General features: G+C 39.6%; 1 protein-coding gene across 2 annotated transcripts; it reads right to left on the bottom strand.

Moving 5' to 3' along the window:
* Positions 1–62582: 62582 nt before the first annotated feature.
* FAM135B (family with sequence similarity 135 member B) lies at positions 62583–255454 on the bottom strand. 2 transcript variants are annotated; one of them, XM_061447680.1, is made up of 20 exons: positions 255007–255454; positions 194534–194629; positions 167672–167751; positions 135236–135375; positions 127499–127569; positions 126696–126869; positions 114941–115067; positions 90536–90689; positions 87816–87865; positions 83946–84101; positions 81772–81845; positions 77442–77596; positions 74339–76406; positions 72464–72630; positions 70866–70957; positions 68665–68762; positions 68213–68364; positions 66866–66976; positions 64291–64404; positions 62583–62944 (listed from the first exon to the last, which is right to left on the bottom strand). In XM_061447680.1, the coding sequence occupies exons 2-20, from the start codon at positions 194608–194610 to the stop codon at positions 62739–62741; spliced, it is 4266 nt and encodes a 1421-aa protein (XP_061303664.1). In that variant the 5' UTR covers positions 194611–194629; positions 255007–255454; the 3' UTR covers positions 62583–62738. The 2 variants fall into 2 exon arrangements, 1 of the variants encoding a protein (XP_061303664.1); XR_009742414.1 differs by lacking the exon at positions 62583–62944 and having other exon boundaries at positions 68223–68364.
* Between the last annotated feature and the right edge of the window lie 32904 nt (positions 255455–288358).

Here is a 288358-nt window from a genome sequence, read left to right as displayed (position 1 = left end):
GTACTATACTTTGGGGTTTGTTTATAAATAAGTGGGTTTTAGTCCAGGAGAGTAATTGTTTCATCATTCATTTTCAGTCACAAAAGCCAAAGGTGCCCTTTATATGAATAACTTGACTCCAGTCTGCTAGCATTTAAACGGTCAAGCTAGGCTTTAAAATTAGAAACATTTAGATGAATGACCAGGAATTTTCTCTTTGACTCGCATTAATTCTTTTTTTTCTTTGGTCTGACTTCCACAAAGGAAATTAAACAGGTTAATAAATAGCCAGGAACTGTGTTTTGTTTCTTAATGGAAGTTCTGTTTCAGAAAAAAGAAAAGAAAAAAGAAAGAAAAAGAAAAGAAGAAAGAAAATCCCAACACTTAATCTGTAAAAGTGTGCAAAATCCACAGGTTTTACCTGCTCAGAGATTTCTATTACACATTAACAAAAAAAATCCACTGCTGTGTAAGGCTGATTTTATATAATATATTCTATATAATATGATTCTATATTCTATACCTATAATCTATGATTCTATATAGATTCTATATAGTTTCATATATAGATTATATATATAATAATAGATTATAGATATAGAATCATAGAATCATAGATTGTAGATATAGAATACAGAATCATAGATTATATGAGTCTAAACATAATATTACATATTATGTATATATTATATCAAATCAGCCTTACACATCAGTGTGAGGGGGTTATATAGATACCCATATGACAAAATAAGTATTTTGCCTACATGTTCTATATGATATTAATTTTCTGTAAATCAGATCATGACCTCACTAGGACCTAAGATCACTGGAGTTACATCAATGACTTTTATTATTGTACAGATATAGTACTAACCAAGCTCTCTGATTTGGGAAGCCTACGGAAAAAGCATATGTTCAGTGGAAATCAGGATTTATTCAATGTTTCAACATGTTTGGGGTTGTTTTTTTAGAGGAAGAGGGAGTCCTTTTTTTTTTAATGGATTTGTGTCCTTTTCTTCTAGTTCTGTAGCCTCCATATTGAGCATTAAAAAAACCAAACAAACAACCCAATAGTCAGACACATTACCACACCAAACAGAAACTAAACCTAAGAGATGTTGTATTACGCATTGATATGCATGGTTTAAACCTAATAGATGTTGTATTACACATTGATATGCATCCTTTCAGATGCAAGTACTTGTTGATATAAGTGCTAACACTGATCTAGGTAAGGTAGTTTAAATCTGGATTATGGAAACATATCACAGAACATGAATTGAGACTGGGCAGTGAGACTGCGTAATGTGTACTTGAAACCTATGAAAAGAATGGTTCTGGCCATTCCAGAAAAGATACAAGAACCAGAAATGAGCTGTGGAGTGGAAGCAGGGAGAAAATAATTATCTTTATCTCCCTTCTAACCATATCTCAGTGAAATCGCTAAGAAAAATTGCATATACAAGTTGAGAGTTATTAGTTGCTTAGCTCAATACATGACTCTTATTTCGTATGCATTAGCTTACTCCTCATCCTACCTAGAGTACACAGTACCTACTTTAAGTTCATATAAAGTACTATCTTGATTTTTTTGTCTCTATGACAAATGCCATGTATCACTGAAAAAACAATTATAAAACATACTGATCTCTTAGGAAGAAAAGAGCAGTTCAGGAAATCCCAGATATAGAGGTTTAAGACACCATCTTTAAGTCTGAGTGATTTGAACACCACTTCAGTTTTCTGAGAAAGTATACCAGAAATGCTGTTTCCCTAAGAAATAAGGTCAGGGAACAAAAAGTTTCAGCATTACTGCTCCTCTTAATAAGGAGTAGTAGTTAGCACCTTTCAGGTGAGAGAAAAACTAAAAAAGTTAAATCTCAAGTCTTGGCATTCAAATTTGGCATCTTGATAGCAAAGAAAGGTTTTTCTTCCTCACTTGGTGCAATATTGTCTACTCTCACAGAAAGCATACCAGATCCCTGGTTTATGGGTGTTCTTAGTTTTAAGCCATGTGTTCTAGATGTATTGTTTATTGCTTATGGTATGCTGAAGTGGAAGCATTTTATGCTTGAAGAAGTCTCTCCTGGATGTAGTTAGAAGACTCCCAGTGGCTTCAGTGATCTCTGAAAGAAGTTTAATTGTGTTGGAAGAACTACAGCTTATGTTTTTTTCTTGTTTCTATTGCCTTGTGCCATTTACGTGACAAAGGCAAACTGCTTTAATACAAAACTAGCTAGACTTCTACACAGAGACACACAACACCCTACCCAATTTTGCATTCAGCACTTCATGCATTCATATTTGTATTACTGTAATTCAATTCTTTCTTTTTCTCTCTTTCCTTTTAGGAACTTAGTAGGGTTAACTGTGATTGCAGCACTTTCATACTGGTTTTCAATTTGCAATTGAAAAAAAACCCACAGAAATTGGATATTGAGTTGTATGTAGAAGCATTAATACCTGCTGAATAATTCCTCTAAGTAGAACATTGCTTTTTGCAGTACAGGTGCCAGACAAACATGGACAAAAATATTAATATACATATGTCAGTAAACAGGAAGGACTGAAGTGTACAGAATTTAAAAGAAACTTGAAAAAGTTATGCCTGCAAACACACTGCAGAAGGCTCATCCCTGTCTTGATTTGATTGACTTTATATCCATGTAGGCAAGTGATCTTGAACAAGCTGTCTTGGAGCCCTAAAAGAACACCTTATGTATAGACAAGGAAATTCACCTTCCAACCCATTTGCAGTCCAATACCATGTTCATCTAGGAAGAACACAGAACACAACATGACTTCTAGACACTGGGTGTAAGTGGTCTATTTCATTTGTTCTCAGATGGTTTGGTAGAGTGAATACTACACAACAGATTTTATTAAAAAGGGAGTGCCTGAAAGGAGGACAGAATGCTGCTTGGGTCTCAGAAACTGCTGGAAAGAGAGACAGGGGAAAGGTCTGTGGAGTATAGTAGTTCAGTTACTGTCTGGACAGTAGTTAAACATTCCATAATGGATATCACAGGAAAAAAAAATGCTGAGGTTTTATTGCTTGTTTGTTTGTGGGGATTTGTTTCTTTGCTGTACATTCTCCAGTTCTGCTTTGTGGTCTCTCAATCACAAGCCCACCTGACCAAGACAGCATTAAGTGCTTAATTCTTTGTGAGGGAAGAAGGGAGGAAGTAATTATTAAATTGTTCTCCCAATTGCTGTAACCAACCTTGCTTCACACTGTGCTGTCACAAAAAGGTAGGAGCCTCTCATCATCACTCAGTGACAAAGAGTACTCCTAGGCCACTGAGAAGCCCGTCCATCTTGGGCACAAGGATGACTGATAAGATCATCCTTGATGCAGAACCACCTTTGGTGCAGAAGAACCACTGAGAGACAGGTTAGAATTAACATGTGGAGAAAATGATCTGCCTGAAAATGTTATGATTTGCTTAGAATTCCTCCTGAATAACACTCAAGACAATACAAAAAGGCTAGGGTGCATATACATGTACTAGCCTTGTCTGTCATTGCAATCCTTACTTTGGTAACCAAAAAAAGTCTGTATTTGTTTCATATTCTTAAAGATCTGGTTTGCTTCCAGAAATGCTAATAATGAATCTGCAAAGAAAGACACTGATATATAAATGTAGATATATATCTGTGCTTGTGTACACATAGACATGTCATGTTTAATATAGATAGAAGAAGAATAAACACTTTTCCTGCCAGGTTATTTGCATTTAGTGAAATTGCTTAACCAAGAACCCATGGAAGTTCTAACTTGAGTACAGTAAGTGGCTGATTGCATTAATAAAACCCACTTCTATTAATTACCTTGGAATAGATCCATGAAGCAATGTCAGATTGCAGGAAAATGTGAGCTGGAAGGGTCCTGAAGGATATGATTTTCCCTTTATTATGGTTTTTTGGGGATGTATTCACAGATATATAGATTTCAACTAAAATTCAATAAAAATCTGATCAAGAGAAAGTAATCTGGGTTTAGGTTGCTGCTTTTAGGTGTCTACAAGCAAACTGTGTATCTAATAGACATTTAAGATACACATTTGCTTAAGCATAAAAGAGTTTGTTCTACTTATGTTACTGCTAGGTGTAGTAGGACCCAGCTTCCCTCCTGTTGCTATTTCAAAAGGGAATAACTCTCCTCCAGGTCTTATGCTATATCTGCTAATCCCATGCAGATGTCTGAGATACCCGTCACAAGCGCAAATTACCATTTGACAACACACAACGGAATTGTATACAATTTTTCCTACAGAAACAGAGCTTTGATTTTTGATTCAGTTTCCCAAATGTATCCACCTTGTATGTTAACACCATTTCCCAAATGGTGTTAACACCGTTGGAGATGCCCTCACATTGCTATTCAGGAAGGTCCCATGTTTCTTGTCAATTTCTTTGTCATACCTTCAGAAGACTATGATCTTCTGAAACAGCAACTGGAGGACAGGCTGTTTCCTTGAGGGCATCTCAAGTAGCAGTAGGAGTCCACCTTTAGCATGCTTTGTATTTGCCTCTGGCAGCACTGTACCAGTGTGATCTCATACACATCATCTGAAAGCACAGCAGAATTACAGCAAGGATGGCACGAAAAGGTATTTAAATGTTGAATTGGTATATACAGAATGATAGGTGATTTTTGAGGATATGCTAAGAAAATTTGGCTCTAGAGGAACAACAGAAAGCTTTCAGAGAGATTTCATCTGTTTTAGCTGATTGCTGTCTTTCTGTGATGTGAATTAGTTAGACTGCCTTCCTTACTGTGCGCAGCAGAATATTATTCAGGTTTCAGTCCGCAGATCCCCTAAAGTCTTCCCAGCTGAACTGAAAATCTCACTGTTGTCAGGCTTGTCTTTGAGTTTTCTTCATGAGTTGAAGCGATATTTATCTTTGAAGTTATATCCCATCACCTCTTATTGATAGATTTTTCTGAGGACCACTGAGAATAAGATTAGTAAAGTCTATCTCTAAGAAAGAATAGGCTTTACTAACACCTTAAACAAAAATTTGCCCAGATTTTATGCTGGAATTCTGTCTCAGTGTGCTTTTCTTTGTACAAAAGAATGTGGGGAGAGTGTACAACTCTCTCTCAAACATTATCTGTGTATCCACTAATGGAAGCAACACATGCCATTTCAAGCAATGTAATAACCTGTTTCCCAGCCGGATATAAATAAGGTAGAAGAACGGATTAACTGTGGTTCACACAGCATACCAATTACTAGTAACTTCCCACTCAAAATCAAAAAAGTTTGGACTAGTCCAACTATTCCTTGGAAAGACAGAGAGAGGAAAGACAGAGAGACAGGAACCACAGCATTCTAGAAATATAGAGCTTTCTGCAACAGAGAAAGCAACAATGCAGAAAGAGCGCTCTCTTGTAGAAATATCTAACATAGGTGAAAGGAGGAGGTGACTCAAGAAGCAGAGTCAACTGAAAATACCTAACAGGTTCTGCTAAATGATTCAGAGGTGGATTTAGGGATAACTATATACTGCAGTACTGTAATCAGTTTTGTGGCTTGGTTTTGTTGGGGTTGTTGTGGTTTTTTAATCACCATTTACAATATGTACAATTGTGCAAATAATAACTCCGCAGTTTAATATTCCAGACTGTGGTTCAGCCAGAATTACCACTAAAGCACCTTTGAAATTCAAGCCATTCTCCCGAGAGGCTAGAAATATTTAACAAACTGAATCTGCTCAAGTTAATATGTGATTGCATGCATATTTCTTTCCTTTAATCTATGTATCTCCCAGCATTTCAGATCACTTGCTGACATGCTTTTCTTCCTTCTTCTTTTTACCCCCAAGAACATGTGTTTGCCAGTTTGAATACACAAATGTTCTCCTGTCGTTGCTCCAAAAACACCCCTTCAGTTGTTAATAAATTTAAATGCTTGTGCTCCTGATGGTTTCTGTTTGCTCGTGATTCAGTCACAGAAATCCATCTGTAGCAAGGAGTCTGAAAAGGGCATGCAGCTGTTTGCCAAGCAGACAAACTGATACATCATCATTTTGAGCTTTTGGCTTCCTCCTTTAATTCAGTAGTCATGTGGATACCATGGCTTTATAGGCCAGTACTTTAAGAACTTGAAGTCCATTTCACCATTGATTTCCCTTTCTCCCATCCCCCCCCCCCCCTTCCCCCCACTTTCTGTTGTCTCTAGACATATTTGTGGACTTTGGAACAACCTAATGATGTAGCAATCACTTTCAATTTGCACAAGGTTCTTTTACTGTAGGACTCTGTAGTGGTTCCTCTTTACACCCTGGCTGAAATGTTTTAGAAGCTTTACAAGTGAATAAACAAAATCTAGCCTTGGCTGTTAAACTGGAATCAATCCCATACATAATCACTCTGAGCACATAATAATAGCAAATAATTGCACTGTCTTGTTGGTAGGGTTTAAGTGACAGCAGAGTGAATACTGGATTGGTTACTCTGGACGGGGGATGTAACTAAAAGCTGAATTCTGCTCTAGGGTGTAAATGTTTAAAAAAATGCCAAACCCCTGGCTTTTTTCAGTAATTCCTATGGGTTTATTTATCTTATCAGTGAATACAATTTACAAACTGATTTTGTTGCAGATGCATGGCAAACATTTTATATACGAGAAAATGGTCTAAATTCTAGCTGACAATGAAAAGAGAAGTTACAAAGCTGTATTTGGAAGTGTCAAAATGCTCCTCAATAAAAAGTCTTTTGAACCTAGGGCTTGGGAGAAAGATAGCCCTGTACAAATCAGTCTTCACACTGTTCATGACTACTAAGCAGAAGAATAGGCTCTATATGAAATTGTAGGCACATCAACATTGCTTGCTGTTTGCAACCACAACTGTATTCCTCTATCTGGTGATAAAAGGGCTATCAGTAAGGACCGGTTATGTCCTCGGTCTCCCTTGTTTTGCAGTGTCCCTTTCACTTTGTAAGTAATATCTGCCATACATATGATTCTGTGAGATTCTTAAGATATGACTGAATTCCATTATATAGGAGGTCTGAATTTCGCAGTCCAAGGACCTCCTGATTTCTTGAGCAGGATGACCTTGTATCATCCTAGCATACTATCATTCAACTCAAGAGGATGCAGATTTGGGCAAAAGCCTAAAGACATTCACCACTTCCATGGTTAAACTTATAACCTGTAGAAACTCACTCCAATGCCTGTTATTTCTAGAAACATTGGCAATGATATGATTAAAAACAATAAGGAGCAACATGTGCTGGCTTTGTTGAATTTTGCTCTGTATTTTTTTCAGATTTGTCCAAAGTTGAAATCAGAATGAAATAATTCCTAACCAAATCAACAATTTTTTTTTTCTTGAAAGAGTCTGTTGGCTGATCCATCTCTAACTGTAACCATATTCTCTAACAGCAAGCACAAGAGATGGCAATTTGCTTTCTCAGTTTCCTTTCATGCAATTTTTCAGTACCAACAGGGAAGTAAATATTGCCTGTTAGTGTACAGTGTTATCAGTCCCTCCATCTCCACTCAAGCACAATCAGAATAAATAATTACTGATGCAGTATGGAAACAGAGCTGCGCTGTGCCTCACACCAAGTAATGGTGTATCTCCAAACAGTAAGAACTCTCTCTAGAAGGCATCAGCAAATTGTAGTCTCACTGTGACAACTGAGCACACAATTTTCTGTAATCTTTTCTGATTGTCAGTCTTTACAGTAGATGAGCATCAGCACCAAGTTGTTCCCAGTCCTTTAGGGTAATGTTCTGTTTCTAGATGTTTCAGCTCTCCATTCCTCCTCACTAAGAGTTGCATGCCTGAATACTACAGAAATAACAGTGGCTAGTAGCGAGGCATCTGTTCTTCATGTCTAGTGATGGAAAATGAAGGTAGGGCTTTGAGGGTATTATATCTTTGCTCATGTGGAAGGAGTGTATGACTGTTATTAGTTAGAAGGTGCAAGGATGGTGTCTTTCTTCTGTTTGAAGTGGCTGCCTGACTTTTCAAGGAAATACAAGATTTCAAAGAAATGCAGAAATACAAATTCAATCTGTTGTGGATTAATGCTTTAGAAATGTCGAGCCTTAGACTCCTTCTACAGTTGGTGGAAAGAACTGGACAATTCCACTGTATGACTCAGAGCATCCAGTTGAGGAAAAGCCACATGTACATTCAGGGCTCTGGGGCTCTGACAACTTTAAGGTTAAGACAACTTTGTCAGCTCCCTGAAGATGAGAAGACTGAATATCCCAATCTTCATCTTCCTTCCAAATTCAAAACCTCCTCACCTCAGCCAAGTAACCACAGAAAGTTACTCTCTGAAATAAGGATTTTCCTGACCTCTTCCAAAGCATGGATATTCAGGTATTCTGATCATGGTCATCCAACAATTTTGTATGTGACTGATAAGGTATAAGCACAATTCCAAAAGCTGGACTTCCTTGAAAGACTAGTAAGTACCCAAAGGATGATGACTTATTCAAGATTGGATCTGCCTTAGTCAAGCAAACAATTAAAACACATTTAATGTCACTAAAATGCTGTTGCAGTGAAAGGAACTGTACAGACTCCAGTTAAAATGTTTTAACTTATGGGTCCAGTTTAGAGCTCAGCATGTCAACTAGCAACAGATTTTCTAGAATAAAACCTGCATCAGTTCATGCCACTGAAATACCAGTTAGGCTTGGAGGGATCCTTGTGTAAATGGCCTCTTACAAAGCACTACAGGGCCACTAAGGAGTGCTCTAGCCACTGGACTGGTTCCCTCATGAATGCAGATTTACCCATTTGGGAAAGAAGGGGATGTCAAATGATTCTAGGATCAAATTCAGTTGATAAGCAGGATTTCAACTTTAAAAATCCAGCTCAGTCTTCATGGAAGTGAGAGAAAAATGGGAGAAAAATGCCTAGAGATCATACATACATCTGAGGAGTGGGACATGCTGGCTAGGGATGCCCATGCCATGATTCAAATTGTCTTGGGAAGTGATTGTTCCCATTTGGAACAGGAGAAGGTACAAATCTAAGGGAGAAGCCCCACAGTCATTGAGCTACAGGTGTCTGACCTTTCCAGGGAGTGTACAGGACATGGAACACTGCATTGCCCCGGCTCTGCACACTGCATACAGTAACAAAACCTTGAGCCTAATGCTGCTCATTTCATTCATATAACTTTATACCATTAGTTTATTTTTCTGTGTTCCTCTCAAGTATCTACACCAGTTCATCAATGTCTATACTTCAGCAATAGCCATAAATAACCAAACTGCACAATGAATAGCTTATGGAGTTAATTTAATTCCATGTGAATTATTCACATACACCAGGAAAGGAGAAAATGGGCTAGCAGGTTTTAAGCCTATCATATTAAGGGTAGCAGCAGATGTTTAACTTCAGACATGCAATTTCCTGAATTAAGGTTCACTCTGTTTGGTATCAGGGTGTCATTAAAAGTGGTATTTGAAAGCTCCACCACCAGATCAATTTTGATTACTTACTGTAGTAGAAGAAGTGTGAGAATTTCTGAGGTGGCCACACATTCTGTGTATCTGACTTTGCGTGCCATGTATGCATCTGTCCTCATGACATCAAGTTTGAATCAGCAGCCACACAAATTACATTTTCACCACCGGAGTAAGGAACAGTGAAGCATCCTGCTTCTTGCTGATTCCAAGCACTACAGGTAATGGATATTTACTTGGTTTTTAAAGAGAGCATGGATTTTAATTTCCTCTGGAGCAGTGCCATGCACCTATTAAACATAGAGTCTACATGCTTATGCTACAGAAAATAAAAAATGAACCGTGGGATTCTTCTGGGAGGTTTTACTGGTTTTGCCATATCCACAAAATAAATAAATACATGAAAGACAGAAAGGGCAGTGATGAGACAGCCACTTGTATTACAGAATTAGCTCTTTTACTCCCAGTGAATAGCCTCTTTACAAGAGCAGTTTATTTCAATCTCCTCACCTTCCTAAAATGAATCTGTAGTGAAATGCAATTATAGTGAATATTTCCCTATTCCCAGTGCCTCTAAATGTACCTATATTAATTTGATGCAGTTATACCAGTTAATATATTGCTTTTTTCTCCTATTTTTTCTTGCATATATGTTTTCGAGCGTGTGAGTATGTGTGTTTGTGTGTGAAACTCCCCAGACAGGGCCAGATTTGTCTACTCGGATGATTGACACTGACAGCAATTGAGAAAGCAGTTGCAAAGATGTCTAGTCCCATTTCTGGGGCTGCTATGTCTGCTCTCCACGAAACTAGACTGGGAATTCTGACATTTCCATCCTGGCCATCACAGGGTTACCCAGGAGATCAAAACACATCATTTAAACCAGCCTCACGATTCTGAGGATGCTGTTGTCCCAAGGTGTCCCTGCAGAGGGTCTGTTACTGCAGCAGCTGCTGAAGGAAGAGGTTTTAAACAGTGGATGCAGATTGAGTTAAATTTAAGAACTCTCTAAGGATTTACCAAAAGCAGCTTGATTGAAACTGCATGGAGGGAGAATTATGCATAAATGCTTAAATTCTGACTCTCACTGGGAGGACCACAGAGTAAGATGTGACATTAGGAAAGGAAGGCTTTCAGTTCCAAGTGCTAAATGAGTCTGAAGGTAATGAAAATTTCCCCAACTTTCTGAACATCTCATTTCAAATCAATATATGGTTTAAGTGGTGTTTTTTAGGTGTACTACTAAAACATTCAGGCTCGTATGGCCTTGAAGTAAAGTATATATATGACTCCAATCTCATGTAAGCAATAACATTAAAATTAGTGGCAGAAGGCCTCTAAATTAACTGAAGGAGTAAGGATTTATATATGACTGTAGTCCTCATAGGCAGCTCGGTGTAAAATATGAATATTTCTAAATGCCCCTATGGAAAGCAAAGGTTTGATTAGAGTTGATACCTTCTTGGTCACCAGGACACACAAGTAAAGTGTGTAGGAGAAGCAATATTTTAGATTATATTGTATGAGGCAACATTATTTCTGCATGAACAAGGCTGTCGAGTGAAAAGTTTGAAAAAAAAAATAGGGGAAAGATGAGACCTCTCCTATCATTTACCTCATCAACATTTACACAACATTCTAGAAAGAGATTTTCTAAGCCCTCTGAGAGGTCTAGAAGTGTTAAAAAGCAAGGTTACACCAGAAACTGTACTGAGAAGGATTTATATAGATTAGGAAATGCTGCCAGGTCTCCTTCACTTGAGCAGCCCATATCCTTGTAGTGTTCAAAGCTTTTTTCCTCCCCAATAATGTAAGAGTATCTCACTCCTACTCTCTGCTCTTTCAAAGGATATGGGAAGTTTCTTCTCTGGAGGTAGGATGGCTCATTCTTAGTCATCCTCACCTCACTGTGCTCTGCAGATCAAGAGCAAAACTGCTCTTGTCTGTGGTCAGGCAAATGTAACAGAGAAGCAGAGATCACAAGGATAATTACTTTCCTACAGGTTTCAACAAAACAGCAAGCTGAGTAGAGAAGGCAGCTCAATTATTCATAACTTTGCTTCTAAACACTTTCATGTGCTAGCTCTATAATCAACCATGGCAGCCTGCATTTCACCATCAACATTAAGAGACTGAGATATATAAAAATAAACTCTATAGATAAAGGGTTGATCACTGCAAAACTCAAGTCCAGAGAAACCAGGCTTCCTTAACTCTGTATTTCACAAATTACTGAAGTTCAGTTTGCTTGACTGGTTTTGGTTGTTTTTTTTTTTCTAAAGAGTCATTTCTATGGCATGTTTCTTCACTCTGCTGCGAGAAAAGCTGAGAACTGATGGCCATTTATTTATGATCATTTTGCTGTTTGTTGTTAAATATAGTGCATTTAAAATCAGCTGTCACGGAGCCCACTTTACCTCCACGAACCTGCCAAAAATATTCCAGTTTGATCTGCCTTTGCATATTTTGGATGTTTGCTCTAACCCACCGATTTTCCTTCACAGATCTGCGCATTGGCAGCATTCTGCAAAGCCTCTGGAGGAAAAGAGGGGCATTTGAGACTGGCTTTTTGTTGGTTGTTTGGGGGAGGGGATTTCAGGGGCAAAGAAATGAGTTGCTCGATTCTTCTTAAGCATGCTCTCTGTAATATCTGCCCTTTTCATATAAGGCAGCCACACATAAAAGAACTGATAGAAAGTGCAGAATTAATCCCACTGGAGTGCAGCCAAGAGCCGGCTGCAGAGTAGATTCTGTACCTGGGAAATGCCAGATGTCTATACATTCAGAAGTGCAGAAATTACCATGGAAATTACCTGTTTGTCCAGCTAAACAGCTCAGAGGCAGAAGGGACAATCGCAGGGGGTTATTATTAGATTCATGGAGTGATCCCAGCTCCAGCCAGAGGAACCCAAAGCATCTGTGCAGATCAGCTCTGTACAGACTGGTCCCTTTGTTCCTGACTCCAAAGGACTTGCACACTACTCAAATCTGTTGCGGTTTAACTCTCCCTTTTTTGACCCACTTCTTTGTGAAAACTCAGCAGGTGTGATGGAAGGAGAAACCGAAACTAACAGCACCATCTACTGGGTATATGGCACTATTGCCTAGTAGAGCTGATGTAAGCAATGACTAATGGAGAAAACAACCAAGATCAACAGGCCTTCAGTGGTATAGGATGTTCAAAGTCTTTTTCCCACAGGCTGTGATTTGTTTTTGAGGGAATGGGAAATACAAAAAATAATCTGATTTATCTCTGTTATTTCTCTGAGAACAGCCTGGGCTGTTCAGCATGGCTGCATTTTGGACAATTATTCTTGTTTGGGCTAGTAATAGGGAACACAGAATCATAGACTAGTTAGGGTTGGAAAGGACCATAACATCATCCAGTTCCAACCCCCCCGACATGGGTAGGGACACCTCACACTAAACCGTGCCACCCAAGGCTCTTCCAACCTGGCCTTGAACACTGCCAGGTATGGAGCATTCACAACTTCCCTGGACAACCCATTGCAGGGCCTCACCACCCTTGCAGTAAAGAGCTTCTTCCTTATATCCAATCTAAATTTCCCCAGTTTGAACCTGTTACCCCTTGTCCTATCACTACAGTCCCTAATGAAGAGTCCCTCCCCAGCATCCCTATAGGCCCCCTTCAGATACTGGAAGGTTGCTATGAGGTCTCCACGCAGCCTTCTCTTCTCCAGGCTGAACAGCCCCAACTTTCTCAGCCTATCTTCATATGGGAGGTGCTCCAGTCCCTTTGATCAAAATTACTTATGAAAATAGGGAATGAACAGCTGGGTCAGCTTCATTCAAAGATTTGCTTTCACATCCAGGTTGCTGAAAAACTTGAAGAAATGAACAAACTAAACCCAAGCAAAACCAATCAGAAGTTGTCTCTCTCATATGGTGTTGATCTATATTCATTAGTAAATGAGGAATTTGACAAAAAAATAAAAGCTATTTACAGTGTAAAAACTCTTGAAACAACAAACTCCATGCTTCTCTTACCTGGATTTGCAACATAAGCTTGGGAATCTTCTTGAAGAAGAAGCACAGACATCTATTTTCAAAAGAGGCTTTTTGTCTGCATATTTTAGCTTTAGATGCTAAGTATCTCTTAGCTGGAAGGCCATGGGTAGGCATAAATTGAAGCAGTGGAGGAGAGTTAATGGCTTTTAAATACTGATTACCAGTCAGCTGACTGTCTCAAAAATGCAGTTTTGGGAACCTCTTTACTAGAAGCTTTGCAGGTATCAGAATATTTTTCTCAGTGCAGATTCATACATGTAAAATTTGTCTCACCACTAGGATGCTTTTTTTTTTGCAGGAGCCTATTTGTGTGGTAAAAGCCTGTCATCATCAAAATAAGACACTGAGTGTTTTATTCCCTGTTGATGCCATCTGAGAGGCAGACCTAGAAATGCAGTCTGACTTCTGCCATCTCAAATCATTTCACTGAAAGGCGTGATCCTTTCCATCACACCCACCAAACTCACTATACCAACAAATTGCTACAATTGCACCACTACCACAATGAGACGAAACCAAATTTATTTTATAAGCCATTTCTAAATGTTAATGGTATTATGATACTTAAGATATAGTCATGTAGCTGCAGAAAACAGTGAAAGAATGGAGTGTGCATAACATGAAATTGCACAATCCAAATTAAACTCACATCTACCTTTGGCTAGAGGCAAAACACCACAGCAGAAAAATGAGATCTGAGGAAGCTATGATGCTCCACCAGCAGACAAGGGCTTCCTTTGGAAGAGATGAGACATCTTCTGAAATTATATAGACAAGCAGCACTTTTCTGACAAAGAAAGTGAGAATGCAGATCAGTTTGTTCTTGCTCAGGCTTCTGGAAAAATATGTGTTATATGGGCTTATTTAGTTCTCCTTGCCTCTAAAATGAAATTGGCTGTTAAGTCCTTACATTAGTACCAAAACATCTCTCACCGCTGCTTCCTTTTTAGCAGGCTCTCCATAAGAATACACAACCCTTGCTTCTGCCTCAGAGAGTTTATGATTTAAAGAACAGTCAGGGTGCCTTGCTCTTGCCTAATTCAAACCCATAGCTGTCCCAGTTACAACAACGTATACAGTGATTTAGAGAGGTTTCTTTGCCATTGCACACCTGCTTGGGGGATGCAGCCCTCCACAGTATGAATGGTTGCAGCATTGTAAACCGATTTGTTTCAGGAGTATCTGATGATCATTCTGAAGAATCTCCCACCTGCACAGGGCTGGTCTGGGCCAAGTCTAGAGGACACTGGACACTGGCTATAGGACTCTTGTAATGAGACACTGGGCTCAGTCAATCATATCCTAAGACAACATTGACTTCCAAAGACGTGATAGAGGAGGTGATCACTGATGTAGCATCATACTTGTTTTTTTTCTTGTTTGTTTATGTTTTGCTGTTTCCATGGAAGTTACTGACATTTGCTGTAATCAATTTAACTTCCCTTTTCCCTGGATTTCAAGGCAGGAAATTATACTGACACCCCTTGGAGAGTGTGATGTGATTTTCACTCTACAGTCCTCAGTCTTTCTCCCACATTCAGCTTTCTTCACAGGGCAGATTGATGCTGAAGTGATGTTTTAGTGATTTAAATAGTATCAGATGGGTTTTGCTGGAGAAAAAAGTATCACAAGTAGCAATTTACCCTCTACAGGAACAAATCTGTTCAGTGTAAACAAGAGCTTATTTCAGGATTTTATATAAACTGATGCCTGGTTAAAAGGATTTCCCAGGTGGCCATAATGAATGCAGCTCCTTCTATTAGCACTCCTGGTGTGGTAGGAGAGTTTTTTTGTAACATGGGAAGATCATGTATTTTGCTGGATCACCTCTTTTCCACCCATGCCTGACATTGCTAACAAGTGTTAAAAGGAATTCACTTATTTGAATATCAGTTGGAGCAGGCAGAATCTGTCACTGCACACAGGTGTGGAGCTGTCCTTAACAAACACCAAAAAATCAGTGGCAAGATAAAAATCAGGCTTCTACTTTGGAAAAGCTTTAAAAAACCTTTTGAGAAATGCTCTCATTCACAAAGGTCTAAGTGAAGAGCTTCTCCTGGAAAGACTATAAGGGCAGTGTGAGGAGTCATGTACATTGCGGTCATATATGCTGGTTTCTATCTCCTGAAGAATGATCCTATGTTTCTCCCAGTCTTCCTGCAAGACCTGTTGATTTTGTCTTTATCGAGGAGCTGCTTGCTATCAGTCCATTCATGAGTTCAACAGTGAATGCTTGGCTTGGAATTACAAAGCCAGAGTGATATTTCAGGTCTTTGGTGACGGACTTGATCCCACCTAAAACTATTTCTATTCATTGGAAAGAACCAAATAATTATAATGACCAAAAAACTGTGATCCTGGAAAGCCCAGATGACCTACTGAGCAGAGCACTCATCAAGAAATCATTCAATAGGAACATTATCATGCTGTAGAATTGCCTAAGTTATATCCTTAACTCCTGAATTTTGAGGGGGAGGAATTGGTTTCTGAAAGAGTTCTGTAGTTATGGTGGATGAGTCTTAATGCTCAGCTACAGCTGGTTATGCCTTGTGACCTTGAAGTCTCAGTGACACCCTGGAGCTTATACACAGGTAACATCTCTGTTAGAGCAATAGAAGGAGGAGTGATTTTTAGTGTGTGAGAAAACTGTCCTTGTGTAGGTCTGCCAGCAGCCCAGCCCATCTCAGAGGCCAGAAATGAAAAATGAGGAAAATTCCCCTTTTCCTTTCCTTTTCCCAGCTCCAGCATCAATTCAGAGATGATCCTGGAACAAGGTAATGGGGAGAAGGACAAGCAGGAAGACTGAAGCCAAGACAGGGTCTTGTACCTGCTTCCAAAAAACTCTAAACAATGTTGGGTAAAAAGAGCACGCAGCTTAACTGGGGCCCCAGGGATTCAAGCCTGACATCAAAATCATCTGTGAACATCACAGTAAAGGGAATGCTCCACTGAGCACCTTACAGCCCCTTTTGGTGATTACATGACTCTGTAAGTCAGGTTATAGTTGTGCCATTGCCTTAATCCATCTATCAGATACACTGGATTTCAAGACATCTGCCATCCATGTGATTGTCTTCTGTGCCTATGACATGGGCACCATCCTTTAAAATGATGCTTTTAATGGAGCTATTCTGCAATTTTTTAACACTAACCTAATTGGATTAATGGGCTACTTCCTCTTCTGGCCTTTGAGGTCTCTTTGCCTTTCATTGTGCTATTGGTATTACTTTTTGAATGTATGATTTGGATGCATTGCTTGAAGGGCTGCTGACACCTACCCTCAAAGATCCTGCCACACTCTCCCTTATTAAATCTGCCATCAGTTTTACTCTGCTGGTTTCAGGTGTTCATTTTCTTTCATCTTTGTCCAAGTATTATGTTCCCCTTGACATAGAGTTAGCCCATAGGATGCACACTAACCCATAGGATGCACATCTAGATATGTCAGTCCTGATCTAGATGGTGGCTGAGAGATGCCCCCAAGTCAAGGGAAATCTGTACGCATTCAGTAATGTCTCCCAGCTCCATTTCCAAAACCCTATATGTTGTATTCATTGTTCTGGGGCACAGGTGAAAAATAACCACCGATGACCATTGGTTCCCCCTTAATAGTTTTGATGGGGAACCATAAACAGCCATCCAGAGGGAGCTTGACACGCTTGTGAGGTGAGCTGATGCCAACCTCATGAAGTTTAACCATGCCAAGTGCAAGGTCCTACACCTGGGTCGGAGCAATCCCAGGCACAGCTACAGGTTGGGCAAAGAAGAGATTCAGAGCAGCCCTGTGGAGAAGGACTTGGGGGTGCTGGTTGATGAGAAAATGAACATGAGCTGGCTTCAGTGTGTGCTTGCAGCCGAGGAAGCCAACCGTATCCTGGGTTGCATCAAAAGGAGCGTGAGCAGCAGGTCGATGGAGGTGATCCTGCCCCTCTACTCTGCTCTTGTGAGACCTCACCTGGAGTATTGTGTGCAGTTCTGGTGTCCTCAACATAAAAAGGACATGGAACTGTTGGAACAAGTCCAGAGGAGGCCACGAGGATGATCAGGGGACTGGAGAACCTCCTGTATGAAGACAGGCTGAGGAAGTTGGGGCTGTTCAGCCTGGAGAAGAGAAGAGAGAGAGACCTCATAGCAGCCTTCCAGTACCTGAAGGGAGCTTATACGGATGCTGGGGAGGGACTCTTCATTAGGGACTGTAGTGATAGGACAAGGGGTAACAGGTTAAAACTTAAACAGGGGAAGTTTAGATTGGATATAAGGAGGAAATTCTTTACTGTAAGAATGGTGAGGCACTGGAGTGGGTTGCCCAGGGAGGTTGTGAATGCTCCATCCCTGGCAGCGTTCAAGGGCAAGTTGGACAAAGCCTTGGGTGGCATGGTTTAATGTGAGGTGTCCCTGCCCATGGCAGGGGGATTAGAACTAGATGATCTTAAGGTCCTTTCCAACCCTAACCATTCTATGATTCTGTGATCCTATGATTCTATGATTCTATTATCTGAGAGCCATTTCAGGATACCTGAGTCACAGGTACACTGTTTCTTGACTCTCTCTCTTTGTCTCAAGCTAATCAATACAGCATTCATAAACCTATAAGGAGTTCACTGTTTTTTCCCAGTACGTATCGAAGGCAAACTATGTGGAAACCTGTTCCCTTTCCAAACACCATTGCAGTCTTAATAAGATGTTGAAGCAGGAGATCAGAAAAGGAGAGTGAAGAGTGATGCTGGACTGGATTTACAAGTATGTTAGAGAAGTGGGGACGTCATAATGAAATTTGAAATTTTACTTAGGAAAATCTGGGATGTATGGATTGTCCAAAAGATCAAATGCTGAAAGTGGATTTTGGATTGATCCCAGTTGACTGGCGGAATTCAGGACATTTCTGGCAAGAGCAGTGATGGAATCACGTTCCTTTCCTAGATGAATCACAGTAATCCAGGACTGAGGTCATTGAAAGGCAATCTGGGGCACTCCCGGTGGGTGAATAAAACCTGTACATCTGTTCCCTGCAACAATAATCCCCTAATCTCGCATTAGGTATTTTATGCTATTAAAAAAATCCCCAAAACAAAGCCCCCACAAAACTCTCAAAGTCTAAGCAGTCATTTCATTTAGAAATAGAAAAAAATCTATTCAGTCATTTCTGTTCTTAAATACCCCCTAGCCAGCTGAGCAAAACCCGATACACTTTACATGCAAAGGTCTTTCAAGGTAATTCTGGATGTTGCTACTCTGAAGGCAAAACTTAAACCACAATGTGGTTTTATGACACCTTCCTCCTCTCTCCCCATCCTGTCCTTTTCCCCTGCTTATCCTCTCTCCATCATGCTACAAAATCAGGCTCTGATGCATCTTGTCAGAAGAGTCACTGAATGTGAGCACAGTGCTGGGCTTTCTTTTCCTGTTAACAAATAACATAAGGTAACATGAAAATATGACTAAAAGCAGGTTAGCTTGGCTTTGAGTCTTCTTTCTTTCATGCAGATCAGGGTTCAGCTAGGACATATCCAAAACTGGATCTGAAGGGGGTATCCAAAACTGGTCTAGAATACTGGTACTGTACTGTTGTTCCCTCTGAGGAAGTGTTGGAATGACAGCGCACTGTGGTGGCAGAGTTTTATGTGTCTATGCCTTTCACATAACACATCAGTTCTTTGCATGAACAAACTGGTCTAGCAAATAGCCATAATATCCCCAGAATCATCCATGTAGTATGCCTACTCCAAAGGAGTGTTTGATACCAGATGTTCACATAGAGTGGAAGTCCAGGCCTCAGTTCAAGACTGATCTCATCCCAGTCCCTTTACGCCTGACCCTACTTTGTCAGACTTGTCCCAGAACTGCCACCATCTTGGCTGAGCATCCCTGGGTTGTTCCCAGCGCTGGAACTCGAATTAGTAAACTAGGCATCCCTGACCAGATTCCTCCACAGGGAATTTCATGTTAGTTTTAAGTCAAAGATACCCTGTATACACAAAGGATGTTTTCCATGCATGCTCTCATTAGTGCTTCCTATTAGCTGACTTAGTTCTTCCCTCACTGTAGAGCAATTTTAGGCCTCTGATGCCTAGTACATGCATTCCTCTACATGGCAAGAAACATAAAAGTTAAGCATTTACATGGCTCAGTGAACCTCACTCCTAGAACATTAAGCTTACTGACTCTGAAAAGGTGGCTTTGATGTCTTCTTTTAACATAAAAACCAGAGCACATTAAAATCTTACTTATTGCTCCAGCAGATTTTAGTGTTGTGGGTGGAAATAAAAGCTTTGATACTATCTTAAGCGTGGTGAGAAACCTCCACTATTGCTGCACTGTATCCTCTGGGCACACTTTCTTTAGGGTTATTCCCTTCTCTTTTCCACAGGGCCTATGACTGCCCCATCACCATAGCATCTGGATGCTTTCTAGTACAGGATTAACAGCTGTCACATGGCTGCTTTCTATCTTGTTCTCATGGCTGAGGAAAACCAGGCTGTCACCCTTGCGCAAGTACCACATCTGACTTAAATCCTCATTTCCCAGAAGCAAGATCTTCAATGTACTTTGTATTTATATTAATGTACAGAAAATTATACTCTACAGAAGAAATCTTTCTTCCCGTCCCTCCCTCCTTCATGTCTTCCTCCTTCCCTCCTTCCTTCTCTTCCTCTTTACCTCCCTTTTTCCATCATCCCCTCCCTCCCTTCACTCTCTCCATCCCAGATGTAAAGGTATGAACTGCATTGTCTTTCACCTGCAAAGCCTGTGTAAGATACCAGCTCAGTGTCTGTAGAAAAAAACAGCCACAGTTATTGTGTGTTTAGTGATATCTGTGGCGCAATAGTTACACACAAACTCAAACAGAGTTCTGCTAAGTTCTGCTAAAAGATGCTGCAGGACTAGGATGGGAATCTGGACATATAACTGTTTTTTTAACCCTCTTTCTTTTCTTTTTCCCCAAAGCCTTTCTGTGAAGACTGTGAGAAAACAAACCAGTCTATTCACAGATGTAGCTGCTTTATTAAATCAATCTTCAATCAACCACTAAAGTTAAACATAATTCAACTTCCTAAGATAGAATTGACAGCTCAAGAAAACATTCAGGATTGACAACTGACCAAGGGCATCATTGCATCCCACCTTCTGCAGTGAGTATTTTCTGGTTGAAAGTCACCACCCTGGCCTGACCCAGTTTGAAGAAAAATAAGCCCAAAATTTAGCCTACTATTGAAAGCAGGTATTGTGGCTGTGATGAAGGTGACAACTCCTTAGGAAGGAAAGTAAAGCAGTTTGCTTCATCCTGCCACATGAGCAGCAGCGGCACACTCCTAAAGCAACAACCGACATTAGATGTGTGGAAGGGAAAAGCAGGATTTGTTGCCTGTCACAGGGATGTCACAGCAATACAAAAGTGTCAGAAGACTTTGGATGCAACAACAGCAGGAAAAGAAGTGGGAAAAATCTGTCAAGGAATTAGAAATGGAAGGATAAGGGGCATTTTTCTTTTCATATATATGTATATATATGCATATATACAGCTTTGTATCTGTGTCTGTGTGTTTACAAGGAATAGATAAAAGAAAAACAAAGAAAAGAAACCCATTCTTTCTTCTGCTTAAAGCTTTTCTTAAACCTGCCTCTTGAAAACCCACTACCCCTCCTCCAGCCTGGTATGTTGTAAGGAAAGTGTTTCTCCCTCACAGTGAGATCTCAGAATTAGTGCTTACCAACACAGCGCTCATCATCAATCATGCATTGTCCATTCCTTATTGAGCTACTGCCTTTGCCACGCCAATATTTTCACATTTTATTAAAGCCTCTTGATTTTTTATTATTCATTCCCTCACACAGTCACTTCCTCACAGTTTGCTCCTGTTGTGGTCTGCAGCATTCAACAGAAATAGCACAAAACCTCCAGCATGTCAGAATCAAAGAACCTTTTTTGATGGGGGAAAGAAAAAAGCCCTTCATAGAATACCTTTTATTTTTATAAGAAATTCACTGTCACAGTGTTCTTCACTCAGATGTTACTGTAGTTTGGATGGAGAAGGACCAAGTATACTTCAAGATATACCCCATCTTTAATCCTGAAAGATTATGCCTTAATCATCAGGCAATGAAGTATCCTGAAGGGAAGGGGTGGGGAGAGAGGAGGAGAACACAGGAAACTCAATTCTTTCATTGAAACTCTAGCATTTTATATTATTTACATAGTAATTGAATTTCCATTCCCTCTTTCACAAGGTGAGTCATAGCCACATCATAAAGGTCTTTCTCTCCATGAGAAGACATATTAGGGCTCTGGCATTACTGGTGTCCTCTATCTGCTAACATGGAATTTAGCCTTGCAGTTTTTTAGCGTGGTTTGGACACTGAATTGCCAAAATACGTGAATCCTGAGGAAAGATGGAAGTGTCCGGGAAACCTGGAGCTAAATTCCCAAATCTTTGGAAGAATTGTATTTTCAGCTGCCTTCTCAGCACTTGCCTTTTGCTACGCTCAGTTCAGGATAATGTCCTTTGCTCCCCATTTCTGTGTTACTACCTCGTCATCTTCACTGGGCAGGGAGTCTAAGTGTCCCATTCGGGGCTATAAATAAGTTTAGGAGCTGGGGAACCTGAATCTCTTAGGTGCCCAATGTTCATTTCCTCTTGCTGAATCCTGGAGGAGTGATTTCACCTTTGTTCTGCCCTTGCCAGGAATGCACACCAATTTAATACTAAATCTTCAAAGGATAACAGAAGCATTTAGAGCAATAGAATATATTAGCTCATCCATAATTTCTGACACAACTTTACTGGTTTGTGGCAGTGACAGAAAAAGAGAAGTCATCTGCTAGGAGTGTCTGTCTAAAAGAGGAGAGTGAGCATTAGACTCAGCCCAAAGCTTCTCAGGAATATTGGTCAAACCTGTGTTACCACCACCACCACCACCACCATCCTAAAGAGGTACCAGCATCCAGCCTGACTTCTCTAGGCTCCCAAGGGAAAGCAATGCTCTCTGCTGCTCCCAGCAGCCTGCTGCTGAACTGATATGTGCTTGGAGCAGGTCAGGTTGGCCCTGCACTCCTCGGTGCTGAGAATCTGCCACCACACGGGCTAGGAGAGGACTGTCACACCCTTTTCATCACTAAACTGACACCAGCACTACAGAGTGGGCATGGAGAGACAGAATGTGCACACAGTTTTGGCTCATGAAGTCAGAGGGAGAGCACGGTCAACCAGAGGGAGAGCAGCAGAACACATAATTACATAAACAAATTGATGCTGTTTGACCCAAACTGGCAAGGATCCTGCAACAACCAACACGTAATTTCTGCCACTCGTTGACCATGGAAGGCAGATAATATCAGCTCACTAAAGACGGGAAACTGCTGCTTCCTTCGGATCATAATTTAATTAACTGTGATTTTCCCAACCAGCACTTTTTTTTCCTCATTATACAAAAATAGAGCCAGACCCAGGGCTGATCCCATAGGCTTCCAGGCTTTAAAGACAACAACAGTTTAATGACACAACTTATGCTGTATTCATCCTCCTGCCCCAGGCACAAACACTCGATGAGCTCGTGGGCACGGGCTGGTAATGGAGTCAGCCCACCTAAGACTCAAGATGCAATTTGGACCTTTTCTGTCAACAGTGTCCAAACTGGAGCCAGATTAGCCAGGGGGCTTTTCTGTTGTGGTTTTAACAGTCCTGGACCCTTTTCGGACGTGTAACTGTATAAGAACCTAGCAAAATTAAAGATGTAGATAATTTTGCCAATGGTCTTCACTCTGCCCCCCTTTCTTCTCCTCAGAGAGACCCTCTGCTATTTACTTTCTGCGTCTGAGGCTTAGAGGGAGGCTCTTGGGAGAGCATGCCGTGATTTTAAGTTAATAGTGCCATCTAGTGATGTAAGGAAACATGTGCCAGGCAGAGCTGCAATGCTGAGGGTCTTCCCTAGGGATAAACCATCTTGTATCATATTTAATAATGTCTCTGTAGCATCAGGGTGACTTGTCCCAGGGGCAGGCAGAGTCTGTACACACTCCTGAAAGGACTGGAGGTTGGAGCAAAGAATCCAGAGCCTGGGAATCCAGAGCTCATTGAGATCTGTATGTGAGGGTTTAGGATGCTCTGCTTAGCAGTGATAGGAGGGGGAAAAAGTAGCAAATCTGGTCCTGTGATGCCCTTGAGTATTCCTGGTACATAGATACACCTATATTCCACATATATATGGATGTTTGTGAACACATGCATTTGTATCTCCCCAGCAGCATATATGTGTATCTGTTGAATCCTCAAAACATAACAACCTGATTCTCAGAGGCTGCATTTCATTAATCTATTTCCAAATAAGGGAAAAAGGCACATGGACACACACACAAAGAGTAACTAATCCCAAATGACAGATATATATATATATATGCATGATCATGTGAATTATTTCATTATAGCAATATAACCAAACGTAAAATTTCAGGGACTCTATAATAACCCCTAGAAATTGAATTTTCAAGAGCAGGTACAATGAGAGTTTATTCTCACTCCTATTGCGAAGTTTTTCCCTATACTCTCTCCATGTGCTCTTCAGAGTTTGCCTTTGTGCTGTCCCTTAAGATAAGAATGACTACCTGAGGACTTGTTTTTACGCCCGGAGCATGCAATGACAACACTTTCTGTGATTTATTTTAATGAGAAGGCAGTGCACTATTATGAAGCCAGACTCCAAGCAAATCATTCATTCCAGCTGCTCAAGGAGTATGCCGAGTGACACATTTCTGTGGCTTTCTATACCTGAGGGAATGAAATGGGGTACAAAGGTGTTCTCATTTTCCTGAATAAAAGTGGGCCTTGAAGAAGGTCTGCAGCGATTTGTACCAGCAAGCTTGTGCCAAAGGTCTCAAAGGAGACCTGGCTGCTATTTTTTTGGGTTGTATTTATTCTGTACTTCATGTTTTGCAGTTTCCCTTAATGTCTTGTAATATTTGGGTTTTAAAAATCTGCCTGGTTCTGTTACCTTGCTCAAATCTTGGTTTTAACTACTGGTGAGGTTGGTTATTTCCCTTTGACACTTCAGAGTTTACCCAGGGGTGCAGGCTGGGACATGCTGATGACAAGAGCGACACGAAAATTCCCCTAGAATGTGGATGGCATTTCTTCAACACACAGTCAGGGCTGAAATGCTGATTTTCAGGCAGACAGAAGGGAATATGTGGGACAAAGCTCTGCAGACCTGTGAAGTATAGTGTGCTCCTGGAATTACGCATGAATTTTTCCTATTCATCGCTGGCTTTTGCAGGAGGTGAGTACACAGCAATGCTCAACATCTCTTGCATTTCTTTTGTCCTGTGACACATCACATTTCAAGATTTTGGTCTTTCCCTGTAAAATTTAAGTTTCATGTAGACTGCTTGAAAGTATTTTCTGCCCCAGGGTTTGAAGTCTGTGTTCTGTGGACTGAACATTAATTGCATTGTTTCCTGTGAGTTACTGTAGGAGTACAAGTCGGTTTCCTTTCCTATTATTTTTTGCAGCATTGTTTTCTTTAAACCTTAAAATAGCTACAGCAGCTAGCTCGGAATCAAGTTGAAAACCTAGGATGTGATCAAAGAAAGCCTGGAGATACCTATCCAGGGACTTGCCTTCTGTCTCTCCTCTCACTATTTGTTGCCCAAGATTACAGAAAGCAAATGCACTTGTGGAAGACTATGTTTGAAAGGCTCATCTAAGGAATAGCACAAGGCTACAGTGAGGAGCTGCAGGGTCTAACTGTTCTTTGCATGATTCAGGCAGGGAAATTATGTATATATGTGACACACAAAGGCTTACTGCAGTCCTTCAGCCTCTAAAGATCCTGTGAAAAAAACCTTTGTGCACCCCGATGTGTATAATTTATTACACAGTAGGTTGGGTTTTAATGGCTATGTGTATCTAAAAAAAAGATGCCTCTCAATTATGCTGATCAATGGGTCTGTTGGATGTAAAGATCAGTTTGAAAGCTGTTTTTTTCAGAAGCAGGAGAGAATTTCACACCATTCTGAGTGTCATTCGCCTGCAGGTAAAGTACGTCACTGTACTAATTAGAGCAGATTATGAACTGACTGACCTCCTATGACATGGAGAGGTAGGGTGGGATTTAGTTTGCCTTTGCAAAACAGTGAAGGTAGAACCCACACTAGTGGTCAGGTATCTGGGGTTTATATATCTGGATTTTCCACAGGTTGCCTGACTTTGTCTTTACATGGTCCTTATTTGGGCCAGGTGACAACGTACTTGGAGAGGGTCATATCTGCATGGGGTGTTGCAGTTCTCTATGTTGTGATCAAGCCATGCAGCAACACACTTATTGCTTTCTCTTTCCTTTCTTAATATGGATCAGCATTGCAACTGTCCCCAGTGAGCACAGATCTAAAGATGAATGTCTGGCAGTATTTCCTGCAGGTTTTTATAGTTGATTTTTCATCTGAAGTCTAAATTGAGAGCCAGACCATACCACCTGCCCCATACAACCTCTATTCCCACATTCTCATCTATTTTGTCAAGATAATGGCAAATCCGTTATGTGAGGATTGGAAGGGATGAGTTCTCTAGGTTATCTAGGTTATGAGGTCGTAGGATTTGGGGTTATCTAGGGGAGTTTTGGTGGGATGCCGCCTTCTGTTTGCTCTTCAGAAAGAAAGGCAGACTAATAGGTTAGTATGCAGGCAAATACCTGTAAGTATGTTAGCCCTGTGTCTGTGACACGTATCGTTCTTATGTTCCCTGACTGCATGCTCAGTAACTGTTGTTCCCTGCCTTTCTCAAAGTTTTCATGTTAGGTTTCAAAAGAGGAATATGCTGTCATGGAACTGAGCAAAGTAACACTTGTGTCTGGAGCAATGGGTGTGAAACACGTCTGCAGAGATAAGTCTTTTCCCAAAAATATAGAGCACTCGCTTCCCCTATGCCCATTCTTTGGCTTGCTGCTTCCTTCGTCAATCAAAAGATAAGAGACTGAATGTGGTCTCTGCACACTCCTGTCCATACAGCCATTTCCCATAGGTTATAAGTGATGGGGGACTAAAACTGTACAGTCAGAGCAAGTGAGCGGTGGAGCAGCTCAAAGGTCAAAACTCAGACCCAGACATTCCCACTCCTGTCTTAACCTGGAGTTTGCTGTCACTCCTCTGCATCCTGCAGGTCTGTCTGAGTGTAAGGCAGGCAATGCCATGTCACAGGTTACCTTATTCTCTTTTAGGACAGTCACAGTAATTATCATTCACAGGTCTGGCAAGGATTCTTACTCATCCTCACAGCTGACTAGGAGTCACTGTAGCTTGCAAGTCATGCTATCATGCCTGGATAAGAAAGAAAAATGCCTTTTTTCACAGCAGGTCTGTTGGGTTCAGAAGGGTGGCATTTTACCTGCTGCCTCCACCAGATTGGCTTAAAGAGTTAGTAATTTAAGATAGTGATATAAAGAGTGATTCACCTGACCTGTTTTCAATATCTCTTAGGATGAGATGATTCACCCGCTGGAGGGGCATCTCCGTCTCTCACAGGCTGCTGAAGAATCTCTTAGACACCTAACTGGTGTCTGCTGAATGGGTGTGTGTGCCCACATGCTGGTACCTCTGTACAATCAAGTCACACTGTGCTCCCTGTACAGTCAAAAGGGTCAGTTTAAGGACCCCCTAAACTTCACCAATTTTATTAATATATTTTGTTAACTCTAATAACAATGCAGTTTCTTCATGCAGATGGAGATGCCCGCACTGTAATATGCTGCATTGCATGTGATGAACCCTGCACCAGTTAGTACTAAACCCTGGATCTTTCAATGTTAGGTGAGAAGAATCCCACTCTTTGTGGTCATCCAGCAGCCATTTCTAAAAGCTCAAATGTTTAAAGCAGAAGGTTGTAGACAGGAGGAAGGTCTTTAGTTCACAGGTCTACTAGTCTGTGAAGCTGCCTCATATGCTTTATGGAGAAGGTAAGGTATATATATACAGAGATGTCAGAGTACTGTGGCTCATACCCTTTCCCACTGACTTCAGTGGGAGTATGAATTACAAAACAAATAAAAAGAGGAAGTGGAGCTGTAAATAAGTAAAAACCTGAGTAAACACAGAATCTGTTTCTATGACTGGAACAATTATGATGCTTTCAATAATGCAGAATCCTTGGATAGTCAAATCCATTTTTGAAAAGAAGCCCTCTTTGGAGCCATTTTAGAGGATGTTGTTAGTCTAATTAGCAATGGGTTCATCACATTCCCAGCTTATTCACAGGAGGATATGTTCTAAAAGACTGCTGCTTTGTTTAAGCTCATTAAGATTGTATGGTCCATTACAGTTGCAAAACTTATACTTTTGCTTATTCTTTGGGGGGAAAAAAAAGATCTACTTGGAACAATCTCTGACACACTCAGACTGCATAAATAAGTTTTTTATATATTTGTGCTGTCAATACCTGATCTCATTTGTTCTACTTGTACCTACCTTCAGCCCAGAACTAACAGCTACTGTGAATATTACAATTTCTTTACACTGATAACTCATGAAAGAGAACATTTTCCAGTATAAGTAAGTCTTGCTTTTGATCAAACTCTTATCCTCAATTTCAGCTATGATGCCACAATGAATTGCAGCTGAGCAGGGGTACAACTCTCCCTAATTCAAGCTGTTTCCCAGCACCTTAGAAGGAGTTATACAGAACTTAATGGGAGGCAGTGGCATGAACTGATATAGATTAAGAATGCAACAAAGACCTTAGTCTTTAGTCTCAGTGATTTTTTACCCTGTTTGAAACTAGTAATATTTTTAGGCACAAATATCTTCAAGATATCCATGTAAAACTGAATCAGCTCTTTATGTTTGTTGTTTTCCTATCTTCACATTTTTTTCCAATCTTTCCTTCGAGAATGATATAGGTACAGTGTACACACATACATGCATTTACAGTGACACCATAGAATTCAAACCTACGTATCTCTCCTAGAATGCTGTGCCAGGATGGTAAAGGACACTTTTTATTCCCTGAGTCCTAAGATACTACAAAAAGAAAGATGGAAAGGAAAATGTGAGAAAAAGATCACCAAGAGCAAATTACTTCCCTAAAGAAATCTGTTGATACAGGGAAACTGTAAACAAAGCATGTGTAATAGTGCAAAACAAAAATACAACACAAACATGGCATACTGCCGGTATTAAATCCCAAGTGGAATTTACTTCCCATTTACTTGAGTGGCAGTGGTGTTTCAGAGCTGTCTTCTGCCACTCAAGAAGAAGAAATTTTATAGCAAATGGGAGTATGGTTAAATAAGTTGAGGCATCACGGGTTAACCATACTAGAGCGCTCTACATGAATGGACTTGCAAGCTACTTTTAGAAGGAAGAGCTCATAAGGTCACCATGATGGACAGCTATGACAGTACAGTGAGAGTAAAGACCTGTATTTACAAAAAGGTGTGAACAGCACTGGGATGATGCTAATACCCTTCAACACATCCCTTGCTGAGATAAAATGCTGTAGGAAGACTGGAAGTTTCTCAGAATTAGTAAACCAATGACAGAGAAGGGAAGAATTACAATTATTTAGCCGTGTGAAAATGAGAGGGGGAGAGAGTAACGAACACATAAAGTTAAAGAAGAAAGGTATTTCAGGGAGCATTTCTTATTTAAGACTAAGGAAAGAGCATATTGTGAAGAAAGAGAAGGACACCATTAATTCAATTACAGATACAGACTCAGGTTGCAGACAGAATTGGGTCAGTTGCTACCAGAAGACCCGGCATTCATTATAATTTATTTAGAAAGGAAAATCAAGCTGCTGAAAACTCAGCAAAGAAATTAGGACCCAGTAAAAAATAGGAAAGGAAAGATAATCAAACACCCAGCCAGGGCTTCATGTGTCTCTTCTTACCTCCCATGTCTTCAGACCCAGACCCCGGGAAGACACCTTCTCTGATTAGTACCAACTTGTACCCTGGAAAATACCCTTAGGTAAAAACTGGTTTGACAGTCGTAGAGAGAACAGAAAGCAGGCACGATCTCTGTCAGTTCAAAGGAAAAGAACTCAAGGTATCCGTGATAAGCAATTACTTTATCAGCATTAAAACAGCTGTCTCTGCCTGTTTTGGCAGAGTCATGCGAGGATACACTCCTCTCCATGACAAGCATAATGATGGTTTTAAAGACAAGAGCATTGGTTCAGTGGAAACTGGATAAAACTTGTCATGAGTCACGTAGTATATGGAGTAACAGGTCCTTACTACTGTTTTCTGGTCTGTTCCTGGTGTGAATAAATGGGATGAACAATGAATGAGTCATGAAAGGGAAAGGTTGGACAGATAAGGAAAAACTTTTTGACTTTTGCTTTTGTTTGTCTAAAACATGATTTTTTTTTAATAGTTTACATTATCCACATATTTGCTACTCATTCATGCTACCACACTGAAATCAGTTTGAATAGGAATTTCTCTGTATATAACCTTTTTACCGGGTGCTAATGGCAGCAAAGACAACAAATACCAGGCTCTTTTTCAATCTTCTTGATTTTTTTTAGGGGAAAAAAAGGGAAACGGGCAAGAGAAATAGGGAACCCATGGAGAGGGATTTGGGGATGGTTTTAGACATGGACTCTTCAGTTCTGCATTGATCAAAAGGCTTACTTCCAGGAGCAGAAGACAGGCAGCAACTCTGCTGACCTGAATTCTTTGTATTGCATGACTAGTGATACAATCATCAGAAATTATTAGAATTTAACATGTTCCAATCATCTATACTCAGTTGAGCATTATATTTATTTCTCCTTTTGTGTAAATGCTAATTAAGATGAATTAATTATATTTCTTAAATTCTCCATCCTATGTGTTTTCTAAAGTCTTTGCTTGCTTTCAGACTTCCGTGTGCTGTGGGATCCTATATGGCTAGACAGTAATTGCTGTCATCTGAAAAAACAACTTAAAATGTTCCAGGAAAAAAGAGTGAACCCAAACTATGTGGGAGCCTGGTTGTTTGTGACTATGGTCATGGCCCCTTCTAAAAATGATGAGAGGCTCCATGCAGCCTGATAGGTTTTGCATGAAGCAGCAATTTTCTCTTAATCTTTCACATTCTTGCATGTGCTTTGTGTTCCACGTTGCTCACATGAGTGTCTATGTGCATGTGCATATGAGCATGTTTGTAAGAATGGTTTGGCTAAATTTGGGCTTCAACAGAGTGGTGGGAGTACTTCCACTTACAGCTCCTCAAAGCCCTTCAGGAGGGTTTATTTTCCCTTCATTGCTTTGTACAGTGTGTAACTTCATGCCGGTATTGTCATCTCTGTTCCTGGTATTGTTAGAGAGGGTAAAGTTTTTACAATAAAATAATCATATAAAATAGTAAAATGATTATATTTGAGAAATTTATAAATCAATAGTGAGGCTTTGCATATTAGAAGACGTCGTAACTTTGCCGTTTTGTATCATAGTTACTCTATAACTAAATGTTACAATGGTAGTCCTGGTAGCAAGAGCTAACATAACTGTATATGGTGAGGGGAGTATGGGTGTATGTACTGTAAAACTCTACCCAAGCAGAACCTAAGTTTAAGATAGCCAAAAAGGGCATACCATAAGCATCCTGGTGAAGATAAGAGAATGCTAACGTCCACAAGATGATTGGGACCTAGAAAAGGTGAAGAGGACAACCTGAGGAAGACTTCTTACTTCACCTGAGGAAGACTCCTTACTTCATCAGGGCGACCACCAGAGGGGGCTGCGCAAGCGCAGAAGAGGCTGATGTCGTAATAGACTGATGTAGCAATCCTTGATGCATATGTATTAGTAAATGATGTCATCTCTGTTGAATATGTATTAGTTACGAAATTTTTAGTGTATAAATTGCGAACGCGATGTGACGGGAGTCGGAACCAGATTTGGGTGCATACCCTGGTTCCCAGCGCCTCAATAAAGCACCTCATATAACCATCCCGGTGGTTATGTGTTTGTCCCGACGCTAACAGTATGGTCTAAATCCTAAACTCTCTATACCTGGAGAAATCATAGCTTAACTTAACCTAACTTAGTTTAACCTGAAGCAATATGAGAAAGAACTAAAGCTTTTTCATCTATATTTACCTGATGTGTTGATCCTTGTGTAGTAGATGCTGTATGGCTCATGCCGTTATCCAAATCAGATTTCTCAGAGAGCTGGAGCCTTCCTTTGTCTCATTAAATATATTTGTGTTGCTATGGGAACACATGAACCATGTTGGCAAAAAAACCTCCAAAACATTTGTTCCTTTAAAGTTTCTCAGGATTGACCATTCCCTTAGGGAGGATCTGCTGTAACAACAGTTCTCATTTATTTATGTCACTGAAATCCCTACAGGAATCACAGGATGCGCTCCTCCTGAGCAGTGTTCCCCCCTCCTACTGTTCATCCTTCTCCTGTTTTAGACCCACAGCTGGTTCTGAGAACTGGATCTTCTCACTAGACTTTCAGGACATTGAAGTCATTGACTACAACCACTCTACCCTAAGGCATATTTCTTATTGTAAACTTAACAAGTCCAGGGCAATGTTTCTTTTCAAATAAAATTGAGGCAGAAGCTTCCAAATGATTTGTTTTCCCAGAGTTATCACACACAGTGTGGATGGAGTCAAAACACAGAAGAACTTGCAATCACCACTCCTGCATTATCATCTCTGAAGACCCCCCAGGCTTGTTCCAGCAAAAGAAAAATTACCATACCTCCAGTCACCCACGAAGTACACAAAACATGCATTATCAGACAGCACTTATCAAATCTGAACAGAAGTTGGCATCAAATTCTGGAGAAACGGTAAGTAACTTCTTTCAGTGTAACACAGAAATAGGACAGGCTGCACAATGAAAGCCTGGGCATCAGAAAGCTGCTGAGATATTAATGTAGAGGCAATGGCAATGAAAGGATTATGATGAAGTCTTCAAAACATTAGAAATTAACCTTAATACTTATGTTTGCACATTAGTAATGGATTAGAAGCTGAACTATTTCCTTCTTTATTATGACAACTGCATCAGCTTGTATTCATCATGTTTTATCAGTTGAGAGCAGACACTGAAATAACTTAAGATGTTTAAGAATATGCAGTAAACCACTGACATAGCCAGGAGTGCAATTTGTTCACAATATTATGCTACAAAAGACCCAAGCCTGGGACAGCAGCTGTGTAGAAACATAAAGTGTACTTTTTATGAAGAGTTTGCACTGATACTGTTATCTGACTAAAGGCTAAGAAATTAAATTTCAGGACCTGGAAAGGATCAGGGGTACAATGATATGTAAAGCAACATGAGTAATTTAGTGAAAACCTATTCAGTGAAAGCAAGAGTTTCATTTGGTGAACCAGCTTCCAATTCAGAATATCAAAGGAGAAGGACTAGATTATTGTCCTGGTGTGGAACCTACCATGACGAGTCAACCAAAGACCGTCCCTCTCCAGAAAAACAGTGTAGACTAATGGGGTTATTGCCTATAGGGGGTATCACCTTGGAAAAATGCTCTTTTATCTGAGGTTTACCTAGGTTCCTGAGTCTTATCCTTGTTTTCTGAATATACCATATTTTGTTGGTGTACATGTACTCCAAAAATAGAAGCAAAACATCCCTTTTCTTCATAATACATACATAAAACATGACTTCAAGCAAGATTTTCAAAAAAGAAAACAAACAAAAAAAAACTTTGACATTTCACAGCATTGATACCTACCTGAAAATATAATATTTTACATTTTAGTGAAATATGCAGTGAAAATGCATTTTTATGCAGTACACAGTTCTTAGCTGAATTGCAGATTTTTTTTTGTCCTTTGAAAAGAAGATGCCAGGACATACTTGAATAGACCAAGGGTTAGGTCATAGGCTTAGTGCATGCTGTTTGTCAGTGCATGATTCTATTTTCTTGTATAACCAAGAGAAAACTTTATTGCCTTTTTCTACATACTTTCCACATTCAAAATGGAGCAGATAATGACCTGATGATGTAATCTAGTGATACGTACTGCAGAAAAGATAAACAATTTTTGGAGCAGAGCCTGGAGAGCTGCTCTGCAGAAAGAGATCTGGGGGATTGGGTTGGTGGCAAGTTGAGTACAAGTCAATGGTGTGCCTTGGCAGCCAAAAGGGACAACTAGTTCCTGATGTGCATCAAGCACAACGCAGTTAAGTCAGCCAGTCGAGGTTGACTGTCCCACCCTACACAGCACTGGTGTGGCTGCACCTCAAGTACTATGCGCAGCTTTGGGCACCTCAGTATCAGGACATCAAAACATTCAAGTGTGTCCAGAAGAGGGCGACCAAGAGGTACAAGGGTTGGTGTGAGGGAGAAATTAGGAATGTATTGATAGGGATTATCAACAACAGAAACTAATAGGGGCATTGGGGAATGCTACTGAATTGATATTTGCAGTATCATACACCTGCAAAGAGACTGGACTACAGTCTCCTGATAGCAATAAAAATGAACGTGGGAAGCTGTTAAAACGTTACTGCTTCACTTCATTTTCTTCTGCTTGGTGTCTCAGTGGTGACTTTGTTCGATATGCAGTAATTTGAAATATGTTGCTTACTGATTGATGAAAGAAATCTCGATCCACAATCCTTACAAATTATAAATTGAAAAGAAGCAGATAATAGTATTCTTTAAAAATAAATAATTTGCCAAAATGTGAAAATGCAGGGTGTCCTTATTTATGGCTTACATCTCAACCTATTTTGTTTCTAAATGTAGACTGCTCTGACGCAGGTAGAATAGCATTAATATAATTTCTTCCTTTTCAATCTGTATTTTAAAATTCTGATAGATATTACTAACAAAGGTGGTATTATTTAACCAATGCAAACTTATTTTTTGATTAGTAATTTTTAATATCTTTCTAAAATGAATAATATGAGCCTACTGCCATCAGCAGGACTGCAAATTTACAAGTGGACTGATCATGGGATGCATCTAATCTAGTGGCTTTTCCTTTCCCATTTGTTGCAAGCTGTTCATTACTGTATCTAAACCTCCATTGTCGAGATGGATCAGTAAAAGCTTCCTCATTTAAAAGATCAATTATTGTTAATGGTGTTTATGCACAACTTTAATTGTTTTAGAACTATCTATCCTTTTGCAGTTAGCTTTTGTTCATTGAGCTAGACCTTGAAATGCACTGGCATGGTGCTTTTAGGTTGCTCTCTGTGCTCAGCAGCTGTGCAGAGAATAAGTGGGTGGGGTTTCTTAGCAAGATGGGATGTGTGGAATGATGACCACATCATTCATATTGGACAGGATGAGAACAACAGACTTTTTCTTCTGATAGAAATGTTCATGTGATGGGAAGTGAAAACTTGTATCTGTTGAATGGACTTTCAGGATGTCTTGTAAAAACGGACAAAACACTTTTCATTCCACTTTTCTTCTTCCTTTTCTATCCCCCATATCCTAAATCATTTAGCAAACAAATAGTAACAATACCAATAATGAAATTAAAAAAAGGCAGCTGCCTACAAAGATCATCCAAACTTCTCCCACATACCACTGCCTACTCCTCCCCTAGCCCCCCTAAACAATGTTGATCTCTTTATATAAGCAAAGCCTTGCATCACAGGAAATAACCTGGCTTCTAAAAATCAGCTGAGCTACTTACAGCAAAGTGGATTTGACTTTATCACTGAATCACATAAAAGTCGGATTAAGGATTGTTTCCTTTTCAATTTCTCAGGCTTGTGCTTCAAAGCATGTAGAAGCCTACCATAAAGCTGGGCTTCAGTGCTAAAAGCTAATACCTTTCTTTCTTGCAGTGCTAGGGGATGTTTTTTGCTCAGCTCTGAGATGCTGCCCTGTATTTACCCAGCTCCACAGGTGTTGCTGAACAAGTTCTTCTTCCCCTTATCCCTCACAGTGTTGAGAGGAATCTTCTCCTCTGCTTGCTTCATTAGGCACCAGGCAGCCTCAGTCGGGATGGTTTCTTTCAAGAGAAAAAGAGAGACCATCCTAGTGAAAGAAGTAAGGAAACTGTAATTCTTCAGTTCTGTTCCTGAGCAGGGGTTTCAGGGATGAAAGTGCAATCATGGGAAAGAAGCCATTAGGGCCATTCAGAGCATACAGACATCAAAATCTCCCCACACCCTTTGGAGCTCTCCAAGCCAGAGCATGCTGTTAGCTATCTCAGCTTCATGTATTATGCAGACTGTGGAGACTGCTCTTTGATCAGAGGGAAACTGAGAAGAAAAAGCACAGGAAACAACCCAAGAGGGTTGCTTTGCAAGTGAATAGCTGCTTGCTCTTCTGCAGTTACCATTGCTTTCAAGACCTTCCCTTTTGTCTTACCAAGTTTCAAAGGATAGAGAAGAGTAGCTTTATGTTTGATCCCCAGGTAAGGCCTCTCCAAAAGAAAAACAAAGCTAGGAATAAGCAAGAGGCTGAGGGTCTACCTCTGTGAGAGGGTTTGAGTTAAATTCTCTGTTTATATATAATGTCTGAGCAGAGGGGAACAAAGCAAGCTCTCTTCCAAGAATGGAGCAATTTGTTGTTGCCCTACGTTGTTGCCTTGCTTGGTCAAACAACAGAGTGTACATGGGAAGGGAATAAGATGCTTTTGAAAGATAAATCCTTCCCTGTCCTCCTGATATTCCAGCTTTTGATTTTATTCAGTGTGGCTACTGCAAAGGGAAGACACCATCTGCAAAGGAAGATTCCTGTCCTTTCTTGCTCAGCACTGGTCTGATAAACCACTTGTAGTTTAAGGACTGTTGAAGTTGGGTCTGTTTAAGAGCCATCTCCCCTGAGGTAGGTCCATTTCAGGCAGGGTAACTTCTGTTTGCCCCAGGTATTTGGTAATTCTAAAGAAATACATTTAGGATTACCTAAATAATTGGGTCACAATTGGGCAAATATATATGTGGTTGTTGAGCCATTTGACTATGTCTATATTCTACTTAGGCAGTGACAGAAACTTGCTGTATTATATTGTTGATCTGTTAAAATAGTGTTTGGCACAGTTTTGGTCAGGACCAACCAGCAGTCTCTAGACAAATCCCAGGCACTTAACCAGTCAATGCTGGCTATGGACCATTTCCAAGAAGAGTATTAGATGCAGCCATCCTGTTTTGGAAGGTAAGAGTTTAATAGTATAGGTATTGACCACTCCATGCCAGTACTATCAGAGCTGGAGGAAAGTCCCAGTGCACTTAGTTTAAAAGTGTACATGGAGCCTTCACTCTTTTCTGCTGAACAAGCATTGGCTACCAATCTCAAATAATCCAAGAACAGGGATGAAAACTGCATGCTCCTATCCCAGCTGATTATCCTCACTATGAGTTTGTGCTCTTTCAAGACTGTTTTTCTCCTGCACTTTTCATTCCCATGTCTGAAGTAGCCCAGCTTCCTCCACAGGAAGAATGGTAGCATCTCTGCCCAGGGCGTGCCAAATCTTTGCGATAGATTTGAGATTCTCCTTTGGGATATGGGAGATCTTCAGTGAAAGAGAGCCTAAGACTCAGGTCTTGCCTCTCTAAGCTCCCCTTTCTAAATATTTTTGTACAGGGTCTGTTTGGGATGGAGTTTATTTTGTTCATAGCAGCTCATATGGTGCTGTATTTTACATTTGTGACCAAAACAATACAGATACCACACTCATGTTTTGTTTTATTTATTGCTGAACAGTGTTTTCATGACATCAAATCCTTCTGTGTTTCACCCTCTTTCTTCACTGTGAATATATTGGGGGTACACAAAAGTTTGGGAGGGACACAACCAGGCAGATAACCCAAACTAACCAAACAGGTACTTTATGCTCAGCAGTAAAACAGGACATTCAGGGAGGTTAGCTATCTCTTGCTCAGGGACCTCTTGGGCATCAGTCTACCCATGGGAGGTAGTGAATGCATTTTCATCATTTGTTTCTTTTTTGATTTTTCCTTTCTACTTTTCCTTCACTTATGAAACAACTTTTATCTTGACCTACAATTTTCTTGCTTTTACTCTTCCCTTCCTCTTTCCTTGTCCCACCACAGGCTGGAGGGAGAACGTGAGTGATCACTTGTACAGCGTTTACCTGCCCACCAGGGATAATCCTCAACAATTTTACAGCACACAGGTGAAAGCAGTACCTGAAACCCTATCACAGGCTCAGTACTGTGAGCACCACACCTGGATCTGGGCATCTAATTCCTAACAGTTGCCATAGAGAATGATTTTTTTCTTTAAATCCATCCATTCCTGTCTGGATTCAATCACTTTTCTATTTCCCTTCCTTTTTAAAAGAGTAACCCTGAAGAATTGTGGCAGAAGTGAATCTGAAAGCAAGAACTCTACATATTCAACTTTTATCAACTTATACTTTCTTGAATTTCTTAAAAAAATCACGTTACTCAGATATTCAGCTATTATAAGGCTTAAAATGAGTAGAATAAATACTATCCAACTCACCTGGTAAGCTCTCAGTACAGCAAATGAAATATACCAACTTACTTCAATAATAATAATATTTAAGTTTAGAAAAAAAAAAAACAAACAAAAAAAGCATCTCCATAATGGTATTTTTGAGGCACATCTACAGGAAAAGAAACACAATGTGTCCTCCCCACTTATTTATATTTTGTTAAGGACTTGGCAGCTTCCTTGCTTGCTGAAAATAGTCCCACAGCAGATGTCTAATGGCACTTACCGAGGTCCTGGGGACCAAGTTGATAATAACTAAAAAGTGCAATTACAATAATTTTCTCAGAGTGCCACTGGGTAAAATCCTCCCAGTTACTGTGCACAGGCTTTTAAGCAATTTTCAATCTGTGCCTCATTACACAGTTAGCAACATGTTCTTTTTCACCCCCAGCATTTGGAAGGATAAGCAGGAGCGGAAGGGCTTTTACCTCAGCACTATTTTCAGGGTTATTTTCCCATTTCATTGTGCTGATGAGGCTTTTCTCTCAACAGCTACAAATTGCATCCTGTTTTGGACCCAGTGAAGTGAAATCAAACTCAAGAAGGTAATTTAATTGCATGTCGAGCCCATGAAAGCTGGCAGTTTTCTCCTGCATAAATTGTTCCATTTCCAAAAGTTCCCAGTTACCTTTTGGTCATACATCAAAATTGTAGTGATTCAAGGGCAGAAGCTGCCAGTTATTCCTTGTAATTTTGTTAAGTTTCAGTGTTTAACACAGTGTGGTCCAAGGATGGATGAAAATAGGACATAATGCGTTTCAGCAGCAGGTGAAATTTTCCTGTTGATGAAATATTCACTGTAGAGACTCTGCAGGGACTCAGTGGGTCCTACTGAGCATAACATTTGTCAATGAGTTCAAAACTCAGCTCTTTAAGAATGAATTTAATGGTATTGCATGCATGACTGTGCAGTAAAATATATACCCTCATTGATGGTCGATTCAAAAGGAAAGTTAGAGTTTCAGATTCTGAGATAAAGATTGAAAATTGAAAATTTAGGGTGTTCAAGCTAAGTGACAGATCAATAACAACAGTACCACATGGATATGTACATGTTTTTAGCAAGCATAGTAATTTTCTTCTTTGTATACTGTACTGCACTAGTATGGATTGAAATTACTGTAAATAGACATTTTTCTTAGTGGCAAAAGGTTAGAAATATTTCAAGTCAGCATCTCATATTCACAGTTTTTCTGCCCTGTGAAAGATACTCTGAAAGACAACAGCATAAATGAGAAATTCTTTCCTTTTGAGACATTTAAATATTTAAATAATGTAGGTTTATGGATCTTTTTGAAGGCAAATGGAACTTTGATTTTCAAATAATTACCTGAAGACAGAACTTGAGCTAAATTATTCATCTCTTTTGCAAATTTAAGACATTAACATATTTCCAGGAAAAAAATCCTAGTTTCCTCTTGAAGCAAATCTCACTTCTCAGCTTACATGTGAATTATATGTCTGCCAACTGTGAGTGTTTCTGTTCTTCTTCATTTGTAGCTCACCATGATCATTTTTGTAAATAGCCAGTACTAGCTTCCACTCTCACTCTCTCTATTCTTGACCTTCCTTTTAACTCCTGAGAAGGATTTGTTGACTGGAGGAAGGTTCACTGCTCTGAGATATGATGAGAATCGAATTATGATTTGGAGACACGGGTCTATTTAGAAGTATGATACTTGATTGAAAGGCATTTCTTAGCTTGCAGAGCTCAGCTCAATATTATTGCAGAAAATAGTGCCCTGGATCCTCAGTTACAAAATCACTGACCAACACCTTGAGGCAAGCTGAGCTTCCATTCCCCTTCACTCTTGCCAGAAGGCTGTTTCAGACCATAGTGCTTGGTAATTGGAAGCCTTTTATATTCAGCCAAATTAAATGCCTAGTTTATCAGAATTTCTCTTTTGTGTTCTATCATTTTTCCTTCAGCAAAAAGAGCTTTTCTCCCTAAGTGTTGCCTCCTTAATGTTTACAGGTATGTTCCTCCCCCTTTTACCATGATTACTTTTTAGATTAAAGACAAGTTCTTTAGGTCTTGAAAAGTTTTCCTTCTCCTCTGTTTTTATATTAGTTTATTTATACATTCCTTCAGCTCCTTATTTCAATTAATCATTTTTGAACATTGACTGAACAGAAGTGTCCAGTGCTGAACATTCTATTTCAGATGAGATTTCAGTAGTACCTATTATGACAGAGAAGATCTATGACCTTTTCTCTGTCTTTTAAATTAATTGTGTTATTTTGTTTTGTTGACTTCTATTGAATTTTACTTTGGCTTTGCAAGCTCCCATATTTTTATTCTTAATCCTTCAAACATTGCATGCTAATCAGATGCAACAAATGGATCTAAATCTAGTCAGTCACTTCTTTGCCTCCAGACTCACTTCTGTCCTGTGAAGACATGCATCAAGGATGTGCAGTACAGCACACTCTGAGGAGCTCATATATGCTTCTCTGGAGCATGCCAGAAAATGCTTTTCTTTTCCCACAGGAGGAGAATATAATGCCACTACAAAACCTTCTCTTCTTTCTCCAGCGTGAGTATTCCAAGAAGGAGTAATTTATGCATCCATCCTCATAGACTTTTTTATATGGTAATCTCCACATAATAAAACCTATCTTCCTCGATTATCTGCTATCATCCTTTATCTGCTCACTTCTCCTCCTTGCCTTCACCTCTTCCTCTTCCTCCCTTTCATCTTTCCTTCCCTCCTTGATCCCTTTTTCTCCTGCCAGAATCATCACAGTTGTTCTTTTAAACATGTATGAACCAACTGCCTGTAATATATGAATCCTCACAATGAGAGGAACTGAAGAATCAGACAGTTGTTTGGGGCCTGATTGACTTTCAAGTCACATCTTATGTGTCCTCAGACACTGACTGACTTATGAACTCTCCACTGTATTCAAAGCTAAGTCTGCAGTAAGCCTGACAGCCTGAGGACCAGGGCCAGCTGGGAGTGTTGAACAGACTAGATGCTTTAATTATTACATGGTCTTTGTAACAGCAGGGATGGGACAAAATAATTCTGCTTCCTGGCTAGAGGAACAGGAGCAGACAAGTAGAGTCATATTCTGCTCGACTGAAGCAAGAATACTATATAATTTAGATTCAGCAGTGAACAATTTACGATCCTCCCGTAAATAACATTTTATTTGAGAGGAGGCCCAGCCAGCTCTGACAGCAGACATAGCTATTGCTAAGCATAAAAAAGCCACAGAAGAGAAGAGAGAGCATGGGCAATGTGCTATTCATCACACCACAGTACTGTAGAAAGTAACAGCCAGGAAAACTGAGCTAACTGCCAGTTATACAAACACCATGGTGCCCATGCTATGAGCTTATTGAGTCTTCTGCATCTGAGAGATTTAACAGACACAGGCATCTTGTCAGAAGTCATCATTTATAGTCTGATGGCAACCAAATAACAAAGCAATAGTGGGTTTGTTGTCACTTAGCTGTGGTTTGGCTTCAGGACAAATCCTCCTCAATCTGGTGGGAAGGGACAATAGGTCAGGCTAAGAAACACAAATGTATAGCTGACAGTACTGATCTGCCTGTGGTGACCACAAGATATGTGAGATGAGGCTTTGGTTTCCATCAGCCTTTCCAACACAAAGTAAATATTTTTGTTTGAAAACACATAGCTACTACAGTGAATAGAGGGAGTTGCCTGAAGGGACAGGTACCTTGGGACTTTTTCACCTATTTGCATTTGGTGTACTTGTTTCTAACCCCATAAAGTTCATGTTACACACTGATCAGTGAGGACATCATCTGCCTGTGCCACTGGTGAAGATGAACAAGTTCTTTAGTGAATTCTGTAGCCTTTTTATTTACTGCAGAGTGAAAAACAGTCACCTGTGAGCCCACACTAAGTGCAGCAACACAGGACATCAATCTGAGAGTAATTTTGGAGCTTGTCTTTTGCCTATACTTGTTGCCTCTTCTACTTTTCCTCATAATGTGTACATCTTTGTAACATCACAAGATTTTAATCCTCTTAATATACATAGTGTAGCCTAATGTTGGTCTAGTGCTCAGATGAGCACAATGGCAGCTCAGTTATTAACTCGGTTATTAATGGTATCTTTTACTGACAGTTAAAACAACTGAAAATTAAGCTTCATAACAACAAACTAGGTGATCTTAAAGTCCTTTTGAAACCAAACCATTCTATGAGTCTAGGATTATAAACTTAAGTCTATACTAATGCTGAGTTACTCTGCTGTTAGAAGGAAATGGGCAGATTATCATATCTAATAAAGACCAAGCTTGCACTTCACTATGTTGTTGTTTTCACCTTGGTGAATCCTATCCTCCCATCAGATTTAGGTGAAATTAGATTCCAGCTGAAATGCCTAGCAGGACTCATTTCCTCAACAAAATAGTCTATGAAATAGCTGAGGGAATATTGAAACACTTTTACTCTGAGAGAACAAGAGGAGCATTGACGCTTCACCACACTACTCCTTTAAGATTGATTGCAAAACTCTCCTGTGTACATTGACAGTAAGAGGATGTGTCTAATTGATTTCACTTCTCCATTTTGTCTTGCTCCAAGTAGAGGTCAATATTTGCACTGATTGGGGAACCATAGAAGAATTTCTGTTAAAAGCTTTTAAACTACAAAGCCTATAAGTACTCTTGTCTAATAAGAATATTGCTTGAGAAATTGCTGCAGTGAAGAGTGATCAGGCTGTTAAAACATTGTGACTGGTATGGGTATTTTCAGGGTCTCTCCATTGTTGAGGTTTTCTTGTTCCTACTTTTAGCACTTCTGCCTAACAGCGTATTTCTTTCTTTTGTGAAGAGTCATCCTTGAAGATATTACACTGATTGGACCTAAAAGAATATCCTATCAAATGTAAGTTAAGGGAAGCAGAGCTTTCTCGATGCAGATCTGAAGCTGTATCACTAACTTTTATAAGGGCCATGGACCACCATGCGGACTTTGTACTCCTGGATCAGCTTCTTCCAATAAACCTGGGGTAAAGTGTAGGAATAAAACTAATAAACACTTTGATAGTAAAAACTGTTCTGCTTGACATACTCAGTTTCCCTCTGGAGTATTAATATTAATACTTTCCTCTCCTATGGTCTGTGGACTGGACAGGAGAGGCATTCAGCACATGATGCTGGTGAGTCCAGTCCTAAAGAGGGAGACAGAGTTGGAGGTATATTTTGGTGTACAGGTCTATATAATGGGGCCTTTATTACGTGGTGGAAACTTTCTTCCCAGACAAACTGAAGGGGATTGCAGTATGGCCCAAGGGCAGGTAGAAGAATTGTGAACTTGGGAGTATTTATCATGGCTTGAACTTCCCTTTTCCTTTTATTTATTTAGGAAAAAGACCTATATGAAAGCCTTTCATAGAGAGGCTGTGGCATTCACTATTTTAGGCTCTTTAAAAGGAAGATCAGATGAAAGAAATGCTTTCATTTGTTCCTCATAGAAGTAATTCCACGCTTGCCGTTAGAGCCCAGAGTAATGCAGAAAGTAGTGTCTGTTACCTGAATTCTCCTTCCCTTCCTTTGAGTAAGAGGGAATAGAAGAGGAAGAAAGGTGGTATAGTATGATCCTGTGTCCTGGGTTCAGCAGTAGCAGTCATGTTTTTTCCTTTGTGTTAACTGGTGCAGTGCTGTGTTTTGACTTCTAGTTTTGAGAACAGCGTTGGTGAAGCCGATGTTTTCGGTTGTTGCTAAGTGATGTTTACCCTGACCAAGGACTTTGTGAGGCTCATGCTCTGCCAGGGAGGAGGGGAAGCTGTGAGGAAGCAGAGACGGGGCGCCTGACCCGGGCTAGCCGGGGAGGTATTCCATACCACAGCACGTCATGCCCGGGGTGGGGGGTAACTGGGAGTTGCCCGGAAGGACAGGGGCTTCCGGGTGGAACTCGTTTTCTTGGCCGGTGGTATCGTATTCTCTTCCCTTGTTATTTTCCCTTATCATTGTTTTAGCTGATAGTAGCGGTGGTGATTTGTTGCTGGACTGCTCTTGTCTCAACCCGTAGGAGTTGCACTCTCTCGATCCTCCTCCCCGTTCCTCCGGGAGCGGGGAAGGGGAGAGCCCCGGTGCAGGGAGGGGGGGGAGACGAACACAGACCTTGATTGTTGTCAGCTTGGCACCACTCACTGGGAGTGAGTGAACAAGTTACCTGACTGGGTTTAAACCACGACAGTTCTTTTTGGCGCCCAACGTGGGGCTCGAGGGGTTGAGATAAGAACAGATCTGACTGGATTGATAGTCACTCGTCACAATGCTGATTTATTGGCTCTCAAGGTTTTTCCTCTTGATCCCACATTTCCAAAAATGTCTCCACCAACTAATAAGTGAAAGGGATTATTCTTCGTTATCACAGGAGCTGGAGTAAAATCAGCTCTTCACTTTACAACATCAGCCTTGTACTTCCAGCACAGAACTGTGTTATTCCCCAGGAGGATGCAGGAGACCACGCAGCGTTTCCCAGCAAGGCAGAGGAGGAAGAGCTGGACTCAGGAAAAGAGAAGCCGGCGGTGGGAGAGCCGGCAAGCACAGCAGCTACACCAGCCCCAGTGACAAGTACAGCAGCATCAACTGAGAGTTCTGAGGGTTTTGAATGGCCTTTGGGTATCCTTGGGACCTGCCTGCTGATTGTGATGGGGATCAGCATGTTGGCACACACACAGGCTGTGTTCTACCCACAACCATTTTGTCTGATCTCAAAAGTTAAGCAGAGTCAGGTTTGGGTCTTGTCTGGGGTTAGTTGGTACCAACTACAGTGGGTTATGGGGTAACTAGGTTTCTTCAGTTTCTTTAGCCCGTTATGGGGACATGAAGTGGGAAAGGTTTTCACTGTCCCTGTGTGGGTTTGCAATGCTGCAGGGAGGGGGGGGAGATGAATGGACCAGATGGACGCAGCAGCTTTATAGGGACAGTGAATTATTTTAAGCCTGGTGGGCCCATGGCACTTCAGGACATCAGAGCAGAGATGCAACATAGAGATGGACTCATGATCGAGGGGTGGACTTAACAATGGACACTATTGCCCAGGTTATTCACAAGTGTGAACACTGCACCCAAAACATCTCTATCAGCTCTATAGTCAGATCTGTCGTTATCTCAACCCTTCGTGCCCCACGTTGGGCGCCAAAAAAGAACTGTCATGGTTTAAACCCAGTCAGGTAATTCGTTCGCTCACTTCCCCCCCTTTCTTGCCCTCCCCCTGCTTTCGGAGGGACGGAGAGGAGAATCGAAAAGAATGCAACTTCCACGGGTTGAGATAAGAACAGTTTAGTAACTAAGGTATAACACAAATCACTACTGCTACCACCAATGATAATAATGGTAAAGGAAATAACAAGGGAACAGAATACAACACCTCACCACCCGCTGACCGATAACTCGCCCCCCAAGCCCGACCAAGCTCCAACCGATACCTCCTCCAACCCTGCAGTCTCCCAGCCCTTCCGGCTAACTCCCAGTTACATCCTGGCCATGACGTGCTGTGGTATGGAATAGCTCTTTGGTCAGTTTGGGTCAGGTGTCCTGTCTCTGCTTCCTCCTGGCTTCCCCTCCTCCCTGGCAGAGCATGAGGCTCACAAAGTCCTTGGCCAAACCAAAACATCTCTATCAGTTCTGTTCCCAGGCCGAAAGTCAAAACACAGCACTGCACCAGCTACCAAGGAGGAGAAACATGACTGCTACTGCTGAACCCAGGACATCCTGCCATTTGCTGAGGAAGCCAGAAAGGCTGAAGTACTTCCACTTCAGATATGACACATTTTCACCTCCAAGTTAATTTCTGGATCAAACTGTAACATTGCAATCTAACCTGAGCTAAGGAAATTAGGCAAGTGAACTTCTTCCATGTTAAGCAGAAAAGTCAGTAATATCAGGGCTTCTCTAGAACTCTACCCTAGAAAGACCTCAGTGTTTCTAACAGCCATTAATTTCCATCTATTTTAACAAAAAGAAGAGACATAGCAGTTGTGATACCCTTAGCCAAGGTGATGGCTGATGGCAGCAGATGAATAGTGGAGAGGTGGCTCAATTGCTGCAGCTGTTTTTCCAGAGAGGACCACACTGGAAGACTTTTAAACAAATATCATGCTAAAAAATATCTAACATTAAACTAAAATAGAAACTTGCTGCTTAACTATAACAACTCCAACATCTGGCTGCCTACAAAAGAGGTTTAGGAGGATTTCAGTATTTAAGTATGATTTGTCTTTTTGCCCTTGTGTTCATTCTATCAAAAAATATGGTAACGGAAAAAAAACATGAATTTATATAACATTAACAACAGAGTTGCTCTAATGCCGTGTTGATCTTTTTTTTCTGTGTATAAATCATCTTCTAGAAAAGGAAATACAGAACATCAGAAACCTAAGGTGGTTTATAGAATGTATCAGCATATGCTTTCAGCTGAGCTTTGACATGTTACCAGTAGAATGGATTAAGCTTCTCAATACAAGCTCTCCAGCATCATTCCTTAAAAAGGTTAAAGATGTTCAGCCCTGACAGAGAAATCCAGTAACAGAGTAGCCAAATGACAGATCTGTTCCACTTCCAATTCAGTATTTGCATGATCTCCAAGGGAAAAATACATCCAAGCTTTGTCTGACAAACTTCATGTCAAACAAAGTATTCCCTTCTGCTGAAGGACATGTCCATATAAAATGTTCACTGGACATTTCAATGAAATGCTGTAAGAAGCACCAAGATGGTATTTGACTAATGCCCTATGGCAATCTTTCTGTTAAATTCCAGCACGCTCTGTCCCCTCATGATTTTTGACAGTAGAAGAGCCTCATCTGAGTTCATGGTTTCGTTAATAAGTAGCAGTGAGTCCTGGACAGACAATAAAGAAATCAGATTTGTAAGAACTCAGTGGACAACTTCTAAGAAAGTCATGAGGTAAAACACGAAGCAAACCTATAGGCATTAAGCCATGTGTTGGGTCTGAATCTCCAATTTACGTCATCTGCAACTAAAAAAACATAAGGAAATAGTGATTCATATACCCTCAGGATACATGACGGTAGCCATGTATCAGATGGAAGTTATTTACCAGGGGCAAAATTGCACATCAGAAGAACACACAGCTTTGTCTTTATGACCATCCTGTTGTGTGCCTGGTTCTGTGTCTGGGCATGGTGCGCCCCCTGCCTGGAGTTGCTTCTAACATCATAACCTTGGCCTGTCACAGTCCTGCCGGGTACACAATGACAGTTGTGGAAACGCAAAACTCATTATAATCATATGAACCAATACTGACATTGTGTGGCTGCCTGGCAAGGAGAGGAGACCTCTTCTTCAGGCTTCTACTGTGACTGTCCACTAACTGTAGGAGTAACAGCCCCTTAGTGTTTTTCAGCTTTGGAAGCTGACTTAATAGGAACAAAATCTGAGTCTTCTCTCCTGTTTTCCTTCTGCAAATTCCCAATGGCAAGAGTCATCCTTCATGTTATGTACAAAATGATTGTGCGAGTTATTTGGGGCTGGTCGTGACACCCCACTGATTCATTTTATGTAGCCAGTGGCACTTCAACTATGGAGGAAATGACGTGGCCATGCAGGTGCTAGGTTGGACCCAGAGGTTGCTGCTGAGAACAGAGGCAAAGATTTGCAGCCTCTTTAGCCCTGCCAAAGACATTGCTTGTCAAAGACATTCCCAAGGAGACAAGGCAGCATGCCAGTTTCACAATTCCAGCTCCATGTAGCACAAAATGCACTTGGGAAATTTTGTATCAAACCCAGACTGAGCCAGACAAGGTAAGTCTGCAGTTACTATTACTGGTGATTTAGAATAGCTTTCATTTTGATTAGATGTGTCTCCCTGCCATGTAGAGATTGCTTTTATGATTTATCAAAGCTTCTTAAGAATGTTCTTTCTGAGCGGCCAGCTGCTTCCTTAGCACAGTAGTGTGCAACACTAAAGAGATATTGTTGTATATGTTCCACATTTAAGATTAGACAGGGTAATCCATAAATAACTCTGCAGCTAAAAACCTTATGGCAGGTTTGGATTATACAAGGATGCATCTTGGCATGCAAGAGGCTGTGTAATCTAAAGTGAGATGGTTCTATGACTTTGATGTCCAAGTCTACCAAAAGAAGTTGAAATTTTGCTGAAATCACCAGATCTAACAAACTGATGGAGCACTGTCAGTGTTTCCTGAGCTAATTTATCACTACTACACAATGCAAGGCACAATTCTTATATTTCAATAGAGTAACACAATCACTCTCTGTACTCCCTGCAGTGAACATTGTTTTGGAACCCTACCTCATGCTGCTTATAGGATGAACTCATTCTAGATGCAGGAGCAACAACTGCCGTTCATGATTAATTAATGGCTGAGTTTGAATACAAAATGAAGCAGACACAACAATGAGAACGAGAAAAGACAAGCAGTGATGAAAGACAACATTTACAATTTGGGTGTTGATTCCTATTTGCGCTTTCATGGCTCAAGAAAAAAAAGCACAGCCCAGGTTTCATCCATCTCTCCAATTGTGTGCAATTTTGCATGACTATGAAGCTATTAGTTGCCTATTTGAGGGAAGGCCCACAGCAGAATCAATTGTAAATAAAGTGGATGAATGTTAATGTTATCATTGTGTGCGACTGCATGTGAGAGGGTGTATGAATATATGATTCACTCTTTCGACTCAAATTAGGGAGGAATTGTCTCTGGGGCATGATAATGAAAACTTGATCAGGCCAGTGTGAGCTCTCAGGAGACATCCAAGTTGAAGAATATGTTGCTAATACCACCACTCTGTACATATCAGTGCCTGGTCAATGATACTTGGAAAGATGAAGTAAGCCCACGCTTTCTTCACTAATTAGGCTTCTGTTCCAGCATGGTAATGAACTCAAAGTCCAGAAGACCAGTTTTGACTTATTTGTTTGCTAATTACATTCTTAATTGTGTCAACAGGTTTTGGGTATGCACTAATTCGGTCTATTTATTTTTAAATTTGCCTCCTGACTTTTACAGTCAGTTGTCCACCATGCTATGTACAATCTTTGGTAACAGGCAGTTACAGTGTTTGTGTTGGGAGCACAAGTTAGAACAAAAGGAAAGAAAAATTGGGATACAAAGATTATGGGAAGTAGCTGAGGTTTCAGCTATAGGTATGAGTTACGTCTAGGAAAACAGGGTCAAACTCCAGCCTTAGGAGTGCAGAATGTACTGTGCTTCCAGGTGTTTAAGAGTCACCAGACTCAAAGTGACCAGATTCACTTTGGGATATATAGAGCAACATTTTACCTGCCTGCCTGCTTGCTTTTAGCTCTCCAAACATACAGGAAAAAAACACTGTCCCAGGTCTTGAAAAGAGATGAAAAGCTCATGTGCCCTGTTCTCTGCTTCACATCAATTGTGCCTGCCATGCAGTTATTTGTGATTCACCCTATGTCTAAAGGGCATATGTGCCCCTTGCTGTTATACTCCCCTAAGAAGGTATTCAAAAGACCAAAAAACAGGGCCTTTATGCCTTTATAGGCATCCGTGTATTGCCTTTTAGAACACAGAGATCTTTTTTCCCAAGTGTTGCTCTCATCTTACTTCATTGGTCTAGGAAACCTGTGTGTCTATGAAATGTGGACTAAAATCTAATCAGGGTGTGGATTGTACAATAGATTGTTTGGAAAATACCTGCTTCATTGTGGACAGTCATAGCAACAACTCATGGTGTTTCTTTATTGAGAGTCCACAGAACAGCACTAGAATCTCACAAGGACATAGTTTACCAGCTGGTACCACAATTTGACCTGCAAGAATAATGTGTATTTAGAATTTTTTTAAATACTAGACTGAAAATACTAATTTGGACCAGCCAGGTAAAACTGGCATTGTTGTGGTTTTCCAGCATAGTTGTGCCAATGAGTTTCTCCTGACATTGACCAGAGTATCTGTTTATCTGCTTGTCCTGATTGCTTTGACGTGCATTCTGCCAAACCCCAGAAAATATGCCAACTCCTGTAACATTTAGGGGACAAATGATTTGTTGGGATCAAGGTAAGGCCAATTCATTTTCTGCCTGTGAGAGTGGAATGTAATTATAATCAAAAATAAAAGCGAAACACATCAATTATCCCTTCCCTGCTGCTGGTCCTTTTGCCATTTGATATGATTAAGAAATGAGTCACAAAAAAACCTGTCTATACAGACATACGCACAATACCACAGTCTTCTGTTGGCTACTAATCAGTTTGCAACATGAAGCAAAAAATCCCCTAAATTTTGCACTCTTTCCCTGTTTGTGGTGGATCACATCAGCTTCTCCATGTATTTGCTGGGTTTTGGAGCCTCTGTGGAAGAGACCTTTGAACACTTCTTTTTCGACAAGAATTGTCTGAAATAGAATAAAGGTGCACTAGTTAAAACTAGGAAATTTCTTCTGGGGCTTTGCTCCACTTCACCTCCGTCCTTTTCGTTTCCCATATTTACCAATTTGCTATCTTCATGGTTTTGCTGCTTCAAGATCTCATTCATTTAACTGGTCAAAAAAGCGCTCCATGTTAAAGGGCTTTAGGACATAATTAGTTTATTTAATAATTACTTATTCAGTAAGTGAGAGCTGTTTTTCATTCTTCAAACAGAAGGACTATGTCTGAATCCTAGAACCATTGAATGGTTTGGGTTAGAAGGGACCTTAAAACTCACCTAGTTCCAACCCCTGATCACCTTCCACTAGACCAGGTTGCTCCAAGCCCCCTCTAATCTGGCCTTGAACACTGCCAGGGATGGGACATCAGACACAGTCCTTCACATAGTTCATCTATTTACTTGCTTCATACTTAAGAATAATTTATTCTACGTCTCTTTATGACTATCATCATTTTTGCCTCATGCTGCTTGGACAAAAGGAGTTGGAGAACTTCTAGTCTAAGCATTAAAAAACACACAAAGTACAGACAAAAGGAAGCAAAGATTTTATTGACATTTCTTTACACAGAACACAAGCTACACAAAATGCCACAATAAAGCATATGTAGAAAAATAGTAGAATCATATTGGCACTGATGACTATTCATTATTGTTATTAATATTATTATTATCTTCATCTTATTATACAGGTTTCATCATAACCATAATAAATAAGCATTAAAATTTCACAGTGGCATTATAAGCTTTACATTCATGATCTTGTTTATACAAGGGACCATGTCAGATTTCTTCAGCTTGTTTGTATGATCATGATTCAAAGTAGTAGTTTTAAAAATTAAAAGCCCTTTCCCTTAACCTATAAGGATCTGTCCACATTAAACCATTGACTTGATCCCTTGGAGAGGTCTGCATTTGTCTAAAAAGACGTTACTTTTAAAACACAATTGACCAACTGGAAAATTGGCCTTAAAAATAACCCAGGACATTTGCTATCTTCTGGTGGTCCAACTGTGAGACGCCATGAATGCTACTGGCTGCTATTCAGCAAGATCCGTAGGCTATATAACCTGTTCTACCAGGTTAATCCATTTGGGGATTTGGCCCATTATATAAAGACTGCATTTGAACAACATTTGTCAGGATCAGACCTTTAGTTAAGACCTTGTGAATACCATTGAGTCAGAGCCTACATTTCAAAAAAACTGATTTGCACCTCCATTTTCCCTAAAATGTCATGGAATTGACTCAACTTCTTTTGTTTCTATTTTGTGAGATCATTTTATGCTTTTTTATATATCTAGCTTAAATCTTGACAAACATAGTTAAAGAAATTAAAGTGTATGGCACTTCACAAATGTTCATTATGGAAAGGGAAGTAAATTAGAGAGAGGCAGACAGAGCATGTGTTACAAATCATGGTGTCTTAAAAATAAATAAATAAATATTACAGACTTTCCAAGCTCTCAGCCTCTAATTATTGCCTCTTCTGTCTGATTTGGAATGTAATTTGTGAGAAACGTAACTGCCTCAATCAAGTGTAAAAATACAACCTCTAGTGCCACATGAGAGGATCAGTTGTATTCATATTCAGACCACAGAAGTGGTTATAATTAAAAATGCCACTGACTACTCATCTGCAAAGTTCAGCCTCAGCATGAAGTTACTGTCTTTAAATCCAAATTTGCAGAAGGTTGCACTTACTGTCACATGCACCAGTTATATCATGCATATTGCTTGCCCTGAACAATAAGTACTTGAAGAACGATACATCTCTGATGCATTGATTTGCAGCCTCTGTGTGTAAATGTGGGCATGTACACCAATGCTAGTATTTTACACTTACTATGCATGAGTACAAATGGTTAGTAACTCCAGGGGTCAGCCTCTTGATTTTTTACATGTTTTTATGAAAAGAGAAAAAACGAAAAATAAAACCAACTCCTTAAAGTTGAAATTAATCACTTGAAACTAAGCCAAATAGTATTTGTCAGTTGCTTATGTGAAAAATATGTCTTATTTCTTTTTACATATTTTCTAGCTTTTCCCTTCTTAACAGAAAACTGTTGAAGTGCGCTTAAGAAAACGACGTTCAGAGCTCATTACTTACAGGAAATAGTAAGTTTTAATTCCAAGGGGTATTTTCTTATTGTTTCATAAAGTAAGTAAACCATGATTAACTCTTTAAAGCATATGATAAGGACCTTCACAGAAGTATGCCCCTGTCTACTGAATTCTGTTCTACGTCAGTTGAAAACAGTGAAGGTCTAATTTTAGTTGTTACCACTGAGATGAGAATTAATCCGGCACTGTGAGGTGTTATATTTGAATAGATAATGGACAACTGAGAAGTTACTTCTGATGACATTGCCAACTTTAACTATTAAAAAGTTAGAACCTGATTTTGAGAGTTACAATTTTAATACACTTTAAAGAGGAATTTTTCAAGGTTTCCTAGAGTCTCAACCCAAGATAATTGTTCATGCATCAAAACCAGAGTAATTGTGTTTGTGTGTTGCATACAGGAAAAGATAAGACGTCTGTTAAGACCTCCCTCACAGGTGCATTTTGTGTGGAATATAAACCAGAATTTTCATGGAACAGAAGGATAAGGAAGAGGGTAGGATTCACCTACTTTCTTGATTAAATTAGACCATTACCATAACCTTCCCCTAAACAAGCAGGAAGGTCCTGCAGCAGGCAAGTCTTCCCAGTTAAGGCTTGTACTGTTCATTAAAGATAATATTGTCCACAGAGAAAGTTCAATTTTCTAATACCTCAGATGCTGTCACTAAGCATAAGTGGAAAGAAGAAGACTTAAAGTCAGATAATTTATGTTGTTTAAAGAACTTTAGTATATATTAAGGGATTTATGGAGATGATTGAGGCTTTAGTCTAAGACTGTGGTTAAAAAAAAACCAACTCGATAATAAAAGGGATTAAATTTTCAAGTCCAGGAAATCCAGTGCTGCATTAAACTCTTCAGCATTTAAGAAATGTCACTATTAGAAACAAATCTAAATAACAAAATACAGGCAAAAAAATTCTATTTATTACTGAACTTTTTGTTTTGGAATATAATGATCTGTGTTTTGATTTTGAACTGATACTTTTTTCCAAACATACAATAATATTCTGGAATTATTATTTTGGTGAAGCGGATAGGGTTTGTGGAAATGTTCTTTTTGCTTTCTCCATCCTTACTGCCATCTTGGTGGGAGTATATTCTTGTCACATCATAAACAGAAGAAGGGCTTACCCTGCATCTTTTTTTTTCCCATCTTTAGTTTATCAGAGCTATACCTGGACTCTTACTCACCTGGAGACTCTAAATGACATGGGACAAAACACTCCTTACTTCATAAGAAGATTTAATGATGAAAAAGGAAATAACTAATTTCCCAAGGTGGATGCATAGTCAAACATATATAAGACTAAAATTAGTAAGAAATGTGGCAAAGCTGATAAACCATTGATCTATCAGATTAAAAGAGAATGATTGATTGAAGAAGATGGATGTCGAGGAAAATTAAAAAATGATGATAAGCTTCCTGTCTCAGGAGATAGGGCAGCTTGGTTTGATGCATTGTATTGACCATGGAAACCATGGAGGTGGTGGATAATACACATCAAATTCAAGACCACTTAGATAAGGTCAGCTAATGGTGTGCCAAAATGTTGACAAATCACTGTACAAAGCAGTCTGTCTGCTCCAATGAGGAGGATGAAGCCAGCAAACAGGCTCCTTCGCAGGAGATCTAGAGGATAACCAAAGTAAACTCCCCCCAAAACTAGAAATCTATTAGACTCAACAAACACCACTAGCTTCTAAGCGTGGTATGGCATATGCACGCTGCATATGGGAACATACATTCAATACATATGGGAACGTAACATACATTACATAAAGGAAAAGACATCTTTGTACATATGTATGTAGGGTATACCACACATATATACCACACATATGGTATATATGGCAATCAAGAACTATGTCTTGTATTATAATTTTTACTGAAAGTGATAACACACCTTAGATCAAAAAGGTTCCCACAGTCTCTTCTGCAGCTTTTCTCGTGCATGTAGCTGCATATATGATAGTGCATCAGAAATGCCCTGACATTTTTCCACAGTTGGGAATGATGCAGGTAGTCTTATCCATACAAAATAGCAAAGCAAAAGTGAGCATTTCTCCTGTATTGGTACAGGTAGATTTTTACTTCTGCTTTCTTATTCTTTCAGGAAGGAATGAAAAACTTCTATAATTAGTTGCTAGAAACTGCCATGAAAATTGAAATATTGGCTCTTTCAGCACCAGAAGCTGTTATTAACATAAACCCATTTATGGGAAGTATAAAGTGAGGCTGTTGCAGTACTTATATCACCTACTCCTAAAAAAGAGTTGTTTGAGACTGAATCCATTGTGGAGGATTTTTTTTGTTCCTTTGGATAGGCTATGTTTGCAGCTGATAACTTTCAAAGACAGAAAGGCATGCTGTGTTGTAGTAGTTCTGTTCACTGTTTCATATTTTCGGAAGTAAAAGCTACTTTCATATGTGCAGGTCAGTGCAGGTAGCCGACGGACTTATGGCACATCCATGCATGTGTGCAAATCATCTTCAGATAGATGTAGTTTGTTTGCTACACAGATAATATGACCTTGGAGGAGTTTGGGTGAAAGTAGAAAGATGAATTTTCAAAAGCAGAGAAATCAGGTTTCAAGGTTATAACAGAAGTTAATTTAATCTGACCTTTTGCATAAGAAGAGTTTATACGTATTTTTTCTTTATGCTTTTATCCTATGTGGGGAAGGCCTGGCTCATCTGCATTTAAAGCAAGCCTACACTGATTAAGCTGTTTTCATAAGCATTTCTATTCAGTGCATGGATTTCTCTTAAGGAAGTGCATATGTATTATATAGTCTCATTAAAATAGTGAAGAAACAGCAACAGCAGCTCTTTCACATCAGTGACTGTCAGGAAGCAGGGTGCTGTGGACCTGATGATCACAAGGTAAGTGTTCTTCCCTGTCTGTTGTACAAGGCTGGAGTAGATTTACTCCAGTCTTCCTCGCTATCTGTGCATAAAGCTTACCACTGACTGAGATCACCTCAAAAAGATCTGCAAAACCAGGAGGGAAACTATTAGCATGGCAGTGAGCATGCCAAAGGTACAACGGGGGCCAGATCTATTGTGTGTTGAAAAATAGGCCCACAAAGGATGGTGATATGCTATGGGTCACAACTCCTTGCCCTTGTTAGTGCCGTTACCTTAACCAAGACAAAACAAGAGCAAGAAGTAGATGAGCTCATAGTGGGATGTAATCTGGAAGATTTGCAAATTCTGGAAATGTGTGAACAGATCCAGCTCTTCAGATTAGAAGAGGATGAATTAGGAAGAGAAAGTAATGAGAGCAAACAGCCAGTGAGTCCCTCCAGCACAGGAAAAAGGCACTGGTCTGCAGCAGAGGTATCATCCAAGGAATTTTGCCAGTACCTGTAGCCTCCTAAATCCAGTTCAAGGTTAAGAATCTGGAATGGCCTCAGAAAAGGGCTTCCAAGATGGTGAGGGGCCCAAATAAATGGCTTCTGAGGAGAGGCTGAGAGTTAATTTGCAAAGAAGAGACCAAGTGACAGACCAAGAGCTGTCTGCAGGTATTGAAAAGTGAGTTACAACAGAAACAACAACTCCCCTGTGGAATAAAAAGGTGGTATAACAAAATTTAACAGCAAGAAGTTGCAGCTTGGAAAGTTCAAGTTGGAGGTTTTTTCTTTAGAAAATGTTACAGCAGTTGAAAAAGTAATTCAGAATAGTTGTAGTATCTATGTCCGTCACTAGATAATTTCAATAGTCAGCAAGACAAAGTCACAGCTGACCTTAACATTATGCTCCTGATAATTCTGCTTTGAACAGGAATTAGACTGGGACACTTCCAATTGTCCCTTCTGTCACCTCTAACATTTTTTTGGTAGATGGATAGTTGTCATAAAAGGATGAGAAAACTGCTTGGAATGAATGCATGGACATGGTGTTCCGCTCCTGGATAAAAGCAATAGTAGTGCTGAATATATTTGTGAATGCGCATCTGCATTGACTTCACAGTCTCAAATGCTATCAACTGAATATTCACTGTGGCAAGAAGCTCCATGTGTGGCTATATGCATCACTCCTTAAGGTATTGAGAGCTTTTAGAGTTTATTACGGAATGAGCTGGACCAGACCCATTAAACATTTGAAGTACAAAAAATTGATAATAATTTATGCACAAATAATAATAAAAATAATCATTATTTTTCTTTAAAAGGTCATATCCCTCACTTCCATCATTTTAAAGAGATGCTAATCACCTGCACAAAATCTATTTCTTTAATTTCCAGTTCTGTTCTGAGCAACAAGGAAGGATGGAAGGACAAAAGGATAGAAGGACAGGAAGGACAGAAAGACAGATGGAAGGATAGAAGGAAGGAGGGAAGGAAGTTACAACTGGCAGCATATGTTGATGATGCAGAGAAAGCATGCTGAAACAATGTGCACAGCAGACTGAAGTAAACCGTGACTTGAGTATAACATCTACCCAGAATCAGCAAAACATCTCCTGTCCATAACAAAGCCCTAATTAGCTGGGGAATCTGTGTTTGAGCTTTGCACTGAGGATTCATAAAGGATAAGCTTCAACTCTGGAAAAAGTTCTGTTGGGTCACTTAATCAAAACTTCATGCCTCACACATAAAATGCAGCTTGAGGGACTGGATTTCTGCAAATCAGTCGTGGTTTAGAGCCAATAGGCAGCTAAGCACCACACAGGTGCTCACTCACACCCCCTATCAGTGTGATGGGGGAGAGAACAGGAAAGGTGTAAGCGTGAAAACTTGTGTGCTGGGATAAAGACAGTTTAATAAATAAAAAATAAACAGAAGGGAAAAAGCAATAAAGAAGGGAAAAGAAACAAACAAAAAACCCTCCAAAACACAAGGGATGCAAAAAACCTCAATGGCTAATCGCCAGCTGACTGATGCCCAGCCATTGCCTGAGCAATGGCAGCCCTGGCCAACCTCCACCCCACACACATAACTTTATTGCTGAGCATGATACTATGAGGCACTGGAATATCCCTTGGGTCAGTTGGGGTCAGCTTTTCTGACTCTGTCCCCTGCCAAATCCTTGTGCACCCTCAGCCTACTAGCTGGTAGAGTGGAGTGAGGAGCAGAAAATGTCTTGTTGCTGTGTAATCACTGCTCAGCACTAAAAGAGCACACCCCTGTGTTATCAACACTGTTCTCATCATGAAACAAAAATGTAGCCCCATATAAGCTATTATGATGAAATTTAGATGCATCCCAGTCAAAATCAGTATGAAAAATTAAAACCACTGACAGTACATCAGAAGATGGTGGAAAGTAACTGCCTTGTTTGAGTAGTCAGAAAGTTTTGTAGCTTTGCATGATGTCAAGGACAGGATAGGGAATAAGAATAGGAGGGATAGGAATTCATGAAAGACACAGGCAAAAGGAAAGCAGGAGGCATAGTCAAATCATGGGAAGCAGACCAGGCAAATTTGGGAATGTCTGGGCAAAGGAGAACTGTAGCTTAGGGCAATTTAAGCTACTCAAAGTACAGCGTATTAGGGGAACCATGAACAAACAGAGCAACAGGCACAATCTTACTGTGGTCACATTCCATCCTAAAGGCAAAACCAAACCAGAGAGAAGCGAGCTGGTTTTTTTACTTCACTGATTATCTGTGCATACAGTTGTGCTATATTTAATGAATCTCCTGAGGCTGTAGTACTATAGCTTGCCATAAAGCAGCTGCATTGAAGAGCTGAACTCTGTCTCCAACACACCTGAATTTATACTGACTTATATGTGAAAACAGTTCAATAATTAAATACACACTAGAAATATGGGGAAGGGGATAAATAAATATTAAAGTGTGAGCTAGAAATGGTCAATAACTTAACAACATTCAAGATCAAAATTGCTGAGCATATGTATTGAAATAAAGCAAAATAGTCTGTAAGAGTTCTCCATGGACATGACCTTTAGCATCTAAATGACCAGCTGGAGTGAAATACGTTAGGCTGTTCTGATGTTAATTTTTAAATGGAAATTTAAGTCCACAAAGAAACTAATTATTCAGCGAGCCTGACACAAACTGGCATGCTGAGACTGCTGAGGAAGTGCTCCATGACTATTCATTGTATATTAAATTTCATGGTATACTTGCATAAACCTTCACAAGGGTCTAACCTTCTTATTAGAAGTTCTCACCTTTTCCCTACACCACCACTTAGCTATTTCAAATTCAGAGGTAGAAGAGGTTTTTTTTTAACATGCAGAAAGCACCAGAAGAATGTACAAAGTCTAATGAAAGCTTTGGCTTGAATTCCTAGTTTCTACATCATGCGATAACTTTCTCAAGCACAGCTCTTCTCTGGCAAGGGAAGAGTAAAGAGGATCAGTGGATATTTATGAGTGCTTTGAAGTGAAACAGTATGCAGTATTCTGGTTAATAACTTCCAAAGCTCTGTGCTGAGGTTTCAAGCCTTTAGAACACATTCCTTTAAAGCTGAACTTTTTCAATTTCCTCTATTGTCAGTGGACAGACCTTATTTTGAAAACAAATCAACAGTTTAATTGAAGGCAAAATGGGCATAGGTTGGAGCCTGGGAAAAGACACAAATTTTAAAGGAGCCTGATTAGTCTCTTCAGTGTTTGCTTTTGATCAAGGTCAAAACTAAGTATGAATAAAAGAAGAGCTAATAATTAAGGATGTCATTCAGTCCATGGATACTGGGCCTCTCCTACTTGTCTAAATCTTAAACACCTAAAAAGTGAGACTTAAGTTCTCTGGTCAGGGAAGAGAGGTAAGTAACCACCAAAGCAGAAAATGGGATCACTCCTGCAGACTTTCAGTAGTAACTACCTTTTTTCATTAACTACACAGAGAAATGGGACACTTCTATTTTAGTAGAAGAGATTCATTTTGTAACTATATTTTAAGGACAAATTAGATGATGACTTTAGACCTATCCTCAAAGTAGAAACTTCTCCAAAGGTTTCTCTAGGTTTCATTTAGGTCAGCATGCAAATATTATCTGGAGATTTAAAACCAACCCCTTGAAAATCCCTCTTTTGTCCAAGTTCTTGGAAAACTGCCTTATTTTCTGTGAATGTGCTCCTATAGATATATCATGCCAAGAGGGGCTTGTGCAGTTTGAAGGCAAATCCTTGTAGCAACACTGCTAGAGTACTTAAATATATTTTAAAAGGCCGTATGTGAAGGGTCAGTATATTAAAATCCCAAAGGTTGAGACAGAAACAAAGATGCTAACTCTGCAGTTATTTTGCTATTTGTTGTGAAAGTAATTCTTAACAAATATTTTTCTATATATAAATAAAAATTTCTGAAAATAAGTCCATGTTGATTGCTACAATTTGATGAAATGCAATCACTTAGATGTTATTTACATTGTAATGATTTCTTTGCAACATAATCTATACTATTAGAGTAGAATTACAGTATTGAGAGTCGTTATCAAGGCAACATCCCATTAAAAAGAATAAGAGAAGAAAAAGAGGGGGAAGCTATTCTGAGAACCTTAGAATGAACGCTCAGCTAGGCTGTTACTGCCAATATTTTCCACAATGTTCTGCCAGCATAAGGAAGATAAAATGTGTGTCTCTTCATTTCACAGGAGTGACACCTCCTAGGTATTTCTGAGGCTCCATAGAAGCTCTGCCATACCCCACAAGGAGCAAGTTGTGTGGACCTAATCCAGCTCCATGTACAATCCAACTCCAGTTCTGAACTCAGACTCTGAGCTATGGAAGAGTATTATAAGTAAAGGAACATAGAAACCTTTAGATACATTTATCCATTGGTCAGAGTGCTGGTGTCACTATAGAATGTGAAAGTGAACATACCAAAAGGCCTCCCAACTTCTGCAGCAAAATAAAAGAGACCTTTTCGCATTCTCCTTCTCTCACAATCATGTAAACAGAAGGCTTGGAATGCTGTCTAACAGACAAGGCAAGGCAAGAAACCACCAATCATCTGAACAGCTACACTGGTATGTTGTCAGACTCAGTACCCTCAAGATTTAAAAAGTTGGAGTGAGACCTTGAAGTAAGACACTTTGTATAGACCATATATGCAAATACATGCACATACTTTAGGCATCTATATAGGTGTAAACTAACTTTTCTCTTAAATTTTGTCAAATTTTCTGTTTAGCAGACTCCTGAATACTTTCTGAAAGAGGAGCAGCCTCTCATACAGCACACTGAAGCTAGCTGATGGAGATTGATTTCTTTCTTGTTTTTCACATACTCCTTAGAAAATGATGTCTGTGACTCAAAACCATTGCACTGCATAACATCTTAACTGACATGTCCCATTATATTTAAAATTCTGTAAACAATTTACCAAGGAAGAAGTAAGTTGTGATATATAAGTGATATATAAACACTAGTATGTTGAGGCTGAAAAGCGATAAAGGCTTCCCAAGTGAGAAGCGGGATCCAGAAGTTCTTGAAGTTCTTGACAGGTTTATTTGTTAACTGGGTAAATCTAGCATTTTGCTTTAAACTGTCAGTTTATAAAAGGGGAAAAAGGATAAAATGCTATCTATTATTTAATTCAAGTACTGAGGTAATATTTAATGTTTTAAAAATTTGTCAATATTTAAATATACCAGGTAACTTACTCTATATAATTTCTGCCTCTCAAAGGGACAGATGATTTTTAGGTACAATATAACTTCATGTAAGGATGATCTTAATCTTACCCTTTTGGATACTCTTTCTTTTTCCTTCCTATATTAAAAGCATGTCTATATTACCAAACCAGCCTTGCTCTTTAGCAAGCTTTACCAGTCTGCAAGCAACTCTTTTCTTGAACTAATTTATGTAAGTTTTCCACTTTTCTTCTTTTGAAAAAAGCAAAAAAAAAAAAAGGGTTTACTTTTTGCATGTACAAATATTTCCCTGTGGTTGTGAGTTTTTTCATTTTTCAAATCTCTTACTTCAGAAATCTCCTCTAGCTCCATCTTAATTTACTGATAAGAGCCCTGACACTCGCCCTTGTCATTTTTTAATATTTCTTGTCACAAGATATAGAGGGATGTTTGTTTGTGGTTTTAAACAAATTATCAAAAAATTGCTTTCCTTCCAAACATAAATAATTGTGAAGAATAATTCATTTTTTCTTTTTTTTTGGAAAAACTGCTATGACATTGAAATGTCCAGCTATCAAAATGTTATGAAAAGGTATAGAAAGCTATTGAAATAGTTCACTTTTATAAGATTTTAATTAAAAAATTAATGAAAAATTGGAAAGAAATTAAAAATGTGAAAAATGGAATCTTTTCCAAGTCGTTAATAAAATTTAGATAACTTTGTATGAATAAAGTTTTAAATGTTTCAACCAGCTATAACCATATAATAATCAGGACTGTATACAGCACTGCAAATGTGCATTAATAAAACATTAATACAGAATTGCAGAGGAGCCTAAGAAGAGATCCTTATACCTTTTAACCTTTCCACAATCCTTAGCACTTTATTTCCACAGCCTATATTCTTCTGATTGTTTATTTTAAAGGTATTACTGGCTAGATTTTGAATTTCATATCAGAGTTACGAATCTTAAAAACATTAAAATTCCTTGGGGTAAATGTACTTAGATACAAGTGGAAAAGTAAAATTTGTACCTCTAAGATTATAACGAGCACAATAATGATCCTCTATAAATGTAAATGGAAGAAATGTTAACAGACACCACTGATCCTTTACATGTAATTCAGTGAACTCCTCTTGTTTTGGCAGCTTCTAACTTGAACAAAATTCTTCCCAACTTAAAGTTGGGTGGGGGTTAAAGTCAGATACCAAGATTTCTTCATTCTGTGTTAAATATCTCACTTCTTTGCATCATTTGAATGCACACATCTTGAAAATTATTATCAGAAATGGAATCATCCAAATACTTTCTTTCAACAAAGGGAAACATTGAAACTTTCGTAAATGTTTTTCAGACTTCTCAGTTCATCACAAAGGAGGTTTTAACCTGAGTTCACATATGCTCGCTTCGTCTTCTGCTAATTACCCCAAAAATGCTACAAGTGTATAGCTTTGTTAACATGTAAATAAACATTAAATCAAGGAAAGACAATTTCCTGGGTTAATCTTTAGAAGAAATGGGAAACATATTGGTCCAATCAGGTTTAGAGAATTAGCATTCTTATTCTGACCCTCAGCAGTAGCTCATGTCATTATGTGGACAAAGGACATACAAACTGAAGAGGAGTATTTACTTCTTCCAAAAGCACCAATATTTGGAAGCTTGAATGCCTTAAAGCCATAGCACTTTATTCTCTGAAACAGAAATGGAAATGGAGAGTTTGAAAGTCCCACCTGATCTCATTTCTAACACTGCAATGTTGGCTAAGGGATTCTCCTCCACTCAGTGAAAAGTTTTGCCTCCGTTACCCAATACTTCAGGCACTATTTGAAGTAGTTGAGTCCTGCCACAAGGAAAAACTTCTCCAGGAAAAGTTCAGAGTCCAGCACGGCAATGTGGGCAGCCCGGCCTATCAACGTGTTGGCGGTATTTGGCAGAGCATGGAACACGTTGTGTCTGATCAAAGTGCAGTCCTTTGCACCAATCAAAGGCTGGAGAAGGTTGTTAATCATTTCTGCATAAACAGGACCTGAAAAAGATTTTAGATGTCACACTTACATGCAAAAGCTGCCATATCCCCTCCTTCCTCCCAGTATTGTTTAATTACAGTCACAATGAGAAGGAAAATGGAAGCAAGGCCAAAGTGCAAGAGGTAACAGTCCACTTCAGAGATCTGCCAAGTGTCAGGCATTAATCTAATGGAGGCACTGGCCATCTGAAGAGTCTGCTGAAGTTGCTAGCATGAACAGTGGGACACTCCTCAGAGTTTAGGTTCCTTTCCTCTATGGTAGAAGGGAATACTATTGTTTCCTTCAGGAAAGAGTGTCGGAGTCATGCTGCCTGTGAATTCAGATGCAAAAGGGTCTGGCAAGACCTAATGTCTTGCCAGAAGGAAGGAACCTAAACTCTGGTTTCTCTGGGAGTCTAATGTAGGGTGGACATCACACACATAGTTAAGGAGTTTAGAAGGCAGAAAAAATGGCTCAGGAAACTTGTACTCATAAATGGTCTACACTGAATGTAGATCTAGCTAAGTCAAATATTTCCATGAGAAACAGCCACTGGAAGAGGGAGTTAGAGAATTATCTTTTAATACATATTTGAGGTAGGATAGAAAAAGCTGCAATTTAGGCAAGATATGTGAAGGCAACGATGTTTATTATTAGGCCTGGATGTGTCTTGCTGCTTCCAAATATTACAGCCGTTTCTAGGTAGTTGCACGTGTAAAATAGGTATGAGATTACACTGAGTGTGATTTCTGGAAGTGGTGTCAAACTGAAGACATGAAATCATAAATGAGGGAGACTGCTAATACCAAAGGCAATACCTGAGACAATACACTGGCCTGAGTTCACAAGAGGGTGAGGCCTCTGATAGCAGAAGTCCTGATGCATTTTACAGATATTACAATGCAAGATGATTTAAAATCTGTCCCTTAGTTTGCCTCACCATCATCCAAACACTATTGAAAACAAAGGGAACCCCCCCCAACTTTGGATGTGCTGAGAGAGATTTCATTATGTTGAACAAAGCTGAGACAATACTAGTAAATCAGTAGACTACAGAAAAACATCATCAAGAGATAGTTCTATTATCATCACTTTCAAAAAAATAAATAAGAGGGAAGTGGAAGAAGCAGTAAGAAACTGTTGATTACAACCTGAATGAAATTTGTTTTCATCAAAGAGCTTCTTAAAAAGCTTCTTTTATTGATATCAGTAATTTCCTGTGGGAAGAGAACACTTTCTTCCTTATCAAATAAACATTTCAGTTTTCATCATACTGATGAACAACCCTTCTCATGCAATAACCTCAGATACACAGAAATGTAATTCCTCAAGAGTTTTGTAAATAGAAAAAGGATCTTAAACATACCTGCATGTCTGTCCTTAAGTGCATTTTTGCACATTTCTATTCTTGCTGAATGAAAGGGTACGTATCTGTCTTGGGGTGAGGCCACTAGCACGACATTTTTAAAATACTGAAGACCTGTGTCAAATGCATTAAACACATTTATCACAAAGATGCACAGCAATGAAAATACATACAGTGTCAGCAAGACTACTTCATGTTCAAACACCTTTGAAACTCTACAGTGCAAAATAGATGAAAATCAAAACATGCAATACAAGCTTAAAAAGATTCATAATAGCTTAATCCGATTTCTGCTGCTTCTGCAAACTGTTCGTGACTTTTGAACACGCATACAGGATAATTGTCTGTAATCAAAAAAAGTAAGAACTGTCTCTATTCTACACAAGTGTTTGATTAAGACCTTAATCCATAAATACTTATGCTTTTAAACATTGGAAACACATCTACAGCCCACTATGGTCAATGAAGGGTTTTGGATAAATAAATGTCCACAAGAATGGGAATGAAATCCAAAACCAACACAATAAAATAGTACAATTTTCAAACAAAATAGAGAGAGGGAGAAGTAACACCTTCACTATAATGTCATGCTATTACATCGTTGTTGAGAGAGCCTTGGGATCCAGCCCCTGCATTCAACAACGCCTTGATAAACATACACTACTGGCACATGGATTGGAAACCAGGAATCCTCCCTCTTCTCTGGGAGCAACTGGGCCACTGATGGACCATGGAAACAGGCTCCCTGTTTGCCCTGTCTGCGGTCTCTTGACCCTTCACCACCCACATTCAACAGAAAAGTAGAAAAATTGACACAGATGATCTAGTCTAATGGACCAGAGGGTATCCTGAACACAAAAAGCTGCAGGTTTGATCTTCACCTTTTCCTCCCTCTTATGGGGAACGGGTTCAGAACCAAGCCCTTTGATTTCTAGATTTTCTTAGGAGAGCTGACCATCACCACCACAAAGTAGTCCCAAAGACTCCTGATGGCTGCCTTTACTAAGTCTGGCTGAAGCTGTTTATCATTTTCTTGTGCAATCATACCAACTGAGTTTGTGTCTCCAGACTGAGGTAAAAGTCAGTAAATGAGACAATGAGTGTTACCATAGCTAAAATCTAACATGAAGAGGTTCAATAGGGATTAATGTTGATTTTTTTCTTTCAAGACAACCACAAGGAGCAATTAAAGAGGTTGAAAAGTACCAGGGACTTCTAGTTTAAGAAGAAAGTCAGAAATTAGTGGAGACTTAGAGTTATCTGGGAAAGCTGGCACAATGCTGCTACTGATTTTTCTCCCTCTGTGGGGAGAAAACCTCAACTGAGCTACTCAATTAATTTTGGGAGCAGGGTGCTACGTTAGGGACACCTCTATTTGGACTCAGCATGCAAGCTCATATGTTCCCATCCGGAACTACCTACTTCATATTTTTTGCCTAAACATCTACCTGGAGGATTCAGAATTTACAGACAACCTTTTTCACATTAAAATTTCTGCTTCTGAAGGAACACCTTCTTTCATAGCCTGTTAGATCTCCAGTCTACCAAGCTAACAAACAACAAATTCCTTTCACTCGCAACACATGCTTGGGGATTCTTTGCTTGGAAATTGTGTAGACCTAATTTTGTTTGAACTTGATAGTAGTAAAGCAGATGTCAACTGTGCTCCACAGAAATCAGAGACAGGAAAAGAAAGGAAAAATTCAATTAAAGAAATTTAGATAATATCAAGATACAGCATCTACCCATCGTTTGTCATGTAGTGTGTTCATAAAAGTATGAAACAGCTCTGTGTTTGTCCAACTAAGAATTACCAAGCCATATTCATCTTAAGACAGTCTTTGTTTCCTATTAGCAATGTACCAAAGTATGAGAAAAAAATTAAGTATCAAGTACTGACCTCGTGACTACCTACTTAGCACCAGTTTGCTGACACCCCATATTAAAAATAACTCATAAAAGAAAACATTTATTTGAACAAAAGCATCGTGTTTGCTTTCTTTTCTTTAGAAAAGCATGTTTTATTTCATTTATTCATGGCAGACCAAGGAAACGGTAAAAAGATCTCTATGAAGACAGCATTTTTCCAGTGTGAGGCCATTCATCTCTCTCTGTAGTACAAAGATGTCACAATAGACATGAATAAAATTTGCTTTTCATCTCACAGAGTCATATTTCCTAGAGACAAGCAATGTTCAACTTACAAAAATAATAAAAAAGGAAAAAAATGGTTCTCATCTGGAAGCATAAATTATGCAATGGTGGCCTGTCAAGAATAATATTTCTCACTTGCAGAATATAAAGTCAGGTGCATGTTTACTACATCATAGGGGTCTTATTTGGTGCCAACAGTCTGGTAAATATATCCACAGATAACTAGCATGGAAAAAAAAGCACAGACAAAATAGATAATAGATGCTAGATTTTAAAGCAGCCCTTTTCAAAAGCAAGAGCGCATACAGAAAGATCATTAACAAAATGCAGATTTATTTTACGCTCTGGAGGACATGGCAATCCAGCAAAATCCTTTGGAATAGCCCTTGGTGTTCACAGAGCTGCATCAAGCCCTACTCACCCGTTTTTTGGCTGAGCTGATAGAGGAAACACTTGCGCAGATCCGCATTGTCCCTGAAGGTCAGTTGCAAAAGCGACCCTGACTTTTTCAATTTCTGCATGAGCCAAAGACCTGGAACGAAAATCAGTCCATATTTTTATCCTGTTTGATAATTATCCACCAAGGGGATTAAAGACATGTGCCTACAGTGGGGGTAGCATGGTAATTCTATTTAAGTCTGGCTTCCTCTTGCATTTCTAATCAACAGGGAGAAAAGTCTAAGGGCCTCTCTGGATACATGTAATGGTTTTAAACTAAAAGAAGATAGATTTAAACTAGATATAAGGAAGAAATTTTTTGCTATAAGGGTGGTGAAACACTGGAAGAGGTTGCCCAGAGAGGTGGTAGATGCTTGTCCTGATTTCAGCTGGGATGGAGTTAATTTTCTTCCTAGCAGCTGATGCAGTGCTGTATTTTGGCTTTAGTCTGAGAGCAATGCTGATAACACAACAATGTTTTAGTAATGCTTACCCCAGTCAAGGACTTTTTCAGGCTCATGCTCTGCCAGTGAGGAGGGGCATGGGGAGGCAGGAGGAAGCAGAGACCGGACACCTGACCCAAACCAGCCAAAAGGGTATTCTTTATAACAGTACATCATGCCCATAATAGAAACTGGGGGGAGCTGGCTGGAAGCCACTGACTGCTACTTGGGAACTGGCTGGGCATCAGGTCAGCAGGGGGTGAGCAATTGTATTCTATCATTTGTGTTTCTTGAGTTTTATTCCTCTCTCTCCTTTTCTTCTTCTTCTTGTTGTTATTATTATTACATTTTTATTATTGTAATTATATTTAGTTTCATTAGTAAACTAGTAAACTGTTCTTATCTATCTCAGCCTGCAGTTTTACCGTTTTCCAATTCTCCTCCCCATCCCACCTTAAGGGAGGTTGAGCCAGCAGCTGTGTGGTACTTCAGCTGCTGACTGGGGTTAAACTACAGCAGTGCCCCATCTTCTAGCTGAAGATGGCCCTATTGATTGCAGGTTGGATTACATGACTTTTATAGGTACTTGCCACCCCAAACTATCCTACGATTCTGTGATTATCCACATTGTGGTAACATAGACACTCAGGAAGGCTGAAGGGAAATTCCATTCCCATAGCACTGTAAGTGTCTTCTTCAGCCTTGGAGATGATGAAAACTCTTCTCATTGCATTTTTTCTGTGTGGGTTTGAAGTCTTCAGTAAATATTTTCCACAACTTCAGTGTACAAGTCATGTTGGTACTGTTTATTGCTACCTCCATGTGTTGCTCTCTCATGCACACCGCCATGTCCTGCAGCCCACCATAGCTTTCGCATCAACTCTTACCTGTACTAACCAAAGTACTGTTGTTGTAAAGGGTTCCCAGATGTGGCCCAGAGAGGGACAGGAAGGTGTGTAACTTGTTGAGGTAATAGCGAAACCTGGGGCGAGTCAGTACAGATCGAATGATGACATTACCAAGGGAATGTCCAATAAAACTGTTGGGAAAGACAGACTTACATTAACACAAACCCCACCCATATTTTATTTATATAAAACATAAGGGTGGCATAAATTGCTCTTGAGGGGACTCTTATCAGCCCTTGCAGTAATATCCTTTTAGTATCACTTCACCTTTTTTTCAGCCTAGTAGATACTCTTCCATATATAACTGTATAAAAATTCATCTCACTGATTTACTGGCTTTTGACACAGAGCACTTTTGGAAAAGCTAATTTCACTGAATGCTGCTCATGTAACTCAAACATTTACAGACTATTGACTGTCAGAACACTTACCTTATTCGGGATATGGAGAGGTTGTACAACTGGATATGCTGAATAATTTCATCCAATAATCGGTCCGTCATGGTATCGAAATCAGCAAAAGTATCAGTCTGGTGAAAAACAGAATTAAAGAGTGGATTAAAATACATTACACTTATTACAGACTGATGTTGTTCTCAAAGTAAAATGGAAGCAGAATCATAATAACCAGCCCAAACTTACTTTATATGTGCTCAAGGTCTCCAGGTCCTATAAAATTTTAAGTTCCTGTTTGAGAAAAATTGCTGAGTGATTCAAAAGTCACAAATATAATCTTAAAGCAGCCTGTCTCGACACTGGGGAGAATGCTCAGCCACTGCATATACCAAAATCTGGACATGGTAGTAAAGCTTTTGGCATTTAGAGTTTAATGGATTATTATGCTAATATCGTTTACAGCAATATATACTGACACATGGGTTATGCTGATGCTAAGGATGCAATCATGATTATTTGGCCATCTTAATGAAATGCTGGTGTTGGTTCTTCAACAGTTATCAGTAAGAGAATGAGTGTTTGAGAGAAACAATTTCTTGCTTGAAACAGTACTTCAATTCTAATGCAATAAAACAAATAATTCATTGTCCAGTCTATAAGACTGCAGACAGATCTTATTCAGAACTGTGTCATGTGGCAATTCAACAGGACTCTAAATCAAATTCGTAACTAATGAGATGCCATAAAAACAATCATCAAATGTTGGAACAGCTATTCAGAGCAAAGATATCAGTAATTAATGCTTTTGTGGCACAACTCATCTTGTTAATTGCAGCTTTCGCAAAGGAAAACACAAGCATATTCACTTTGCAATACAGCCTTAAAATAAATGTTCTCATAAACCACAAACAGTCCACTAACCTTCTGTGCATTTGTTTTGCCTGCACTGATAATTAATCATTTCCTCTTAGGCTCATTAACCCAAACCTTTCAAGTTGTTTAAAAGTGGAAGAATATCAGCCTGAACATTAATCATAAACAGAGCACATCAAGTGACATATTTCACCTGCTTATATTTCCATCATTTAATATCGTCTCAGCCTGATTGAGCTTGTCAAATGTATCACAAGTGGGTGCCTAAAAAAAAAAATGATTTGCATTCTCCTTTGTAAAGCAAACTTCAGCTAAAGGACTGATTTCATGGGTAATTTTGTGTGTGGTTCTCAAAGCAGGGAAAAAAGTGTGACAGGAGGCTTTCCGGTACCCAAATAGTCATCAAACCACACAAGTTCTACTTCCAGTGCCATGGGAACTTCCTCACCTTCCCAGTCTAAAAGTTTCCATAATGGGCCCTGAAAAATGTTAAATAGAGATCTTGTAAGATGTTGCATTCTCTGAAAACATGAAAAGAAGTTTTGATGCAAGTCTGAAGTGGCCTCCTCATTATTTTCATCTTGTTTCACTGTGCAGGTTTGCTGCTGACATATCTGCCCTGGGAAGCAGCAAGTTTACAGGCTATCACCAACTAGCCACTTCATAATATAAAAGCTGTTGAAAAAAAGAAGGTTGGGAAGGTTTGAATCAAGTTTCTCAGCTGCTCATAAATCAGAATAATATTTCTGACTGGGCACTGGAAAACCTTATCTTGTGCATATAGGCCTCTGTGTCATAAATATGGGTTCATTGCAGAGCAAAGCACAGATTCATTTTTGTTTCTCTGCCTAGGCTAGCAATGAATTTTTCTGGAAGACATTTCTTTATCCTTAAAGGAAATAAATCTTGCAAATGTTTCAACCTGAGAAACAATGGCTGATACAGCAAAACACGCTGAGAACACCTGCTGGATAATCTACATCCTCTAGAGAATTTAGCATCACTTACCATCCTGCTTTCTGTTGGTGCTGTGTTGCCTGGCATCCAACAGGCAGAGACACCAGGTTGCAAAGTTTGCAAACTGAGAGGATAAATCAATTTTCTTCTTCTAAGGTCTAGTCCTATAAGTGCTAACATCATTGCCTTTGACTTTAATTCTAGGAATATTGTCTGATGGATTTGAACACCCTATCACGTTAGACAGAACCAGGACCAGGCTTTTGCACTAAGTACTAAATAGAATTCCCTGAATTCTCCAGTGCTTTTGTTTCATTCAGCTGGTGAAAAGACTTTGCTGAAGGTCCTGTTTCAGCAGTGTCAATGGCTTGTAGCAGATATAAAGATGGAAATTAGCTCTGTAATACCTGATTTCTTTCTGACATTAGGAAGTCCAGTTTTCCACCAGGGAGTCCCAGTTCTATAAAAGTCTTTACCAGCCGCAGATCTGCACTGTTACCTAAAAATAAATTGTGCTTTATAAGATGTAATTCAACAGAAAAATAACTAATATAGAGTCAATTTAACACATTCATCTTCCTATAAACCCTGACACCAGGGAGCTCTTGCCAAGTACTGCTAAAACACCTCACTACACCATAAGATCATGCATTGTAACAGCTGGAAAGCAAGAATACCAACAGCCTGCGCAGGTGGGGCTGGACCTCACCTCCCTGCTACTGGGGACTGCATAAATCATAGAATCATATAAAGGTTTGGGTTGGAAAGGACCTTAAGATCATCTAATTTCAACCCCTCTGCCATGTACAGGGTTGCCTCATGCTAGAACATGTCTCCTAAGGTTCTGTGTAACCTGGCCTTGAACACTGACAAGGATGGAGCATTTACCACTTCTTTGGGCAACCTGTTCCAGTGCCTCACCGCCCTCACAGTAAAGAACTTCTTCCTTATGTCTAACCTGAACTTCCCCTGTTTAAGTTTAAACTCATTGCCCCTTGTCCTATCCCTACAGTCCATGATGAATGTTGAGTAAATAGTGGGGAAGAAAGGGAGAACATCAGGCCCAGAATAAAAATACTCTGTCCTCTATTTGCTGAACAGCAGAGGTAAGACAAAGTGCTGAGGTCTGCCTTTCCACTTTCACAGCTGGTGAGGCTCCCAGGGGACACTTCAGCCCTACCAGGGGCCTTGGCACACGTGCTTGGGTATGGAGCTGTACCATCAGAGGCAGAGGAGCCTGTCTTTCAATATTCGCAATTGAAGGCAATGCTAAAATACTGTAAGGCTCCTAATATTTTGGGGGATGCCCCATTTCATACTAGGAAATTCTGAAGACTTCTGAAATGTTTTACTGGAAAAGGGGTACCTTCACCTTGTGAGGAGGACGTTACTGTCACAGAGATATCGAATAGCAGATTGTCCTTGCTCAAGCCAGCCAATGTTTGTTTCCCACCTTTGCAAGAATGTCTGGCATTTTTTACCCCTCCTTCTCTGTAGTTTCAAGGTTAATATCTACACCTTTCCCATTGATACCAGTAATTTGTCAAGAGAAGATTCATATAACATCTCTGTTTTCTGCTTAGAAAGCATAGATATAAAAAAATTCCAGGTCATGCTTCCTCTGCAGTGAATAATGTTTTTATTCTCTCACTATGGAAAGCTGGCCACTATTTACCCTGTAACAGTGTTTAAATAGTGTTTTTATCCTGGTGACATACTGCAAAACAAGCAGCTGTGGAAAGAAAAGTTACTGAAATGCACTCCTCTTGCTTACAGAAGAACCAATGTACTTTTGTGAGGATTTCTGTTTAAACAGCAACAAAGAAAGTTTCAGCACTCATTCCTTAGAATAAGTATTTTATATTCCCCTAGATCCTTTATTACAATAGACTGAATGACACAATAAGGACTAAATACTTAGCTAGGATACATAATTTCCTTGGACTCTCCATTCTTTCAAGCTTGCTGAACACTTGCCCTTTACAACAGCTCCTCCTGGCCTTACCATCCAATCCATGGACACAGACAACCAGATGAATTCCATCTTCCAAATTTTCTTCCTCTTCCTCTGGTGGGAAATATGGGATATCAGAAGCTAGTACAGATACGTCACTGTACAGAAATCCTTCAATCTTCATCTCTTTTTTAAATTTTTCTTTGGCCTGATAGAAACTGGAGAATACATTAATTAATCACAGCAGAACTGGGTGTTTAACAACAAACCTTTCAATTAGAAACAAGGAGGCTGCTATTAGCAAGAAGTTATGTTTTCAGCCTTCAAGTAGAGACCTGGATACTATTTCTTGTCTGTTCTGATTGAGAGAAATCAGCATGCAGTGAAAAAAATCTGTTTCTGAGTGACTGGGCTACATGCATATTGGGAATAGCTAAAGCGGGTTAACACCCCACACCTTCCAGAGGAATGAAGGATTTGCAACAAATAATTTACTGGTGGCCCATAACACTGAGACTAAGACACAGAATTAGCATCTTAACAATATCATCAGTCTTATAGATGTTGAAATGCAAAATGCATGATTTTGCTAACATCAGATGCATTTATAAGCACGTGGAAGGTGTTCTTCCCATTCCTCAGGCTGTGCAGTTAAGGGATGCACTTCATATGGTAGATATTTTGGTTTGGTTTTGGGTTCTTTTGAAACCATTTAGTAGCTAAGAGGAAAAGCAATGCAAGTGTTGAGAGAATGAACCTAGCCCCTTTCCCACTAAAAGTTGGAAATTCGACATATGAATTCACCCTAAAAGCATTCTGTTGGCTGAAGATGCCAACCTCCTCAGTGGCTTTTTGACTTAGCAGAACTTATCCAGAGCTTTTAGGAATCAATAATCACAACATAAGTGTAGAATTATGAAGAAAACTGGATGGACCAGGTTAGGAGATATAAATCTTTAAAGTCTGGGGACAGCTTAAGGTCACTTGATATAATGGGAAGCAATTACTTACAGCAACCTAACCAACTTTAAAGGTATGAAAGAATGAAAAAATGGGCCTTGGACCCGGAGGCCCTGGATTCATGTGCATGAACACATGCTTAAATATTTTGCTTCACAAAGAAAGACCAAATTTTATGCTTAGATTAAGCAGGACATACAGCAGGGTCTATAAAACAAGCTTCAAGATGCTTTCAAACAAATTGAAATAAACCCCTGGGTCACAAATGAATGCACATGCAGAGAGCCAACACTTTGGGCAGCTTGAGAAATTCCCATGCTACTGTTTTGCCTCAGCACAGCAAAGACACCAAAATATAACAGAAGTATACATGTGCTAGTATGTCAGTCTGTGGAATGGGTCACTGTGAGCCACAATGTGGCAAATTTGGCATAGACAATGAAGCAAGAAAAAAACACCCCAAAAAGGTTCTTCTCCAGCTACCCAGGATGCAAGTAATCCCATTTTCTAGAACCTGCAGCTAAGACCCTACTTGCTGCTGCTCCTGTTTCATAGTTTAGCTAATAACTGCAATTATTTAAGCAAAATAGAAGAGCTACAGCACTGCCATAGTGAACTAACTACCTGGGACCAATACTCCAGGCTGGGTAACCTTGACTTCATGAAGGAGGGCCAGATCTTAAGGATTATTTAGACACCTAAATCCCACTCTTTTTCATAAGGATTAAGGACCTAATATCTTTTACAATCTTGGTCTCTCTGTGTTTTCATCTTTCCTGTCTATTTAGATTATTTATTCTGTATGAAACTTTTGTCTATTTGGATTATTTATACTGTGTTCCTCAGGCAGCAACTGTCTTTGAATGCAAGCTTACAGTATACTTTACTGCATTAGAGCCCTGAAGTTTGTCAGGTTCTCTTGATGTTACAGTAACACTAATGAAGAAATTAATTAGACATTCTTACTTCATCATCCTTTCATTCGTCTCTTCATCCATCTCATCTGAATTTGAAGAGACAACTCCAAAGGAGCCCAGGGGCTGGCGTGTGATGGGGAACACAGACTGCTTTGCAGAGAAGCCGACCATAGCAGGGGTCTCTTTGAGCACAGAAGAAAAGGGAAGACACGTGGCTGTGCAAGAGACGGACAAGTTAACCACATCAACAGTCTTCCTACTTTCCAGGGCTACTCCTTCCGTTGTCGCTGGATGAAACCCAGTGCCATTAGCAACAAGTTTATGCTCTTGGCTGTTGGGCTCCTGAGGATACTCATCCTGGTAGGATCCTGCAGCAGCGTTTGCTGAGGCAGGTGAGTCGTTGAGCTCAATTTCTTGTAACCCTTGCATTTCTGCATACACTGCTGAGCTCTCATCAGCTAGAGAGCTACCACACTCTCCTTGCGTTGAGCCAAATTCAGTTGAGGTCTCGGAAGGAGCTGGAACTCGATAGCAAAAATCTGGTACCAGCTTTATGCTTCGGGAAAGACCCTCCTCTCCTGGAGTTCTGCTATTGGAGTAAAAGTCTTGTTGTATTTCTAAACTGTCCAGCTTAAGTTTGTCCTTTGGATCCTCAGTGCATCCATCAAACTTATCTGTATTTTTGTCCAAGTAATTGCAAGCCCTGGCTGTTTTTAGGCTGCACTCACCATTGCTCTCCAGTGACTGGCACTCAGAGATATTATCTTGGAGCTGCTTTGGACAAATGGGTGGTCCTACATTTTCCAAACTACAAAGAGTCTCTGGAAAACCTTCCTTCTCCTCCTCCCCTTGTAACTCAGTGTTACTGCTACTGTGTTTGATAGAGGGGTTTCGGGAGCCTCTTGGTTGCTCACTTCCAGTGAGGATTTTACACTCAGAAAAGTCCACGATTAATTTTCCATCTCCACCCTCTATTTTTATGCAACTTTTTGAGTTTCCTCCTGACTCTTCTGAGGTTGCTTCACTGTGTTTGGATATATCTACCTCTTCCGCAGGCTCTTCTGGGCTACTGATCTGAGGAGCTGAGACAGATTTTGTCAGTTTGGTAAGCTCCACTTCTCTCTCCTCTTCCTCAAAGGGCAAAGAGCTGATGGATGTGAGTGATGCTTGGATCCCACTGGGCAAGCTGGTATTGCTTTCCGTGTGGCCACCCTCCAGGGAGTTTCTGTGAATGACGTGTCTCCGTACCAAGTGGTGCAGGATCTCTCTATCACTGGGCAGCTCTAGTGCCCGGCTACGAGCATCAGACCATGCCACTGAACTCGGTTCACTTTCAATACCTGAATCTGATATTATAGAGGAGGATCTTTTTATGACCCCTGACATAAGGGTGAATTCTTCACACTCCTCACCTCGTTGTTCCTTCGTGAACAATTTCACTTCAAAGCTGTGTGTGGGCAAAGCTTTTAAAACAGGGAGCAAAGCCTTGGGGTCTGGATCTCCTGTTTTTTCAAGACTGGTTAGTTCATTCAGTGCAAGCTCAGATGAAGTGAAATCATTCTCAGGATGCCTAGGTTCATCTGGTTTATGTATTTCAGGCATCTCTTCCAAGCCATCAGTTCCACATGCTCCGCACTCAGGCTGAGCACTGACGATTAACACAGGCTCACTTTTGTGGGAATCCTTATTGCTAGGGTTTGTATCTCCACAGGTAACATCCACTGCAAGTCTGTTGTGTTTTAATAAAGCTTCCTCAGGTGATTTAAAGTCATCTGCTGTGCATTCTGTATTGCCTGGCTCTGAATCAGAAGTAGTTTCCTGACTTGAAGCAAAAATATTTTCAGGTTTCCTTTGGCCTTCTTTGTTCACTGTACATACCTGAGATGTGGAGTGCTGGTTTAAACTCTTAGTTGTATGTGCAGCACCTTCAGTACCACTGTATATGCACGAGGGATTCCCATTTATCCTATCTGTGTGTATAAGCAGAGGACCATTCCCAAAGTCTCCTTTCATTACCGCAGTGGCATCATTTGATGCAAAATCCTCATTGTCATCTGTTACATCTATTCGAGTGTTTGCAGGAACCTCAAAATCTGGGAAAACTTCCAGATTCTGATCTGAAAGAAAGAAACAAAAAGTAAAGTAATACCTGCAAGAGCACAACAAATTACCCTAAGGTGATGTGGGACTTTGAAAAGTTATTGTAAGGCCTAAAAAAGTATGTATAGTTATATTATATAAATTATACATACATTACACACATATTACAAGTGCAAAAAGAGTTCACTTAACCAGAATTATCCTCACTAAACTATTATAGTTAAGCAAAAGAAAACAACATGAATAAAATATACTTTCCTTAGTATAACTGCGTCTAACCTGTTAGTTTTTACAGTGTATGCAAGTGAAACAAAGCTGATGTTTCTTTGTATTCCTGCTGTCATATGACATTGGTCATATTACAGCTCTTGCTTATGAGTGACATTAATATTTGGTTTAATAGTTTAAATATCTGTAATGGGCATTGCCAAAATTTAGGCAGTCGAGGAACTCTAGAAGAGTGGAAATTTTGGACCACAGTTCCGATTTACTAGAATATGGTACCTATAATATTATACATATTGCTTCCTTGCTCATCTTAATAGTGGAGTAAAAAGAAAAGGAAATGAAGGGCTATGAGGCTTTACTACAAATCTGAAGAACTAAATAATTTGTTAATTAAGAATCTGATTTGGCTGCTCAAGGGGAAGTATTTTTGAAAGCAATGCTGCCTTTCAGAGGCAGCATGGGCTTTCTGCCGAGATCTGGGGCGTTTATTCTGAGTTTTCTTGCCACTAGATGTCACACTGGGGATGAAATTCACACTGGTGGTTTTCCTTTAAGTTTGTACTGTAACAAAAATCTGAAAGATTTTTCTTTCTACATTTTGCCTCCAGCTCTTGTAACTAAGCAGCTTATTTTGAAGGTGAAATACATGAAGCTACAAGAAATACTCTGGCTCTAGGCGAAACAGAAGAATTCAGCCATATTACATAGCAGATCATAGTCTCATCCAAGCCAGATTCAGCCCAAGGGGTGTAAAATAGCTTACCTTGACCTGGGGGAGTGAACCTCCCTCAGCTCAACCTGTCTCTCTGTGGTGTTTCACTCACCTTTGCAAGGCATATCCATGTACCTATCTTCAAAGATAACTGGGAGCGTGTTCCAGTCCCCATCTATGTCAAGGCATTCTGCTGGAAGCGGGGGCATGCTGGTGAAGTACTCTGAATTACGAATTTCTGTAGAAATCTGACTGTGACTTTGAATCCTGGGAACAAAGTAGGGAAGAAATTGAGTGTTTGAGTAGTTACTGTTCTATTTCCCCATCACTCCTGAAAGCCTGGCAGCAAAGCTGGGTGTGTGGTTAGAGAACAGAGGCAGCGTGTTTAACAGGAGAGGCGGCAGTGTGGCATGATGAGGGGTACCTGGTGCTCCTAGGAGATTTCCCATGAGTTGATTTCAGTTCAGATCTCTGAGTTAGAAATACCTACAACTTGCACACTGCAAAACCCTTGTTCCAGCTGCTGCTGCCACAGGCTCCTTTTAACTACCATAACTTATTGCTGTCCTCCTGGGGGTCACTGCAGATGAGACCGGATCCCTCAGCTGGCTTTCCAGTGTATCTCTTCCAGCTGTGGCAAGAGTTTTAAAAGCCAGAATCAAAGATTTGGTTGAGCAGTACAGGAAGGAACAAGGCCAAGAAGGATGCATGGCAGGACCTCAGTTTTATGTATATTAGTTCTCAGAGGACTCACTGTGATATCTCATATATGTGTGCATTCAGAAGAGCTAAGATACATCAGAAGGTTATGTGGAGACCTCATAGCAGCCTTCCAACATCTGAAGTGGGCCTACAAGGATACCAGAGATGGACTCTTTAGCAGGGACTGTAGCGACAGGACAAAGGGTAATAGCTTTCAACTTAAACAGGGGAAGTTTAGACTGGATATAAGGAAGAAGTTCTTTACTGTAAGGGTGGTGCGGCACTGGAACAGGCTGCCTGAAGAAGTGGTGAATGCTCCATCTCTGGCAGTGTTCAAGGCCAGGTTGGACAGAGCCTTGGGGGACATGTTCTAGGGTGAGATGTCCCTGCCCATGGCAGGGGGTTGGAACTGGATCATCTTAAGGTCCTTTCCAAGCCAAACCTTTCTATGATTCTATGATTCTAGGTCAGCCACTGCCTGTGGGCAGAATTAGAATAACTGTCTTCATCTTTCAGGCCATGTGAAATGCTACCTGGTTTTCATCAGTGAATGTGACATTCAACTGGCACATGAATGTGGCTTCAGCTATAATAAATACAGTAATTTTACTTATGAGCTTTTCTATGTAAGCATCATCCTCAAATAATGGAGAAAACATAAAATACAAAGTTTGTTTATTTGTGTTGATTCTTTAATGAATTAATCTGTTTACACTAAGAAACAGAGGAAGGCAGCAAGCTTCTCTTAGATGATCAGCTGAAAGCAGTTCTGCACAGATCCCATAGGACAGCACAGTGGCAATATTTCCAATTAACATTAGCAAAAAGCAGGTAATCATCATATGGCAGTGAACTGGAAAAATCACGCTTTACATTATGAAGCAAAACTCAAACAGCAGGTTTGTAATTCATGCCAGAGTGGAATATTCCTGTGTCCAGACACAAATAGCTTATTCAGACCAGCACATCAACTTCAGAACGTAATTGTTGCTGTTTATCATTTGCTTATACCTGTAGGCTAGTTATTTTTTCCTCAAAGATAAACAAGTCATTGGTTGTTAACACATGACTCAGAGAGGAGTCACAGACAGCTAACTGCTCATTCTTGCCTGCAGCAACACCTAGGTGTTTAGAATTAACTCTCGGCAGCATAATAAGTTCTCTCTGACACATTCATTAACAACATCAGCATTTTATTAAAGACCACATCTAAAAATAATAAACTAAACTTGTTTCAAAACCAAACTGACACAAAAGATGAATATTTGATATTAAAAGGTGTGACAATCTATTTTTTTCCCCTGTAAAATATTGGAAGGGTAAGTCATCTGCTAGAAGCTCCCACCCTGTGTGATACCCATCCTATTAAAAATGGTGTCCTCATCTGTCTAAGCAGTCAAATGCTGCCAGGCATGGAGGTGCATGGCCTGATAAAAAGCTCACAACAACAGCACAGGAAGCAAAAACAAGGGTCTTGACTGGTAAGAATGAAAAAACAACCAGGGGAATAAAACCTGTTACTGTTTGAGGTGGTTGTACAGCACCAGAATGCTGAGACCTGATCTCACTTTACTGTATGAAACCAATTAATGCTCCCTATTGCAACCCCCAACATTGATAACACTCCAGCAGCCAAGACTGTTTTTCCAATACATAGAATCATAGAATAGTTTGGGTTGGAAAGGACCTTAAGATCATCCAGTTGCAACCCCCTCCCATGGGCAGGGATGCCTCACACTAGACCATGTCACCCAAAACCCTATCCAGCCTGGCCTTGAGCACTGCCAGGGATGGGGCATTCACAACTTCCGTGGGCAACCCATTTCATCATCTAGCAAAGTCAAAACGAGAACATGACTATGCCATGAGGCCTGTATAGGCTGAATTTACTACATAGATCTACTTTAAAAGTCTGTAAACTCCTTTATTCTTTTTTTACTCAGTCTCCTTGATAATCACTGAGGAAAAAATATGTTTATCTGCAGGAATGGTTAGCTCTCTGGCTGCCTGCAGAAATAAAAACACTTCATGCAATTAGGCTTCCTCCTGTGCAGGGTTATGTTTGCTTGAATGGAGCGATGAGTATCTGTGCCCTCACCCCAGGATCTTGACATGGGTTTTCCCTTGTACATCGCTCACTTAAAACCTGACATGGGAGGACTAAGTGAGCACAGCTGGGCCCTTGCAGCCATGGTGCTGTTCTAATTTGGCAGAACAAGGTAGGCACATACAACCCATACACTAATGAAGTCATGGCCCTTTCCATCAACATTGAATCAGATCTTAAGTCCCTAGTGACAGCTCTGAGAAAGTAGTTTCCTTCTTTGCACTACATCAGAAGCAGATGTCTCACTTAAGCCTCATCACTGCAACAGGACCTGATGTCATGGCCTTAAAACCCCTTCTGAAAGATGTGTTTCCATACTGGCAATGCTGTGGTCTCCCCATGGTGACAGGCTGTTTCAATGCACAAACAGTGTGGACGTCCTTCATTACTCAGAAATTCCAATCTGAGCATTTTTGAACTCTGCCTTCCGGGGTCAGGTGCTGAATATTATCCATGTTCTCCACTTGCCCTGGTGTAGCTTTAAAACTGACTCCTCATACTGTCCAGCTTGGTTACAAGCAAGAAGTGCCAAGCAGAAGGAAATACTTACCTTGCCATTGTTTTAGAGCATGTTTTTCTGGACGGAGCCTAGTGCAACGTTTGTTTTCCAGGACTGCTTTTCATTGTTGATTCTCAGTCAATTATCAGCCCTGAACTCCCATCACTCTCAAGGTTCCTCCAGCTAATGTGATGGTATTCCCCATTCCTGTCCTCCACTGTTGCATCTAGTGACCATCCACAGTTTTGCACTGGCTGCTTATTGCTTCTGTCTGCATTTAAAAGTCTTTTCTGCTATAGAAAGTAAGGCTGGGGTAAATATCAAAAGAAATCCATGTCTACCTACCTCCTAAAATGTTTATTAGGATGGTGAAATGCAAATTCTTAAGTGTTAAGGTTTTATTGCTTGCCAGCAGTTATTTCCCATTAAAAGTATCAGTAATGGATCTAGTATAAGGAGTTTAAGAAGTTAAGTGAAGAAAGATATAAAAAAATACATCTGCCTGCCCTGAGGCTGGTGGTATTCATGAAGATGCACTTTGAAGAGAAATGCATCCAGCTGTGGCTGAGAAAAGATGTGGGGAGAGGGGGACTCTTCATCAGGGACTGTAGCAATAGGGCAAGGGGTGATGGGTTTAAACTGAAACAGGGGAAGTTCAGGTTAGATACAAGGAAGAACTTCTTTACTGTGAGAGTGGTGAGGCACTGGAATGGGTTGCCCAAGGAAATTGTGAATGCTTCATCCCTGGTGGTGTTCAAGGCCAGGTTGGACAGAGCCTTGAGCAACATGGCCTAGTGTGAGATGCCCCTGCCCACGGCAGGGGAGTTGGAACTGAATCATCTTAAGCTCCTTTCCAACCCTTAGTATTCTATGATTCTATGATCTCCTGCATCATTTTTCTAGAATATAGGAATCTTGAAAATAATAATTTCTGGGGTCTGATCGCAGTCACTTACTTACTTTTTACACTGATTTCAATGGCTTTACAATATGGATGTAGAACAGAACCTGTGACTTCTCTCAAACCAAACTCCTCCATGTCCAGCAGAAAAAGACCTCAGTCTTGATCATAAAATGTTTTAAACTACATTTTCAGATGTTGCAGTGACAGGTGAAGGTTAGTGGGTTACTTACAGGCCTTCCTGAAATGTGAGCACAGCAAGCTTCTCATGCTCAGTGTAGAAGAAGGCTTCTGAGAATCTCCTCACCTGAGGAAGAAACACACAAGTTAAACTTAAGATCTGCTGGAAGGTGAGGAGTACACTCAGGCTAATAACAAAGCAGTGACTGTCAGGACATGATTCCTTAGTATCCTCTATCTGTGTTATGTCACTCTGGTGACAGAAAAAAAACAAAGAGCTCAGTTCTGCTTCCCTTTCCCAGTCTAGCCCAAAGCTGCTAGTGTTGTTGCATATTTTGCTGGGAGGGAACAAGTATCCCTTCACAGTAAATCGAGATTTGCTTACATTCATCTTCTACTTTTCTAAAAGCTGTTAAACTTACCATATTCCCTTGTACTCTTAAAGTAGAGAAGGAAGATTTCTCTTCCCCACTGTGCATAGCATATAGCAGTAGCAGAATGAATTATTAAATTAGAATAATTTGTAATTGGTCACCTCTTCTATGAATACATCCACAGTGGTACCCAAGAAGTAAAGCAAGGCTTATATATCAGCCAGAGGAGTATAAGCCTTACCATGGTAGAAACACACCTGCCAATGTCATGATACTTACGTTGAGAGCTCTTTGAATCTCTTCATGGACATTAGGTCTGTTTAGTGTTGGATAATCAATTATAAAAAAGCCACAGCTTTGAAGTGGCTGGCAGAGCACAGAGTATGAAATAAGCTATAAAAAATCAGTGCTGCTATCTGCCCTGGAATAAGCTTTGAGTTTAAATGAATCAAGCATAATATGCCATCAAATGTACTAAGATATTAAACTGCAGCCCGTACGTTATTAATAATATTTGCAAAAGTGACCTCAGTTACAGCGTCAGAAAATGTCAGTGAAAAACATATGTCAGAGCATCTCAGCACCCCCCTAAATCCCAGCTGTGCTTTAATGAACAGCCTTTCTCATAAAAGGACCAACATCCCTTCAAAAATACTGGTTATTATAGTATGACTTTTCATCTGGGGCTCTCAAACTGTTTTCCAGACATGGGAAAGTGTAATTATGTGGAGTTTGTATGGGGGGGAAGTGAAGCACACAAAAATATGTAATTTGCTAAAGGTTATGCAGGGAGTTGGCATCAACCACAGGCAGGATTCACCTTGCTGGGGCTGGGAGCATACAGAGTTGGGTCCTTTGACTGACAGCTGCTCATGTCCCCTCAGGGTTGAGGATGACCTGGTCAAACTAAACAGTGGAGTCTTAGGATCAGCCCCTCAGTCACCTCCTCGTGAATTTTATGCCTTCTTTTTGCAAGCTAAACCATGTTCCTGGGGAGAACAACTGGAGAGTTGTTCTGGTCACTCTGGAGAGCAAATGGACCTCAACTGACTTTGACAGGAACCAGATCATAAACTGAGATATCAATATCTACACCGTGGACTCCTAAATTTAAATAAGGTGAGTCCTACTCTTTTCTGTCTGTCTCAACTCTAATGTTTAGATCACATTATGAGTTCAGCTCATAATGATGTCCTGAACTGATGTCTGGTCAATAACCAAGAATGTCCTAATAGAAGACACTGTACTTGCTGAACTAATTAGATAAACTGATCTGACAAAGTCAGCTTGAAAGATGAGTAGTTTTGTGCCTTTATTATCAAGCACAAGAAGCAGTTTCTACATGGACAATATTAATATTTTGTTGTGTGCATATTACTAAGAGAAAGGCAAGAACTAGTTACATATATATTATACATACGCATAGCGAAGAGAACAAATTTATATACCTCATGGTAGTTTTGTGAAAGAAGTTGAGGTAAAATCATCTTTTTGGTTATTTGTCTTTGTGATGCTTGTGTTTTTTAAAACAAACGTTTATAATATATGTGTATACAGCAAGTACAGGCAATACCTACCTCTTCCCACACACCTCTTGTTCCATGTCTGATTCTGATGTTCCAAGTGCAATCATTTTATACAGGCTCATGAGTACCATAAAATCAATAGCCTTCATTTCAGAAATTGAAATCTGTAATTTCAAATCCTGGGCTTCACCTCTTGCCCTGCTCACCCCATTTCAAGAAAATACCCATTATTGGCAGAAATGTATTGGAAATTTATATCCAGATAAATCAGTCACATTTATTAGGAGGTTACCATTATTGAACTTGCTTTAAACTTCTTAACATTACCCTTAGCATGTGATGTTCCTGAGTCAGATAAGCTGTGACTTCTGGATGGAGCGTTGCCACCTCCAGGAACTGGGTCCACAGGGCCAGGAGGTGGGAGCAAAGCCAGGCGAGGTCCTTGCTTATCTGTTCTGCTATCTTCTCTGGATTGCTCAGCAGCTGGAGGAGAGAAAGGACATTTTGAGATCAAGACAGTGTCATGAAGGAAAACCAGTTTGCATGTTTTCCTTTGAGGAAAACAACAAAAAAATGCCTCTTGATTTAAAATTATTATTAAAGTGACCGTTTTCAGTTATTTTACCCCAAATAAAGCTGGTGAGACTTTTGCTTTTACTCTTTAAAAGCCATATATTTTAGTGCAAAGGGTCTCATCTACACAACTGGAGTGCAAGAAGTAGGAACAGCCTCAATGTTTGTGGAGATTTTACTGCAGTTGTAGTAATTAGGGAAAAGAAACTCAAATAAAGTGGGTTCCAAATTATCCACCAGATGGTGCTGGATGCTCTGAAATAAACCATAGCACATCCGCTTTCTGCTAGCAAAAGCTTTCTCACCCATGTCAGACTAGGATACCAGATTGGTGATTTGGGGGCAATGAACAAACCCCAAACCAAAACACTGTGTCCTCAACACATGATGAAAACAGACATCCCAGAGTCTGCTGCTGCTTCACTCGCACACCAGGACATGCTGGAGCTCTCTGTAACATCAAGATCTAGGCTGCAATTCTCTGCTACAGCTCTGCAGCTCAGGAAGTACCTATCAGAAGCAAAGTCCCTTCATATCCATCTCCCTGGTTTCACAATTTCTTTAACATGAGACAGACATTTTACCCTCATGTTTTGGCACAAAAAAAAAAAATACAGAACTGAGCTTCGTCTGTTCCTGGGGTTTCACCTGCTTCTATGAACCTGGTAATACTACCAGAAATACTCCCTAAATAGCATCAGAGGAATCACTTATCTCTTCTTGGCAACATCTTTCTTTGGTTAGGACTGCAGTCTAGCTGCAAGCCTGCTTATTTTTCAGATTTTATTATGCAGGTCGGTTGGTGACCCTGCAAACTAAGCCATGGCTAAAAGCAAATTATCTGTGTGAGAGAGAGAGAAACAGAGAAAATGTGTGTGTGGATAATGCAGATATTGTCACTGAGTTTACCTTGTTTGGGTGCTATTCTGCTTTAATGACTTCTCCAAAAATGGCACAATCTCCAGTACCTGTTCAAGTACTGGAAAAATCAGGGGGATATTACTGGGAGACAAAAGATCCTGCCCAAACATTTGTCTTTTCAGAGTCAAGGCACTACTTTATTTATTGCACCAATTTTATATTATGTATGCCATCTTTTTATTTTATTTTTTTTTTATTTAGTCAGTAAGCCATCTCTTATGTCATAAACTGGAAAAAAAGGCTTCAAAGAAGATGCATCATTCATGTAAGCAATATTAGGAACAGGTGTATATGGCTATTTTCCTAGTTTTGAAAAAGGGAAGGAGAGGAAGGAAGGGAGGAAGGGAGGAAGGAAGGGAGGAAGGGAGGAAGGGAGGAAGGAAGGAAGGAAGGAAGGAAGGAAGGAGGGAGGGAGGGAGGGAGGGAGGGAAGGAAGGAAGGAAGGAAGGAAGGAAGGAAGGAAGGAAGGAAGGAAGGAAGGAAGGAAGGAAGGAAGGAAGGAAGGAAGGAAGGAAGGAAGGAAGGAAGGAAGGAAGGAAGGAAGGAAGGAAGGAAGGAAGGAAGGAAGGAAGGAAGGAAGGAAGGAAGGAAGGAAGGAAGGAAGGAAGGAAGGAAGGAAGGAAGGAAGGAAGGAAGGAAGGAAGGAAGGAAGGAAGGAAGGAAGGAATCATAGACTCGTTAGGGTCGGAAAGGACCTTAAGATAATCTAGTTCCAACCCCCCTGCTATGGGCAGGGACACCTCCCATTAAACCAGTGATGCCTTCTTCTAAGTGTGTGACTGTGCTGCCACACACATGACAAGAGCTTAACAACGCTATTGATTTAAGTCAAATGCCAGGGACTCGGTTCCTCAAAGGAAAAGCCAGCAGTTAAAAAGATCACCAAATGTGATTCTGGCTACTCCATTCACATACCTGCTGCTGGGCTGTTACCTGTGACTGCACTTTTAAAGCCTCACTCAGGGCAGTCTGGCTTTAACAATGCTGTCGTGTAAACCGGATCAACAGGGTTTCTTTTGAGTAGTTATTTTTCTTCTTTATTCACAAATCAATCACAATTAAAAAAATAGTTCCCTTCCACTTTCTCCTGGATTGACTATCTTCTGTGTTCGTGAGTTGAATACAAAGCTATGGCAGGTTAAACTCAGGTTTTTTCCTTCTGTTTGTACTTGATTTTTAAAATGGACCTGCTTCTGGTAGCACAGTAAAGACTAACCCCACAGGCTTATGTCTCTGTGGTTTTTAATAACATTTTCTTTATAAATTACTATTTTTCATATGTTCTGCTGAAAAGAAATGGTTTCAGCTCACATACTCCTAGAGGCAAAATACTGGGAGAGCATTGCCAATACTAATCTCTACACCATATGGAGGTACATACGACTTCAGTGCTTTTACTGCAGCAACGGTCAAAGCTGCAAGTATGTCCCACCAACATTGTAGAAGGTCTCAACACATGTCTCCTTGAAATCGCTGTCTTTATAATCAAATTATGCATAGATGAATAGAAATCTGTCATTCCAGGATGCTAAGGGAAAACATTTTCACAGCGTAGAGAAAAACAAGAGGCTTTAGAACATCCCAGAGAATCGGCTCTTCTAGCTGTTGTGTTCACCTATCTGTTGCTATGCTGTTCCCATCAGCTTGAAAACAACAAAGTAGTCTGGCTTTACTAATATCGCCATGCAGATAAAGTCAATAAGTTTTTGGGAAGAGCAAGAATGGAACAGAAGTTAGAAAACAGTGAAATTAATGCTGGCATTTTCTGATCTATGCCAAGCCCATTTGGACCTCCCCAGACTCACTGAAAATAAGTCCAAAGGAGACTCTAGATTGTATTGTCTGACCTATAGCATTTGAGCTTCAAAATCTAGTAAACCTGAGCCAAATAACCTATGTTTCTCTAAATTAAATTTATATAAAATCAGCTTTCTTCCAAAAGTATCTAAGTCAAGATGACTTAAAATTAAGAAATTTACCATTTCAAACATTTTTCACCCATGACTAACAAACATCAGCCCACTGTTCATAACTGGAGTGTGAACGTACGTCCAGTCTGGTTCGGCTTCAGCTTCCCTCTGTTAATTGATTGTTATTTTGTCATTCTTCCCTATGCTGCTCCTCCTGCTAACAGACCAAGTAAATCAAATCTATTAAATCTCTGATTATAAAGCATTTTCCCCAGTGATCAGCTAGCACTTGCATTTCTTTCTGGCACCCTTGATGACTTGTCAGTGTCTCACCTGAAGTAAGCATAGCGGAAACAAGTTAAAGAAAGTAGTTCTAATACTTCTGTGCCGAAATTACTTTTTTTTCCTCCCATGAGCCCTTTGACACATTCAGGAATTTTTATTTTAAGAGATATGTCTGTATAACTTGGCAAAGTATCTTTTCTCTTGTCAGCAGAAAAGCTGCAATTGCAGCCTACCCCCAAATATTTTTTTTCTGCATATCTGAATCTCAGGGCTAGGCTCACTGAAGGATGTTAAAGCAATCCAGCTGGTGACTTGTTAAAAGTGACAGAAACATCTTGTGAGTAATACAAATTATGTGAAATTGTTGGTAGAAGAGAAATATTCAACAAACTTGAACAAATGGAACCAAATTCCTTTTCTCCTTGCTCTGGTACATGACTGGGCTGTCTCAGTGCGCTTAAAAAATGACACTGAAAAATGTATGGGCAGATTCTGCTGAAGAAAATACCTGCAACTCCGTACAAAGCTGAGATAACGTCTCTTCCACAGATAACTCCTCTAGGGAAAAAACATAAAGAAAAAAATCAGGGTTAAGAACAGTAGATGTGAAATGCTAATGCTCTGCCCTTTATTTCATGTGAAAAATAGGTAATTCTATATTCTCCCCCCACAGAAAAATTTGGATGGGGACACTCCATAACCCACCTCATCCTGGTACAGATTCGGGCACAACTTTTGTTCATGTATCCTGGACTACTAAACCTGCAGAAGCTCTGGAATGCTGTTATCAGGACAAAGCCAACAGAATTCAGCTTTTCATTGTCTATCCTCTCTTTTACTAGAAGTTTGTTAGCTTTTGGTATTTATGGAAAAGTCCAGTACTGAATGCAAAGTCTCACCATTGCAGACGATGTGCAAGAAAGTTTTCCCTATTCTTCTACACAAGACTGTGCAAGTGATAGCAGATGTCTGACTAGTAAAAGATTGGGCATCTGTGTACTGCCTTGCAGAGTGCAAAACACCTCTCCACCCCTACAGCAAACAGCAGTGCTTTGATGTAGTCCCGAGAGAATCCTTCACAGGGACACTTCACTTTAAATGCACCGCAGACTCTGAGGCAAAGGAGGACACAAATCAACTCTCCAACTTCGGCAGCTTGATTTTGCAATGTGGAACTTTCTAACGATATATCTGCAAAGAAGCAAAGCAGAGCAAACAAACTGGCCAGTCCCCAAATGGCTCTTCTTAAATAGTAATAAGGAATGAGAAAGGACAGAGTGAGATGGATAAAGCCTTGAAAAGACCCATCCTTAGCTGGTAAACCTGGGAAACAGTTATTCCACTTATAATGTCTAAGCTAGGCTATTATTTTTTTTAAGATGCTACTCAAGGAGCTAAAAAAAAAAAAAAAAAGGATTAAGAAACTCTGCAGAGATTTATAATCCTGGATTTATTTTAACTATCTTTAGAAATCTATGATGAGATTAATATGGCCAATATAGACGTTTACAACCAAATGAGTCATTTACAGTTTCCCCCTGGTCAGTGGACAAAAATGAGCAAGTACAAAGTGCAGTTCATGCCATCCCAAGGTAGAAAGCAGTACTTGTCCAAAAAGATATTTAAGTGCCCTAAATGGATCTGTTTCTCTCTAGTGACTGTAAGGAGAAAGATATAAAAATCTGCTTCATATTCATCATACTGGGTGAATCTTACACCCCATGATTTTGATAAGTTTTACAACAGGCCTCAAAGAATTTAGCCTTAAATCCATATCTCCAGTAAATTTTCAGACTGTGAGTAAAATGATGCAAAAAGTACCCCGCTCAAGAGATATTTAGGGAATTCGCATGTCTTACAACAAGTACCTTTGCAAATTAAGTGCCTGCTTCAGTACCAGTAGTCATTTGAAAATCAAGCTAATTGCATTTAGAAAGCCAATATGTGTTCTGGGGTAGTTCTTGAGTTGTGGTGTAGCAACCATACATATTCTGCCATCTCTCAACCTCAAAGTGTGTCCAGGTGAGACACAAATCATCTATTATATCTGTCTGATAACCAAGATGCCTGAAGCATGAGTTCTGCTGCATGTTGGATTCTGTCTTGTGACTCATAAATTGCAAATAAAAAACTGTATTTTTTTCCTCTCATAGCTGGATTGAAGAACACAGTATCTTCCCACCCTATAAATTTTAGGCTATCTTGAAGGGAAATATATGTTGGGGAACAAGATGTGAAGTGGAAAATAGGAGCTATCAAGCCTATAAGTCTGTAAAGCATAATGTATTATCGCTGTTAGTTCTTGTATACAAGCACTATACAATGAAACTGAAGAGTGTTTTTTGCTCTGTTTCTATGTCTGCTGGCCAATGCAGTGAGCTCTCCTAACAGAATTACCTCTGCAACATAACAAACTGATAACTTCAAAACCTGTACACAGAAATACAAAGACAGAAACCGGCAGATGTGAAACCATGAGCCACATTCCTTGAATTGAAAGAAACAGGTGGGAGAGCAGGAATTAGTCAGGGATGCATCTCATTTACACAAGCACTCATGCTGTAACTGCAAACATGACTAAACACAAATTACAGGGCTTCATCCTGCAAATCCAGCCAGCCAGCACTTGCACGTTGGACTTAACAAGCTTGACCAGCCAAAAAAAAAAAAAGCTTCTGCAAAACCCAGAAAAATCTATTAAATAATAGAATTGGGAAAAAAAGCAGAATCATTTTAAAGAACAAGTTGCAATTACGCAATTGGCAAGGAAGAAATATACTGCAAATTGTAAATGAGGGAGTATGTTTCAGAAACACTCATATCACCTTTCAGATTTCTCTTCTCAGTTTTTGAAAAATGTTTGCTCAAGAGAAATAAATACGCAAAAGTCTTCCCCAGATTTCATGGCAATTCAGAACTGGAAGCAACTGAGGCCAGAAATCACTGAAAGGCAAGTATTTTGAGAAATGTATCAAAACAGTTCACCTCTCATCAAATGTATCAACAATTCACCCTCTAGAAATCAGACTACATCCTATACAACGATTTGCATAAGCTGAGAAGACAGTCATCTTTAACAGTGTGCCAAAATAAATATGAATCAGAAAACGGGGATAAAAGTCCTCTAAAATCTCTGAACAGCCCCAGAATTTTGCTATATTAAATTAAATTGGGTATTGAAAATGCAGCACTAAAATATTCAGTGAATTTAAGTGTCTGTTCACTTACCCAACTTCAGCTGTGGTAAATCAGGAATCTCTTTCATTATGAGGGTGTAATACATATGAAGTCCTCTTTGAGCATTCAAGAGCAGAAGACAGAGGTCTTTATGCCATTTGTATGCATGCTGCATACAGTTTTCAGATGGGACATAAAAGCTGCCCTGTGTAACAAAAGTATCAAGAAAATAAAATACAGGGGTTAAAATTCATCGTCTCCATTTATCCTAGGGGCTTCCACAAAATTTTAGTTGTGGGCAAGCCTTTCATTTCTAATCAAGCAGTTGGCACCGAAGAGAGATTTTAACCATCCCCCTACCTCCCAGCCACCTAACCATCTAGGTGCGTAATCGTAGTAGTATCTCATTCAACAGACACATTTGTCCAAGCCATACCAAAACTATTAGCTCACAGCAATACTGTCACATTTAAAAAGATCCTCATCCCAAACAGTATAACACAGAAGTCCATCTCTGTCCTTCACACATGTCCCACTGTGGAGCCAATGGCTCCCAACAATGTAGAGAGTGCTGGGCAAAACAGACCCCCTCTGCTATAGCACATGGGGTGGAAAGAACTACAAAGATGGTTAGATTAGCTTTTATTTTTCCTCATATCCTCTTATCCCCTTTTGCACAGGTTGTAGCGTGATGGTATTGTCGTATGCTTTGTTATGCGTATTAGTGAAAAAAATGTGGATGCATGCCCTGTCAACAAATATGAGCCACTTTGTATTCCAGAATCAGTCTCTGGATTATTGTATCTCTTGTGGGAGGAGATGTAATTGGACAGATCACAGCATGTTTAATACAAAAATTCCCCAAACAACACATTTACATTTAGAACATAAGCCGAGATTGCATTAGAGCACCATACATCAAATGTTTCAATTCTGTCATAAACCACTTCTCATATAAATTACTTGTATTTGAAATTTGCACTGCTCAGATTTAAAATAGAACTATTTATTAAGTCATCTTTTCTGCCCAGGGTTTCATGGAGAGTCTCAAGTTCTTTGAATGTGGACATCTAAAATCAAGGAACTGAACTGGGGCCACTTCTTTCAATTAATTGTGAAGGAAAAATAATACAACTGACTACCTGTTCTACACTGTAGACCCATTGAATCAGGACCAAGTACAATCATAAAAGACAAGTCAAATTTCTCTTCCTGTCCCATATCTTTGGGAGGAATATCTGCAAAAGAAAGGCGCTTCGAGTATACCACTGTATGAGAGAAACAGCACTGCAAAGCCACCATTCAAGGCTGCACCAAACAGGTGCAGTCCAAGCCATGCCACTCACTGAGTAAGAAGTTGTATCATTAAGCTGAAGCATTCTGATGAAACTCTATGAAATGGCAACTGACTTTGAAACCTTGTTTGAAGGGAACATCCATACTAATCTGAAAAATCATCTTGTCAAGGTGTAAAGTGAGAGTTACAGAAAAAAAGATGCCAAGCTCCAAATCTCTGGTCCTTCAGTAATTTAAAGGCACTACTGCGGTTACAGGGCTGTTTCTTCTGAAACTTGTCACACACATGCAGGATGCAGAGTAGGACATAACTGCAATTATTAAACCCACTTCAGGGACAGTTTAAGCTAATGTGAACTAAGGTTTGTGCATCCTCATCTGCAAGGACCCCAGCAGGCCAGGCATCTGTCAGATGATTTTATTATAAACTACTGCAGCTAAATCAACTCATCCATCACTGTTCAGTAAGCTTAGAAATGTCAACAAATATCTTTCTTTGAGATGGCCTGAATATTGAAACCTTCCACATTGACTATTTCAATTGAATCTTCTATGCAGTTATTTAGGGGGTCATCTATTTCCTAGCCTATAGCCTGAAACAAGGATTCAGACTACAATGCTAACAAATCTAGTTCAGCAACACAGTATATGATATTCTAAGGAAAAACACTGCCATAAAGCTAGCAGTCCCAGCCACTACAGCAGTGGCTGTGACCTGTTAAACAGCTACAAATTGCTCAGCTCTCTGAGTTTCCTGTATGAGGAGCACAGATGCTGTTTAACTTCTGGTTAAGACAAAACTCTTATTAAAAGAAAAGTTCATATTGAAGCTGACAGCTTGCATAAAACATGATGGCTTCCCTGACCTTGTAATACCCATTGTAAAAGTACACATTACCTTCTTTTGAAAGGATTCTCATGACCTTTTTGAGTTAATTCTTTTGGTCTACTGTTATTTTAATCTCATTAGTTTGTAGATTGACAGATTTTTCTATGAGAGCTGTAAAATATATCTGCACTGATCTCCTTCTGCAAGATCGCTTGTAACAGTAGACTGTATCTCTGGCTTTTGCCCTTTTCTACTTCTGAAGATTTTGGAAGCAAATGAATGTCTGACAAATACTCACTTCAAGACTTACCATCTGAAGGAACTCTAATAGCAAAGATGGATGACAGCACAGAAGCTAACGGTAGTGACATGAGAGAAAAGTATGACTTCCATTGTGCCAACATCAGAGGCAAAATAGTTCAAGAAAGCCAGGACACAATAGAAAAAGAGGCAGCCAGGAAAACAATGCAAAGAACTGCAAACAGTGCTGATAACTGGAGTCTCTGCAATGATTTACATTAAGAATATTTTTTCCTGTAATAATTGAAAGCATAGCAGCTGTATAGATCCCAAATGAAAAGAAATAAAGCTGTCCCATCAGCCACAAAATGAGATTGTTTTCCAGGACCCATCCGATGAGCTGAGCAATGAGATTCCTTTTTATGTTGAGCAAGTTACTGGTAGAAATATAGTCGTATTACCAAAACCTACAACTGGTGACCTCAAGAGAAGGAAAAGCTTTACCAACTTCGGAAACTGAACTAGTCCCATGAGTGCAAGATTTGAAAAGCTGGAGATAGGGAGGATGATAAGATTGTACCTTGTCTGATCTTCTATAGATAATGTTCTTTTGCTGTGGTCCACAAACCAGCAGTAAGTCATTAAACTGAATGTATTATACTGAAAGTAGAATCATAGAATCATTTAGGTTGCAAGAGACTTTTAAGTTCATCTTATTTCTAGTGAGTCTGATTTACCTCTTTCCCCCTTCAAACTTAGTTTAAATATCTTTCCATGAGCCCTGCTCATGCTCTCCTACACAAAGATCCTTTTTTTGCCTTTGAGGCAGGTGTAACCCATCTGTCACCACAGGTCTGGTGTCGTGTAGACCTACCCATGATCAGAAGCCCCAAATTCTGCCAGTGAGACAAGGCTCAGAGCCAGGAATTAATCTGCTGCAGCACAAGAGCAAAGCTCACCCTGCAGCCTGGCACCAGGTGGGAGAGTGTTCCCACTGGGGTTCTGCTTGGGTACTGCATCAGTCATGGTGGGTGCAAAGCTTAGAGAGGACTTGGCCTCCTGCTGAGTAGATAGCTTTGCTCTCTGGTTGAGTTACAACACTCTTCTGTGCAAAGTGGGACTGCTTGCCTTAGTGACAGGTCTCAGACAGTGTCGGCAAGATGCAGGTTCCTGGCAGGTCTCTTGGTTCTCCCTGAGATTTCCTTACTCCAGGAAACCTCCTGTGCACCACACTTTTTTCTGCAGATCATTTTGGCACCAGAGCTGCTCACCTCAGAAACTGAGTAAATGGAGAATACTTCATCGTTCCTTGTTTTTGATGTTGAAACAGAGAAACTAATTTTCCTAAGTGTCATGTGAGCGCCTACGTGTACACACTATGTCTGTAGGAAACATCACTTAAGATATGTTTGTAGGCCGTCATGAAGAATTACGTACATATAGCCTTAATATCTCTGTTTCACAGTTTATTGAGGAGGGATGATATAAGGAAAAACCTAGTCAAATGCTAGATAAAAACAACTACCTAGAGTTTTGGAAATGTAAAGGCTTCAGTTCAAACAGATCATGTTCTCAAAATCTAGATAACAACATCAGGCTGTCACTGTCCCTTGTCCATCTGACATTTAAGATGTTCTACTGCTACATTTACCCATCCAAGTAAAATAGCCTACAAATCAACAGCCTCAAACAAAATAAACATTCTTGACAATATCCCTGCGGAATAAATTTAAATAAATCAGTCTTTTAAATGAATAGGTTTCCTGTGTAATGCTCTTTTCAGTCAACAGATTTCTCCTATGATTAGAGTGTATTGCTTTATAAATGTACTTTTCCTTTATAACAAGAGAAAAGAAAATTACTTGAGAAAAGCAAACATGCATTAAAGAAGGTTCATGCCAATTCATTACACAAATTCAGAGAACAATTTGTGAAGATCTTTTCCAGTGTACTAAATCCATCTAATATCAAATGCCACCAACTGGATTTTACGCTTTGTAATATACAGTAAGTTGCTTGTATTTGTTTTGCATTAAAGTAATATCACAAGCTATGTTAACTATGTGCAATGCTCAACAATAGCACTAACAGTTGGTAAATTAGATCCTTTACATTAACTCAAAACAGCATTTCACAATTCAGATTGAAATTCAAATTGCTTGTCAAGAATTTTAAGATGCTAAAAAGCTATTCCAGACTAAATAGACAAGTTTTGCAGTCTCCAGCAGTATTTCATTAGCAGATAGAACTAGCCTACCTTTCCTACTTCTGGCAAAGATCTAGACATCTGCTTCAAACAGAGGAATAAATCTCAGCATCCCAAGATGAATGCAGTTTCTGAGAGCACAGTGTCTGCTCATTTGTCTGCATGCTTGTATTGGTCACCTAATATATAAATTTTTTTATAGCTTCAAACTCACTGACAAGGAGATTCTTCATCCCTACTTTGTAGACTGTTTTCTAAGATAAGAGAATCCCTGTAATTTGGTGGTTGGAAATGAAATTAGCTTGAGTTACCGCGTTACTGTTAACACTTTATTATCATATTTCAAAAAATGAAAGAGGATTAAAAGATAACAATTTTTTATAGTTAGGGATATGACTAAAGGATACAAGCAGAATACTCTTTCACATGTGTAGGAACACAAACGACAAAGAGAGGTATTTCTATTTCATAATTAAAGGAACAAAAAGCAAACCTGGAAGTGACCCAGGAGTGATGTCACACAGCTCATATTATGCCAGTTATCCTATGCTTGTTGTTTCACAAACATTTATACTAGCAAAGTGTTAGCTTAAAAACCCAATCAACCAACCAACCATCCAATGCTTCTCTTCTTCCTCTAATTTTGTTTTTCATTTTTTGCTGAGAAACCAATAGTAGACCCATAGATATCCCCTTTTTATGTGAAGGGCCACACATGGCTATAAATGTTGAGGGAGATATGATATATCCTTTTTAATAAAATTGATGTTGTGAAGGTAAAAAGTACAATATACAGCTTGAGCAGGGGGTGCCACTGATTGGAGAAGAGGAAATTCTTACCACATTTCTTTTTCTGAAACTGGAACATGCCAGAAATTCTCTTTGTCTTAAAGAGCTTACAATATAACTATGCCCCAAAATAGTTCCTATGGCAGAAATGACATGAAATCCAAAGGGATAAAAGAACCCTGAGGATTCAAATTTAAGTATTTTCAATGAGAATGCCTAATAAGAAAAAAAAAACAAAACAAATCAAACAACAATATATATATACCTATATGTATGCCTACATGAATCTATATATGTATATTTACATTTCCATCCAGCTATGGAAAAAAACCAAACCAATTCCCCTTCATTAATTCACTCAGCAATAGAAAATAAATTCTAGATCCCTGTGCCAGACAGTTCAAAGATACGGAATTCCACAGTGGCCAACTTGTGGATGTCATTCTGTGGTGACATACTGTTTCTTCTTAGCCTTGTTTCCTCAGTAAACAATGCATATTCAATCATGCTGCCTGTGTGTGTGTCACTCTGCAAGTGCTCCCAGAGACTTTTCTAAATGGTGGCTGAATTTAGCCTTCTTTGAAAGACAAGGAAAAGTCCCCAAGACATTTAATGTGTAAAGGTGTGGTAAAAATGGGCACTCAAGAAAGAAAAGGGATTTAAAATATTTATCTAACAGAAAGATTGTGCTCTACATGTAATAGGCAAACCTTGATTCTGTCTGGCAGAAGACCAGTACATCTCTCTGTTTATCTGACAGCAGCAGATGTATGAACACAGAACTTTCTTGAGGGATTGTTGACAACCACATAAGCCAGCTCATATATTCACATTCTTCCAGTATAATGGGAAGACAACATGCTTATGGGAGAAACAATTAGGAAAAATTGAGAAAATGAAGTACCTTCCATCAAACAAAGTGAATCCTAGAACCAAAATTGCAAGATAAACAGATATATTGGATTAGGATGCACTTGAATATGTGTACTCTATCAATTGAAGTAATAGCCTTGCTTGTATTGATTTAGTAGTCTTGTACATGATATGATGGTTTGTTATCCAAAGCTCAAAAACAAAAGAAAAATAAAATCATTATATTTTTCTTTGATTTTTATGACATTAGAATCATGGAATCGCAGAATGAGGTTGGAAAAAACCATCATGCCCAACCTGGAACTGCAAGTCCACAACTAAACCATATCCCTAAATGCCACGTCTTTTAAATCCTTCCAGGGATGATGACACGGCAGCCTGTGTCAGTGCTGTGTGGCTGTGGCAGCCTGTTCCAGCCCTACACAACCCTTTCAAGGAAGAATTTTCCCTAATATCCAGTTTAAACCTCCTCTGGCATAACCTGAGGGCATTTCCTTTTGTTGTATCACTTGTTACTTGGGAGAAGAGACAGACACCCACTGTCAGGTACTTCCATGGTTTCTAGCATCTAGAACCCTTACGTCTTTGATGCCATGTGTACCTCTGTCCCCTACCTCCCCTGAGATTGCGGACCGAAGGACCTTGCTAGTCCCTCAGATGTTGGTGTGCTGCCCTTGGGCTTATCTCTAGAAAGCCTGATTTTATCCCTTTCCTCTTCAAATCTAGTTCAAAGCTCTTTCAATGAATCTGCTAACTCCTCCTCAAAGATCCTTTTTGCCTTTGAGACAGGCATATTCTGTCTGTCGCCAGCAGACCTGGTATCGTGTAGACCAACCTCTGATCAAAACCCCCAAAACTCTGCTGGAGACACCAGGCTCAGAGGCAGGTAGTGGACTGCTGTCTCCTCTTGTTATTTCCCTCATCATTCCCTGCAACTGGAGGGGAGGAGAGCACTACTAGTTCTTCTACTAGCTACACTAAATAAAAGTGTCAATAAAGGACAACATTTGCAAAGAGATTGACAATATAAGGAAATATTTATGCTTTGCCTTTCACTAAATCTGTTATGTAAGAAAATGTAGGTTGGCATTTCATAAATATAGGATACAATTTGCCATTTATATTGGCTCTTACATTTAGTTGTTTTGTCAGAACCACAGGGATGATAATGCAGTAGAAGAAATATTTGAGTTTGGAGTCAGATTTAGTGATAATTTTCACTTTTACAAAATTAACAGGAAGAAAGGTTTTGAGACCCTTGAAAAACAGAAACCATCAGGCTTGAAAAAGAGCCATCCTCTCAATAAGTAGAAGATAACTATCCTGGTAGCTCTTATGGTTGTGTCTCATGGTTTCAATAATGTAAGCTACTGTTGAAAAGGCAAACTGTAGGTTTTTTAGTTTCAAATGGCTGAGAAAGGAAGAGTGGCCAAGGAAGTATTTGACAGGAAAATTTCCACCTAAAAATACCATTCTAGTGAAATGATAATGCATCACAGGTCACATGAATTTCCATAAAAATTCTTCTAGCAGAAAAATCGGGGACATTTCACAGTTTTATTATTTCTATTCAACACAAATGAAGTTAAGTTCTGAAATGTTCAGCTTGTCTGAAGTCTATTTTTCATATCACATCGAAAGCTGAGCCTAGTGTATGGAGGTCAAGTCATATCCTATGCATCATCACAAGTGTCTACAATCATAATGGCTCCTCATGTAAATGCACATGGGTATTCTATAGAAATATTCAAAAATTCTGATGATGATAAATAAGAAGGAGGAAACTACCATTTCCTCCACTTAATCTATAGGGTAATACATCACCATAGAGAAAATTAAAGCCATAAAAACATTTCTTTAGCAGTAAATTAATCACTGGGGAAGATGTCTTATGGAAGTTAGAGCAGGTGTCTGACAGGAGGCCTACTTTTTCCAAGATGAGCACTGAAACCATCTGGCACAAGAAAAGTCATATGTTTTTGTTTCCCTCTGTTGGATGTATATATGAAAACGATACATATTAGTCCATATCTTCATCTCGTTATTATTAAGGATCTGTGTAGGGAATAGTCACAAATCACACTTATCCTTCGGTTAAGAGGTGATACACCAATACTGAATAAATATTTTATATGGGAAAAAAAACAGTATTTGATTTTCAAACTGCTTGGAAATAATTGTTTATGCAAAAAAGAGGTCAGCTTAGACACATAGATAAACAGATGCATATATAGATGGCTTTTATGAGTAATTTATTTTTAATATTTATAAATACAGATACACACAGATGGTGTAAATTCTGACCTCCTAAGTGATATAACACAGTGAAGACATCAAAAAGGGCCTTAGTACATTGTCCTTTCTGATTAGAGTCCATGCTGCTTACTCACAGATAAGGAAAGCAAATCCCCTCCTGTTGCTGTGATCAAACAAGGACCCCTCAGCTGAAGAGCTGACTTGTATTACACATCACTGCAGGCAGCAGGCATAAAAACAGTCAGGTCTTAAAAGGACACTTATTAACATTTTTTTTTCTCTCCCACCTCTTTGTATACAGTTACACACATAGAAGGAGATCTTATTCATTCTGCTATTAGAATTGGTATTCAGGGCAATAGAAAATACCAAAAATGTTTGATTCAACCTTTATATACATAGCAACAGGGAGGGATATGTTCAGGTCCTGCTCTAGTTGGGGTGTAGATGGCTTTATGCTATGTAATCATGCAGGTTAGCAGCTGCTGGGGCAATTTTTCTCTTTCCACTAATGCTGTATACTGTTTGACACAAAATACATGAACGAATGACTGAATAAGTAAATAAATAAATATATGCTTCCCAGGATCTTAAAGCATCCTAATAGTTTTGGTTTATAAGAGTTTGCAATTAAATACATAGGTGGCAATGATCAAAGCTCTCACACGTGTCCCAGTTTGCTCACATAGGAATGGTGAGATTAGTACCTAGGAAAATTTTAGCATGCAAACATGTCCAGCTCAGCTTGTCACCCTGGCACATTATAACACAGAGAGAGAAAGAAACAGGCATTTTTGAAGCACAGTTCATACTCTCTGCTTCTAATGTTGATGTTACAGTATGTTATTCCATTGAAATTCTTCTTGCTTTCCACAGACTTTACATGAAAGAAAATTAAACTAGAAGACTGGATGCAGACAATTCAGAGATGGGCAGAGAAGTTTCACCCCAGCCCTTACTAAAAAAACCAGAAAGTAATTCATACAGTTTTGAACTGTCCTTTCCTAATAAATTGTGATATTTTTGGGCTTAGAGGTAACAGCTTCTAATTTAATCTAATTTAATTTACTTCTGTAAATCTCCAGCTTTTAGAGGAAGAATCAGGATTTTAATTGGGGCGGTTACATCTGTGTTAGCCTGGAATTATTGAAATACCAATGGCAATAAAAACAACACACAAGGATTAGCAGGCTCTTCTTTTATACAGTGATTGTCATATAGAAAAGCTAAAGAGCATTGTAAATAAGTCAGTACCATTTTCTGTGGTTTATATCTGGGAAAGCTAATGCTCAGAAAGGTCATCTGAGCCACTCTTTTCAGGTGCAGGCAGAGGGAGAGAATTGTGGAATTGGAATAGATATCTTGTTCTCTCAGACCGTATGAATGCTTCAGAGATAATGATTCAGATAATTCACCCAGAGGTAACTGCTGGATCCAAGATGATTACAAGCAGTCCCAGAGCGAGTATTTATCTGTGTCTAGAGTGAGCTTGGAAATCCTCTAACTTAGAGAAAAAGGGGGAACTAGAGGGACCTGAGATGGAAGAAGTGGTGTGAAGGGAAGTGAAGATCCCATCTTGTGTTGTCCTCATAGTGCTCCCTGCAGGCCATGGCTGATACAAGAGACAATTGAAGATACTTTATAGCATGTGGCCTGATTGGGACCTGACAAATGAATTAGTTAAAACCAGTTCTCTTGCAGATGCCATTTCTGTCATAGTGTTTGGTGCAATATGCTATAAACACAGTGAACTTCTATCGTACTGCATGCATCAAACTACTCGGTTCAGCGTTATTTTCTGGGTCTGTTGCACAGACCTAGTGCAAATGGTCACTTTAAAATACTCTTTATTTAATGAAAGCAGTAGCAAGGATCACAGCTTCATATTTAGAAATGCCAGGCTCTATTAAATACTGCCAGTCACAGAGAGAAAGTGACTTCAGGCTTGGGTCTCCATTTATGTATGACTAGTGCTACAGGAATAATTGATTTCACAGTTCAGTGTACAAACAGGGGAAAAAAGAAAGTGTTAGGACAGCTTAGAAAGAAATTATTTCCTTGTTCAGAGTGAATTGGAAACCCTTTTAAAAAAAAAAATAAAAGACATTGGCAATAATGATTACAAGTTATCTCTTATTGTGGTTTCACATTTCTAAGACTAGTGAGTTAAGCACAATAACAGACCTTGCACACCCTCTTAATAGGTTAAAGACACAAATTAAAACATACCTTAAACTCATCTTTCTACATTTGGAAGCTAGAGAAATTGCCATGTGCTGAATCATGTAACATAGTACAGGATGCCACAGCAGATTTTTAAGCTGAGGAGCAGTAAACAGTAGGATTCACAGAGGATGTTTTTATAGAAAATATATTCCAACCTACTGTAATACATGGGTGACATGGTTTAGTGTGAGGTATCCCTGTCCACAGCAGGGGGGTTGGAACTTGATGATCCTTTCCAACCCTAACTATTCTATGATTCTACTCCTATTTCACAGTTTCTTGGTGGTGGACTGAACTCAGGCACTGAACTCAGGACTGTCTCTGGCCGCAGTATTTGGGCTTTCCTGCTTGTTAGGAATATGCATTACCAATGGGCATATAAGAGGAGAACTAGGCTGACATTGCATTCTCTGCACGTCATTCAGTTTTGAGAAATAACCCAAGTCACACTTCACTTGTCTCAGTTCTACTTCATTTGGGCTTCTGAAATTTGGTTCCTTTCTTGCCCTTCCAAAATGTTCACAGAAATTGTGTTAAAATTCATTATCACAGTGGTAAGACATTTGCCGAGTCCTATTTTCAAGATGGAGCGTTATCACTGGAATCAGAGGAAAAGGGTCCTGACTGATAACCTACTACATAAGCACAGGCTCAACTCAGCAGTCTCATTAAAGAAACCTACCTATAGCAACCAAGCTTGCTTTGTTCACACAGCAGATCATGACAATGAAGACATAGCTTTGTCTTAGTGTAATTTCCCAACAAGCTGTGCTTGAGTTGTGTGAAGACCCTGAGACAGCAGCACACGAAGCTGCTATTTTAAGTCTAAAAAGCCCAACCACTTTGCAACCTGTTACTGTCTTAAAATAAAATTATACTCAGCTATATGTCCATATATGGAGGAAGAATGACTACAAACATGAGAGAACCAACTTGTCATAAGATAAAGAATGGGCTTCTAGTGTTACTACAGCTTGAAAATATTGTTTATTTTGAAGACTATATTCCAAATCTGAAGGTTGAGTAAAATTTATCAATATGAATTGCTGGAACTTTTGACAGTGGTTGTACACAAATCAAGCTCAATTTATACACAACAGCAACCTGAGAAATGTACTTGAATTGAGAGGTGAGCTCATTGGAGCAGCCTATTGACTGTTATAAGCATTACCTGTGCGCTGAGCAGAGGCAAAGAGCCTTCTGCTAGCAAGTGGGGAATTTGGTGACAAAGTGAACATTGATCCTGATCTATGGGGAAGAAGAAGGAGAAATTTACTGAAGGCATAAGACTGGAGTCTTAATTTAGAAGATTTGTAATAAGAAATGGGAGGAGATGGGTTGCTGGTTACTCCAAGAAGTAGTATTCTGTTTCTGTATCTCTTCTTTCAGGACTGGTGTAAGACTTGCAAGTAAAAATAGAATTTGCTTCTCAGATACCATTGAGATGGACATGTTTGATATTTGTGCAAAGGAAAAGATTCAAAAGTAAGGATAGGAATCTTCCTGTGTGATGAAAGGAATGTATAAAGAACCAGGCAGGAAAAAAGAGCAGAAAAGATACTAGAGATTATCAAAAGGCAAGTCCCACTTAGATGAGGTGATGAATTTCCTCATTTCTAGTTCACATTTTGGAGAAAAGACCTTTAAGAGTTTGATACTGCCACAAGAAAAATCTAAGGACCATTGCTCAAACATCATGCAATATGAAATAAGAGATTTTGCCTTTTCGTGGGGAACCTAGAATAAAAGGAAGCTGGACAAAACCCAACCAAACAAAAAAGACAAAAGAGGATCTCTTTGCATTGCAGTATTTGTCTATATTTCCTATCAATCTAACAGCCTCAGCCTTTGCTTTAGTCAAAACACATTGGTATTAGCTGTAGGGAACACATCTCTACTGACTTGCAACATGACATAGAGACATCAAGAAACCAAGATGGCTTGCGAATTATTTTAATAGAATGGGTATAGGACATGAGCCTCTTGGGATTTCTGGTATGTTGCTATTCCTGCCCATAAAGGACGTTTAGGAACTGCACCTTTTACTTTTCAGACTACTTCTGCATGAGGCCAAGATCACTTTGAATCCTGTCATTCTACTCCCACTGGCTTGGCTTCTGAAATGACTTTTTTTTTATAGCTTCCCAGTGGGTCATTTTAGTTCTTGATCACACAGAGTCTCGTAGGAAAGAAGAGATAGGCACCAACATGCCCACCCAAATATATTTATTTGAGAGCTTGGCCCAGCATTCAGTGTGGCGATCTCTATCACCAGAGCAGTTGCTGCGTGATGGTTTATTAGTTTTGTCTTTAAAAATGAAGATAAAAGTTAGAACAATCATAACATTATTTCCAATGTCTTCCTCAGCTTGTTAAATTTAAACATTAGCAACATTTCCAAACAATGGCTAAAGAGGAAATATTTAGCTGTCTTTTGGCAGTGACAAATTGCTTCAACCTTTACAGGTTCATTTTTTAAGCAGTTTGACATTTCGTTACTAAGGCAGGTTTTTAATTTTATTGTTTCTTTCAGTCTGTTACACAGCCACAGTGTTACCAAGTAGGTTCCTATGAGTCATAAGCAGGTGGGAAGAAATCATATCTCTATTGATAGCACTATTATTTTTAATTATTATTTCCAAATGTTCTTGCATATCCCCCTCTTTTCACTTGGTTCATGATTGACTTCTCACTTTTCCCAAAAAATGTGAGCAAAATACACTGATTTGCCAAACTCGATCAAAGCTGAAGTCCAGCAAGTTTTGTTTTGCAACCAATCGTAGTTAAGTATCAAATACTCACTGAGGAGACACAGATAAACAAAGAAAAGAAAAGCTAGACCTAAGCCCTGACAACTTCAGCAATTGCATGATTTAAGGAAAGATTGACTAAATATTGGCTTATACCACAGCCCTCACAGTTCCCATCCTTCCTGAACAAGGATTATAGGAATCATCAATGGTGTCGGTTTGTGCAGTTCTGGCAAATCCAACAAACTTCACAGTAGCACCTTCCGGCAATGTGTTACATCAGCTACCTTATGGTGTATAGAAATGGAGAAAAAACAACCCTTTTACTGGTTCTACATATGCTATTTTTCAGGTTGCATGAATTTTGTCTGTTACTGTATTGTGAAAAATAATCAAGTGAAGATCTCTTGCGAGATTCTACTTGAAGGCTTGTAAAATCAAATAAGGCAAATAAATATCCATTCTCTTAGAAATGTTTCAAAACCTGGTGGGATTTTTTCTGTAGCATTATTTTTTTCAACCAATCACACCCCAAAATAATCATTTCTAACCCTGGTTACAGGCACATTCCTTCTTGCCATCAGTCTGCAGAAGAAATGTTCTGCTTTGGCCTAGGTGTGATAATGTTGGTCTTTTCTTTGATGTGGGGGGGATGTGATTTCTATACCTTCTTCTGGCAAGAAACAGCTCAATGTTTAATGCTGCCATTATGCTGCCTTCCTGAAGTCTTCACTTATGACATTCTCAGGCAATGGATCATTTATAGCTCTTTGACATGCATGCAAACATACATCAAGTTGCAAAGCCAATTATAAACCAATGTACAGCCTTTTTCATCACTTCAGAAATCCACAATTTCTTTTTTTAACACTGGAACAGAAGTAATGGCTAATCAGAAACTTTCCTGGATATGTTACTTTAAGACACCTATATTAATTTGCTGTAATTTACTGCAGCAGAATGAGGAACTTTTCAATAGCTGGAGCTGTATAAATTTGCATAAGTATTACTTTTTCAAGGTTCATTTTCCTAGCCCAGTTGATACCTCTTGTACTATGCATAATGCATAATACATATACCAGCCCTTAAGTAATTTACACCCAAAGACAATCAAATTCCATGAGCCATGAGGAGTTTACCATTTATTCTGCAGGCCATCATTTTACGGTTTTAAATAAAATACTTCTAATGAGTTCAGCAGAGGAGAAGGAGGGTTTGACTGACAGCTCCGGTGTTTGCTTAGAAAAGAAACACAATACATAGAGCAGAAACAGTGCTTTACCACCTCCTGGAACATAACTTCACCTTGCCCTATAAACCACTCTGCCCTGCTCAGGCTTATGCCATTGTTTCTCATCAGCCAACTCTATAAACCAGTGCCAGGTAGGTATAATTCCAACAGAGACATTTCAGATTGTTTCAAGACCTAATAAAAAACTGTGAGATGACAATGACATTTGGGGTGGGTCATCAAAGAGCAGACTTCAACTGACTTTATGGCTTTATGGAGAGAGTTAGAGAACATCTTGGAAGACCTTATTGCAGCCTTTCAATACTTAAAAGGGGCTTATAAGAAAGATGGGGACAGACTCTTTAATAGGGCCTGTAGCGATAGGAGAAAGAGTAATGGCTTTAAACTGAAAGAGGGAAGATTTAGACTAGATATAAAGAATAAATTCTTCACTGGGAGGGTGCTGAAACACTGGAACAGAGGCTGTAGTTGCCCTATAACCAGCAACATTCAAGGTTGTGTTGGATGGGGCTTTGAGCAACCCAATCTAGTTGAAGATGTCCATGTTCATTGCAGGTGGGTTTGACTAGATGACTTTTAAAGGTCCCTTCCAACACAAATCATTCTATGAATCTACAAACATGACAAACAGGAAAATGATGAGAAAAGGCTGTTGGCCTTAATTGACTTATCAGAAGCCAGAGGCTACAGATGAATGATGCTGCAGGTACTTCATACCTCATGACACACTCAGCTGTCCTGGGATAATACAGTGACTGAGTGCACAGACAGGGTCAATACACTGGACAATATTCAAACACCATCCTATAAAGCTGGGAACAGCAGAGGTAAATACTGGTGTAAAACCAGACTGACTGGAAGCTTAATTTCTCAAAGTTCACAATAGTCAAAGAAGTAATGTAAGTAAGGTCATATTCATCTGATTGTATCTAGCTTAGGCTAAATAAATCTTTCAACCCAGATTCTCACCCAAATACTCATGTGTAACTGCCTGAATACTCACACACTGTCTGGATTTTGGAAAGATCTTCCTTGAAGAATTACCTAATTGTGCCCGCAATTACTTTTCTTTTTCCAATCATCAAAACACTCCAGTGCAGACTTTGAACATGTGATTAAATCAAATAAACTCCAGGAGAAATTATTCTTCTACAGAAGATCTAAAATTATTCTTATCTTGCCATGAAGCTTCAAAAAATGCGTTATGTATGTCAGCTAAACTTTAATGTTATTCTCCTCTGTCTGGCAATACTTTTGAGAATCATAACACACTTACCCATCTCTATTCTCTTAGCCCAATCTTTTCTGTTTGTCAGACTACTGAAACTTGTCTGATCCTCAGAGAAGCCATGAGATCATTGGAGCAGTCACTTACACACAAGGTGATGTCAGAGGGAATATGCTTCCATGGAAAGAAGTGCTCCTCCTAAGCACTGCCCCAAAAAAAACATACTAGCTGAGAAACTGATTCTTGGGTTATTATGACCAGTGTGATGATTTTGAACAGAAATACAGGCTTTTACTGTCACTTGAACATGTGTTTCCACAAAACAAGACAAACTGGTTGGAAAAATAGGGAATCTCTTTTCTCACTCCTCAGTCCCTGAGCTGTTGTCTGGGACACCTGCCAATAGCAAAGGGGTAGCTTCCAGATGTTGGATCTTAACTGTGCTGTTGTTGGCATCTGTGCTCCTATTGGAAAGGCTGTCAGCTTGGAAGCCATGAGAATTGATTAGGTCTCCTTTCAAGAACTCTCTCATCATCAGTCATTGGGAATTATTGCCTAGTGGTCCTTAGGGCATTTGAAAATAATTGAAAATAATTTTTCAACAAAGTACCACTGGAAAAAAATACTGAGAAGAATGAAAAACTGAATCATAAAGCACTCTGTCAAAAGGCAGAGAGCAGCCAAATCAACTTCCTAAAGAGCAGAGTATAAAGGCTGTTCCTGCTGCCCTGCACTCCATTTCACGGATGAAAGAAAGAAACATCTGTCCCATGCTCCCTCCTATAAGCTTCCTCAAAAATCAATGCTAAAATCTGTAGAAAGGGAAAACTTTAAATGATGTTGGTCAAATGAATGACTGTACAACAGTGGATTTCAGTCCCGAATTGAGAAATGTTGATGGGGTTTCAAATAATTTTGTCAGTATATAACTGTAATAGTAGCTGTGAAAGAGAAATAAGTTCTCCATGCGAATTCTTCCTTTTACCACTCCTTTCACAACTACTTTAAGTTAGCTATGAAAAAATTTCTTTTCAGTTAAACAAGTCCAGACTTGATTGACTTTTTCACAGTAGAATGCAGAGAAACAGGAAGATTGCAAAGAGTATGCAGCAGTCTGATTCTTTGTAATAGAGAAGCATTGCAGAAAAATAGCAAAAAAAAAAGTAGTAGGAAAAGTGAAACTTCCTATGCAAATTCTATTGATTTTCAAAAGGAGACAATTATCAATTGAATATTAGCAATTCCTGAGGACTTCCTCCTGAAGGACTCCATCAACATCCTGCATGGAGTGTCACAAGAATTTCCAGATTATTCCATGACATTTTCATTGAACACCCATAGTGAAAAGATTGTAAAGCTTTTTCAACATCATGTTTTAGACATAATCCCAAATTAATCTCTGTTTTGAACTCTATCATAATGCAGAACATTGCCTTGCTGTTCTCAGCATATGACAGATCAAAAAATAAGAGCCTCAGGAAAGAAAAATGACAGTGATTAAAGAAACTAGTTATTGTCCCATTATTAGTTACTATGTTTTCTACTACAGCTAGGAAATCATTTAGTTCTTTCCTAAGATCAGCCATTTATCTTCAGGAAACTGAAGATTAAAGACTTCATCAGTAATTATCACAAATGGTGCCCTGAACACTGATTAAAGATACTTGTCATTACACCTTATAAAGAACAATATATCAGCTCTCTTACTATTTCACTGTAATTATGTGTTGGACATCTGCTGGAGTCCAATCACAACTAATCATTGTTTGCTAAAGCAAGACACTGAAAGAGTCCTGTTCCTAAATAATACATACCAGTTATATACATACTGTACTTCTAAATTGGTAAAATCAAAATCTTCATTATGCCTTAAGTTTGTAAAACTCAGACATTGCTAGTGAAACATCTCTCTTGGCACACAGTTAAGAAGAAAAAAGAATAAAAAAAACACTTGACAACTTCATAGTCCTGTAGACACATCAGGTCCCTTTTTTCCTAGTAGAAGATAGAGAACTTTGGTTAGTTTCAAAGGAAAAAAGAAACGAACATACACATTGCCCTTCCTTTAAAAGGAAATAGTGGTGTTTTAGTCTTTTACAAATTTTTAGTTCTTTTGTAGAATTAACAATGGATTTAAGTCAGAAAGATGGCTGCTGTGTCTATAAATAAAAGAAGAAAAGGATACTATTAAACTCTGCATTAAGATTCCTGTCTGAAGAGAAATTAAGTTTACAGCTACGTATTCATCTTCTCCCAGCTAAACTGGGATTTCAGGCTAAAAATCCCACAATGGATCCTACATGAGCTATTCTCTGATACAAAATCTTCCATTTTCAAGAGCTGAAAAAGTGAACTATTGTGGCCAAAGAGCCATAACTATAGAGCAGAAAAGAAGACTAAACCACAAATAACTCCTATGTGACACAAAAATGTAGGTTTGAATAACATTTTATTGTTAGGCTGAAACAGCCTTGTTTTTTAATATGTTGCTGAAAAGATGAAAATATTAATAAACTGTGGTAAAGAACTCTCAGCGCCAATGCAATTTTATTTGAATGACACTCCTAGCTGTTGTATGAAGCCGGACTCACACTTCATGTCTTTTGGGGTAGCTACATCAATGCTTCATGGAATAAGAACACTTCTTACCAAACACCAGTGTCTTAATAATGGGAAGTCATATGATTAATCAATCTCATTACTTAAAAGTCAATTTATCTGCAGTGCAACTGCTATCCAAATGAAAATTAGATTACTGTGTGTATAGTTTATTAATAAACCCCAGTATGTCATTGACTCAACTTGATTATGACACAGCAGGCATGTGATGCACAATATTACAAAGACAATAAACCAGCCTGACAATAGTGGATATAGAAGAGGTTTAGGTACAGGGTAAGGCATAAATCTCTTGAAGTATAAGCAACTGTTCAATTTTTAGTTCTGCAAGGAACATTTTCTTTTTACTTTATTGCAGATGTAGGATCTGTAGATATTTTTAATGTCCAGCTCTTACTGCTGCAGAGATAATCTGAATGCATGAGTCAGTGTGATGTTCAGATCCAGACCTTGTAACCTCCAGAACAACCCCTTGAACTTTCTCACAGGGAAAAACAACTTAGCAGACCCTAAGGGGAATTCAGATGCCCCTGAGGGAAGCCAGTCACACACAGCTCATGAGTCTGCAGTAGATACAACCCTATTTTGGACATATCTAGTGTGTTACATATTTTCTGTGAGTATAGGTTGTGGGCTGAAGAGAGCTTGAGAAAGTACTAGCACATTTTCTTATTTTGTAGATTGTTCTTTAATGGGTTTTCAACCCCAAAAGCATCTTCCTTCATATTTATCTGACAACGAAAAATTCTTATTTCAGTAAGAATAACTGCTTTCTCAATTGTACTTGAAAGCAAAAGCATAGTCTAGATAGAAACTAGTAGAAAAGGAGGGGAGGAGGAATGGAGAAGGGGAAGATCCCTGTTTGCTGAGTACATGACAGGGAAGAGAGTGGAGGACTTAACAAAAAATCACCAAGATTTAAATAGGATTAATTATTGTAACTAGTCTATTAAGCCAAGGAATATGGAAACTGTCAGAGGTGTTCAGAAGTCATTTGGAAAATGCACATGTACAGTCCAAAGCCCCTGGCATTTAATTAGTCTCTGCGTTAAGAAGTGTGAAAGTGTAGAACAAGGAGCCTTCAGGATCTATCATTAAGCAGTGGCACCTCAGCAGCCCAAACACACAGCAGATTAACTCCTAAGCTAGTGGCAAGGGGAGCTAATGACTGATACAGCCTTTCTTTAGAAATGAAGGCAGTCACCTGCGTTTTCAGTAAGAAAACAGCAAGTGAACTACACAAACTAGATGAGAACTAACACAATCTATGGGTCAAAAAAGAAAATTCACTCTCTGATGGACCATGTTTATGAAGAAGAAAAAGGTAAAATAAGATGCATGGCCTAGAGATAATATGTCAAGAATCCTCTACTTCGTATTCAACAGATGGCTTGAAAACATGATTTACTACTAGTAACATCAGATTTCAGTGCAATTCTGGCTTTGCTGGGGGCTTGGTTCTACTGTAAATCCAGCCACCACTGTACTGAAGCTATATGTTCAAATCTTGTCTGAACCATGTGTGGCAGGTTGACCTTGTCTGGCTGCCAGTTTCCCACTGAGCCACTCTATCACTTCCCTTTCTCTACAGGACAAAGGGAGAAAAATGCAACAAAACCCTCACGAGTCAAGATAAGGACAGGGAGATCACTTACTAATTACTGTAATGGCCAAAACAGACTCTACATGGGGGAATTAATTTAATTTATTGCTAATTAAACTGAGTAGAATGAGAAATAAGAAAAATCTAAAACCTCTTCCTTTAGGGCACAACCACCTGATCTGGCATAGGGTCCTACATGGACTGCAGTGGGACAACCTGTGTCATAGAATCATAGAATAGTTAGGGTTGGAAAGGACCTTAAGATCATCTACTTCCAGCCCCCTTGCGATGGGCAGGGACAGGCTGCAGGGGACCCTGGTGTCTGTGGAGTTTTTTCTCTTATATTTTCTCACTTTTCTGTCTCTCAGCTACTGCACATTGCTTTTTACCCTTTCTTAAATATATTATCAAAGAGGTGTTTCCAGCGTTGCTGGTGGGCTCAGCCTTGGCCAGTAATAGGTCCATTATGGAGCCAGCTGGAACTGGCTCTGTCTAACACGGAGGCACAGAAAACCCCACTGTTCCAATCTCCGTCAGCTACAAAAACTATGCCACATATGCCATGACACGAGTCCATCTATTGAGCATGATGACACTAGAAAGGGCAAAGTTTACTTTTATGAGCCAGTCTGCTTCTTGGCTTTGTAGAATTTATGCCACTTCCATGAAATTGATGAAATTGGATCAACTGCATTTAGTAAAAGCCTCAGAAAAAGTAAACCACTAATTCACTGGGGTTGTAACATGCATCTCCTAGATTTGAAGAAGAAGATGCAATAAGAATGATTTAGAATTCTTATGAGTCAGAGGCTTCTACTCAAATGGAAATATTCTGGAAAAATAATCTAGCAGCAATAATGGGGAAAAAAAAAGGTCTTTTTGGTTTACTCTCAATAGGGAAACCTCAAATAAAGAAAATCTCAATTGTTTGCAGCATTATGGAGAACTGAATAATCAGATTCAGTTCCCTAGAAAAGACATCAGACAGAACACACTTGCCCAGGAGATGTATCTGAAGAGCTTAAGCCTGGGGATTTCTCAGATCAAGGAAAATACAGAAATATACATGGAAAGTAGAAAGACCCAAACTCAGCTTTGCAGAGATGAAAAAAAACACAGTAGGATAGACTAACATTAACCATTTCACACCATTTTACAATATAAAAAAGAACTAACCAAAGTCTCTTTAAAAACAGTTTTCCTACATCCTCCTGCCCAGTGAAGCTTTGTCTGCCTTGGATGACAAGATACATTAATTGTTCTTGCCTAGATTTAGCCAGTTGCATCAAATTAAAGTAGCTTATAAATAAACAAATAAACAGAAAGTGTGGCATATCTTCAGGTGAGGGATTTGACAGTTATTTATTTGGAAACAGCGTAGGCAAGGTCCAATGCAATATATATACAAAGTGAGTAGAGTCCTCTGCAGTTTTCATCTAATGAAATGGGTAGGACCCATTCTCATGCCCACTGACGCTGATTGCAAAATTCCCCAAACCTGGACATGTCCATAGTCCAATTGAAGTTATATTTTACAAACACATTCAAACGACTTGGAACAGAATATATACATTTGTAAAGGGGAGTGGAGTTGACCCAGGGGAAAGCATTGCAGCACTGTAAAAAATATTATTATTCTTCCTTCAATTCCTTATGGTTTGATAAAAACTCCACATAAACCGCTATTCACTTGGACTCACTTGGAGCTGGGTTCACTCCAAGAGCAGTTCCTTTTCTAGTTGTGCATTATTATTTTTTCTGTTAAACCAAGAACAATAATCTTTGCTCATTACCATACATCAGGGACAGCATATGCAAAAAAGCCATCACAGTCTATTAAATTAAAAGTCTCAGATCAAAACCAGATGTCATGACTTATAGAGACCCCTGAAGCTAAGCAAATGTACATCTCACCATGTGGAGGTGGAGTGTGTAGCATTCTATTTATAATTGTTTGGGGTGTGATGTTCTGATGACCTGCATGGTAGCAGAGTGCTAAAGCCAGCTTATGATAGAGTGCTTTCATCTGGGTGTTTAGTAGGTCACTTGCTGGGATCATAGAACCATAGAATGGTTTAGGTTCGAAAGGACCTTAAGATCACCCAGTTCCAAACCCCTGCCATGGGCAGGGATGCCTCACACTAAACCATGTCACCCAAGGCTCTGTCCAATTTCACCTTAAATGCTTTTAAAGATGAAGCATTCACCACTTCTTTGGGTAACTTGTTCCAGTGTCTCACCATCCTCACAGTAAAGAGCTTCTTCCTAATATCCAACCTAAATCTCCCCTATTTAATTTTAAAGCCATTGCCCCTTGTCCTATTGCTACAGTCCCTGATAAAGAATCCCTCTCTGGCATCCTTGTAGGCTGCTATGAGGTCTCCACGCAGCTTCTCTCATACTTATTGTATTGGGTCTGGCTGAGTTGGAGTTGATATTCCACACACCAGCCCTCACAGTGCTGTGCTTTGTATTCATAGCTAGGAAGGTGTTGATAACACACCAGTGTTTTGGCTACTGCTGCGCAATGCCTGCACAGTATCAAGGCTGGCTTTCCAATATTCCCCCCTCACCAGTGATCTGGGTGTGGGCAAGATAATGGGAGGGAACATAGTCAGAACAGCTGACCCAAACTGACCAAAGGGATATTTCATGCCATGTAACATCTGCTGTGCAATAGAAGTTAAGAAAAAGGTATTCATTCCTACGACGCTTGTCTTCCAGAGTAGCCACTAAGTGTATTGAATCTCTGCTTCCTGGGAAGTGGCTGGATATCACCTTCTGGTGGGAAGTAGAGATCAAATCTTTTTTTTCCCCTTTCTTCTGCATGCAGCCTTTGGTTTTGCTTTATTAAACTGCCATTGTCTTGACCTACAAGTTTTTGTTATCTTACTTTCTTTGCCCCTGTTGTGCTGGGGAAGCGAATGATGGAGCAGCCTGGTAGGCACCTGGCATTCAGACAAGGTCAAGCCACAACAATTATGCTGTCATTAAAAAAAAGGCAAAAAAAAAACCAAACCTTATGATCAAGCTTCTATTGAATAATTATCAGAAGAGATAGGTAGAAAATAGAGTTTTCTCTATTTTTCAGCTAATGAAAATATTTGAGAAGGAAATAGCGTTTCCTAATCACATTAGACCAAGATTTTTCCATGGAGGGTAAAAGGAAAAATGGGAGTGGAGAATTAGCTGTTCTATTTATCTTCTTACAATAGAGATTTGTGCAGAGGATAATGAAAATTAGGAACCACTCTACAAAGATGCCTCTCTCTTGTGTGATGTACGGATATTACTTTACAAACACTCGAATCCGTTATTTCAATTTATGTGATGTGACTGTCTAACAGAGACGCAGAGGTTGAGGTCAGTTTGTTTGCCAAAAAGCATACAACGACCCAATGGTTCAGATAGCAGCTTCAGGCCAAACATTCTCTCAGCCTGAGTTAATTCCCTGGTAGTTCTCCTACAGTAGCCTCTCTAGGCTAGGATATTTTTAACATTCATACAGAACAGAGCAGCTTTGACAGGAAAGGTTGAGGGAAGCTGAGGGCAACATGTTAATCAGAACCCTCAAATCGGGATTTCCTAACAAGTTAATGATTCCAGAATTCTGGGTTGAGTTTCCTAGACCTGAGGAAACATTTCTGACAAAAGAAACACTTCAAAGCTAGGACTTAACCCCCCCCTCCCCCCCCCGCTAACCAAACAAAACACTCTCCAAACCCCCCCAAAACCTACAAACCCCCAATTAATCATTGTTTTCCAAAAAAACAACTTTGTACTAAACATTGCACAAGTTCTCTGTTTCAGCTGCAGTAAGTAATAAGACCTGCCTTGAGTAAGGCAATGTATGTAACACCCCATCATAAGCACACACAGTACTCTATACTCCAAACACAAACCTTCACAACATCCTTAAGAATTATTTAAGTCCTGTGGCCATTGAATATAAGACCTGAAAGCAAGGATTTTTTACTGAATAAGGAATTTCACCTTACAGCAGATATCTAGCCCGGTGACTCCTGCTGTAAAAGTGCCATTGGCAATCAGGGTTATATCCATACATCTTGCCTTTTCTGAAATGGTTCATAAAGGTGAGAGCTGAACCCAGGAACTGTATATCTAATTGCCAGGTGGTTCATGCAGAAGTGTTTGGAGGGTTCTTCCTCCAACAAAATCACTCTATTAGCAATATGAACCAGGGCCTGCTCTTCACGGATAATGTTGACAATGTGAATATAGAAATAGAAGACAATGTGAAATAGAAGTAATACAGGAATCCTCCTTACCTCTGAAGAAGCGGGTTTGCAGTAGCCAGCTCCAAACACTAGATTTTCTAATGACATACTGGACTGGTCTGGTCCTGCATCCAGGTTGCCTTTACCAAGCCATGAGCCTTTCCCTGGACGAGCAAAACTAAAAGAAGAAAAATTAAGAAGAAAAATAAGAGCAGTATTGTTAAAGAAGATTAACTGTTGCCCCTTTCTTGGCATTCGGTCCAGTGGTTTGAGCATTATCATTCACTCAGTCCTTTCCCTGCTGCCTTACAGATCTTTTTCCAGCGTAATTTCTCAACATTACTTTTCCATCTATGCACATAGATAATACTCTTAATCCAGCTTCTCATCATCTTACATCTTGGGTGATACAACATCTTTCTCTCTGGCTTTAACCATACCACACTTCATTTTCAGCTGTGCAATTGTGAATCTCCCTACACTACCAACATCCTTTATATCTCATCCCAATCTTTTATTACAGATTGGAAGTTTAATTCCCACTTCTCACTGTTCCATGACATAAAGCTTCCAGCACCAAAATTACAAGATGTCAGCCCCAAACTGCATGTCCCTTTCCTGGCTACAGTCCATTCATTTGGGATGTGTTCTCCCATACCCATTCACAACACAATTTTGCTGTTATCCAAATTCTTTCTCAAAAGTCTGACAATTTAAGTAGGTTTAGGCTGAGATCATCGCCTCTCAGTGCTGACTATTGTAGTGTTCCCTTCTGACTGCACCTGTATGTCTCCTGTCTTATAGCATGGACCCATTAAAAGTGAAACTTCTTGTTTGGAGTTTGCTCAGCATTGAGCCTGTCAGAGTCCTGATGAGCAGCTAGGGCTCTTATTCTGGATTAATCTGAGCAAATGTCCGCATCCTAGTAAATTATGTAGGCTGCCTTTATATTCACTGGAGAGGAACTGGTATTTCCAATGTGTGACTCATATCTTTCTGAAGTAGTGATATCAAATAGGTCAGATGCGTTTCACCCTCTAAGCGCTTATTTCTTATTGTGGACTGTGAAGAGATGCTAGGATGACTGCCTTATAAACAGATGAAGTTTGGTGTGATAAACCCCACTGTTAGACCCTGTAATAACGTGCAGTACATAAACTACATCAAGATTTGAAGAGAGAAATCAGGCTACTTGTAGTGAATACAATAAACCAAATTGCTTAGTCTAAATGGTGATGCAAGCAACCATAGTTGCTCTTACAAAGCATGCACTTGGGCCACCACAACAACTTTATGCAATGCTCCAGGCTTGTGGAAGAGTGGCTGGAAAGCTGCTGGCAGAGAAGGAGATGGTGCTGAGGGTGTTGAAAATGAGTTAGTTTGTACCCAGGCAGCCAAGAAGGCCAACAGAGAAGGCTCAGGGGTGATCTTACCACTCTCTACAACTACCTGAAAGGAGGTTGCAGTGAGGTGGGGGTCAGTCTCTTCTCCCAAGTAACAAGCAATAGAACAAAAGGAGACAGCCTCAAGCTGCACCAGGAGAGGTTTAGATTGGATATTAGGAACAATTTCTTCACCGAAAGAAGGTGGTCAGGCATTGGAACAGGCTGCCCAGGGCATTGGTGGAGTCACCACCCCTGGAAGTGTTCACAAACTGTGCAGATGAGGCCCTTAGCGACATGGCTTGGTGGTGGCCTTGGTAGTGCTTGAGTGAAGGTTTAGACTTGATGATCTTAAAGATCATTTCCAACCTAGCTGATTCTATGATACTGTGTAGGTGAAGGTGGAATTAAGCTAATGAACTACAGAGAAAAAAGACATTTACTCAGTAATGCCACTGAGTTTGTGCTACAGCTTTCAGACTGGGTTCACCATCCACAGGCACATGATGCATCCTGTCATCCTAAATTACATCACATGCAGGAGACCTGGTCTCCTTGAAAGAACAAAAGTTTCTAAGATGGAGAGCACAAAAAAACATTTAAAAACCACATTATGCCAGAACTAAAAGGCACTGGGCAGTGTCATTTATTCTGCCAAAACTTTCAATCTGAGGTTATTTCTCTATGTAGATATGTATCATGTGGCTACGTCAGTTCAGATCAGCCATTACTCATGGGTATCTACACCTAATTCAGTTTTTAAGGACAGGTAAAAGTTCTGGCTGCTATTCAGAAGCCCACAACAAAAGAAAGGAAGATTATGCTAAGGATGGATACAAAATGAATGGAAGTGCAGCAATACTTGTTATCACCCAAATAACAGGGGAGGTTCTGATATGCAGGGAAACTGAGTGATGCGTGCAACACCAGAAAAAGAAATCTCAAGCAAAATTAGGTATTGGACTAGTGTCAGAAGGTTAATCATAAATCCTTTCCTTGCCTCAAGTCAATCTGCTCTCTCTTATATATTAGCTAGCATTTATACATTGACAAAAAGAACATTCCATAAGCAAGTGGGGGGTAGAAGACTGTAGCATATATTGTATGCATTAATTTTTGTGATCCAAGAAATTTCCAGCTGGCTGCTTCTAAACAGCATGAATTCCTTCCACAGATTTCATACATTTAATACAGAAATAAATAAATAAACTAAAGCAATTTCAAGGAGCCAAGAGATAAAAACTGCTCTGAGTAATTTCAGATGTTATTGGGTGATATTGTCTGCCCTGGTCTGCTGAAAAGGCTCAGGAAGAAGAAATAAAAACGTATTGCTATGGTATCAGAGAGAGAAGCTTAAACAAATGTTGCATGCACAAAAAACCTCCTCATTTGAATATTAGCAAAGCTTTCAAAGGCTTTAAGGGAGAGAAAAGCACTTTTTAATGCCTTTTTAATTTATTTCTATTTTGCTTTTACAGCAGAGAAGGGATTTTAATCACTTGGTTTTACAGAAATTGATTTCATATAGCACTGTAAAACAAAAACCGTTTTTTGGGAAACCTGCCATAATGTCATCTGTCTGTTGAGGGAAAGTTTAACTGGAAGGCTTACAAACTGTTAAAGTTCCCCTAATGCTTTCTGAACTACATAATGCTTGAAGACAATTTTTACTCACAAAAATGGGTTAATTCCTGTATTTATGCTATTTATTCCTGCAACCACGTTCATTTGTATGAATCTTAACTCTTGGTTATTTACATGACTATTTATTTAATAACACTGATTTAATATAAATATTTATATCCTTATCCTGCATGTTAACCTTAGCTTTTATTTAGAGTCAGGATAAAAAAGATCAAAGGATGCAAAGTGGGTGTGTTTGAGAGAATGAACATGAGTGCAGAATTAATATTTTCATTGAAAGAAACAACTTTTCATTTTTATTTTTTTAGCTGTTCTTTTGATGACCTTATCTATGAGATATCTTTATAGAATCATAGAATCATAGGGTAGTTAGGGTTGGAAAGAACCTTAAGATCACCTAGTTTCAACCCCCCTGCCATGGGCAGGGACACCTCACACTAAACCAAGTCACCCAAGGCTGTGTCCAACCTGGCCTTGAACACCACCAGGGATGGAGCATTCACAACTTCCCTGGGTAACCCATTCCAGTGCTTCACCACCCTCACAGTAAAGAACTTCCTCCTTAGATCCAATCTAAACTTCCCCTGTTTCAGTTTGAACCCATTAACCCTTGTCCTGTCACTACAGTCCCTGATGAAGAGTCCCTCTCCAGTATCCTTGTAGCTCCCTTCAGACACTGGAAGCTGCTCTGAGGTCTCCACGCAGCTTCTCTTCTCCAGGCTGAACAGCCCCAACTTTCTCAGCCTGTCTTCATATGGGAGGTGCTCCAGTCCCCTGATCATCCTCGTGGCCCTCCTCTGGACTTGTTCCAACAGTTCCATTCCAGAAGTTTATCCATCAGAAGAGTCTCCTAGTTCTTACAGAAGCTGTCTATGGATACATACATGCCTATATACATACAGGTGAGAATCATAGTATAATTAGGGCTGGAAAGGACCTTAAATCATCTAGTTCCAACCCCCTGCCATGATTATTTTCTATGAATCTGCCTTTTTGATTTATACTTTTGGCCTCTGTAACATCATTTGGAATGAATTGCACATTGCAATATGTGCTGGACTTTCTTTTGAATCTGCTGTTGGAAAGCTGAACATGGCACCTCTTAGTTCTTATATAGTGCAAAATATTAAATAATCATTCCCCATTTTTTATCTTCTGTGGACAATTCTCTAATATATAAACAAGATGGCAGTTCTCTAGCATAAGAAATGGATTTGCCTTGATAAACATTGGTTCAGATGTATTATTGAAGTAATTCAGAATAAATGCTGTAGGCCAATTTAATAAAACATAATATTCCCTTTGAGATTAAACTCCTCCAAAAAAAAAGAAATAATCTGTTTTATTTTTTCATTCACTGTTTTTTTTTTCAAAATGAAGAGCTTTTTTTTGGTTTTTTTTGGGTTTTTGCTTTTTGGGGTTTTTTGTTGTTTTTTTTTTTTTTTTTTCTGGTGAGCAAAACTTAGTTTCTTCATTGTAGCTTTCAGCAGAATGGGAAAAGCAAAATTTAAAGACTGGGACCTGAATCTTGTTTGGAAAAAAAAACCTAGCTTGCACTATATGAAATGGTCAAACTGTAAAAACAAACAAACCAAAACCCCACACATTCATCATATTCTAATGACCAGAAATTATAATATTCTGATTTTCCCTGCCAATGGCAGGTGGTTGGAACTAGATGATCTTAAGGTCCTTTCCAAGCCTAACTATTCTAGGATTTTATGAAGCAGTAGTGGAAGTTGAAGAAATGAACTTGCTTCCTATTTAGAACAGACCATCTGAAGAAATAACTTCTTTTCCCTTCAGTCCCTTATGTATAAAATATTACTGATTTTAAAAAATATGGAAAATATAAGTAAGTCACATAGAAATAACATCATTCAGAATCAAATCCTCACACCCTTCACTGACAGCACAATTTGCATTTCACCAGGAACTTCCCCCAAGCTCTCACAGATCAGGTAACATGCAATGCACAATACTGATTTCCCTCAGTGCTCTAACTCAAAACTTTAATATGGTGTCGTGGTTTAAGCCCAGAAGGCAACCCAGAACTACTCAGCCACTAGCTCACTCCCCTCCCTTTCTCCCCCAGCTCCCGGAGGGATGGGAAGGAGAATCAAAGGGATGCAACTCCCACGGGTTAAGATAAGAACAGTCCAGTAACTAAGGTATAATACAAACCACTGCTGCTGCCACCAATAATAATAATGATAAGGGAAATAACAAGGGAAGAGAATACAACCACTCAGCACCCGCCGACCGATACCCAGCCCGACCCGAGCAGTATCTAGCCCTTCCAGGTAACTGGCCCCAGTTTATACAGTGGGCATGACGTGCTGTGGTATGGGATACCCCTTTGGCTAGTTTGGGTCAGGTGTCCTGTCTCTCCTTTCTCCCAGCTTCCCCTCCTCCCTGGCAGAGCATGAGACTCAGAAAGTCCTTGGTCAGAGTAATCATTACTGAGCAACAACTAAAAGCATTGGTGTTATGAGCATTGTTCCCAGGCTGAAAGTCAGAAAAACACAGCACTGCAGCAGCTACTAAGGGGAAAAATGACTGCTACTGCTGAACCCAGGATATATGGCTTTTGGCAAACTACTACTAGCACGTGCACAGAGGTTACATGGATGACCCATTGTTCATTTTTGAGAATAATGTGTGGATACTGACAGATTGTGCTCCTCTACATGCTTTCCCCTTACATAAGGAGTTTCGTTAAGGTTATAATCAGTGATTGTAAAATGTTCTGAGCTCCTTGGGTAAAACTGATAAGATTTATTAATATAAAATTTGTAATGGAAACAGATATCTCTTCCTAGATCCCAAAGAGAATAGGGGGGATCTGATTTGAAATATCTTAGTGATTTTGGTTGCTGGAAAATGTTGATTCATTTGTGCTGAGCTTAATTTTAGTTGCTATAAAACTTGAAAGCAGGTAAAACAATGTAGTTGTATTTATTTAGTTTGAGGTAGGGTTATCTTCCTTTTTGATTTGGGGGTGGGAAGTGTTGAAAGTTTGACTCAGAAATAGTCAGGTTTCTCTTATGTGACTTCTTGGCTGGTAGCTTAGGAGAATGGCATACCAAAGTGGAGTTTTATCTTTGCAGATATATAGCAAACAGTAGTGAATAAAGAAAATTCAAAGGAAAAAACATCTAGTTCTTATGCAAGAGTTCTTGGAAGAAAAATTATAAACCACTATTATTTTAATAAATGTATTATGGAAGCAATAGCTCTTTACTGCATAAATATTGCATTTCTTTCTATGGATTAATTTATTTGTAAATAGGATGCGGAGAGAAGATAATTTATTAACTTCACTACCCAGAATTACATCTTTGGCAGTTTTGAATATAAACTGCCCATAAGTAGGTGCCAGCTACATTTACAATCATAAACAAAATTGACCTGCATGTTCTGCATCCAGATTCCAGGGTAGTACAGAGTGTGTGTCACAATAGATATATCAGTTGTGCTTTTGAGGAACAGGAGGATGCCTGGAAATAAAAGAATTTGGGGAGAGAAAATTGCTCAAGGATGGCCAGTTTTTGGCCTGATTCCTCAGTGCAGTGGAGCAGAGCAGAACTATGTCAGGGATGAAACCTTCAAATAGTCCATGTCCCTTTGATTATGTTCCCTCTTCCCAGAGCAGAAGAAGTTCGAGTCACTGAAAAATTCAGTATTTATGTCTTGGTTTCTACCAGAAAAATTTCTATTACAGTCTTTACCTATCTCAGAAGTCATCAAGATTTCTCATTTCTCAAGCAGTAATTTGGATGTGAACAATTAAGAATTTAATATTAACAACTAAAATCCTGAAAACGTACTTTGCTTTTCACTTAGACATATGTATGAAAGTGGGGAAGAGAACAGAAAGTTGAGTAGCATCCAGAAAGCTGTGGCCATCAAATGAGGTGGATTACGTACAGCTCTAAAGCAAAGGAGAGCTTTATGGAAACCACCCTGTACAGAGAGTAGCAGTTTGGTGCTGAAAACCAGCTCCTACATTTCCAGGAAGCTTTCAGGGAAGAAAGTATAAATCGTCTGAAGTCACTGGATAAATTTCCAGTGTAAGACATGCCAACCAGATCCTATTGTCCATGCTGCTTAACAGGAAACAACATATAGGGCACTATCTTCAGTGTGGGAAACTGTGTGGCAGAAAGTATGTATTAGGGTACTTGTTTCAGAGATTATTTACAGGTTGTATTTTTACTTATAAACCATAGCATATATTAACTCCTCTTGGGAAAGAGTGGTGCAGAGGTCTATGGAATTAATGAAGCAGGTAACCATGTTTCTTGCTGCTTGATTCCTAAATAAGTCCAATATAAGAAAGGCACTGAGCTTGCAGCATACCTGAGACTTAGTACACCATGAACATATCCCTTTGGGAAAAGCAGAAAATTTCTTGAAGTCTGAACTGTGCTGAAGCAAAACAACTGATGCTGGGCTAATAATTGCTGGTTGCAGTTATAGACTGGACCAGCCGTGAAGCTGGTGACAGGGAGCTAAGGGAAAAGTCGGTGCCTCAGGCCAGAAATCAATACAAAACAGAAAACTGGAGCCCAAAAGCCCTAACTCAACCTTCCTCCTACAACTGCTTATGCACATTTGGCCTCTGGAGCTTAGGTAAGAGAATAAAAAAGCAGTTTGTGAAAGCCAGTGCATTCAGCAGGAGAGTAGTCTCAAGCCTGAACACTGCTCCTTTTTTCTCTTTTGACAGACTTTCTGGTATCATCTGTCACCATGGGTAAAATAAGGTTGCCAGAGTCAAGCCCTTTACTTCTCAAAGAGAACTCTCATTTCTTTGATGTTAGGAGAGACATCCCCCAGCTCCTGCTTTAGGTTCTCCTCTATTCCACCCACATTCCAAAAGTCTGAAGATACTGCTCCATGACCTGCAGCCGCCAAAAGCACTCAGTGCAGACACAACTGTCCTGCACACCAACTATCACTGCAGGGAGCATGCATGTGGTTGGCATGCAGTGGTGTCACAAATGTGCTGCTGTACCTGGTGGAAGGGGTTGGGTGTAGGGCAAGACAAGGGTGAAGGAAGCAGTGTTTTGGGTTGAGGCAACATCTATTGCAACCACTGCATCCTACACTCCTGTTCTCCCCTATTACTGTACTTCTGCCTGGAAAACTAAGGTTTTGGAGTTGGCCTCAAGTGGTCCAGCTTCCACAGCAACTTCTGGGGTGCTCCCCATTTAGAACTCTAAATGTTAAAGCAAGAATTTTCAAGTTATAGCTCAGTGTTCTGCAAGGACACCCAGCCTCTTCGCTGCTGCTCAAAGTTCCCTCTGCAGCAACATTTCAGAGGGATATAGCTGCTCAAAGAGCCAAGAGAGATGATCTGAGCCCCAAGGTGTCACAGTGCTCCTGGTCATCACACATCTATACCAAATAGGATTGTTGTAGAGATACCACAGCTGGAGGTAATTTGACTGCAAGTCTGCCTCATTACCATTCTATTCAGCCTCTCACCTCCTTAGTAAATACATAAAGCCATTAGCAGCTGCCAAGAATTGGGACTCTCTTAAAAAGCTGAGGGTTATACTCTTTAGAAAAGCTGAATCGCAAAATTTCCATCCAGAATCATAGAATAGAATCATAGATTATAGAATCATAGAACAGTTTGGATTAGAAGGGACCTTCAAAGAACATCTAGTTCCAACACCCTGCAATGAGCAGGGACATCTTCAACTAGATCAGGTTGCTCAGAACTACATCCAGCCTGTCCTTGACTGTCACAGGAATAGGACATCCACCACCTCTCTGGGCAACTTGTGCCAGTATTTTACCACCCTCATTGTAAAGAATTTCTTTATCACATCCAACCTGAATCTCCCCTTTTAGTTTAAAAAATTGCCCTTCATTGTATTGCAACAGGTCTTGCAAAAAAGTCTTTTCCCATCTTTCTTATAAGCCCCTTTTAAGTACTGAAAGGCTGCAGTAAGGGCTCCCCAGAGTCTTCTCTTCTCCAGGCTGAACAACCCCAACTCTCTCAGCAGCTCCTCAGAGGGGCTTCATCCCTCTGATCATTTTCGTGGCCCTTCTCTGATTCATGTCTTTCTTCTACTGAAGACACCAGAACTGCACTCAGTACTCCAAGTGGGGTCTCACCAGGGCAGTGTAGAGGGGCAGAATCACCTCTCTTAACCTGCTGGTCATGCTTCTTTTGATGCAACCCAAGATACAGTTGGCTTTCTGGGTTGCGAAAGCACACTGCCAGCTCAGATCCAATATTTCATGAACCAATACCCCCAAGTCCATCTCCTCAGAGCTGCTCTCATTCCATTCAACCCCCAGCCTGTATTGATACCAGGGGTTGCCCTCTCCCAGGTGCAGAATCCTGCAAAGAATCCCAGAAACATGAATTTCACTCATTCTCAGTTTGGTCAGAGGTGAGGGCTTCAAAGTCTCAAACCTAATGTAATATTGATCATGTAAGAATTATTAACCAGGACAAACATCAATGTCAAAATGTTCTCTTGTCAAAAAACAGGAGTCAATGGAAGCACCCTGGCAAGGTTTGCTCAACAAGAGCTATTTGTGGGTGTACATTACCCTGCAGGGAAAGGCTTGACTCAGTCTTGATATTTTCCCTACTGTTTTCACTGTTGAAATACAGGCAACAGGGAAGAACTTTGGGGAAGAGTATTGAATATACCCAGAAAGCTAACAAGACATGAAAAGCTGAGTCTACAGCACATATATGAGCAAAAACCTCTGCTTCAGGCAAAGTTGTTTTCCAAGTATCCAAGTGTATCCAAGGATAACTTCAGGACAGCAGTGAATTTCAATTGTACATAATATGTGACGCTTATTTTCAGGGTAGGTCTAGAACTATTCCTGTTTTACATTTAAGTGTATACATATGTGTGGAAAAAATATGTATATACATGTAAAGTACGTACTACGATGGCGCAGTTCAAGGTAGCAAACTAAACACAGTGAAATACTGCATGGATATTTTTCCCAGACAATGCAACTATCTGGTGTTTATTATTTCCATAATGTGACAGAAAAAACTTTACAGTCATTTGGGTTCTATTGTGTTACAAAAATAGAGATCTGATTGTACAATTAAACCCTTTTGTCTGTAATGCTAGTAAACTCCAAGAAGGAAGGCTTTGAGTTGTGAGAAAACCAGATTTTAGTTGGCTGGTTTTGTTTCAGAATGCTTGGAACTGGCATTCCTTTGGGACTAATGTCTTCACCCTGATTTATATTTAGAGAATGCTCAATATAAAAAGGAGCTAAATCCTCAGTATCACACTTTAAAATTATTTTACTGCCTTAAGCGATTGAGACTTTATATTGCATTGTCAAAAACCTTCATTCCACTGCATTAAGTAAAAATATTGTATAGTTCATAAATGTCCACAATATTATATTTTAAAAGCTATAATAATCTGACTATGGAACAGTTGCTCATCAGTTAGACAAAAATATTAGGAGATTTATGCCTAATAACAGTAGCGAGTCCATTCATTAGAGGATAACAAAGCACTGAAAACAGTTATTAAACATGATAACTTGCTCTTTCATCCTTTTATATAGTAGAACAATGGGCAAATTATCTGAAGAAAATTATCTAGTTAGAAGGAGTCTGTTACAATCTAATTCACTATTTTAAAAGTCAACAGATAGCAGGGAGAGATATAGCAGTTACACCTGTACCTCAGCTGCTGAAGAAAAAGGTATGCCAGTCTGATCCATAAATATGAGTCACATCACTGTCACAATTCAGCCTCTTACAGTCTCAATTCATTCTACGGCACTGAGCACAAACAATGCCTTTACACAAATGGAGAACTGAAGCAAAGATGCATTAAGTCAAGACACAAAACCTGAGCTAAAAAGGGTCTACAGGTTCATCTTTTCTTTCTGATGCAGTGTTCTCTGCACAATATTTGATAAACTTGAGTCTCCTGGTCACTTGGTAAACAACAAGGCCTTGCTGGAGTAAGGGAAGCACAATAATGTTGAGCATTGCTTTTTGTTTCAGGACCAAAGGAGTGCCCTCCCTCTCAGCACTCTTTATCTCATGCAATGACAAGATTGACCACAAAGTAAATTGCCAGAAAGACCTTTGCTTCCCCTCGCCTGCTCTAAATATTAGAGGATATTGACCTCCAGCCCTGTTTTGTTTGAAGGAATTCTGAATTAATTTCTTGTCATTATGAATCAGATAACATAAATCACACCTAGACCCCGTGGCAGCTAGAATTACACTGCTACATGGTTAATCAGATGATGCTGCAAAGCAGAAACCAACAGAGTCTTATCCAGTCCTGACTCATGCATGCCTTCTTCTAGCCATGTTATGAATTATGTTAATGTACAGAGACCACAGATGAGATTAGACTCCAACTGTCCTAAATGCTTTAAAAAAACAATGGGGGGGGGGGGAAGGGGGAAATGTAAATGCTCTTAGTGGTTTTTAGGCTAAAGAGGAAAAACTGCCAAAGAGAAGAAAATTTCCACGTTCCTCATGTTACAGATGGGAAACAGAGAGTTCAAGACTAATTAAAACCTCTGAACCTCTTCCCAAAGGTTTTGCTAGTTTTCAATCAGACCCTTATTGTCTTCTCAAGGGAAGTAGCCTGTGTCAGAGGCTGGCCCTAAACACCAAACTGCAGAATTCTAGCTCTGGACCAAAAATCCTTGAAATTAAATTATCCTCTTTCCTCTACCTTCTCCTATGCAGTAATACAAAGAACTCATAAGAGAAGTCTCTGCCTTTCAAGAGACATTTCTGCATCCTTTACCTGATCAGGGGCTGGTGTAATGCTACCAGTGATGCATGCACCGTGACGGATATCACTGACAGGTGGAAATAGTCAAACATGACAGGAACATGGTGGTGCAGACCTCTCCGGGGGTGGAAGTGGAGACACAGTGTGCGGCTGCTGATCATGGGGATCGCTGGAACATCTCTCAGCCTGGAACACAAAGAGCACAATCTCATAGCTTGAATGTCTCAGTTCTTTTTAATCTTGGCTGAGAACAAGCTTTCACTTTTTGTATCTTGAAGATAAACAAAACTTGTTCTTAAAATCTGTTTAGGGCCCTATGGATATGAGTAAAATCACAGGGGGACAGTCTTGGCATGAAACAGAGTTTAGGTGATTTCTTTGCACCTCCTCCTGTCCTGTCCTCCTGTGTATGTCGCTGAAGTCATTGGAAGCCTTTTCTGTGATTCAATGACTGAATAATATCTGGAATCACACTTTCTGCTATGTCTCAGGAAGGGATGCTGCTCCCACTTCACCTAAGTTTAGGGAATCAGATGCAACTGGAAGAAATAAAACTCAGTGGGAAGACTTCTTCCTCCTAAACTATAGAGACTGCTTTGCTTCTTAATACGAGAAAAGTGCTTAGTATGTTCTTCAGCCATCTTCAGCCAGAGAATACTCTGGTGTCTCCTGAGATACACGTGCTCATGAATCGCAGCCCCTGCTCACACAGAGGTCATATTCCATTTGACTTTAACAGCAGGAGAGATAGAACAACATAACAACTTTGAAAATCTCATACTACATTACCAATTAAGCTTTAAAACAGCACTTACTGTTGTTCGCTATCAGTAAAGTGCAGGTCCAACTTGAGCTGAAAATCTGCCTCACTTAATGCATCTTCCACCTACAAAAAGAGAAAGGCAAGGTTACCTTTAAGAGTCGTCTACCACAACACTGAAGGCAAAAGTGGATGGGTTTGTCTGATAAGAGCAAAGGCAGAAATATTCAGCGACAAAAGCACCCCACCACAGTAGCGGAAAGGAGCCAATGTGACAGCAAATCAAGATAATGGCTGAAGGAGTCAGGGGGAACCAGAGAAGTCAGAGGTGTTATCGGCTCTGAGGTGTCCTGTCAGGTCAAAGAAATCACTCAAAACATGAGTAATCAGCATGCACAGTGTACTGCGTGTGTTGAATCCTTGCTCTTTGCACACTGAGTCAGTGGAGTATTTCTGAAGCTGTGTGCCCTCACTGAACGAGTATTTGTTTGGGTTTCCTTGTCGCCCGAATGAGGAATAGGTTTTCTTGGTCAAGAAACAGTCATGAATCTTTCTGGTTACCTCATTGTAACTAATGCAAGATTCAAAGTTTGCAGCTTAAAACGATCAGAAATGGCTAAAATAATTCTGACAAATTCTCATCTCCATCATTAGCCTTTTAACGTGTTTTTCAGCAAACTGAGATTTTCCTACCTTCCAGTCACTCTTTCTGGCTCTTGACAGATTCATGGATGTAGTTCATCATTGATTCACATCTATCCCATTTTCTTTGCAAAATTCAACTCTTTTTGCTGTTTTTAAAGCTTTAATTATCAGAAGTTTAATTATTCACTTTAGTTTAGAATGCTCAGCGTGTTTAAACAGAGTCAGTTCAGCTCACCAAAACCACCGAATGTATAATGTGTGGTGATAAGCCAGTTCATTGGTATCTTCATCTTATAGGTCCCACCAGCAAGATTACCCTTCTTTTATTGTCAATAAAATACTTTAATTGTATTTTCTGACACAGTACATGAAGGAAGCTGTCAGTTCCTTCACCTGAAAAGGACTACATAGGATAACACATCCTATTTTGTCACAGTTAAAACAACCATAATCAATGAAAATAAGTAAACCAGAAGAGGAAAAGGATTAAGCTGACCAGCACTTCCTTCACTCCTTAGAAATGTCTTTTTTTTTTTTTTTCCAGCAAAGTAGGTTTAGTAGAATAAAAAAAAGGTTTTATTTCTATCAACCTAAATGAAAATGTGAACAAAAATTGCTCATTTTATTAGAAAATTAGCTTTGGTTTGTTTTGTTTGGTTTTTGTTGCTTGTTTTTCTTTTTAATGAGAGCATAAGAATATTTTATACCAGAGTACAACCAGGGCTGGAAGGAATGCAGCTGGAGAAGTGGAGTTATTCACTGGGAAGAGGCTATTATAAATACAACTTTTTTTACTCATTTTTTGCCACAAATAGGTGAGGTGAGACATCCAGGTTCTGTCTTCTGACATTGGAAAACAACCAGCAGATGCACACAGTGAGCTGACCCATCCTGAAGTACACACTGGAAAAGGATGACTGATTTCTGCTTGTGCTTGCCTCTTTCCAGTAATAACAGATAGAGCCTAGAGAAATATCTTGGTCTAGACGCACTTTAATTTTAGATGGCTTAAATTAAGCAAGAGGAATTCTATTTCTTAATAACAGAATATACCAATAATGCACTGAAGGCAATGTCAAAGGCATCTAGCCTGCTTTGACAGGTACGATTCTTAGAATATGTAACATCAACCATATTTAGCTAGGTTCTCCAAAGGTGAAATTCCATCTACAGAGTACCATTCTTCTGCTGAAGCAAGAAAATTGAGTCCAGGATCGTTTACACCTTGACAAAATTATCAAAGATGCAAAATTTAAACCCTTCTGGAGTAATACAGTGTCCCTGCCCACAGCAGGGGGGTTGGAACTAGATATTAAGGTCCTTTCCAACCCTAACTATTCTATGATTCTTCTAGCATGACCACAGGCAGAGATGTGATGAGAAAATTCCAGCTTCTGTTTACTGAAAATGTGCTTTCTCTTTTGCATTTGTCTCAAAACACCTGGAAGTATGTCTTTCAGAATAAAAGACTTTTTCCTTTTTAATGAGCTGTTGTCACTAAAAATCACAGTTGCTGGCAATTGCAAAGGAAATAATCATTATTGAAGCTGTGGTCTGAATTTAAATTAGGAATTCAGCTCGAGTGTTTCAGACAAAGCAAACCTCATCCTCATCCTCCAACAGAAGGGATGAAATCTTGGGTCTGTGCCTAATACTGCTGAACACCTGCAACTGTCACTGAAATCTGAGTCTGTGTTTAAAACAAGCCCTATAGCAAGTGACACTAGCTCAAAACACCTTGAGGCAATGAGCAGATGTCTGAGACACTTAGAGATATTCAGCACTGCATGGGGTCGTGTGTTAAGGTGCAAGTATAGGATTTTTTTTAATCCCATAACTGTATCATAACCAGACTGCTCAGAACAGTGCAAAACCCTACATAAAATCAAATCACAGTTCTCACTACACAGATTACATGTTTTCCTTTGTATATTGGAGGTAATATTGAATCAAGTGAAAAGTGAACAGTTCAAAAATCACTGGACTCTTAATGAGAAATCATAATTAAATGGTTTATGCACAGGTTGAGACACAACAAAATACCACGGTTTAGACCCAGTTGGTAGCTTAGCACCATGCAGCCGTTCTCTCACCCCTCTTCCTCCAGGTAAGCTAGGAGGAGAATCAAAAGAATCTAAACCTCACAGGTTGAGATAAGAACACTTTAATAGCTAAAATAAAGTAAAATATAGGAATAATAGAATGAATACAAATAATAATAATAGGAAACAACAAGAGAAGAAATAAAAGCTCAGAAACCCCAAGTGATGCACAATACAGTTGCTCACCACCTGCTGACCAATACTCAGACCAACCTGGGCAGTGATTGGTCCCTTTCAGGTGACTCTCTCCAGTTTCTATATGGGGCATGATGTGCTGTGGTATGGAATACCTCTTTGGCTAGTTTGGGTCAGATGTCCTGTCTCTGCTTCCTCCCGGCTTCCCATGTCCCTCTTCACTGGCAGAGCATGAGACTGAAAAGTCCTTGATCAGGGTAAATGCTACTGAGCAACAACTAAACCATTGGTGTGTTATCTACACTGTTCTCAGACTGAAGCCAAAACACAGCTCTGCACCAGCTACCAGTGAGAAAAATAACTTCTAAAGCTGAAACCAGAACACAGAATTAGGTACAATAATTACAAGACAATAGTTACTATACAGCTTTGATACCTGCTAATAAAATAGCCTTTCCATAGCTCACACAGAAGAGGCACTCAAATTTTATCATTCCTTAAGCTCCTATATGAAATAATATTGTCCTTAAGTATCGTTTGTTTATTTTAGCACTAGTGGGACTATTACAGTATTTTCCACAGTTATAATTTACAGACTGTGTAATTGCCCAGAATTCTGATAGAGTATCAGGTTTACCTATTTGTTTTTTTTTTCTCCTGAAGAAAAGTTTCAAATTTTAACACCAGCCAACTTAAGAAATTAGCTTGAAAATTTTCTCTGGAATATAATCAGTGTTTGGTTAAGCCAAGCAGTGTCCTCCTAGATATTCTGTGATAGGCTCTTCCTAATGTTCTACAAAGTTCTTGGACCTCTCAGCTGTTTTAACGATTAAAATCGCAACATGTGAAAAAGAAAATAAAGATCTGTGTATGTGGAAATATATTCATACTGAACAGGGAATATTATTCTGTTCTATAATATTCCATACACCCAAATGATTATAAAAGAAATTTAGAACATCTACCCTCTGGGAAATATTGCATTTCACATGCTGATCTTGTCTCCAACCAAAAATAGACCAAGTGAAGACAGCTCTGAACATAAATTTTGAAAGCTTTCTTTCTAAATAATACATGATATTTCCCCCCCCCCCCCCCCCAAAATCAAATGATGAAATTAATTTTGTCATTTCTCATTTGATTAATTCCTCATTGTTTGCATCTCTACCTTTTTCCTCTAGCATCATCTTGTGGAAAATAAGTTTTCAGATTCAGTGTTGTGTTCTTCACTGCTGGGGGGTGCCTACATTTCCCCTAGAGCTCCCACCTTGGGCCTCATGGCTCATGCAGAAAGACTCCATACTTATCTGTGAGCACACACAGTTTTCCAGAAGGTGCTGTCAGGAGTTCTGGATGTTTTCTAAGGAGCCTCTTTCTTTTCTATAAACTGCGTCTCTTGCCAAAAGACTGCACTGAGAGAGAAACGCATTCCATTGAACACTGTTTGGAATCTCTACAGTAGAAAATATTAGTATAGGAAAAGTAAAAGTATTTTATACAAAAAAAAAAGTGTATTTGAAGTACTTCAGTTTCTGTTGAACTGGCCTGGAATCAATCAATTGCATCCTTTCAGTTCTGAATTCTACATTTTTGGGATTAGCTTTATATCTTTGGTTTACCTTTCAAGAGCTGTGATTATACTGAAGTTTCCAGCATTCTTGTGATATATGTCCATAATATTTAACCATTTAGCCAGAATGTCAGGCGGAACGATCTGGATGTCCAATCCCACTTAGATTTCTCTGGAAAGTACAAAATCTAATATACTGTGATATCCCAGCTTACCTCACTCTGTCCTCTCCCTACTACTAAATTGTCCCTGAATGGAGCCAGCAAGCAAGGAGACAGACAAGTTACTTGGTTTATTACTTGATGAAAGCGGCAGACCTCCTTCTTTAATGAGAATGAAAGCAAAAGCTTATGAAAATATATTAGACTTCTTTGTAACAGTAAAAGTTGTCTCTGCAGTATCGTTCCCTATGAATTCAAAATAATGTTGTATTTTTGGGTAGTATAGGAAAAGGCATCTAATAAATCAGAAAGTTTTAAAACACCATTTATATTCTGAAAGTTGTGCTCAGTGCCACTTCTAGGAAGATAGTAGAGAGTTTTTTCCATTTAATGCCAGACAAAAAGAGATGTATTTCCATATTTAAGATTATTGAGGGTTATGCAAGAAGAGGGAAAAAGAAGAAGGGGAAAAAAAACCAAAACAACCAGTAACATATAATCTAATGCGGGCATTCACACTGAGGTTTTTTTGTTCGGTGTTTTTTTTGTGTACTGAGCCTATGTCAGCAATGTGTCTCAGCAGCAAAACTACCGTAGCACCATAAGTATACTGCTTCCTTGTTATAATAATTGATAATTCCAGCTCTGACAGCAAAAACTACATAGAATCATAGAATCAAGCATATGAAGCATATGAAGTCAATATTTCCATTACTCAGTGTGACTTCCTTATTCATCATAACTTCCATTTGCAGAAAAAGCAGCAAACAAATCCTTCACCCTCAACCAAATAAAAATCCAAAACATCACCATAGCACACAGTTGGCACAAAAGGGACATAAATCTGTTGTGTATCAAATAAATTAAAAAGTTATGAACAGAGATAATATTTAAAACACTAAAAAGCTGCAAGCATTCTGCCAGTGCCACATTGCAAGGATTGTATAGATTAGGTATCAGAGATGCAAAACCATCTCTGAACAATAGCTGTGGATGTAAAAGGTTTCTTCTGATCATGGTACCTGATGGAGTGGCACACTTCAGTCTCTCCTATATTTATGTAACATCTGTAAAGTTGTGGAGGACAAGACATCAAAGCAGATAAAACAGGCCTGGGAGCATCAGGCAGAGGTGAATTGTGGTAGTCTGCTCAACGTGCAAGTAGTTTTACAGACCTTTAGTTTTTATGTTTGATTTTTTTAGTGTCTTCAACACTCATGCAGAACCAACAGACCTGTTTATCCTTTTACTCTACATGCTTGAAAACCCAAAGAAACTTCATCGTACAGAGATGATGGAGCTCTTTCTGTGTAAAACCATTCTTTAAATACGAAACTGGGGAGCTGTCCTTTTCCAAGGGACCTCCTATAAAAAGACAAATGTGATGTATACAGCACATCAGGAGTCAGAATGAGTTTTGATGAGAGGAATCTTGTGGGATTTTTGGTTTTCTTTTTCTCATTTTGTGAAGTGCACAACTGTCCTGAATATTAAGGCAAAAGTCATCAGAAATCATCCCTGCTCAACACAGCAGAAACTGCTGTAATTTGAGGGGAGGGACATTTAATCAGAGATGTTCCACTGAGAAAGGACAAAATTAATATTCAGTTAAGCATGTTGGAACAGTTTCCTAACAAATAATGAGAAACTTGCATTTAGTAATTTTTCATTTAAAGACTAAGCACAAAGAAAACGATTCTAGGGAGGAATAAATTGAGGACAAACAAACAAAACCCAAAAAAAACCCAAACAAAAGCTCAAACCAAAATACGAAAAGTGGGTGGAAAAGGTAAGCATGTGAAAGAAGCCTGATATAAGTTCTCTAGCTGTTTTAAATTAGATCTATATATAACCTAATTATGTACATATATATATGGGTTGAAATAGGACAAAACAGAAATTCAAATTTCTTCATGGTCAAATAGAAAGTTACAAAAGGAAGAACAAGTAAGCATCTCTGTCCCCGAGGTCCACACACAGCTTCTGATTCACACTGGCTGCATAACTTATGGGACCTATTTTTGATGGATTGCTGATTTTACAAATCCAACTCATGTCATGTGTCTCTCACTGTCACCAAGTACCAATGACATCTATTTCGTACCAGTCCTTATGCTGGCAAAGCACAGCAATGACACCTTGGACCAGGCCTTAATGGCATTCTACTAAGACACTTTTTCCCCTTTCTAAGAGTCCAGTGAAACAGTACTCTCCATACTCTAAGATTACTCCTCTCTTGTACCTCCTGGGAACAGAAGTTATCACTGGAAGATATTAGTTTCACGTCAGTAAGAGGAAGCCAATGGTGCCCAACAAGATGGGTGATTCAAATCATGTACCCACCCTTGTGTGTGTGCTCCTGTGGGCTGAAGGAGTGAATGCCCCATGAGGAGAAGTATCTCAGTATGAACCCATTCTAGTTGAGACAGGATGGAAAACAAAGGGGTTGTACATGGACTATAAGGAAGGTAAGCTCCAGTAACTCTGCCATGCACTTCTGCAATCAGGAGCACTAAGGAGAAGGATGAGACCTCTGGTGGAAAGGGACTCTGGAGCTTGGTCACAGTATTGTCATTGCTGTAACAAAAAACATTCACAAGAAGAGAGGAGAAGAAGATAGCAGTAATGGATGGGAGAAGTAGAAGCTGGTCTTAGGAAGATGCAGAATCTTCCTGGTTTTCTCAGGTGAGGCTGATCTACAGATATGTAGAATGAGTGATCTAGTGTATACAAAAGACAAACTATGGTTGATACACTTGAGTTTATGGCACACTGATTTACCAGTGTATGTCAACATCTTATTCCACTGGAAAGCTCAAATGTTGACAACATTTCATAACATACACATTGCAGAGGGTCAATCTGACCTAATGAAGATGTTTATAACAATAACATTTACAAACAAACAAATCACCCCAGGCACCTTTGTCAGCATAGGCAATGATGGGTACCAGACAGTCAATCTTCTAATGCAGATGCTGGTATTTGGTCAGATAAATCATCCCTTTACCTCCACCAGCCATATTGAGGAGACCTTTGTCAGTACACGGACCCCATAATAGCTTCTCAAATGGAAGCTGTCATATCTCAAATGAAGATATGTGTGCAAGGGACACCTAAAGTTGCATAAAAGGAATCCCAGCCCTCCTGGTTCTTATGTGCATCCCAAGACAACTCACCCTTTCGCCATCCAGAAGCAAGTGCACTCTGAAGTTCATTGATTCATTAAGAACGATCTCTTCATTTCTGTACAAAATCTGAAATATTCTGCTGTAAACGGTGTTTTCATGAACGCAGGCTGAGCAAAGGCTGGAATCACCTGCACAAAACACAGACAGATTCCTGGTGGGATCTCTGCAGGGAGTTTATTTTTATTCGCATGTTTTCATTTCAGGATTATCTAGGCCAGTTGTGTTAGCACTTGTAATTAAACACTTGCATTCTCAATAATTAATAGTAATGGAACAGATTGTAATTGTGGGTTGCAGGTTTCCAAACTTGGTACTTAAATAAAATACATGTTAAACTGTAGGCAGTTTGTATTTCACAATGAGAATAGCTGACCCTCTGACAGCACTTACCCTATTAACTTCATTTCTAATGAAAGCTAAAGCATTAAATGTTTTCTACCGATGAGGACTGTGGGTGTTCATTTGTGAAATTTCATCTTTTATCTGTCATGAAGGCAGTTTTCTTCATGTCTCTGGTGCTCCCAGAAGTTACTATGTAGGAGGGAGGACAATAGGCAATAGCAGTTATTGAATGTAGAGTCTGGAAGTGCAGAGGCATCTTCAGTTAAAATGGAAAAAGGAAACGGAAAAAGGAAACAGAAAAAGGAAAAAGTACTCATTTTTAGAAGACACCAAAATTCCTGTGTAATCCTCCAGGCCCTTGACCTATGTGAGAGTTGGCAGTTTGGTCCATACAATTGGGATTAATTTGGGGAACTCAAGAACCAAACTCCTAAGCTTCTCTACACTGAATTCAAACAGCCAATAGCTTCATCTGTATGATGCATCATACATCATCACATCACAAATGAACTTCATATAAGCTCAGGTGGGATTTGCCCTTCCTAACTTTTAAGTGCCTCTAATGTATGTATTTTATTTTGGTAACATTGGAGCCTATGGAACTTAAGATATCATTCATCTGACAAAATACTTTAGATTGAGGCAAATTTTTGCTTGAAGTCCACTGCTTAAGTAATTTGCCTTTGAGTGACAGGAAAACAGTGTGACTTGTTTAGCTGTACAAACCCACACTGGAGGCAACAACATTTACTACAGTGAATTACTTTCAGAGGAACCTGGAAGGAATTTCACGACATTAGTCAAGATGTCTACATGACTATTTAATGAACCACTGGTCACCAGAGTTAGGTGTTTTCAAGTTGTGTCTTTGCTGTTAACCAGAATCCACTGCTAATTCTACTTCCTTAGGCCCTGAGTAACAACTTCTGGCAAAATATACTCAGCTAGTTTTGTTCCTTTCCAGCATTCAGTGTGTTGGGAACCTGAGCTTTTGAAATATGGTCTTTTAGCAAATGGTATTCTGGAACATTCCTGTCAAGGAGTGCTAAAAAATGGTGTACCAGTATCAATCCTTCAAAAGGAGACAGGTCTGTGATCACCATCAAGAAGCCAGAAGGCACTTTTACAAAGAACAGTTTTTCAGAAGATACTTCTGGGAATTTGAGGCTTTGAAGAATTGTTTTGAGTCCATGAGCTGTGGTAAGATAAATGTCCAGGTCAGAAAGTCTTAGGGACTGAAAGTTTGTCAAAGAATTTCAAATCAGGACAGGTCTATTCTGCTGCCACAAGGGTACTGCTTTGCTTTTCCATGCAGAAATCATAGATCCATGGAATCAATAGGTAGGAAAAGACCTTAAATATCACGAAGTCCAACCATTACTGCAGCACTGCCAAGTCCTTCACTAAACCGTGTCACTAAGGGCCTCATCTACACAGTTTGTGAACACTTCTAGGGACAGTGATCCCATCACTGCCCTGGGCAGCCTGTTCCAGTGCCTGAGCACCCTCTCAGTGAAGAGATCTTTCCTAATATCCAATCTAAACCTCCCTTGGCACAGCTTGAGGCCATTTCCTCTTGTCCTACCACTCAGAAGTCAGTGAGTCAAGACTGAGAGAGGACTAAAGATTTCCCAAGGTAAAGTTTGGTTAGGGAAAAGAAATTACATATATAAGAGAAGAGTAAAGACTTAAAAAACGAGAACTGAAGGCCCTTGTAGACAAGTGAATGGCTTTTGTCATTACAATGATTAGTTTCTGTGGTGCCAGTTTGCTGCAACAGGAATCATACAGACAAAGAGAAGTATCTTCTCATAAAAAAAAAAGAAAAAAAATCATATGGAGCAGGAGAACAGGTTGATTAAATACCAATAAACCCGCTAAGACCTGAGCTAATTAATTAGCAGGAGCATAGTACTGTCATTCAGATGACACTCAAGTCATTTTGTTATTACTGACTTTTACCAAGGACACCCACGAACAGCCTAGAGTGCTTCACCCTGCTTTTGTCTTCCCATCACATATCTTGCATAATAGTTATGCATAAGTCCAGGCAGCCTAGATAAATACACACTTATTTCCTTGTGTTACACCAGCTAGGCTCGAATGTTTCAGCCTGATTAGCTCTTCAAAAGCATGCAGTTGTATTTATTTTAATTTAAACCTCATCATGTTAGAGACACTGCAAAAATCATATTAGAAGCATAACATATTCTTATGCCTAGCTGGCAGACAAAGGAAGCTATGTGTTATTTGATTTAGATATTGATATACTGATATTCTTCTAGGACGGAAAGTTTAATGTCATTTTCTTTTCAAACACACTCCTGCATAGACCACTCCTGGTCGGTAATTGCCTTGGGAGTTAGATTTGCAAGGTGACATAGAGCCTTCTTTCTTGTGTGGAAAGTCAAAGTCAAAGACATGCTACAATGATCAGGGTTGTCTCAAAACAGTGCGAGTGAATATGACACTACAGGTCAAAAAATTGCTGTTTTAAGCAGAGATCTAGCTTTGCAGAAATCTGTCAGAGAACTACAGCATCTCCTTAAACACAACCAGTTCCTGCTTGTTTCAATGACCACAGCCTTCTTTTTTCCTCTTAAATATGACATAAGACTGTGACAGGAGTTAGCTCACAGGCAGCATGAAGATGTCCTAGTAATGCTAATAGCAGTGCAGGGATCCTGCTTCTCAAAGCAAAGGGCAAGGATAGCAATTCCATAGCTATTGTCCTTCAGGAAGTAGCACTCACTGATGTCTTATGTGCTTTAAGATACAGACAGGGACCAGGCTGTTTCACTGTACTCCTACCACTAGCAAGAAGTGGTACCTGCACCAAACATACTCTTCCTCAGTCTACTCCATGAAAACATCATTTTCCCAGTAACTTTTACGAACTTCCCCTTGTTGCTGCCTTTTGATCCTCATGTCTTCCTAAACCCTGAGACTTGTCTGCTAAGGGACAGTGGCAATAAGGCTGGGATTTGCCATGGCTGAAATTGTTCAGAGAGGGTTGCTGGCAGGAAACATAGCAGATGTACCCCCATGTTCACTCAAGCACCTCTGTCCTCCAGCACAAAGCACAGGAGTGTGTGAGAGAGAAGCCTGAATCTATAAGCTTTCCCAAATCTCTCTCCAGCATAACCTCAGTAACAGAAACAGCTCTGAGCTGTGCACTGCTCAGCAATAACATGCAGTTCAAGGAAGAGAGATATAATTTGTGGAAACTGCTGGGAGCCCTCACTCCCTGGTGAGGGCTGGAGTTAAGACTCTATTGACCTGCATGTAGCTCCTTATTCTACACTTTCAAAGGTTTGGTGAACCCATCAAGGAAAGTCTAATTTTGTGCTAATGAGCTTTTGCTCACTCTATTTCTTTCTTAAGAGATTTACTTGTGACACTTGCAGTGTTCCTTAAGCTAGAAGGAATCTTATTTTCCTGTCTCCTCTTCCTAAGTGGCTATTCCTAAGGCCATTTACTCCTTATCTTCTTTTGGTTGAATAGGTCTTCAAATTATCTGAAAAGTGAAAGAGCTCTCAGGGCTGTCAGAACCATCACAAGCATGAACAGGACAGTCCTGCCTCACAGCCATTCATTTAAGAGAATGAGAAAAGCCTGTTGATGAGTCTCTCTCTTTCTATTCTTTCCACAAGAAGTATACCGCCATCCCAGGACCACCCCTATAGATCCTTTCACAGACTGTTGGGTAATGACATTTTACAAAAAGGAAGGGAAAAAGAAGGCTCTTTGTAGTTGTGTCCACTTTTATACAAACAGTATAGGCTACCTGTACAGATCAGTCAGTATATCATGTCCTGCTTCCCCACCATCTCTATATCCAATACACAAAGCTCACCCAGATACACTCCAAGCTACCTAATTTTCCAACCTGGAGGTTTTTATAGATGGAGATTTCTAAATGTTATTTCCACACACCATACAGAAATTATTCATCCCTTTAAAAAAAATCAGAAAGAGGGTGTACAATGAGAGCTGGGGTAGGAAAATAGAAACTAGCAGGCAAAGGGTAAGAAAATCTAGTTTAACATCTTCAAGGAAAAGCCCTGGAACACGAAGAACATCACCAGAAACCATATGTCCTACAGAGACATGTGACATCTGGTCAAACTCACTTAGCCATAGCTTTGCTGTTGGTAGTAGGTATAATTAGATAACATTGGTAATGGAATCAACTTGAGTTGACAAATGAGCTACTCTATTTGAGCTTTGAATAGATGTGATATGCCATAATTACTTGCTCTCCTACTTAAAGGACTCACTGGTACATCAACTGAAACTATTGCTTGGCCAGACTCTCAGCATTCCTCAGCTATAGCAAAGTTTTCCTGATTTTCATTCATTTGAAAATGAATGAATTAGTGTTATTATTCCCAGCAGCACACTCACACACACTTCTGTTCTGAGAGGAAGACATTTGTAAAGAAAAGTAAAATAAGATGTTGATAATATTCTGCAGGTCAGAACTGTTTCATCAACCTTTCTAAGATCCTAATACACACACCGGATAGATTAGTACTCCTTCTCCCAAACTACTGGCCAGTTATCCCAATTGTCCTCTCTAGATGTTCCACTTCCTTCATTTTTCAACTCTGAACTTTTATAGCATCCTTCTTCTGCTTTCACTGTGCCTAAATTATCTCCCTTCTTCCCTTTACATTTCCTTTACTTCAACCATCCCTCACTAACTTTTTTTTTTCTTAACTTCTATGAGAACTTTCTGAGAAGTTTCATAGTTGTTTTATGTTAACAACATTTCTACAGGGCAAACAAACAACAAACTCTTCTTGGCAGAATCAACTGGCAATGATACACACATATCTCAGCCTCTGATTCCTGTCAAGGAGAGACCTTGACATAACAACATCTTGGTGTAGCTGAGACTTGATGATGAATGATTTCCCCAAAGCCACCTAAGTCATATGAGCCCTTGCTGTTTGCAAAGCAATAAGATTGGCTGGGTTTTATGGCCTCTGCAATCTGTTTGGCATACAAGTGATTATCATGATCCTATCTCAACAGCTAGATTCTTTCCATGACTGCATTTTAGATTGTGCTTCCTCCTGACGTCTATAGCTGCCAAAGGAAACTGGAATAAATGTTCACTAACAAACCTTTTCAAGGATGGTGGACATTCCATTCTGAGACCCAGATTTTCCCAAGAATATTGGTATAATCTGACCTTTGAGAAATGCTGGAGGTTTGTTTCTATTTTTTTTTCTGGGGCTTTAAAAAGCATGAATGCCTAATCACACAGCCTCAGAACTCTTGCATGAGGTAATGTTCCTACGATAGGAGGGTGCCTTCAAAGCTATGAGTGAAAGGCAGAGGGTGCTTTCAAAGCAGCAATATGGTTTAGAGAGTTTCTGAAGAAAAAACAACAGTTAGAAAGGCAGAGATGCTCAGATATAGCACTACAGAAACCACGCATAGCGAGTATGAACACTATTACTTCACTTTGCACTACTTTTTTAACTCTTCTTCCAACAGATACCAGAAGCATGAAGTAGTATGGGAATTAGGTGCTTGGTTTGTTTCAAAACTGAGTACCTTGTAAGAATAACTTTAAATAATGTTATTTTTCCTTATACAACAAGAGGCCTAAATGGAACATGAAAAACTGTGTTCTCCAGCTGGTTGAAACCAGCAAGTTTTCTATTCAAATTTTTTCTCAAACTTGTAGGATTTGACTAAAACTTTGCTGATAATTACAGTGGAAAACTTCACACCTATACCTCTTTGTTACCTCTGCTTTTAGTATATTTCAACTTCTGGGCCTGACAGATAGGATTTACCCTACCTCCGTCCTCCATTCAATAGCTGTCCTGGGTTCAGCAGTAGCAGTCATTTTTCCCCTTCTTGGTAGTTGGTGCAGTGCTGTGTTTTGACTTTCGGCCTGGGAACTGAACTGATAGCGATGTTTTGGTTTGGCCAAGGACTTTGTGAGGCTCATGCTCTGCCAGGGAGGAGGGGAAGCCAGGAGGAAGCAGAGACAGGACACCTGACCCAAACTGACCAAAGAGGTATTCCATACCACAGCACGTCATGCCCAGGATGTAACTGGGAGTGAGCCGGAAGGGCTGGGAGACTGCAGGGTTGGAGGAGGTATCGGTCGGAGCTTGGTCGGGCTTGGGGGGCGAGTTATCGGTCAGCTGGTGCTGAGGTGTTGTATTCTGTTCCCTTGTTATTTCCTTTATCATTGTTATCATTGGTGGTAGCAGTAGTGATCTGTGTTATACCTTAGTTACTAAACTGTTCTTATCTCAACCCGTGGGAGTTGCATTCTTTTGATTCTCCTCTCCGTCCCTCCGAGAGCAGGGGGAGGGCAAGAAAGGGGGGGAAGTGAGTGAACGAGTTACCTGACTGGGTTTAAACCACGACAATAGCCCAGAGAACTAAGATTAATAGTTGCCACTTCTTCATATAAGAAAGGAAGAAGTAAGACAGCTCAGTCCTGGCACTTTGCTGCTGAAGAGATTACATCGTTTTCTATTCCCTATGCAAGGCAGAGAACAAAGAAAGTAATTTTTTTTTTTTTTTTTTCTTAAATATGAAATTACACCTCCAGGGAATATGCCCTTTCAGAAAGATGACTTCAGGTTTACATCCTGCTTTCTCCAGAATTATCACTCTACAGTTAATTGAGCATTGTCTGAGAGGTCTAAAATGAATAGGGAGTGATTATACAGTCAGGGAAAAATTCATATGGAAAACAGATCTAACTTCAGATCTAGTTGCTTTAATGCCTTTACGACTATAGCACTGGAAAGAAGATAATTACTCAATTACTGGCAAATTCTTGACTCTCTCCTGCTGTCTGAAAAAAAGCAGCCCTATTATGCCATTGTTCAGATAAATGGAAAAGTAAGTTTCTGTTAAATTTGCTTTAATGAAAGTGATGCTCTTCAATAACGCATAAGATACTGCAGTTGTAAACAAAGCTTCACTGTAAATAGTTCTTTATGAATAACAGTGCACACTTAAACATTTGTGTTTCGGATTCATTCAGAGCCACAAGAAGCATATTACAGCCTCTGTACTTGGGTTCCCACACATGAGAATCTCAGACATGAGATATCTTTATAACGTAGATGAGTTCATTTTCCCAGGTCACTCATTCGTAGACAGATGAAGGGCATTTCTATGCACTCAGTTGGGAAAGAGCTGTGAGCATTTTAAAACCTCCCTACCCACAAACCTTATGTTACTACCCACTCAGATATGTTGTGTCAGTGGTTCATGTGATCTTTCATAAGCTGCTTCAGTGGAAAGTCAACTGTTGGTAAATGACAGCAGAAGGCAATTTAAACTGAGCTAGATGTCCTTGCCCTGAAGTGAATTGGAAGCAATTGCACAGTCTGTTAACAGAGGTGAACAGCGAGGGTGATAATAAATGGGTATAAACAATATTGCCTTTGAAATCTCAGTCAGGACCAGCTGTAGCCCACCTACCTGTAAGGTGAGTGATTTCTACAGCACACATCATCCTGGTTGGTACTGTCAGAAGCATAGCGCAAATCTATCTAATGGATGACTATCTCCCTCACCCATCCAGACACACACTTTAGGCCGTTATGTCTTGGCCTTCAGCATCTGAAATTCCCACTAGCTTGCAAGGAGAACCGGTTGTTGGTTCACAGACCCTACAAAACAGGTATGAATTTTCTAATTTTAAAGTTTTCATGTCATCTAATTTCTTCTGCTATCACCAAAATTCTTAAAAACTTGCAGGGCATGCATGTTTTGCTATTTGTTATAGAACATTAAGACGTGGGCATTCCTCGAATGAATAGTATGCTATCTTGCTAGAACCTAAGAACCATACCACAAAATATAACCAAAGGAGACCAGAAAGTCTTTTGCAAATAGCTGTGTTTATCTAACTTGCTTTTTTTCCTTTACCATCTGTTGGAGCCATATGCCTTCTTAAATAAGAGCTAATTATAGGCCTCTACCACAACTAGTCAAATAGTGGCAACTGTTGCAAACTTCAGCTGGAAATTTCATTTCTTCCTTACAAAAATTCTCCCCCCCCAACCCAGACACTGAGGTGGTGGTCACCTTTTCCTGGTTTTCTGGACTTAGGTACCCAGTAGTTGCAGTTGATGCACATGTCTGCATAGGAGTAAATCATAACAAGCTGGAGAAATACTAAGCCAAAGTACAGTTCCCAGCAAGTATATTAAAAGGAGTGAATTCAGAACAGACAGTGACTGTATCTAACAGATATCCACTGACATGGTGTTTTGGGTTTTCCTTCACTGCCCCTGTGCTCTTGTACTGAGGGAAAGAGAGAAAAGAAACAATGCTGTCACAAAATTATCTGGCTTTCAGCACTGAAGAACTGGAGCAAAGGCTCATTCAATACTATAATTAAATTCCAGAAAAGAGATTCCAGCCTATTTAGAGAAAAATAAATCTCCTAATGAGCTCAAAAAATACAAGACTGCACTTTCATGTACAATGGGCATTTGTATAAATGTCCATTTATATAAATGTCAATTTACACCATTCAGGCAAATGTTTTATAAGTGCCTCCAGTGTCAATGTCACTCTGCATTGCTGTGCAACGTGAAAGGACTGAAGGATAAAAATTATTTCATTCCTAAATATGGCAAAGAGTTGAAGTGCTTTTTAAAAGCCCTAAACCCTAAATAGCAATTTTAACATCACAAGACTGTGGCAATTCCAGACTGTCATGCTGACCTTCCAGGAAGTTTAGAACTGTTCTGGTATAAATTAGGATTAAAAATAAAAAATAAAAATATAAAAGGAAAATGAAAATTATTTCAATTAATTCATTCCAGCTATCAGACAGATAGCTGTTTCTCATTATAACCACCACAAACTCTTTGTATAAATGAGTGATGCACATAGAAGAAAAAGAACACTCTGGGATTTCATTTGAGCTACTCTTTTCCTCTGACTACCAATGGGAAAGTTTCCTTTCATTTTTCTCCCAATTTATCACATGATTTGAGAGCTGGAACACCACAAATAGATTCAGCTATGTAAGAGTTGAAATACATATATATACATATATGTGAATATATGTACTTTACAGACACTTCGAGCACGGATATAACATTAGGACACACTCATTATTCCCCTGGTTCCATACAGCATATCTGGCATCATCTCATCAACACAACAGCAACTGAATCAGAAAGGTCCTGAGCTAAAATCACAGACTTTACGTCAAACAGGAACTTAAAGATTACCCAGGCAGAGCTGTAACACTTTCAAGTCCTCTGATCAATGGTATGGATTGGGAACTAAATGCTCTCCTAATGTACTGTTACAATGCCTGCTGAGTTCAAGAAGTTGACGAATGAAAGTCATACATTTACCAAACTTCTATCTTCAACAGTGTGGCCAGTTGCACTTTACTCAGAAGGTAAAATACTGTGAATTAAATATGTAAAACGTTTTTTGACAGTCTAATAAAAAATATGACAATAAATCTATTTTTTCAGATGTATGAGGCAGTCCCTATGATCCAGCTGTAAAACAAAAAACCTGAAGATTCAAAGTGAAGGACCTCAGACTTCCACTGGAAGAAGCCCCCATTGATGATCCATGTTTCTGATAAGCCAGGCAAGTTATCTAGGTTTTTAAGTACAAGTTTCTGAGTCCTGATCTGGATCACAAAAGTAAATACACAAAAAAGCTTTCAAGATCCTATAGTTTGTTTTTTTTTTCCTCTTTGTGTAGAATACCAGTCAGGTCTTTAATATCCTTTCTATGACTGGTGTTCAGAATGAAGTTACATACAAAAGAACTGATTCGTGCAGCTGCTGTAGTTGAGGATCTTTCATTCTACAAGCTGCAGATTCAATTTATAGTGTGATGTTCGAGGTGGGTTTGTCACATCCACATTTGCAAGGTGATCCCTCCACATTATGTTCTTTATTCACGTTTAAGTGGATCAAATCCCTTGTTCATTCAGGAGAGACCTGATCCTAGTGCCCAGGTGGTCTGTGATTCTGACCGCTATATGTGGTATTTGCATATATGGGACAAAGGGTAGAAATATATATACCTCCTTATCTGCCTATAAAATAGATGGAATAGATGGAAACTCACTGAGTTTCCAGGACAAGATAATCTGCTATAAATTAGTTCTTCTTCTGACGCCAATTCTTTCCACAAATTACTATGTAATCTTTGTTCTGGAGACATTTTACATGTACACTAGTTTCTCAAGGCAAACAAATACAAGCCTGCCTCCAGAAAGGCAGTTAACATGATGAAGATTGGCAGAATGAGAACATAGGTAAGTTATGTCAAGACCTCGTATTTTCAACATAATGTCATCACAACCCTTGCAGCAAGAGGTGGTACTTAGGTATTCAAGTGAATTAAAGAGACTAAAGGAATAAAAACACCTTACTGCTAACACACATGAACACAAAAATAAATTGCAGTTTTGTTTGCTGAAATAGTTTTTGTTAAAAATAAAAACAATATCATTATAAAGTAGCTTCCAAATAAGCAAACCACATTGGTATTCTATAAGATGAACTGTTTCCATATAAGCCATAAGCTGAATTGAAAAATCCAATATATTCTTCTGTATCTTTTGTATCTTTAAAACATTCTTTTGAGCAGATAATTTATAACTTCCCATCCAGCTGAGAAGCGAGACTGCTCCTTTCCTAGGTCAGCCAGCTCTTGTCTGATTAGTGATTTAGTTGCTGAACTGTCTGCAGAGCTCAGCACAAAATGGATAGAATTACTTTTTCCTATTCAGTTGCTTTTCTGATTAGATTCCATCAACTTCTGCCACTGCATCGTTTTTTTTGAGTTTTGGGGTTTTTTTTTGCTTTTTAATTATGCACATTATCTCAGTTGAAAACCTGTAGCTTCATCTGGATCTCACATGCACATAAATCAGCAAGAGACTGATCATGCTTTGTCAATGCGTGTCAGGCACACAAGCCATTTGGCTTTCTGTCTGGGATTTCATTAAACTGCATTAATGTTCTCTCTGTCTGTGATGTGCCAAGAGTATCATTAGCTGTTCTCTTTCTTCAGGCTGTTTTCTGGTAAGGCTATTCAGCGCCTTCAGTCTGAGGTAAGGGTCATTCGAAAAAAGGTTTTGTTATCACTTTCTGGACAGTCTGTCTTTTTATTTGGCATAAACTTTGCATACATATCATGGTCCTGAATTAAGCTCTTAAATGGACTAAACAATATAAGACAGAGTCCTGAATCTAATCCTACCAACCTTACTCAACAAAACCCATCTAAGACTTTTAAACATAAATTGGTCAAATTCCATCTATCAAAAAAAATCTCATACAAAGTCCCTTATATTCAAGATTTTAAATGCCTTTGCCTCTCCAATACAAATAAAGGTGCCAAAAAAGTTTTACTATTAGCACAAACTAGAAAGTAAACTTACAAAAGTCATGGTAGATAATGCTAAAAATCAATAGCAAAGTTGGGAATGAGCTCACACATAGTGTGAAGAAAATCATGTATTTAGTGCCAAGCAGACAAACACACTACTGTTGTACACATCACATTGTACGGATAAGTGGCTATATGTCCTGGTTTTGGCTGGAATAGTTAATTTTCTTCCTAGTAGCTGGTTTTAGCTTCAGTCTGAAAACAATGTTGATAACACACCAATGTTTTAGTTGTTGCTCAGGAGCATTTACCCCGATGAAGGACTTTTCAGCCTCTCCTGCTCTGCCAGTGAGGAAGGGCTCAAGAATGTGGAAGGGCTAATTTCAATTATTAAACTGTTCTTATCTCAACCCATGAGTTTTACTTTGTTGGGGTTTTATTTTGTTTTTAAGATAAATTGAGCAATATTTCACTAGACATTTTTTGTTTAGTGACAATCATACTCACAAGTTTTTCCAAAGATTTAATAACAACTTGTCTCTTTTTCTGGATCCTATAAAATTATCCATCAATATCACTCATAATTTTGAATGTAAGAACCCCAAGTGCAGTCCACGATGACAAGTACACCTCCGTGACATAAGCTGACAATATTCAGGACACATGTTTTGCAGTTTGAATTGTAATCCATGGGGAGGTTTCCTGGAGGTATTATAACTTATTATAAACCTGTGTTGCAGCTGCTTACATCTCCCTTCTTAGCTTTTAAACTCTTTCCCAATGAATAATAAAAGGAATAGTACATATTCAAGTGACATAACTTTGGAAACAACCCATCATTTCTACTGTTACATTCCAGGGATGGGCTCCCCATCCTTGGGAGTATTCAAGAACAGGTTGGGTGGGGCTTTGAGCAGCCTGGTCTAGTGGAAGGTGTTTGCATCCATGGCAGGAGGGTTGGAATTGGATGATCTTTAAGGCCCTTTCCAACCCAAACCATTCTGTGATTCTATGATTTGAATTAAAAGAAGGAACCTTCAAACGCACTCTTCCTCTAGACTTTGGTGGTAAGGAAGTCTGAGAGAATACGTTAGAGATCCCAACTAGCAAACATTGCACTAATCAGAAAAGTGCCTATAAAGAATGGCAGGAAGACTCATAACTAGTACAAAGCCCCTTCCCTTTTCAATAGTTTTACAAACGCTGAAAACTAAGGAGATGTTGCCTTCCATTATTCAGGAAATAGTGATTTAGGTTAAGATTGTTCTACAGATATTAAGAAAGAGAAAGAAATTACAGTTCATTTTGCATAAGGCTTTTTCACAGCCCATGTCCTTGTAAGGATGACTATCCTTGAAAATGAGAGCTATAGGAAATCATGTAAAAGCCTGTGGATATGAGTCATGGGGAAAAGACCAAGTATTAGCTTGTTCTTATTTAAAATTAATAGATGGAATTTAAAGACTTGATGGGAACTTTTCATATAGGCAGAAAGAATGAAAAACTGCGGGGAAATTGGAAAGCATCCAAAATAGGCTTGGCAAGAACTTTTAGCATAAATGGTAGAAAACCACCATAAATTATAAGGAGAATAAAAAATAAAAAAAAAAAGAAGAAAAGAAAAGGAAAGGAAGGAAGGAAGATTATAGGTTTTATCATGACTAAATCATTGCTATACATCACATCAACATGATCATCATCACAATGATGACACCAAGCTGTGCGGTGCAGTCCACACGCTGGAGGGAAGGGATGTCATCCAGAAGGAACATAACAAGCTTGAGAGGTGGGCCATGTGAACCTCATGAAGTTCAACAAAGCAAAGTCCAAGGTCCTGAGCATGGGTTAGGCAATCCCAAAAACAAATGCAGACTGACCAGAAACTGGATTGAAAGCAGCCCTGAGGAGAAGGATTTGAGAGTGTTGGTTGATGAGAAGCTCAACATGACCCAGCAGTGTGCGCTTGAGCCCAGAAATTAACTGTGTCCTGGGCTGCATCAAAAGGAGTGTGACCAGCAGGTCGAGTGAGGTGATTCTGCCTCTTTACTCCACTCTTGTGAGACCTCACCTGCAGTGTTGTGTCCAGTTCTTGGAGCCCAAACATAGGAAGGACGTGGACCTGTTGGAACAAGTCCAGAGGAGGCCACGAGGATGATCAGGAAGTTGGAGCACCTCCCATATGAAGACAGGCTGAGAGAGTTGGGATCGTTAAGCTGGGAGAACAGAAGGTTCTGAAGAGACCTTAGAGCAGCTTCCAGTGCCTAAAGGGGCTGACAAGAAATCTGGAGAAAGACTTTTTAAAAGGGCCTGCAGGGACAGTACAAGGGGGAATGGCTTTAAACTGCCAGAGGGGAGATTCAGATTAGATATTAAGAAGTTTGTTACTGTGAGAGTGATGAGGCCCTGGCACATGGTGCCCAGAGAAGCTGTGAATGCTCCAATCCTGGCAGTGTTCAAGCCCAGGCTGGATGGGGCTTGGAGCAACCTGGTCTAGTGGAAGGTGCTCCTTCCCATGGCAGGGGGTTGGAACTGGATGATTGCTAGGGTCCCTTCCAACTGAAATCATTCTAAGATTCTATGACTGTTGCATAGCAAAAGCCTTACTGCATGAGCTGTTCAAACTTCCCTGGTTTATGGGGAAAGATGTGGAATGTTGTCCCAGACATCTAGTCAATTTCTATATTAATTAATATGCACCTCCTCACTCAATATTCTTCTATACTGAAATCTGGGCGAACACAAAATATTCTGGCTCTCTGAAACATTATGCAGGCAGCAGACCTTTCTGGAGCCAGACATGGTTGCTAGAAGCTCTGGACAACCAAGTGGTCAGTTCACTAAACTGGCACCAAAATAATAATAATAAATAATAATAATAAAACCAACAATAATAATAGGCTCTGGTTTTCTTTGCAAAAGAAAGGCATTATTCTGTGGTTTTATCCAGTTGCAGCCAAGGTTCTGCAGAGAATAAAGGCAAGAAGGCTCTTTGACAGACTGAATCCTGCAGAAGTTTTCTACATCAGCCAGAATTAGGGCTGAGTAGCTGACTGAATCTTAATTTCTACAGCAAAATGAATAATTTAAATCACACTAACATGAACTCATGGTAAAATTTCCTTTAATATCTTGTTGCTATTTTCACAGTTTCTATATTTCCCTGGCTTAAATTACTCAAAGTCAACTAGTTTTCCTTCATACTTTTAAGACAACTTCGACATCTTTTTTAGAATGTCCTCTGTCAGGTAAAGAAATATAAGTATCAGTTTCAAACAAATTGTGTCTAAAGCTGTGTCAGCATCTCTGAAGAGAGCTCGTGTTGGAAGGGCAGATCTTTCTTCAGTGCAGCTGCTCTTTTCCTCCTTGAGAACGTTGTTGAATCAATTACGATTGGGTTATTCAGAATCATAGAATCATAGGATAGTTAGGGTTGGAAAGGACCTTAAGATCATCGAGTTTCAACCCCCCTGCCATGGGCAGGGACACCTCACACTAAACCATCTCACCCAAGGCTCTGTCTAACCTGGTCTTGAACACCACCAGGGATGGAGCATTCACAGCTTTCCTGGGCAACCCATTCCAGTGCCTCACCACACTCACAGTAAAGAATTTCTTCCTTGTATCCAATCTAAACTCCCTCTGTTTAAGTTCTGGGAACTCTCTCAAAATATATGAAAAAACAATGGTTTTCAACTCAAGCCTTCAGGCTTTAAGGAGTAATCCCTGCTGGAGAAGCTTTGTTTCTTTTCTGCTACAAACTATTATGGTGTTTTGTAAGACTGACCTCTTCCAAGCTGAAGAATTTTTACCTCCATGCTGCTCCCTTTCAGTGTTGTTTTGTATACTAATGTCTACCTTGTACTCAGATTGTCACAAAACCTGCAACAAGAAGTCCCTGATCATTTGGTGAAAAAAAAAAAAGGACACTTTGATCAAGTCATCCAGTCACATGTTTTATTCATCCTTCAGCTTTTCACTTGTTTAACTCAACCTTTGCTCTTTTAAATGAAGGATGATGCTGCTGTCCCTTTGGTCTATATTCAACAGTATTTAAAGTGTGATATCAAAATAAGGCTCCTTCAATGTGAGGTTTGGGTCAGAGGAGAATAAGGTTTTCAGTGATCTGTAAAGTATGTGAGCCCTATGACTAATCCCCATGGAAGCATTGCTCCTTCTTGAATTCATTTAGGGAAATAGGATGGAATTTGATAATTACTTGCTTGTACAAAAGCACCACCAACATATTGTTTATCCTTTCCCTAGTGATGGATCAGCCACTTGAATCAAAAGATTAAGTGAATCCAAACTTCTTTGCAGGAATAGGTTGGCTACCTCAGATGTCTGCATTCCCCTTTTTCTCCAGGCTGCTAATAGACATAAAGACTTTAAGAATAAGGAAAAGGTTTTATCCTCTTTATCCATGATTATATTCTACATCACAGCTCACGTTATGGAGCACAGATTTAGTCTATGGTGATCACACTATGAAACAGAAGTATCTCTTCCCATACTTCCCTGAGTTTGTACTCACCATTTTCACTGTATGAGCATAGTCATCAGGCTTTTGTTTTCAATCACTCTGCAAGCAACCTCACAGACACAGGCAAATGCTAAATTCAGTTCAATTCACTTGTGTTTGCATTAATTGGCTGGTTAATGTGAAATGTATCCCATAAGACCACCCACATTGTGCAACTGAACACTTTGTCAGGGAGTACACTTTGTTGAAGATGCTCATCACTAATGAGCCTCAGATTCCTTCCTTGCATAAGCAAATTTCCCATTCCACATAGCAATTATGTAAATGAAGGTAAAATTCCTGATAACTTCCACTGATTCCTCTCAGTTCATGATTAAAAAGATGAAAAACATTAAATAACTTTCAGTCTCGGGAAAGAGCTGGATACCCAAACTAAAAAAATAGGGGTTTTTGAAAGATATTTTTACATGGGCTTTCCTCTTTACCCAAAAAAAGACAACAGTAAATGGATGAAAACCCACCTCCAGATGATATTGTTCAAAGTTAACTTCATTGTGTTGTCACTCAATTTCCTGTTGCAGTTAAGTACTGCCAAAACCAAGCACTGTGCAATATAAACAGTGAGCAACATTCTAGATTAAATCTATTTGATATGACATGAAAGCCTTCCAGTTGTTCGCATAATTTAGAGGCAGTCCATTACATGAACATTTTTGTGGCCTTCACCACATCCTCACAGTGAGTTCTTCACCTGCTTTATCCCTCACAGTGCTGATTGTAGATACTGTTCACCCATTTACAGGTGAGAACCTGAGGCAGAACATGGCTTAGGCTCTTCTCCTGAGGAGTATTCAATGTAAGCCAATGTAAATTGGGTCTTTGAGGGACTTTGAAGATCTGAATCTAAGTGTCTTGTCTAACAGTGTAGAGAAAGCCTTTTGGAGAGTAGGAAATTGCAGCCAGATCTCACAGTTTAGTGGCAGTCTAGACTCCCTATTCTTTCTCTTCCTAATATTGTAGAAATATTTGTTACTGGAAATCAAAAGAGGCAAAAATTTGCAGTTTAATTTGGTTTTATTAAAACCTAAAATGAAATTCTGAAAAATTAAAAAAAATATAAATCCCCAATTTCCTATTATGATCCACAAACAAATGAAATTCATTATAGAAACATAGATCTCTGCTTTTGTTTCCTGTGTCTAGCACTAGTATGAAAGCACATGGTAATTGCTTGGATCCTGTCAGAGGTCCTTTATAGGCTTTTATAATCTAAATCTTGGGACTCTGAGCTCAGATGAGTGTAATTTCAATCAAATATTATTGTTTATTTTAACACAGAGATCCTTATTGTTTTACTTCTTCAAGAGATTTTTTAATCTCCCACTGTCCTGGGTTCAGCAGTAGCAGTCATGTTTCTTCTTCTTGGTAGCTGGTGCATTGCTGTGTTTTGACTTTCAGCCTGGGAACAGAACTGATAGTGATGTTTTGGTTTGGCCAAGGACTTTGTGAGGCTCATGCTCTGCCAGGGAGGAGGGGAAGCCAGGAGGAAGCAGAGACAGGACACCTGACCCAAACTGACCAAAGAGGTATTCCATACCACAGCACGTCATGCCCTGGATGTAACTGGGAGTTAGCCGGAAGGGCTGGGAGACTGCAGGGTTGGAGGAGGTATGGGTCGATGCTTGGTCGGGCTGAGGGGGGGGCAAGTTATCGGTCGGCTGGTGCTGAGGTGTTGTACTCTCTTCCCTTGTTATTTCCTTTATCATTATTATCATTGGTGGTAGCAGTAGTGATTTGTGTTATACCTTAGTTACTAAACTGTTCTTATCTCAACCCGTGGGAGTTGCATTCTTTTCGATTCTCCTCTCCGCCCCTCCCGGAGTAGGGGGAGGGCAAGAAAGGGGGGAAAGTGAGTGAACGAGTTACCTGACGACACCCACAAATATAACAGCTACATTATTAGTGGTCAAATGGTGTTCATAGAATCATAGAATGGTTTGGCTTGGAAAGGATCATCTTAAAGTCATCCAGTTCCAACCCCTTATCATGGGCAGGGAACCTCACACTAGACCATGTTACCCAAGTCTCTGTCCAAGCTCGCCTTGAACACCTCCAGGGATGGAGAATTTACCACTTCTCTGGGCAACCTGTTCCAGTGCCTCACCACCCTCACAATAAAGAACTTCTTCCATATACCTAACCTGAACTTCCCCTGTTGAAGTTTGAACCCATTACCCCTTGTACTGTCATTACAGTCCCTGATAAAGAGTCCCTCTGCAGTATCCTTATAGGCCCCCTTCAGATACTGGAAGGCTGCTATGAGGTCTCCACGCAGCCTTCTCTTCACCGGGCTGAAGAACCCCAACTTTCAGCCTATCTTCATATGGAAGGTGCTCCAGCCCCTGATCATCCTCGTAGTTTCCTCTGGACTTGTTCCAACAGCTCCATATCCTTCTTATGTTGAGGACACCAGAACTACACACAGTGCTCCAAGTGAGGTCTCACCAGAGCAGAAGAGAGGGACAGCATCACCTCCTTCGACCTGCTGGTCACACTTCTTCTGATGTAGCCCAGGATATGATAGGTGTTATTACACTATTTCCTACTACTTAAAAGGAAGGGAATTAAACTTTGATATTTCTGAGTAGGTCACATGGTGAAAACTCAAATTCTAACTTCCACATACTACTTAGAATAGAGCCTACTGATGAGGCTTCCTAGATCCAAATTAGTCCAGGACTACCACCCAGTTGCAACCACTAGTCCTGAATAAAACTTTCAAGACAGGATCTGTCACTTCTCATTTTTGTCACAGAAAAGGCAAACAACTAATTTAAGTTGCTTTTTTTCTTATGACCAGTTAAGAGAAATTAAGACCTAATGGCAGAAAAAAAGCTTATAACCTAAAATTCATGCTTCAGTTATGTGGAATTAAGTCCCTCCAGTGTTATGTATGAAGGAAACTTGTGCTATAATATTAGACTACTCAATGTGACTCTGAGACTACTCAAGTCTATAATTAATATTAAGACCATGTGAGAAACTCCCTTTTCTCTTCCTGAGACTGTTAGTTGAAGTACAATGCCAAGACCAGAATAGATGGAAGAGATGATTCAACTATATCAGGGGTAAGGTAGAAACTGTAGACATAAGCAAAACTCAAATCCAAAACAAAGTGCTATGTGATATATATTTATCTAAGTGGTTTTTAAAGATAAGAGATATAGATGGATAGACATAAACAGACAAATCCAGGAAGTCATAGGTGATATTAGTCACCATGTGTGGAAGTACTCTCAGCACAACTTTAGGGTACACTTGCATAAGGCCTTCACCTTCACAGCAGTGGCATTACTGTTTGGAAACATCATACTAGTCAGTGGAAAGACAGGAGGTTTAGGGAGAGTTGCATTGAAATACCTCACTTAGCATTTCCAATTATTTCCATGCATAAAACTTGACCTCCAGTTATACTTTTTTCCAGCTCCTGAATTGCAGAAAGAACACAGGATTTTTGGCCTATAACTGTGCATACTTTGGGTAGCTTTTTTTGGTGAAAATTACTTAAAGAAACCTGACATTATAGAATCATAGAATCACAGACTGTTTAGAGAAACTACCTTAAAATCCCCTAGTTCTAACCCCCTGTAATGGGCAGGGACACCTCCCACTAGACCAGGTTGCTCAAAGCTCCATCCAACCTGGCCTTGAACACTGACACAATACCGATGACTACACAATAGAGCATGCTGCACATACACCTGAGATAAAAGGCAGCAAGCCTCTATCAGAGCAAGAGCCAGGATGAATAATGTACAATGTGCTGACGAAGGAACTTTCATCAGGAATATGTTGCTCTCAGGAGGCAAGTTATTTTAGGGAAAGTGTTGTATTAGGTCACAGAATGTACCAGGTCAGAGCTATGCTAAAGATATTCAATATGTTTTTGTGCTTCACAGTACAGACACAAACTCTTATTTTGCCTCACAAGAACTTGGCCTTAAATCTGAGTTAACTCGCAGTCTCAAGGCATGCTGAGATGTGCAGATGAAAAGTGCTTTTCTGAAGTGGTAAGACCTGGTAGCTGTTGCTGAATAAATACCAAAACTCATTAACCAATGTATCTGAGGTACTTATAATGAAATAGTTCTTTTTCCCCACATTTTTCATCGGTTTCCCCTGCTGCTTCTGAAGACATAGATATGTGTCTTCTCCATATACATTGTAGGTATTAATCTTGATAAGCATATAAAATAAGTAGGTGTGGGGAGTGAAGGTGATAAGATTTGCACGAAAAAGAGTTTGGGAAAGAGCTCTGAGGCCTTGGTGCTTGACAAGCCCTGGGGCTGTGAGCTGGACCGTTGAAGGACAGAGAAGGTAAATCAGCAAGCCTTGGGAGGATGGGCCAGGATGTAGTTGTGACAGGAATCTCAGTTGGAGGGCAGAGGATGTAGGGGTTGTGAGAGTGTCTGCAACATTGTGATTGGACTATTTACCTGGAGAGTTTCACAGTGGGCAGTGGGATTGAACGTTGTATGTATGTGCAGGTTGGGAAAGTACCGAAAAAGGGGATAAAAAGAGCTTGGTGGTAATAAACGAGGATTTGAGTCTCTGCATCAACTTGAGTCCGTGTCGTGAAATGCTGCAAGTAGGTTTCTAGTTTCCTTTGTGCGTAATTAAAACCCCAGATAGACACTCCTCCACTTCCTTACTGTGCCACCTACACTGGAGTGCTGAGGGCCAGCACCTTCCACCAAACTAACCTTTGTTTCTTGCCATGAAGGACTATGGAACTGGTGACACTACAGAGCCACTGGCTGTATTCAGATGATGAAAAACAGAAGCTGGTCCATTCTGCAGATTTTCTAAATGCATATTAGTTATTTCTGGCAGGTTAATGTATAGAGATGTGGGACAAATGTTTTAATGAGCAGAATTATGCTCTTAATTTTGGATGTGGTACAGCAGCTATGATGATGTTGCAGCATACTTCCATTTAGGACACAATCCATATTCAAAAACCTCCCACCTAGAAGAAAAGTCAGTGGTTTTAATTACGTTAACAGACTCCCAGATTACTGTTACTACAACTCATTATGCAGTGTGTGGTAGAAATAGTAGGTCAAACATTTGCCTCTTTGGATCCACTGTATTACTCTCAAAAATGTGAACCACCCAAAGTTTCAAGACCGTAAATAATACTGTGCTCTCCTACATTGTCACATACCCAAAAATATCAAAGTTCCTTTTATTAAGTAATTAAGTTTCACAATAACCTTATGATACAGATACAATTAACCCCATTACACATATGGGGAAATTAAAACAGAAGGAAGCTGACTACTCAAGATCAGAGCTGGAAAAATGAGCCCAGACATCATAGGAATTAAGGACCAGTAAATCTTCCTGGATCCTCACAAATAAGCCAACTATCATATACCATATAGGGACATTTATAACTTCAGCACAGCTCAATGCTACAGACAGTCGGGGGGGTGTATCTGTTAAGCTCTGTCCTGAGGTTTTGTTTCTTGTTTTGACTGGCTTGAGTGTCTACATTGGATGTGGGGCACTGGGTATATCCATTGGTTACCATCCGTATCTGCCATAATTTAATTTCTGTGTCCTTTCTTTGTTTAACCAATTGAAATGTCAGTAACACAAGGTTCTTCTCTACACTATACTTCCAGCTGAGTTCCTCTTGTAAAAGAACCAAATGCTGAAGTTTCTTCGAACTAAATATGAGTAACACGATTTCATGACTCCTCCTTAACCTTTTGTCAAAGAGAGAATAAGAACAGGCTTTGTAGGCAGCAAACGGTTCAAGGCTGCTGTTCAAAGCAGATTCACTCTCCATACAAACAGGTGCTGGCAAGCGAAGTCTAAAGCAAAACCAGCATTTTCACACTGAGACATATGGTCCAATGCCAAAACTGATCAGTGCATCTTGGACACTGCTGTAGTAGGTTGCTAGGTACTGCTGGACAAGCTGCCTACAGCACGTTTCAAAGGCCCTGCTGCAGATGGGAGACAGAGTTATGAGAGGACCTACTCAGTATGACCTTCCTTTAAGGGCAGTACACACATAATCAGTGAGAAAGCGATTTGACACTAGGCATGAATTTATATCATTACACACATCCCATCTGTGCCACATACCATCACACACATACCATCCCAACCCAGCTTTAGATCAAAATGAAATGTAAACATTTAAAGAGCAATCTCAGTCCAGCAAAAGTGCTCATACCTAAATGGACCGATTTATTCATTCATTTCTTCTCACACTTAATGGATATATAAGGCAACTGTAAGAACAAAATTGACATTGCTGCATTCAAATCCATACTCTTTGTTCATGCTGGTCATGATAATTCATACTAAAAATTGTAGAATGAGAGGATGGTTTGGGATGGAATGGATCTTTGAAGTTCACCTAGTTCCAAAACCCCCTGCTGTGGACAAGGACATCTTTCACTAGATTATGTTGATCAAAGCCCTATTCAACAGATTGAATCTGATTTTCCGTAGTTTCTTTCAGCAGTAAACATAATGCAAAGAAGATGAAGGCTAACTAAAACTACAAGAGAAGGAGACATCAGATGTCTCTAATTACAGCTGCTAGAAAGGCAATGGCTGTTCCTCTTGTTTCTACTATAAAAAGTTATCAACAGAAAGAAGGGTAATCCTTTCTCTCAAGTGGAAATGAAAACAACAACAAAAAAGACAAACCAAACCCCAGAGCAACGCCCCCAAAACACCCTTTTCTCTTAAAAATAAACATTGAACATCCTTCTACAAAGTTATGCCACAGTTCAAACACCAGAACTGTGCTTTGTGCACAAAACACTAGCTAAAGTTCAATGGCTTAGGTTCAGAGGGTATCAGACTAGCTATAAAAAGGATCCTCTCTGAACAGAAAAGAATCTATGAAAAAAATCCCAGAACTTTTCCCTCTCATTGTGGCATCATTATTCTACTTGGGACATCAGTTTTCTATTGGTGGGAGATTTTCAATCACCAGCTAGAGGGTATAGCTCTATAGTTATTTGGATTCTTGTTGTTTATCCTACATATTTGAAGGTTATGATGTTATGCATGTATTTGCATCTTTGAAGCAGTACCATCTTTTACAGATAAGACAGACACAAGGACACACAGTTTGTCCTGCTCTCTGTGTTTCCTGTTTTAATCTGTAGGCCCCAGGATTTTTCAGAGCAGCCCCTGTCAGTGTTATCGATGGGAAACTAAACCAACCAGCACTCCTTGGCTAGAATAGTAATTTAAGCAAACTCTTCTGAAAGGTGCACATGTACACTTGAATGCACAGAAAATTCTCTCATTTTTTCTAAGTTATGGTCATGTCTAATGCACAATATTATGCTTCAGAGCTACTGACCACAAAGTAAGGTCCTAGAGATCTGTTAATAGCTGAACCAAAAGGTCAGTTTTTGGTCCACCAAAATTAAAGCCTGGTTTTTATTTCCCAGTATATTCTTTGTCCATCAATCTCCATCTATGGTCCATTTATTCTTCGCTCATCTATGGTGAAAATGCAATCATAGTTTTAGTCTTACAAAATATAAACAAACTACATCACTTCCACGTTTTCCTTTTCAATTAATAAATCATTTTGCCATTCCAAAAGGAAAGTCTTTTTTTTTCCTGTTAATAAAGAAAATAATAAGAAAGTTGTTCCCTCACTGAAGTCATCTCCTAGCTCTTTTATTTTTATCCTGAGAAACCATTTGGAAGCATTATGCAAAACGTGAATCAAGTTATTATCTTTGATTATTTGCTGGGAAAGACAAGGGTACCATTTGCTCTCTGTTGACCTTGTCACCTTTCCTACTTTTCACTGTTACGTGCCTAATTTGCACAGACACATGAAGGCACAAAGTGAAATCACAGCCTTTTTATGCCAGCTCATTTACAAGTACAATAGGAATGCCTCCCTCTGCAAAAGTTCCTGTAACTTTTTTTATAGTAAACGGACAGAAATAGGTGTGATTCAACTCGTCTTAAAATAGACATGTTAAATTACTCCCTCAAATTACTTTTTTCTCTCCTTTGACTATAAAGAGAGACTGATTTGCTTAGGTGGAGACACCCACAGCATAGACATCAGAAGTTAGATAAGATGATTTTTATCCTTAGTCACAGGTTTACAGGGCTTCTTCCATTTTACAGCTATAACTCAGGCTACTTATGATTTATTGCCTGCCCTTAGAATACAGCCTAACACATCATTACAAGACAACCGTTTCCTGCTAGTACAGAAAACTTGGAGAAAAAAGTTTTGTTAGAAAGCTTATATATGAATCATGTAAGATACCCTTCCCAGGAAAGAACCACTTTACCTGGAGCTGTCAAGAATATATATATATATATATATATATATATATATGTTTCAACTAATGAATATCTACTTCTTACACTGGAACTGTCATCTATAGATCTCAGAACATTTGAATCCTAATTTTTTATGATCTTCTGTGTTCCATAGTTACTAGGACATCCTGATGACCTATACTCTCAAGAAGCCATCACTCCCTGTGGCATATCTGTAATGATTTGCCTAGCAGAACATTGGGAAATAATCCACCATCTGTAAGTATTTTTAAAGACAAGCTTAGAGATACTTGTGGTCCCCATTCAAAAATAGAGCTGCACCTTCCTGAAACTATAGCCATTTAGTTAATACTACTTAAGACCCCAGTGTCTTTCAGCTCAGATGACTGGTGTGACATTTTATCCATCACCTCAACTGGGTAGCAAAACCTTCAATCCAGAATGACCTGCTAAATCTGAAGGTAAAACTATGAAGAGGCTGATGTGACCAAGAATGTCATCTTGGTCAAACAAGCTTCTTACTTGAATCCTCTAACACATGGCTACAGTTATGCTGCATGCTAAACATGGTTTAAAGGTGGGCTTGACAATGTTGGGTTTATAATAGGACTCAATGATTTTAAAGGTCTTTTTCAACCTAAAACTATCCTATGATTGTATGAAACACTCAGTTGTGAGTCTGCTTTTTTCTTAACTAACATAAATGCAGCATAGTAACATCTTCTGCAGAGTTTTCTGGTGTTTTTATAGACCTCTATTCTGTATGTTGTGTTCCCTCTGCTACCCAGAGGGGATATGAGGTTATTACAGCTGTCAGTTGCTCATTACTCTCCCAAGTTCACAGTGAATTCAGGAGAAGCAGGACAAAGTTTCAGGTTTATCTGTTATATCTGTAGAAAGACAATATACCTGTTATTCAGTCTTAGCACTAAATCTGCTCTTCCATTCCTGCAGGTACTTGGAGCTCACAGGAATTTATAACTCCCATGAACTGCTAAGGTAAACCTATTCTGGTTTGATGACAGATTTGAAAGAGCTTTGCTGGTAAAACAGGGTTGTCTCATGCATAGAATTATGAGTACATTTTGTGGCTTTGCCTCCTGTGTTCTATACAAAATTGATATATACTAGTTCTAACAGCTGACTGCAAAGATTTTAACAATTTGTCACAAGCTATATGTTTTATAATGTAACTGCACTTTTTTTGGCACTCAGTGAACAAGAAATATTGTAACTTATTGCAGATTTGAAGCTCTGTTAGGTTATTTAGTTGGCCCATTTTGACATTCCAGTTTCAGAGTTATCTTTCTGCTGAAACTTTAGTGTTATAGGCTAAAGAAAAAAGAAAAAGAAAAAAAAAAGACTGAAGCAATACAAATGATCAGTGACTTCTGAAAATGCAGACTCTAAAGGCAACGAATCAGGGCTGAACCTGCCACATTTATCTACATGCGCTGAGTTCTATATCTGTTTTTTAGAAGGCTTGAAAACTCGGTTACTGAAGTCTGATAAATACACATTCTTTAGCAAAGGAGTACTCATGCAGACACTCCATTTTTACAATTGAGCTAAAATCAGCCTGCTTTGAAAGTGCAAAGACAACATTTTTTAGGCACAAACTCTTTCAATGCATCATCATTTTCCTATTTAAATGTTTGAAATGACTTGTTTTAGTTTTGAAAAACTATGTTTAGCATATACATATTTAGAATAAATGCAGATGTTATATTTAGTTTAAATAAATTCTAAAGAAGACAAAGTTCAGAAATGTTTTCTCTCTCAGCGTGACTTTTGATTAAAGCTGCACATTTTTTGAGATGAATCCTGTACCTTAACCTTGCCTTTTGGCATTTTGAATTAGCCTCATGGAAAGAATTACATAAAACTACCTCTCCACCAATACTTAGATTCAGTGATGATAAAAAGCAAGATGTGCTATTAATTTCCTTGTATGAAAGACCCTAACATAAGTACAGTAGCTTATCACTGTATTGCTCTATAAGCTAATGACTTTCTCAGACACACTGAAATACGAGATGATGGAATAGCTACCCCACTTCAGCAATAAGTTTTGTCTTTGCTTTCTCAAATACATAATGTTTTGTCAAAATAAACATAATCTATGCTTTTTGTATTGTTTATATATTTTTCCAAATTCATTACCTGTTCCCTAAGAACCTTGTTCAGTTAGAGAATTCATGTCTGAAAATAATCTTGTGCTTTGGAAACTTAAGTGAGCAAATACCCATTTGTTTTGTTACCTAACTCTGTAGCTGACACTATATATTTATTCCAAAGATTAATTCAGATGAGAGAATTGCCTGAGTAAAGTATGGAACAGCACAGTAGGACACCACTTATTTTTTTCAGCAGTGCATTGCAGGAGGAAACAGTTGTCTGGATGCAATTCACCTCCTGAATTAGTGTAAATTACAAGACTGAACTGTACATTAGACTGAAGGCAGCAAGGATCACTGTGTGGGGAAATCAAAAACATGCAAGTAAACCTGTAAAAGAAGAGAGCTCTGTGAAGGCGAAACCATACTGGAATGATAGGTCTGAAAAAGCTGTATGGCCTATTTAACTACAGAGATGAAGGTCATTTTTGGCCTCAAGCAGCAGAAACACTGCATTGGAGCACTGCTTCTGAACAACTGGACTCTGTTTCTGCCAGACCTTCAGGTGGCCACTGATGACAGGTTTGTGTCTCAGACTGACTGCCTAGAGGAAGAGACTTGTGGCACATGTTGGTGCTTACAGGTCTTTCAGAGTTCTTGCCTCCTCCACTGACAAGGTCTCAATTTTGAGCTGTGATGCTGCTCTGCATCTCCAAAACCATTGCTTAACCCCACTGCCATCTGCATGGTCTGCCCAAGCTTCTGGAGGGGAGAAACAAAGGTGTCCTGCACAGTTCAGGGTCTGCAATGGAAAATCTCCCAGCCACAAATACGTATTTTCAGCTTCCATTCCTTTGGCCTATGAAAAAGCCTTGACTGGAAGAAGTCTGGGACATACACACAGAAGTAACACATCAGTCAGAGATATCTTCGGTTTACTGCTTTTCATCTTTTTCTTTGGTTCCATTCTTCTTCTCTCTTGGAATATCATAGAATAGGCATTCCAAGAAAGAATACTTGAATTGTGGATTAACAATTCTTAAAATGCCTGACCATCTTGTATAATCTCACAGCTAATGAGGTTCCCTAAGACAACTCATCTCTAAACTTCTCTCACAGTAAGGTCCTCTCTAGATATAATTTGTATTTGACAGGTATGTTTTATTTTATACATAAAATGCATATTTGTTTTCAGATTACTTTAATAATCTTTTAAAAGAAACTCATGGGTTTGTAAAAGCATGAATCTCTCCCCTTCCCTTCCCCCCTTTTCTCATACTTCAAAAGCAATAAACTTGTCCTCACTTAATGTAAGCAGAAATTACCTTTCCAAAAGTTATTGAAACTAATGACTGCAATTTCTTACTGTTTCACAAGATTGGGTCTCTTTCTTCTTGCTCTAATGAGCAACTAACTGCAAATGCTTGTTTTGACTAAGTCAAGAATCCATTTACAATAAAAGTTTTTTCTTGAATCATCTTAGTAGAATTCCTTCACCAGGAACTTCTTTGAGATATTGAAACGCTCCCTAATAGAGACTAGAATCACTAATTGTTCCATAAAAACAAGCACAAAGCATTAAGGCAGATATCACAAATACAAATAGCCCCTTAAATTAGGCCTTAGGTGCAAGGTAGCCACAGATCAACATTTAATTTATAAGAGAAGGCAGACACAGGCTACTGCGTTATTCTTTGTTTTCTCCTACTTTCCTATGTCACAATTTTAAATTATGCTATTTTTTTCTTGTCACTTAATGTCAAATAATTTCATTTTATGAAAAATCATCAAACTACGTGCACATGAAGCACCTCTACATCACCAGTCAAAAGAGTTAATGTGTAATAGCAGTCATCGGTACCTTTTCTTGACTTGTCTGGAACACATATTGCATCTTATCTCCCCAGACTTATATGAGATATATTAAGGAAGATCCGCATTCCTCAGCTGTCATTGGCTTTCTGTACTTCTAGACAATAACCCAATTTAATTGACTAGAATGAGATGGAGCACTGCTACAATCTAATAAGGAATAAACTGGCAGGTAATATTTTTTCTTAAATACTTCATACTGCTTGTAATTAGATTCTCTGGCCAAGTTTTCAGAAATATTTGTCTGTTTGAAAAGTTTTGAAAACTGACAATGTGGTACATCTGGATGAGAGAAACAGAAGAAATCTGAACACAAATCAAAGTCCTAAGTAATTTCTTTAGTTAATATTCACCACCAAAACAGTTTCCTTGGCCTGTAAGGTAAACAGCTAGGCAAGCAGATGGGCAAGCAGCTTTCCATGGTTGCAGTACGTGAGAATGAGGCATAGTTGGTCTAAAACCAGAACGTTTAAAAAAAAACCTGACTGCAACTTCCACTAATAAAGAATAATTCTCTCTCAGCAGCAATGCTTCCAGGAGGTGTGTAGATTAGTGTGAAACACTGCAGAGGAAATGAAAATGTGTACTTTTCCAGAGATTTGACTTAGTTGGCATCTTCAACCGTGTAATCTACCCTCATATTCTTTATAGATACGCTGCTAAGATTTATCTCATGCATACCATCTTCCTTAAGTAATTCTCATTTATACTGCTTTCCTGGTCTCCACCATTTCCCATTCTTTCAGGTGGGGTAGGAAATCAATTTAAAACAGCTAATCGTAACTATTTCTGACCAGTGTTATTCTCGCAGTGTTTTAATCAGTGACTTTTAATCAATGGGTTAACTTTAAAATAAAAATATTTTAAAGATATGTTTTTAAGGTCCTGAACTCTTTTATCTAGTCTCTATAACCTGGAAATCAGTGAATCATAACTTCCATGAATTCTAAAAACAGTTCCAAAATATAGGACAGCTGAAAACTGAAAACTTACTTAAGGCACTTAGTGGATAATAAAACAACTCAACCAATGAGATAATTATACAAATGTGCAACCGTGAGGTGTGCAACTGTGAGGTGGCATATTCTCTTTCCCTGTTCCTTTAGCTGTTTGTGCTTAATTCATGTAGATTCAGCCCACCATATGCTGCAGGTGGACACCATCACATGGTGGCATATGTAAAAGTCCCATAAATTCACTCAAGAAGGCCTTGCTGGCATTTAGTTTTAAGATATGTCTGCATTTGCTCAGCCCTGCAGAACCAATGCTGAGGCCAATGGTGTATGTGCTGTTATGAGATGCACAAGAACAAGTAGAGAGCATCATTGTTTCATTATAACCCAAAAGCAGGCTGCATCAGTCATGACATCTATTCAAAGACAGGAAGCTAAAGGTCATGAGGGGTTTAAAACCTGAATGAGAGCAATTAAAGACTTTGCAGGACAAGCCTCATTCTTTCTCTTCTTTTAATTGTTGAGAAAGTCTTTAGGAAAGCTACCTTGCTAAAAATGTGTAGTAGTATGAATGAAATGTATATATTTTTATGAATATATATATGAGTGTACATATGTACAGCATACATATGTTCAGGCAACCTGACTCAATATAAGCTAATGTCAGCCTTGATGAACTAAAGGACCAAATCAGAGGAGATACTGGGCTCCAGAATGACTTCCCTTTGCTTCAGCTGTAGCACATAGCCCATTCTTTTCTCACAATGTAGACAGAATACTTCCAACATGTGGACCCTGTAATAGGTTGTCAAGGCCTCCTGTATACCCTGTTGGTCCTGCGTCATAGATGGAGTCTTTGCTAGGCAGATTTGGCTGGCAACCACCAATACAACGAAAGGGTTTGGCCTCTGTTTTTGAAAGCATCTAGTAGGAAGCAAACATTGCTAATGCTGTCAGTTCCCATGGGTTTATCATAAATCCCGCAATATTTAATGAAAAAGCCACATGTAGTGGAAGATAAATACTATCTCTTTATTTTATATATTTCCATATTTTATATATTTTATTACTATCTATATTCACAGATATTACTTTATAAAATTACATAATTGTTTTCAAAATATCTTCCAGTTCTTATAGATGAACCCTATGAACCTGAAAAGGAAAATATAGAAAATACTTCCTTTAAACCTAAGTCATGAATCCCACCTATTTTGCATTCATTCTCATTGCTGAGGAAGGAGTTTATTCACTATTTTATAACACCCTTGTTTTGTTGCAGTACAACTTTAATAGGTGTGTCTTCCTGAAACATGCACAACAATTCAATTAGTTCCATCCCAGCTATCTCCATACTGAGAAAGATCAGTGGCATGAGAACCAAAAGAACGTTATTGCGTGTTTGCCTTCAAGTTCAGACCCATTAAATGACTCTTGCAGACCTATGAAATCAATTAGGAAGTACTTGTGAAAATAGCCAAGGAAAAACTGTTTAAACCCTTAACAGCTTAAATATCCACGTCTTGATGCCCTATAAAGCTATTAGGCTTGAGTCTGGATTGCATTAGCACTATGAAAGTCAGTTGCTAATTCTGTAACCACACAGCCTCTCTTGCCTCTCTCCTGCCCATGCTTTTACATAAGTTGCTTTTAACTGGGGTGAAAGAAGAGGAGACACTTAAGAAAATACTAATCTGAATGAAAAGTAAACAGAGAAAGTCATTGAGTTTCTTCCTTAAATAATGCAGCCATGCCTGGTTCAATGCAGAATATGAGTAGTTTGGGGGGGTTTACTGCAGGTTCTTGAGGGTTTTTTTACCCATAGAATGTAGAATTGCAGCTATCTTCATACTGGGAGTATTCCATTAGTTCAAGAATAGTTATGCCAGAAACTACTGTAATTTGAGGACATTTCCAGAGAGCAAAGGAACTCCAGGGGATTCTGGATATGCCAAGGGTGAATTATACTGGAAGGTGATGAAAAATAATTTTCTTTCTTCTTTGGAGATTTTCATACGAAGAGGTTTTCCAAACCTGGACTACATTATGTATTTATTTCCTAAAGATATTTCTTTATTCGAATTCTGAGTCTGGGAAATCTTTTCAGGTGATTTCTTCATATTTTTGTACAAATTTTTACATTTTATACAAATATAATTTGTCTAATCATTTTGCATTTATATGTATCTTTGTATTAGAATGCCTTTTCATTGAACCAGACTTCCAGACTGAAAAGTACATTTTGCTCAAGAACCTGTAATCCACAGAACAATATTAAACTGGAAAATTCTCAAATTTAAGAATTAAAATCCCCAAAGTTCAGGAACTCATTAATCCTGCACTACATTTGTGTTTCCTCTATGCATAATATTGAGTCAAAAGGACTCTTGTAGTTATTCTCTAAAAGCTGTTGTTAATATTGTGCATTGGATTTATGTAGCAAGGTTTTGGTAGAAGGGAGGCTGCAGGGGTTTCTTCTGTAAGAAGCAGCCAGAAGCTTCCCCCATATCCAGTGGATCCAACACCAGCCGTCTCCAATAAAGACCCACTGATGGTCAAGTCTAAGCCCATCAGTGATAGTGGTAGCACCTCTTGGGTAACCAGCAAGGGTCAACCCACAACACACTGAAAGAATTTTCAACCAGAAATCACTTAGAATAGCAAACCAACTCTTTCCATTGTCAGAAAGGAAAGCCACATACAGGAAGGACTGCTTGCAGATAAAGCAATGAGAATTTGCTCTGCTTTTCTGATGGACACGAGCACCAAAACTCAAAGCCCAAACCCATACCAGAACAGAGAGATGAACAGCTACTAATTATGAGGGAAATACAGTTTTGGAACCAAATCCAGGCTCATTGTTCCACACACACACTCTCCCCCTCCATGCTGCCCCACCTCCAGTCATTGTCACATCTCTCTGGGACCTGCTTACCTGTCTGTCCTGCAATCGTAGCAAACAGCCTGTGGGGAAGCCTGGGTGGGATCTTCAGTCCAGCTCTTATCTGGTAATACCTGGAGGGAAAGAATTAAATATTACATGTTATAGGTGACCACTTGATTCAATCCAAAATTCTGTTAAGAACATGTCCTGGGCAATTGCACTCAAACAGGAGCGCTCAAGAGAATGGGCAGGCTCAGAAATATTGAGCCTTTTGCTTTTTAGTTTTAACTAAAGTGGGTTTGCACTGATTTTAATCAGGCCCCTCCTATTTTACAGCAGGCAGAGTGGACACAAGGGCCTGATGTGTGACTGATGAGGACAGACTGTGAAAAGCTCTTGGCTTCAAGTAGGGAAAAGAAACAGAGAGAAATATCTACAACAAAAGGCATTGAAATCAGACAAGTGGAAAAAACAAAGAGGAAACTTCTGTGGGAAAACAAGATATGTGCTCATATCTAGGAAAATTCAATTTGTACATAGTGATTATCATTCTGCTCTTCCCTCTTGAGGCTACCATATCATGAAAATGTTAGCATTAATCATATCTAAACCAGCTGTATTCTAGTTATTTGCAATCCCATAGGTAATCACTATGTTAGGTGAAAGAAGACAGAAAAGAAAACCAGCAATTTCACTGGCCTGCTACATACAGTGCAGGTTACTTTAGAACATTTGCAATTATGAGCTCAGTCTAAACAGAGTAATAAAACTCATCCCAGTCTTCCTTCATCACTACTTTCATGAATGAGAAATAGGAGGCAGTGCACAGTAAAGTACCTAATCCACTACACTGTAGATCAGGACACCTCTGCCTGTTTACAGATCTCCCACTGACCTGCTGTAACACCACATTGGTGTTATTTCTCCTTTCGCTGCCTTTTCCCCCCTACTCTTTGTTTGGTCTATTTGTTGATAAATTCCTCATATCTCACTAGTGTTTACAGATATTTTTGGCCTGATTTGTGTTTAAGACTGTAAATACAATAATGAAGTTTAAATTATAACTGTTAATATCTACTTAACACTTAAAGACATTAAGACACAAAATTATTTCTTTAGAGGACCACAACTGTATTGTGGAAATGAACAGTCAGAACACCAGTTTTCTGTGAACTGCTGTATAAACAGCTCATACAGGTTACAGTTACCAATAGTACCTTTGCTAGGGCTCTAACAGTGGATAAACCAGATCTCTGTGTCTGCTAGGTTAAAAGCTGAAGAAAGAGGTTTGATGGGGAGAAAGAGAAAACACTTTAGAGCCAATTGCACCAAGGTCCTTCACAGCTGAAAGCTCACATTACCCTACCTACTCCAACTGGTAGATCCTTGCCAACTTGGATATAATTCCAGCATGAGCTCTGACATTTTTAGGTATCTTTTTTAGGTCAGAACTTTGGCATGAAAACTCTCCACTTACGTATTAGTTTTCACAGAAGAAAATAAAAGAAATGCAGTACCTAGTTAAAAATAACAGCAATTAAACCTGAACTGCTTGATCTTTCTCTGACTTATGCCATCTTTGCACTGTTGTAAGAGCTTTTAATTAATGCAATTGCTCTTGATTTATTGCCGAGTAAGTGCAAGAATTATAGAATCAGAGAATCATAGAATAGTTACTGTTGGAAAGGACCTTAAGATCATCTAGTTCCTACCCCCCTCCTATGGACAGGGACACCTCATGCCTTAAGGGACACCTTATGCATTAAGACCCTTGGTATTCCCATTACAGTTATATGAAATGCAATTTTTTTAACTGCCAAAAGTACCTATTTGGACTATGCATACAGTATAAACTTTTTCAGATAACAGTAATGTGGAATTAAATGATTGCCACAGTGGTGTAATGGGACACTCAGTACGGAGATATGTTTTACTACATGCCCATTCCACTAGACTTATAGCTGTTTCAGATTTGCTGTATAAGACTGTGGTGGGTTTTCCTTGACTAAGGGCCAAATTCCCACCCACGTGGTCTCTCACTCCCCTAATAAATAGGACAGCAGGAGAAAATAGGATGAAAAAGAGAATGAGATAAAGCAGGGAGATCACTCACCAGTTACTATCACAGGCAAAAAAGACTCAGTTTGGGGAAAATTAATGTAATTTATTCACAACTGGGTAGAAAGAAACAAAATCAAACACTGAAACAACACCTCCCCACACACCACCCTCTTCTTTCCAGGCTCACCTTAACTCTTTCTAACACCTCTCTTCCCAAGCAGCACAGGAGAATGGGGATGGGAATTAACAGTCATTCCATAACAGCCCCTCTGTCACTCCATGCTCCTCTCACATTCCCTGTTTCAATGTGGAACTTTCCACAGGCTGCAGCCCCTCCATGAAATAACCAAGTGACTACGTACTGCCACCCTATGATAATGTCTGCCTTCCCTCATCATGTGTCTCATGTTCAGAAGCATCTCAAGAAGCCCTAAATACTTCCATTAGGAAACTGATTTCCAGTGGCTTGGCTGGTGCCCCAGATCAGGTCACCTAAAGCTGAAGAGACTACACATAGGTGCCTAAGGTGCCAGTTTCAATGGCCATATAATCAAAACTCTCAATAGACTTACAGACATTCAGGTCCTAAGAGAGGATGTTGAGCAGACTTTTTCTTCACTCACTGTCCAGACTACAACTGTTGACTACAATACAGCCTTGAATATCAAAAACACATGAAGGTACCTCAATCCTAGTGGCTTCATAACAAGGTCATTTCCACTCTTTATTATTTCCTTTGCAAAAGGTACTCACTGTAATAACATTAAGGAACTAGGTCTTCATCTTATTTTAACCTTTCCCTGGTTCTTCCCCTTAATTTGAATGTCAGATACCCTGTAAGTCATAAATAGACATCTTCCTGTGAACCCACTGCCCAAAATAAAAACTACGTAAAAAAGCCATAGAAACCTAAGGAACACTCAGATTACAGTTAAACTCTAAGATTAAAGTTCCAAATATAAAGAGAATCTGGAGACTAGTAAGGTCTGCAGTAGTAAGGAATATAGCCAGAAAATGCTACTCATATTTCATAGGCAACCAGAGTTGTTTTCACTCTTAGTAAAAAACATGGCATTTATCAGTTACTAATAAATTATTTATTGCATATTATTTGGCACCTGATGCCAAAAGGTTTGGCCTTGATAACACAATTTGCAATTAAAGCAATTTGGAATTAGGTACATTCTTCCTAAACAAAGAATTTAGAGAACAGTCCTATGCCCAGAAGACGTAAGAGGCTTTTGAATATTCAAGATTTGTGCAATTGTGCATACGTACACATTGCAATTCCTTGCACATCAAGATAGTGACACTTTTGGTCAATTAGATGAATGGCAGAAAAGGACAGTAATGTAGAGGATCTCAGATCAAAGTCCCCAATGCCAGTGATTTTCATGGAAATTAACACACAAGAAATTAAAGTATTAGAGGCTCAAATCCACACATTGCATTAAAAATTAAATAGAAATGGAAATGCTCACAATTTATCAATTTACTCCTTTTTAAATTGAATATTTTCCCTGAAAATCTTTGAGAACAAGTCATTTTTCAATGCCAGTTTCAGTAACAACAGCAACAACAGCTCCAAAGGAGCTAAAGACATCCTCATGTGAGTTTCACCAGACCTCTTGTTGTCCACTTAAAATAAATAACCTCCATACAGGAAACTGAATAAAACCCATTAACTGTTGTTTGTTTGGTTTTTTTTTTTCTATTTTTACACCACATTTCAATATTAAATCGTAAGATGGACAAATATCATCCACTTCTCCCCAGAACTTCCTCTAAGTCTCTGCAGAGACGGAGGAACTTCTTAACAGTGACTTTATGCCTAAGCAAAAACATAAAAATGAAGGCTCTTGCTTTCACACTGTAAAGCTGGATGTTACTTCACAATAGTTTGTGCGTTGTGAGGGGGCTTTTTCTGATCAAAATGCAGGCTGCTGCAAGACGCAGAATCCCATTTTTTTCTTCAGTAGCAAATGATGAATAGATAAGAATAGATAAGTAACTCTAATTCTCCACCCCATTGCCCTACACACCTTTTGAATATGCCAACACAAGTAATAATGAGACCAAGATGTAAAAGAGAACCAGGTTAATACGAGCAGAAACAACAAATAAAGCACTCTTTTTGTCAGTACCTCTAAAATAATCCATGTTGTTGTATAACTGAGTACTGTGCTCAGTCCCTGCTAACAGGACAGTAGAAGGAAAATAGTTCTGACATGCTAAGACCACTCATTTTGTTACAGTTAAGTACTGTCTGGACTAGGAATGGCACATAACATGCTGAGAAACAACAGGTAGAGTGCTTCTGGTTTTCCTCAGGTTGAAGCAAATTACCTCCAGCTGGCTTTAAATACTCTCACTAGGAAGTAGCCTCATATACTGATTATGCTCATTAGCCTATTCCAATTCACCCAAACAAAAGATGGATCAGTTTAGTGGCTGGAGCTCTCTCAGAGTCTCCATGGCCTGTTCTTACTTGAGTGGAACATTTGATGTGTGGACATTATATTAGCAGAGCCTTGAGATTGTCTGGGTGGAGGTAATGCACAGATGTGGCTTCTCCCTCTTTGTATAAGTAGCTGCTGTTTGTGTATCAGGCTTGGGAAGGAATCTTGCAGACAGGGGTTTTATATCTGCCCAGCTGCTTGAACCTCTCCAAAATGATGTGAGGCATGAAGAGAAAAAATACAAAGAATAGGAACAGGATCTGGAGGTCAAAATCAATGCCTAACACTAGAAAATCAGGTGGAGGTAAACACAGCAAAAGCCATCAAAATAGTTACAAGAGGTTCTCCACCACTTATGTGCAGGAAAGGACTACCTGATGTTTATGTGGGACTGACGTTAATGATAGATGAGATATTGCCTCCAAAACAAACAAGCTATTTTGTCCTCCTCTTTTTTTTTTTTTTATGAAGAGCACAAATGAGAAGGCTAAAGGGAAGGAATACAAAGCTTTGAAAAAGATTACAGCCAAGGTGCCAAAATCAAAGAGGTCAGCATGCTTTGTGAAGATAAAGCTGGAGAACCTTGGCAGAACTGACATGTGAACTGAACACTCTGTGATACAGGTTTACCACAAATCCAATAAATCCATAGAGGTACAGAAGGGCTGGTGATGAGCAGAAGCTAAGCAGTCATTTTGCAAAGGTGCTGAAATAGACATGACTATGGGTCCCTGATTGTAGCCCCAGAAATACTTAAGGTTTTATGGTAGATTTTGAAGGAAAGAATAATTAGGAAATAAACGAGAAATTCCAATGCAATTCCTGTTTTACTACTATTAGGCTAAGTCTGACTCATTAAGCGGTGCATCTCCTTGAATAAGCAGCTTGTTTGTGTTTCTTCTTTTTTCTTTTTAAAGATGAGTACAGAAAAGCTTATTTAGACCTCAGCAAAGCAGGGAGACCATAGAAAATTGCCAGCTAATGTGTAACAGGAGCTGTGAAGCAAAGATCAGGAAACAGCAAGCTGATTTTAAGGAAAGAACTAAAGGAACTTGGCACACTTAACTCATCAAAACACAGCAATCAGCTCCCTTCTCCATCTATAAATACATTGGGAGGAAAAACATCAGGAAGGAAGAGGAGTGAGGTACAAGAAAATACAACATTGGCACAAGAACAACTGCATATAAACTGTCCATGAATAAATGCAATTTAGACATAAGAAGTAGTAGCTTGCAAAGATCATGAAACAACTTCCAAACAGAAGCAGGAATGAAAAGACAATTTTCTTTCAGGGAAAGCTCGATACCTTGCCAAATGTTTTATAGGACATGGATCCTTCTTATTTGCAGGACCAATGTTATTTATGGAGGCAGTGCATAGCACTCCAAGTCTCTTCCCTTTTTCAAGACAGACTGCACGGGTCACCCATGTAGCAATGAATTTGCCATCACGACCTTCACTGGCTATTTGTGAATTGCTTATCTTTAAAATTAAGTATGTAATTTGAACATTTGTTTTGTTTTCCTGTGCCTGGACACATATTAATCCCTGATAGTCTGTACTGACTCATCTAGCATGCTGACATTAAAGCCATGCTTTAATGGCTTTAATGCCCTCATGAGCCTCATTCCACTAATGGATGTGTTGGATGACACTGCCCTCCCTTGTCTACCCCTTCAAGAAGCAGAGCTACTGACAACTTTCAGTCTCTTGGCACTGCAGTGGTCAGGCCTCTACTCAGGAGCACCAAGATCACTCTCATATGTTAAGTGCTCCCTTGCGATCAGGCAGGGTGTAAAAGCATTCAGGGGTTTTGCTGTCTTTGGTAATTATTACATTGTACACAAATTCACAGATGAGATATTTAATTTTAGGAGAATAACATGTTTTATCACAGGGCAGTACTTAATCCTGAAGGATTTATATCAAAACCAACACAGAGAGACAGATGAAAGGAGCAGGCTGGTACCAGCCATGGTACAGACACTTTGGACTCCATCCTTCCTTTGCTTCATCCTCTCAGGTCAATGCCAGTGCTCTCATGTAGTCCTACAAGTTGCTGCCTACTTGTCTTCCCCTGCCATTGACTGATAATGGTATTGTAAAGCCCAGGGATTACTAGACTGAGAGAAGCAATTTGTTGGATAATATTGATACATCATGCTACCAAACCAGATCACAAGGAACCCTGACAGACCAGACTTCTCCTCCCTGATCATTCCTGCAGCTCAGTAACACAGCCAGAGGAGTTCAAAACTGCACGGCTTCCACCTGCTTTTAGTTACACTGAAAAGCTCCAAGAATGAAGGTTTCATCCAAAATTATAGAATCACAGAATACCTGGGATTGGAAAGGACCTAAAGATCATCCAGTTTTAATCCCCTCCCATGGGCAGGGATGCCTCACACTAAACATGTCATCCAAGGCTCTGTCCAGCCTGGCCTTGAACACTGCCAGGGATGGAGCATTCACAACTTTCTTGGGCAGCCTGATCCAGTGTCTCACTACTCTCACCATAAAGAACTTCTTATACCTAATGTAAACGTCCCCCCATTTGAGTTTGAACCCGCTACCCCTTGTCTTATTGCTACAGTCCCTGATGAAGAGTGTCGTGGTTTAAACCCAGTCAGGTAACTTGTTCACTCACTCCCCCCCTTCTTTCCCTCCCCCTACTCCCAGAGGGACAGAGAGGAGAATCGAAAAGAATGCAACTCCCACGGGTTGAGATAAGAACAGTTTAGTAACTAAGGTATAACACAAATCACTACTGCTACCACCAATAATAATAATGATAAAGGAAATAACAAGGTAAGAGAATACAACACCTCACCACCAGCCGACAGATAACTCACCCCCCAAGCCTGACCAAGCTCTGACCCATACGTCCTCCAACCCCGCAGTCTCCCAGTCCTTCCGGCTAACTCGCAGTTACATCCTGGGCATGATGTGCTGTGGTATGGAATACCTCTTTGGTCAGTTTGGGTCAGGTGTCCTGTCTCTGGTTCCTCCTGGCTTCCCCTCCTCCCTGGCAGAACATGAAGCTCACAAAGTCCTTGGCCAAACCAAAACATCATTGTTATCAGCTCTGTTCCCAGGCTGAAAGTCAAAACACAGCACTGCACCAGCTACCAAGAAGGAGAAAAATGACTGCTACTGCTGAACCCAGGACATAGAGTTATGCTACATTTTAATTAACAACCCTTAATATACACTGCTAACTGTATGTTGAGCCTGATCAGTCAGCCTGGAGCTTCTGTAGCTCCTCAGACCAGTGCTGGAGTTGCCTTCCAGCAGCCCCTGTCTGCAAAACTCTGTTGAATTGCAGCACGCTGGTTTGGAAATCAGTGAGGAAAAGCCTTTCAAGCAAGGAAAAAAATTTATTCCCTCATGAAAACAACATGAGAAGAGACTTCAAATCCCTATGCAAGATGTAACTTCATTTGCCATACAGAAGTTTGAACTCAGGGTTTTCAAATCAATAAAAAACATATTCGCTCTCTGGAAACATGAACAGACCTTTCTGTCCTGCATTGATGATACCCAGAAAGGATTCTCAAGTGTTTTACTATCTCAGACCTGCCTGCTACATATTCCAAAAGTTTATGCAGGACAGAGGGAGCATCTGTAATCATCCAGGCTGATTCCCAGAAAACACAGTAATCGATAATAAACTAAACACACTACTATTTCCTATACAGACATTGTGAGCTGAAACTTAAAAAAAGCCTGATATCTGCTTAGCTTCATGCTTGAAAAGTGAAAAGTAAAAATCAGCTCCTGTCTTGAAGGTGCAGGGAGAAAGTCTGTGTTAAGAAGGCAGCCAAAACAGAGTTTAATTCTCCTTTCCTTCAGTGAAAAAAAAATAGAAGTGTAGCCATAAAAAATTCTGTAACATTGCTTCTGACAACACAGGATCCTTGTTTATGGTGATAGAATCATAGAATAGAATCATAGAATGGTTTGGGTTGGAAAGGACCATAAAGCTCATCCAGTTCCAACCCCTTGCCACAGGCAGGGACACCTTCCACTAGAGCAGCTTGCTCCAAGCCCTGTCCAACCTGGCCTTGAACACTGCAAGGGATGGGGCAGCCACATCTCCTCTGGGTAACCTGTGCCAGTGCCTCACCACTCTCATAGTGAAGAATTTTTTCCCAATGTCCAATCTAAACCTGCCATCTGTCAGTTTAAAGTATTCCCCCTTGTCCTATCACTACATGCTTTTGTAAAATGTCCTCTCCAGATTTCTTGTATGCCCTCGTAAGGTATTGAAGGCCACAGTAAGGTTTCCCTGGAGCTTTCCCTTCTCCAGGCTGATCATCCTCAGCTATCATAGCCTGTCTTCATATGAGAGCTGTTCCAATACTCTAATCAACTTTGTGGCCTTCCTGTGGACTTGCTCCAATGAAGGTAGGTGTAAAATTAATAATGTAAGAGGACAAAAATCCATACCCTCTTTGCAGTACAGTAAGTGGTGTAGCCCTTGTCTTGAGCTAGAAGGCATAGTGGGTCTATTAAAGGCACACTTCTCACCTACAGAGAGGCTGTAGCATTCAGACCAAGGAAGCATGACGAAGGGAGTTGTATGTTCAATGAGAGCAAATTGTTCAGTTCTAAGTGTATTGCAGCTCTCTTTAATTTTTGATTTCTTTTACTCTGACAGAAAATCCTATTTTAACAACAAATGCTGCCCAGTTCTGCAATCCTGAGAGGCATTTGGTGTGATTCATTCTCACCCAAGCAAGCAGTATGCATGGGTTCTCAACATCTTCTGAAGATGCTCAGCATGTCCGAGGAACAAATAACAGATAGCTGTATCTTAAGTACAGGACTTAAGGCTGGAAGCAATCAAGAGCCATGTGCTCTGGGTATAACATGAAAAAAAGATATGAACAGCTTTGGGCAAATGAGCACTAGTATTAACAGTGATGGCAGATCAGTACTGGAGCAATGGTAGGCATATTCCAGAGCAGTACTGAATCAGAGCTCACACCTGGCACTTGATGTTTTTGAGGCTTTCATCTGGAACCCCGTTAAGTCACGACCATGATAATTTTTATACTTCTAGGTTCTTATACATTTCATCAGATCATCTGTCCTATGCAGAAGCTTGGTGCCCTATAGGACATAAATGCTCCACCCCTTCCATCTCTGTAGCTCTCTGACAGTTACACAAACTGGCACTCTTTACATCTCCACCATCACTCTTTACATCTCATTTTATGCTTACCTTAGGGACTCTTGCATTTTTATGCTCATCTAGATAGGAATGCTACCTTTTATTTGATCCATATCCACCCTTTTAAAACAATTTGCTCTTTACTTCCCTTTCAGGCAGCATAATAAAGTAGAGGTGAAGAGGAGCAAGTACTGGAATGGTGAAAAGCAGAGTAAAATGAAAAATTAAATGGAAAAGAGATGGGGAAAGGGCAGAAAAATTAGGACCCCAATAAAGATGTGAGCACTTATATCCTATTCTTAAAGGCAATAAAAAGCCTTGAAAACATAACTTAATTTAGTCTCACAGTCAAGTAGCCACCTTTTTCAATCTGCTCTTACATTATATGAACAGCTAGAGAAAGAGAGGGTTGTGCTCTTCTAACTGAAGCACCTGGAAAACCTGACACTGTGATAATCTCAGAGAGATAAGTAATCCTTAACTGTTCAGGGTGCAAACAAGAGGCACTCTATAGCGATCATTTAATAGTTATAAAATGAGCTGAATATTCCTGAAGGTCATCCTTTTTCTTTCTTAATGCAACCTTCTGTATTACATCTTTTTTACTATAATAAGACAAATATGGTGTCTCATGAGAGTTCTAAAGTGTCTTTGTGCTGCTTGTAGACTGAAATGGATAAACAGAAGATGATAGCCAGGAAATAGTTTCTCAGAGCCCATTGCTTTAAAACATATACATTTTTTCTCCTATCTCAGAACTTCCCAGAAGTCTGAAAGCCGAAGTGACTTTGAAACAGAGGTGCAAACTGACTGAGAACAGATGGGTATGTCTAACCCAGGAGGCCAAGGAGAGATTTTTCACTTAATTCATAACCTGGCAATTGTCTAATCACAAATTAATACAAAACCCAAGTATCTTCTAGGCATTGAACTAGTTTCCAAAGGAAGGGAGTTTGTGGACTTGAGCAAAGTGAACATGCAGTGTGATCTGACACTCGGTGACTTATGATCCCAGGACAAGTTATGACAATTAGCCCATCCAGCAGACCCCTAAATTCTGCTGTTACTGAATCTGTTGGTTCAAATATCTGAAGTTTCAAGTTGAACATTTCTGATGGAAGAAAGTCATGCAGATGAGTCAATTGCATGGTCTCAGTGTAAAACTTGATTTCTACCATGATTATGCCTGTAGCTCTTGCAGTTTCATGATGCTGTCCTGGTCTATGATCCCAGCCAACCATTGCTTTGGCACTGATCTGCCATCACTGGATTTGGTTTCGATCATTGATGGCTGACTGGTAGAACAAGGAAAAGAGAGAACCGCATTACAGTACTGAGACTGCAAATTGCTTTCCAGCAAGGCCTGACATTTACAGGAGCCTCAATGGATTTCACACTCAGTGCTGCCTCTTCTCTCCATATCAATCTGGTGTTACGGTCCCTGCTTCACATCACTGACCCAGCACCTGAGGTCTCTATTCTGCTCAGATACATCAGCACGTGAGAGGTGGAAGCCTCTGGCAATAGCAGACAATGCACAAAGTTGCATTAAACTGAGTTCAGTGATGGCAGATCAGTACCAGAGCAAAGAGAAATTCAAAAGAGCCACCCATCCTAAACTCAGAGAATTCAACATTTCTATCTGTGTCCAGTGGAATTCTCAAGGTACCTGCCACAAAACAGAAATTTACCTCAGAAGTACAAAGACACTGCTTCAGTGGCTCCTGCTGAAGTGAAGGTATTTTGGGGGGGATTATATTTTTTGCATTCAAATCACAAAATCACAGAACCATAGAATATCTCGAGTTGAAAGGGACCCATAAGGATCATCGAGTCCAATTCACTGCTCCTCACAGGACAGCCTAAATCTAAACCATATGACTGAAAACATCATCCAGACACTCCTTGAACTCTGATGGCTATTTCCTGAGATGTCTCAGGTGATTTTCAAAGAGGGGTTTCTTCCTGTTCTGTTTTGGAACTTGATTGCTAGAACTCTTTGCCACTCACTTTTATCATGTTAAATAGTATGGGGCTTGCAATGGTTCAGCTCTTCTTAAGATGAGGTTCTTAATTCAGAGAGTCAGCCTGATTTATATGGGTAACTTCTATGAGGTGCAAACACAGATTATGACTGTGTCATACATGGAACAAATAAATAAACCAAACCAACAAAAAAAGCAGCATTCCCTATTCTAAAAGACTAAAGATCTCAGTACAGAATCAGAAACAAACACTAACAGCTAGGAAATGTGGACACTTTTCAGTATTTCATGATGCAGATGTAGAGCAAAAGCTGTATAGTTTTTGTACAAATGAAGCATTAGTCTTTTTGATGTTTCACATACCCTGTACAACTCCATAAGGCAATAAAAAGAAAGCGATATGCCTCAAAACTGTAAAGGAAATAATACAACCCCTTGGCTCCTGTTGCAAACAGTTTCTAGGACTGGAAGTGGAATTTTTAGCAAAGGAGAAATTACAGTTTCAGTGTCAGACACAAAAGGAGAAAATATTTATGAGTAATATTTACGAAGATGTAGAACATGAAGAATGACTGCATAGAAATCAGGAGTTATTGGAGCCTGTATATCTAAACCAGCAAATTCCAGTCCTTGAAAAACAGCTTGAAAACCAGTGGCAATAGATGGATAAGTAAAAAAATTAAGGAACTGGCAGAATGATTAAAACATACAGTAACATTAAAGCCTTCTGGAATGCTTAGCAAATATGAGGTAGAATTTTTGCAAGCAGAAGTAAAATAGAAGATGGATGAATACAGTAAGTTTTTATTAGAAAAGGAGAAACCCATCAAGAATTTACAGCTTGTGATAAAGAAACAGAGAAACTGGTAGCTCAGATACAAGACCTGGAGAATAGCAGTACTAAGGCTACAAGACTGACAGCTAGTTGGAACTACTACAGAAAATTTAGAAAGTGGAAACTGAATTAAAACAAAATGAAGACAGATTGCAACAGTAACAGTACTATATCCTGATTCGGATGCCTACTGTACAGTTTAAATTGGATGATACAGGCCATGGCAGGGAATCCCTGCTCCGGGCCTGCAGCACCTCCTGCCCTCCTCCTCCTCCGCCCTCCCTCGGGGTCCCGCTGCTGCTGCTCCCTCCTTGGCTTCCTCCTCCTCTGCCTGCGCCGCCTTTGGCCCTGCCTGGAACCTGTTTTCCCCCGGGCCTCCCTGCTTGGCTGAGGGGCTCTACTTGGTCCTGCGCTGGGGCTGCTGGAGCCGGTATGAGGAAGCCCGGCCTCTCCTCACTGAGGACGCCCTGCAGCACCATGGCCAGCGCCTGGGGACGGACAATCCTTACCCTCTGATCCGCAGTGACTCTTCAGCTTTCCTTTTCCCAGAAACACTGTTTTAAATGGTCAGTTTAAATGATTTAACCATTTAAATGATTAGATGAAGAGACTCAGATATCAGACACAGGCGCATTTCTCCCACACCAGGTCTGGGGATGACCAAATCAGTGCCTCAATGAAATCGCCTTTCTCCTCCTCCCTCATTCTTTTCTTCATTTTTACTTTCTGCATTAGGTTTTCATTCCTACTCTTTCTCAGGAAATGGGTCATCTCTATTTCCACCCAGTCACTCCACACACATAAAACTAATTGTTGAATGTGGGAGCTTACAGAAATTTTCCCGTTTTTCTCACTGCAGTAAGCACTGAATGGACTTTGCCCTTCCAAGAAGGGTGAATACTCTCTTCTAGAAGTATACTCAATGCTGGTAGAAGAACGATGGTTCTGCAGATGGAAATCCCATTTTCTGTGGAATAGATTCAGCATCAACAACTGCATCATAACCTCTCTTCACAATGTTTTTTGTCATTATGACTCCTCTCTCCTTTACAGAAAATCAATACAGAGAGGTGAAAAGTTTTCAGTCCCAACTGTGTCATGAATCTGTCCCCTCTGCTAAAACTCTGACCTAATTTTTTAACTATTCCTAAAAATCTTAATATTAACCATGCAAGAACTCACAAAAACTTGTGGCCTGATAAGCAATTTCCTACCCATCTAACAGACCACCTATCCAGTCTGTATCTATCTTCCCTGTTTGTCTATAGGGGGAGGCTGTGGGGAAGAATGTTGAATGCTTTGCTGAAGTTCAGTTTCACATCTGTTCAGTCAAAGCCTATGCAAACTCCTTTCAGAGGAGAAAGAGCTGCTACACTTTTCTGCACTCTTTTCTGTAACCTAAGTCAAACCATAGGTAGGTCCAGTTCCCTCCCATGTCTGAGATCATCTGCAACTTTACTCTTTTCTGCACTTATCCATATGGTATTGTTCTCACTCCTGCTGAGGCTGTTCCTGTTTTCACTGAATAAAAATGTCAGTTAGATCTCAAATCAGTATCGTATATTAGGCATTAGCAGAAGCAAGAATAAAAACTGAGGACTCAACTGAAATAAGTGAATTCACTGTGGTTAAGATAAACATTGCTGTTTCTCTAACTCTTTATCCTATTTCAGAACAGAATGACTCACCTAACTTGTTTCGTACATTCATTATGTATCAAATAAACTGGACTTGTGAATTCCAGGCTGCAGAGCAAAACACATAAACATTTGGTCTGATATAACACTAAAGACAATCCAGATCCACTCTCTTTGGATCTGAATTGTCATGCCAGCATTTAAGATATTGATGACAGAGATGTGAATACTTTTATCAAACTTATGAGATCTTCCAAGGGAGCCAGGACTCCTCAAGGCTGTATCACAGGTGAATTTAAAAAGAATCTCAGATGGGGCCTCAATCTGTAAACTTTATGTTTCATTATTGTTGAATAAATGTTAATTTCATCTAGGCAATAATTCTGGCAGCAGCCTCATCTTAAGAATATTCTCTCCTCATGAGGAACATTGCAAGAGTACCAATGAAGGAAGCTTAATCTGCATATTCTTTCTCCAACCGAACAAATTCACCATCTACACTGAAGCACTGAAGTCTCACTGGCTCCTATTAACTGTATTCCTACTAACATTAACCTCTGACAGGAATTTTAGTCCATGAACTCAGTGTGTTTTGTAAGTTGCTAATTTGGCTAGCAGAGATTTTTGCAAAATATAGGATGTCATCTGAAACTGGGTTAATCTTTGCATTGAACCATCCTAACAGCACAGCGTCTATCTGCAGGTGTCAAGTAGGTTTGACCATCAATTAACTTTTGCAGAGGTGAGAAGCAGAGCAAAAGGTCAGGAATAACCAAGCATTACTTTCAAGGGGGGGAAGCATAAAGAAGTGAGAACAGGGGCAAATTTTAATGACTTCTACTGGCAAGAAGACACAATAGAAAGGTAAAATCTCAGCCACCAGCTGAAAGACCATGGAAATAATCCAGGTGGTACAAAACTGTGAGTGAGATAATAGAATTTCTCTCAGCCTCTGTAAGAAAGGATGGTAGTGTTAACACAGGAAAACAGAGTCAGCATGCAAGACACAAATCTTTTGATATGATGATGTATATAGGGCAGTAGACAACAAACCTTTCAGGAGGAAACCATATTCACACTGAACTGCCACATTCTCTTGTGAAATACAAAGACAGATGTCCCAAAGGCATGAATGTTACATCCTTAGAGAGACCTCACCAACTCAATAAATAGACTGATGTGGGTTTTGATAGGTGCTATTTTCATCAGTCTGGATGTGTAACAGTAGAACTGGTCACTGTCCCAATGTGTGCTCACAGGTGGTGGTCAAGGCCAGGTTGAACAGGGCCTTGTGTGACATGGTCTGATGTAAGGTGTTCCTGCCCATGGCAGGTGGATTGGAGCTAGATGATCTTAAGGTCCTTTCCAGCCCAAGCCATTTTATCATTCTATGAAAGCAAATTATTAGATCCAAAGTGCTACAATGTCAATGAAAGACATTTTTTTTAATTGTTATGTGAAGGAAGAGTAACATTAGTGAGATCTGCTAGAAGATTGCACATATAGAATCATAGAATCATAGAACAGTTAGGGTTGGAAAGAACCTTAAAGTCATCTAGTTCCAACCCCCTGCCATGGGCAGGGACACCTCCCACGAAATCCATGTATATATATATATATGTATGTATAAAAATCCATATATAACTCCCACTATATCCATAAGTTTTGCAAACATCAAGTCACTAATGTGAAACCCGGTTGCTTTTTATGACTCATAATGCAAATTTCATTCAATTTTGAACTGTAGCACACATAGGGGACCAAAGATTTTCAGAGAATATCCATGTAGAAACGAATATGGCAGCTTTAAGTAAGGGAAAAAAAATTTGCCAGAAGCTCAAGTTAGACAAAAATAAAAATCTTATTTTTCAATGCTTACAGACCTTCATTTCATTCTCTGAAATATTTCCCACTGTTTTATTCTCTTAAAACTGCCATTGTATTTAGCCTTCCAATAACTGCATAAAGGTGGGGAGCACAAGTGTGTCTTCTTTACCTGTACACTGTTAAGGCAAGCCCTAAATAGGTTTATTTATCCCAAACTAGTAATTTGACCTACTGTCTTAAATTATTAAATTATCTATTTATTAAAATCTAAATGCTTAAGTACTGTGCCCATTGTCAAAAGTAAGAACTTGAGTCTGGTATATTTCCTGTTAAGGAATTTAGCCTTCTTTCTCTATCCAGTGGTTGAACAAGCCAGGGCTGCTTTTATCTGAGAATCTTCACACCAGTCATTTTCCTTGAGCTTTAGTAGCTTTATAATATCAATTTAATTCTCTCCACTGTTTCACAAAGTTTATCTTGTAAGGTGGATGTGTGAGTCCTGGCTATTTTGAGCCCTGGCAATATCTGAATCAAAGAGAATATGTTAAACTGCAGAATATTATAAAATAAATTAAAAATCCACAGCTTCCTCAGCATTTTTGGTGTTGGCTGGCTGCAGACATCACTCCCGTCACATCATAAACTGACTTCTCATTTGTCACAGGACGTCAGTATAAAGATTTATCATGCATAGCGAAACGGGAACAAGAGATTACTGAAAAAGAGTTCATTTTTCAACTGCATTTTATTTGTAGTACCTTTTCTTGGCAGATGTTATCCTCACAAATGAATGAATGTTCTGAAGTATCAAAGTGGATGTGGATTGACAGGAGAAATCGATCTGCATTTGTTAATGTACTTTTGCTGCAGCAAGCACATTAAGTAATTAAAGTGCTAAAAGAGATCTTCCCTTCCAGACACACAATATACTGAACTCCATTAATGCAAGGACAAAAGCCAACTGTTTTTTTTCCATTGCAGCTCCAAGTGCACCTTGTCTGCAGTATACACACCATATAGTTTGATTGCATCCATAGAATTTAACTATCCGGTTACATGAACAGCTACTATCTTAAGGCAGCTCTATAAGATGAAGTGTCAAAAAAGAGCAATGATTTTGGGCTCCCAACTTAAAACAGCTGAAAAGCATCTGATCCAGAGGTCGTGTACAGGTTTCCATTCTGAATATTAGACTTTGGGATGTTTTAAGCTTAAAATAAAAGTCAGAGACACTCTGGAACAAACTTTTCCCATATATAATGATGTTTTCTGCTAACACAGCATCTGAGCATTTGTGATTGTATCCTGCTAAGAATAATCTTCTAACATATTACTACTACTCTCATGTTTGTAGCTATAAGCCTATGAGCTAAAAGGCTGGTCAAGCCCACCTCAAGAAATCACTCATTCTAGCAAGTAGTAATAGTCATAGATCATCTCAGTCATAGATCATCTGGGTGTGGAACAGTTACACTGATATGCACCTTACAAAACTGGGCTGAAGTGCATGGACATTATTGCCAAAAGGCAAGATTTCATCCAATGTAGGCAGGGCAACAGAACTCAACCACATCTCCTAGTCACTAGGCAGTGCTTCCTCTCTGAAAATGATGAGGATAGGGTATTAAGTTAGGGACATAATAACAAGAGAAATTGCTGGTGTGTTTTCTTCAACTGTAGTTTGCATGGAGATGTGAATTTTTTCACATGCAGTTCCCAGCAATCACTAGTACCAAGCTGAAATCAGGCACATGCAAAATCAGAGGGAAAATTCTGGATAACACGGTTATTTAAAACAAACACATATTAGAGAGCCCAGAAATGTTATATTAATTTGAGAGCTTATGAGTACTCCAAATGTCATCTTATCACTTCTCAACACATATGGACCAGATTCACCACTTGTTCTGCTCCCATTTGGTGCCCATGTAGCACAACAAGAGCTGGCTGAGTCATATGTCGAGAAAGAGTGTGCTCACTTTACTTCAGTTACCCTTCACACATCGGAAGGCAGCTGATTTTTCTTGGTCATGAATACCAGAATGATAACTAGTCATTAAAACAACTTATTTAAAAGTACACATGGCACAGCACTCAGCAAATTGGTGTCTGTTTAGTCATCAGTATAACGGAAAAAAAAGGTTTAAGTATACTCTAGTGAATCAATACATTCACTTCCTGGATTTCTGATCCAGTCTTGTTAAAGTTGTCTCAGCTTTTTCCCATCTGTAAAATGTAAACAACTAGACTTAAGAAAGACATTTTAAAGGATAGGTAAAGGTTGTAAAGTGATTTCTGATCCAAAGATAAAAGGTGATAAAACTTATGCAGAGCAAAGTGTGGTATAGATTCTCTGACTACCCAGGTGGACAGCTTTGTCTGAAAATTCAGAAGTCAGAAGGTAAGGGTACAGACAGAGAAGGCTTTGTTCTTGCTCCTGGAAGACAAACATTAAAATATAACAAACAGAAAGTGTTAGCCAGGAAGAATGTTATGCAAACAGATGGGATCCACTCTCCCAGGAAATAAAATGCAAGGTGTGATATTAGATAAAAGTCTTGGGTAAAAAATATGGTTTAAAAAAAAAAAAGAAACTAAAATGAAAATTCTGGGATTTAGCCAGCTTTTAATACTCATTAGTCACTAACCTGGAACATAGCTCATTCTATCATTTATAACATTAAAAACTGACCATCATAAGATTTTCTTCAAAGCTCTTGGGTAACTGGGTAGTGCTTTGACCATTTTTATGATTTCAATTCGTAAAATAAAAATATTTCTACAAGCAGAGATCTTTAATTTAAAGTATTATCTTCTGGAATATCACAGAGTAGCTTTGATCACCCTTAAGAGAGTTAATTAAGCTTTCAGTTCAACAAAGCAAAGGTTTTCATTTAATGGGCTAAAATCATGTCTTTGGGGTGAATTTCTACTTCAACCAGTAGAGTTTGTACAATAAGTGGTTGCTTTTCTTTTGTGGGTCTTGAAGAGACATCTGTGATCTTCGTTGGTGCGCTCAGGTCTAACTTTTACCCTCTGAATATTTGTGCTTAATGATATGGAGAATTGATGACACAAAGCCCATAAACTCTTAGAAGTTGTTGGTATTAAGTGCAGCATTTAAAACTGGGGTCCTTCAAGGTTGTGATAGATTTGTTGAGGAATTGAGCACAGCAACATCGAGATTTGAAGTGTGGAGCATTGCATATAGATGAGAAGCAGAACTTTATTTAAAAACTGCATTTCTCAGCTAAAATAACTTTTTAATCTTAATCAAATAAACCTATTGCATGCTCTATGCTAAATAGCTAGATGAATTATTGGAGACCATGGTGCTGACAGTAAATCACTAAAACATAGTGTCTACTTCATGGGCTGTAACTGGGTGATGCAGAAGGAAGCTGCACAGGGTTGTTTCTGTGCCAAGACAGGCTATGATCATGCTCATTCTAGAGAATCATCCAGGCTGGAAGGGAACTTGGGTGGTCTCCAGCCCAATGCCTGCTCAAAGCAGAACCAGTCATTGAATTTAGACCAAATTAATCAGGACTATGGCCATTCAGGTCTCTAAAACTTCCAAGGATGTAGATGCTCCAGCCTCTGTGGACAGCAAATTCCAGAGCTTGACTATTCTTACTGAATTTATTCTTTTTTGCTTGCAACCACGAACTGTAGGAAGGGACCAGGTCTAGCTGTTCTTTCAACAGCTTGTCCTATATTTAAACACAAGATTTGCTGCTGGTGATTATGCCATGCTTCCTCTAGGGATATGCACAATGTGTAACAATGTGATAACACATTCTGAACACAGATAACTTCATCTGCCTCAATTAGTTGCTGTTTGCAAAGTGTTTTAGAGAGGAAAAGTGCCAGAAAAGCTGCAAAGCACCACAATCACCCTCACATGAAAACTTGGAGAATAACTTCCCACTCCTTAAAAATTGTTCACAAGGAACACAATGTTTTTTGAAGCATCTCATAGTTATTTTATTACTAGAGCTGCTCATTCAGCAATTTCTGGCACCCTCTTTCATTTAAAATAATTTCAATCAGTCTATGCTGTTGTCATTTCTGGCTTGTTCAAGTTCGTTTTAAAGATGTGTCACTTAATTTGTTCTTAAGTAATAAAATGTTGCAGCACATACACATATATCCTTTTGTAAGCCTGAGGACTTAGATTCCCTTCCCCTACACACACACACAGCTGATTGATTCCTAGTGAATAGACACAGGTCCATCTAGAAACTCCTTGAATTAGGATCTGCAGTCAACACTTGAATTGTAGGTCTGTATAAATCATGTTCGGTGAAACTGAAGCACCTTTCTGACATAATTCACTCAGAAACTCATGAAAGCAGCAATATAAATGTCACTTGGATGGGAGTGGTATTTACTTTCCTTAGAGAAGATGGTATCCCAATGTTAAGGGGCAAAGGTTTATTTTTTGGTCAACCAAATAAAACAGATAAATTTGGGTTTTTCTTCTTTTTTCTTTTATTTCAACTCTTCCAGCACTGATTACCAACAAGGGATTGTTTAACAAGGGAACAGAACCTGGAGTTGATATTTCCAAAATATTTTTTAAAACTAATAAATATGAAATTATATTTTGAATCTTTGGGATACAGCCTTCCATGGTTTTCATATAATCACGAGCATTAAAAGGTTAATTTTAAATAGTACAAGAGTTTCTTCTCTAACTGGCTGATTTCAGGAAATGGGGCTTTATGAGAAAGGGGTAGGACCAGCATCAGAAGCATAGACATTGCCAAAGGCTCAGCTACAAATTCTGGCACAGATATCTGACTAGAAATGTTATTGCTTAATATTAGGTATCACAAAGAAGCTTCTTTGGAGGCATGAGTTACTGAGATGCATTGCTTGCCAGCCTGTAAATCAGAGAAGACACCAGCCAACAAGCTGGTGGAGAGACTGCCATTGTTGAAGAGGTTTTGAAAAAGGCTATAGGAGCCCAGTTAACATAAAATGCCACATGGTTTTAACTGATTTCCTGAGTATTTAGCAGTCTTGAAATCTGAGGCTGGAGGAGCAGTGAGAACCCTGTATTTTCTGTATTAATTTATTTGGCTATCACAACTGATTACTGACAAGATCACCACAAAGTGCCCATTCTGCTATGGTACTGGCTTTGTCTAAACATTCAAAATTATATAGCTTTCTGTATTTATAAACATGTTCATAAACACTCCAGCTGACAAGCCTTTTCTTTTATTTTTAACCTCATTCTCTATGTGATTCTTATATGATATTTATCACTAATATCTGAGCAACCCTCAGTACTACTTCCACAAAGACCAATGTCTGTCATACGATTTTCCTTTTAGTCACTCCTCTTTGATAGAAAGAGTATTATTCTCTGCTTTCTACACCAGCTTCCTATATGATCTGGTGTCCAGCATGCTCACAGCAGCCTGTGGGGCTGAGGAGGTCATGAGCAGTATTTTGTAGCAATTCCCTCATGATGACATTTCTGCAGCTCAGGACAACTGACATTAAGACATCAGAGCAAAAGGGTATCTTCTAGGCAAACAGAGGTAGTAGGAATATCAGTCATACCTGTTATGGTTATTATCAGCAAGCAGCCTAAGGACAATCACAAGCTGAGGGCTTCACATACCAGTTATGTGTATATCTGTATATGTTTAGAAGTACATACATTTCCTAAGGATAGTGAGCCATACTCTACAAGAAGCTGTCATCTAACTGCTAACTTGTGCCTTGCTTAGGTTCACCTCTCTTTTCTCTGCTATGCACTGAACCATTGTAGTGTGAGACACTTACATGTAACAGATGGATATGAATATTTCCTGCATAAAGTTATCACTTATTTTACACCGTCTGGTTAAAGTACAATCACCAAAATGGCAGAAAAGACAGAAAGGGAACTGACCACAGTAGGTCACAGAAGAAAGAGCTCCAGAAGACAAGGCACAGCTTTCATCACTGTACACTGGCTGCATTTCAGAAAGGACACACTAAAGTTCCCTGCCACATCTAATATGTTAAACATCTCAGGATTCAGAGTGCTACTAGTCCAGGGACCTTATTTATGAATCTAAATTGTATTAACTCTGTGACATTACCTTGGTTAGCCAACCTATTAAATGAGTTGGAGTTGGCCTTTAGCTCAGTTCCATGTAAGTATAAAAGTGACACAGAACACTTATCTGATGTGTTTAGACTAAGATGAGTATACAAGAGTATTGTTTATTTGAAGGAGGAACACTATTTCCAGGTACAAGAGTATCCTACTTTCCACTGATTATCTTGATTGTTAGTCAACAGAGTTTGTTGAGATGCTGCTCTTCATCTGCAGAACAGCCTCATATTTTTGTCTCCACTCTATTTAGTTTCAGTCTTTTCCCCCTAGCACTGGCACTGGAGATCAGTCTCTTCAGTAGACACAGGGTGTCTGAAAATTAAAGGTGGCTAAACCAAATGAGAGAATTGTCTTCACCAACTATTATGGAAATAAATCATCATACATGATTCTCCTGAAGTTGAACATTTACTACACTTTGGGAGATTGTTGTTTATCTTACTGAACACCAGCACCGCAACTACATTCATGAGTATGGGTTTGTGCTTCACTGCTTTCAATCCTGTCAGTTCAATGCAGCAGGTTCTCAGCATGAAAAAATGTATATAGTTATGAAAAAGCAACAAGATTTCCCTCTGTCCTAGACTTTCAAATCATAGAATCAACTAGGTTCGAAAAGATATTTAAGATCATCAAGACCGACCATTACCCCAGGACTGCCAAGTCCACCACTAATCCATGTCGCTAAGGGCTTGACACTGTACCTCAAAGACTCCATGTCCTAATAGACAACAGATGGAAGTAAGGGCTGAACCCCTGGACACAGTACGTATTTTCAAGGTATCCATCCTGACAAGAAAGGCACTGGTTGATTGCTGAACCCCAGTTTTCTGAGGAAAGGAACTGCTTCATTTTGTCTCTGAAGGCAAGACTTCACGACTAAGTACAGAAATACCATTGTCCCTGTAAGCAACAGGGATGTTTTGTCACATAAAGAGAAGACCCTGTTGAGAAGACCCTGTTTTCAGCAGCTCTGAATTTTACTAATACTTATCTGATACTTGCATGGTTTTGCAAACTCTGAGAGCATCGATCTTTTCCCCAGTGCAAAGTCGCATCATTTAGAAGAAGCTGGATGTCATTTTTCCACTCCATTTATTCACTACCACACCTTACACACATAAACCATCACTGTGTCAGTCACTTATAAATTGCAGCCTCAAATTTGAAGAACGATAAGACTGATAAGCAGTTGATCCAGTCGTGTGATTGGTAACTAATGACTTATCTTGGTTTATAATACATCCTTCCCAAAATCCTAGTGCTATTAAGTCAATGTTTTACCTTCTTTGTGCTTTCTATTCCCTCACTGACTCCAAAAGTTGCTTGCTTTGTGAACACAGTAGTTGTGGGTTGCTGGTCTTTTTTTCTCTTTCAAATAGGTTTTGAAAAGCTTTAAGAAAAAAAAAGGTGCAGAAGGATTGCTTTTGACTGAAGTAGACAGATCAATTAATTGGTCTCTGGCAGTCAGGGATAATTTTATTTCCTACTTTATTAAGGAAAATCAGAATCAGATAATTTCACTAGAGAAAATATGTCACCAATTATTAAGCAGCACACAATGGAGAGAATTAAGGAGAGAAAACTTGAAAATGTTTTCCAGAAATTACATTACTTATGAGTCAACCTTTAGAACTCTGGCATCAAACAGCATTTCAAATCCTTTGGTTTGACCAAAGAAAAGCTTCTTTCTCTCCCCTATAGTAGCACCTACAGCATTTAACCTTTGATGTCTATAAATACTGAAACTTACAATTGAGCTTCAGAAGATAAATTTAACACTAATTGACTGAAGTAAACTACCTGCAACACAAAATACATGGATGACTGTTCCTGTTACATAAGCCAGAAACATATAACCATACCATATATTTTTAAAAAATCATTACTTTTGTATCTCAGTCACTTTTCAGTATTAACCATTTATACAGGTTAAGAGATTCAAATATCACAGGGTGCTACTCTGATAGATTAAGGAGCTTTCATTTCTTGTGGAGAGGGAAAGGTGCAACTGGCTGTGTGTGCGTACAGAATTCAAAATAGCTTCCAGTGCAATCAAAACTAGAACAAGACCATTACTGAAGGCCTTGCATTTTAAAGCACTTTTACTCTGTGGCTTACAGCCAGCAGATCGTGTTCTTAATCAAGTTTTATTATTAACCATCACCTAACGGCTTCAGAAGGGCTGATTCTCCCAGGATTCTTTTGCTAAATGTGTTGATTTATGCAATCCTTTATTTGCATGGAGTACTCTTCTCCAGGGGGCTCACTGCTGGCACAGACACACTCTCCCTAAAGACATTGTCTTTAGGACAGTTAGCCAAGACTGAGTGTTTTGGAAAATACTGTCCTGATTTATTCATAGGTACACAGTTCCAACCCAGGATTTTCAGCCTTCTGTCAGTAAGTCAGGCAGTAGCAGGACTGTTATGTATTTGTGGAGATACATAATCAGGCTTTTTTATTATGATTGTTTTTATTTGGTTTTGTACCAAAGTATCAAAAGGAAGAGTAAGTTACATAAATTATTATTAATACTGCTAGCTATTAATAGTGTTAACTATTAATACTGTTAATTATTATTAATACTGCTAAACCAACACATTAATAATATTGGGTTTATTGTTAAAAATCCTAACATGTTGTGTTCTCATAGAAATTAAGATTCACTTCAGCTCTGCTTCTGTGCTGATGGACAACCTTTCATAAATCACCTTTCTGGACTTCAGCAAGACAGATTGATATTGACTCAGTTTACAAGGCACTAAAAGAAGAAAAACACTAGTTAAATAGAAAATTCCCATCATTATTACTTCTACTACCTTTTCTTCTGGGAAGTTCATAAGTCAGTCCAAGATATCCCAGATGTCTATAGTGAATACCAGCAATGGCAATAGGGGAAAACAATAAGAAAGTGTGCTCAAGTTAAAATGAAATTTGGCAAGCTCATCTACTCCTTTTCTTCACACTTCCATACTACAGTGATAGGGGCTGCTGAGTAGATGAAACCAACGAAAGGACACTGATCATCAAATCTGAGGCACAATAAAGGATTTAGTTGGAAATGCAAACATTAAAACTATATGTATACACTATATAAATGCAATAGTGTGCAGGATACATAGAAAAATAACTGTAAACAAATTAATGCAGTATAACCTGTAGTACTGTGTGTTTGGAATATTAATCAGTAAAACAAGGTGAGTACCAGTGGGGAAAAAAGCAAGGGTAATTAGAAGCTCATTAGTATGACAGCAGAATATATTAACTGTGTTAATGCCAGGTTTACCCCACACCAGAGATTTGATGTAACTGTCAAAGCCAACAAAAGGAGTTTATGGAAATTATAGAATGCAAAAGCAGACTAATATGACAAAAAACAGGCAGCCCATCACACAGTAACATCCAAAGTGGGAGGATTCCCAGCTAACCTCTATACATCCTACCATCTAAGTCCAAAACAATCACTGAACCCACAGACAAGTGTTGATTTTCAAATGTGAGGAAGATCAAAGACATTTACATGCATCACCAGAAACCAAGAAAAAAATCTATAGCTAGAGTTATCTTCTAAGGTCATAAGGACCAGAAGACACAGGAGGGTTCTTTTATAACTCAGATAAACCAAACAACCCAAGCACAGAGCACTTTATACGTGTGCATATATATATATATATATATATATATATATATGACAAGTACTTGGTATAGTCAGAATGCTTTCTAACATAAAGTTAGTGTTTATTCACTTGAAGATGTGAACAGAATGACAGATGCCAGATGTTAAAACAAAATAGAGACATGTTTCCTTCATTTAAGTTCACAGCATCTTTCCCACATAACTCGTCACAGTAAAAACACAAGAAGCCTGTATACAGATAGGAACAACTCTAACGTATCTATCCCAATACTTGAAACAATTCCATGGTTTCCTTGCAGGAAATGGTGTTTTTGATGAGCAAACCTGCTGTGAACCACCCCTGTACCAAGCTAAGGCTTGAGAGAAAGTATTTAGGGCTCTGTATTCATCAGTCCTCATAGAGTAAAGAAAATGAGACTTCACTAGACCCATTGTTGTCCGTGAAGTACCTTCTTTTGACCTATTTGGGTCTTCTGGTCTCCTCAAAAAGTGTTTCTTTACCTTATCTTTTCCTCACTGAGTAACACATATAAGATACAATATGCAAGAAGAGTAACAACTCACCCTTGGTCAGGCTTCTCCACAGCCACCAGGTTGTTAAAAAAAAACTATTAGGAAGAGCGGCGCAAAAGAATAGGGCAAATTAAGTAAAGCAGAAGTTGTACATGTTCTTCTAACTTAGGGGGATGTGAAAAAACAGTATATCCACCAGAAACAGAGCTTTAGGCAAACATGAGCATTTATTTTCCCTTGTGAAATGCTGAGATTTAGCTAATTTCATTAAAAGAATATAGCCATCAGATTTATGACCCTAAAATGAACATGTTTCCCTTATAGTTCAATACAGCTGTAATTTCACACAGGCTCAAAAGCAGCCCAGAAGCATTTAAAGCAGCTATTGTACTTATATCTGAACAGATGCTTAAAGTAATTTGGAGCATTACAGCATTGTATTACAAAAACAAGTCAGTCAGTCTGACTTTATAGTGAAAGTAATGTACATTGATCTTCCTTGACAGCAATGAAAGCCCAATGACATCCTTCTCTGCCTTGAAGATTGCATGAAATATAACTGCATTTGGCAGAAAAGAACCTGTTTTGCAGTTTAACTCTTTTCTGTAAACTCCTCCTGTGTTATCAGCTGTAAATTAATGGAAACATCAACTCACCCTCTCTGGAAGAGGTCCACATTATGGAATTTGTGTAGCTCCACAGAAAACTCGACCGTTCCCTGGACCTCAGACATGATTTTTTCAGGTCATCACCTAAACAACACATATATAGAGGCATTATGAACATTTGAAGTATTTTGCTTAACAAAACCCATGAATGGATTACTACTTTTTGTTCAGCATCTTTGGGTTCATGCAAAGCTTGAAATTGACTGAAATAAACTGGAACCTTTCCAGCAATATCACTGGGCTCCATCTTCAGGAAAACTTGCTAAAAGCCAGATCAAAGCAGTAATTAAGAGAGGTAAAAAGTCTAATTAAGCCTGAGGACAGAATGATAATATTATGCAAAGTATAAGAAGCAAAAAGTAAATAACATATTATGTGCAAGAATCTCAGAGCAAATTTTAATTAACTCTCTTGCTACTCTCATATGGGAAATTGATTTTTTCCTTCCCATTTTATCAAATGGCAGATATCCAGGGTCAGCAGAGCTCATTTCTATAAAAGCACAGGCCCAAAAGACAAAAGCCTTAGACAGATGAGAACAAGAATTCAGCTGCCTCTTGCTTTTGACCCTTCCTATGACTTAACTAAAGTCCCAGAAGGGAAGCTTCTGAAGAAATATGAATAATTTAAACATTAATGAATGAGATTATTCTAAGGAAAATGCTGGCGATCAAATCAACTAATAGGCCACAACAGCCAGATCACAATTTGAAGCGTTACAGCCACTTACAGATAATATCTCATAAATTCATCAAAATCATAGAATAATCCAGGTTAGAAGCAACCTCAAGGAATCTTTGCGAAAGTACATTTCCAAACCAGCCCTACTTAATACACCAGTGTAAACCCTCAACATTCCCCTAATTGCAGCAGAGGAAAGCCAAGGGCTTTTACAGATTTTGGACAGATTTTGAATTTTCTATTTACCTTTTTCTCCTTTCCTCCCCTCAAGTTTACTTCTAGCAATCTGCAAGCTGTCTGGAAATTGCCTGTAGCATCATAGATCTCTACAGATAGAGATCTTTAACATGTTCAAAAGCATCATTTTAGTAGCTGTTTGATAGCACCCAAGTACAAACTCCGAGCATGACCCATGTCAGGGCTGCTAATAATCCCCCTGTCTGAGACATAGGTGCTTTAAGAGCATAGAGCTCAGACTGCCAAGCGAAGAATTTCTCCATATGTACTAATCAGTAATTTCCATGGCACTCAAAGATTTTACTGCTTCTTCCAATGAATCAGGAATGAAAAGGACATTGATACATGAAGTCCTCAGACAAGCATTAGGCTGTAGCTTTCTGACAAGTTTCAGTGCTCACTCTTGATTAGTAATTTTCCAACTGACTGGTTTATTACACTGATTATTTTAAACTATGTTTTCATTCTGGCTGTCCTCTCATTTTCAAATGAGAGGACATTTTTCAAAAAGTACTCATTTTTCAAAAAGTACTCATCCCAGAGTTAAAAGGTTGTTGATTTTTCATTCAAAAACTAATAGTGCAGATGCTGACTTTGGAATGACAAGAATGGGACACGAGATGAATGCAATATATGTAACACACATTTATAACTGTGAGAAAGAAAAGGTCAATGCTCTGTTCCTGGCAGTGGTCAAGGTCAGGTTGGACAGGGCCTTGGGCAACATGGTCTAGTGTGAAGTGTCCCCACCCATGGCAGGAGGGCTGGAATTAGATGATCTTCAGGTCCTTTCCAACCCAAACCATTCTACGATTCTATGATAATTGCTAACCTATCCATCTGGCTCTCTAATATACCTCCAAGGTAAGGAACTTTACATTAGCCCATGTTAGGTATGATTTAGGAGCAGCAAAGGAAACTTGAAACTTGACAAAGTGCCATTCTGTTTTTCTTTCCTTGTTTCAACAGGAATGAGACTAATTCTCTCTTCTTTTACCTTTCTGCACTCGTTTCTAAGGAGCTGTATATTGTTTATAAGGAATGTGTATGATATATCCACCTGGCTATGTGAGTTATAGTCTCGTCTCAGGGTGCAGTATCAAAGCAAAGCAGACTGCATGTAGGAAGACAAGAGAAAACCACGCAATGTTACAAAGCAATACTCTGACAAGGTATTAGCCTCAAGAAGAGTGCTAACTGGAAGAATTGCCTCTGGATAAGCCTGCATGTTGTGCTGAGGCATTTTTCCCTAGACCAAAATCTCAGGATCAAAGGAAACTCCATGCTTTTGAAGATAACCAGTTTAAAGAGGAGAGGTGGAGTGGATGACCAGCCAGTTCAGACCAACACCAATACTGTCAAAGACAGAAAGTATAACATGAAAATAGGGTTAGCTAGGGTAAAAGAAAAAGTAAATGCATGGGAATACACGCAAAGGTATTCTCTGTATTTACATTTTATTTTGCATGCTTTATAACATTTTATTTTGCATGCTTTATACCTTTACAGAAAAAATGTGAAAGAATTGTCCTAAAAAAAACCCCAGCTGTTTCCATAACTTATTTGCCTCACTGATCACCAGAATGAAGGAGTAAATAAGTAGTACACCAGGTTGGAATTCTGTCCACCCCACCAGCACACCAGAGGATCAGAGCCCACAAATACTACATCAGATGTCTATATGGACTGAGCCCCCAGGAGCAGAGATAGGGAACACATGACAGGTACTAAAAGGAGGCTCTGGAGCAGCTTATCATCATGGCACTTAGAAAGGTTCAAAGAAAACCTGCTCAGAGACATGGACATCATTCTTCAATGAAAGAAGCTCTGAAATTTGGTAAAACAGCTGCAGGCACCACTGGATCAAGAAAACGCAAGTGCTTAAAATGATGCACCAAGGTACGAGGTGCCTGCTTAAAGGAACCTGATCGTAGCCCTTCAAAATCCAAGGTTTGTGAAAGACATCTGACCATCCTTTACTCACTGATCAATGTGCAGGACAACCTTGGTTGAGATATTGCCAGCACTGAAATATCATCATTTATCTAGTGAGAAGTTTGTTAAAGAAAAACACAGAGGTAATTCTTGGGAAGGCTTTAGTACACTATCGTGGTTTAAACCCAGCCAAACAGCTCGTTCACTCACTCCCCCCTCTTCCTCCCTCTTTCTTTCCTTCCACACCCCCCTCCCCCTTCCCAGCTCCTGGAGGGATCGGGAGGAGAATCGAAAGAATGTAATTCCCATGGGCTGAGATAAAAACAGTCCAGTAACTAAGGTATAACACAAATCACTACTGCTACCACCAATGATAATAATGATAATAGAAAATAACAAGGGAAGAGAATATGATATGACCTGCCGAAATGAGCCCAATCCAGAAGAACCCTTCTGAGTAACTCCCAGTTACCTCCCCGGGCATGACGTGCTGTGGTATGGAATACCTCTTTGGCTAGCCTGGGTCAGGTGTCCTGTCTCTGCTTCCTTCCGGCTTCCCCTCCTCCCTGGCAGAGCATGAGGCTCACAAAGTCCTTGGTCAGAGTAAACATTACTGAGCAGCAACTAATAACATCGGTGTTATCAGCGCTGCTCCCAGGCTGAAAGTCAAAAACACAGCACTGCACCAGCTACCACGAAGGAGAAAAATTGACAGTGTTTTTTTTAAATGCCTGTTTATAAGTCAAAATCTTTACATTTTCTAGAAGAGAACTGAAGGCAACACTAGCAAATATCAATGTGAAGCTACTAAACTACTAAAGCAACATGGGAAGTGTTTTTGGCATATGCTTCTGTAAAAGCAGTCTCCATGATCTTTTTCATCACTCCAAAGCACTGGAATGTTTCATAAGGTGCTGCTAGTGCCAACGTTTGTGCTCTGCTGTCCTACATGTACCAATGTTACAAGTCAGGTCACCACTTTGACAGTCTGTCCTTCCAACTACAGCTGGTGTCCTGGCAAGAGACAGTTAATTTCAATTGGGATTTTACTTGCAGCAAGAAGACAATAACTGAAAATCGGAATCTTTTATGCAAATAAAACTCTATGAAAATCTGTATGTTTAAAGATTAGAGACTGTCTCACTTGCATTTTTAAGGGAAAGCTTCATTTTACTCCCCATATCTCCATTGTTGGCAGTGGTGGTGCCTTCTGTATTCGAGATAGTACAACATACAATACTGGCCATACTGCAAAAGCTTTATCCATCTTTATCCTCCATTGCTCTCTGCATCTTTTTGATTCACAGTATTTGTGTGAATGACACTTTAGAGATACAGTCAACTGACTGAGCCCTCTGACAGCAGACTAGTAGCTGATTATGTACCACACACACACAACTGTTAAACGCCTTGAAGTTAAAAACAAGCCTGTCAATTTTCTGCTGCAATCAGCATCAACCCAACCAAGGGGAGTAGAAGAAGGTGAGATGGGGACAGAACAGGGTGGAAATAAGGACAGGACACTGCGTGCTCTGAAAGTCCATGAACTTTCCAGCATTTGTTCAATCATATCTGAGCGAAAAATCAAGCAGACTTTTTCAGTGCTTTCACTATTCCTGTCCCTCTCTATCACAGGAGCCGGGAAAAAAAGAAAAAGAGAAAAGAGAAAAATACCAATGACAAAAGAACAAAACACCATGTGATAAAGGGCAGTGACTCATAAATCTAGAGACATTCATCTAAGAGAATACAGCTGGAAAATGAAGCTCCTGGAAAAACAGCACATATTATCTTCAATATCGCACCACTGTCCTTACTGCTTTTAAAGCTTTTATTTCATTGTTAATTTCTTCAGAAACAGGCATTTGTTGTGAGCTGGCCTTAATTTATTTATTTATTTCTTAAGAATTCCTTGATTAAGTGTTTAGAAGTCACAGTGAGATACCCTTATTCTCCTCTCTACAAATGACTTCACCTGCTGTAAAATTCTGAGTAAGGAACAGTAGGAGAATGATAAACACACAGGAATATGCTCTGAGAATAAAGAATTAGAAGAAGCAGACATTAAACCAAGTCTCTTTTTCTGTTTATTTTTCTTTATTAATTAAATTGCTCCAATGTTCACCTTCATGCAGCTGAACTGGATCCCAGTTCTTACAGCAGTGATTGCATCTCAATAGCCATGTCTGAGCATGCATTAATTGCTTGAGTCAAAGCAGCCACAATGTCAGTAAGTCCTTTCAGTACAACACTGTCATTAACCCTTCTCTGGCATACAGAACCTCTCACTTTTTTTCTCCATGCCCCAGGAAAATGGGAAACATGAGGTCTTCAGCAAAACAATGATTTCAAAAGGTAAGACCTCATTTTGTTAAAATCAATCAAGCCAGTAATTCTTGTCTAAGGTTTTGGGTGATCCAAGGTACCTCCTTTACACTTTTAAAAGGAGGCAGTCTAAACGCAATACTAAAGATATGAAGAATGAGAAGGCTTGTTTAACAAAACTAAGTAGTTACAATATTTTACATTGTATCCTTTCTTGGTACAAATCACCAACAAAATAAGGCTTAGAACCTGGATATCTCATAAATATAATATTTTTAGACTGTTCTAGGATAGAGCTGGCATTTAATTTTATTCAGAATACCTCTTATTTTCCTAAAATGATTTTGTTTGTTTTCCCAGCATTGCTTAGGCATTTACACCATGCTCAGGTCCCACACTGTCCAATACATTCCTATTACCTACCACCATTCCTTTGACATAATACATAAATATTATTCCTTTAGCCTATGGACCACCCTTGTGAAATGTCTGTGAAATGTCCATAAACATCCACAAATGTCAACCAAATGTGTGTTGAGTTCATTTAGTCAGTGGCTTTGGTCTTCGTATGTTATGACGGTGACTGGACAGGAGAGGTGATGTGATTGCATGGAGTTACAAGGCACCAAAGCCAGCTCAGGTCCAGTCACCGTTGCACTTGCACTGCCTGCAAGGCTTGTCCTCCATTGTTTCAGGTGGTTCTTGCTATAGTAATTTCCACAACATGCAATTCAAATCATGGGTTACAGCAATTTAAAGTTATGTCCATTACAAACTCCATCCCTGGTTTCCTTGGGCCAGCTGTCCTGGGTTCAGCAGTAGCCGTCATTTTTTTCCTTCTTAGTAGCTGGTGCAGTGCTGTGTTTATGACTTTCGGCCTGGGAACAACGCTGATAACCCTGATGTTTTTAGTTGTTGCTCAGGAATGCATACTCTGACCAAGGACTTTCTGGGTCTCATGCTCTGCCAGGGAGGAGGGGAAGTTGGGAGGAAGCAGAGACAGGACACCTGACCCAGGCTAGCCAAAGAGGTATTCCATACCACAGCACATCACGCCCACTATATAAACTGGGGGCAGTGCCTGGAAGGGCTAGATCACTGCTCGGGTCGGGCTGGGTACTGGTCGGTGGGTGATGAGCGGTTGTATTCTCTTCCCATGTTATTTCCCTTATCTTTATTATTGGTGGCAGCAGTAGTGGTTTGTGTTATACCTTAGTTACTGGACTGTTCTTATCTCAGCCCATGGGAGTTACATTCTTTAGATTCTCCTCCCCATCCCTCCGGGAGTGGGGGAGGAAAGAGGGGTGTGGGAATGAGCGAGCGGCTGTGTGGTTCTGGGTTGCTGGCTGGGCTTAAACCACAAAAGCCATGTTGTAGGGTTTAACATTGCAATAAACTCCTCTTCTTGTTCTTAGCCTGGCTAGTAACAAGGGATCCCTGATACAGTACTTCTCATGATGTGCAACTCAAATCATGGATTGTCTTCATCCAGTTTGGCAGCATTCAGCAGCGGTGTGACTTTGTTCAGGTTTGATACGCCACTGTTAGCCTCCACTCTTCGTTAGACTTTTGCACTGGCCATATGAACAAGTCTTACTGATCACTCCTTGGGTCTCTGGTAGCCAAGGCCTTGGTTGGAGCACATGAGGAAGACCTCCCTTTCTTGTCTTGTTTAAACATTTATTGGGTCAGTCTGTCCACAGTGGAGATACAGGCACACATGGAGGGAGTGAGATTATCTTTGTATTCTTGGAGCTGTCTGGCCAGTTCATCTGTACTTGATGCCTCCACATCTCTCCAGTGTGACATCAGTGCATTTCATACAAACTTCTACCACATGGACCGCATGCACCAGATTTCCTGTGAGTCTTTGAATGCTAGGTCATTATAGATCACCTCCAACACAACTAATTTCCTCAGATACTGAGCACATCTCTCAGTGCTAGCCCATCTGCTTTGGGAATTTTCAAATTCTTCCTTGAAGGGATGCTTGTCCTTCACACTTGACAGGAGTCATTGAGAAAGACTGAGGACTCCTGCCTGTTTTCCAGCTCCTTTATCAATAGTCTTACCCTCAGCAAAGGATTCCAGCTGTCAGGCTTCCTTACCCTCTAATTCCTGGAAATGCTCAAGGCCAGGATGAACAGGATTTTGAGCAACTTGGTCTAGTGGAAGGTGTCCCTGCCTGTGCCAGGGGGGTTGGAACTGGATGAGCTTTAAGATCCCTTCCAATATGAACTGTTCTATGATTCTATGATGATATGGTTTGATGATCTTAAAGGTGTTTTCCAGCCTAAATGATTCTATGATTCTATGACTTAGAACTTCACCAGAAGTCTTGTTAGTTTGTTTCCTAAACGTACATACAAAATCCACTTTCAGATCTTTCAGTGAACTTTTAGGTCACTGCTTCTGTGATTTATCTGTTTGTTTTAATATGTATTACCATTTCAAGCTTCAGTCTCAAGTTTTCTTCAGAAATCATGTTATCCTTAGCCATGAGAAACCTCCTAATGCTCCTTTTAGTCATGGAAGTATCGGGGATTATTTTGTAAGATCTCCAATCATTACAACCATCTAACATTGCCCAGTATATTTTACAGAATGATAGTATTGCAGCACAAGATAGCAATAATCCCTTACAGCTCTTTAGCTAAGGTTTTTAGGTTTCCAGTCTCCTGTAATCCTTTGCATTTTTTCTTCAATATGCAAGCCAAAGCAAAGGCTTGTGACACAAGTAAAACCAAATGCAAGGCACATAGTTTCATTCAATCATATCTATTTAACTTGGTTTTCCACTGCATAAGCATTCAGCCTAGTTCAAAATGTTAAAGGCTAATTTATTATTTTCTACTCTAAAGAGCTAACTCAGTTTGGATACAAGCCCTGAAAATAATCTTCCAACATTAAAAAAAAAAGAGAAAGTTTGCTGTTCAATGTTCTCAGGAAAATCAGTACTCTCAAGTTTGTCAGATGCATTAAGCATATGTTCATTAAAAGTGCAACACCATGAATCACTTTTCTCAAGGTTTGCTGATTGTTACCACCAAACCTGATGAGTTAGAGATGTAGAAGACAAATAACAAATGATCCTTTAAAGAATTACTCATAACCCAAAGAGTATTCAGAGTGGAGCAAATAAAGGAGCAGTTTTGTTTTATGTGACTTTTTTTTGCACTTATGTACTCCACTGTTCTTTTTCTTTTTCAAGCACAACTGGAATTCACAAAGTACCAGTGAAACACTAGGGGTAGGAGCACATTTAACCTCCAGCAGCAGAATTAGTCTTATGAGTAAAATCACTTGCACCTCACAGTTGAAACCTTCAATCCAGATCTATAACTTCAAACATACAGTCCACATAGTCATGGGTGAAAAAAGAGTGTTTCAAATGAATCCAAAGAAAGTAGCTTGAGAAAACAAGGCAACAATTTACTTAAATCTGTCTCACATTCTGTTAGTAGAACCAATTCATGATGGAGAATTTGCACAGGTCACCAGATTCAGAATGCTGAGAAATAATGGTCTAGATCATACCCTTCATAAACTGGTCATTTCAAGGGTATTTAGATGGAGGAATAAAACTACTAGGGAAAAAACAAAACAGAGCCAAAACCAAACAGGTTGTGCCAGAGGATATATAGGGCAGAACTGAATGAGAGCCAGAATAATTTCAGGTGCCAGTAGGCTGCTCTTAAGAGATATAAAGCCTTTGAGCTATTACGCAGGATTAAATGTGAGCACAGCTGTGCAAATTTAGGTCAGGTCACTCAGAAAAAAAGAATGAAGAGCAACCTCATTTTGTCCTCTGTTTGCGTGTGCCTGTCAGGACACCAGTTCTGAGTTCAGCTCAGCACAAATCACTATCTGCTTACACCAGTTAATAATAACCTGCTGCTGGTATTGTGCACAAAATGAAACAGCAGGGAAAATTCAGACAGAAGAGGAGGGAGTGAAAAACAGAAGGAAAAAGGAGATAATACAGACTTTCACCTGGACTAATTCCCCACTGCTATATAATCCTCTCTTCTTCACACCTTCCCTACCTTTTCCTTTCCTAACTTGTATTTCTTCTTTACAGCCTTCAATAGAGAATGAGGTTTTAAAATTTCATGCACAACATGAGAGCTAAAACTCCAGACTCCTAAGAACATCATCATCTTCAATCTTCAGCAGTGTCTTATTTCCACTGTTCATCTGAGGCTTTTCTTCTGATATTCCCATTGTCAGTCTTAGAAACACAAAGTGCATCAAAAAGCAGCAAGTTATTTGAAACCTATTTAAAACACTCAGACAGAATTAGCCATTGTTATCACATTTGACTGTGATCCCCTCACTAATAAGCGCTATATTCTTCTCAGTCTGTTTTTTGGGTTTTTTTTTGTTGGTTTCATACAGGAAATTAGAGCTCTTTAGACACTGACTATATCTTTTTTTTTTTTTTCCCTGTACTTATAAAAGAGCCTTTTGTAAGTCAGGTATGAGCTTAAGTTCTACTTGACTTCATACCCGACTGATCTCCAAATTGCATGGGCATAGGTCTATACTAAGTCCCTGGAAGTATATCAGGATGTTTGACTTCATTCAAATATTTAGAAGAAGCTAAAGGTCAATTCTGTCTGTCTTCTGAATAGGCCACATCTGGATGTGACAGCAAGTTGATCAAGAACCTCCCTGGAAATATTACAGCATCAGGTGCTCTAGGGCTGGAAAGGAGATTAAGAAGATGGATGATATGCACCCTCTTGTAAAAGATACGTGGCTGCTTGATGCATAAGTAAAGCAAGTATCTGATTTTGAGCACAAATGGTCATGTCAATAGAGACATCATGAAAGATTCCAAGTAGATAACAGAGGGACTTGAGCATCACCATGATGCTATTAACTAGTGACAGCTAATAAACTAGTAACAGTTAAGACAGTGAAAGGTGAATGGCTTATGGCTTTGGGCACTGTTCTGACTGTATTTCCATTTCTGGTCATGAAAAGTTTCATGGCACTCTGCTGTAAAATCAGCTGTCCTTGTCAGATTTTAAATGCTTATATTGCATTTTGCCTGATCAAAATCACTTGGACAAGGTATATTCTCCTTTAGATGTTCTGAGAACATCCTAAGTAAGCACATACTTTACATTAATCCCACTGATTTTCCCTGTTTGTGAAACATTTGAAGCATAGTCATTTGCCCATGAGATTAATCTCACTAAATAGAAATACCTTCATATGGATGAGGTGCTTAGTCGTGCTATAGTCAATAGAGATCTAGCAAATACACTCAGAAAGGTTCACGTGACTACTGGTACGTACTGTGCTCACTACCAAGGGAGCTAAAGGTAACTTGCTCAGATGTAGACATGTAGGCTTAGTCCACATCTAGTTAGATTAATGTAACTGATAGCAAAATGGCACATATAATCAGGGTTTTGAATGTGTCTGCAGAATCACACATGTAAAGGGTGAGAGAGACAGAATATGTGTGTCTCTATAGATACTATTGCCTTATATGTGTTTTTAAAAGATAAAGAAAAAACCCCAGCATTTCCTCAAAACTTAATGATACAACATTTTGCCTTTATTTCCCCTCAACCATTTTGCCTTGTATGACGCATATGAAGACATTTAGCTGGAATCAAGTGGGAGTATCACTGGATTGCAAGGTGTTCAGCTCTTAGAAGATGGAAAATGCCAAAGATAAGGTTGACCATGGAATCTCCATTATCTCCTTACCTAATGCAATCCATTGTGTTATTATCAGACCAAGATCTACAAAAAGACTGCTGCCTTTTTCCGTGTTCAAGACAGACAAGATCTGGGAATGAGAATGAACTCTTTAGAAGAGTCTCCTTCTTTTTTTTTTGGATTTCAGATGTGCTCTAAGGAAGATAAGGGATCCCAGGAAACAAAAGTGGACTGCTGGTTCTGTGCATATTTATCAAGTCAGGTTCTCTGATGTCTTGATCATCTGATCCAGTTAAAGACTCTTCACACAGCCATTTTTATTTAATAGAATTCTCTGAAATTGCTAACAAAGCAACCACTATCAGCAGCTGTGTTAAGGTTTCATATGGAATCATTGAAGCCACTCGATGCTCGTAAGGAGCTGTTGAATTGTATATTTGCAGTGCTGGACCAAACGAGACTCATGCACTGAGCAAGAGAAGAGCTAAGAGCACTGAAAGCTTGACAAGCAGTTGTGTGTTCGATTATTATCACCAAAAACACTCAAAGGCTGGGACAGTGAAGGAAGAAGATAAGGATGCTGGAGACAGAACTTGACAGAGAGAGACAGTCAGAGTAGCATCAGCAGAGCTAGGGTCTCAGTACTACAGGATGAAGGGATATTTGCAATACTGAAATGGTGTTTTACTCTCAGGTTCACAAAAAAATAAAACAACCAAATATTTAATTTTTTTTTTAATAGCCTTCTTCATCTGTAAAATATTTAACAAATTTCACACAAATGTCAAAGCAAATGTTTATCCCAAAGGGCATTGACTACTGTAGAAAGTAAAAAACCTGTAGACAATTTTCCATTACAGTGGGTCTTTGGACGGAGAGTAAATATTAAACTGGAATGCAATAACAGGAACAGACGCTGGTTTAGAGCAGTAGGATTTAAATAATGGCAATAAAATATGCAGAGCCATAATCAGAATGTTGACGTATTTTAAGTGCTTGGGGCCATGTTGATATAAATAACTGCATCACATTTTGCCATAGAGCAAGGACTAAATTGGGTAGTTTACAAACAGAGGAAAAGGCTGACTTCTTTGGCATTGCTTGATTTGTGATAAAAAAAGAAAGGGCCAAGTGAGCCATTGCTGGACATGAAGCCAACAGAACAAGGTTTGAGGTACAGTTGCTGAGTAAAAGGAGGCTTGTAGAGTCTATCAAAACAAGAAAAACATCATTCTCAAATTCAGGCCAATGTCCTGGCAAACTTCACCAGAAGGATGGCTTTGCATAGCTAGCAAGTTTTCCTCACAAAAGGACAGTAATTTTTCCTGGAAGCCTTGGTTCCTATTCCAGTCTCAGGTCATCTGTCCATCAAGCTTTGCCTGACAAACCTGTCATGTTGGTCTTGGTCATCTCATGGATCCAATGACTCTTCTCAAATGAGTAACAGCTTGCTGGATGGATCATGAGCTCTTGAGGTTCATTTGGATGGGAAGATGGATTTCCCTTTGAAGAGCTGGGGGCACTGACAATAACATGTGACAAATGACTGATTTTCCAAAGCATCTAAGTGTTTGAGTTGGCACTGTCCTTAACACACTTATTGAGTTGCAAAGCAAATTGTGCCTGAAGAGTAAAGATATATGCTAACAAGACAAAGATATCCAACCTGGGGCTATTTCCCTAAAATCCTCTTTCTTGTGCCTAAATACCTCCAGCCATGCAAGCTTGGGCAATGCAGACAGATTTCTAGTAAGGCTGAGGCAACCATTGTGCCACACCACCTCCACGTCCCTTCAAGCTCTGCTTTCCTAGCAATGATTAAGTGTAAGCAGATTCAATGTCCATAGAATACTGGAGATGTACCAGCAGTAATCTGCACATTTCTGATGCAGATAACACTCTGGTAGCTGCAGCACAGAATGCACAGTAGGAAAACACTCTGCAGCTGTTTTGCAGCCTGTAATGAACTACATACAGCCACAATTTACACTGGCACCAGGGCCCAAACAGGCTGGATTAAGACAACCAGGGTACCCATAACCTGAAGTTATAGAAACCACTATTTAGACACAGCCCTCAGTTTGCAAGGTCTAAGCAGATGGCAGGAGAATTTGCTTCTTGCCAAAATCAGGCAGAACTGTGTTGCTATCAGCTGTACACCCTGGAGAGAATCGCCTGCTGAGGCGTGGGCAACTGAGAAACTTTCTCCTTTCAAATCGGGCTTCTGAGGCCGCGCTGCTTTCCAATGGAATTAAACTGCATTCATTGCTGAGCTGTTATTCTGTCATTTTTAGCACAGACCAAGCCCTGAAATCTTCTGAGCGGTATTGCCCTTCATGGTCTTCAGTGGGGTTGATATGAAGTAACAGAAGGAACTCAGTTTTGGATCTAAATGGTCATGGGAGCCTCTTGTGGGAACTGATTATCTTTACAACTAGTGGAAAGACCTGTTATGTACAAACTTCCTTATTCCATGAGTTACTGAGTGCCTTATAAACAAAGGGTTGAAGGTTTCTTATAAGCAAAGGGTTGAAGGATGACAGTAACAAAGCTGAAAGATGGAAGCAGCAGGGTTTTAACCTTGTGATCACTCCAAAAGCTGAGGCAGAGAGGAATGACATCAAAAGATATGTAATCTTTTCATTACAACATCAACACTATTTCAAACTATAAAAATGATGGGCAGCAGTTCCAGTAACAGTCACTGGAGAATAAAGGCAATGCAGAAATATACATAGCAAACCCATCTTTGGTTCCTTTTCCCTCAGTATCCCATCTCTAGCAAGTCACAGAAGAAAGCTGGGGAAAGAATGTAGTTGGTAGAAGAAATTTCACATGGTACTTTGTGTAAGAAACCACATTTGATACCGAATTCTGGTGATTTTATGAGGGCAAAGATTTTAGGAAACATGGGAACTCTTCCCAAGACGAAATATTGCAGATTTGGAAATCATGGAAGAATTTTCCCAGCTAAGGGCTTTCCCACCTAAAATCCTGTTTTGTCATTTCAGTAAGGACAGAAAGTTCACTACCACTCATTTTAATGTCTTTAGAACATTAAAAATTCACCCAATAACAATACACTGTATGAAGATGCTACTTGGTATCCACTGGTCCAGATAGATATTTTTACAAAGTGTCAGAAAAAGGAAAAAACTGGATTAAAAGGTGTAATGAAATTGAAATTAGGACATTTCCTGCAGCACCTTTTCATACTGTTTGGGATAATCTCAGCAAAATGAAGTGATGTATCCAACACCGTGTACTCCCTGTGACCAATTTGCAGCCAGAAAAGGTGTCATTTTGATTATGTTGCTCCCATTTCACCAATATAATACAATTCCAGGAATAAGAATATCTTGATGAAAATATATATCACACACATATCTTGTACAACACTCCAATTGCACAATCACACACCAGGCTACTGAGATAAAAACCAGACCAAAACAGCTTTGGGTACTCCAGGCCAAGAATTTAGTAAGAAAAAAAAATCTGGTCAGAAGCAGAGAAGTTATCTATAAGCAGAGGAAATTTTATCACCCAAGTAGAAACTGGGACAGCATTTTGGATTAAACACTTCTTACTCAAAACAGGAATCTTTAGCAAACAAGAATGAGATGCAGATGTATTTCCTAAGTCCCTAAATTTTCTATACAGAACCAGCCTCCAAATCATGACCCTGCTAAATTTTTGAGCTCCTTGTATTTACATACCTCACAGGGAACATTCAAGATCTCTTAAGAATGAAGAATCCACTTAGAAGAAGCTTCTAGAGCAAGATCTGACATGACTGTCAGGCATGGATCAAACACCTATGTTAAAACAAGCAGAGGGCTGCTCCTCAGTCTCTAAACAAGAAAGTGAGACGCATGTGCAATTGAAGTCAAGAGAATGCAGTTAAACATAAAGCTATAAGCAAAAATAGGTACATCATCTAAGCAAAAGTTCCCATCCTGTGAACACCTTGCTCAGTGCAGGAACATTTAGTACAAATGTGCTCTGTTCCTGGGGGATTTCATAGCCTAATTCTAGGTAACAGTTTAATCATTCCTGGTATCCCACAGTCAAATGCTTAATCCCCACTGGCTTTCATTTTTGTATTATAAATCCAATCGATATGTAGAACATGAGGAAAACTTCACTCAGTGCTATATGCAGCTTAACAAAACATGAACAAACCTCAGCAAATTGCTTGTATTTCTTATGACCTCATTTTACCTCTGTTGTAGAGGTTCTAACTGATTTAAAAATTAGGAACAGCTTTTGTCAGAAGCATGATTTTATTTCCATAGCTTATAATAGAAGTGATGATGGGCCTGCAAGGCTGAAACTAGCTTCACGTTTGCATCTCATGATGAGTTTTATACACTAGCTTGTTGCGCAAGCCAACATTTCAAATTTCATCTGAAAAATAAGATGCAATGAACAGAGGGCCTCCAGGGTCTTTTTATTGCCTTCTTGGAAGCAATGGCATCTTTGCTTCTCATTTTTACCCCTCTGAATGTTTATATCTACATAAGATACTTTCGGAAACCGGTAATTTTGGACATCTTGCAGAGTCAAATGCATAACCAGAATGTCAAACCGCTAGTATTTTCACCCATGACACTAGATACAAAATCACTGAAACTATTTTCAGTAGTAATTAGACACCTAGGGAGAAATTCCAATGCCTAAACATAGAGATTTAGTGTCATTTTATACCCCCTACAGTATAAAAAAAGACATCTATTCACAGCTGTCAGTTTACTCACGATGTAGGGGAGTTCTGTTTCCTCTTGAAGCATCAGCTAAATATCAGATGAGGCATCCCAAAACCTCTCAAATAGCACTGCATACTTATGGTTAGGCAACTGAATCTTTCCTCTAAAGCCTACAAACAATTAAAGCTTGGAAAGTGATTGAACTTAGCCTGAAACGGTCACCCAGCTGAACTAATTCAACCTCTTGTGAGTGCATCTCTTTTGGCTGCAAGGGAAGCTTTAACACTTGCATCTCTACATACTATGTGTGCATTAACAACTAAATGTAGGTCTCTCAATGCGGGAAAGCATCCAGTTCTCAAACTGAAATTCATCTCACCTACTTTAGGTATATACATTGTCTATCTCTACATATGGGCTGTGTCTAGCAAAGAGAAAAATAGGCACCTTTAGAAAGAGGTCCTTCTGACCCATTTTTCTACATTCATTTTACACTGAACTGAGTCATTTCTTTTCTCTCCACCAACTAAAGGTGCTTATCTTTGATGCAGACTTCTTAAAGACAGATGAGAAATCCCACTTCTGGAAAAGCAGGTACTGATCAAGAACCAGACACCTGCCTCTCAGAAATACAACTAAACATCCATACCTATCTTTAGACACCTAAGATGCGTTTGAATCTCTAAATTTTAAATTGCTAGATTTAACTGCTCTCCAAAAAACAGCTCAAAACAATCTCCTTAACAGGAAACAGGATTTTCAATTATATAGTTATCTGCTAAAAAACTGTTAGGCATCTAAATGCAACTTTGACCTGCAGATTGCACACCTCTAACAGAAACACAAATCACAAGATTTAAAAATGGATACAAAATTTTGATGTAGGGACTTTGTGTATGAACATCAGAATAACCATTCTCAGCAATTTTAAATGCTTCGTGGAATGGAATGGTAAGATTAAATAATAACAAAATAAAATTCTAAATATAACAGGAAACTCAGTTCTTTCCACTCACAGGCAGAAGTTCCATTTCCCTTCACTTAACGCCCAATATAGGGAATTATATTTTCCAGCTAATAAATTTCCACTGCTGTATTGTCTGTTTCAAACCAATTTCCAGTTTTGATACTATGAAATAGCTACTTTCTTCAGCTCACAGAAAGATATTAAAGATATGTATGCTGGAGAGAACTTTGGTGCTCCTCTGGGTTAAAGAAACATGAATTACTGTTAGAAGAAAGTAACCAAGCAGCAAAACAGCAAGCCACTGCTTTCCCAGGAGTGATGGGCTGACATTCTGGGCAAGAAAATATAAAGGCTTATTTTCTCCAACTCATGTTCTCATCAGCAGCATCAGTTATCAGTGCCTCGTAAGATCCCTGTCTTAAAAAGAGCTTGAAATCTGAGAAAAGAAGAATGTGTGATATCAAGGGGCAAAGCCTCAACAAGTCTTTAGAGTTTTAATCACAATCTTGAACTCATTGTATTGCATAAACAGTCATCTTGGATTTCTGATTTCATCCTCCTGTTAGCAGCCAGACAACCATGAAATGTAGTTCTCACACACTGCTGAAAATTAGGCAGACAGAACAAACCACTATGGCAGGCACATGATTTCATCAGGCCATAAATAGGAAGTTGTGAAATATTCTGTTCTTCCGCATTTGAATAAATATCACTATGAAGCAGATGAAGACAGACAACCCAAGCTATTTACAGCTTCTGTCATAATGAAAGTGCAGTTGTGTTTCCATAATGTCCTCATAGCAGACAGAAGATGGCAGAGCATTTCCCAAGTGTGCGTTTCAGGCCTTATAGCAGCTGAGCTGCTAGGTAGTAAAATCAAATGTAGACCAGGACATACATTTCATGGTCTAGAAGCTCACCTTGTGCTTCAAAGGAGAGTCAGTGTGGCAGAGTTGGAGTCCTGTTTGCAGGACATAACTCTTGCAGTATGAACATATTTTAGCCTGCTCCAGCACTTTTACATTGTATTTATATGCAGAAACACACCATCTGTGTGTCTTCTGAGATAAAATCTTGGCAGCAAAGACAACATCACACACTGAGTAATAGCCCAGTGATTCCTGGAATGTACTGATTGCAATAAGAGTAATGATGTTGGGTAAAATTCTGGTCATGCTGCTGTCAACAGAATAGCTTTGTACTTTGTCTATGATTATTAAGCACCAATCTGGGGATAACAGAAAAATGAGAAGATACAAAACACTATCTCTTGTTACTCCAAAGTTACATTTGAGATCACTGTTAAGACTTTATCAATAAACACCATGTGCACTAGAGAGCACAAAAGGCTATTATTTTAGTGATACAGATTCCCACACAAATTTCACGATGAGCATCTGAAACATTGAGTGAACTTTGTCACCATATCTGTTAAATTCTAAAGCATCTTCAGTATTGTAGAAGAAAAATCTTTGCAGGCTAAATAACAAATTTGACATTGTACACCTTTCTGGTACAGTGTAGAGGTTGACATTTACCCCTCTTTCCAGATGTTTCCTTTAGGTAAAACAACTTGCAATAACCTGTGGGAGTTGCTCTTTTTCTTGTTTATTTTTCAGATTAGTGTAAGAAACTTGTTTCTACCTGCACAGTTAAAATAAGGATATACTAAGGACGTACTAAGACATAAGATGTGATTCTACTGAAATCTACTCATTGTACACAACCATATTTGACATACATAGTAAGCCAGCAGAAAATGTCTGTATCTGTAGAAGTAAAAGATAACTTAAATTCTGCATCTCATTTATGAAACATTCCAAATGTGGCCATCAATGAAACTTTTTCCAGAGGAGGTCCCACTCCCATCCAAAGCAGTAAAATAGCTATTTTCAAAGTTTCTGCACATGACTGTGTGTCACTGTTAAGATCAGGAGATACAAACGAATCTGAATATTACAAAAAGCGTTCTCACGAATCTGTCAAGCAGAATGGGTTTGTGGGCTGATGCTTCACAAAGAACATTAATTATCAAACAGCATGGAATCTGAACAACTTGATATCTGGAATATTTCTCACCATAGTCAGGTGTTCAACCAGTGAATATCAATTCAATTTGACAGAGATCAAGGGTGTTTTTTGCCTACTTACACCATGGGACGATGTTTCACACTGTCTGTTTAAAATATCTTGTCCTTTTCTGTTCTTGTATAATAAGCCATTATTTCTGCAGCTAAAGCTTCCGAAAAACATGATTTCTGTGTCAGAGGGATAAAAATATCCTTGACACAACGCTGGATTTCATTTAGAAAAGCATCAGAAGATTCACAGTTTGAGCTGGAATTTATTGATTCTTGCAGCTCAATGCAAATTTGAAATTGTGCTCTGAAACAAGCCACACACTTTTCTTAGCCAAATCCTTACAGCAACATTAAGAAAAAGATCAAAACAGTTCTAAAATTAACTGCTGACATTTACAGTATTTTATGGATCTGTCACTAGACCTAGAGGTGAAAATAAGGGCATGAATCTATTCTGGATGAGAACTTGTGAATTTTCTTCCTTTTGGTTTATATTTCTCTGGTATGATTGCAATTTGTGTCCTGAGAGCAACAAGCTGAGACCAGAGACTCATTTTAATAAACCCAATAGAGAGAACCCTTGGAACTTGCCAAAACACACCTTTAAATCTGAAACAACCCCTTCTGAAGAAAAATCTTCCATCCAGATTGTTGCGTTTGTAGAATCTGCTGCACCGATTCTGCACTAAACTCCAATTTGGTTTTTAGCGGTTATTTTAGGCATAACAAAATGCCCACGTTTCTCAAACATTCAAAATCCAGAAGCACAAAACTGCTCAGGTATTTGTAGCCATATTACGTCAAAATTAAGGTTGGGAACCCTTCTTCTCAATGCCATTTTTCCACCTCTTCCAGTGCCTTTCCCGAGCTTTCACTAGCAAAGTTCTCTTGGTATCTGTATTTCTGTATAAGGCCTGCCTGATATAAATTTGTCTGGGCTGAGCAGCTTTCTTTCCATTTCCTAGCTGAATGGGATCAGGCAGCTTTAAAACATGCATCTTTTTGATAAGGTCCCTCGAGTAGTCCAGTCCAGAAAGCATCTTCTGCGTGTGATTAAAGCATATGACAAAGAGTAAACTGCACCTCGAATATTGTGTCTACGAATGCTTTCACCCCAAACCAAAGTCCTGGTTTCAAAGGCTGTAAAGGGAGAGGGTTTGAGGACTAGAGGATGTACTCTAAGGGTCAGAGTGGAGATACATGGCTTAAACAGTCAACTTTTATTTACTACTATATGCATTCACTTCATGCCTTCCTTGGTAACTCCTACATGTAAATTTTGCCTCTGGCTTTTGCAGTTTTAGTCTTGATACTCTAAGCAGTTCTTGTCTGTCACTTTCAGTCGTCCATCAGAAGATTTTCTACTGCAGAATAGGCTCCAAAAGGTGTGTGCACTTGAGTTTACAACATGTTCCTTTGGCAAAAGACACCTTCCATCAATATTTCGTCTAATAAGCTAAACTCTGAAGGAGACCTCGGATACCTCCCACCCTTACTACCCTTGGTCTGTGGGACAAAAACTTCCCATAGAGGGACAGAAGAGACATGAGTATGACAAAGTCCTTATCCTTCAGAGATCTAACTATAGTCATTCATCTCTCAGGGATCTCTTAATCTGAAACTCCATCACTTTTTAAATCAGCAAAAATCCTTACTTGTGCCCTTTATTTTCAAGCTTTCTGAAATTTGAGTATTTTAAAAGAACAAACTATAAATGTGCAGAGAGTTGGACTTTCTTGGGGAGTCTCGTTTTTGACAGCAGGTACAGTTAGCAAGCTGCAGCTGGAACTTTCAGTCTTTTGAACACCTCATTTACAACACGGTCTTTCTCCAGAGTAAGCCTTTTAGTGATGCTACAGCTGTTCAGGTTGTAATTCTACAGATCCAGCACATCACAGCCTCCCTCCGAAATCACTCTCTATTTCAGAGGTATAAAAGAACACATTGGATTTCAGGGGGAATTCAGTATGCTAGAAAGCTTGTGAGGAAGCCTGGTTTTTAACAAGCAGGTTTTCAAAGAGACTGCTTTTACAAAGCTGGTTTGTGAAGTGCTGGCTAAGCAGGCAGGTGCTGGAACTGGCTCCAGATATAGCAGGTCTTAAAAATTACAGGAATGTTGTATAAAAATAAGATGGGGAGAGTATAAACTCTGAAGAGGAGGAAAAATTGTTTCTATACTCAAAAATATTTAGGGGATTGGCTAAAAGGATTCCGGGATGTGTCAGTAGCAACTGACCGTGTGCAACCTGTTCCGAGCAAATTTATGAACATCTATGTATAGACACTGGTATAAAACATAGTATTTCATTATTCTTTTCATTATTATTCTTAATAGTAAAGATAATATATCAGTGGTAAACATTAGTGGTTCTACAAAACCCATCATATGGGAGCATCAGCAGTGCTTCATCTCCATATTCCCCTGGGAAGTGAACTTATATTATCATCCCTATTGAATAACTGTGTGAAATGTTTGCTAAAAGCAGAAAAGGAAAAAAGTGCTGAAAACAGAGAATGCCATAAGCACATTCATAAACGAGCAAACTAAAGGTTCCTTTAGGCCTGTGACATGTTTTCAGAGACCAAGAAAGTCAGAAGAAGCAAGGAGCCATCTTCCTCACAGATGCTTCCAGACCTCTGCAGTAACACCCTGGCTCCCAGGCCAAGCTGGACACACCAGGACATTTGGCTCTCTCAGTATGGAAACTATTCTGTGTTTGTGATCACTTGTGTCCCATTCTCTACATTTTCAGAATCAAAGACAGAAATACAACCTATTTAAACAGACAGAAATAAAACTATTTAAAGTGTGAACTCACTCTTGATGCCATACAATACAACACCACAATGAATTCCTGAGCTTGTTCACTACTCATTTCCTACTACTTCCTGCCTGCAATTTGCCTGTTTTGTTTGCTCAGTAGTAAGCTGCTTGCAAGAATTTTTCAGTATTTCCAATATGGCTTTGTGCTCTAAGAAACTACATTAGAGCATTAGTTTTGTTTGACTACTGAGGATTTGAGGATTTTCTCTCTTTGGTATTTTTTCCTCATCAACCAACACAGAAATCATACAGACAATTTCATCTGGGCTTGACTTCACTTTCTCTGAGATCAAGGACAGGTTGAAAGTTAAACACAGCTTGTGTTTTGATGGTTAGCATCTGAAAACAAGTTCCAGCAGACAGGAAAATCCTTCTCTCTTATAGCACAAGGAAGATGACAGAGAAACCAAAATACAGGTGGTGAGTCCATATCAGGAGAAGGATGATATTACAGTGATAACAACAACAATAACCAAGTATAATCATCTTTCCAAATCTAAAGGTAAGTACATTTCTAAGAACCATTTAGTGGATTACCCTAAAATCCTCAATATCAGTATATAGGTCAGTTAATCCAGGGCTGCAGAAAGTCCCCAGGCAAGAAAAGGAAAGGAACAAGTGTATGAGAGAACTGCAGAGACACAGCTGTGAGTACATAGCACACACAGGGACACAGATCTCTTCTCTGATCACAAAGCCAAATGACTTCACCTCTCACCTTAGCTGAACCAACAATAGCAAATCTGATCTGAGGAGCATTCTGCAACAGGAGTATAAAAATGATAATTGGAAGTTTATTACTTAACACTTGGCAAAGCTATTTCCCTTGGCAATTTGATAAATACCTTGACTTTTCTGTCCATCATAACCTCAGACGTTTATTGCCTCATTTGCTATAACAAACATTGCTATCTTCCAACTACCCATCTTATATTTAACAGACTGTACAGTAGGAATGTTACCACAATAGAAAAAAGCCAAGAGATGAGACTGGAAGTTCAGGTGGAGGGAGATACAACAGTTTTCTAGGGAACTGCACCCATCTTATGCAGGAGAAGCTGCTTAATTTAAGCAGAAATAATGCTTCAACAGGCTTGGGGAAGCAGAGGGTCCTTTCTGCTCATGGAGTCTCTCCTCATTTTTTCCCAGCTACAGGGAGAGCAGAGACCAAAATCTCCACAAAATACCATAGGGCAGGCAGAAAAAATCATGATGGGTCAAGTCCCTTGGACTGAATTTCTTATAGTATTTATTGCTTTATTTACTGAAAGCCAGTTCTTGCTAAGAAAAGGTGATCTTAGCAGGGCTTTGCAGTCAAAGAATTGGAGACGGGGCAGAAATCCAGTGTCGGAGTAGATCATAAGCCTCAACACCAGTGGGATTTTTATTGCCAAAAGGATAAACAGAACTCTGCAGCAGCTCACTATGTGCCTTCCCTTTGACTAATGCAGGCTGGCATTGCTGCCAGCTTGAGCTGTCCCTGCTGCTATGAATTCATTACTTGGAGGCACAGAGCTATGGGCAGTACTGTCATAGGGAAGCAGGACAGGTTCTCCTGCTCTGTGCAGAGCACCAGGACAAGCATGCTCCTTCCCAGCCAGAAGTGCAAAATAAGTACTGCAACACTGAGGGTATTTTGGAGAAGCGATGGAAAGATATCCTGATGCTCCCTTGAGAACAATGGGGCTAATATTGCCATCAGATTCAGTGGGGATCAGTGCTTCTCATTTCAACTCACTCCAATCACCAGACAGTTGTGATCACCATGTATATGTGCCATCTGCATGGCAAGGCACAACCTGCCCTACTTGCAGAGTGTCTGTGCATGCAGGTGGTAATTATGAGGAGAACATGTCCCAGGTCATCTCCCAGCGACACTAAGAGACATCCCCGGCACACATCCAGGCAGCCCCCACGTCTGGAGAGGTTTTATCTACAAGAATAGAACAAGTTCCCAAGCCAAGAAAAAATACAGTGAAATTTCCAACAACAAGCAAATAATGCTCATGGAGGGGGATGGAATATGCAGGAGCTGATTGCAGTGTAAAACATCAGTCCTGTGGTTTTCAGTGTACTCCTTTGCTGCTTGGATACTTCCAGCAGCTGAGTAAAGATCAAAGGACTCCAATCAGACCAATGGGTTATAATGCCCTACGGAGCCAGGATTAGGAGTTGATTCTTTGGTCTGCATTCCTCTGATATTATTTTAATTAGCTGTATTGTGAAGGTGGTGTCAGGAGTCTCAATCATTTCATTTTACCAGGGATGGCTGCTCTATTAGTTTTTAAACAGTATGTTTTAACTATTTACTATAGTTGTTAAGAACCTGCAATGAGGAATCAAGAGATGCTAAGACCCTTCTTACCAATAGGAAGAATTCAACTGTTCTTAGCAAAGTTCTGCTGGTTTTATCATTCAGCCAAACTCCAAAACATAAAGGGAAATATTAACCTGTCTTACTTTGTAATAACCCTCCAATCTGAAGGAGTCTGTGATGTGTTTTTTTTCCATTTATTTTATTTACACATTTAGCTTGGAGATATTTTCTGCAGAAGTCTGAATTCTTTCAATGATAAATTCCATGCTTGGATTATGAGAAGGGAGAAGAGAAAGACAAAAACAAAAGAGGAAACAGTGAAAATATGATTTTTTCCAAATATTTGACTCTTTTCTGTAAATTCCAGATCTCAGATGCAACTGGATACAGAAACTTTCATCTGCTACTGCACAAAGGGAAAACAGGGAGAAAAAAAAAAGGTTTTGAAATTTTAAAGGAAAATTATGAAAAACTGAGTTATTTCAATTCTAAATATATTCTTGAAATTCAGAATTATTTAATTCTGAATTATGAAGTTCAAAAACAAATTGTCAAAACCCAGAAATATTTAAATACAGTTTTCAGAGATAAGGGTGGATTTTGAATCAGAATCAGTGCTGAATTTTGAAGTTTCCTATGGCAGATTTTCAGTGGAAAAATCGTGGAAGTCGCTTGCTCTTTCTTCTTCTTGCTGTTCTTTTTTTGAGAGGTACACAATATTTGTTGTTTTGGAGTGAAAAGAAACATTTAATACATTTCTTCACAATTTTTTCTTCCAGCTTAATATACGTTATTTGTTCAGCACATTTGTGGTGGGTTGGCCTTGGCTGAAGGCAGACACTTTTATCTATGCAAGAACTCCTATTGTGACCATTTGCAGGAAAGTCTTCTCACCTTATTCAGCTCTGCAGAGTCATACCTCACCTATTTTCCTCTCTGCTTATCCAAGTATTTCTGTTCATACGCTATTTTAACATCAACATCCTCAAGCTAATTTATTGTTCTTTCTTAGTTCACAGATGAGAAATGAGGTGAGTTTCATAGGACTGAGCATGCAACAGCTGGAGTGATTATTCATGGTGCTAACCTCTGTGTTATCTGGACTGATATGGGCAAAGCCAAGGACCTGTACCTACTACTGGAAGCTATGGGTCTGGTACAGTTTTAGCCTAACAAAGATGTCAAGCAGAGCACCCAGGTTTTACACAAAATCGAAATCCTTGACATCAGAGTTATGTGCTCTTTTTCTGCAAAAAGAAACTTCTCTATAACAATATTCTCTGTCCACTATGAAATCTGCATAAATAACTAAGGATTAACTTATATGTGAGACAGAGTTGATTATATCAGCCAAAATATTTAACTTATATAACAATGGGCATAAGTTGCAGCAAAGGAAATTATGATCAGAGGTAAGGGAGACTTTTTTCATTCTGCAGGTGGTAGCACACTGGGAACTTGCCCAGAGAGGTGATGGAATCTCCACCCCTGTAGATATTTGAAACTTAACGGGACATGGCCCTGTGTAACCTGGCATATCATCAGGGGTGTCCCTGCTTTGGTTGGACTTAGTCTTTAAATCTACTACCAAGTTATGCAGTCCTTTGCAGCCATACCATGATGAAAGAGAGCTTAATCTAACCACGATGCCTGATGAAAAAACAGTAAATCCACAGCAGAAGGGTGATCCCCTCCCAAGAGGCATAACTAAATCATGGCATTTAAGACTACACATCTGTGTTGTTACAACAGGAAGGATAAAAGGGGAAAGGTTATCCTGAAGTGCCGTATTTGCCGGCATATGTAGAGAAATCTCATCAACTTTAGAGAAACTTATCAACTGTGAAGAAAGCCATCAGCTGAGCTATTGTGGTCCTTTCTTCAGGAGCAAGAATATTTCAGAGCAAAAATTCAATGCATAACTCAGCAGTCATAACTGTAAAAGAAATATTTTCAAGTGTTACACAAAGGGTATCAGTTCCACCTCCTTCATGTCCTTTCCTCATACCCCAGGACTCTGCAACATCAAAATTACAACCTGAGAGCAATCAGACAAGACGGGCTGTAGGTACTATCTATCTCAAGAGGGAAGTAGGTGGAAGCTCTGCAGTTCTCTGAGTTTTCATAGCAGGCCCTTGGCAAACACCTACACAGAGTTGCTCATGACTGCGAGACTCACAGCTTCTATCGACCCACCCAAATCTCTCCATGCTACCCAATACTGTAGGCCTTGTTGCAGGAGGGTAAATGAAACAGTACACACACGGAGAGCAGATGGAAGAGAGAAGGGGAGCCCAGGCTGGAGATGAGCACTGTAAGCTGATGGTACAACAAGCACAAGGGTCTTTGGCCTGGAAGGTCAAGGATTCAAGGTATGAAGGTGATGAATTGGAGGATGACCAAGCTGAGGTTTTCCTCTTATTCCTGGTTTCATATTGCCCATGTCAACCACATTACAGTTAAGTGTAAGAATCGGAGTAGAAGAAATGAGACTGAAACACCTGACGACATTGATATGAGGCAGACTAGAGAAAAAGAATGTTGGGGCTGCAAACTTAAATAAATGTCTGTGCTCATACATCATAGCAATATGTAGAGCAATTAGCAGTCAGATAGGGTAAGCCCTATCTGAAAAGCTTCTCCATAGTATTAAATTACTTTTTGTTTTCGCATTTTGAGCCTAATTTAAAGAATATCAAAAGAACACAAAACCTGAAAATACTGATTAGTAGCTGTCATCTCCTTAGTCAGCAGAACTTTGTTTTAAATCTGTAGGAAAGCATTAACTCTGAAATAGAAACAAAGACTAAATGTGTCAATTGTAAATTTAGATGTTTTTTTCTCCACTGCTAATAGCCATAGGCTGGTCTTTGCAACAGAAAGATCAACAGCTTTTTCCTGACTTATCTCTAATGTGCTGTGAAAGAGATGAACAAGGAGAAAGATGAATGAGAACACTGGAAGAGGATGTAAGTTTGCTGTCTGGGTAATATGAAGATCAACCTAAATGAAAATGTTGTTCCTTTCACCACCCTATCCTTCTCCCTCTAAAATGTTTATACGAATAAATACAAAACATGTATCAATAGTTTAAAAATACTAGGTGAATATTTTTTTTCTTTTCCAGGGTAGTTTTATTAAAAGCAAGAGCCTTACTTCATAAAAAAAGGAGAGAAAAAAATTAGATGAGTGTCAGCCTTATCCCAGTGGGTAGGTCATTCCCAAGAGGCAAAGTGCTGACCTTTGCATCTTCCACCTTCCCAAACCAGAACACGGAACCTGATACTGACCATCCTCACAGTCCTGTAATCAGGGGGAAATTCTAGGATAGCTCATCCTAGCTTTTAACCATTGAATGTATTCCAATGTGTACAAAGAATTAAAAACTTGATTAGTCAGAGAAAATTTGACTTCAAGAGAGGCTAAAGGATTTGGGGATGGTACGAGACACACTGGCTCCAACTGCACTATCTGCTATTTAATTCTTTTAAACACAAACCAGGACAATTTCAATAAATCAAGACTGACCCATTCTAAAGCTGAAAACCCTCTACAACATTGGTAAACATCTCTCTTGGGAAATGGGAGATTAATTTTTGCTTCGGGTAGTCTTCTATAGTGATCAAACCACCCAAACAGAGTATTTAAAATGTCTAAAACCTCATGGTTTTAGATGGTACTTGAGCTTTGATATTGTCTAACTCTAAATGTGTGGAGATGTGCAGGTGCAACAGCACTGCGGGCAAGTCATTCTGCAGTCTCTTTGCTCACCTCTCCTTTAAAGAGCTTCTGAACACCTGCAGCTCGCATTAACTGCAATTTGTGGAAGCCCAGCTAGTTTGGAAATCAGTCCCTAAGCCTACACTTCAAAGTACATTAAAAAGAAACACAGTGGTACTTTAACATCAGAAAGTCACTAATAATTTAAGCGACTAATAATTACTGAAAACCACCTGTATACAGTCTGTCTGGAAGTCCTCTATTACTGAAGTATGCATGGGCCAAGCAAGCAAATGCCTAACCCTTTCAACACCTCATTTAGCTTGATATCCACACATATGCTTTTTCAAACAGCCATTAAACAAATTATATTGTGCTACATCCTTTCTTTGAAAAAAAAGACACCAATTCAGCACTCACTCCCATCCCTCTGTATAATTTTTGTGCCAGGAAGAGACTAAAATACCAATACAGCCAGTTTAGAAGCTATTCACTGTTGCTAAGAGGACATCAACACGACTGTTAGCCAGCAACAGTCGTGGTAGAGATTAACGTTTCAATGGATTTTTTCCTAGCTTCATACTCTAAATTGAGGAGGCTATTTTCTTTTATTGTAAAAGTCTCCCATTAGTAATTCAAAGTTGCTTAGTTAGCTGAACTGGCATTTCTTCTAAACACATCCACCAATGAGCTGCTTCAGTACAGTCAATATATCGCCATTACTCTCATTCAAGAAATAAAATAACAAGATTTTCAAAACAGAGCACAACACCATGTTTATTCTAACAGGCATGTAACTACCTACCTAACAATGTATGATCACATAAACTTTAACACACACAAGATTACTATGCATGTAGAGGAACAGTATGGTGCACACATTTCCATTCCAACTCATGTGTACCTGCACATGATACGTTGTCAGGATCATCACGTAGCTTTCCTTGTTGCATGTATCCCCAGCTGCCAAGGTTGCTCAGAATGTGTTTTGATACTGCTTTAAGGAGAACACTCTGTAACTTCATGTTTGTATGGTAAAGCGTTTATTCATTTACCTAAGTTGAAAGCATCTGAGGCATGATCAGGAGGCAGTAACCATCCCCCAGGATTTTTAAGCATAGTGGTGCTTTCTAATCAACACTAACCACTGCACATTAAAGTGCGAAAAGCTGTAGACTGCAAAGAGTTATGTTTGCCTTTTCTTGCACAAAGCAAACATCATGTGGCTTGTGGATATGTGAAAGCTTCTCTTTTAAAATAGTCATAATCTACAATATAAAAACTGTTTGATTAGTAAATGGCTTACACTGCCCCCCTACTTGGGCAGCACTTATTTAAACATAGGGATTTTTTTTTTTTAGAGAAGGACAAAAAGAAATTTATTTTATTAAAAGTGGAGAAGGATAAAGGAAAAACTGAAAATGCACAAGGTGTCACCTGACATGCGGATGATTCCCTTATCTGTGAGTTTAGATCTATAAGCTGCAGCCACATAATCAATCATGTTACCACTGAGCTCAAATACCACTGATGCAAGTCGAAGTAGGATGTGAAACTGGCAACGGACAAAGTTTCAAAAACCTTATAAAAAAATGAATGCAAACAGGGTTATAGAGGCATCTTTCGTTTCCTTGTTGGAAGCAAGGTGCTGGATCTGCTATTATTGTTGTTTCTCTATTTCTTAATTACCATCCAAAGGTTTAATAACCAGACATTTAGTTTAATTGGAAATACACAAAATTTAAAGAGGAAAGAAAAGAAAATATTTCCAAGGTCAATACTATGCTTGGGAAATATGTTGTTAATTTTGGAGAGTTTGCAATAAAAGCATCCCAATTTTTAAGTCCTATTTCATTTTTTCATCTTGCTCTATAAAAGACTGGAATGAGCAATCACTGCACTGAATAAATATGCTAAATAGTAAAAAGATATGAAAAAAAAATATGATGGATAGAATTTAATAAACTGATCCTTTTTCCTTTCTTGACTTTCAGCCCAGAGCACTTTAATACTTATCATATTAGAAATAATCCCAGGAAGTTGTATGACTTCAGAGGAACAGGACAGTGCCAGGAAAAGAAGGCTGTACATTCAGCCTAGGCAGGCTGCTGTCACACAATAAAGGTGCCACACCAAAACCTGAAGATTTTGCAGGAACAAATTCAGTCCTTTCATCCTTTCCCTAACATATGAACATGATTTTACATTACAGAAAAATTGCTAGTCATCCACTTCAGAACCCTAAGAACAACAAGCCCTGACAGCAGGCTACAGGAAATGTGAATATTAGCTCAGCCTGAGTTGCAGGAACAAGATATAAAAGATATCATCCTCCTTCAACTCTGGTACAATGAAAATTGACCTTAGGAGCTGTGTTTTGTTGGCCTGGATACGTACAGCACAAGTTGGGTGAATGGGATTCTTTACAGGATGAGAATCATAGAATATTTTTTCCCTCTTTTACCATGCTAAAGAGAAAATAAAGGAGAATTCTTCCTTTCCAGAGCATTGTTTTGGATACGAGAAATCAATATTCAGCCACAGACTGCAGCTGATTTAGCAACCTTAAACTCAATAATCCACTATTAATGCTTCAATCAGGACTTCAGTAAAGAAAGCTCAGGTTTAGCCCAGACACTAGGTACTGTGTCAAGCTGGCATACAAACATGGTGATATACATCTAGACATTTAACTATCAAAGATGATAGTGAACAACAGGATGACCATGAACCAACTTTGTGCCCTTGTGGCCAAGAAGGCCAATGGCATCCTGGGGTGTATTAGAAGGGGGGTGGTTAGTAGGTCGAGAGAGGTCCTCCTTCCCCTCTACTCTGCCCTGGTGAGACCCCATCTGGAATATTGTGTCCAGTTCTGGGCCCCGCAGTTCAAGAAGGACAGGGAGCTGCTGGAGAGAGTCCAGCGCAGGGCAACGAAGATGATTAAGGGAGTGGAGCATCTCCCTTATGAGGAAAGACTGAGGGAGCTGGGTCTCTATAGTTTGGAGAAGAGGAGACTGAGGGGTGACCTTGTTAGTGTCTATAAATATATAAAGGGGGAGTGTCACAAGGATGGAGCCAGGCTCTACTCAGTGGCAAACAATGATAGGACAAGGGGTAATGGGTACAAACTGGAACACAAGAGGTTCCACTTAAACTTGAGAAGAAACTTCTTCTCAGTGAGGGTGACGGAACACTGGAACAGGCTGCCCAGGGAGGTTGTGGAGTCTCCTTCCCTGGAGACATTCAAAACCCGCCTGGACACATTCCTGTGTAACATTATCTAGGTGTTCCTGCTCCGGCAGGGGGATTGCACTAGATGATCTTTTGAGGTCCCTTCCAACTTCTAACATACTGTGATACTGTGATACTGTGAGAGCTGAAATACCAGAGAGCTGTCTTGAATTTGAAGTACCCAATGTAATTCAGTTTTAGGTAAATTCATAATTAAATTCTTAATCTTGCTATACTCAGTCAACAGCTGAAAGCAACGAAGCATCTCCCATCCTTCCTTCCCAGGGATTTTTCACACAAAAAATATATGAATTGTTTTTATTTTGAAACATAAAGAATTCCGACTGAGTTGAGTGAGTGGATTATTACACTTTACTGCAGCAAGAAGTGCACACAGGAGGTATCCACATGCTGTACTTTGTGAGGTGTGTCTTCATTCCTCTTTGCCTGTCAAGACCCCAGAATATTTTGTCACTACAGAAAGGCGGCTAGAAGTTTTAATAAGAAACAATATTTCCTTGTTTAGTCCTCAGGAGGGAGAGGGAAATGCTGACTATTTAAAGACTGCAAGAAAGATATGAAGATCTATTGACATTGAAGGATTTCCTTAACCAACACAGACACTAGAAGAAAAGAAACACCATGGCTGAAGTTAATGCTTAATCAAAACGTTTATTACAGCTGAAAGAAGACATATGCCTATCAATTAATGTGCATGCATATACAAAGGCACATGTACAAAATTATACACATGTTGAGTTATACAACACGAATGTAGGACAACTCTTTATATCATTTCCATGCTTGCTTGCTTGGATGATGATATTTAATGGGAAGACCTATATGCTTAGAAGACCATATTCCTCTTGTTTGTGAGCATGGCTAGCAATCCAGACATGACAATAGTAGGGTTTTGTTCCATATCTCAGCACATCCTCTGTCTGAAAATATCCTGAATGCTTATTTGAAGCATAGAGACATGGTGAATGAAGATTTATACAAACATGCCAAGTACATGTCAACACTGAAAAACAGACCCTGCAGTTTTAAGAGTGGTTTTTGTCATTTGTCTTGAAAGTGTTTGAAATTGCAGCTAGTCAATATGCTGTTGTCTTTTCCCTCACTCATAGAACCATAGAATATTTAGGGTTGGAAAGGACCTTAAGGTCATCAAGTTCCGACCCCCTGCCATGGGCAGGGACACCTCACACTAAACCATATCACCCAAGGCCTCATCCAGCCTGGTCTTGAACACTGCCAGGGATGGAGCATTCACAACCTCCCTGGGCAACCTATTCCAGTGCCTCACCACCCTAACAGGAAAGAATTTCCTTCTTATATCCAGGCTAAACTTCCCCTGTTTAAGTTTTAACCCATTACCCCTTGTCCTATGACTACAGTCTCTAATGAAGAGTCCCTCCCCAGCATACCTACAGGCCCACTTCAGATACTGGAAGGCTGCTGTGAGATCTCCACGCAGCCTTCTCTTCTCCAGGCTGAACAGCCCCAACTTTCTCAGCCTGTCTTCATACAGGAGGTGCTCCAGTCCCCTGATCATCCTCGTGGCCTCCTCTGCATTTGTTCCAACAGTTCCATGTCCTTTTTTTGCTGGGGACACCAGAACTGCACACAATACTCCAGGTGAGGTCTCACAAGAGCAGAGTGGAGGGGCAGGATCACCTCCTTCGACTTGCTGGTCACGATCCTTTTGATGCAGCCCAGGATACCGTTGGCTTTCTGGGCTGCAAGCACATGCTGAAGCTGGCTCATGTTCATTTTCTCATCAACCAGCACCCCCAAGTCCTTCTCCGCGGGGCTGCTCTGAATCGCTTCTCTGCCCAATCTGTAGCTGTGCCTGGGATTGCTCCCACCCAGCTGTAGGACCTTGCACTTGTCATGGTTAAACTTCATGAGGTTGGCATCAGCCCACCTCACAAGTGTGTCAAGGTCCCTCCGGATGGCATTCCTTCCCTCCAGGGTATCAACCGAACCACACAGCTTGGTGTCATCAGCAAACTTGCTGAGGGCGCACTCAATCCCACTGTCCATGTCAGCAACAAAGATGTTGAACAAGACCGGTCCCAACCCCGATCCCTGAGGGACACCACTCGTTACTGGTCTCCAGCCGGACATTGAGCCATTGACCACAACTCTTTGTGTGCGGCCATCCAGCCAGTTCTTTATCCACCGAGTGGTCCACCTATCAAATTGATGTCTCTCCAATTTAGAGACAAGGATGTCATGTGGGACAGTATTGAACACTTTGCACAAGTCCAGGTAGATGACATCAACTGCTCTACCCCTGTCCATCAGTTCTGGAGCCCCATCATAGAAGGCCACCAAATTGGTCAGGCAGGATTTCCCCTTAGTGAAGCCATGCTGGCTGTCACCAAGCACCTTGATGTTTTTCATGCACCTTCCAGGAGAATCTGCTCCAAGATTTTGCCAGGCACAGAGGTGAGACTGGCTGGTCTGTAATTCCCCGGGTCATCCATTTTCCCCTTCTTGAAAATGGGGGTTATATTTCCCTTTTTCCAGTAATTGGGAACTTCACCTGACTGCCGTGATTTCTCAAATATGATGGCCAGTGAGTTCTAATACTTGTCACTGGCTCACATCCAAAATCAAAAGGGGCACCCTCAAGTTTAATGATCCTGACAAAGGCGAACAATGTTGAAACAAGTTACAGAAGCAAAACCAGTCAGAAATTAAAGTGCATCTCTACTAAAACCTGGGTCTCTGCAGCAGAACTGGATTCACTGCCTTTCACTTACAAGAATGGCTCACACCCAGCAGAAATCTCACAACATTTTGATTACTGCTCAAAAATCACAGAGGAATTATCTGGTTTCAGACTTTTTATTTAGCTTTTTTGGTTTATTTGATGTTAATAGGCATTCATGTAATTATATGAATTAGAGAAAGAACATGAAAAGAAAATATATCTTACAGACAGAACAAGTGAGACTAATGTCAGCCCTTTGCTGCTTCTGGAAGGTCACTTCATGATTCTCTACTGAAAAATTCTTCTTTTATACACATAAGTGCTTTTATTCCACAAACTTAAAACAAATCAGAAGAACTGTCTAAAACACTATGCTTTTCATCATCATTAGATAATCTCCAAGGTGTCGTGTAGTTGTTTTATGCTATTGAAGACTAAAATGTTTCAGCTATTCTTGGACAGAAGATAATATATATATATGCATGGGGTTGTTTGCCAGATGTTTCTGAAGATGCATGTTTCATTATTCTGTATAATTCAGAGTGTCTAAGGTTTATGTAGAAAATGTCACATTTTCATAACTCACATGAGAAGAAATGAAATTAATAACTTTCCATTGCCTGCCATTATAAAGTGGATTTTCATATGTAGCCAAGAGTAACTGCTGGCACCATTGTATAGTGTAAGGAGCTCAGAAGGAATTAAATAGCAAAATCTCCAATCAAATGAAACTACTTAAAGACTTAAAACTCCTATCAACTCTCAAAGAATTTCTCTCTCTGAGTTTTGCCTCTGTTTTCCTTACAGTCACTTCAGACAGTGTAACTGGTCAGGAGACAGGGAGTCGCCATAAGGATCTTTTTTTTTTCATTAAATGTCAGTGAATGTTCAATTCCCTAAACATTTCTATTAAATTACCTGATCTAGTTAGCCCTTGGATCTCTCCACCATTTGTTTCTTGGTTGGATCCACAGCAAACACAATCAAGCCTTTCAAAACTCTGTTTGTTGTGGTCCCTATATCCTTCCCAAAACTTCACTTCACAGGCCTACTCTTTCATACGTATTTGTGCAATCCAAAATAGCCTGGCATCCTTCTCCTGTCTTAAGGTAGAAGAATGATTCAATGAACATACGCAACACTGTGATACAAGAAATCCAAATTTGATTCTGTGTTGTGACACATCTGAGGTTTTTACGTTTCTACTCCCTTTAAGAAAAAAAAACCAAAACCAAACCTAAAAAGAAAAAACAAAACAAAAGAATCCCCGACTAAACTCACAGAATAAATAGCACTTGCTTGGCTCAAAGGCTACAGTGAAATGCTCTGGCATGAGAGCTACATGTTCCAGAAAAGTACTTCAGGTAGTGTGTTTCTCATGCTATCCTAAATAATTCCTTCTTCTTCAAGCACACCAGGCAATTTGTGCTCCAACAGCTTGCTGGTATTGAAACACTTTCCCCAGTTGCGCACCAGCCATTACTAATTCATGCCACAAGTGTTTTCTTTAGCTCATATTTAGCAAGATAGTTTTGGAATTGGCAAATTGGAAACCTGGCTGAAGGGCTTGGGCAATGACTACCAACCCTCATTTATCCCTACTGCAGTCTCATGATTCTTTAGTACACCTGAAATCTCTCCTTGAATAGTTTGAAACCTCTTTGCATAACAGTGATTACATGCAGACAATGGGAGTCTTTGGAATATTTGTTGCTTCAATCAAATATCATCTCTTTTTTAAACTTTGGTAAAATATATGCAAAACATTGCATAGTGCATGAGTGGTTTTGGGACTAGCTAGGACCCTGTCAGTTCGTCATTTCAGAGACAGATCTACCCTGGGATCATCATGCTATCCTCTGCTAAAGCTGCATTTTTTAAATAGCTTCTGTCTTGACAACACATGCAAACAGCAAGGAATTTACAATTAAAAAAAAAAAGATTCTAAATAAAACAGTGGGAGATCATTTTAAATGACAAATATGATAAATTTTAATCAAGAATGATCAGGACAGAATGGATTAATTCTGTGCTGGTTTATATCCATACAACCTGACTAGCTCTGGTAGGAAGTGAAAAAGGGCAGAACTCGGTTTTTTGAAAGACAGGGGACTGAGAGCACCTTGTGAAGAAGGCAGTTTCCCCCAAGGTTGGTGTCTCTGCTAACAATACACAATGAGTTTGAGCAGCAGAAGTTTCAAAGGGTCCCAATCTACATTCCCATTAAGTGCTTTCAGCTACAAAAATGCATCAGCCCCTCTCTTTCAAACAAGCCCAATCTGAACATATACATTCAATGCTGAATTTGTAGTGATCTCTACATGTAACAGAAGAGGATCTCTATAAAGACTCACTGTTTCAGAAAAGCTATGCATGGTTCTCCCATGGGGTGCATCCAAGTCATATGAAGGCAAAAAGAGTTTGCTTTCCTTATAACATGTGAGTGTAGCAAATCAAGGAGGCTTTGGTAGGCAGAGAGAGAGTCACAGGAACATTACTGGGCTTTGGAACAAATACTGCAAACCATAGGTACTACAACTTGCCAACACTGATGAAAACCAGCAACACAATGGGACACAGAGATGCAGGACAGCAGTCATCGTATGACTTATTAGTCACCACGGTATTAAAATTAAATGGAATACCCACAAGATGGTGTTGAAAGTGAACATGGAAGATGCACTCAATAACAACGTTGAGACAAAGAGCAAGAGCTGACTATCAAGCGCATACTACCATGTAATGATAACTCATTATCATTACATTTCTCCAGTGACCTATTTGAAATCAGAATAAAGTATGCCAGTAGTAGTCACTGAGCCTCAATAAACACTTAATACTCCCTTCCCATCTGTATTGATAGTCCCCCTCACACAAAGTCCAATAGAATACAAAGCCACTTATTAAAAGCTGGATCTTTATAATCATATGTGGAAATATTTGGCTTTTTTTTTTATTATTACTATTACTTATTTCCCAAATGTATTCAAACATTGCATCAAAAAAGTTAACAGGTAAAGTGCTTTTAAAGTTACATAAATCGTAAACCATATTTTATTAACTTAGCTGACCTTAATATGGTAATTAACAGAGAATTAATCTCTCTTGAGAAGATATAAAACATATGAAATCAAGACAATCTGGAATGTAGCCCAGCAAAAGGGTTATATAAAGAGGATGTACTGAACCATTTAGTCAACAGCTCTGCACTAATCTTTTGAAAGAAGGTTCTAAATGCTAAATTTTAAAGTGCTAGAATAAACCAAAAAATTGAGGACTTTACTCCTAACCCCACAAAGCAGAATATTAATTGCATCTTCAGAATGAGATAATTTCATATGTATAAACACTGTTTATAGGTTCACCATCTTCTTCACTGGAGTGTTTTGTCAGCTGGGAAGATTCATTGCTTTAAATGAGAAAAGACCCAAACACATGCCGTCACTCTTAGTGCAATGGCAAGAAACAAATCTGGCAAGAGCACTGAGTGGCCAAATCATTGACTCAGTCTCTTTAGCAAAACACTCCAGATAAAAGCTGGAGAATTGAGACATGCTATTGGGGAAAGAGATGCGTGACCTGTTATTAAAAAGAAAAGCAACACAAATGTTCCAAGAAAAGGGAACAAATTCATCAAGAAATGAGAGCAATGAATAAAAAAAGGGCTAAGGAGAGAAAGAGCTCTCTACAGGAGGACTCCCTGTTTCACTCAGAGTACTTGTAATCTCAAAATCGATGAAAACTAAGCAGTTGTTTGCTGTTCTCCATCCTGCGTAACTTCCAGGTAATTTTCTGTCACAGAAAAGGATCTATCCCTTGTTCCTTTGCCAACTTTGGATCTTCATTTTCTTTGAGACTTTGAAATGTGAACCTGAGATGAGCACAAGTGAACTATGGAAGAAATTCAAATTAAGCTGAAGCCTAAAATTATCATGCTGCAGGATTGTATCCCCAGGAAGAATGCAATTGTGTGTGCAGCATCAAATTGACAGGGCACCATCCAAACCCATTTGCCTTAGGAACCTTTGTAATTCAAAGCTATGATTCACACAACGCACTGATGACAGTCTTTTAGACAAGGAAGAACAACTTTAAAACAAGAATATATTACTTTCTTCTAGTGCCTTGGAGGTCAAAGAAAGTCTATTTCTTTCAAGAGATGTATGGCTGCATCTGTCACAAGGCAACTGGTGATTTCTTCTCCCCTCATTTTGTTAACTCAAATCAGCATAGACCCATTAGACAACACAGGAAGGAAGCATAAGAAAGCTATTATAGAGAGATATTGTCTTTATTCCAATAACCTAAATGTCTTTCCATCCTCACTCACAAAGCTAAACACTCAAAAAATCTAAGCAAAATTATTCAAGGAAACCCTAAAGATACTCAAATACAATAAATACATTTAAATATGCACATCTGCATTTTAAAACTTGTAGACTTTCTAAGGAGAGTACAAAAATTGGAACTTTATTAGGCACTGAACAATTCCCATGCCATTTAGTTCCCTTCTTTGCCCTCAGCATTCAACTCCTCCCCTTGCCTGTTTGTACAGCCTTGGTACTAGGGTTTCATCATTCCCAGTATTTAGCTCTTGAGGCTCTCACAGCCGAATATATTTAGTCTTATAAATAGAAAAACATTTGCGTCAGCCACTACACTATGTTAATTCCCTAAATTGCCATACTTTCATTACTCGTTATAAAACATCCCTTTTCCCCCCTCATCAGGGAATGATCCCTTGTGTAAATGAGATAAATGTGGTTAACAGACTAACTAATCCTCATGTTAGATCATACTTTCTTAGAAGGAGCTACTTAGATTTCTAAGTAAGAATGTAAGAATACTCACATATGTAGAAGTCAAGGAAAGAATAACAATGAAATGGAAGTTCTCCTTTCCCAAATACACATTTCAGATTTCCTGTGAACTTATACTGCCTCTATTTGTAATACTTCAGACGTTATTAACTTCATCCATACCATTTCCATTCCCATTTCTCAAGAGGAGCTTACAGAGGTGTTAAGGCACACAAAAATGTTAAGCCACACTCCCACCACAAAGGATTCCCATATGGATAGAAGAAGCTTCTTTTCTCCCATGCCTGGACAAGCTTCCCTTCACTCTTCCTGTGCTCCCCAAGTCAGGAATTATAATGTAGCACTGAAAAAACTTTGCAGTAAATTTATTCTTAATAGATGGCCTTAGTGTCTCTACTTAGCAAAAATATATTTGATTTCTCTACCATATATAACCCAGTCTTATAACCAGTATGGTTGTTTTCATTTACAGAAGGACCAGATAATGAGTTAACTATCATGATATTACACAGGGTAATGAAGCAGCAATTTGTCAATATTTGTGCAGTGCTTTGAAGAGGTAAATAGCTGTAAGTGCTGGGTACTATAATTAAGAAATTGCTAGATGCAGATAAACTGAAAAAAAGAATTTCATATCTGAAATTGCTACTGAGCTATTCAACCTCTGTCTGTTGATACTGTTTCTTGGAGCAGCTATTGACTGCACGATAGACCAGTCAAATGCTAGTCTTATTCAAGCCAATAAGCACTTTGCCCTGACTTCAGAGGGTCCTTCTCTTGAGAAACTAACTTTTACGGTGAATTTTTTCTAGTTTAAGCACCAGCAGATCATTTTTAAAAGATTTTTTTCTCAAGAAGCCAAACACAATGATTGGCTGGAATTGTTGACTATGGCCATCTCAGGTGCTTTAGCAATATTACCAGAGGAAGACATATGAAGAAAAAGCTTCTCTGCTTCAGTGCCATACAGTTCACTTTCAATACCTTAAAGCACCTGGCACTTGTGGAAACACTTTAAACTTTCACCATGCTCATAAGTGGCAGTGAATATACTCACATTGCGAATCAACCTTAATTTGTGATTCAAGGCAGACCCTGATCTCTTTACTTTGTCTCATATTCACCAAACTCATTAGAATCATTTTGACAATTGCCCTCAAAGTGCTGCCACCTCATTCTGCACTGATCAACAGAAGACAGTGACCTGCAAGCAAGGAATGACTGGGGCAGGGATCAGCCTGACTTACCACAGAGTCGCTAATGATTTGCATCACCGGTGGAAGAAGAACACCATTACTGTAGCTCAGACACTTTAATAAAACTATAAGAGAATTACCTACTGTGGTCTACAGTAGACTGTGGGTTGAGAAATCCTGAAGAAATTTATCTGCTCTTTACATCAAGCCAAAGACTTAATTAAAATATTATCTCTTTACACAAAAGCTTATAAAATCATCCTTCCACCAATTAAAAAAAAAAAAACAAACAACAAATTAAAGTCTATATGACATGTCTTGTATGTTCTGATCTTAAGGGCCTTTCCAACCCTATCATATGATTCTCTTCCAGTACAGCGTGCAAAAACTGGTCTCACTAGTCGTGTATGGAGGATTTATATAGTGAAAGTTCTTGCAACAGCTAAGAAAACAAAATCTGCTTTTCCAGACAACACTTGGCATCGAAGATACTGAGTGCATCAACTCAGATGCATAGCAGCTCAAGTTCACTTGTAGCCTAGCCTACAACAGCCAGGGTAGAGGGAGTGCAGGCTAATAGCGTGAACACATGCCTAAACCCAAGCAAGAAAATCTTCAGGGGATTAGACTTTTCTACCTAAAATATACTCCAAATGACTCTGCTTTATGACATTTCTTCTTCTTGTCTGTCAGATACTGAGTTGGCACCACTGAACTGATGGCTCCCAAACCACGTTTCCTCACATTTTGAGTAAAATTAAACAAATTTAAGCAGCAGCTCAGTTTGCTTTCACAAATATGCACATATCTACTAGTTCGTTTGATTTGGAGGCAGTCAAAAAGATCTGCAGATCGGTTGTGGGGACTGACTCTCCTCAATCCCCGAAACAAATCATTGAGCTGAAAACCAACATTTGAAGTATTATGGGTAAACAGTTACTTCTGGTAATACATGTATGTGGTGCACAGCCACGGAGCTTGAGGGCATGGAAACCGAAGACTCTCCAAGGCTCATTACAACACTAGGGATCTTGCTGCATTAAGAAGCAACTTCCAGCTTGAATGCAGTAGGCAGAATCAGAACTGGTTTGTTTAGCACAAGCTCTCATTGTGTTGGGAGAAAGCCGCTAACATCTAGGAAAATGAAAGAAACAAACCAATACTTTGCATAAAGAGACTCAGCTACATGAGACTGAAGAAACGTTCTGAAATACAAAGGAAAATTCACCATTCCCCATTTTTATCGTCAGCTGTCGTGATAAAGTGGACTACCCTAAACAGAATCTGATGAGGCATTGCCTCAAGAAAGCACAACTCAAACCTATACCACAGCATCTTTGGAGAAACACAGATTGCAAAGACCCTGGATCTGTAGGATGGTTCTACAGCAGCATGAAGAAGCCATTTTTTGTATTGCAAATGCCCAAACAGGACAGAAGAAACTGGATTATGCAGGTTCCCCACAGCTTTATAAAGACATCTGAAGTATAGAAACCAGTCAGCAAGGTATTTTAATATCAGTATCATACTACTGAACGTATCCTATGTTTCTTTTTCAGTTTTGCACTGAAAGTTTCTTGTCTCAATGCCCTACAAATACAGTAGACAGTTTTAAAGCTACATATGTTCAAGTTTGTGTTGTCATTCCAAGACAGAATTATCATCGTCAACTTCACTCAGTAAAGGTTGTTAACATTTCTGTGCCTTAACCAGTCTAATTAAGGCTGCTTTTTCCCAAGTGGAAAGATCACAGTTTAAAAAAAATAAACATTTAGCACCTATGCCTCACCTCCCAGATTTACATATAGTTTGGAGAAACACACAATGCTGTGTAGCAGCTAATGCATTTAGACAACTCGGGGGAAGTGAAATATTAAAGGTGAAATATTGGCTGAAGCACAATTAAAGGTGATAAACCACCTACTCTGAACCCTGGGTTTTGTTACCACAATCAATAAATAAACAGAATTGAACACAGATTCAAGGTGACTCTTCATCAGAGATTCACTGCTACAAGATGTAACAAGGTATTGTGTCCATCTTTCTTCCTCTGAAACTCTTACCATCACATCCCTAGGTATCCAAAGACAAACCTGCAGATCTAGGAGCAAATAGATCCGAGACAGTGAATAACTGATTCCTCTTCTCCATTTGACACCAATCATAGTAAGAGACTTTTGTTCAAAAATAAGCAAGCTACATAATTAGTCTGCTATCCAGAGTCTTCTATGCTCCTCATTTGAAGGAACATCACTCATTACTTACATTCCACTCAGGCACAGCATCCTTCTTAGTGCTAGTGTGGAGCATTTATTCTGTTAGAAATTCCAAATCACACAAGCAAAATGAAACGGAATATTGTTTACAACAGTGTAAGGAATCTCATAGTGTTTTATATTTCTTGATAATTTATATGTTTCCACTTCACGTTTGAGCCTTGGCATGCTCAGAATTATGCTTAGTAGATCAGTTCACACTCTCATAAGATCCTCATATAACTCTAAGTGAACCAGTCAGGTGTTGGAGGACAGCTTCCAGACCACAACTGCACAAGTCAAGGAACACAGCACATTTTATAAAAGCTGATTATTAAAGGATATCAGAGACGAAAGGAAAGATGTAATCTCAGACCTTAGGGGAATGCACACCATTTAGCTACCACCATCTCCTGGCTGGCTGGCTGACTGATGACAAGAACTACAGATGGAAAAGGTGGGAGGGAATTAAATGGAAAGCCGTCCCACTCTTACACTTTCCAGACTGTCAACAGCTCTTCTGTGTTACTTTTTGTAAAGCTTTTTTTACAATTTCCCTAGGAAGAATTTTTCATAGCTTTAATTAGTTTCTAAGAAACAACATTAAAACAGAAAACAAAGACATTGGAGTTCTTCTCTTCCTGAATTCAGTAAGAACTATGTCATTGACTCCCACCAGTTTCACAGGGATTCCTCAAAGAACAATTACAACAGGTCAGCACAATTTAGGGACAGCTTCCTTCAGGGCTTAGGTGTTCAAAGCTTAATTAAGAGCCAAAGGGATCCGTCCTTTTAGAAGATCCACATGCTTTCAAAATGATGCCTGTTTTCCAGAGCTCCTGAAACTTAAAAACTTCCTGAGATCAGCCTGTACAACCGGGGAAATAGATTTTAAATATGACATTGTTTTCCTTCTTTACCCTTTCTTCTCCTATCTTCAGAAGCTAGCTATGTGCAAATTGAACTGAAGAGAGTAATAAGGTTTGACAGAGATCTGAGGCCTAAATAATATCTCACCAGGGCATTCAGTCTCCCGAGCCTTTTGTAATAAATAAATGGCATAGTGTAAAACACAAATGAGCATCACTGCGGTTGTGATTTCATTGTCCCAATGGGGGACCTGTGCCTGGCATGAGGCCAGCTATGTAATTCAATACCAAAAGAGCACACAAATGGACCTCGGGAGGAGGATCGATTTTAGTGTAATCCCAGCTACTAATCAAAAGAGACTGAAGGATTAACATTCACTAGGAAATGTCTGCTCAAAGTTGTCATAGCTTATTGATAAAGATAGCTTTGTTTTAATTAAGATACAAAATGCCAATTCCAGGCCTAATTTTAGCTGCAAATAATCAGTTATTGATTATGTGTCTGGCTGAATTGTTTTAACATGCCCTAGAATGGTGTTTTTTTCAACTAGCTCAGCCAATGTGGATTGTTTTTTCATACTGCAAGGAGGCCACATTCTCATACTGCCTTCAACCTTCAGGCGTAAGTTGTTCATAGTTTCCTATTTTCCAATATGAAGCGCATCGTTGGCCCCATGTTAAACCTAACTCATGACTCTTCACCCACCACTGTCTATCCACCTGCATGACTGCATCCTGCTTTGTCTGTCCTAAGACATGCTGAAAGCAGCAAGCCAATATGCACACCTCAAAAGGCCAGATGACGTCTAAGAAAGCCAAGCAAGATGTGCCCAAAAAGGTTATCTCCCATGTTACCTACTCAAAGACAGCAGAAAACACACCTCTTCTAGGCTGGGTGAGCTTTACAAGATAAGCAGAACTGACTTGCTTAAGACTACCTGTGCCTGCCCAGGGGGGTTGGAAGTAGATGAGTTTTAAGGTCCCCTCCAACTCAAACCATTCTATGATTCTATGATACATTCAATGACAAAGCATAAGACTTAGATATTCTGAGCCTTGTAGCTCACACTCCCCAAGACTCTTGAATATTCCCCACTGTAAACACTAATACTGTAAATCCTTTCAGCTGCACTTATCTTTCAAAAGCACAAATCACAGCCATTTTCAGTGCAACGCAGCAAACTGGCACATGCTTTTATGACCCATAAAGATTTTCCTCCACCAGTGGGTCAGTGTTTGTAGAAGATATAGTCCACATAGATAATACTTCCCTCTGCATCTCAGAGAGCAACTACAGGCCATGGCTTTGCTTCCCAAGGCTGACAAACCTCTTCTGTTCTTGTGCTATAACACACAAATCACAGTTAGGCTGAGCAGTGGTACATAGAAAATGAGGGTATTTTGCTGCAGGGGGGGTATACAAAATAATTTCACTGTTTCCTTTATAATGGGTTTTCCTCACTCAAAAAATGCTGCAGAGTTTTGCTGCAAGTCAAACACAACACATGCCAGCCTCCACAAGATCTTGGGCTGTAAGTGCGGACACTGTGATGGCATTTCACAGAATCTTAGGCTCAAACCCAAGTTCATAACTGACTTTTGCATCTGGAGTCTCTGTAATAGGTCACAGATATAGATAGCTTCATCACATTGATCTTAAACACGAAAACTTGAATGTGTTTTCTAATTTGACTCAAATCAGAGCATCTTCCTATTCCAAATGCTGGTGTTCAACAAGCTACACACAAGACCTTGACTAGACCAAGGTGCAGAGATTAAATCCTACACCATGCACCCTAAAACACCATCTTTCAGCCTGACCAATCCTCTGCTGATCTCCCACTTCCACTGTTTGAACAAGTTGCTTTCAAATTGTGATTCAACTTAAAAGCTCTTTACTTCTTTGACAAGCATCTGGTTGCCTCCATCTCTTTGCTGCAGAGCTGTCAATCCAAACTCACCCCTGCTCATTTCCCAGGCCTCCTGATAACTCGCTATTCATACCTTGCCAGTACAAGGGCCTATTCCCCTCCCACTTACTCCTTTGCATCTAGAGCAACTATAGCTCATCCAGTCTGAAGCCCCCAGACTTCAGAGACCTGGTCGAGAAGTTTCTTAGCTGATCTCACAGTAGGTGTAGTCTTCATAGTTAGTCTTGACCATTTAGAGAGGAACAATTTTAAAGATTTCAATTTTCTTTTTCTGCTTTCCCTGGGCTCAAAAAGGATGGGGTCCTTCTTAGAGACAGATGGCAGCAGAGATAAGAACCAGGTCCTACGTGGGAAAACTGGTCCCCTCTCCAGTACAGAGAGTCTGGATGGTTAGAACTCTATAGGAGGAGAGAGAGAGAGATGTGAAAGAAAGCCCCCTTCCTATTGAAAAATGTTGAGATTTTTGAGCAATGAGATTGATTATAGGTTGGAAGGATAAGGAATGAAAGTGTGGAGAGGGAATCCGGTTAATGAAAGGAACAATATGGATCCAGCTTCATTTACCAGAAAATACAGCAATCTCAAGACCACCTAAGATAGATACCAGTAAAAATATGATATTTATTCCTGCATCACTTCAACTGCTTTCAGAGAGCTGTTCAATACAAAGAGTTGAACAAGCTTTAAGGATGCAGAACTTGCATCCTGTTTCCAGAAACGCAGCCACCAAGGCAATGGAGGGAAGGAGCTGAACGTATCTTATGAGATAAAGAAGCACAAGAACAGACCCACCTCAAGATAATCCTTCCTAAACTGTACAAAATAGGAGAAGAGAGAGGTAATTTTAAGGGGAAGGAAGGCACTATCCTCCAAAACCAGACACAGGTCAGCACAGCTTTCTGTCTTGGCTAGTGGCAAGGAGAATAAAAGGAAAAGCAAATACCTAGAAGCCATACCCTACAGTGAGCACGGTGGTTTGCTGGGCTTAATACTAAGCTGAAATAGTGGTAGTTTCCTATGCAGAGATGACGAGAGAGGACCTGAGGAAGCAATGGTCAGGACGTGCCCACGGAGCTGGAGATGAGCAGCCTGACCCTATTGTTTGCTGAAGCAACAAGGAAGTCAGGACCTGTTCCTCGCAGGGAATTATGCTTGGGCAGTGATTATGCATAAAACAGTGATGGCACAACACAAGTGCAGAGAAGTGGCTAAGAGATGATTTGTCTCGTTTCTGTGGCAACCTGTGTTAGCAGGGATATGGAGATAAGAAAGGACCTAAGCATTACAAGAAGTCCATTATGTTGAGAGCTACTTTATATAATTCTGCCTCCATCTTACAAGTGACCTAAAGGAGGTCATAAAAGGTTCTGGAAAAGAGGAAAAAGAGGGGGAACAAGCTGTGAAGGGGTGTTTCTAATCTTGAAAGAAAAAGAAAGAAATAAAAATGCCTACAGGAGCATAGGTACCTTTAGCCTTCCTGGATTAAATGTACCATCATGAGCACTGCTGTTTTAACAACTGCCTTTTACAGTCACAGCTACACTATAACAGCAAATATTAAATCCTGCTATGGCACAATAGGGATTTTTCTTGAAAGTTGCCAAATGTTTTAATTTACTGTGGTAAAGGAGATGGGTTTCCTTTGAACCCCAAAGAAGAGATTGCTAATAATCAATTTATTCTATGAAAACTTCACCTTGCAGGTGGAAAAGAAAAACCTGCTTTCAGTTCTGTTTTCTGTTGTCACAGGCATCTTATTTCCCTGTGTATAATCTGAGCCTGGCATTCTGCAGTGCCTTTATATTTCTTCCCCTCCATTTTCAGTATAGAGTTACTAGTCCTATTTTCTACACATTAAAAAATAGAATTTTCTATTAAAAAAAATAAAGAAGAAAAAAGGTTCTGAGAAAGTTAATTAACAGATTTAGATCTTTTTTAAAGGAAAATCTTGCATAACACAGTACGCAGCTCCAAAACCAGGATTTCTGAATGCTTTTAGCAAGGAAGGCACTGTGACATTTAAAAATCAAAGCAAAATATGGGTAAGATTTTATATACTAAAGTCTAGTGTTATGTACATTACAATATAACTATGTCAGCACTGAAAAAAAACCCCTACAAACAGCTCAGCATATGGATAGGGATTTATGACCTAAGAAATAAGTGTCAGAGTTCACCTCTTGACTTCAGAATACTGGAGACAAAAATGGCATGCAGATACATAATAACAAGATTAATGACAATGGTTTCAATGAGAAGTAAGAATAATCCTGAAATTACAAACTGTATCTATAAGACAGACTGGAAAGAGACAGACTGGATGGGTGGTCTGTGAGATGGACACGAAATTACCTACCAGGCCACACTCAGAGGATGGTGATCTATGGTTTATACTGAGGTTGCCAGCCTGTCACAAGTGGGGTCCCCCAGGGATTAGTACTGGGACCCACACTGTTCAGCATCTTCATAAATGACCTCGATGGTGGGACTGAAAGCACTCTCACCAAGTCTACTAATGACACCAAGCTACTGGTGAGGTGGACGTGTCAGGAGGGAAAGCTATCTTACAAAGACCTGGACAGGCTGGAAGAGTGGGCAACAACTGTATGAAATTTAACAAAGACGAATGTAAAGTCCAGCACTTTGGGATGATCTGAACAAAGAGCCCAGTGGAGGTTGGGACCTGTGTGGCAGGGGAACAGCCTTGCTGAGGGTCTGGAGATCCTGATGGACAACAAGTTGAAGAGGAGTCAGCAGTGAGTTGCTGCAGCAGCAAAGGCAAATTGGATCCTGGGCTGCTTCCATGGGACATTGATAGCGGAGACAGGGAAGTGATCAACCCACTCTACTCAGTGTTTGTCAGGCCACAGCTGGAGTACCCTGTCCAGTTCTGGTCCCCACAAGTCTAGACAGACATGAACAGATTGGAGAGGATCCAAAGGAGGGCCATGAAGGTGTTAAAAGCAGGGCTGGGGAGCTTGTCCTCTAAGGAAAGACCAAAGGAAGTCTCTTCCGACTGAATGTCTTTTCTCTCTGGAGAAGACTCTAGGGGAGCTCATCACAGTGTTGCAGTACTAAAAGGGCATCTACAAAGAGGACAGAGGCTCTTTCTTACAAGTAGCCATGTGGAGAAGAAGCAACCTTTACACTGGGAGAGTTTTCATCTCTGTAGAAGAAAGAAGGTTTTTTACTGTAATAATGATCTATCCCTGGGAAAACATCCCCAGGGAAGTAGTAAAGTCACCATCTCTGGAGGTCTCAAGATGTGATTGATCAGCCTGATAGATGACCTCATGTCGTCTCCCTTTTCTGTGAAAGGATGTACTAAATAATCTTTTATTAAATCTACATTCAATGTATTGCCTTTCACTTTCACAGAATACTCTCTCTTACATCTTCTAAAGTGAGAAATACATGTAAATTTTTTCACCTTTTATTATTCCAGGTACTAATAATTTCTGCAGAGCACTACTGCACCAGATTAAAATACATCATTTTAGGATATGCTATGCTTCTGGTAAGACATTCTAATGTTGTGGAGAGCACAACCATGGGACCTATAGCAAGCAATTTTCTGTGAGTGGGTGAGTGTTTGTCTTCACACTCAAAATGAAAACACTGGAATTCCCACAAAACAGTGTTTTTTTTGACAGAAATAAAATATTTTTTATGGATCTGAAACTGTGTTTCAGTGAATCAGCACATTTCCTTTAGGGGTTTGGAGTTTTCTTTACATCTAGATAAACCTATTTTCTAAAATAATTACAATTCAAAATAAATAAAGGTATTTCAAAACAAAACCAAAACCCCTAAACTTTCTAACAGGATATTGGATATTATATTTGGAAATATTCTTCATCATAGCTCTTATTCACCAGATATCCTACTTACGCAAAGAAGGTTTTGTTTCCTGTGATAACCATACATGTAGAAAGTTTTACTGAAGGATCTCCCCTCAAGTGGTGAGAATTTATTTAGAACCTACCAAGGTCTATGAATCATTCAGCTTACTTCTTTCCATTGTACATTACTTTGTATTTGTCAACAGAGAATTTCATTTTCCTTCATACAGGTCTGTTTAGTTTCCAGAAGTCTTGCCTAAGTGTAATAATTCTGCATTTTCTTCCATCTTTATTACTTTGTTGATTATTAAATCAATGATCTGGAAAAAAATTATGTATCCAACACTGATTTGGGGCTTAAAGTAGATTTGCTGAAACTTGACAAAGGTTCAAAACAAGATAAATATTTTTTTTAAAATTAAAAGCAAGAAGTCTGCTTCAACAGTGGAAGAGAAAACAAACATTTAAATTACTAGTTTAGGTTCCTGGTTATGACCAGCCTCTTGTCCTGTAGATCCTACTATAGCAACCACAGAAGTCAGTGAACAGCAGTTGTGTGAGATCATGTACTAGACTGAAAAACATTGTGGAGAGAAGAAAATAAGCATTTGTCTTTTCAACATATTGTCATTAATGTTTAATAGGATACAGGAGAGGAAACTTCTGGAATAAGTTTCCAAACTGCAGCATACTCTACAGAGAGGAACAACTGGATAATCAGGGGTCTTTTTCTCAATTCTACACACCTCAGGCTTTGGGTATTTCTCTGGCATCATAACTGCTGCTCTCCTTGACATCAGCCAGAGTCAGAAAGACTTGTGAGTGAGCCAGGAGGAAAAATCTACAACAGCATTAGAAGTTTAGGCTCCAAAGTAACAAAAGGCAAAGTCCAGGTGGGAATCCTGACAAAGGAACAGGGCCTTAAAGTACAATTCTTTTCAGAAGGTGATTGGATTATTCCCTTCATCCCTTTGGGAATCAACTTCCAACCCCTCTTATCTCACAACACAGAAAAAGCTAAAGACTTGGCTGGGAAGAACTGCTGGTGAATAATGGAGATTTCCAACTCCCTTCACCAAAATGTTATTTTTTTTCTCTTAATGTGCAACCATAACATCTGTAAATACCAGAAACACGCCTATTACTTTAAGAGGAGTTGTGTGTTCCCATAAACGCACCCACACAGAGCGCTAAATTGCTCCTCCAACCAAAAGATACTGTATCTGAACCACTGCAAAGACGTGTTAAAGCTATCTCTGAGCAAGCTGTGGCTCAGGGGCAAGGAAAGGATGCTGCTCTGCTTGGGCTAAAGCACCCTACCAAACTGGTGTGGATCCCAGTGGTGGCCTGGTTCACCTGAGCACCAGGAAAGGCACTTATAGTGCCTCCAGTTATCCAAGCTGGATCATGGGTTTTGCATCTTCAAAGCTCAAATGCATTTTCCAAATATGTTACAATTTGGCAAATATGCCATTGATTCCCTCACTATCTCTTACAGCTAGAATCTTTCACTACATGTAACATGAGGGTCTTCATTCTTTCACTGTGGTAGTGGAACAACCAACAAGAAATCCAAAGTGAAACATCATACAGACGAATGTCATGGCAGATTAGAGGGAAGGTGGTCGTGCCATGTGAAATACCAGAACAGACCGAAACCTGAATGACAAAGGCAGGAGGCCTGCATATGATCCCTCCTGCAAAAAAGATCACTATGCCACACATTTTGGGGAACCTAAAGACAAGCAACAAGAGCATCTGGAGAAGGATAAAGCTCACAATGTCCGTGCTCTGTTCCATATTTTGACAGTAGATAAGATTAGATGAACTTGATAAAATGACATCTGCAGTGTAAATGGCTGTTCCTCAACTATTTGTCCAGGTTCCTGTTTAGTGAAGACAAAGTTTGAATGATGTTAAACCCACTGCAGGTGACTAAAGTAAAGCACATTCCATCCATGACCAGGACCTTATATAAAATGCAAGCACTCATGTGCATACATCTTCCCATACATGACCTAGAAGACATGAGGAGGGTTGAGATTCCAGACTCTGTGATTCCCAAAACCAAAGGAAGTGGGAAGAGATGTGGTACTCATCCTCTCTTCAATGGTCTGTCTACACAAAATAATGTTTAACAGGACGAGCTGAAGCCAGTTCTTATTTTGTACCCATGCAACCAGAGGAAATACTCTCATTCAGTGCAAGTCTGGAGTAAACTGTCTGGAGTAAATTGTTGCTAAACAAAGGTGGGATGAAGGCAGGAAAGAGGACTACTGATAATGAGACCATGATCCCTATCACAATTGCACCATGGCCGAATAAGCATATCCATTTACAGAATGCGTCAGAATAGAAACCAAGATTGACTCCACTGCTTGCACTGTGTAGCTTGTGGTATATACCAATTTCAGATTGTATGTCTGTCTTGAGACTAAGAAATACTGCTCTTTCTAGCCAGAATAGGCTACAGGGATTCTGTTGCCAACCATAACATATAAAGGAACCTATAAAATTACAGCACACACTAAGGCATATGTCTCACATTTAACTTAGTGTTTATCTTGTCAGGAAATCCAGCTAGACCATGCCAACATTTTGTTTCATTCATACTATCTTCAAAATCATCTGTTGTTGAGGGAGGAAAAGGAAGGGGAGAGAAAAGAAAATGCAAGAGAAATGTCTAAATATAGACAGAGAACAAAATTCAAGCCGATTTCACAAATGAGACTCAAAAATGAAAGCATTGTACCAAAGACTACATCAGCAACACATACACATTTACCCTCTCATGGACTGAAGTTGTCACCCCTAATTTCATCTGGAAAATAACCAACGATTCTAAAATCTGCCTTTTCCACATTTATGATAAGAAGTAGACTCCTTGACTTCTGATAAGACTTATTCTGCAAAAGGCATTGTGAGCCAGCCTTTTGCAGCTGAGGAAGTCACCTTGACATGCTACAGACTTGGTATCAGCCACTCCTGAAGAACACTCCATGGCAAAAATCAATCGCCACATGCACAGAAGCGAAAGAGTGAAATGGCAGCTACTGCTTTCAAAATTATCTGAAATATCTGCATTTACATCACATTAAGAAAAGCATTTCCTCACGTAAAACACAGCTTACTCAACTAAATAATTCATCATGATGAATTATTTAGAGACATGTGGACCCAGTATGTTTACAAGTCCCAAGCTGTTTTACTAAAGAGGAAACATTTATATAATTGGATCCTCAAACTCTTTTTTAAATGTTCTTCCAGTGAGAGGTTTCTGATTATCGTCAGTTGTCCTGAAAGAAAAGTGTTTAGAAACTGAGCTTTTGGTGGGAAGATGAGATAAGATGGAAGAGACTATGTAAGGTAATCTTTTCTTAGTAACTGGTGATTATTGCTGCTGAACAGATGATTCTTCCAAAAGCCATCTTTTAAGCCTTGAGTTATCTCAGGTGTGGTAAAAGGTCTTCAAACAAGACAAAATTAAATCACTGACCTGAGGTATTATCTCCCAGAACAGTCATCTGCCATGTACAGAAGCACAGCTAGTGAGACCCATTTCACTGTAAACACCAGCTCTTTCCCCCAGCAAAGCGTATTCCACAAGTCCCCAGAGGAAGCCATTTGTGCCTAGGAATAAACGTACCCTTGACAGCTCAAGGATGCTTTTGATAAGTTCATCTTCACCTCTGTCATGTTCTGCATGCCGTTCCCCTCTCAGAGTCTCTGCCAGCTCCCTCTGGGTACCTCCACAGTCAAAAGTACTCATAGAAATGCTCTTTGCATGTGCAGTCAGGTCTCCTCTCTCTCAAAACCATCTTTCTCTGAAAGCTCCTTCTGACCTTAGTCCTGACAATTCAAAAGCTTTTACAGGCCACCTGCTTTTCATTATTGATGGGTAAAAAGCTGGACTGGATAAAACCTTGAGAAAGTTGGTGTGACCCCACAGGTAACCCTGATTTGAGCAGGTGATTGGAATAGAGCTCCCTTCCAACCTGAATTATCCTTTGAACAAAAATGGCTTCTTTTCTATGCACTTTATCAAAAAGTAAATGGAATGGTAGTCCCAGAAAGAAGCTAAGACTGGTTAAGAAAGACAGGCAAGCAAGCTTGTCATTCTTGGTGCTTTTTTTTATCTGGAGTAACTTCAGTTAAGAAGGCACCTATCACTGGAGAAATAATCTCTGTGCTTTGCCTGTCTACAGCAGATCCCCATGGCTCCAAAAAGTCTCAGACATAATACCAGGGAGGTTGATATCCTCAGATTCACTGGAGGCGATACGGCACAGAACACAGGATAAAGCTCAGGTGCATTGAGGAAAGGGCTTACTTCTAGGCTGAATCTTTCAAGAACAGTCCTGTTAGCTAAGTTTCTTCATACAATATCCTGACATTTTTTGCCTGAGGGCAGCACCTGTGCTTGAATAGTGGATTCTCACCTCATACAGGGTTTTATTACATGTAATGCAGGAATTTCAAATCAGAGCATTCAGCCCTTGCTTCTTGTCTTCACTTTTTCAGCACTGTGTTGTGTTGGTGTCTTTCATCCAAAGACAATGTCACTACCTTTGCTCAACAGTTAACTCTCTTTTTTCATTGAGCACTTTTCATCTAAAGTATGTTCCTCATGTTTAATCTGCCACCTGACAATGCAGCAGATTTTCCATGTTGCAGTGCTAATTCTGATATTAGATGTGTCCTTATTGAAGCTAACTAACCTATTTCGGGGTCCCCACCACCACCACTATAACTGGACCACTCTTTACTTTTTGTCAAGAAGACCTCAAAGTTCGTAGCAGAAAAAAAGCCATGTACATGCTAAATCAAATTTCACCCTTGTGAAGCTGAAGTGGAGAGGTTGGGTATGACCTGGGAGGCTGTAGACAAAACTGGATGAATCTCTTTGAGCACAAACAACCTTTGTGCAGCGATAACTCCAAGGCTTATAATTCAGCAGGGATTTTGACATCTGCTGTTTATCCCCAAGCAGGAGCACGGAGCAGAGGAACAGAGTAGCCATGGTTACATCCCTGTTCCTGCTGCAGGTCACTCCCACCTCACTGGGTGCTACCAAGATCACGTAGTCCCACCCTAGGAAAAACTGGCTTCCGAAGTCATCCTGCATAGCCTGCTTCACCCTATACAGTCTGTTTATGGCTCTGGAGAATTATTAGCTCATTAAGGATACTAATTAACTTGCTACGAGGAGCTTTGCACATCTGAGGTAGGGCTTGGTGTTTGCACACATGGGTCACCGCAGAGCACTGCTGAACACAAAGGAAAGCCATTCCCCCTACCACCAGAACGAAGTGTGTGTTCAGCATGTGCTGCTGTAGGGAAGAAGGTTGTGCTGGTGTGTATTTTTAGTTCAACTAACAGCAACTATTTCTGCATTCTAATTTCTGATGCCAAGTTACCCCACCTTCTGTTTCTCGATTAGGGTATTATTATTAGCTACGCTAAACTGATGGGCTTCTCAGCATGGCAAGTTTAATAAAGCACTAATGTCACCTACTACCAACGCAAGTCAACTAAAGAAAACAAGGCCTAAATTACAGTGCTACTAAAAAATTAGCAAGAGGTTGCTGATCATTCCTCACTGGGGTTTTTTGCTGTTTGTTCCCCCCCAACAATAATCTTTCTTCCCTCTGTAGACAAAAGAATTGACACAATCAAAAAATCTATTCCTCCCTTTACTACCATACAACACAGAACATATCTAAGGGTTTTTCACACAAGCTTCTGCAATTATTACTGCTCTCCATTTTGGGCCAACCTTCAGATGTTGACTTCTTCCTGAAAGAATGCCTCTTTACCTTGTCTGTTTTCTGCCCCTGACTTTGATGCTTAATTCCTCACACAAAGACAAGGAATTTTCTGGTGGTCCTGGTGTCCCAGACTAAAACAGCATCATGACTTTGATCCATCTATGGCAGCCAACAAAAGGTTTTTAACCGAAGGATTCAGGCTCCCATGCTTCTCAAACAGCAATCTCTTCACAGCCTTGTGCATTATCTTTCCTTCTGAAAAGACTTTTGTGCGTGGGGATGAATCCTGCTGTTTCTGAGGTCAGTGGCAAGCATCTTATAGCCTCCAGCAGTGAAAAGGCTGGGTGGCTGTAGAGCAAAGCACTCTAGAACATAACACAATGCGACTTTATTTTCTCTAACCTCTACCAGGGTAAGCCGTACCCTCAGAGAGCTCAGCTTAAACACAGCTGCAAAGGGAGAGGGAAACAGAGAGAAAACAATGAGGAGGCATGGGCAGAAAAGAGACATTTTCTGCTGAGGGTTTAAAACAAGATAGGCAGGCAGGCAATGAGAATAAATTGGGCTGTGCTGCTGCATGGTGTAGAATAGATCTGTTCAGTGTATACAGTGTACTCCGTAAGGGCCTGTAAGAGTTACTTGGAGCAGCAGACACTGCTCAGCCCTAATGAAATCCATCTAACTTGTCCCTCAGAAAGCCTCACACCTTAAGATGTGGGATCTTTGGGTTCTAATAGCACAGAAGAGCTGTGCAGTTGTAACCCAGTACCTGATGAACTCAGGTAGTCAATCACACAGTGAGTAGTTGCTACAGGTATTAGCAGCTAGTGAGCCTGAATAATAGGCTCAAAACCTGTAGCTCAGTCTCAGTTGTCTGCAGGAATATCAGTGAGAACCCAACTATTGTGAGATCACATAAATCCAGAAAAGGGATATACAAAGGGACATGATCTTCCATAACTGTGCATTGTTCCATGCTTCCCCATCACCTCTAAAAATATGAGGGATTTATGCATACAAAATCATTTCAGCAGTTGTTTCATGCAGACATCCTCAAAGTTGACACTCAGAAACCAAGGGCCTATTTAACTAGACCATGAGGTTAAACCATCTATAAGCATTATCTGTCCACAATAAGGTCAAGTCAGAACCACTGAGAAGAAGAGGTTATGAGCAGAAAAGGTGATACTATAATAGAGATGTAAATTTTCATACTGAGACACCTCTCTTGTAGAGGACTTAGTGAAGGGAAATACTGTTCCCTTTGCTCTGTTCTTTATGAAATCATTCTCAGAAAATAGGATTGCTTTTCCTACTGTCACTAGTGGTTTTGACAGTATGAGCTGAAAAAATGACAGAGATACAAACAATGTCTCACTCAAGCCACATCCCCCAAGAAATACTCATGTTCTTTTGGGCCATAAAATAGTAACAGAACACTGCTTTCTAGCCTCAGAAATAAATGCAGTGTTAGCAGCCTGTGTGGGACTAAAATTATACATCTGGTGATGCTGGCAAAGCCAAATTCCTTCCCAGTTGTGCAGATCTAGTAATACAACAGGAGAGATGAGTTTGTCAAGACATTGCAGCTTCCCAGGCTCCTAAATGTTAGCATTGGGATCCTAACAGCACAAGTTGTCCCTACCAAGCCGAGCTGGACATTAAGAAAGTCCCACTAGTCACTGTGCTGCATGCTGTGAATCACTAAAAGCCATGTTATTGCCAGGAGGTCAGAATCTGAGACTTCCATACAAGACAGACACCAATGTGATGCATTATCAGCAAAGTCCATTTTGTAATATCTGCAGTTCTGCCTTTAAAGTCCAATAGAATGCATAATGTCTGACCTATCCATGAAAATGCCACATAGCTAAGAACAAATAAGAACAAACTTGGGTAAATATATCTACTAGATATAGAGCAGAAAGTACAAAACCAAGAATTTGGGGCTATATTTACCAGCAGAAGGTCAAACTACTGCTTAGGCTGTCTTACACCTACAATTGTAAGGGTGAGAAAACACAGGTATCAAGAACGTGTTGGGATATTGCATCTAGTGCCTCCTATGTAGTAAGAGAAATAAACTTTGTGGATCCATCTGTGTCCACTGAAGACAAACTTGGATTTCTCTGTGGATGTCAGCAGAACCAGAATCACTGTTTTTCTGACAAATCCCTAAAAATGACTTACTTCAGTACTGAAATATAGCATCTGAGGTTTGGGGGCTCCAGACTCAAAGAAACCACACCGATGCCTGTCTGAACCCAGAAAAGAAGCAGAAATGGGATATCTGGGAGGCAGGTAGGAGGACCAGAGCAGACACACACACACCCCAAGGATGGATGCTGGCAGCATTTGAATGTAGAAAAGAAAGAATTCTCCCTTTTAGACTTTGTTCAGATGCTCTATCTGCTGCAGTGAAACAGGGAAGTAAAACTGCTGAATAACAGAGTCCTTAACATTGCAGTCACTAATAATAGGATTAGAGGGAGAATAAAATCATATTTTCTTGGATTTGGAAGATTTGGAAGAAGCCAACTTCTGACTCACTCACCCAACAAGTTGAGATCAGGCATATCATGGTGCTGACCTTCTGAAGAAGGACTGTGATCAGCCCAGCAGCCACAATCAGTGCAGGTAGTTTCAGCCCATTACCTCTTGGTGCAGTGTTAGCAAAGGTCATGCTACATTGTGAGGCCTGGATTCTCTGCAGCATGTCAGGCATTGCCAGTGTGCAAGGGAGGGAACTGGGTACAGGAAAGATCAGAAATACACGTGAAGTGAGAGACCTGCACTATTCATGCTCTTAGACACACTTTTCTCAATGCTGTACTGCTGGGAAGCACAGAGACACAATCTGTTCTCATTGAGTGGGGAGGAAAGATGTTAATCTATGAGCAAGGAAGCTGATGGACCTCAGGAAATGCTGAACAAAGAGACTGGGAGCTTCCACTACCTGAGCCAACAGACTAGAAAGGAATTACAACCTTTCCAAGGGCTGGTGTGGGTATCTGCTATGTGTTCACAAAGGTTCATAGTACATGAGCAGAGGTAAGATTCAGACTTGAGAAGAACCTGCCAAGACCAAGCTGACCCTTCAAGAAGATGAATAATGGCCAAAAAAAAAAAAAGTTATTTCCTTATCAGGTATGGATGGGCCACAGCTCCTGCTAATTTCAAGGGGTCTGAACAGACAGGGAGTGTTCAGGCTCTAATGTAAAGATCTCACCCTTGTCCTACTTATTGGGAAAACTTTCCCATGGTTACGTGTCTGTCTCATTAAGCAGTAAATCAAGCCAATCACCATAGAATGCAAATAGAAAGAATGACAATATTGCAACAGGGGAAACGACAAAGTGTGATCATTAACAATAAACAGCAGTTTACACATAGCCTCGAGATCAAATGAGTAACTTTGTTAAACTAAATGCAAGGTACAACATCCGTCATTAAATCATCACTTGCCTCAGGTTTCTACAAAGGAGAATCTGGAAAACCTCATCTTCTGTATTGTAAAATCCATAAATAAGTAGAAGTCCTGGCTGCAGCATTTCAGAAATCCCTGTCTCGACCTGTTGGCAAGCACTGACTTTCGAACAGCAGCTATTGCAGAAGTCATCTTCTGTGCCGAGAGATACAGTGGGTGACTAATGAAAATAAGGATTGGGATTTTAAAGGATGCTTAGGAACATCGTTAGATACAAAAATGTCTGTTTTCCTTAGAACAGTGTTAGCAACATTAAGTGGGCATCAAGGGACCAGCTCTTAAGAGCCATGCACAAAGCAGAAGAAAGGCTGTGTTCCTTTCCATTACTAAACACATAAGAGATAATAGAACAAGTCATAAGGCAAAATGAAAAAATCTCATTTAAGTTGTCAGTATAAGCAAAGGGAAAAGGTGCCGAAGTGTGGGGGGCACTGAGCATGAAAGATTGTTTATGTTAGGTGAGGAACATCCTTGTGTTTAGACTGATTGTGGATTCAGTGCTCTGACTTCCCACGAACAGCCCTCCACAGAGGGTGTTTATGGTAAAGCAGTGCTCATGGAAACATCAGCCTGTCCAGCCTTTCCCAGAGTCATCTATAAGAGAAGTTTAACAACCCCGGAATAATCAGAAGTCCGTGTATGAGTTCTGGCTTCCCCATATTCATCTGCCCACACCTAGCAGTGAAGTAAGACTGTATAAGAATACTTGCAGGGTATTAATGTGTAATCCCCAAAGCCCTTTAACCTGCAGTCATTTGCCTGCGCTGACAAGAGAGTCACTGCTTCACACCTTACCAAGGAGCCTTTGGATTATGCACTTTACATGTCTTCAACACATATAAACAGGATTTTGTTTCTGTTACTCAGTGTCAGAAGCACAGTCAGGCTTGTGCTCTTTTTACAGGCATTTTTACAGACACTTTTATTCCCTTTTGGTATTACAAAGAGAATCTGTGAGATTTAAATAGTTTCTATATTTGAGGCAGACACCAAATCTTATACAGAAATACACTCTGTAACGTGGCTAGGCTTGTCTAATGTCCTGAGGACTGTAGCCCTACAGTGCCTCAGTTTATTTAATTAAAGTAACCAGAATCATCCTCTTCAGTTAAATATGATGTCCATGAGCACTGTTATTAACATGGATCAAACAGCCTCTTGTAGAGAAGACCTGTTGTGATGATACAGTCAGGTTCTTAAAGAAACGATTCTCAAATCAGAGCACTGTTCCCAGATACTTGTCTGGGGGTTGTTTGTGGGGTTTTTTCTTCCTATTCCTCATCCTATCAAGTCCTCTTGAGATAGAACAAAATTCTCAGGTAATTTTTACAACACTTCTGCATAAGAAGTGGGCATAAGATCCTGCTTATCCAAATTCCTTGTTCTCCTATAGCTTGCAGGATAAGGATGTTTATAACCAGGAAGAAAAGGTGGACCAAATTCTGCCTTCACTTCTATACGTAAAATCTCAATTTATGTTCCAGACCCTGCTGATTTTAGGAGGATCTGCAGACAAGTAGCAAAACACAGGACTGGGACCAAAAGCTTTGTGATTTTCAAATCAGGTTTAACACAAAAAACAGGTGCTTTACCCTTTACATATTACCTGTCACTGGGTCATACACAGACTGTCCCTACAATATATGCAGGAAGCAGATTTACAGCTATATCATATCACAGGATGGGCTCAAAAGCCTTTTATTAAAATGCTTATAATTAATAAAGCCAGCAGTATTTCCAGCCACACAGATAAGGATGATCCGGGGAGAGCACTCTGGGGAGGACAGGGGAAGATCAGGACACCAGACAAGGAATACAGGGGTTTAGAGAGGCAGATAGAGACAGCAGCAGGAGCATCTCTCCTTACTGCTGACAGAATAAACAAGTAAAAACAGTTACGTGGAAGTGGAAAGAGGTCTCTGCAGTCATTATATTGCAAACACTTACCGCTTGGCTGAAACTTAGTTCTTATCCTCTCCCCCTTCACGCTCCTCAGACAAGTACACCCTCATTCACATATATTTGGCTGCACAAGGACACTCCACAGCTTTGGATCTCTTCTTGTTTTAAAATGACAAGGACTGTCCCCATATGCCTTTGGATTAGAGCTATTCTTTCCCCCTTTTTAATGTAACCAGTACATGTTTTCTCACACAGATGAAGTGAGCATCGTTTAATGCCTGACCATCTATCCACACCTTTCAGAAGATATTTTTTTCTTCCTCTTCTTAGAAAGTAGAAAGGTTTAAGAGGAGTATTTTTACAAATGTGTATACATACGTCTATATATAAATATATATTCACAGGTATAATTGTACTGTTATTGCAATTAAGTTTGGCTTTAAAGCACTTACAGTAAATGTGCCAGTTGTGGACCACAGTGAGATTTCTGGTCTTGGTTATTCATACACTTCTCTGTTTCACAGCTCTCTGCTGAATATGATGATAGAGATTTATTTGTGGAGTGAGCAGAGACAGAAGTACGTTGTCGCATTATTTTTTCCTTAAAGGTTAGTAATTACTGTGTCAACCTTTACTCTGCTGCTGCTGTCCACTTTCATTTTGGAAGCACAGCCTTTCAACACTCACATCACATTGAGTTCTCCTGATCACCCCATTTCCTACTAACCTTTTGGAATATTATTTATTATTCCTTATGTATCTGGGTAGAAGAGAGGCAGAGGGACAGTATGGCAGAGATGGGAAACACGAGCCGGAAAACATGCTTGCCTCGAATTGTCATTACACTGCCGCTGGAAGGAGCGAGCAGAGGGAAACTAGCAACAAACACTCGCACGCAAACACATGCCAGGCACACAACCACATCGATCACGGGGAGTTTGCGAGCAGCCCCACAGCTCTTACCTGGGTTGTCTGGGATCCCTCTGCAGTGTACCTCCCTCTGCTCCCTCTCCCCTATTATTCCCCACCGTGGGGAGCAGCAGGGACAGTGGCGGTGCTGTGGCTGGGTGACGGTGCAGGTAGGGGACGGCAGGCAGCTGGCTGCAGCCTCGGCTGCCGGGCTCCGGCTCCTGCCAGGGCTGCTGCTGCTGCTCCTGATGATGCTGAGGAGGAGGAGAGCCGAGTGAGGAGGAGGAGGATGCTGGCAGTGATGCTGTTGCTATGGTTACCCAACTCTGCGCCGGCAGCGGCACTGCTCAGCGCAACAGCTGCCCCAGCACCCAGATCTCCTTGGTACCCCTCACGGCCAAATGGCCCCTCTGTATACAGGGATAGGTATTTCACTCCAGAGGGACGGTGATGGTGGGGAGGATGGAGGTCACCCTTGGCACAGTGTTGGGACTCAGGGAAAACAGATGGCATGATGCATACGGAATATTTGCATTCTGTACTTGTGGGTAAGAGCTCGCTGCCCTGCAGAGGTCAAACACCAGCTCTTAGGAGGCCAGAGTTTCATTTTTTAAGAATGTCTTGCATTTTTATAAGGAAATGAACAGAACAAAGCTGAGGGGAAGAATAATTTTCAAAGTCCCTGTTTTGATACAATTTTAAACTTTTTTAAAATTGAATTTAACCCTCATTCCTTAAAAAGGGGATTTAAAAGTCAGATTTTACTGTCTTCTTGTGTAAATGTGTTTTTTTGCTTAGAGAAATCACTTTGTGAGTTCCTTATGAGAGACAGAACTGTCTCTTCCCATAAAACAGCAAGAAAGAAAACCTTTCAAGAAAGGAACTCTCTTACACAGCCCAGGACACTGATACTTTCATGCCTAATTGCATGACGCAAAGAAGCTGAACTTTGCCTTTCTCTAGGGATCTGGAAATAAAAAGAGATAGAAAACCTCAGGTGGATGGGCTGTCACATGATTAAAATGCAGAATCCTAACTGAGAGAGACATGTGAAATCAAGGCATTCAGTTGCCATTTATCTATCAAATACGGATGTCATGAGGCTTTCATTTTGCACTGGAGCATCACAAGACACAGCAAGGTCACAACAATCAAATGTCACTTCCATCCAAAAATGCCAGTGCAAAGCTATATAATGCTTATAAACCATGACAGTTCTTTTAGGACCCTGTACTGTTTGCAGGACATTGTGAAACGCTGCCTAAAACCTACTGGAAAAAGAAAAAATCACTGGTGGAAACTTTCTAAAGGGATTTGCTTTCTCCTGTCAGAGCTCTGCCTGCAGCCTGGATGCTGCAGATTATATGAATCTATGAGCTTGAGGCACCAAGAAGATGCACTGATTCCCATTAAAGTGTCAGACGTGGAGAAGTTGTAGATGTGCTGGCAGCACCTCTTCCCAATGTATTCTAGAAGACAGTGTCTCCACACCATGTTCCTTTTCAGAGTCATGATGTGGTTCATATAAAGACATTTTCTATATATCTCATTACTATGGAAGAAGCTGGAACCAGCCAACTAAAGAGAAAAATGTGCCAACCAGCATACACTGTCAGACTTTCTTGGAATAGCTTCCTGTTTCACAGCCTCCATGTATCTTATAAACCTAGTCACCATATAAACCATTCCCTATATAAATTTTTTAATTAATATCCATTTAGGCAACAATTCTGATGTCCACTCAGACTATATAGAAGAATTGTCTCAATGGTCCTTTCTACCACACAAAAAAAGAAATCAGATATGTTATCTATCTTAATCTTTACAAACATCATGCAAAATTAGACAGTACTCTGAACCGTTTCTGAAGACCTAAAAAGCAATATTTGGTGCATGTATGGCCCAGGGGATTCCCTGCTGTAATTTTGGGTGCAGAGAGAGATCTCATTGTGGTAATGATTGTGAGCAAATCTAAACCACCCACTCTATAACTAGCTAGCTGACAGCAAAACCCATGGTTATTCTGAATAGATCACTGAAACCAAAATAGATCTAATTTCTGCTAAATCAGGGAGTGCACTGCAAAATGTATCTGCTGAGATATGTATAATCAGCTTGTAAGCTCATAGTTTATACTTTTGCTTATTAGGGCTATTTTTGAGAGCTGCATCTCTGATTTCAAGAGCATACGCAGTAGAGGATAGTCGGCCCCTTTGGCTTCAGGTGATTCAGCTCTGCATGCTTGTGTTATGCAACTGAAGACCTGCCCACCTTTATTCTATTGTGGACACTAGTCTGCAACGCTGAGGAAAAATACACCCTCAAGAACATGCAGAACTCATTAAAATCAATGGCTCTTGTACCTCCCTGCAGAGTGCACATCCTCAACTGCACCAAGGGAGCGCAAAGTTCTAATGCAACAAAAACACACAAAGACACAAGAAAAACTTTCATTTGACCTCAGCCATTCAGGGAGGTCCTGCATCGTGGCATCAGTGACTTGCACTTGTTTACCACTAGGGAAATAAGTCATGTTACAATATGTAAAGTGTGTTGATTTCATAAGTAGATATGACTGTGAAGAAAGGACATTTCACAGCCATATTTGACAGAGCCTAGAGGAAAGGCTGCATTTTCAGTCAAAGCTTCCACTTTTAAGAACTTAACCTATGTGATGTCTTCCAGCTTTGCTTAGGTATTACAGACCCCTTAAGGCATCTCAGATGGTACCAAACACTTATTTTTATGCACTTTAGTCATGTCCAGATTATTTTCTTTCCTTAAATACTGACAGAAGGCGAATCAACTCAGCCTGACAGACTTCTAAAACAAATCAGTTAAATTTTCCCTTGTGTCTCCTTTGCCCTCCCCTGTCATTAGGAAGACACCAAGGCTGACTAACTTAACTGTACTTGTCTGCGATGACCTCAGGTAAAGGCAAATCCCATCCCTAACTCTTGTTTGGAAAAGGTATCTCACCAGATCATACATCTGAGCTCTGACGCTTGTCAACAAGGATTAAAACCAAAACATACCTTCTGGAAGTGCCTTCTTAGCCTCACAGGAGCCTGAGGTTGCAGCAATTAAGATACCTGTGTGCCCGTTTAGCTGCTCCATGTTCACAGGCTGTCTGAAATCTCAACACCACAGGCATCCTTGGACATACTTGGTATCCCAGAGGCCAGCATAGGCAGCAAATGTCATATTATAGATTCTTTACATAGAGCCTTTGTGTTAAGAATAACCTGGAGCAGATATTCCCATTAGGTAGCAGGATATCTAATAGAAGTTCAGTGTGGCAGTCCATTCTGCAGGCCCCACATTGGGCTGGCAATCATTTTTACAGGCTGTAGGCTCCTTTTCAGTCTCTTACTCTACTGTACTTGAGCTGTAATGAATAGTCAGTCTACCAACTCGGCTAAGAGTAGGGTATTAAATTAATTGTAATAAGCTTAGAAGTGCAAAGTTCCCCAGATAGCTGAACATTAGCACATAAACCCTTACATGACGAGGCAAAGCATGTGAGTTAAACATAGAGGACAAGGAAGCAGTGTGTTTCAGGCAAGCTGTTACATGTGGCAAGGAAAGATCAGAACACTAAGCTTAAACCTAAAGCACCCAATAAGTGGTCACAGACAAACACCATATCCTGGCTGCAACAACCCTATGATAGCACAGTGTTGATGTGTAAAGTCAACACCATGGCTGAGGAGCAGAAGGCAGGGCTAAATGTGTGCTTCAGGCTAGCAGCAGGAGACTCAACAGCTCTGTAGTTAATAGACAAAGAAAGATAAGCTTCTCTTTTGATTAATGGAGCGGCTGACTTTACCTTGTGGTTATGATGCAGTATCTTTCTACTGGGTTTTGAGAAAAGATAAGGTCTAAAGGGAAAGTGCCTGGCTCACAAGAACAGACAGCACTTTCAGTCCTAAGGCTTTGATTTCTTCTGGATCCTCCATACCCTCTGGGGGTGTTCAGATGGCTAAGACCCTTTTAGAAAGCACTACACCGTATTGCTATAGCATGATTTGAAACACTGACTAATGCAAAGAACAGTCTCCCATAATTCAGTTTCACCCTACACAATGAAGGAGCAGTGAAGCAAAGGAAGAATGAGAAAAACAGGAGAGGAGATCAGAAGATGCCTTTCATGCAGCTACTCAATAAAATATGTCCAGAATGGTATAACTAAAAATCATATATATTTATTCTGTTGTAGCTGCATCACTGGAAGTGGTCAAAGTCAGACTGGACATGGCTTTGGGCAACTTGATTTAGTGAAAGGTGTCTTGCCCATGGCAGGTGGGATGGGGGAGTGGTAGTGGAACTAAAGGGTCTGTAAAGGGCCCTTCCAACCCAAAGTATTCTATTATTCTATAATCATAAAAATATAGCATCTTGTTGGGGAGTACCACAGTATAAAGGTGTTTTTAAAATAATGCAGCATTTGAAGTCCTGCAGTATTTTCACATATCATACAGGAGAATTAAAGGTGAAAATGACAACACTAGAAAAATAATAATCCTTTACAGTATATAGGATAATTTACCACTTTTCTAAGTAAGTATTCCCCATAAAAGCCATGTAGTATAATATATACCAAGATCACAAAGACTTGGCTAGCATTAATAGTTGTATCCAAGAAAAGCTTCAAGGGCACAAGCCTCTCCTTACAAGTCCTTGCACCTATGTGTTCTCAAACCACAGAGTTGTCATTCAGCAGCTATTCACTTAATGTTTTGTTCATTCTGTCATTCAGTTTGTAGTCAAGCGTCTTACTTGTTACAGCTAATCTGCCATGTGAGCAGCCTTGCTTTAAATAAGAAAAAGCTACATTTACCCACCAGTGCTTCCCTTATCCAGAAGGGATACAGTCTTATTCACAACTCTGGAATATTGAACCCTAGATAGAAAACCCAGAGTAAATAAACCAAGCACATTTTAAATGATTGACATGAAACATACATCTGAGACTGGAAGAAACTGCAGCAGTAGGAGGAGTTCAGAAACAACTTCTGACGTGTCTTCGTGTAGTATAGAACAAGGGTCTGGAAAATAACACATCTACTGACAGTGAACAATAGGAATGAGGGATAAACACATTCTGGATGTCTTTAAAGAGTAACCAATATTAAGTATCTACTTAAGCACATCTTTCTAGGGTCCTCTGCAGAGCACAGTAGTTTGGTTTTGGGGGGTGTATCTCATCTTACCAATGCTTGTAGCAAAATGTGAACCCTAACACTCAAGATCATACATTGCTCCTTGCAGCTTCATGACAATAGGGGATAGGAAAAGGGAGGAGGATTTTGTGAGTAAAAGACCATGTTACAGACAGCTTCAGGAGCTGCAAAGCACTTCACTCATCACTGCAGTACCTCACAGAACCACAGTCATTGTTTTTTTCCAAATAACCCCTATGGAAAAAGGGTCTGTCATTGTAATTTATTTCCTGCATTGAAAACAAGGCATGGACTTTCTCACAGACAGGTAAGTCTCTCTGAAGGCCAATGCTGAACTCTCTGCACACTGGAACAGGTTGCCCATACTCATTTTCATTGGAAATATTCAAAACTTGATGGAATATTGTCCTGCACGACCTGCTCCAGGTGATCCTGTTTGAGCAGGTGTATGGACAATGTGTTCTCAAGTGATGCCTTCCCACATCAATCATCCTGTGAAATCAGGAGCCACTTCCAGCTTGCATTCCACAAGTTCCTGATCTCTGCCCTTCAGTTCACCCAGTGCTAGCCTCTCCCTTAGTTTTATTCATTGTTTCATTTTCCTACACATGCACATACTGTCATACATGTATAGTCACACCTTACTCACACCCATCCCAGTCAACCTACAATATCTTAAACCCAAATGACTTGATCTCTCCCCCAGGTCTCTTGTTAACTCCTAGACCTCCCTCTGCCACTTCTATGCTGTAAATTACAAGGACAACTTCCTCCCCTATTTAGCTTGGGCACAGCATAGGGAGCCATTCTCCAACTTTGGGTGCCCTACTTTAGACCTGGTCTAGCCTATAGCATCCCAGAAAAAAGGAATGAAAGTTGCAGGGAAATTCTTGTTTGATACAGACTGGAAAACACCCAGTGCAGTCAGCGTATCAGAGGAACTTAGCTGTTTATGTCTACTTGCTGCAGAACACCAGAATACAACTCATTTCTAATGCAGGCAAAACTGAATATTTCTCCTAGATATTCTATGGAAACAGCTAAACTATTTGGGCTGCAGTTTTCTATAATTAATTCAGTGCAAGGCAGATGCCCCTGCAGAAAGAGTTTCAGCCCAAGCAATTAAGATACAACAAAAGGATAAGCAATAAAAGCTAGAGTATTACTATAAGAAATGCTGGACAACCTTAACAACACTCATCGGTATCGCTTCCACCTAAAATACATGTTAATTCACTGAACAGCCAGATGGGCTTGTTTGTTTAAGACTCTTCCCAAGTGGTTTTCAGTTTCTTCTTTATATAGGTCTTTTATAATGCAAAATACCAGTTGGCAGGCAGTACTAGTAGTATGTTGCTATTAAGTGAAGCTTGCATATAAAGATTAAAAATATAATCAGAACCAAACACTTGTCTAACGTTACTTCTAATAAGCTTCACATTGCAGCCGTGCAGGTAGAGGAGAAACGTCATCATTTATGCCTAGGTAAACTGTGGTACAGATAAGCTAAATGTGTTTGAGGAAACGTTTATTACAGGTAGAAGGGGGACAGGGTAGCAAACAGCTTACTCAATGATACGTTTGCATGCAACATGCTATTCAGCCACTGGATGGCAATCTGCTGTACCAAACCCAGGCGAGTGGCAAACCAACGCTTCCAACACTGTTGATTTCAGATTCGAGATCTGAACACCTAGTTTACGTTTCTTTAAGTGCTGACCTGCAACTTCCAACAACCATATTGCTTTTTAGGTCAACACCACCCCAAAGCCCATTTACAGAGTGGTAAAATGGAAACTGCTAGAGACATTACTGTCTTCCTTGGCTCATGGAAGAAGTGCAACGGTATGGAGTAAGATCAAGGAAAAGTCAGAATCTAAACAGTTCTTGCAAGTCCCGGCAAAGCAGTTTAAGATGTCATTATCCAGACTAATGAGTCCTACCTTTCTACCACAGCTCTATAGAGAACATAGCAACAAACAGAACAGGGTGTTTTTCAGTGCTCCTGTTAATGACAGAAGTTGCTAGTGGGCATTTCCTTACGGATTTCAGCAAATGGGCCACTCATAGCATTGTAAGGTGGAAGGAGCTCAGTGTAGCAACTTTTGAGGCATGCCTACATTGTAGACTGCTTTGGAAAGACTTGCACAGCTATTTGATATAGTGTAAATGCAGCAGTACATTGCTTAGGTGAACTACTACAAGCAGAGGCGCATACCCATTGATTCCCTCTCTTGCTACCTTGAGTTTGTTCTCCTCTCGAGTTAGAAGTAGGCATGAAGCTTCAGCACCTTCCTCAGCAAAGGAAACCAAGTTAGGAAGTTTGTAACAGATGCAATAATCCAAGGGATGGCAGAAAGGAGCAATGAACCTGTCACAGAAAGGCCATGATATATACCATAAAGCAGAGCTCCTGTGTTCTGGCAAGTCAGCAGAGCAGGCTAGAAGCACAGGTCAAACTAATCCATTCACAAGCATTAATGGTTGAGAGTCTATGACTTCCTTCTTTCATTCTGTAAATGACTAGAATTTCATGAGGTCTATGAAAACAATAGAGGATTTCTGGTGTTTAATTTCTGCTCTTTGTGTCACTGAATGAACTCAGACACATGTCAATCCATGGTTACACTGCCACAGCCATAGCATTACAGCTCCTGTGCAACTGCAGTTCCTTATAGCAAATGCACGCACCTGGCAGCTTAAGGGATAATCAGATGTTGTGGATGAGATTCCATGAACTACCTCCGATCATTTTGTAGGACAGCCACTGGCTCATTTCAGGGAAACTTTCCCTTTGATGTCTGGTTTCATTTTCTTTATTTTCATGGAAGGAACTGGAAAAATTAAAGAAAATACTGGGGTGTTTTGGGTGGAGAGAAACAGTTTAGGTCGAAGGTGGGAGTTTAGTGTACCCCAGCTTCTTGAATTGACTTACAGTTTTTTGAGCTTGCCTATATAATTTGACAGTTGGAGGCAGAAAATTGCTTGCTCTTCACAGCACAGTATCTGAGTCTCAGTCTTACTTAACCTTTTAAATTCATAGACCATGGTTATGCAGTGCTGAAGGACTAGCTCTTACCTGTCTTCTGGGTGGCTGGAAGAGTTAAGCATAAGAAAATAAACTGATCTGCTTTCCAGAGTTAACACTGAAAATGCCCTTTCTTTGCATGCAAGACCAAACAGTGGTTATGAAACATGCATGTGCTGTAACTTTAAGACAAGCTAAACATTAAGGGGGCTATGCAAGCTATATGATGCTCTTCAACTGGTAGTTCAAAGAAAGGTGAAAGATATTATCTTGCATAAGAAATCACAGAACCGTGTCTTAGTATCTGTGTAGACATCTGCTGTTCTTATTGCTCATTATTTATTGAAAAGAGAATGAGAATGTCATGGTTTAAACCCAGCTGGTAACTCAGAACCACACAGCCATTCACTCACCCTCCCTTTCCCCCCCCCAGCTCCAGGTGGGATGGGGAAGAGAATCAAAAGAATGTAAACCCTACAGCTTGAGATAAGAACAGTCCAATAACAAAAGTATAATATAAAACTACTACTAATAAAAAGGAAAATAACAAGGGGAAAGAATATAAAACTAAAAAGGGGAAGGGAAAAACAACAATAAACCCAACTGATGCACAGTACAATTGCTCACCACCTGCTGACCCATACCCAGCCTGACTCAAACAACGATCAGTCTCTTCTGCCATATTGGGCATGATGTGCTGTGGTATGGAATACGCCTTTGGCTACTTTGGGTCAGGTGTCCTGTCTCTGCTTCCTCCCAGCTTCTTGTGCCCTTCCTCACTGGCAGAGCAAGAGACTGAAAAATCCTTGATTACAGTAGGCATTATTTAGCAACAACTAAAACATCTGTGTGCTCTCAGCATTGTTCTTAGACTGAAACCAAAACACAGCACTGCAGCAGCTACTAGGAAAGAGAAAAATAACTGTTACAACTGAACCCAAGACAGATATTTACTACAAGTCTAAAGTAAGAGGTAAACCACAGGTTCAGATAGCAACTGAAAGACTTCAGGGATTTGCCATAGCACAGGGTGTATCTTGAAGTCCACAGGTGCACAATTCAAACACATTTCCTCTTCTTTACTTCTCAATATGCTTCTATTGAGTACATGACAGCAAGAATCAGTTGTAAAACCTGCCACCAAAGGGTTTATCTCAACGAGGAGGACATGACAACTGATTTGGAGAAAACTCCAGGAACAAGCTTGCCAACAAAGTTTTCAAGCTGACAAGCAGGTATTCTTTATTGCGGTGCCGGGAGACATGGGGGATAGCTCCTCCTAACGTGTGTCTCCCCATTGCCACACAACCCATCCTTTTATAGCCACTGGGCATACATACATATTCATGAGGCTACATATGGATTACATCATTTTCCAGAAAGTTCCCCGCATGCGTACAGAATTGTGGTGGTGGTCTCTGAGGGTCATTTACTTCTTCCAACAATCTTCATCACTTCTGGCAGCCTTTGAAGCATCTGCAGTAGATGCTCATACCAGTTTAATTGGTTCATTAGCACCAGAGACATAATAATCCTCCTATCCTCCTACTTATCAGTTAGTTTAACTGTAGCCCATCCTGGACACCTGCGGTTCCCAGATACTCCTTATATCTGCGTCCTGTTCTTCTAGACTGTTTTTCTTAAACTATGTCACAACTATAACAGTTTATCTTCTGAGAATTCTCAGTATGCTCTCTAGCTGTACTCTATTTTTTTTCTGTATGTATCATGCACCTCAGTAATTTTCCATTGCTACTGTTACGAAGCCATCAAACTTAACATTACTTAAATCTAATTCTAAAGGTTTCTATATTCCATTCTGTGATTTTGTGTCCCCTTGTTTCACAACATAAAGCTCTCTCACTGCATGTCCCAACTATGTAGGCATATCTTTTACATTGGGACCATACAATCTAGACATTGATACAAAGATATTTGAATAACTACAGATGGAATGACTTGCACCTTTACGTTTACTGACTTCTGAGCTGAAGGCCTGGCATGAATAGGAGATCTAATTTCACAGTAAACTGAACCCCTCAGCAGAACTCACATTCAACATTCAATCGAAGCAGAATTTCTTCATGCTATTGCTGAAAATACTGATTAAGAAAATACGCTATCCAGCTTCAAAGAAGCTGAGGATTTTCCCAGTAGGTTGTCCCTGTTATTCTTCAGGAATAGCTGCAATGCACCTTATATAAGTCACTTTTGTTTTCCTTCTCTGCTTCCCAGATCAGAGAGGAGAAAAAAACATGGTTTTGTTCCTCCTGTCCCATTCCACCCCATCAGGAAAACCCCCACCCTCAATAACAGCAACAGAATCTTAATCATAGCCAAAGCCCCGGGCACAGCTCTATCATCAGAGTGCATTTTATGGTCTTCTCTGCCACACAACTGCAAGTAGGAAATTCTATGTGCACACACCACAGCAGATGGTGTAGGTGGGAGCGTGAGGCACCTGGCATTACTCTGTCAACAGCAACATCATGGCATAACATCAAGAATGTTATTATACTTAGGTCCAGCAACCAATGAGGAGAACTGCAAAACACAGCTCATACAAACACTGCTGTATCCTTGAAATCACTTTTTCAGTGTAAGGGAAGGAAGAAACACCAGCAGCAACAGAGGTTGTGATTGATGGACTGCAGAAACAGCTTCAGGCGTATTGGTGTGCAGTGAGCTGAATGTGAGTTGTAGCAGAAAAGACCAACAGCCTTATGGGCTGCAACAAGAAGACCGTAGCCTGTACATGAAGGGAAGGGGTTATCCTTTCCCTTTTCAGTGCTCTTCAAACCATACAAAAATACCACATCCAGTTTTGGTCTCCTAGTAGAAGAATGAGGATAAACCGGAGCAAGTTCTGGAGAGGCCCACTGAGAAGGTAGGATCTGAAGCACTTGCCCAGTAAGGAGAGGGTGAAGGATTAGGGCTTCTTCAGCCTGGGTAAGTGACTGCTTTGGAGGGACTGTTTAGGGGTCAGCACCCCCCTCACTATCTATGAAGACAGGTCATAAAGAAGATGGGAAAATGCTCTTCACAGCGGTGCATGGCAGGGGAACAAGAAACAATAAGAGACATAAGGTTAAATAAGAGACATTCAAACCTTTTCCCTATGAGGATAATCAAGCAGTGGAACACATTGTCCAGAGAGCTTGTGTGGTGTCCATCCTTAGAATTTTTCAGGAGTGGTCTGGATAAAGCCTTGAGCAATCTTAAGTGACCCCACAGCTGATTCTGCTTTGAGAAGGGAGCCGAGTTAAAGACCTCCTGAATTATGCTGTAATACCAATGACTTGGCTCTCTACAGAAATCACTTCCCCGGTTTTCCAAATCTTCCTTTAGTAGTCTGCCTTGCACTCAGCCTGGGAGTGGAAAAACAGAGATTGTATGCATGCGTACTTCTCAGTGACGACATTCTGGCGAACAGATTGGCACAGCAGGTACATGTCAAACCAGTAAAAAGGAAAACCAAAGAACGCTAGAGATAATCACTGAATTTATCAGAGCATTACATCACACTTTTTATTTTCCTTTCTTCTATAGTCACAAACATAGCAATAGCACTGACTTTGTTCCCCCGCTCTGAAATTAAATGGGGCAAGAGAGAGACTCAATCTCCTCAGCACAAGGGAAAAATTAAACTTTTCCCTCTGCCTTGAAAGACTTCATGGCCCAGTTCCCTGCCAATATCAACTCATGAAAGAGAAAAAAGAGGTGGATTGAGGGGAAAAGAAGTAGAGGCTCTCCTCATAGCCTGCCTATTGAGAAGTGATAATTTGTCATCTATTGTTTTGACCAGTTCCCATCACAGAGCATGCTGCATGGCATAAGAGGTGATAACAACCCCTAAGTACTTAAATTAGGTGTTAGCATCATCCTTTGCAATCTACATAAACAACCTAACCAGCACATAGTGTCTGGATTTTGAGGGGCAAAATAAGGTGCTTATGCTTAAATAGCAACAGCACAAACCCATGACAAGCACTACATCCTAGCAGAAATCACAACGTATTGCATGTTACCAAATGTAAGGTGGCAACAACCTCAAAACAGCTCATTCCAACTCTCATTATCTTACTATGAACTCCGCAGGCTCCTCCAGGATCCCCATTCTCAGAAGTTAGCTATATCTTTCCTGGCAAAGGCAGGCTCATTAATGTGGCTCATTAATGTGGCCAGATATCTCACTCCTATATTTCTGTTCAGAACAGACCATTTCTGTTGTGCTCTGCTCTGTCAAACAGCATCATTACTCACTTCAGGGTGAACTTTAATAAATTCTCTGCTGAGCTACATCTGTGACATAAATAACAAACAGGGGCAGGGGGTGCAAAATAATGATGTGTCATCCAACGAGCAGTTGGAAGTGGTTCTGCACAGGGCATAAAGAGATTGAAATGAAAGACTTTGTCAATCCTAGCCCCAAGCAACAGGTCTGTGTGCCTTGTCTCATCCTGCTGCAGGCTGTTCACTGAAGTCCTGGGGAAGAATAATCCCATCAGGGTAAAGTGCTTCGGTAGGAGAGCTCTCTTTTCTGCAGAGACCTGGTGTGCCGTTGAAAGGACACCTGTTTGAGCTTATCTCCACCCTACTCTCAGTAGCAGCTAGGAACAATATCAGAATCAAGCCATCATTTTAGGCTACTTCATCTCAGAGAACCAGTGGACTGATTTCCTCCTTGGGGCCTGAGAGGGGTCTCAGTTGCCAGGATATTTGCCTGGAGACCAGAACCAGTCTTTATCAAAGCTAGGGATTTCGCTACCTCCTCTGTGGACCAACATGCAGGCAAGAGGGATTGGGTACTGTAGCCTCGTAAGGGCCTCTCCTGGGGCAGCATGAGGTCTGTTGCACATCTCTGCTTCCAGAGGGGCTGAGCCACATATCTTGAATACTATTTTGGCACCAGAGAACTCAGCCTGTAGTCTGATGTATGTAGCTGAGCACCTTATTCCAAATCTTCCATTACCTACAGAAACAATGCAGGAATCCCAGTTTTCTAGTTCCTTATGTTTTCATGATCTATAGTCAAACACAAATAGTAGACTGGTTGGGTTAGAAGGGACCTTAAAGCTCATCTAGTTCCAAACACCTGCCCTGGGCAAGGACACCTTCCACTATACCAGGTTGTTTAAAGCCCCGTCCAGCCTGGCCTGGTAACACAGTTTTAGTGCACATTTTTGGCATAAGTACAGTTTCAAACCATGTTTCTAGAATGAAACATGGTTTCATTTCTGTGCAAAGCCTCTTTTTTTCTATTGAATTTGAAGTTTTTAAATATTTCTAGAAGATGACTAATACAATGCTGGTTCTAAAGTATAAGCTCATTTTCAGATCAAAGCTCTTCCTTAAAATATTCTTATATTTATATTTCTCAAGTTCTAAATTACCATAAATTTACATTTCAAATTACCCAAAAGGTATTTCTAGGAAAGATCAACAAATCTGTTTTAATCACAAGGAAATCATCTCTGAACACATCAATCTTTCTGCTGTTTCACATGCATACAAAGACTTTGTCAGCTCAATCTTTTAAAAGACTAAGAAATCTGAGGTAAGACTGCAGTAGTTTCACAATGCATTTTTTCACCCATTTCCCTAATATGACAAATCAATGAAATAAACCAAATCCTTTGAACTCACACTGTGAAGGGCATTAGAAAGTTTTTTCCTCTATTTCAATCATTATTCCATTTCCCTTTTTCCTGCACTTCCCTTGTTCCTTTTCTGTGCATGAACAAATCCTTGGACATGAGCAAGTACCAGAGAGTAAGGCGGCCTGAACACTAGAGGGCAGATTAGAAACAAACCATCAAGTTTATTGCTCATCATTTAGGCACTGAAGTGGAAATTTTCTTGTAGTAATTTTATTCTTATTGCATTCTATAAGCAATTTTGATTATTTTAACTTTAAATATCTATGCCAGTGATCCCAGTTGCATAGCATTTTATTTTAAGATTTTAAGAACCGAAGCAAGAAACTTCAAGAAAAATCACATTCAGACTTCAAGGTTTGAAGGACTGTTGCTTACATGTTCCTGCGGTTGATGAGAAATAACTCATAGCAAAAGATTACATATAGATGAACTTCAGTGCAGACCAAAGTAGAAAAAGCTTTCACACTACTATACTGCAAGCACCTCTGAGTTACTGACCAACATCCAAGGCTCAATGTTTATGCATTAAAAATGAGGCTCACTTGCTTGGCACTAATTTCTCTTCATGCTTCCTTGCTCCAGTCTAGTCCTTCATTTCTTCTGCCCCTGTAAACACGGATGTGCAATTATGCGTCCCTGCTCCTATAATCTCATATACTGAGTTTCCTGCATTTGAGTGATAAAGATTTGTATCACTCCCAGCCACTGCTGGTCTCACAAGGCACATGCACAGCAGAAGGGACATGCACATTTACAAAGATTAGAGGGTTTATCCCTCATGCTGCCAGTAGCAGCCACCACAGGAACATTTGAGGCAACTCATATCTTAGGGCAGATTGAGTGAATACTTTAAGAAGCCAGTCACAGCCTCACAGAAAGCTCTGGATCACACCTGGGGTGAAGCAATCATCCTCAACCCTTTTGCACATCCTTAGCATGTCTCTTCTCACCACCAGGAGCCTAGCAAGCTGCTGTAATTCAGAAGGATGTTTCAGTACTATTTACAAACACACCTCCTTGTGCAGCATTGCGTTCTCAGCACAAATGCAAATATAGGCTCTGCAGTATCTCACAGGCATAACATTCAGTGCTATGCAGATCATGTCTAGATGGTTTGGGAAGCTGCTTTCTTCTACCTGCTGAAATAAAGAAATCTGCCACTCCTCAAGCCATGATTTTTCCTGGCAAACCTCAGCCATGGGTCACTCATAAGGTATCTTGTGGATTTATGCAAACGGGAAACAAAAATAGCCAGTCTTTGCTGGCTAAGCGTACAGGCAGAGCCATGCAGCTGCATTAGTGTGGCTCAAAGCCTGAACTAATGTATATAAAGGGCTCTCATAAGAACTTACTATCTTGGGTATATATAAAACATATATATCCCTGTTATATAGCCTCTGGCTTAGAGTAGGCTCTCACAAGCATGCAAAAATGTAGACCACAAGCTTCTTGCTACCAGTCTCTTCTAGGCCATCAAGGAGAGTGAAGGCAATTCTTTTAGCCACCCAAAACCAGAGAATGCAGCATGGGCACTATGAACCCTCAGGCAGGGTGAAATAGGCACATCAGTTGCTCCCACAATGGGTGCCATTTGCCCTTTGGTGAAAGAGAAAGGAGACTGAGATCCTTTTAAAAAATCACTTAGAGAGGTTTTATAAGAACCAGTTAATAGGGTTATTCCTGCATTTCTCTGTGGTGGGTTACCTTTGGCTAAGGGCTAAACTCCCACCTAACCATTCATTCAGTCCCCCTCCACCATGGTACAAAGGGAGAAAATAAGAAAGCTTGTAGGTCAAGAGAAAGACAGGAAGATCAGTTATCAATTATCATCATGGACAATACAAGATTATATGGGGAAAATTGAATTAATTTGTTCACTATTAAAGTAGATTCCAATATGGAGAAACAAAGACAAACACTGGAGAGAAAATAAACACCAGAAAGGAAATAAACACCAATCTGTGTCTTCAAACTCAATTTAACTCCTTTGTGGTCTACTATGGCCCTTATTACAGCATGTCCAACAAGCTGTACCTCACTGTTGTTCATTTCTCCAAGGAGCTTCATTTCTCTGCATGTGAGAGCTCAGACCTTCACAGTTCCAAGTTCATCACAGCAAGGACAAAGCCAATCCAGTACAGGTTCAAATGGCAAAGTGTTCCAAGATTTTTTTTAATGTGGGTAAGGAATTATCCATGCAGGGAGATTGGTGTGGCCTCAGATGGAATTGTATTAACATTTCTATGCACTTGTTTTGCAGAGAAAAGAGCATAAAATGAAAGATGAAGGAAAATGGTCAATCAAGATCACTGTGTGACAGGGATACATGAAAATCTAACTTGCCATAGGAATATAATGGTTGAGAGAGAATGTGATGACTCATGCTTGTAAGGAATGAATGTCAAGACAGTGGAAGAGTTAGCTAACTTTTAAGTATGATTCTGGCACAAGATCAATTTGATATATAATGTTCAGAAATAGACCTGGATTGGAAAATTACAAGGTGATTTCTAACAATCCAAGAATGGTGGTTTTGCTCAGGCAAGATTGATAAGGTTGGTCATGGATTGAAGAGAGAAGAAAAATTGCTTCTCTTGATACTATTAGACATTGTCTTCTTCCTCAGATCTCAGAGGGGATTTGTTAGATTGAATTTCTGCTGCTGCAGGAAGATAGGATAAGTGTTAAAAAACATGTCTCATCCTTCTTGAAGAATCACATCATAGCACCTTTAGGTTTCCCACTGAGGATGGAGAGGTTAGTGTTATTTATCAAGCATCAGATTATTCCAGTGTTTGTGTTAAAATTTACTTATTTTGGAATGGGTATCAGCAAACTTAAGGCTAATTTATGCCTGCAGCCATGACCTTGTATAATTATTTTAGATGTCATTGTCAGCCAGTTCTTTAACCAGCAATTTGGCTCTTAATTCACAACCATTTAAATGGAAGTGAGGCCCCAGAATTTTTTCCTACTTAAATCCCTGATCAATAAACAAGACAAATAAGGCAAAATCTGTGCTGCTGATCTTTGGTCTTTCTCTAGACTCAGTTTTGAGCTCCATGATTCACTGAAGGTACCTTAGCCTGAGTATGTGCTTGCACAGCAGATTAGTCTGATGGGGACTCCTGTTGTTATGAGATAAATAACAGTAGGAGCTGGGAATACATAAGTGATTCACATGTGCCAGCAAATATGAAACCTCCAGCCTCTTCAATAAAAGAATACTTAAAAAAATACCTGTAAACCTCAGTAAGAAACCAAATGGAGGGGAAATAAAAATACAAGCACATTCATTTGTCCTGGTTTTGTTACACTCAAACAGATTTTGCTTTACACACATTATGCACTTAGGCTAAGTATTAACTGCACATTTGTACTATAAGAAAGGAGGTCAAAGATAGAAGTGTCCTGGATGGCAAATTGCTTCACTTTCAATTTACTCAAATAATGAAAGAATTAAAAGTAATAATGAAGCTACAATAAAGCATGTAAATGTTATGTAATTAGGCCCGTTCATATAAATGGTTCTTAAATCCTTGCTTATTTAACATTCTAAGTTTCCTGTATTGAATAATACATAGTCTATTGAATGATTTAACTTGGAACATAGAGCTGAATGTTACATATTAAATATTAAGCGTATAGCAAGAAAAACAATTGTGTTCCTTGCAGGCATACAATTCTGGACTGTTGGCTTAGGGTTCCAGAGGGCAGAAGGAGGACATGGTCCCCAGGAGGGAAACACTGGTGGAAAATAAGGACAGAATGAAGCAAAGGAAGATTTTGGTGACTGACAGGCTTTTTCTATCAATTTAGTGAATCTACATTGATGTGTATCATAAAAATAAGGCACACACAAAAAAAAATCATCTCTGCCACTCTACAGAATATTTTTCATGGAACCGTTCCTTTGGCAGCAAAAGGAGTCGTAAAAGACCGATAAATCACATCAGCTATGCTGATTGCATGGTGTTAGAGTGCACTGCAGTGTTTCTCATTCCTTTCATTATTTATTTCTCAAGAGAAAAAAAGAAAACCAGGCTCTTTTTGTGGAGTATTATCCCTCAAAATGCAGAACTTCACAAAGTTGAAAGGATTCTGGTAAGACAGACTAAATAGAATTGATCCACTTACTTTGGTACAAAAATATTGACTATGTTCATAGAACAGTTAGGGTTGGAAAGGACCACAAGATCATCAAGTTCTAAACCATCTGCCACGGGCAGGGACACCTCACACTAAACCATGTCACCCAAGGCTCTGTCCAGCCTGGCCTTGGACACTGCCAGGGATGGAGCATTCACAACCTCCCTGGGCAACCCATTCCAGTGCCTCACCACCCTCACAGTAAAGAGCTTCTTCCCTATACCCAATCTAAACTTCCCCTGTTTAAGTTTTAACCCATTACCCCTTGTCCTGTCACTACAGTCCCTAATGAAGAGTCCCTCCCCAGCATCCTTCCAGGCCCCCTTCAGGTGCTGGGAGGCTGCTGTGTTCACCTCCTCTTATCCCCTGAGCAAGCAGCCACAGCAGCAACACGTCTGAGAACACAGCACACCTTGAACATTTGTGAACTACTCTGAACAGTCAAAAGAAACTGGGTGGCATAGGAGATATTGTAAGCCTGGGAAATCTTACTTATGTGAACAGCTAAAAGTGGTGGGTAGTTGAATATCAAACTTATATCAGGGTCTATCAGTGAGAAGTTTGGAGCCATGGTAAATCTCATGTTCCAATGTAATTGCAGTTGAAATTTCAGCTAGCTTTAGGACTAAGCACAGGCTAACTGAGTTACAAATAACTCTACTAAATTCGGGTGTACTAAAAAGTACAAGTTTGTATTCTGGCCTTGCCTTTCTCACCCTGGAATTGCACTGCTTGCTTTGTATGAAACAAGTGTGGCCTGCAGTTATGTTAACAGTGAAGAATGATGGAAGTCTGCCTGGGCAATGCAAGAAATAGAGGCCTTCATTCTTTTACCTGAACTAACTGTTCTTTGTTTCATAAACCTAATTACTATTCACAGTAGCTATGATTTTAATTGAATTATTTAGCAAGTTTCAGATGCTGGAAAAAGCTGAAACAACGCTGTTATCATTCCCTTTATGAATACATTACAAAGGAAGCATACATCTCAATACATCAAGTTTTCCTTGTCCAGAATATTTACTTGAAGTTGAAATTGTATCAGAGAAATTTATTGTCCATCCGTAAATACACATCCAACAACACAACACCTCTTATGTCTTTCCTCTTTTTTATACTTTCCTAAAGAATACAGGTGTACTTGTACAGTGTTCAGTCTGTAGCTGTGTTATATTAAATGCTGTATGAAAAGGAAAAGAAACCCTGTCTCTCAAAAGACACATATAAACCAAGTGCAGCCTAAATTGTTCTTTACTGTCCCACAGAATCCACACAATACCAAATACAAGGTGCCCACTAGATTAGTTTTAAAGCAGAGCTCTCATTGACCATTGATGTATTCATAAAGACACTGCATATAGAAATAGAGGTGGGTCAGCAAGATTAACTACAGTAAATTAGACAATCCCTTAGATTTGGTTGCCAGGATATGAAGTTCTTAATTCCAACTGAAAGAGCAACAAGTATTCCCAAGTCCCTTGAAATGTTTTGGTACAGACAAACATATGCTTATGTTGCACAGATCTATTTAGAGTGCAGATTTTGTGCACCAAAAGGTGCACAAAGGGTATAAAAACAATTGAGCATATGACCTGGCAGTTGTGATGGAGATGCCATTGCAGCAGTGAAAATCAAATGGGAGAAACTTGAGGCTTACCTGCAATAGTCCCTAAAAGTAATAGAGCTGAGCCTGTACTTTATAACATTCAGTAGGAAGCTTCAAGTTCATGCTGACTTCCTTCAATTTTTACAGCTTCTTCCTGAAGAGGAAGATTTTCTTGACAGTAAACATATTCCTGTACAACAACACATTTAGACAAGTGCTTAATTTCAAGTACATACTTAATTCCCAGGGTTTGCAGAATCATGTTCAAACCCTCAGCTGAAAGCCTAAGGCGTTATATCAAGTTTGCATGGCAAGGTTTTGGTAGCAATGGCTGCAGGGGTGACTTCTTGAGAAACTTCTGCAATCTTCTTCTGTGTCCAGAGGCGATGCCAACCTGCTCCAGGAGGGATCTGCCACTGGCCAAGGCCAAATCCATCAGTGATGGTGATAGCACCTCTGGGATAACAGACTTAAGAGAGAAAAACTGCACAGAAACGATTGCAGGCAGAGAGAGAAGTGAGAATACATTAGAACAACATCTCTGCAGACACCGAGGTCAATGAAGAGTGAGGAGGCAGGAAGTGCTCCAGGCGCTGAAGCAGAGATTCCCTTGCAGCCTGTGGTACAGACCATGGTGAGGCAAGCTGTGCTTCTATGGCCCATGGAGGTCCATGGTGGAGCAGATTCTGCCTGCAGTAGGGGAGGAGCCCTCATCACAGCAGGGAGTGCCCAAAAGGAGGCTGTGATTCATGAGCCTTTCATGATTATTTTCTCTCCCTGTCCAGCTGAGGACAAGATTGATAAAGCAGCTTTGGTGGATTTCACAAGGATTTTTGCTTGTTATCCCAGGTTCCCACCCTGTATCAGAGAAGTCATCTATTTATTACAGTATGTTTTATTTCCCTGGTATTGAAGGTTTCAAGGGATGCCATACTTAAAACAAGGGAGAAAGTTGATCCATCTCATCTGATCTTTATCAGTCTTTTGGATGCCAAAGCACAAGATTTAAGATCTATGCCAAAACATTTACCACCCACATCACTGCATCTTTTGCTATCTACATACTAACCTTCTTAATCCTTCTCTATCTCACTTTCACTACTGTTCTCAGTAGTTTGCACATCTCAATCACAAATTGCGTGGAAAAGAACATTTCTGTTAGTTGATTTTCAACTTCCCACTACTTAATTGCATTGACTTTGGTCTAAATGTTCAGACACAGGAAAGCAGAGAAGCTCTTGATCTACTTCCTCTAGATTTTTAATTTTTTTATGGTATCAAACTTCATAGCTTTGCTTCAGAGCAGATATCTCATAACACTCTATTAGAGTCATCACCCTTACTTGCATTCATTAGAGGAATGAAATACCCTTTTTGAGATCAGGCATCAGTTCTGTAGACAGTAACCTCCAGCCCAATCCTTATATATCACAATGTGCTTGCTTCTTTGCTGTTTAAAACTGCAGATGATATAACCAGAACCAGCTGGGATTTTTGGTTCAATGAAATCTATTCTGAAGCAGTTAAAACTGTAAAAGTAGCCATATTTTTCTCCCCAGATAATGACAACCATTCCAGTTTGGACAAAATGATTGTTTGAGACGCCTTTCAAGAAAGTAAACCTGATTGTTTATATACATAGAAGAGTCTCTTTTTTATATTCTCAACAATAACTGATTCCAGTGGACATAAGAGGAAACTGTTTAAGAGCCTCCTTAAAAGAAGTTACCACACTGAGTTCTACTTCTGTCCTCACAGACTCTCTCTGATACTCCTTATGCTTTCATAATCACATTATCTGGCTTTTGAAATATCTTTCCCTCAGTATGAAAGCCTGAGTTATGCAAAAATCAATGAATCTGCCACTCATCAGTGTACTGATAAATGTGAATAATGGAATCCAATGGAAAAAAATGAGTGACTTTCCCCCCCCCCCACCCCCCATCTTTTCTAATCTATGTCTCTCAGATTGTGTTTCAGACAATGCCTTTAGAAAACACTGTGCAGTTTAATTTGACAGCAGTCTTCGGAATACAGAGAGAATTCTGTCTTTCAGGTGTGTGGGCAGCTATACCATTCCCAACAGTTTCAGCCAGAGTATGTCAGTGTGTGGCCCTCTAAAATCTGGCCATTGAACAGAGCTTTGGGCTGCATGGTCTAGAATGAGGCAACCCTGCCCATAGCAGGGTTTGGAACTAAATAATCTTAAGGTCCCTTCCAACCTAAACCATTCTATGGTTCTATGATACAGTGTACAAAGAGCTTCATTTTTGCCAGCAGCTTGGTGACATTGCTTCTGGAGAAAGAATACTTCAGTTGGAGATTTAACCCAGCCTTGCAAGCTTGGCAGAGTCTGCAAGAGGAACAACCCTTAGAAACACCTGTGGAAAGTGAGAAAGGTGGGAAGCAAAGACTGACTGCCAGGGGCTGAGCAGGACATTGGTCTTGACTTCTGTTTTTATTTCCTCTCTACATAGTTCTAATTTTGTTGTTTATTTCAAGTATGAGGTTACTGACAGAGCAACAGCCAGTGTAGGTGCAACAGAGGTCCTTCCAGAGATGTCAGTGAGTTAATCTGTGGAAGCAAAACAAAACAATGAAGAACTGCTGAAAGCTAACCCTGTATTGCAATGCTGTGGTAACATTTGGAGAAGTCTCCTGGTAGGTAAGTGATACTGGTACTGGAATATGGAGTTTCCTCTTGTCCTGGGTTCAGCAGTAGCAGTCGTGTTTCTCCTTCGTGGTAGCTGGTGCAGTGCGGTGTTTTGACTTCCAGCCTGGGAACAGTGCTGGTGATACCGATGTTTTCAGGTGTTGCTAAGTGATGTTTAGCCTGACCAAGGACTCTGTGAGGCTCATGCTCTGCCAGGGAGGAGGGGAAGCCGGGAGGAAGCAGATGGGGCGCCTGACCCAGGCTGGCCAAAGAGGTATTCCATACCACAGCACGTCATGCCTGGGGTGGGGGGTAACTGGGAGTTACCTGGAAGGACACGGGCTTCTGGGTGGGACTCGTTTCTTAGCCGATGGTGTCATATTCTCTTCCCTTGTTATTTTCTCTTATCGTTGTAGTTGGTGGTAGCGGTGGTGATTTGTGTTGTACATTGGTTGCTGGACTGTTCTTGTCTCAACTCGTGGGAGTTGCCCTTGTTCGATCCTCCTCCCCATCCCTCATGGGAGCAGGGAAGGGGAGAGCCCCTGGGGGGGGGGCCTAGATTGCTCTCAGCCTGGCACCACTCACTGGGAGTGAGTGAACAAGCTGTCTGGCTAGGGTTTAAACCACGACACCTCTCTGTCTTAGAACTAACCTCTGAATTTGGTAAAGACATTTCAAGTGGTTACATCTGCCTCAAAAGTCTTTCAGAGATACTAAACACACCACAGCACTTAGTTTAGTGATAGAATTTGTGAGCCCAGGCATGATCTACTACTCCAGGGTAAGGTGGAAGATCCCCATCAACAACCAAATAAAGAAACCATAATGTGGGTTTTTTTGTTAAATTGTTTGCACCTTTACTCATTTCAACTGCAGTCTGATGGAAGACTCCAAGATGAACTGGGCCTTTGGTACTTGCCAAAAAGCCCAGCAGCAGGGCACTAGCAGTAAATCTCACCCAATGCTCAGCAGGGTTTATCCATATGGGAGACTATTAACCCACCAACAGGGATGCAAGCCCGTTAGGAAGTGATATTAAGAGGTAGTAGAGGGATGAACAGTTTCCAATGTAAGACAGCAGAGCTAAATTATATAACTAAATATATAACTGCACAGAAACATACATTTCTCATCACAAAGAACCAAGAGAAACTAATTTTCAAATGAAAGAAAATGAAAATATAATTTTTCAGTTTGCCTTTTTTTTTCCCCATCAGCCTGATCAAACGGCAAATACAGCCCTATTGCAAATGGGGCCTACAAGGCAGACTGTTCTGAGACAGCTACACAGTACCCACTACCATGCTAAGCCTTCAGGCACTGCAGGAGAACAAAATTGATCATCATCCATATGGTCTTGCTAAAAAGTAAATATTTTCTCATTTTTCTTATCTTGTTAGATAAAAATGTAATCAAACACTCATGCAAATTCACAGAATCCAAGTTTAAAGCCCTCAGAAGTTGCTAACATGGCATGTGGTGCTCTTCGGATGCTTAGGGCTGAGAAGCAATAAATTAACAAAGACAAGTAGAAGTCCTTGGGTATCAAATCTCATTGGGAATATAAAACATCAATAAAAAGCAAGATGAGGGGGAGGGCATAGAAAACTCCCTAAGGAACCTTCAAGAAAATATATTTCATCAACAGATATGAAAATAAAGATGCCACAATGAACACAAGGAGGGATCCAAAGTGGAAGCTAACAAAACCCACAGGATATTGTCTGAAGCAAACCACAGCAACCACATACCATAGATATTAAAGAAGTAAATAAGCTTCCATCTATGGGCAGGTAAAGCAAAGAATTTAGAATAAGATGGAAGATACAGGATATTCTGAAGTAAGCAGTGAATAAGCCACCTTCCAGCCCTGGAAAGATGAACACACAGGAGGGAAATCTAGTTTTGTCTCTTTTCACCAGCATCTCATGTAGTTGCTTCTCTGCTCATATCACAGTAGAGTCTGAAGCAACAAGCATAACTCTTCATGCTCCCACTTCTACCATCCATTATGATCAGGATCCATTTCCCTAATGTTATCAACTTCTTAGGTTACTTGGGCTATTAATTTGAACCTCTACTTCAGTGAGTACATACAGTCCCTAATACATGTTTTACTGATATTTTCCAGTAAGAAAATGAGCATAAGTACAAATGTTTGAGACAATACGAACCTACAGCATTGGGTTTTCAAAAGTGTGACAGAGAAGTAGGTCACGGAATAAACAAAGACAAACATTTTAAGAGGTTTTTAAATAGAAGTTTCAAACTTTCCAAGTAGATTTGGGAGAGAATATGAATATAACCTTACTTTTTAAATTCCCATTAAAAAATGCAGGTTTCACAGTAACAAAAATGAAAGTTTTATCTTCTTACAACACTGCCACGATAATTTTCCCATGCTGGTTTTTCCTCACTCTGGCTGCAAAAATATTCATCACTAACAGCTTCCCACAGTCTTTTCAGAACGATTCTGAAATTCTACCAAGAGCTCAATAGGAAGAAGGGCAAACTTTCAAGTATTTCTTACAGTAGATGAGAAGCAGTTGCATTTTCTGGAGTGTTGCACTGAGAGCACAAAACCAGATCAACAGAAAGGTCAATGAGAGCTATGTAGGAAAAGACCATCTTCAGCAAAGTGCCTTCAGTATATACCCAGTCTCGCAAATACACTGGTATCAGTGCCTATGCAATTTGGCAAGAGGGAGATTTGTTAGTCTTCCCAGAGCAAATCTATATGGAATAACAAGGGGAAAGGTGGAAAGGAAAGGCATGCAACTTAAACTTTACCTGCTTCAGTTATCAAGAGATGTTCACCAGCTAGAGCACCTGGTTCATAAGCATTCAGCCACATACAAATGGAAGCCTGTAAATGCTTTCCTGAATTTTTCTGCAGAGGACTGATTTTGCAGATACCAGGCATTCCTGCAGAGACCTGACTAGTATCCCTGGATTTACCTTTGCTCAGCCAATTTACTCTACACAGACAACCGGCTGCCTTTGTTCCATACAATCTTTCTGTATTCCTCACAAGTCAGTAGAGGTTTTCCTAACACCACTATCAATACAGCACAACACTAGTCAGAGATAAGAAAAACAAAGTGATTGTAAACATATCCCTTTTACAAAAATGTGATTGTCCTGATCATCTGAGAAACAAAAGCTGCTCTTTCAGAGTAGTGACAGAGCATTTAACACTGCCAACTGCAGATGAAGCTGTTCAGTACAGATCAGGCCACGGCTAAATTGCAAAATGCCTTGTTCTAGCAGGGCTCTGCCTATGGCAGCTCTGAATACAATCCGAGAGAGTTTGTGCCAGCCAATGCACATGGGCTGTAATAAAAAAAAAGCTATTAAACACTTCTTGAGTTGCAGTCTCAACCCTTGGCTCCATCTTAAAGGACATAATACAGCAATAAGCAGCAACGTCTTGCCTGCAAATATGTTCAAGCGATCATAATGGGTCTTTCATGTAGGTATTTCAGCTAGCAGAGGGATGTTATTTGGGAAGACCGCCTTGGCTTTCTGTCTGTAAATGAGATTGTTACAGGGAATTCTTTACAGCATCACCACCATCACTTTGAATTTTATGTTTTTTTCTCTAGCATGAAGTCTGGTTCCACTTGCTCTGAAAGAAAGAGAGGTTATCAAGGCATCTTAGTTTTCATGAGTCTTGGAACACCTCCACTGACTGACTCACAGATCCTCACCCTACAGTTCATGTTCTCCATGACTTCGAGGCGATGCTGTGGAGGCTTCCATGTTTCTTTTCCTATCACATGCTCCTCACAAATCTATTAACTGCTGATTTGAACAGGGAGGAAAAAATAGCTATTGTAAAAGGCTGTGTTTGATTATATGGAAATTAAGGAGTTTGGGGCTTACTTTTTTTAATTACAGACACCATATTTGACAACAGTTCAAGAAAATTTCTGTTTTCAGCCTCCCTTTCAAAGTTATTTTGGGTAAAAAAAATAAAATACATTAAGAAATTGGTTTTTTGTATTCACTATTTTGTATTAATTTAATAGCATAACAACACAGGATCACAACACTAGAGCTTCTGTTGAATTATGGCCAAGCTTCTCCTAAAAGGTTGACCTCCCTTCCCTCTCTTGATCACTATGGATTTAATCAATACTCTGCAACTGCAACACAAGGTTAAATTTCGCACGTTCTTAAACTTAAATGAAAACACCTAGGTTCTTACATTTAGGCTGCAAGTTGGCAGGTTCATTCCACAGAAACTTTTCTATCTCTGCACATAGCTAAAACTCACACCTTGGCTCTCCTTACCTCACTGACTAGCAACAGCCTTTTCCCTGGCCTTGATGAATGCAGTCTTCCCATGCTTATTTTCTACCTGGCATGATGTTTTACAGGCCAATTTCCTAGCCTGCCACAGGGTTATTTTATGTTTCAGTAACCCTTTACCCATCTTATGTTGCCAAAAGCAGTTTGAACATTAACCTTTCATCTCACTTTGTGCACTTTCCTCAGTTCATCCCTCATTCAGCATTAGCATGAATCACAGCTCACTAAAGTTTTCAAATATTGTTTTCCTGTTTGGCCCTGGTGTTCTGTCTTCAAGCAATCTTCCAGAAACATCCACTGTGCTATCTTATTACTCTCCTTCAAATACTTCCTTTGCCATGACACACTTCACAAGCCTTGCATGGTTTGTTAGAAAAAGCAGAGGACTCGCTGACACTCATATTAAAAGACTTGATATTTCACAGATATGATATGATACAAAAAAGGTGCAAAATTCTACCATCTGCCCTTTGGGGAGGCTTGGGTTAAATAGCTATTTTCATATTTCATGCTTTGCCGACTACCTGTGAAGTCTTTCCCTGCAAAGACGACTTCTGTTTCACAGGACATATCAAAACATCTGAATTTCTTGCTAAATAGAGTCATCTGGAATGAGGTTGAGTCTTTAGAGAATTCTCTTGTAGCAATTTGGAAAACAAAAGATGGGAACAAAACAGACTGGTTGAATCCACAAATATCATGAATGATGTTGAAACCAGAGGTATCTGGTTTTAGTACCAGGTACAATCAAAACCCCATTTTCCAAGCACACTGGTTCAGTCTAAACACTTATAGGCATTCATCAGGACATCAGATGTCTGTCTCACTGGGGAAAACTAATCAGATCTGTTGTTTCTGGTGAGGCAATAAAGCCCAGATGCAGAATCCTAATTCTACGCTTTCTCCTCTAGTTATTTTGAGCACTGATCACTGGGAAATGAACATAACCGGGCTTTTTTGATATAAAAACATGGTTACTCTTGTAAAATAGTCCTTAGAGGTCTAAGGGAGCAGAGTAGGACAAATAAAACGGATGTTCTCCCCATGGCATTTTCCAGAATAGCAAAGCTTGTGTTATCTGCAGTCAACACTTCCTACCATTTTACTCAAACATTGAATCAAACAAGGATGGAATTAAATCATGCATTTTCACTTCTTCACCCACGAAATATACTTTCATATACAGAATCCTTCCAAGTACATCACTGAGAGCCAGACAGCATCTACCCGACACTGAGTCTGTGCAATCAAGTCTCCATTGAAAATACAAATATAGACCTGGCTGAGTGACTGATAGGCAAATTAGTTCTTGAGCTAAGCCATGCAGGATAAGCTTGGCAAAGTAAGAAAGAATTTGCTATCTTCTAGAAAACCAAGGAAAAGAAAAATACAGAAAGGTCTCAGTTCAGAAATCACAGCTTCATACAATTCTTCTGTAAATACAGATGCAGAAGAAGTTTGCCTTTGATGTCTTTGCCAGAAAAAGCAAGAAACCATGTTCATTATTTCGGAAGAGAAAAACTACAGCTTTTTTGCATAGAGGGTCTTCATTGTGCTTTCGAGGAGCTAAGACAAACCCCAAAATATTGGTCTTACTGGAAATGTATTGCACTTAAAAATGTTCAAGAGCCAGATTTCCAAGAAACCCAGTCCCGAGGCTGTAGCCTAACCTTGAGATATGGGCTGTTCTCACCAGCTCTCATTGATTTTAGCCTCTGAACTTTTGGCTCACTCTCAAGGCTAATAAATTATTTCTGAGACTCCTCCTGAAGGTGTGTTGAATATAGGGCTATACTTCATATACCGCTAGTTTGTAAACTATAAAGAATCAAGCAACACCTCCACCAAATACTTCTTGCAAACAGCTATGTCATTGCTAGCAATTCTGTCCTCAATGAGCAAAGCAGGTAGGAAAGAGTAATTCAAATTTATTACAAGATTTGACACCTAGGTGGATAAGCACAGTTGATATATTGGTTCGTTTAGTATAGTAGACACCTCTGAGGTCAGAAGATAACATGATTCACTAGCTTCCTCTACAAAAGTATCACCAGTCTCAACCACTTAACTATCAATATACCATCTTTCTCTAGATGAAACTGCAGATAGAAGGAAGTTTAGGAGTAGGAAGATTATGAGAGTTTTACTGCTGTTTCATGTGTGTTTATCATTCCTCAAACAAGCACATTTCTTTGCAGGTCTCCAGCAAACCCCAAATGAATCAGGTAGCATTTTTAAGTTGGATCAGATAGAATATTTAAGTTGGAAGGGATCTACAAAAATCATGTTGTCCAACTGGACGACCAATTCAAGGTTGACCAAATGTTAAATCATGTTGTTAAGAACAAATACATTGAACATGACTGGCCCTAGAATTGAAGAAAATGATGTCCAGCTGCCAGACACATGTAGTCTCATTCAATACAACTCTTTGAGCTTTGCCTTACAGCCCAGCACATCCAGCATGAACCCACTCATGCCACAGCTGGACAACTTTCCAGAAGGATTCTGTGACAAACAGTATCAAAAGCCTTAGTAAAATCCAGAAAACTACATCCATGAGGCAGGTGACTCTATCATAGAAAAATATGACAGGACTTTCATTTTGTGAACCCACGTTGACTGTGCCTGATGACTGTATTATTTTTTAATTGCTTTTCATAGCATCCATTAATCTTCTCCACAATTTTTCCAGGATCTGAAGTTAGACAAACAGGGCCATAGTTCTCTAGGTCTTCGCTCACATCCTATTTGTAGATTGGAATAACATTGGCTAGCTTCCTGTCACCAAGGATCTCCCTAAACACCTAAAACCTTTGGTAGATGATCAACAGAGGTCCTACCATAACATTTACTAGCTCCTTCAGAATTCTGGGATTAATCCCATCAGGACCCATGGACTTGCAATTTCAAATTTGCAAACATTCCCACACTTGTGTTCTGTGATTCAGGGGACTGAGCAGTCCAATAAGGAACAGCAGTAAAATGGAGTGCTAAAGTTTCAGTTTGCTTTCACTGGTCTCTTGAGCATATCACCTTTCACAGTCATCCTGACAAAAAAAGACCTCACTCAGGAAGTTTCATTCTTATAAAGCCAGCAAGAGGCAATAGCAGAGCTCTCAAGAGAGCAAAAGCAAAGCAGCTATTTACATCTGAGTGAAACTATTTGAGAACTCCTGAGAATTGCCATAATATTCCAAAACCTTTGAAATAAAATTTAGAAAAACTTTGGAAATTCTTGTTTTGCTTCAACCTATCTGATTGATTTTTTTTCCTTGATGTCTCACCTAAATAATAATCTCTTCCACTGGAATCAGGTTCCTCAGACAAGAAAAGCCATGAAGTTGATCAGATCTTAGCAATAAGCCCTTCTCACTCATAATACTTGTTGGTCTCGTTTGTGTTGCCTTTTTCTTTTTCCTTAATGTTCTATATGTGTCAGAATAGTTTGTACATTCACAGTTAAATGTATGTGGGAAGTTAGCACTGACCCTGTGCTCAGGAACTGTCAAATTAGTAAAATTTGACAGAAAGGTACAATTCCCTCTCTGATCCCAGAAAAAAAAAATAAAATAAACTGCTAGTGCCACATTCATTATTAATGAAGAATTTTTATCCTGTCTTCCTTGGGATCTTTGGCCATGTGAAGGGAAAAGTCAAACCTTTGTCAATCCTTGCTCTCCTAGCATGCATCTGAGTGGTACTGGCGCTTCTTCTGTGCTCTCTTTGAATTAAAAAAGATGTGTTTCTTTTTACGCCTTGCTATTTTCAAAAGTAACCCAATGGAGAGAGCTAAGTGAACTGCTCTCTTTGTCCCCATCAGCCTGGCCATCATCTGGCCTTTGATTCCAAGAAACGAGGGATGGGGCACAGCATCAATAGACATTTCATATTTTGTAATATATCACTTCCTACTCTTTAAGCACACAGCTCCTGAAAGGTGCTAAAGTGTTGATTTAAAACCTACAACTTTAAGTATTTTTCTTTCCACGAAACAACCCTCCTGGTTTGTTACAATCCAGGCTTTTCTAGGCTTCAGTTAGGAAACATGTTCCTTTGTGCAAGGAATTATGGGTTTGGGGTATATGGTTTTGGTTTGTTGGGTTTGAGGGAAGTAGGGTTGGGGATTTTGGCTTGTGGGTTTATTTGTGGGAGGGTGTTGAATCAGGACTGAACAGGAGCATTAGGCACCACAGAGCCAAGATGAATAATTTGGAGCACACAAGTCTGCATGGTGTCAAAGTGAGATGGGGCAAGTTCAGCAAAATCAACTGAGGAAGCATAGCAATCAGTTGTGACTCAGGAAGTCTCTGAAGGTGAAAATAGCACAAGGCTGAGACAGATACCGCAGGAAAACACATCACAACACTACTCACCCCTTTGTACTTCTCCCTAGAGATCCACTTCAAACCCAGAGCCAACAAAACCTCTGGTCTTGCACAGTCTGGTTATGAGAGTCTAGTGAATGGCTGATATTTCAACATATGGAAAGAAAAACAGATGTTAAATGCCATCCAGCATCTACTGAAAAATATTGGTTTTGAATGAGCCCTTCTCAAAACAGGGTTGAACACTGAAGACGTATCAATAATCTTCTCCGAACTTTCTCGAGTCAACTGGTAGTGAGAACCCCTTTGGAATACAGGGACTCTGATCCTCTAGGACTTCTGCCAGAGAGATGGTAAACAATCCTTGCATTGTCAAAGGTAAGCGGATTGTACAGTGCATTGTTGGGTCAATGCCAGAGCACACACTCCTGCAAGCCAAAACTGTCCCCTCTGAAACAGTCTTTGTACTAGCTCCAAAATAAAACTTCCCATGCCCAGGAAAACACAAATCCTAATATCTTCCACCAGCTGCTGTTCACGTTTCTCTTCATTTCACAGTCAAGCAAAGGTGTCTTACAGGATGAGCTTTCTACAGGAGCAGAATTAAAGCCAGGATCTGGACAGTTAGGTTTATAAATTAGAGAAAGTCAGGACCTGACACTCACTCTCTTTCCTGTGTCAGGGAAAGGTGATTAAGTATTGAAACAATAAACTTAGGTATATTTGTCATTAAATGCACAAATTCTATCAATTGATGGATGTCTTTTCCTAAAGTAGCAGAAATTATTGAACAAGGCTTGGAAGTCTTTTGGCTTACTTAACAGTGATGGTTAGACAAGAACACACCAGTTCTATCTGATTGGAAACTGTGTTACTGGGGAAATTATGTATCTGTCTCTTCATTATGAAGAGATGATAAATTCTTTAATAATGCACTGGGCTTAGCTGGCAGAGTTCACTTCCTTGCAGCTTGTTGGTGCTGCGTTTTAGATTCCTAACCAATACTGATAACACATTAATATTTTGTTTTACCTATTGCTGAGCAGTGTTTGCTCAGTGTCAAGGCCTTCTCTGCTTCCTGATCTAACACCCTCCTCCCCAATAATAGCTTGGGGGGATGCACAATTAGCTGTGGGGGGGGGGGGGGGGGGGCAGGGGATGAAAGCAGGCAGATGACCCTAACTAACCAAGGAGATATTCCATGTCATAAAGTGCCATACTTAACAAGAAGGAAAAAGAGGGGGATGGTTATGTTAGCTATTTTTTGCTCAAGAAGCGGAGAGGCATTGATCAGTCAATGGGAGATGATACGTCAATTGTTTGTTTTCTTTGCCTTCTTCCACTTACCCATCACTATTTAAACTTTTTTAATTAATTATTCTTTTCAGTTTTTATCTCAACCCACAAGTTTTCTTGCTTTTACTCTTCCTTTCTCCTCCATCCTCCTACTGGGAGGTTGGAAGTGGGCAAATAGCTGTGTGGTGCTTAGCTGTTTGCAAGGGTTAGCCCACAACAAAGGGAATGAGTTTTAGATTCACACATTGTAGAAAGCAGTGTAGGAAAGCCTTGGGCTTGTAACTTACCAAAAATTAGCAGTAATCCTGGATTTTCTACTATATAAGCCTGTGAAAATTACAGAAACTTTTGTTTTTAATTTTCAAGATCTCAGAAATCTTAACATCTATCAACAGAGGTCCACAGCCAAGACTATTGTACAAAAGGGTACTTGATGTAGGTGGATCCATTTTCACAGGAAGAACCAACCACCTCCAAGTAACAGGCTCAGAGCATTAAAAAATGTGATGGATTTGATGCAAATCACCTTTTCCCTGCTGAATAGTTAGGTTAATCCATCCTCTGAAGTAGTCAGGCAGTTGGTATAGCTGATCCTTGTCGATTCCTTCCAACTAGAACTGTTCTGTCACTGAAGACAATGAGGACTGAAGATCACAGCTCAAGAACATGTGTAGCAGCAGAAATCCATGAGACAGGATGATGGCTAGAGAGAGGGAGATTCTGCCTTAACTTAGACTAATTTGGACTGCAACTTTCTACTAGGTGGCTTTTCCTACATAAGTAACTGGAAAATTTAAACAAGTCCCTCACACAAACAAATATAGGGAGAATGGGACTTGGAGAGCTTCACCAGGGCCATGAAGCTGGAGCAGGTTAATGAAAAGCCGGTTCAGAGAGAAAGAGCCATGAAAGCAATTTGATTTCTGTTTGATTTTGGCTACTTCCTACTGAGCAGGAAAAACAGTGTAAATATAAATTAACATCAAACTAATGTGATTTAAACACAAGCCTTCAACAAGTGCTTGAACGGAACAATGAGGTGGTAAAACTTACTTTGTGAACTAAAGGATTAAGAGGTCCAGGGAGATCATTAAGGTAAGCTATGTGTAACTTAATGGCTATGTCAGTCCAAGGAACTTACTCTGTGGTGTCCCTAAGCAGAAGAAAACCAGATCAGGAAGGTCAGAAC

The sequence above is a fragment of the Pezoporus flaviventris genome, unplaced genomic scaffold (assembly GCF_033815535.1).
Source record: "Pezoporus flaviventris isolate CSIRO_AGI_PZ_B2104156 unplaced genomic scaffold, CSIRO_AGI_Pfla_v1 ptg000007l, whole genome shotgun sequence".
NCBI lineage: Eukaryota > Metazoa > Chordata > Aves > Psittaciformes > Psittacidae > Pezoporus > Pezoporus flaviventris.
The sequence above is the reverse complement of the archived record's forward strand: the minus strand, read 5'-3'. Positions and strand labels throughout refer to the sequence as shown.

Coding starts and splice junctions, on each gene's coding strand:
- FAM135B (XM_061447680.1), bottom strand. CDS start 194,610: ATGTCTGAGGTCCAGGGAACGGTCGAGTTTTCTGTGGAGCTACACAAA. Junction 68,763..70,865: donor TAATGTCAGAAAGAAATCAG/GTATTACAGAGC, acceptor GTTTTTCACCAG/ACTGATACTTTTGCTGATTT. Junction 68,365..68,664: donor CTCTCCATATCCCGAATAAG/GTAAGTGTTCTG, acceptor CTTTCCCAACAG/TTTTATTGGACATTCCCTTG.